The sequence below is a fragment of the Sorex araneus genome, chromosome 1 (assembly GCF_027595985.1).
Source record: "Sorex araneus isolate mSorAra2 chromosome 1, mSorAra2.pri, whole genome shotgun sequence".
NCBI classification, from domain to species: domain Eukaryota; kingdom Metazoa; phylum Chordata; class Mammalia; order Eulipotyphla; family Soricidae; genus Sorex; species Sorex araneus.
Window position 1 is genome coordinate 30,028,677 of NC_073302.1, and position 288,358 is coordinate 30,317,034.

General features: G+C 39.8%; 1 non-coding gene across 1 annotated transcript; it reads left to right on the forward strand.

Annotated features, from left to right (window-relative positions):
* The first annotated feature begins 151,111 nt into the window (after positions 1–151,111).
* LOC129401073 (U1 spliceosomal RNA) lies at positions 151,112–151,268 on the forward strand. Its single transcript, XR_008628091.1, has one exon. It is a non-coding gene; the product is annotated as a U1 spliceosomal RNA (small nuclear RNA).
* Positions 151,269–288,358: the final 137,090 nt, after the last annotated feature.

Consider the following 288,358-nt stretch of genomic DNA (forward strand, 5'->3'; position numbering starts at 1 on the left):
AGGTCATTAATTATAGCAAAAAGACTCCTGATATTGACATCATATTTGTACTAAGGTCATAATCTCTCATAATTTAAGTGCATTGACATGTGCTGACATGTTTAACTTTTAAATATTTAAATGTTTCTTTAAATCTACAAAGATGAAGAGAATAGTAGTCATAATACCAAGTATCCTTGAGATATGACTGTGTCATTCTCTATAAAGTTACTTTACAGAATCAAGTTATTATCCCTTTTGCAGAGTAAAATAAAAATGTCTTACGTGTCATAATGAAAACAATTTTATTGGTATTGCTATTTTTGAAGGAGCTATGCATGGGAAGGTGACTTCAATGCTTGCAGCTAGATAAATTTATTCTCTTTGATGGTTTCCATAATGTCAAGAATATAATATACATCATTTAATCCTATGCACATATACCCATACAGTTTACCAGCCAGTATCAAGATAAATGACCTAATTATGGACAATGCCCAAATCTTACTAAAATCACCAAATTTGATATGAAAAAAGTGTGCATGTTCCTGATAACAAAAGTAGGATATAGTGGTTAAGTCTAGAAAAGGAGAAATTTTGTCTAAGATAAGAAAAAAAATATTTTATCAAGAAGACATAGAACAACCACCAGGAAAGTGAATAGGGTAGGTATTGACTTTACTATCTATTTATTGAACATATGATTTGTTATAAAGCAACTCTTGGTGAGTTAGCAAATTCAAATTTATGGAACTGAAAAGCAGGAAAGTGGTGTGTGTATGTGTGTGTGTGTGTGTGTGTGTGTGTGTGTGTGTGTGTGTTTTATTTTGTTTTATGGTGCTGGTAATTGAACTCAGAACCTCATACGTGCAACCACTGAGCCATAACCCCAGCCCAAAAGCAAAAATGTTTTTGAAGTGATAAGTATGGTTGTTACCTGGGTTCTGATATGTTCATTAATATATAAATAAGTAAAAACATTAACTGCGTACTTGAAGTATGTTTAGTCCGTATTCATAAGAACTCAATTAAATTGCCTTATAAAATAAACTTTAAAAAATTAATTTAGATTCTGAACCTTATAAGCTCATGAAGCCTATTGCTTGTACTCTTCTCTATTATGTATCTATTTTAAAAAAATTGTGTTTTGGGCTTCACCCAGTATTGCTCAGGGGTTATTCTTGTCTCTGCACTCAAGAATCACACCTGGCAGGCTCAGGAAACCATCTGGATGCCAGGGATCAAACTTGTGTCAGCTGCATGCAAAGCAAGTGCCCTCCTTGCTTTACTATAGCTCTGGACTACATAGGCTTTTTTAAAGTCAGTATATTCTAATCATCATCATTAATTAATATATGACTTTAAATATCCAGATTTTCTCAGCAACAGTTTTTTAAAAACCTTTAAAGCAGAACTACAAAGTTAAAAAATGCGTGAATGAATATTCCTCTTTGTATAAAAAGCAAATTCTAATTTCATGGAGCAATACTAATAGCTATAGTTAATATTCAAAGTAAAATCAGCCACACCCTTTTAAAATATGCAGTGGGTTTGAATATTAGTACTTAGATTCTTTTCAAAGTTTTTAAAATTGTGATTATAGATTTTGCTAATCTATAACTGCCTTACTGGGAAGGACCCCTCTCAAAAACAAGAATAACCTCTTAATAACCTCCAGACTCTTGTATAGCTCGCCCATCTCCTTATCCATTCTAAAGAGATGGCCGCGTTCTTGGTTCTTGTCCCACTCTTTAAACAACACTGTAGGGAATGCTCTCAACTACTGTGTCTGACCCTGCTAATGAAGAATCAAATGAAGAATTACTTCAAGGATGGGAAGCTAGCATTGAATAAGGTTTGAATATTTATTCAAATATTTTAATGTGGGTAAGAGATAAACCTTACCCACATTAAAATATTTGGCTTGGATCGGTGCAATAATACAGTAGGGAGAGCTCTTGCTTGGCATGGCACCGACACAGCTTGGTCCCCAGCACCCCATATGGTCCCCTGAGCACCACCAGGAATAATTCCTAAACAAACAAAAAAAGCATAAAACAAAATAAAACCTAAAATAATTGGCTCAAGTTCCTAAATACCTTAATAAAATGTGTCTCTGGTTCAAAGTCCTTTAAGTTACAGATGGTAATGCAGCCTGGATTGAACCTTCCATCTGACTGTCACAGAGGGCCCATGGAACAGACCCTCTTTTTATAGGTGGCTTCACTTGTGGCTCAAACTTCAACCGCTTTTAGCAGAAAGCTGCCAGATATTTCTTTGACCAATTCTCCGACTGCAGTTGGAGCCTGTTTCTAAAGGAAACAGGCAAGGGGGCTGGAGCGATAGTACAGCGGGTAGGGCGTTTGCCTTGCACGCCCGGCTGACCCGGGTTCGAATCCCAGCATCCCATATGGTCCCCTGAGCACCGCCAGGAGTAATTCCCGAGTGTAGAACCAGGAGTAACCCCTGTGCATCGCCGGGTGTGACCCAAACAAAAAGCAAAAAAATAAATAAATAAAAATAAAGGAAACAGGCAAGTGATAATTAGGAAATACGGCCCCAAGACAGGGAGTTACCAGTAGGGAATGAGTAAGGGGCTGACAGGTACCTGATAAACTGCAAGACCCAGGCTCTACAGGATTCAGACAGCAAAAAACATCTCAGAGTTCTCTTTCCTTATTTTAACGTAATAAAAAATGCCCCCCCCAACACAAACATTTGTCAAAGGGTGTCAAAAGAGGAAAGGCCCCCAGCCCGTCTCCTCCGCGCCCCAGGTCCTGACCTGGCCCCCTAACTGCGGCCCGCCCTCGCAGGTACCGTCCCAGACCCGCAGCTCCGCCCTCCCGGCCCCGCTTCCCGCCGCCTGGACTCCCCAAGACCCTCCAGCCACCCCAGCCCGTCTGCTCCGCGCCCCAGCTCCTGACCTGGCCCCCTAACTGCGGCGCACGCTCGCAGGAAGACACTGGGGGCGTGTCCGTATCTTAGTGGGCGTGGTCTAAAAGTGGGCGTGGCCTCCTCTCAGAGCGGCCGCAGTTATTCTTTGTTACCTCAGCTCACCCGGTACTTGTATTTTTTTGAAAATTCACTTTTGCGATCTCAAACACGCAAAATAGCCATTAGCTTAGTCTGACACTATAAAAGCTCTCAGTTAATAAGGGAAGTTTAGCACGATCAGAAAACCATCTTTCCACAAGAAGAAAAAGGAATAAATAACTACAAAGCTCAAACTCTATACTTCAGTAACAATATGAAGAAGCAGCGAAAATCCCCTCCAAGAAGAGAGGGGGAAGAAAAGATACCAGAAACCTCAACAGGGGCTTCTCACATCTACGACCTCTCAGATAAACAATTCAGAGAGGAAATCTGGAGGAGAGTCGACCTACTCCAAGCAAATATGGAACAGACATCCAATAAATTAAGGGAGGAGATGAATGAAGCGCTGGAACGGTCTACCAAGAAAATACAGGAAGAAATGAGAGCAGAAATGAGAGCAGAAATTTCAAACCTTCGAACGGAAGTCTCACAAATAAAGCAATCGGTAGATGAAATAAAAATCTCACTAGATGCCCTCAACAGTAGAATGACTACAGCCGAAGACAGAATCAGTGATCTGGAAGATGAGCTGCAGAAAGCTTATAGACAACAACAAATCATGGCCAAAGACCTCAAAATGGCTATAGAGCGAATCAGAGCCCTTGGAGATGACTTCAAGAGGAACAACATAAGAATCATTGGAGTACCAGAACCGCAGGGAAGCAACCCCAATGAAAAAAACACAGTCAAAGATATCATTGCTAAGAAATTCCCAGAGCTGGACAAGGCAGGCATCCAGATACAAGGAGTCCGAAGAGTACCAGCAAAAAGAGACCCGAATAAAAAGACTCCAAGGCATATCATAGTCAGAATGACGGATACCATGGATAGGGACACAATTCTGCAAGCAGCAAGATCAAGGAAGGAAATCACATACAAAGGAGCACCCCTCAGATTTACGGCCGATCTGTCAGAAGAAACCCTCTGAGCCCGAAGACAATGGTGGGACATAGTGAAAAAACTCAACGAAATGAATGCCTCACCAAGAATACTTTATCCGGCTAAACTCTCACTCAAACTCGAAGGAACCATACACTACTTCTCGGATAAACAACAGCTCAGGTCCTTCATAGACTCAAAACCAATCTTGAAAGAAGGTCTAAAGGGGCTACTGTAAGACAAGGAGGAGCCCCATAAGAACAACAAATCCCACAGAAAGATGACACAAAACCACATCACAATAATCTCTCTCAATGTCAATGGCCTAAATGCACCTATCAAGAGACACAGAGTGGCTAAATGGATCCGGAAATTAAACCCAACATTCTGTTGCCTGCAAGAAACACACCTGAACAAACAGAGTAAACATAGACTCAAAGTCAAAGGATGGAAAACAATCCTCCAAGCAAACAACCCCCTTAAAAAAGCTGGAGTGGCCATCCTGGTATCCGACAACATAGATTTCAGGATGAAAAAGATCAAAAGGGACAGCGAAGGTCATTTTCTGTTTATCAAGGGATATGTACAACAGGAAGAAATCACACTCTTAAACGTATATGCTCCTAACGAACGACCGGCTAAATATTTAAAACAACTCCTAACAGACTTCAAAGAGGACATCACTAACAGCACAATTGTAGTCAGAGACTTCAATACGGCCTTATCGCCTCTAGATAGATCCACAAGAACAAAACTCAACAAGGAAACACTGACTCTGAAAGAAGAAATTGAAGAGAGAGGCCTAATAGACCTATACAGGGCCTTACACCCCAAAAAGAAAGAATACACATTCTTTTCCAGTGCACATGGAACATTTTCTAAAATAGACCATGTACTGGGCCCCAGAACATACCTTAATAGAATCGGAAAAATAGAAATTGTATCAACCATCTTTTCAGACCACGATGCGCTGAAGATAGAAGCTAACCACTCACAAACACGGAAAATCAAATCAAACACCTGGAAATTAAACAATTCAATGTTGAACAATGAGTGGGTCAGGAAGGAAATCAAGGAAGAAATCAAAAGATACTTAGAAACAAATGAGAATGAAGACACGAGCTACCAAAACCTATGGGACGCAGCTAAAGAGTGTTAAGGGGAAAATTTTAGCTCTCCAAGCATTCCTCAGGAAGGAAGAAAGGACCCACATAGATAGCTTGACTTCACGACTCAAGACCTTAGAAAAGGACCAGAAAAAGGACCCCAAACCAGACCGAAGGAAAGAAATAATAAAAATTAGAGCAGAAATTAATGACATCGAAACCAAAAAAACAATCCGAAAGATCAATGAAACAAAGAGTTGGTTCTTTGAGAAAATAAATAAGATTGATAAACCGCTAGCAAGACTCACAAAGAAAGAAAGAGAGAAAACTCTAATAAATCGAATCAGAAATGAAAAGGGGGACATCATAACAGAAACCAGTGAGATTCAAAAGATCATTAGAGACTACTTTGAAGGTCTTTACGCCACAAAAAAGGAGAACCTAAAAGAAATGGATGGATTCCTTGATTCCTACAATCTCCCAACACTGAAGAAAGAAGACCTGGAATACCTGAATAGACCCATCAATGTTAAGGAAATTGAAACTGTAATCAAAAACCTCCCCAAAAACAAAAGCCCAGGCCCAGATGGTTTCACTGGCGAATTCTTCCAAACATTTAAAGAAGACCTATTGCCTGTTTTCCTCAAACTTTTCCAGGAAATTGAAAAAACAGGAACTCTCCCAAACAGTTTCTATGAAGCACATATCTCCCTAATACCAAAAGCAAACAAAGACACCACTAAGAAAGAAAATTACAGACCAATTTCCCTGATGAACACCGATGCGAAGATCTTCAACAAAATACTAGCAAATAGGATCCAACAACTCATCAAAAAGATCATACATCACGACCAAGTGGGATTCATCCCAGGGATGCAAGGATGGTTTAACATTCGGAAATCAATCAACATAATCCAGCATATCAACAAAAGTAAAGACAAAAACCATATGATCATATCAATAGATGCAGAGAAAGCATTTGACAAGATCCAACATCCTTTCATGATGAAAACCCTCGCCAAAATGGGGTTTGGAGGAACTTTCCTCAAGATAGTCGAAGCCATCTATCACAAGCCTACGGCAAGCATTATCCTCAACGGGGAAAAACTAAGGGCCTTTCCTCTGAGATCAGGCACAAGACAAGGATGCCCACTCTCACCACTCCTCTTCAATATAGTACTGGAAGTACTTGCGATAGCTATTAGACAAGAAAAAGAGATTAAGGGCATCCAGATAGGAAAGGAAGAAATCAAACTCTCACTATTTGCAGACGACATGATACTATATCTAGAGAAGCCTAAAACCTCTACTAAGAAACTCTTAGAAACAATAGACTTATACAGTAAAGTTGCAGGCTACAAAATCAATACCCAAAAATCCATGGCCTTCATATATGCAAACAATGAGGCAGAGGAAAGGGACATGAAAAAAGCAATCCCATTCACAATCGTGCCCCAGAAAATCAAGTACCTCGGAATCAGCTTAACCAAGGAAGTAAAAGACCTTTACAAAGAAAACTACAAAACGCTACTCCATGAAATCAAAGAGGACATGAGGAAATGGAAACATATACCCTGCTCCTGGATAGGGAGAATCAATGTTGTCAAAATGGCAGTACTCCCTAAAGCATTATACAGATTCAATGCGATCCCTATAAGTATACCCATGACATTCTTCAAAGAAATGGATCAAGCAATCCTAAAATTTATATGGAATAACAAACGTCCAAGGATAGCTAAAACAATTCTTGGGAAAAAGATGATGGGAGGCATCACCCTCCCCAACCTCAAACTTTACTACAAAGCAGTAACAATTAAAACAGCATGGTACTGGAACAAAGGCAGAGCCGTAGACCAATGGAACAGGGTGGAATATCCCTACACACAACCCCAAATGTATGATCATCTAATCTTTGATAAGGGAGCAAGAGATGTGAAGTGGAGCAAAGAAAGCCTCTTTAACAAATGGTGCTGGCACAACTGGACAACCACATGCAAAAAAATGGGTTTAGACCTTGACCTGACACCATGCACAAAAGTCAGATCAAAATGGATTAAAGACCTCAACATTAGACCACAAACCATAAGGTACATTGAAGACAAGGTCGGCAAAACCCTCCACGATATTGAAGATAAACGTATCTTCAAAGGTGACACGGAACTAAGCAATCTAGTAAAAACAGAGATCAACAAATGGGACTACATTAAACTAAAAAGCTTCTGCACCGCAAGAGATACAGTGACCAGAATACAAAGACTATCCACAGAATGGGAAAGGATATTTACACAATACCCATCAGATAAGGGGTTGATATCAATGGTATATAAAGCACTGGTTGAACTCTACAAGAAGAAAACATCCAACCCCATCAAAAAATGGGGCGAAGAAATGAACAGAAACTTTACCAAGGAAGAAATACGAATGGCCAAAAGGCACATGAAAAAGTGCTCTGCATCACTAATCATCAGAGAGATGCAGATCAAAACAACCATGAGATACCACCTCACACCACAGAGATTAGCACACATCCAAAAGAACAAAAGCAACCGCTGTTGGAGAGGATGTGGGGAGAAAGGGACCCTTCTTCACTGCTGGTGGGAATGCCGACTGGTTCAGCCCTTCTGGAAAACAATTTGGACGATTCTCAAAAAATTAGATATTGAATTCCCATTTGACCCAGCAATACCACTGCTGGGAATATATACCAGAGAGGCCAAAAAGTACAATCGAAACAACATCTGCACATGTATTTTCATCGCAGCACTGTTTACAATAGCCAGAATCTGGAAAAAACCCGAATGCCCCAAAACGGATGACTGGTTGAGGAAACTTTGGTACATCTATACAATGGAATACTATGCAGCTGTTAGAAAAAAGGAAGTCAAGAATTTTGTAGTTAAGTGGATGGGCATGAAAAGTTTCATGCTGAGTGAAATGAGTCAGAAAGAGAGAGACAGACATAGAAAGACTGCACTCATCTATGGTATATAGAATATCAGAGTGGGAGACTAATACCCAAGAACTGTAGAAATAAGTACCAGGAGGTTGACCCCATGGCTTCGAGGCTGGCCTCACGTTCCGGGGAAAGGGCAACTCAGAGAAGCGATCACCAACTACATTGTAGTCGAAGGCCATGTGGGGGAAGGGAGTTGCGGGCTGAATGAGGGCGAGAGACTGAGCACAGCGGCCACTCAACACCTTTATTGCAAACCACAACAGCTAATTAGAGAGAGAGAACAGAAGGGAATGCCCTTCCACAGTGGCAGGGTGGATTGGGGGGGAGATGGGATTGGGGAGGGTGGGAGGGACGCTGGGTTTACGGGTGGTGGAGAATGGGCACTGGTGAAGGAATGGGTTCCCGAACTTTGTATGAGGGAAGTATAAGCACAAAAGTGTATAAATCTGTAACTGTACCCTCACGGTGATTCTCTAATTAAAAATAAATCAATTATTTAAAAAAAAAAAAAGGAAAGGCCCCTGCCTCTCTCAGAATCTTTCTTTAGGAGACCCCTCCCACAATCTGAGACCGTCTCTGAATTTCTTACCTTCATTTCCTTTCTTTTAAATAATATCTTTTCTGAATTTGGCCCAAAATAAAAACTTATGAAGTTTTATCTCTTATAAATCTTTCTAATTTATGTAGAGATGTTTTTCAAAACAACAAAAGTGACTTTTAGACTAGTAAAGACTAGCACTTATCTGAGGGAAAGGGGAGGGGACAAGGAGGTGGGGGTGTCAACATTTTGGTGGTAGGAGTGGGGACAGTTACACATTTACAGAGGCGTGAACCTAAACCTCTGCAACTCTATAATATTATAAACCAATGATAAATCAATAAAACAAAATTGAGAAAGATATATGATGGTAATACATATCCTTGCATGTCAGTTAATTCTTCTATGAAGGCCTTCGTAATTAGCATTTTTGCTATAAAACAAATGTTGTGTAAGGGTAATAATAGAGGCATAGAATAAAATGTTACCATGAAAGTGGCCAGAGTGATAGTACAGAATGTCTAGTTCGGCTTTGCACAAGGCTGAGTGGGATCAATTCCTGCCACCCTGTATGGGACCCCAAGCCCTGCCAGGTGTGATCCCTGAATGCAGAGCCAGGAGTAGTCCCTGAGAACTGTGTTGCTCAAAAAAGAAACAAAAAAAGTTACAATGAAAGACACAGTGGAATATTTATGTTTTGAATATAGGCATATTTAACTTAAAGGTATATATACATATGTACATGTATATATACACATATGTATATGCTCTTTATTCTATGATTCTATATATGTGTTTGTGTATGTATACATACACTCTCTGGTCTGTGACCACTATTGATTTCTAATTTGTTGAATGAATTATAATTTGTTGAGTGAATTGGACTAGACATTCTGTTCTTTACTGGGACACTGTCCAGTAAAGAAGATTCTGACACTGCAAAAAACCTCAGTGTTAAACTGGAACAAATGAAACACAAAAAACCCTTGGTAATTAAACTGACTTAGAATTTCTTACTAGGCCTTGATTCAAATAAAGATTTTTACCCATTAATTAACTGAGCCATAGTAAGGCAGGGTTGATTATCAGTGACTTAATTGTTCTAGTGCTCCCTTCATTAGCAGTCTTTTCACAGATACATTTAAAGTTGAATCTATTAACTGTGTGTCTGAAGGGTTACTGCATTCACTATTTAGACTTCATTTTTTTTATCAGTTTCAGGTTTAAAAAATAGATTTAAAATTCATAAATAGAATTATAGTGAATGCAGTGCTGTGACAACCATCTGAATGTTTTTGTAGGAATGAGAGCAGTGGATTACTTGGGCTCCTGAAAGAGCTATACCAAGGGAAGAGGTGTCATTTGGGGAAATCTTTACAGACTAGTTTGGAGTTTCCTGTGTGCAGAATTGAATTGAAAAAAGAGATTAGCAGGCAGCTGACCAGCTTCTATGATAGCATCAACGTAAACAAATGTAGGACCTTCGAATGATAAGGAATACATTTAATATTGTTAAGTTTTTTGTTTTGAAATTATTTACATGGTGGTCAGAGGTTAAAATAATAAGTTCATAAGTCAGAGACAGCAAGTCTTGATATGTTGAAGTGTTTGACCCTCATGTACAGGTTTTCTGTCAAGGAGTGACTTCAGATCCATGGAAGAAGTTACAGTGATGGCAATAGCTCTATCATCACCAAGTTCTAATTTTTGAAGTCTGATTCTTTTCATTTTGTTAACTTTGTTAACCTATGCTTTTAGTCATAGTCAGTGTATTCAGTGGAAAAGAATAAATCTATTCATTTAGACTGAACACAAGTTAGGATATAAGAATCAATATAAGTGTATGAGAGCATAAAACTCTGGAGAGTTTGCTAAAGATAGATTTCTGGTTATTAGGATTCTGATTTTATTGACCTGAATGAATGCCTGGAATATACATTTATAATAAATAATATAATATTTCTCATATATAAATATGTGTTCCTCTGCTCTATAAGGAAAATGTGAAATAAAAATACATCATTTTGATTAATTACAACTTTAATATGAATTGTATATTTTCCTTAAAGGAAAATAAAACACAGCATACTGATATAATTACAAGTTAAGCTTCCAGACTTAGAAGACTATATACAGCATGAGTTAAGATTAAGTAAATTTGTATTATTTTTATATTAGAGCAGAGACTGTAAAATAGAAGTCCTTTAAGCTGGAATTTGCCTACAGAATTATTTGACTTGGTTCACAGTCAAATTTCCAAATGCTCAAATTAGCTTCCACATTCAAATACTTCAATACTTTATACAAATATTATATTAACACAATGCAATAGACAGCGGAAACTGATGAAAGATCTGGGGAAAGAATCCACCATATGTGTTTCACTATAGACCACTTCCCCACAGCTCCACCTGGGCTCTTGGCTGACCCATAGAACTTTCCCTTTTTGAAACAAGGATCTACCTTCCAGTTTTACTGTTGTTGTTTCCTCAATTCTCACACTAAGACATCTCCAAATATTGAAAGATGTCATTTGCATATGCTTTCTCTCAGCTGTAAATTGCCTTTGTCAACTTTGCTTCCTTAAAATTCACTGTAAGTATCTCACTGTAAGTATTCTCTGATTTCTCCCAGAGTAGGTTAGTGATTCCTCAAAACTTTTCTGGCAGTTTTGTAACAACGTCTTATACTCATCATCTTGTACAGTTATCAGCAATTTACTTGAATATCTCCACCACCAGACCGTGAATTTTTTCTATACTTGATACTTCAAAAGAAATTATTTTACTGAGGCTTATTACAGAAGAGAGGATCTCAAATCCTTAGTTATCGAGAAGATCAATAATACCAGTTTCTAAAGGGAAAAAAATCAATAATACCAGTTCCTTATTAATTACTTTAGGAGTGCAAATTATGGCATCTAGAACTCTGCAAAACCATTTTGAGTCTATCCAGAACTGCTTATATAGTGTTCTTTAAGTACTTCAGATATTCTTTGGTTTATTGTTGTAATAACTTGTATGAAGTTAAAATGAAGTAGAAAGTACAGTGAGATGTAACTACTTAAAACTGAAATTCTTCATCTGATATACTGCATCTGGATTTAAGCAAATGCAACTTAATTTCTTAGAAAGTTTTATTCTATGTCTAATTATGTACTTTTCCACCACTAAAATCACATTTAACTCTGAATTCTATTTTTCCATTTTTTTAAAAAGGGCATAATAATTATAATATAAATATTGCCCTTTTAATAATAAGTTTCAGTTATTCTCTATCCCTTGCAATATTTCATTCTCTACAAGTATCATCTGAAGTTATTTTTCCAGTTCTTAAATATACTTTTACTTTCTCCCCTTCTTGTTCTGGCCAACTTCAATGTGGGTTTTTAATTAATTCCTTCTATAAAATTTGCATGCTTTGATTTTCCTTAATTTATTCAGTCTACACTCTTGCCTTATTTAATTCAAGAGAACATTTGGGGAATGGATATAGTTTGCATAAAGGATGGTTCACAAATAAATTATGCTGCTCTCAACTGCCAGAATGGGTAAGCAAAACCTTGCAAAGCTATTTCTATAAAGTCCGTCTACAAACAATGAGAACACTTCTGATTAATGTAAGTTAAATCTACACTGAAAGTCATTAGTATCCCTCAATTGCACTTGCCCTCTTCAAGTTTTAAAAACTAATGCTGAGTTTAAATGTTTAAAATTACTTTTCAGTACTAATTTTATAAAAAATGTATAAATCTGGCCCCGTTTGGCTGGTAGTTCTCTGGCCAGATGGAATTGTGCATGTGAATTTTTAGAGCATTACAAGCTTGGAGGTCCAGTGATTATACTATGATGTTTCACAAATCAATTTTCCATCCTTTTCGAATTAGTGCAATATTCAAGCACTTAATTTCTAGAAAATAATTCCAGTTCCATTAAAATTAACTGGCTGAATTACTATGAACATATTTTAGGTATTGTTGGGAGGCAGATAAAAGCTTGGGGAGAAGGAAATGCAGGGCTTCTAACGAAAAGTGACACCAAGAGGGCAAAGTATCTGATTCAAAGCTTTCAAAGGACCGGACGCCACATCTGCCCACCATGACTCAAGCTCCTGTGTGGCCATGATCCAGAGACACGCACAGAAATCTCGGACCCGAGCAACTTGAGGCAGAGATGGCCCGAAACTTTGCAATAGGCTCCTCTGCTGGGCCGCTCCAGATGGGGTAGGTGCCGTCCCACTGCCTGCCCTCTAAGAGCTCCAGTGGTTGCCATTTTCTAGAAGCCAGCAAGAAGCACCAGCCCCCACTGGCCACAATCCAGACAGACACACACACAGGAATCTCTAGGACACGAGCAACCTGCGGCAGCAATTTTTTCAGACCCTAATTATTAAAATCTTAGAATACCTAGACATAATATTATATCCATAGTAAGCAATACAAAACACATTGTCTAGCAATTGTATATTCAGCAGATATGAAGGGAGGTAGGACTGGTCTCAAAATATCGAAGGTAACTAAAGTAGAGAAAGAATACCTTGCAAATTGTCTCTTACACAAGAAAGGGAAGGTGTGGAATGGGGGGCGGGGAATACTGGGGATTTTGGTGGTGGAAAATGTGCACTGGTGAAGGGATGGGTGCAGTGGAGAGAGTAAGAGAGAGAGAAAGAGTGGAAGATATAAGAAGACTTCCAGAGACAGACTCAGAGAGTCAGCGATGTAACTAGGCCAGAATGATTTCTTCACTTCTCTATTTTTTTCATAGAAAATGTTATTATTAAATATTTTGCAAACACTAGCTTACTTTTCTCTATTCTTCAGTCAGTACAGGGGCTGTAATGTTTTTTTTTTCAAATATATATCTACCATCTATCACAATGCTGATAAATTATAGTCTCTTAATACATGTTAAATAAAACAAGTAAACTGATATTACATAAGCCATAAGGATCTGAGAAACCCCACCAGGAAAGAAATTGTGAAGGCAACATAAAGTTAAGTGAAAAGAAGAAGCGCAAAGCTGAGAAATAGAAAATTCTATTTTGAATGGGAGAAAATTCTGGTAGTTTGATAGAGTCAATGTGGTAATCTTGATAATTTTTAAGATAAGATATTTTATAATTGATTGAAGTCATATATAATTGATTGATATTCTTATGTTTGTATAAAAGTTTTATGATGGGATAGTCGAGAATTATAGGAAGAAAAGTGGAAGATTTTAATAGTGTTAAATACCAGATGTAGATTTGTGGCCATGAATCTGAGCCAATTGGGGATTCTTCTTTTGTTGACAGTGAAATTAAAATAATTTATTATTCTACAAAAAGTTATTCATTTGCAACAAAGAAAGAAATCTTCCCAATCACTTTTTTAACAAGACTTGAATTAAGGATACAATGAATGTTAAGGACATTATATGTCAACAAGGCTCATAGAATAGTGCTGAGTGGGCTCTCCCAAGGCTGAAGCCTTTTAGGAAAAATTGGAATGAACATCAATTTATGGGAGGATGGCAGAAATAGACTTTACAGAAAAGAAAATCTCCTGGGGTCGGAAAGATAGTACAGCAGGGAGGGTGTTTGCCTTGCACACAGTTGACCAAGGTTCGTTCCTCAGCATCCTATATGGTCCCCCAAGCACCACCAGTTGTAACTCCTGAGTGCTGAGCCAGGAGTAATCCTGAGCATCGCAAAAGAAAAAAAATAAAATAAAATCTCTCATGATTGCTCAGAACATCAAAAGAACAATTCTTAGGTTTTCTAGCATATTTTAAGAGCATATTTCTTTGCTTTTCTATAAATGTATCACAGAGAATCTTAATGCTTATGTTGTTATTGGCCAAAAATAACTCAAAAAGCTTTGGTATGATCAGAGAAGCTTCAACACACCAGTTTAGGGGGAGGTCAGTTTTAGTGTGTTGTATATTAGAACTTACAAAATTCCTTTAAGTTTTCAAGGACCATAATTTATCATTTATACATATTATTACACTACATTTTTACAATAGTATGCATCTATTTTTTAAGGAGTGCTAAAGTTATCTAAAAAAGAGAAAACTATTCTTTATTGATGGAATATATAATTTATATGAACTAACGAACTTAAGAAATTTTAGAGCTAAACAGCATAAATATATATCCTAAAAGTTACCAAATTAGAGACTAGGCAGATAGTACAGGGGTCGGGAGCATTTATTTTGCATGCATACGACTCTGATTCAATCCCTGGCACAATTAATCCCCAGCACTTCTGGGTTTGACCCCAGTGGCAGTCTCAGCATCTCAAAGCCCAAGAACTTCAGCATCTACGGGTCATAGCTTGGAGCCAACAGGCCACAGTGGCAGTAGATTGGCGGCAGTGGCCTCCTTCCCAGCACTTTGGGAAGGAGGCTCACCCACAAAAAGAAAATTATCAATTATGCAAATTAAATCAATAAATCAAGTTTACTGACTATACTCTAAATAGAGCATTAATTTTAAAACAGGAAACTACTAAGGCAATGTACATACATATACTCTAGTGAGAAATCAGGATCACTTCCAGGAGGCTAAATCAGGGACTACATCAGGCTGTTCTTCATACCGATCAACACTTAAACTCACCAGAGTGAAGTTAGATGGTTAGATACTAGTTAGGTCAATCAAGGTTAAATCCAAGCTTCCTTATTTGAACTCTGTGATTTTAGGTGAGGAATTTAGGTTTCCTAAATATTCATTGCGTATACTCTTTTATTAAATTTATACAATTTATACCTAGCACTGTATTAGGTATGTGTGAATACTGTGTTAGTTTTTCTTGGCTAGGTAACTTTTTTTTTTAAGAGATTGTGATTTTTTTTAAACTTTTAAATTTAATCATTGTGAGATAGACCCTTACAAAGTTGTTCATAATTAGGTTTCAGTCATACAGTGTTCCAACACCCATCCCTCCACCAGTTCACATCTCCCAGTACCAGTGTCCCCGGGTTCCCTCCCATCACTCTCCACCCCCAAACCCCTGCCTGCCTCTATAGCAGGTGCTTTTCTTCTCCCTCCCTCTCTGTCTCTATCTCTGTCTCTCTCTCCTTTTTGGCATTGTAAACTTTTAATGGATATAATTCTTGGTGCGAATGATAGGCTGAGATTTCTGTAACTCTGTTGAGAATACAGTGACTGAGGCACGGTGCATAGTTTTGATGTCAATAAGGGAGTGACATATATGCTTTTTTCCCATTTATGCAGGGAATAATCAGAAAGCAGAACCTCTTTGTCCTGTCAAAACCAAGTTATGTGTTTCCTTTTTCTTAGAGAAGAGCATATAGACCTCAAACCAATTCCTTGCTAATGAAATAATCTGTAGAATTTAAAGAGTTGGTACAGTTGGCATCCATACAATAGCTTACAGTGCACAACTCACTTCCTCTGAATATTCGTTGACAATATGAATACTTAACTCTGCACTCCTTACCATCTTTTCTCTTGTCCTAAAGAAAGGTATGAATGCTTCTGAGTGAAACATGAGAGCTACTGTTCTACATAATAGATTTTAGTACTTTGAAATACTATAATAATAATGATAATAAAATTCCAACTCATTCACCGCCACAAGAGTTAAGATATGAAAAATAAAACCCATTAGAGTTTCTTTTAATCATCGTTTAAATCTATAAAGATGTCAAAGTAGAATCCTATTGATTTTTATTTCTAAAAGTGCTTTCCCTTAGGGCAGTATGCTGTTGGATTAGGCTGAGAACTCCTTTAGATCACTTTGTGTGAGTTTTATAAACTCATGAAGATCTTGCTTGGGGGGAAAACATGCCATTTAAGATATTTCATGTTATATAGAGCTTCAAAATTCATAGGTTCCTTTCCAGTTAGGCCCTTTTAGTGCTCAGGTTATGTTGAGTCCTTTGATGAGTGCCATATGTAGTTGCCTCTTCAGTAAGCGCCAGAGAGTCCCAGAAGGTCATCTGAGAAATATTTTGATCTACATTTGATATCACTGAAGGGCTGGTTCTGTCTAATATAAGACACCAGAAGTCTTCAGAGAGCAAGGATGGGTGGTTTAATTAAAATGGATGGAGGAAGGTGATAGGCAGGAATTTTTTTCAAGAGTATAAAAATAAGAATTGATTGACTTCAAAAACAAAAGAATTGGACATGATGATAGTCTCAGAGGATAGAATAAAATGTTTAGCAAAAATGGAACATCTTAACCTCAAAAACAATAGAATTGCATTTTGCAAGCCTCATAATCTCCCTCCCTTTCCCAGCAGACAGACTCCTGGTTTAGATTCTGCTCATATTCAGCTGAGTATCAGAGCTGAGAGAACTGTTTCTGTATATCATGGAGCTATCCAAATGATTTTATGTAGATTAGAATGGTGCTTGCTAATTGGTCCTTCCTCTGTTCTTATTCTTTTCTCTAGTGTCCTTATTCTTTCCTCCAGTACATTATCAAAGAAAAAGGAAAAGAAGCATTGCACCTAAGACTCTGGTTCCTGAATTTAATTTCCCTGGATTGTTCAATAAAAGAAAGAGGTGTAGTCATAGAAAGAGAAGACCACCAATAAACATGAAAAGGTTTTTGAGATTTTACATAGGAAGAAACACGCTGAAATCTCTATAGAATTTAATTTTGTGTATGTCAAGCTGACAAAAATGTAAAAGTTTGATGTTTTGAACTGATGAGGACAAATATGTATGCAGAAACATATACTGGTATTGAGAGAGCAGATGTGCCTCTCATCAGTAATACACATAGAATAAACACTGCCCATTTATTTGTTTTCATAATTATGTGAAAAATATCTCAAGATGCCCTAAAAATTGTTCCAAGTTATATTTAACGTAACATAAAAGACTGTAGCCACTCACACACAAAATGTCATAAAAATATATGAATACAACTAGGATGTCAGTTAGCACAGAGCAGAAAAAATATGTTATGAGAATACACTACTGAAATAGACTCCCAAGGTATATCAAATAAGATAGACAATATAATGAATGCAAATATACTGAGATTCTAGTGTGTGGAAATAAAAAGAATCTATCTATGTTATATTAAAATTTTTTTCCAAAAGAAAATTAAATTTATATAAATTTAAATATTTAAGTAAAATTAAATAAATACTATCACTTGGGGGGCGTAGGTTAGCTGAAGCAAAACAGCTTTTATTTTACACCTAGAACCCTTAAAATATTTATTTTTATATATTTCAACAGTAGATATTTGGACTGTTTTTCAAACAAGTTTTTTACCTAAATGCATGTACAAATATGTGGCTGTACATATTTTACTCTTATCTTAGAGATGTATAATAATTGTAATGTTCATATACTTACCATTGTAAGAAATGATAGTGCTTGAGTATGTCTCTGTATACTTTTTTTAGTACTACTAAATGGATAGGTGAAAATTTCACACATAAATAATTGTTGGTTAAAAAATTTAACTTTATGCAGCATTCCATAAAAACATGGCAGACTGTTATATAAAAATGCTGGTTGCCGGTGTTGGTGTGGATGTGGGGAGAAAGGGACTCTCCTTCACTGCTGGTGGGAATGCTGACTGGTTCAGCCCTCTTAGAAATCAGTATGGATGCTTTTTAAAAAATTAGAAATTGAACTCCCATTTGACCCAGCTACACCACTTTTGGAAATATACCCTGGAGAGGCAAAAGAATATACTAGAAATGACATCTGCACTTGTATGTTCATTGCTGCACTGTGTACAATAGCCAAAATCTGGAAAAAACCCGAATGCCCAAGAACAGATGACTGGTTAAAGAAACTTGGGTACATCTATACAATGGAATACTATGCAGCTGTTAGAAACGATGAAGTCATGAACTTTGCATATAGGTGGATCAACATGGAAAGTATCATGTTAAGTGAAATGAGTCAGAAAGAGAGGGAGAGTCATAGAAAGATAGTACTCATCTGTGGAATATAAAGTAACAGAATGGGAGACTAACACTCAAGAATAGTAGAGATAAGGACCAGGAGGTCTACTCCATGGCTTGGAAGCTGGTCTCAAATGCTGGGGGAAAAGGAGCTGAGATAGAGAAGGGAACACCAAGTAAAGGGTAGTTGGAGGGGCTGGAGTGATAGCACAGCGGGTAGGGCGTTTGCCTTGCACGCGGCCGACCCAGGTTCGATTCCCAGCATTCCATATGGTCCCCTGAGTACCGCCAGGGGTAATTCCTGAGTGCAGAGCCAGGAGTGACCCCTGTGCATCGCTGGGTGTGACCCAAAAAGCAAAAAAAAAAAAGGGTAGTTGGAGGACCAACTCGGGTTGAGAGATGCGAGCCGAACATAGACTGTAAATCGAACACAATGGCTACTCAATGCCTCTATGGCTAACTACAATAGCCAAAAGGAAAGAGAGAACAAAAGGGAATGCCCTGCCACTGAGGCAGGGTGAGGTGGGAGGGTGGGGGGTGGGAGGGAGGGATACTGGGATCATTGGTGGTGGAGAATGGACACTGGTAGAGGGATGGGTACTCGATCATTGTATGACTGAAACACAAGCATGAAAGTCTGTAAGTATGTAACTGTACCCCACAGTGATTCACTAATAAAAACTTTAAAAGAAAAGAAAGCTGATTGGTACATAAATTCCCATGGGATCTCATTTATGTGTAGATCTTATTCCATAACATTGCTCGGTGAGACCCGAATATCTGTTTATCTAACAAGCTTCAGGGTGATGATTAGCTGGTCTACCCATATGTTGTTTGGGAATAGCAAGAATTAGTTGGAGCGTTTTATGAGACTCTGAATTTTATTTTATTTTATTTTTTATTTAGCACAGCAGGTAGGACATTTGCCATGAACACGGCCAAACCAGGTTTGATTCCTCCGTCACTCTCAGAGAGCCCAGCAAGTTACTGAGAATATCTCACCCACACAGCAGAGCCTGGCAAGCTACCTGTGGCATATTTGATATGCCAAAAACAGTAACAAGTCTCACAATGGAGACGTTATTGGTGCCCGCTTGAGAAATTGATGAAGTGCAGTTCAATTATTTTTATTTTACAAAGTAGTTCATAATATTTGATTACATTTAATATTCAAACACCAATCCCACCACCATTATACCTTCTCATGACCATATTTCAGATATTTTCTGAAATATCTGAAATCCTGCCCCCAATCCCTGCCCCAAAGCAGAACCAAAATTATATAGTCATTATTTTATATTGTTTTTTCTAAAATTACCTGTGAAAACTCAGGGGCAATAGATATTATAAAAATAGAAAAATTGTGGAAGAATGGGAATATAAAGGAAGAGGTGGGGGAAATGTGATAGAGAAAGAAGAGTAGTGGTAATTAGCTGGTGAATGAAAGGTTTTTAGGCCTTTTTCTTTTGCTTTTCTCTGGTAAGAATACTATTATCCTTTCGAGGACATTTGTTTAACATTTACCAACACTTGCAGCAGTCATAAACTCCAGGGAGAGTTACAGTGTTGGAAAGGAATTTTGCATTTGTTTCTTGAAAAGTCCTGGACATTCTAATAAATTTATAGTCCAACTTAACCTTGTCTAAGTAAGTACTTTAGGGTCATGATGACTCTAAATGTTACAAGTGATGTTTAAAATAATGAGAACTCTTAATTATATTAGAAATATTTATTTATTTTTTTAATTCAATTACTGTGAGCTACAGTTACATGGGACAGAGGGGGCAGTGTTAGGGCTACTGGGAACATTGGTGGTGGAAAATGTACACCGGTGGAGGGGTGGGTGTTAGATCATTGGATGACTAAAACTCAAATATAACAAATATTTATTGAGAATACAATATGTTATAAATAATCTAGAATTATGTACACTTAGAGTATCTAATTTAATTCTGAAACAACTTTACGAGATAAGTCTTTGTTCATATCCTGATTTTTCTATTGAAGATTTAAGCATTGCAATGTTCAAGTTATCTTCCTGCATCACAAATACAAAATAATAGCCCACATTGATACTCATTTATACCCCAAGTTGAATGTTCTGTATAATTCGATTATGCCCTGAAAGTTACAGAAATATATAGAGAAAAAAAATATAAATAAATATGTATTCCATTCTATACAGACTATCAAATGATAGACTAATCTGTATGTTATAAAAATAGTTATTTTTAAAGCATCAAATTTAGAGAACACCATAAAATTGGAAAGGGAAAGCGTTAGTAATGGACTGCTCCAATAAAATACTGAAAAAATTACTAATAAATAAAAGAACCGTGTAAGAACCTAATGTTATTTTTAGAAAATCCCTGGCTCTGAGGACCGTCTAGTATTTAAAATAATCCTGAGTTTTTCCCAGCTCATTTTCTTAGAAGTGCATGATAGACTAAAGCTCTCATACAATGCTGTAAGTACCTTTACCGTGGGAATAGAAAAAAATAGATGAGTAAATGTGTGTATATGTATTAAAATAAATCCAACATTTTTCACATTGTTTATTAAAGCACTGTGATTTATGACGTTATTCCCAGCTGAGTTTTAGACATACAATATTGCAGCACTGATCCCACTAACAACGTCAACTTCTCTCCACCAGTGTTCCCAGGTTACCCCACCACCGCCCCAGTATACCCCACCTTATCTCCAGCAGTCCGCCCTCTTACTAGGCACCTTCCTAAGTTTGTTTGTTAGAATTTGGGTCTCTTGATTTCAGTGCTGTTGACTCCATGGTTTGAGTATTTGGCGCTGTCAGTCCTTAATACCACCTTTGTAACCGATTCCCCTGTCATGGCCCCCTGTTGCTTCTCATCTCTTTTTTGTCTCCCTTCCCCTATTTCTTTCCTTCTTCTCTCTATACTCTAGGGCAAAGGTTGATCAGGGTATCCCTCTTTTAAAACATTGGATTCCCTCCTCCAGTTATTCTAAATACCACATATGAGTGTTATCATCCAGTGTGTATCCTTGTTTTCCTGGCTTACTTCATTTAGCATGATGTCTTCCCACTCCGTTCATGTTGCCCCAAATTACATAAAAAATCTAACTAAAAAAAAAAAACCCATGATGACTCAACTGCTGGGGGAAAAGGCAGCTCAGTCAGAGAAGGGAACACCAAGGAAAGGGTGTTTGGAGGACCCCTTTGGGTTGGGAGAGGTGTGACGAATGTAGACTATAGATCAGACACAATAGCCACTCAATGCCTCTATTGCAAACTACAATACCCCAAAGGAAAGAGAAAACAAAAGGGAATGCCCTGCCACAGAGATGGGGTGGGAAGGGTGGGATGTGGTGGGCGTGGTGGGAGGGATACTGGAATCATTGGTGGTGGAAAATAGGCACTGGTGGAGATGTGTACTCAATCATAGTATGACTAAAACGCAAGCACGAAACTTTGTAAGTCTGTAACTGTACCTCACAGTGATTCACTAATAAAATACATGTATATATGATGACTTTCTAGTATTCATGATATGCTATTATTTATGGAAATTATAACATTGGATGAGTTTTAAATAATACCTTATATGCATACATAAATATTCTTCTAAAAACTAGGTTTTGGGGTCAGGAATGTGACTCAAGTTTGTTTGTTAGAATTTGGATCTCTTGATTTCAATGCTTAGCATGTGCAAGGCATTTTTTGGTCCCTGGCAGCAGCATCACCAGGTATAACCACAATAATTAAAAGAGAAAAGAGAAAGGAAGACGGAAGGAAGGAAGGAAGGAAGGAAGGAAGGAAGGAAGGAAGGAAGGAAGGAAGGAAGGAAGGAAGGAAGGAAGGAAGGAAGACCAAGTTATTATTCTAAAAACTAGTCCTAAGCCCTCATACCCCTACTTATTTTTTACTTGCATTGAATATTAGCAATAGCTGTCCTAAGATTATTTTCAACAATCACCCTGGAATTTTGCTTTATATTCCAGTTGATGCTCTGTTTATACTTCTTCCTTGGTTCTCAAATTTGATGAGATTTGTTTAGGACTTGATGTTCACTTTGATTAATTTTCAGCTAAAACTATGTTCCTTCCTGAAATGATCTCTCAGGTCTCATCCTTTTCCTCCAACTTTCAGTTAGTCTTTTGTCAGGTCTCTCTTTCATAAGTGTTGCCTAGTGACAATGCTGGGAGAGTTAAACATCTTTTCTTTTACTGTCTTTTACCTCATACCTATACTTCCTTAAACATGTCTCTATTGACAGCCCGATTTTAATTTCCAGATATGATATGCAAATACTCTTACTTAGAGGACAATTTTTTTCACAATTATCTATCTCCTTTGCTTCACTCTGTACAGTTGCATCAATTATTTCCTTTTACTGGAACATAAAGAAACCCTTTCTAATTCCATGTTTAACAAGATCATCATCATCATCATCATCATCATCATCATCATCATCATCACCATCATCATCATCATCATCACCATCATCATCATCATCATCCCGTTGATTGTTGAATTTCTCAAGTGGTCTCAGTAACGTCTCCATTCATCCTAGCCCTGATATTTTAGAATCCTCCCTCTACTCAGTAATCTCTACAACATAATAAGTGGATGAAATGGAATACTTGGTAGCAATATGTAGCAATGTGTTAGGTAGCAATTGCCACAACAATGAGTGAGATTTTTTTAAAAAAAAGTAGTCACAACATTTCAGTGACTTTTTAGAAAAAATTATTTATTTTTTAATTAGTGAGGCACAGTGAGGGTACAGTTACAGATTCACACATTTTCGTGTTTGTTTTTCCCTCATGCAATGTTTGAGAGCCCATCCCTCCATCAGTGTCCATTCTCCACCACCAATGAAACCAGTATCCCTCCCACCCCCCCAATCCCATCTCCCCACCCCACCCCGCCTCTGTGGCAGGGCATTCCAGTTTGTTCTCTCTCTCTCTCTCTCTCCTTTTGGGTGTTGTGGTTTGCAGTAGGGGTATTGAGTGGCCATCATGTTCAGTCTCTAGTCTACTTTCAGCACGCATGACCCTCCTCGCGCGGGATTTCCAATCACATTTCAGTGACTTTTAACACTCCCCTTGTCACCATCTCTGGGTCAAAATGAGTTATTCAGTTGATTTTAGTTAGGCAGAGACTTATGACCAATAGGTATTGACTAAATTGTAGTGATTGATATAATTTGCTTTAAGTTTCAGGTCATTAAAGGGACAGCACCAGTGATTCTCAGCCTTTTTGGATCAGTTGTCAAGTGAGAGCATATTCTAATGATTCAGAAAACAGAATTATAAAAAATTTTCAAGTATCTCATTGGCATTTTCACTCAGATTCCATTGTTCAAAGAATATCAAACACAGTGTCAAGTGGTCAGGAAATGTCCTACTCCCATAGAAGTGGCTCAAATGTTGCACTATTTCTAAATAATATAAATGATTTATCATTGCTTAATAAATTGTGAATATTTTATAGTAGCTAAGCCTGACAGATGCTATGGCAGGTGATCCTCAGTGGGCCACAATAGTTATACCCAGTGCTGGCTCAATACCATGCAGTGCCTGGTATTGAACTCAGACTTGCCGTAAGTTAGGCAAGTGATTACTATTTCCCTTGTTCTCCAGTTATGGATATATATTTTTTGCTTTTTGGGCCACACCCAGCGATGCTCAGGGGTTACTCCTGGCTTTGCACTCAGGAATTACTCCTGGCGGTGCTTGGGGGACCATATGGGATGCTGGGGATCGAAGCCGGGTGGGCCGCGTGCAAGGCAAACGCCCTACCCGCTGTGCTATCGCTCCGGCCCCCAGTTATGGATATTTTTAATAAGGGAAATACTCATTCTTAGGAAAACAAAACTTTATTCAATCCTGTACATTAAAAAATATTTCTCAAGTTTTTTTTGTGAGAGATTCTTATTGAGAGTGGCCATATCATGACTATGTTCTCAAAGCCTACCTAGTTTAAAATTTGACATTTTTATAGTGTCACATAATTCAAACAGATGTTTATGTTATGACTATGCTTCACACGTGCTATGCAATGACACCTTCATAACTGTGTCAGAATGGGAAGATAGCATCTTAATTTACATTGCATAGACAGGGAAACATTGCTAAGGTCTATTACAAAGCCCTGCTATGTAAAAAATTTAATAACGGACTTAGCTCAGATATTACAATCCCTAACCGCGTGGCTGCCCACCTACAAGATAGTCAGACTTCTTTGTCAAGACCCTGAATGAACGGTTTGAGGTTACTGGTGTTCCTGGAGAGAACAGACACCATTGGGCTACAGTAGCACGCGACAGGGATGAATGGAGACGTTAACTGGTACCCGTTTGAACAAATCGATGAACAACGGGATGACAAGTGATACAAGTGAAGCCCATTTTGCACATCACATCCTTTTGCTAAGTCCTAGAATGGCTTTCATTCTGAAACTGATAACGATAACTAGGAGCTATGTTCACATACAAGTCTAGTAGATGTGTGCAGCATTAAAAGGACTTGACTTTACCTTTTTTCTATGCTTATTAAAATTGAAGTGGTATTATGTTCATTTTATTTTTATACATGAACACACATTTGGCCCTGACAACTAGGTGGGGAAATAAAACAATTGTCTTTCTCCATTGAAAGGTATTTTCTCTGTCAAAGATCAGTTGGCTGGTTGTGTGGGTCTCTTCCTGGCTCTATTCTCTTCAATCTATTTGTTATTTTACCAAAATCATTGTAACTATGTAGTTAGTCTTACAATCGTTCATTGTGAATCCTTCTTTACTCTCATGTTGACTATTCTGAGTCTTATGTATATATATATATTTTTTGTTAGATTTGTTTTTGACTACTTCACTTAAAAATATTATTCATTTATCTTGATTTTTTGGGTCACACCTAGCAATGTTCAGGGGTTACTTCTGGCTCTGCACTCAGGAATTAATCCTGGCAGTGCTTAGGGAACCATACGGGATGTCGGGTATTGAACCTGGCTCAGCTGCGTGCAAGGCAAATGCCCTACCTGCGGTACTGTCACTCCAACCCTGACTATTTCATTTTTAATACTAATATAAATGGCAGTTTATAACATGTTTTATTTTTAGAACAAAATAAACATAAGGTGTATGTTTTCTACCATGATGTATCACTTTAATTATCAATATTCCCCACCAATTGATTAATTTCTTACAAGTAATAAGCCTATTGAAAGCCTCTTGATAAATTATTGTTACTTAATGTAGTGACCATTATGGCTTGCTTTTGATGTTGTACATTTTGGCATTATATTCTGTATCTATCACTACTATTATACACAGTAGTTTCATTGTCTTACAAAGTCCCTCTGTTCTCTAACTTATTATCTCTGCACTTGATATTTTAACTGTTTTCATAGTTGTGCCTTTTCTGGACTATCATATAATTGGATCATACTTTATGTAACCTTTACAGATTGGTTTCTTTTACTTAGTAATATGCATTTCAGTGTTCTCCATATTTTCTCATGGAGTGAAGGATTTCTTAATTTTAAATAGTACTTTGTTCATTGGTGACATAACTTATCTATTATTCTAACTGGCATATTTTCTTTGCTTCAAAGCCTTGACAATTGTGAATAGCTGCTATCAATCTATACTCAAGTCATTTTTTGTGTTGGTGTACTGTTATTTGTACCTAAGGTACTCATGTCTTTGTGCTCTGGGCTAATTCCTGGGGTGGCTCAGGGGACCATATGTGGTTCCTGGGAGCAAACACAGGTTGGTCAGGTGTGAGCAAAAGCCCTACCCAATGTACTATCTCTCCAGCTCTATATGCAAGTTTTTATATGGAGATATGTCTTCAATCCCTTCAGTAAATAACAAGCAGCAGAGTTTTTCAACTATATGATAAGGATACATATTGTTTAGTAATAAGCCACTAATTTTTCCTTTAAAGGGACTGTAGCACTTTAATTCTTAAGAGCAATAGATGAGTTACTCTTTTTTCACTTCTTTACCAGCCTACTACTGGTGTTGTCAGTGCTGGATTTGACTATTGCATTTTGTTTCTAATTCTAATTCCAGTTATTCAATGTTGACATATTGGAAAATTATTGATTTCTGTAAAAATTATTATCATATCTAACAGTCTTTCTTAGTTTTTGATTATATGATTTTTGTTATTGATTCTTTGGAATAGACATAGATATTATGTCATTTGGCAAAATCATCCACCAACATTTTTTGTTGTTACATACCAATTTTTATATTTTATAATCCTTTATAAAAAGTTATAAAAATAGCATTACATTATCTAAAACTTATATCCCCACATAGTCTTTCTCTGGGCAGATGCATCCCTGGTATCTTTTCTGTGTGTCTTATTTATTTGGTTTTGTTTTTTATTTTGCTTTTGTTCAAATTATTTGGTTTTGGATTTGGGGTCACAACCAGTAGTGCTCAGGGCTTACTCTTGACAAGTTCAGGGGGTCGGATGTGGTGCTGGGGATTTAACCTGGGTTGTAAAGTGCCATGCAAGGCTAGCACCTTACTCACTGTACTATTTTTCTGGCTGCTATAATTTGTCCTATTTAATTTTTTTCCATAAGGATACCAATCGAATTATATTAGAGTCCACTCCTATGACTTTATTTAAACTTAGTTAACTCCTTGATGGTCATATTTCCAAATAAACTGAGATTATAAGGTACTGAGCATAGGTGCTTAACTTACCAATTCTGAAGGACACAATTAACCCTACAAAAGTGATGCATAAGTCTGCTGAGAGCAGTTTGCAGTAAACTTAGTGCTAAGAACTCAGATGTTATTACATCTCCTCTTCTTCCTTCATTTATTATTGCAAACATGACAGATGGAGCTGGTCATCAAATGATCTACGTAAAGACTGAGTCAAGGATATGTCAGATCCTATTTTTGCAAATTCAAAATTAATATCAGTACACATCTGCCCTCATACTTTTGGTTATATACAAATAATGAATGCTGATTAGTTAAGCCTTTAAACCATGTTTTATTATTTGCTGCCAGATAGATTCTCAGTATACTTTCTATGTTATAGATTTAATAATTTCCAATTATTACATTTTGTTCGATATGCCAAAATCGAGACAAGTCTCACAATGGAGACATTACTGGTGCCCACTCAAGCAAATCGATAAGCAACAGGATGACAGTGACAGTGACATTTTGTTTATTACTATGAATAAAGATGATGTTTCAATCAAGAATCCTTGCAGGAAATTGAATCCACCCCCAGATATTCCAAATGAAGAGCTTTAATGAAGCAGTGACTTGTACTAGGTAGAACTTAGGGAAAAAACAAAGGATGATGAGGCACTCAAGATCAGAAGCTAAATGGGACAATGATCACTTTAAAAATCAAACAAGGAAATTTCTGTGAGTTAATTGCCTCTTAATGAGAATGAAACTATGATAGAGTGAATGCAGATGAAACTAGAGACAGAGATGAGACAAGGAAGAAGAAAAGAGCAGAGCAAATGAACTGCAGTTTCTCACCTTGCTGCCTTTAGATTACTATCTCCGCCTTCAGTGTCCAAACAAAACTAGAAAACTTTCAGGAGAATCTAGCTTTTGGATTCCTAATGACAGCACATTAGAAGTGAAAAATAGAAACTATGCAAGAGAAATGGATGGAGGAATGCTTAAAAGTCAGTAACTTTCTAAAAAAAAAGTAGCCTCATTCTGACTAATATTATTTGATAACTATTTTCGGTATAGTTACTATTTGATTTGTCAGTGGCTCTTTTCCAAGCATTAATATTTCTCCTTTTACTTGAAATACATAAGTTTGTGAATTCATTTATCTATCCCAGGAAATAAGACTTGATTAAAAATGTATGAGTGTAGTGTATTTAATAATGCAAATTGAGAAATGGCAGCTTGTAATTAGTTGTCATCCATCAGAATATTAAAAAAAATTAATCCAGAGTGTTATTCCAGATACTTCATGGTTTTAATCCAACAATAATGAAAAGATGTTGCTTAAAATAATTATAAGGTATAAGAGGATGTCTCAGTTTCTTTATCTGTAAGACGAATTGGCACAAACCCATCAATTATATTACAGGATTTTAAGAATAAGACAAATTATCAGTGATTTTCAATTTTAGAATAAAGATTAATAAAAACTTTATAATGATTATGGTAATTAAGTTTGTGGGAAGTCTATGTTGATAATGTTGATAACCAAAATTTATTAAATACCTCTAAGGCATAAAACAAGTTATTAATTCTTCCTTTATTCTTTTTTTCCTGACAACCTGCATGCTGTCTTCCCATTCTTCATACCTTGCTGCTTCCACAAACATTTCTGGACGTTGGTAATTAGTAATGCAAAATCCTTCGTAATACAAATAATACATAGTCATATCTGGAGGAAAGAAAGTATTCTTGAGGGGTGTAAAATTTATTATAAGATTTAAAGATGATACATAACTAGTTGTGAAAGAAGTAGGGAAGATGTGCAAAGACCCTATGTGTAATATTGTGATTTTCTAAACATCCAGAACAGATCAGGTGATGGTAGAAATAATCAGAGGTGGAGGAATGTAAGTTCAAGATATCTGTAGTTCTTATCCTCACCTGATCTTCTACAAAATAGACTTCCTTGCTGTTCACTCCAAAAACCTTAGGAATTTTGCAACTGCTATTCTTCCTGCCTGAGAAGTTCTTCACCTTACCATTTTAATTATGTAGATCTCTCCAAAAACCACCCCGTCCAAGAAATTTTCTAGAAAAACCTGTATATAGAAAAATCCTCTTGGCAAATTATTCCTAACCATGTCTTATTATTTTATAGCATACATCCTTACCTGCCATTAGAGATTTTGCTCATTGATTTTCCCAACTAGATTGCAATACCCATATAGTGGGATATTGTTTTTTAATTTATTATTTATTACCCACTATTTAAAAAATGAATGGCACTTAGTATATGGCTAATGAATATTTGCTAAAATATATATGTACAAATGTATATGTATATATAATTCACAAGTGTGAATTATCCATAGTCTTCTTAGGCTAGGATTTTATAGAAAGAAAATCAGAACTTATACAGCAGGTTTGATAGCTAGATAAAACCAGATAAATTACTGATTTATTAGCCTCTTTCAAGCATGTAATTTCATAGTATTAGCCTTTGTTTAAAGAAAATCAAGGTTCAGAGAGTTGATTGTTTTTCCTAAACTTACATACCTTATTATTGTCAGATCTGGTTAGATTCTTTAGCTTCCTAATTTAGCAGAAAAGCATTCATAGTAGATTTTAGCATGCTGAATCTGTGTTAAATAAAATGATTCAATGAATTTTCATGTAGTTTCATAATACCTAAGTAAGCATCTTTGCAAAGGATTAGCTTTAGCATCTTAAATACTGGTATGTTCACTCATCTCATGGCAACTTCTGAATCAGAATTTATCTACTAGGAATTTAACAAATTATTCCCAAAGATATAAGTAATAAAATAATCATCATGGAAGGAAAGTGATGAGATCTATAGCAAAAGGGGATAAGAATAGCTTTTCAATGCTAGTATTATTTAGACCTACTAATACTTTAATATCAATAATGTTAGCCCTGTAAGTTTTTGTTTTTTTCCCCTAGGTTAGGGCCTTTCTATATCTAAATATTTTCCATATTCTTAGCAGCAAAAGCTTCTCCAGAGGACCATTTTCTGTCTCTTTCATGAATGCCATTTGGGATTGAGAAGAAATAGGAATATAAATAACAGTTCAAGTATAGCTCTAATTGTAAGTAACGAGTTTTGGGATTGATCCTGACTATTGAGTAGAAAAAAAGAAAATTTAATCAGAGAAGTCATGCGGTCAAATTAGACTTGGACAGAAGTATGGAAACAAACATACTGGAACCGGGAGAAATTGGCAGGCTGCAAAGTAGTTAAAAGATGGTTTTAATAGTTCAGGTAATAGATGGTAATGGCCTGAACCCTGAGCAAGAAGAGGGAAAGGCATGATTCTTAGATAGTTTAGAAGCTAAAAAATATAGTACTTAGTGATTTGTTGAGTTTGTAAGTGATTAAGGAGAAAAATCTCTCTCATAAAAATGTCTACAAATTGAAAAACAAAGAAAACACATTCTTCCAGATAAGTTGTGATGACTATTCCTGTTAATACTGCAATTTGTTTGCACCGTACTCAGTCCTGGATAAACAACAGTTTCTCTCACTTAATTAAAAACAGGCAAATACACTGTTGATCTTACAGGACCACAGTTCATTTCAGTTAGCCTTCCATGAACACTAGTACTTTTGCTACAAAAATAAAATTAATTTCAATAATACTTTATAATATAGAAAGCCAAGAATAAATGAAGAGATCTGTGCCTCAAGAATGAACTTCGGGCTAAAGAAATTGAACAAAGATAAAATTCTTGTCTCGCATGCTGCCAACTTGGGTTCCACCCCAAGCCACCATATGGAGTCTCCCAAGCATCACTAGGAGTTATCCCTGAGCACCGAGCCAAGGAGAAATCTCTGAGCACAACAAGACTCTGAAATCAAATAATAATGATACATTTGATCATCTAAAAATACATCATCTAGAGTCAATGGAGATTCTCGTTTATGTGGTGGAGATGAGTTGTAGCCTACCTTTAAATTAGGCATCATGAGGATCAGAGAGCTACTGAGGGAGATAAGACACTGTCTTAGCATACAGCTGACCCCAGTTGGATTCCCAGCCCAGCATACTGCCAAGTGTCATTCCCGAGAGCAGAGCCAAAAGTAACTACTGAGCATTGCCAGGTATGGTCCCAAACATATCTCCAAGCAACAATGATAACAAATTAGGCATCAGGAAATAGACAGATATTATTATCTTATAAACTTCACTTAATTTTTGTTCTTTATTGTTATTTTCTATATTTGCTAAATATAATAATGTTTGCTAAATTATATAAAGCTTAGTTATTTGTATATGTGACAATTGGATGTTAAAGTAAAGGTATGCATTATTTGAGCCATGTATTATATGCCATGATGACAGCATTGACCAGATATATCTAGAATTTTTTATTTTTATTAGTGAATCACTGTGAGACAAAGTTACAGACTTACAGGTTTTCATGTTTATGTTTCAGTCATACAATGATTGAGTACCCATCCCTCCACCAGTGCCCATTTTCCACCACCAATGGTCCCAGCATCCCTCCCACCACCCCCACCCTGTCCCTTTCACCCTACCTTGCCTCTGTGGCAGGACATTCCCATTTGCTTGCTCTCTCTTTTTGGGTATTGTGGTTTGCCACAGAGGTATTAAGTAGGCATCTTGTTCGGTCTATAGTCTATTTTCAGTCTGTATCTCCCATCCCTAGTGGGCCCGCCTAGCACCTTTTGCTTGGTGATCCCTTTTCTATCAAGCTGCTGCTTCACCTAGCATGTGAGGTCAGCTTCCAAGCTGTGGAGTACTCCTTTTGGTACTTATCTCTACTATTCTTGGGTGTTAGTCTCTCATTCTGTTACTTTATATTCCACAAATGAATGCAATCTTTCTATGTCTGTCCCTCTCTTTCTGACTCATTTCACTTAACATGATACTTTCCATGTTGATCCACCTATATGCAAAGTTCATGATTTTATCTTTTCTAACAGCTGCATAGTATTCCATTGTGTAGATGTACCAAAGTTTCTTTAACCAGTCATTTGTTCTCGGGCACTTGGGTTTTTTCCAGATTCTGGCTATTGTGAACAGTGCTGCAATGAACATATAGGTGCAGATGTCACTTTTATTATACTTTTTTGCATTTCCGGGATATATTCCCAGAAGTGGTATTTCTGGGTCAAATGGGAGCTCAATTTTTAATTTTTTGAGAAGTGTCCATAGTGTTTTCCAAAAGGGCTGAACCAGTCAGCATTGCTACCAGCAGTGAAGGAGAGTCCCTTTCTCCCCACATCCATGCCAACACTGGTCACTTTTGTTCTTTTGGATGTGGACCAGTCTCTGTAGTGTGAGATAGTATCTCATTGTTGTTTTGATCTGCATCTCCCTGATGATTAGTGTTGAGGAGCATTTTTTCATGTGTATTTTAGCCATTCGGATTTCTTCCTTGAAAAAGTTTCTGTTCATTTCATCGCCCCATTTTCTGATGGGGTTGTATGTTTTCTTCTTGTGGAGTTCAACCAGTGCCTTGTAAATCCTTGATATCAACCCCTTATCCGATGGTAATGGGTGAGTATCCTTTCCCATTCTGTAGACTGTCTTTGTATTCTGGTCACTGTATCTTTTGAGGTACAGAATCTTCTCAACTTAAGATAGTCCCATTTGTTTATCTCTGTTTTCACTTGCCTAGACCAGATATATCTAGAATTTACCTAGTTCATAACCTAGTTCACAACTATCAAATATTAAACTCAGCATAAATATTAATGTTTTGGATGTCTCACACTACTGTAGGAATACCAGACCTTTTGGTTTCAGCCTTTCTATAGCAGCTTAACTCCTTATTGTAATATTTGATATGAGATCATGCAGGAAGCCTAATTATGAATGTGACTAAAGAAATCACACAAATTAAAGAGTATATATAAATTTTGGAGGACACATTTACTTCTTTGACCTGAACTTAACTTCAAAATTTCATTTCAATTCCATTATATACTCTATATCACTGTCATCCCCTTGCGCGTCGATTTGCTTGAGTGGGCACCAATAACATCTCCATGTGAGACTTGTTGTTACCATTTTGGGCATATCAAATACGCCACAGGTAGCTTGCCAGGCTCTGCCGTGCGGGTGAGATACTCTCAGTAGCTTACTGTGCTGTCCGAGAGGGGCTGAGGAATTGAACCCGACTCGGCTGTGTGCAAGGCAAGCGCCCTACCCGCTGTGCTATTGCTCCAGCCCATGATGAAAGTAAACTATAAAAAAAGTTATACTGGAGTTGGAGCACAAGTACAGGGGGTACGGCATTTGCCTTGCACACAGTCTATCTGGGTTCAATACCTGGTATCTCATATTGTTCCCCAAGCACCGGCTAGGAGTGATTTTTGAGTGCAGAAGCATGGGAGAGCCCCGAGCATTGCCATGTGTGACCGCCCCCAAAAAATAATCCTGAAGCTATGAATATTTAAGAAGCTCATAAATTATCATTCATATTTGAATCATATTTTTCCAGTCTACCAATCTTATAAGAACAACCTAAATAGTCATTAGAATAGTAGCTATAAGCTATATCTCCTACAGATACTCTGTTCCGTTTGACTAAAATGAAAGATATTATTGTATCAAAGTATGGCAAACATTTTTCAAAATTATATGTGGACTTCATTTTATTGTGTTCCACTTTATTTAACTTCATGAATATTTCAATTTTTACAAACTGAAGTTTTGTGGCAACCCAGCATCAAGTAAGTCTGTTGGTGCTCTTCCCCGCCCCCCCAAAACTTAAATGATAGAATTTTAACTGTATTTTTTAAATTAAGGTATTAAATTGTTTTTTAGGCAATTTCATACATAGTAGACAATAATATGGTATGTTCAAAACTTAATATGAACTGGGAAACCAACAAAATCACATAACTCACTTTACTATGATATTTTTTATTGTGTTTATCTGCAATTGAATCCGCAATGTCTTGGAAATATACTTATATATATTTTTCTCAGTAGGCCATTAAATTTGATGAATCATAAACAAAACTTTTCAGGCTTTAAATTTGTTTTATATATCTCTATTTTGAAATTCTTCTCTATACATTACTGATATGATTCATTTATAAGCATACGTAAAGTACAGATTTTGGTCTACAAAAGCACTTGTATGAGAATAGAAAGAGATAACTATTATTAATACTATTCTTAAGATAAGCAAAACAGTAAAATAATCAAATCATAAGAGTTAATAGGTATACTTGAGAGAAATTTTTACTAATTAAGCAAAAGTTACAAATTTTGTAATGATCTCTAGCATTCTAGCATAGTTAAAATTAGGTGCTAATCGTGGTAATTACAGGTGAGACTTTCTATCATATAATAAATAAGGAACAACCAATTTAATCCATATTTATGCCTATAAATGGCAGTAAAGTAATGAATAGTAGTTACTTCAATTTACAATGGTTTATAAATGTTCACTATGTTATTTTTGGATTATCACTTATACTTTTCAATTTCCTCATATAAATGCAAAAGAGGATATCTTGACATGCATGAAGATGCAACTCTTTCAAAATAACAGTCTCTGGTGTAAAAATCCAGTACTTTGTCATTAAAGAATATGCATGACAGACATTACCTCATCAAAAAACCTTGGAGAGTTCCTTGTTTCCCCCTCACGTCATTCCTCAAACCTTGATGTGCAGTAAAGAATGTAATGAAATTAAGAGATAGAAAAGTGTTGTTCCCTAATAATTATTGAAAGATATATGATTTAAAAATGTATTGTAATAATAATTAGCATATTTTATCTAATACAATACATAGATAAGAGGTGTTTCTAAGCATAAGACACAGAACACAAAGAAGTGGAGAAATTGCCTGATAAATTTGACTCCAGAAAAATAAAATTAAGCTAAACAGAAATAAACCAAGAAGCTTCAAAGTCTGTCTGAAGGACAACTTCAAAAAATAAATTAGCCACAAAGTACAAGATAAATCAAAGACTCATGTTTGTAATCAATCAGAGGATCATAATACCTAGTAGATATTAATTAGAAGATGGAATGTAAGATAAATGGCATTGATCTATCATTTTCCCACATAGGACCTACAAAAAGAATTCTGGCTAACACCAAGTAATAATGTGTTATGAGGGTCTCTATATGCATGTATAGAGAGATAGATAGACATTTGTATATTTGTATATATTCAAAAATATGTATCTATCCATAGATATCACAGGATGTATTTAATACATGTATATGAAAGGAATAGTTATTAAACACACTGAAATGGTTACTGGGATAGAAATGGTTACAAATGGGAAAAGGAAATAAAATAATAATTACAATTCTAGGGGCTTGTGTGATCACTGATGACACTGTGAGTTCAACTGAGACACATTAAACAAGAAGACCATCAGACTAAGGTAATATTTTAGCAGCCAATGCAAGTAATCAAAATCAAAACTTTAAAACGCCTTGAGATTAATAAATAAAAATTTACAGGCAACCAATCATAAACAGTGAATTCGGATTTTTTTCACTGAAGCTCATGGATAACCAGTCACAGAATTGATTTCCTGACTTTGCCTTTGCCTTTTGTTTGCGATTTTTTTTGTCTTCTGTCTACTATGGCAAATGTCTCTAACCATTCGTTTGGTGCTGCCAGATTCATGAGATGCTTCTTAAATTTTAACATGGCAAAACTCCCCATAAATTGAGAACATCCTAATTCAAACCATTTTATTGGCAATTATCTATATCTAAGAAATTCTCGAAATACAGTATGCTGCAGAATGTTGACATTTAATCTCCTGGTGGCATGAATGGTAATTTTGGCTCACTGCACCTATGCAACATCATGAGAGTAATGTACTGTACAGTGTTTACTCTGTAAAATATCAAAATTAAAAGATTGATATATAGTTTCTAGTGAGTATTTCTTACACACCATCACAAAATTCAAAGTCCCCAAAACCTAAGTCACATTATCATAACTACAGATCTATAGTTTTATAACTCAAATGCACTGTTCTTTATTATCTTATTATAAATTGCCTCAATATGCCTTCCTGATATATCATTAATTTTTTATTTTATGCTATTGACTATGATCATTTTTTTCAGATTCTCTCCCACAAGTTTAGAAGTTACTCATCTAATTTTCCTTGTCAATAGGATTTCATAACATATGCTTATTAGTCATTTATGTATCAGAGATCACAAAAGGTAAAAACTAACTCTTCTCTCTTGAAAATCATATAAAAAAACTTGCTCTCCATTTACTGATTCACTTACTTTGGTAATGAATTTACCTTTATAATAAATTTACTCTTACTTAAATTAGAAATATTGTTTCTTTTCCCAAAGTCCTAAAACCAATGTTTCCTTTTACTTTTTGATTTGTTTCTTAAGTCTGAGCAGTTTCTCAATTTAAAAACATAAATTGCATTTCTTGTGAAAACATGATGTTTTTTATATGTTTAAATTAGAAAGTTTTGGATTGATTTTGTCCTTTGGGATAAAGGTTTTAGTAGATAAAGATAAATATGTTTGTATACATCTCAACCACTAGAGCCAACACTACCATAAACATGACCCAAATTACAGCAATTAAACTTAAAAACGTGACCATCAGAGAGTCAGGTTGAAGGTGAGAGGGAAGCTGGTGTAAGCAGTTGAGAGTTGGGGACATTAGGTGGTGGAATTAGAGGTGGGAGCACTGTAAGCCTGAGAGTCTATTGTAAGCAACTATGTAAAACAGTGTCTTAAAAATAAATAAATTCTATAATTGAAAGTTTGAAAAGTCTTCCAACTTTAAAACCAATAAAGTCTTTTTTAAAGAACTGAATAAGTATCTCTTTGAAATGTAATTTTCAGGGAAGATAGAATTTCTTTGTTTCTAAGGGAGTATCAATAAAACTTTGATAAGTGGCTTGTTCCAAGCTGCAACATTACCTTTTGTTATGAAGAGATTAAAAACTCATATTCCTTTGGATAAAGCCAATTACTTAACCCAGATGGTCATCCCAATTATCTTGAAAAAATATATATACACAAAATGGGTTGTATTTGCTAGTCTATTGAAAGAATAATATGTTTTCATTTTTGTAATCTCTCACGAATTGTCTGTGATGTGTATTATATTCATTTTTAGCATTTATTCAACAGTAAAATTGTTCTTGCTTCTATATGTATCAAGTAATTAGGGCTAGGAAAAGATTTTATTTTTAGTTATAATTCTACAGTATTTGTGCAAGTACTAAATGTAATCATCAAAGAGTTAAACAATTGTTGAGAATTATTTATTCATCCATAATGCTCACATCAGCCAGTGCTGATATACATGACTTGATACCTCTATGTGTCTAATATTACTTGTTACTCTATTGTACTTGTTAACAATTGAGTAACTGGTGCTTTGTCAAAAAAAGTTTGATGCATGAAATACACAATCATATTAATGTTAAAATTCTAGGTATGCTATCTGTCATGCAATTTTCAACATTTTCTGTTTGAATTATCTAAAAAATTTATACCTAGATTCAAGAAGAGCTTAGTGCCATTGTGGATGATTATAAAGTTGAATTCTACCTTCATCTAGAGTTATTATGTAGGTTTAATTCTCTCCTTGGACTAGAACTCTGTCCCTGCATTAGATCACCAATCCTGTAACAGAATTTTGTAGACAACCTCGCCTGAGTTTGCCTAGTTGCTTCCCAGACTTTGGAATATTACTCATAAATACATCTGTCTTTACCCCTGAAACCAATGATTTTATTTTGAACCATCCCTGAGAGGTAGGGAGAGAGCAATTCCAAGTGAGAAGACTAGTCTTAGAAAAAATCGAAGATTCTTGAACTGTTTGTGAGAGCAATAGACAGAAAAGCCACAATGGAAAGCAAGAAAATAGAAATTATTGCAACCATGCTACTAATATACCATTACATCATGCAGGTAATTCTAAATCTTGGATATGTAAGCATGCATGCATGTGCATATGTATTTAAATTCAATTACCTTTAATGATAATTAAATAATAATCCAATATAATTCACCAATGAATCTTTTTATTAGCCACCCTCAGAACTCACGGCTGCTTCTCTCAGAAGGGAGCATAAAATGAGGCCCCCATAACCATGCCACCGGGCTCTGCACCAGGGGTGCCACAAAGGGGGGTGGGTGAGAGCCCTCCACACCCCCAAAGGGCCCAGGTCCAGCAGCTGACCTCCACTACCCCACCGCCACCACACTTCAGGCCACTTTCCACATGCTTGGGCCGAGCCTCATGCATGAGTGAACATATTCCTGTACCTCATTGCTACTTTGTGGTTGCGTGACACATCATCATAAAGGAAAATATATATAAATGCCTCTCAAAGAGATTGGCAAGTTACCAAGACTATCCCGCCTACACAGAAGAGCCTGGCAAGCTCCCAGTGGCGTATTCAATATGCCAAGTACAGCAACAATAACAGGTCTCATTCCCCTAGGCCTGAAAAGAGCCTCCGATTGTTTGGAAAATGAGAAAGGAGAGGCTGTTAAAATCTCAGAGCTGGGATGAATGGAGACATTACTGGCGCCTGCTTGAGTAAACCTATAAACATCGGGATGACAGTGATACAGTGAATTCAGCAATTATTATATCCATAATTTATATAAAACTCAAAGGGATATTTAAAACTTTGTTTTTAAAATTTCTTTAATAATCCAAGTCATTCAGATTCTAAGTGACAGTCATAATGCAAAGGTAGAAAGATTTGTGGGATTTTGCTTTATTTGTTTGTTTTGGCCCACATCTGGTAAAGCTCTACAAGGTAAATGCCCTGCCCCTTGTACTATCCCTCTGGCCCTAGAAACTCCTGAACTCTTTCCTTGACACAGTTATTCTTTAGAAAAAACTGGTGACAGATATATTGAATTGACTATGAATATTGGCTGTACTTCATGGACAGAGCTTTACTTTTTGCTTCTTAATAGTAAATGATCTCATTTTCCAAATATTTCCTAAAACACCATTTGTAACATCTTGCATAGATGGGCTGGAACGATAGCTCAACTGGTAGGGTGTCTGCCTTGCATGCAGCCAACCCGGGTTTGATTCCTCCGTCCATCTCAGAGAGCCCAGCAAACTACCGAGAGTATCCCGCCCACAGAAGAGAGCCAGGCAAACTACCCATGGCATATTCGATGTGCCAAAAACAGTAACAACAAGTATCACAATGGAGATGTTACTGGTGCCCGCTCAAGCAAAATCAATGAAAAATGGGACAACAGTGCATAGATTTAGTTATACTATATTGCTTCGTTTGTTTTTAAATACTGTGACCATTTTTACTCTACATACTCCAAATGTGATTTTTTCTTTTTAATTTTTTTTATTTTATAAAGTAGTTCACAATATTTGATTACATTTAATATTCAAACATCAATCCCACCAACATTACACCTTCCCACCACCATATTTCAGATGTTTCCATCCCAAGCACAAACACCTGCCCCCAAAACAGAACTGAAATAATATGTTTTGTATTATTTGTTTGTTGGGCTGGAGTGGTAGTGCGGAGGTAGGGCATTTGCCTTGCATGTAGGTGAACCGGGTTTGATTCCTCTGCCCCTCTCCAAGAGCCCGGCAAGCTACTGAGAGTATCTCGCCCACACAATAGAGCCTGGCAAGCTACCTGTGGCACATTTGATATGCCAAAAACAGTAACAACAAGTCTCACAATGGAGATGTTACTGGTGTCCACTCAAGCAAATCGATGAGCAACGGGATGACAGTGATATATATATATATATATATATATACATATATGTGTATATGTATATGTATGTGTGTGTATAAAAATATATTTTCCTCTAAGATTGGTTGTCTCCTACTTTGAACCTCATCAAATGTAGTGTGGTACTCTTGCAGTATGGGCAGGGTGTGTGGTATGAAGTGTTGTGGTTCAGAAATAGGTTCACTCATGAGTGGGGTGAGGCTTGGCCAGAGCATGTGGAGGGCGGCCATGACAGTGGTTTGATTCTGGAGATTTTTGGCCGCTGAGGTTGGGTCCCTTGAGGTGGGGAGAGGTCTTACCCTTTTCCCTCTGGGGCACCCTGAGAGAAATAGCCTGGCACAGGGCCTAGCAGCATGATTATGGCGAGTGTCATGTTATGCTCCCTTCCTGGAGAGAAGGACATGCGACCAAATGTGTTTTAATATCAAATTGGATTTGGAAATGTTGTTTATGAATTATAAATGGCAGTGTATTTCTCAGCTATATACAATTAATAATGTTGGAGCGATAGCACAGTTGGTAGGGTGTTTGTCTTGCACGCGGTCAACCCGGGATCGATCGATTCCTCCGTCCTTCATGGAGAGCCCGGCAAGCTACCGAGAGTATCTCGTCCACATGGCAGAGTCTGGCAAGCTACCCGTGGCACATTAAAGATATGCCAAAAACGGTAACAAGTCTCACAATGGAGACCTTACTGGTGCCCACTTGAGCAAATCGATGAACAACGATGAACAATGGGGCTACAGGTGTGATGTACATTTTAATTTTTAATCTGCACTTGACAAGTATTCATCACTAATAAAACAATCGACCAAGACTGACCTAGGCAAGTCTGTGATAAAAATAACAATTCTGAAGGAAATTAGAAGTTAGAAGCAAAGGTCAAAAATCCAAGAGTTGTGTGTTATTACAGAGTATGTTACCATTTTCTCAGAAAAAATTATAGATAAAGGAAAAAATCAGAAGTAATAACAGCATATTGGATTACTTGCCTAGTGAAATAATGGTCAGAAAAGGGGGTTAGGACAGTTCAAGGGGCCTGGAAAAGGGGCGAGAATGAACAAAAAAAAAATTTATTTTTTTCCAAGGCAAAGGCACCATTAACTTGACAAATAGCTACTTCATAGTGGTACTGTTGATCACATACATTTATAGTGTCAGAAAGATGTGGGGTGACAATGAGAAATAGGGTCATTTGAAACTGTGGTTTAACAAAACAAAGACGAAAATAAAAGAAAAATTGTCTTAAAAGTTTTCAAGATAATGGGAAATCAAAAGTTCATTGGCATTTGCCATCCTCTTGAACTCCATAACCCCGGAACAAAAAGTTGAGAAGAGTTAAATTTTATAAAAATACTATTCATTCAGATGAATAATAAATAGTTATACAGGGTTTACCACAGCATTGTTTCATGTGATCTCACTTAGTTTCTCCCTAAATCCTTTATTGTTTTTTTTCTGCCTTAACTATAGAAACAATCTTTTTTAGAAACAATATTCTTCATTCACTCTACTATAATATTTATTATATTCTGATTATGCTAGATGCTTAATTTACTAGAGGGAGAGAGGGCTGGAGAGACAGCACAATGGGTGGGGCATTTGCCCAGCACATGGCCGACCTGGGTTTGATTCCTCCGTTCCTCTTGGAGAGCCTGGCAAGCTACCGAGAGTGTCCCACCCACATGGCAGAGCCTGGCAAACTACCCATGGTGTATTCGATATGCCAAAAACAGTAACAGTAAGTCTCACAATGGAGACGTTACTGGTGCCCACTCAAGCAAACGGATGAACAACGGGATGACAGTGCTACAGTACTATAGAGACAATTATTTTTTGTTTTTGAGCCATACCCAGTGGTAGTCTATGCTTATGCCTGACTCTATGATCAGGGATCACTCTTGGCAGGTTTGGGGCACCATACAGGGTCTCAGAGCCTGCCTGAATCCTGATTGGCTTCATACAAGGCAAGTGCCCTACCTGCTGTACTATTGCTTCAGTCTGGGAAATTAAGTTTTTAAATAAGACAGTTGCATAAAATTATATACATTTGAGGAATGTGGTAATCTATATATGAATGGATATTATCAGTTCGACAAAAAAGTATTATCCAAGACCTTTCATCAAGCAATGGCATTTTTCATTAAAGATCTTTGAAAGAGAAGTTTTTAAATTTTTTTTTTTTTTGCTTTTTAGCAATGCACAGGGGTCACTCCTGGCTCTGCACTCAGGAATTACCCTGTGATACTCAGGGAACCATATGGGATGCTGGGAATCGAACCTCTCTAGAGTCTCTCCTAGTGACTTTTAGATGAATAACAAAAGGCCAGTATTATAAGAGAGTGTATAGCAAGGAAATGTATAAGATGAAGATATGGACCACAGACATAGGTAGAGGCTAAACTATAAGGGACCTTTAAATGTGTTCTCTATTCTCTAAAAGACAGGTACTAAGCAAGAGCTGTGTTTGGCAGAATGATTATGAAATAAAATTAACTGGAGTAAGAAAAACAGTATAAAATTTACACTAAATATTAATGTAAATTTTTAGATATTAATTGGGTGAAGCTTCATAGGTGAATATTCAATCTAAGGACAATATATTAAAGCTATGGATATAACCTGGCTCCTGAGTCCATCCATGAGAGTTCCCCTGTTTCCTACAAGAATTTCTAAATTGCCTTGGTAATAGATGGGGAATAAACAATGGTGTTAAAATCTTTAAGTAAGAGCTTAAAAGAATTTCAAGAGCAGTAGCTTTGTATACTTGGTCATAGCGCTGATGTCAATTAAACATATTTTATGAGCTTTTAATATCTGTACACTGGTATTCTACCTGTAGAGTTGATGAGATTAGGACATAGATTTTCTTTTTTTTTAATGTGGCTTTTCCTTAACTTTACTTAGGTACCTTTAACATATACATTTTATTTTTCTATCCTCAAGGGTGTCAAGGTTGTTTTTATTTTATTCCATTTCTTGTTTGCAATGTGTAATCTGTGCTTATGCAGCTCTGTTAAGAATATATGGAATATAGATGGCCCCTGTTAAAATTTTTTCCTATAAAATTATATAAACTTGGAAATAATGAAATCACGATCATGAAATCTTGTTAATCACCGATTTCTCGGGCGGGTGCAGTAACATCTCATTTCGTCCTTTCCCTGATATCTTAGAAGTCTATATCGACTCGGCCCTCCTAACGATGTTGCACTGGGGGCTCTTCAGGGTCAGGGGAATGAGATCCAGCTTGTTACTGGAGTTTGCATATGAATATACCATGGGAAGCTTGCAAGGCTTTCCCATGTGGGCAGGAAACTCTCAGAAGATTGCCAGTTTCTCCCAGAGGGAGAAGTAGGCTAAAAATATCGCTTCTGAGAGCTTGCTTTTAAGTCCCTCTCTGGATGTTGGCCGTTGATGGGATTACACACACCTGGGTTCCTCTGCCGGTACCTTTATGCATGAGGCCTGTCTAAATGTGTGGAGAGGGGCCTCCAGCATGGCTGTAGCTAGGTTCCGTTGGTCCTCGGCCACCAGGAGCTCTGCTCAGGGTGGGGAGGGAAGCTGGAGCCCATCCCCTCTGAGGGGCCCTGGGGAAGACAGCCAGGAGTATGGGCAAGAGACTCTGTCGATTCAATAATAAAAAAAATTTAAATAATTCAATAATAAAAAAAAAATTAAAAAGCCAGTAAAAAAAATAAGAAAAAGGTTGGTAATGGAGAACTTCAAAAAGCTGAGAGAGAGAAAGAGAGAGAGAGAGAAAGAGAGAAAAGGAAAAGACAGAAGGGGAAAGGAAGAAGGAGAAAGAGAGCCTTTATTATACATAATAGACAGTGAACAATAACAGTTAAAATTTAAAATTGCCAGAAACCAGGGCTAAAAATTTGCTGTAGCAGCAGACAGTAGAAGTCAGAGCAAATGAGCTCTAGACACTACTTGGTGGGGTTTAGGAGATCATGAACTGGTGGCAGAAAAGAGGGACGGGAGGAGGGCTGGGTGACTCTCCCTGACAACCACTGTCCTGTTTCCATGACTGTTACAACAGAAGGATCCATCCCACGTGGTGCGGGTGTGTGGCACTGGCCGGGGCGGGTCCTGCCAGGGAACGGCTCATGCTTCTGGATGATGCGGAGCCCGTCGGGTGGGGTCTCACCATGTCCAGAGCCTGTCACTGCCCGCCCACGGTGCCTGTTCATCTGTAACCCCTCTGCAGTGCCCACCAGGGAGAGCCCCCACCCTTCCCCGAGTGCTCCGTGGGTGCCCGACTCCTAGCGGCCAGATCCTGTCTCAGGATGAGGACCTGCAAACCTCCAGGTATTTTCCAAACCTCTCAAGGACTGGGCGGACCTTCTCTGCACAAGACCCCACCCCAGGGTGGAACCTTCACTGCCCACGAACTCCCCAGACAGCACAAGCCCACAGGCACACTGTGCCCCACATTCAGAGATGGATTGGTTCTCAGCCCAGCGATAGCAAGAGGGAAGAGCTGTCAAAGCCGCAGCAGGCTGCTGCAGAGCACTGGGGGCCTGGCTGTGCGCAGGGCAGGGAGGACAGGGGCACTCGGGGGTGCCATAGTGGGCAGGGGTGATGTGGGGTGGTTGGGGTCCCATATGGTCAGACCGCAGGACTCATGAGGGCAGCGTGGCCTGGCTGAGATGCCATAGGTAGGACAGTGTGCATTGAGAGGGATTTCCAGAACAGGCCGGGAGCAACACCAGAAGCACCCAGATTCCCCAAGGCCAAGTCTGGGTGTCCAACTCCCACTAGGATGGACTGAGTCTCAGAGGAAGGCGGTGGAGCTGGGGCTGGGGAGGTGCTGTGGGGTCATTGAGAGCCCTCCAGGGCCCAGAAAGGGAAGTGTCTGTGCAACAGGGGGGACTGGTCAGAGGCTGACTGCGTCCTAGAGCTATCAGGTGCCGTGAACCTGCCTGCTGCCAGTCTGGGAGGGAGCAGAGATAGAAGGACAAAGAGGAGGTGGACACCTGCTATAATGGGAGCAAAACTGTGAGCCTGAGGAGAGGGGAAGGGCCGGGAGGGCAGGGATCCAAGGAGAGAAAGGAGAGGGGCCTGGGGAGCGAAGGACGGTTGGACAGCAATCAGGAGAGAACCTCTGCCGAGCACGCTGGGCTCTCACTGAAGCAGCCAGGCAGACCTGGGCGTGCTAAGGGGCAAATCCCGGCGGTTGCAGCCGAGCCTGGACATGGGGTATGTGTGATCTCTGGGAATGAGACAGTTTCCCACTGAGCTATGGAGAGACCTAAAGGGTCTGTGCTCCTCGCCCACTCTGGGGGACACAGAGTTCCAAGCCACCATCATGGGTAGGGGGGCAGTGCCCGAGGGTCAGGGTGGGGGTGGGGAGGCCCCTGAGGGCAACCTGGGCAGAGATGGGTGCAGCCTTCATTATGAGGTCACCCCTGGGAACACTGGATTTCTGCCTGGCCAATGGGGTTGCAGCGCAAGGCCACGCCCCCAGCCTATAAAGGGCATGGCCCCACCCCTCGGGGGGCACATCTCCCAGTGACTCTTAAGGGAGGAGTGACCCCAACGCTCCTCCCCCGTGCTGACCCTTTCTCTAGGGGATACTTGGAAATTGGCAGAGCTCGAAGGACGGTAAGAAAAAGACCCTGTGCTGGCCCCGCAGTGGTCAGTGTGTGGCCAGGAGACAACAGGATAAAACCTACGGCCCATTTCCAGCCAGTCTTCAGGCAGTTTTGTCCCCAGCAGCCTCTGTCCTCGCCAGGGTCTCCAGGGGACTCCGCGATGGAGAGTCCCCCTTCATCCTTGGCCTTTCTGGCAGGGAGACGCTTCAGCCTTTTGGGTCTTGACTTACCTGTTTCAGAAATGAACTGGTGAGACCCACTGTGAGGTGAAGAGACCACCTTGGGGGATGGGAGGAAGGACAGGCCAGGATGCCGCCACTGACGGCTGTGGTGGGGCTGACTGGCCATCACTGCACACACAGAGGGTCCTGGAGGTAGGAGTTGCCAGGTAGGATTAAGCGGCCAGGCAGAGGGAGGCCCCATCTCCCTCCTTAGGCCAGAGGAGGAAGACACCATGGGGGCCTGTGGGTGAGTGTCTGAGCCCCACATCTCCTGGATGGCATCCGGTCGGCCTCCTACCTGTCCTCACAGCCACTGTCCTACCCACAGATGCAGGTGCAGTGCCTGTGGCCTCACTGAGGCTGATGTTGCTGGTAGCTGGAAACCATATGGCTGCCACCCAGAGCACCGGGATGCCCGCCGTCACTGGGGTCCAAAGTGGAGCAGCTGCCCAGATGCTGCAACGGCAGAAGCAGTTCATGGACCAGCTGCTGCAGGTGTTACAAGGCAATGGGCCCTGCTGAGGTGACCTGCAGGGAGCTGAGGGAGGCCGGGTGAGAGAGGGGCCCCGAGCTCTGGGACAGGAAGGCGCATCCGGCCCTGGACCTGCCTCCTAACCTTGTGCCTTCACCTCAGGGGCTCTTCTATGGGACTCAGCAGAAGTAACAGCAGCAGCAGGCCCTGGTGCCATGGAAAGGAGACCCTGAAAGGGTGAGTGACAGGGTCCAGGGAGGTAGAAGCCCCTGTGGTGTCAGGAGGCGGGACTGCTAGAGAGGTGAAAGGAGTTGGGTCCCACCCTGAGACCCCTGCTCCCTTGCTTGGCTGAGACCCTTATGATGCCCCACAGCCCATCAGTCCAAAGGGATTGGCGGAGGAGACAAACAACACAGAGATGCTTCTGAGCAAGTGAGAAGCTGGAAGCCACAGAGAAGGAGGCCAAAAGGCTGGGCATGAGGAGTGTCAGAGACTCGGGAGCTTGAGGAGACGGTCAAGTCCCAGGGGCAGGAACCATGGACTGTGTGAGAACTAGAGACTCTTATTCCCGTCCCTGAGGAAGAAGAGGCCACAGACACCGGCCCCGGGTCCTGTAATGACACATGCCTAAAATCCAGACACATACAGCTGGTCAGCAAGAGCTCCAATGGCACCTGACACCCCGATTCTACTGCACCCACTGGCCTACCTCGATTCCAAATGATCTAGCCAGCCTGTCCGTCCCGCCCTCCTGTTCCACCTCCCTTCTTCCGTCCTCTGCCACCCTTTGACTTTCTCCCACATCTAGTACCAGGGATGTCCCTCACAGAAAAATAGTGGGCCAGGGCACAAGCACAGATTTTCCCCAGGACAGGAGATCAGGGGGACAGGAAAGTCTCCCACCTCTAGACCGAGGAATGTGGGAAAGAAATGTCCCCAGCCCTAGACCCCAGAGATGGTGGGCCCAATTGTCCTCCCCTAGACACAAGGGATGTGGGGGGAAGAAATGTCCCCCCCCCACTAGGCACCAGGGATTAGGGGGCAGAAATGTCCCCCTCCACTAGGCACCAGGGATCGGGGTCAGATATGTCCCCCCCCACTAGGCACCAGGGATCGGGGGGCAGAAATGTCCCCCTCCACTAGGCACCAGGGATACTGGGGCAGAAATGTCCCCCCCCCACTAGGCACCAGGGATCGGGGGGCAGAAATGTCCCCCTCCACTAGGCACCAGGGATAGGGGGGCAGAAATGTCCCCCTCCACTAGGCACCAGGGATCGGGGGGCAGAAATGTCCCCCTCCACTAGGCACCAGGGATAGGGGGGCAGAAATGTCCCCCTCCACTAGGCACCAGGGATCGGGGGGCAGAAATGTCCCCCTCCACTAGGCACCAGGGATAGGGGGGCAGAAATGTCCCCCTCCACTAGGCACCAGGGATCGGGGGGCAGAAATGTCCCCCTCTACTAGACCCTAGGGATTGTGGGGCAGAAATTCCCCCCTCCACTAGGCACAATGGATAAGTGAAACAAAATTGTCCCCTCCTCTAGACCCCAGCGGTCATGGGGGCGGAGTGGTCCGCCATCCGTAGACCCGAGGTATCGGCATGGCAGATATGTCTCCAGCACTAGCAAACAATGATTTGGAGGCCAGAAATTAAAGCTCAGCTCTCTCTCCCCATCACACGGTCCTGTTCCAGTGAAGGCAGCCCTAAGCTAATGGGGGCTGGTACTATAGAGTGACCGGATTCTACGCACTCTTGGAACTTCTTGGCCACTAATGAATAGGTGCACAGAGGAGAGGAAGTATGAAGGTGTGCTTTCTTGTAACATCCACTGGACAGCCACTATTTCCAGGACTGTTTCAATAAATGGATCCATCCCAGGCCTGTGTGGGTGTGTGTTACTTGGTGGGGCCCATCCGGCCAGCAGTTGGCAATTGATTCTAGATTGAGGATGGCCTTTGCCATGGGGTTTCCATACCAAGACCCTTCACGAGCATGCCCCTCAGTGAAGCCTGTCCATGACCCCAGGAGAGTCCACTCTGATGGTTAAAGGTCTCAAACATGGACACATGCTCTGGAGGGAGGGCAGGACGCAGCATTCAGAGCCCTGCCTTCCACTGCAGCTCCTCTATGGCCTCACCTCGCCTTTGGTGCCTGTTTTTCCTGTCCCCCTCTGCAGTGGCCCCAGCCACAGACCCCACCTTGTCCCTAGGCTAATGATTGTCACCCCCTAGTGGCCAGATCAGCTTTCTCAGGATGAGGATTTGAAAGTGCTCCTGAGCAGGTGGGTCTAAGGTGCTGTCCCCTCAGCCAGGGTCCCCCTCTTTGCCATGCGCCCTGGCAGAAAAGCAGTGTGTTATCATGGGGCAGGATGGGGCCTTGCATAGAACATGATTCTGGTGTCCCCGATCCAGTCCAGATCTTATCCCTGATATGAGCCCCCCACTTTTGATGGATCATCAGATTCTCATTAGAGAATTTTTAACAAGCCACACATGCCTTGTGGAGCAGGATGGGGCCTTGGATGGAACATGTTTCTGGCGCCCTGAATCTAGTCCAGAGCTGATATATGAGACCCCACTGCTAAGGGAATCATTCGATTCTCATTAGAGAATTATTAACAAGCCACACATGCCACTGGTCAGCACCCGGCAAGACTCCGTGTAAGAGAGTACCAGACCCTGAGTCCTCTATGCTCCTGCACCCAATGGAATCCTTGGAGACAGTCCTGGGTGAGTCAAACTCAGTGACATTGCAAGAATTGTGTCCAGAGCCCTGTGTCAGGTACCGGATGGCAAAGCCTCAGGAGGTCAAACCATCCTGTTCAGCAATTTCAGGAGTGTGGTCTGCCATGGACCTTCTTGCCAATCACACTCGTACCAGGTGGGTACTGGTAGGGCTGCCCAGGGCAGGCACGGGCGGGACCTTGGTTTACTCCGTGCTGTCCAATTCATAGTCCTGGCCCTATACCTGCACCCTGGGCCTGGGACAACCTGTTCGCTCTCACGCTTTCACACACTTCACCCCTGTCCTGAGTGAGAGATGGTCCAGCTTCTCACAGCCTTTGCTGGGACTCTGGGCTTTGCACCTCAGTTTCTGCATCTTGGTCCCTGCGCTGGGGAAACGCCAAGTCCAGGTTTTATTTGAGCTTTGGGAGTTGGGAGAGTGTGGGAATCAGCAGCTCAACCTCATCACCCCTTGCAGTGGGAGATGTTCTCCTTGGGAAGTGAATGACTATAATGGGAGTTTTCCCTCTTAGGATGGTACAGCCTTCTGACCAAGACATAGGTGGCATCCGAGGGTTTGCCAGAAGCACCCCAATGTATTCCATGTATGCAGACTCGACCCAGCTATCCCCCACGGGCATTAGCAGGTCACAGTCTATGTAGGTTTTTTACAGGCTACCTTGATTCTACAGCAACCACTTTTACCTAACACATGGTGGTGCCTAACGTTCTGAGCTGTTCCCACCAGTGCTGACTCCAGTTTCTGAGTTCCAGTGTTAGAGTTTTGCGTGAGTCTCTTCCATTCCTGCTCTGGCACCCTGTTCTCACTCTCCTGCTTTGTGAGAGATTTGGTAACCCATTCTGGGGCAGACAGGGTCAGAGACTTAGAAAGTAAGGAAATAGCATTAGTTTACTGGGGTGCTCCCGGGCGGACTCTCCAAACCTCACGTGAGGCTCTGGTAGAGCCACTCCCTGTGGTAGATTCAGGGGGCTTTTAAGTTGTCTTAAAAGACAACTTAAAAGCCCCCTGTTCGTGCATCAATGGTGAGAAAGATGGAATGCAAGGGTAATGGGGTGGTTGGGGTCCCTTGTGGTCAGGCCGCCGGACTCGTGAGGGCAATTGGCCAGGTTAAGCGGCCATAGGTAGAACTGTGTGCATTGAGAGGGATTTCCAGAACAGGCCGGGAGCAACACCAGAAGCATCCAGATTCCCAAGGTGAGGTCTGGTGTTCAGCTCCTACTGGGATGGACTGAGTCTCAGAGGAAGGGGATGGAGTTGGGGTAGGGAGGTGCTGTGGGGTCATTAAGAGCCCTCCAGGCGCCAGAAAGGGGAGTCTCTGTGCAACAGGGGAGACTGGTCAGAGGCTGACTGGGAACCTAGAGCTATAAGGTGCCTTGGACCTGCCTGCTGCCAGTCTGGGAGGGAGCATAGAGAGAAGGGCCAAGAGAGGAGGTGGATACCTGGTAAGAAGGGAGCAAAACTGTGGGCCTGAGGAGAGAGGAAGAGTGGGGAGGACAAGGATCCAAGAAGAGAAAGTAGAGGGGCCTGGGGAGTGAAAGACAGTGTGGACTGCAATGGGAAGAGCCCCTCTGCCAGGCACGCTGGGCTCTCAGTGAAGCAGCCAGGCCAGAACTGGGGGTGCCAAGGTGCTAGTCCTGATGGTTGCAGCCGAGCCTGGGCATGGGTTATTTGTGATCTCTGGGAATGAGACAGTCTCCCACTGAGCTATGGAGAGACCCAAAGGGTCTGTGCTCCTGACACACTCTGGGGGACACAGAGTTCCAAGTCACCATCGTGGGTAGGGGGCAGTGCCTGAGGGTAAAATAGGGGCGGGGAAGCCCCTCAAGCCCACCAGGCCAGAGGTTGGTGCAGCCTTCATTATGAGGTCACCCTTGGGAACACTGGATTTCTGCCTGGCCAATGGGGTTTCAGCCCGAAGCCAAGGCCCCAGTCCTGCCTGTAAAATGTGTGGCCCAGCCCCGAGGGGGGCATCCTCTCACAGTGACTCTTAAGGGAGGAGTGACCTCTCCAACGCCCCTCCCCCACGTTGACCCATTCTCTAGGAGAAACTTGGAGATTGGCAGAGCTCAAAGGACGGTAAGAAAAAGCTCCTGAGCTAACCCCACAGTGGTCAGTGTGTGGCCAGGTGACTACAGGACAAAGTCTCCGACCCCGTTCCAGCCAAGTCTTCAGGCAGTTTTGTCCCCAGAAGCCTCTATCCTTGCCAGGGTCTCACGAGGGCAATACAGTGGGCCTCCCCAGAGGCTCCCTCACCAGGACCTGTTCCCTCCTGCCACCGGAATAGGATCTCATGGGCTCCCACTGTCCAAAGACCTGGGTGACTGGACACTGGTCCTCCAAGCTCAGGAAGACACGGAGGTGGGAGCTGCCTCAGTGGAGCTGGGGAGTCAAAGCAGGTTCCCTGGGGCTCAGACCCCTCCCACAGACCCTCCAGCAGAAACCTCTTACCATGCGACCACACAGATACCCCCTTGTTTAGGATAGAAGGATCTGACAGAACAGAAATTAAAAACATCAAATGTATCTTATAATGGCAGGACATTGCATGCAGAGGGTTACCCTTTTACGGGTGAATGAGCTGGGCCAGTGCATGGCACCAGGAGTTTCAAGCCTGTGAGGTATAGGGAGGGCAAGGAAGGAGGGCAGCTTAGAGTGCCGAGGGAGGGGCCCTTTGAATGGGGCATTGTGACATAGAAGACAGGTCGGGAGCAAGAGCTGGCCGAGTACCCCTGGCCCTCTGTACCTCAGTGTCCTCCTGGGAGCAGCTAGAGGGATCAGGGTCAGCTGTCCACTCCCCAGAATATTATGAGAACAGAAATGCAGAGAGCTCTAAGGCCAGGACATAGAACTCTTTTTTCAAGTTGTCCTAGTGTCCCTATCAGCATGGCCAGGAGGGCTCTGTGGGTCCAAATCGAGAAAGAATCCCCTTTATACGGGGTCTGAAGACATAGAGGGCTGTGAGAGATGAACAACCTCAAGACCAGCAGGAGGAACCCCGAGTCAGACTGTGGAACATGAAGTTTGGGTGGGGTTGAGACTCTGGGGTCCTTGACTGTGTGCCCTCAAAATAGCCACATCATTTACAACACTTATGAGAACAACTAAAGGTGGAGGCAGGAGATTCTTCGAACAACTGGTGAGCCCTGAGAACCCCTGCAGATGTGAGTGCGGGCACAGGGGACTGAGCCGGGGCACTAGGAGCGGGGCAGCGCCTCCTGCATCTGTGGGCTGGAGGGGGGTCTGAGCCAGGGTAGGCTCCAGCTGCTGCTCAGCAACAGTAGGAAGGGGTTTGGGCAACGATGCCCGTGTCCTCACTGTGAGCCCGCGAACAGCTGCCAAGCATCAAGAGTTTTGTGAGTGTGAGAGCGGTGCAGGGTTCTCCTAGCCAGCAGCTCCCCCAACACTCTAGGTCTTTCTGGCGAGGAGACGCTTCAGCCTTCTGGGGTCACTGGGTCTTTAGTGAAAGCAACTGGTAAGACGCACTGTGAGGCCGACAGCCTACCTTGGTGGATGAGAGGAAGGACATGCCAGGATTCCTTCCACTAAAGGCTGTGGTGGCGCTGACAGGCCCACACTGCACACACAGAGGGTCCTGGAGGTGGAGTTGCCAGTTAGGATTAAGCGCCCAGGCAGAGGGAGGCCCCATCTCCTCACTTAGGCTGCAGGGGAAGGACCCTGTTTGGGCCTGTGGGTGGGTGAGAGAGCCCTGCATGTCCAGGCTGGCATTGGTCAGCCTCCGACAAGTCCTCACAGCCACTTTCCTACCCACAGATGGACGAGAAAGTGCAGTGCCTGTGGCTCCACTGAATGGATTCTGCTAGTTGCTAGAAGAGCATATGGCTGCCACCCAGAGCACCGGGATGCCCGCCGTCACTGTGCTCCAAGGTGGAGCAGCTGCACAGCTGCTGCAGCGGCAGAAGCAGTTCATGGACCAGCTGCTGCAGGTGCTACAAGGCAGTGGGCCCTGCTGAGGTGAACTGCAGGGAGCTGAGGGAGGCCGGGTGAGAGAGGGGCCCCGGGCTCTGGGACAGGAAGGCGCATCCGGCCCTGGACCTGCCTCCTAACCTGGTGCCTTCACCTCAGGGGCTCTTCTATGGGACTCAGCAGAAGTAACAGCAGCGGCAGACCCTGGTGCCATGGAAAGGAGACCCTGAAAGGGTGAGTGACAGGGTCCAGGGAGGTAGAAGCCCCTGTGGTGTCGGGAGGTGGGACTGCTGGAGAGGCAGAACCAGGGGGCCACACCCTGAGCCCTCCAGCTCCCTTGCTTGGCTGAGACCCTTATGGTGCCCCACAGCCCATCAGTCCAAAAGGATTGGCGGAGGAGACAAACAACACAGAGATGCTTCTGAGCACGAAACGTGAGGAGGTAAAGGCCACAGAGAAGGAGGCGCAGGAGGCCGGGCACGAGGAGTGTCAGAGACTTGGGAGCTGGAGGAGACGGTCAAGTCCCAGGGGGCAGGGACCATGTACTGTGTGAGACTCGGAGACTCTCCTGTTCCCATCCCTGAGGAAAAGGAGGCCACAGACACCGGCCCCGAGTCCAGTAATGATCCGCCTATAATCCAGACACATGCAGCTGGTCAGAAAGAGCTCAAAGGCACCTGACACCCTGATTCTACTGCACCCACCGACCAACATCTGGAATCCAAATGATCTAGCCGAGCCCTGTCCGTCCCGGCCTCCTTTTACCAACACCCTTTTTCCTTACTCCACTACCCTTTAACGTTCTCCCACCTCTAGAACCAGGGAAGTCACTCACCGAAAGACATCGGGTCAGGGCACAGGTACAGATTTCCTCCAAGACAGGAGATCAGAGGGACAGGAAAGTCTCCCACCACTAGACCGAGGAATGTGGGAAACAAATGTCCCCAGCCCAAGGGACAGTGGGCCCAATTGTCCCCCTCCTCTAGTCACCAGGGTTGTGGGAAACAGAAATGTCCCCCCAACTAGGCCACAGGGATCGGGGGGCAGAAATGTCCCCCTCCACTAGGCACCAGGGATCGGGGGGTCAGAAATGTCCTCCTCCACAAGGCACCAGGGATCGGGGGCAGAAATGTCCCCCTCCACTAGGCACCAGGGATCGGGGGGCAGAAATGTCCCCCTCCACTAGGCACCAGGGATTGGAGGGCATAAATGTCCCCCTCCACTAGGCACCAGGGATCGGGGGGCAGAAATATCCCCCCCCACTAGGCACCAGGGATCGGGGGGTCAGAAATGTCCTCCTCCACTAGGCACCAGGGATGGGGGGGCAGAAATATCCCCCTCCACTAGGCACCAGGGGTCTGGGGGGCAGAAATATCCCCCTCCACTAGGCTCCAGGGATGGGGGGGGCAGAAATGTCCCCCTCCAGTAGGCACCAGGGATGGGGGGGCAGAAATTTCCCCCTCCACTAGGCACCAGGGATGGGGGGCAGAAATGTCCCCCTCCACTAGGCACCAGGGATCGGGGGGCAGAAATGTCCCCCCCACTAGGCACCAGGGATTGGGGGACAGAAATGTCCCCCTCCACTAGGCACCAGGGATCGGGGGGCAGAAATGTCCCCCCCCACTAGGCACCAGGGATCGGGGGGCAGAAATGTCCCCCCCCACTAGGCACCAGGGATTGGGGGACAGAAATGTCCCCCTCCACTAGGCACCAGAGATCGGGGGGCAGAAATGTCCCCCCCCCACTAGGCACCAGGGATCTGGGCAGAAATGTTCCCCTCTACTAGACCCCAGGGATTGTGGGGCAGAAATTTACACCTCCACTAGCGCCAGGGATCAGTGAAACAAAATTGTCCCCTCCACTGGACCCCAGTGGTCATGAGGATGGAGTGGTCCCCCATCCCTACACCCCAGGGATCGGCATGGCAGATATGTCTCCAGCACTCGCAAACAATGATTTGGGTCCAGAAATTAAAACTCAGCTCTCTCTCCCCATCACACGGTCCTGTTCCTGCGAAGGCAGCCCTGAAGCTAATGGGTGCTGCTACCATTGAGTGACCAGGTTCTATGCACTCCTTGAGCTTCTTGGGACTAATGAATCTGTGCAGAGGAGAGAGGAAGTATGAAGGTGTGCTTTCTTGTGACATCCACTGGACAGCCACTATTTCCAAGACTGTTTCAATAAATGGATCCATCCCAGGCCTGTGTGGGTGTGTGTCACTTGGTAGGGCCCATCCGGCCAGCAGTTGGCAATTGCTTCTAGATTGATGGTTGCCTTTGCCATGGGGTCTCCATGCCAAGACCCTTCACATGCATGCCCCTCACTGATGCCGTCCATGACCCCAGGAGAGTCCACTCTGATGGTTAAAGGTCTCAAAAATGGACGCATCCCACGAGGGAGGGCAGGACGCAGCACTCAGAGCCCTGCCTTCCACTGCAGCTCCTCTATGGCCTCACCTGGCCCCTGGTGCCTGTTTCCCCTGTCCCCCTCTGCAGTGGCCCCAGCCACAGGCTAATGGTTATCACCCCCTAATGGCCAGATCAGCTTTCTCAGGATGAGGACTTGAAAGTGCTCCTGAGCAGGTGGGCCTAAGGTGCTGCCCCCTCAGCCAGGGGCCCCTCAATACCTTGCGCCCTGGCAGAAAAGCAGTGTGTTATCAGTGGGGCAGGATGGGGCCTTGGATGGAATATGTTTCTGGTTTCCCTTATCCAGTCCAGAGCTTATCCCTGATATGAGTCCCCCACTTTTGATGGATCATCAGATTATCATAAGTGAATTATTAACAAGTCACACATGCCACCAGTCAGCACCCTGGAAAGACCACGTGTAAAAGAGTACAGATGCCGAGTCCTCCATGCTCCTGCACACATTTGAATCCATGGAGACAGTCCTAGGTGAGTCACACTCTACTCAGTGACAGGGCAAGAATTGTGTCCAGAGCCTTGTGTCAGGGACCAGATGGCAAAGCCTCCAAAGCCTCAGGAGGACAAACCATCCTGTCCAGCAATTTCCAGGAGTGTGGTCAGCCATGGCCCTTCCTGACAGTCACACTCGTACCAGTCGGGTCCTGGTATGGCTGCCCAGGGCAGGCACCGGAGAGTCCTCGGTTTACCCCTCAGTGCCCAGTTCATAGCCCTGCCCCTCTACCTGCACCCTGGGCCTGGGAGCACCTATTCGCTCTCATGCTTTCACACACCTCACACATGTCTTGAGTGGGAGAGGGTCCAGCCCCTTGCAGCCTTTGCTAGGGTTCTGGGCTTTGCTCCTCAGTTCCTGCATCTTGGATCTATGCTGGTGGAAATGCCAAGTCCAGGTTTTCTTTGAGGTTTGGGAGTTGGGAGACTGTGGGAATCAGCAGCTCAACCTCATCACCCTTGCCGGTGGGAGAGGTGTTCTCCTTGGACGGTGAATGACTTTAATGGGAGTTTACCCTCTTAGGATGGTACAGCCATCTGAACAAGACATAGGTGGCACCCGATAGTTTGCAGGAAGCACCCTAATGTATTCCATGCGTGCAGACTCGACCCACCTATCCCCCACGGGCATTAGCATGTCACAGCCTGTGTAGCTTGTTTACAGGCTACCTCGATCCTACAGCAACAACTTTCATCTAACACACGGTGGTGCCTAACGTTCTCAGCTGCTCCCACCAGTGCTACTCCAGTTTCTGAGTTCCAGTGTTCATGTGTTCCCGTGAGCCTCTTCCATTCCTGCCCTGGCACCCTGTTCTCACTTTCCTGCTTGGTGAGAGATTTGGGAACCCTGTCTGGGGCAGACAGGGTCAGAGACATAGAAAGTAAGGAAATAGGAGTAGTTTATTGGGGTGTTCCAAGACCAACTCTACAAACCTCAGGTGAGGTTCTGGTAGAGCCACGCCTTGGGGTAGATTCTCAGGGGGCATTTAAGTCGTCTTGGTCTGGTCTGAGTCATCTGTTCGTGGGTCAATGATGAGGAAGAAGGAATGCAAGGGCAATGAGGTGGTTGGGGTCCCTTGTGGTCAGGCTGCAGTACTCATAAGGGCAGCGTGGCCAGGCTAAGCGGCCATAGGTAGGACTGTGTGCATTGAGAGGGATTTCCAGAACAGGCCAGGAGCAACACCAGAAGCACCCAGATTCTCCAAGGTCAGGTCTGGGTGTCCAGCTCCCACTAGGATGGACTGAGTCTCAGAGGAAGGGGGTGGAGCTGGGGCTGGGGAGGTGCTGTGGGGTCATTAAGAGCCCTCCAGGGCCCAGAAATGGAAGTGTCTGTGCAACACGGGAGACTGGTCAGAGGCTGACTGGGCCCTAGAGGTTTTAGGCGCCATGGACCTGCCTCCTGCCAGTCTGGGAGGGAGCAGAGACAGAAGGACAGAGAGGAGGTGACACCTGTTAAGAAGGGTGCAAAACTGTGGGCCTGAGGAGAGGGGAAGGTTGGGGAGGGGTGGGATCCAAGGAGAGAAAGGAGAGGGGCCTGGGGAGCGAAGGATGGTATGGATGGCGACTAGAAGAGCCCCTCTACTGGGCACGTTGCTCTCTCACTGAAGCAGCTTGGCCAGACCTTGGTTTGTAAGGGGCTAATCCCGGTGGTTACAGTCAAGGCTGGGCATGGGGTATTTGTGATCTCTGGGAATGAGACAGTTTCCCACTGAGCTATGGAGAGACCCAAATGGTCTGTGCTCTTCGCCCACTCTGGGGGCCACAGAGTTCCAAGCCACCATCTTGGGTAGGGGGCAGTGCTCCAGGGTCAGTGTTGGGGTGGGGAGGCCCCTCAGGCCAACCTGGACAGAGGTGGGTGCAGCGTTCATTATGTGGTCACCCCTGGGAGCAGTGGATTTCTCCCTGACCAATGGGGTTGCAGCCTGAGGCCATGCCCCCAGCTCCACCTGCAAAGTGCTTGGCCCTTTCCCTCCGGGCACCCTCTCATAGTGACTCTTAAGGGAGGAGTGACCCACAGTGCCCTTCCCCGGTGTTGAGTCTTTCTCTAGGAGATGCTTAAATTGGCAGAGCTCGAAGGGTGGTAAGAAAAAGTCCCTGCGCTGGCCTTGCAGTGGTCAGTGTGTGGCCGGGTGACTACAGGACAAAGCCTCTGGCCCATTTTCCAGCCAAGTCTTCAGGCAGTTTTGTTCCCAGCAGCCTCTGTCCTTGCCATCGTCTACCAGGGACTCTTGGATGGCAGTCCCCAGAGAACCCCTCACCAGGACCTGTTCCCTCCTGCCACCGGAATAGGATCTCCTGGGCTCCCACTGTCCAAAGACCTAGGTGACTGGACACTGGCCCTCCCAGCTCAAAAGGACTGAAGGAGGGAGCTCAGGGCAGTGCTGAGGAGCTGCCTCAGTGGCACTGGGGAGTCAAAGAAGGGTCCAGGGGTACGCAGACCCCTCCCACAGATCCTCCTAGCAGAAACCTCTTACCATGCAACCACACCCCTACCCATTGTTTAGGACAGAAGAAGCTGAAAGAACAGAATTTTAAAACATCAAATGTATCTTAAAAAGGCAAGATGTCGCATGCAGAGCATCATACCTTAGGGGTGAGTGAGCTGGGCTGGTGCATGGCACCAGGAGTTTCAAGCCTGTGACTTATGGGGTGGGCAAGGCAGGAAGGGGTTGGCTTAGAGTGCCCAGGGAGGGGCTCTGTGAGTGGGGCATTGTGGCATGGGAGACAGGCCGGGAGCAGGATCTGGCCAAGTCCCCCTGTCCCTCTGCACCTCAGTGTTCTCCTGGGAGCAGCTAGAGGGATCAGGGTCAGCTGTCCACTCCCCAGAATGTATGAGCACGGCAATGTAGGAGCTCTAGTGCCAGGACATAGAACTCTTGTTCCAAGTTGTCCCTCGTGTCCCTTCCAGCACTGCTGAGAGGGCTCCGTGGGTCCAAACCGGGAAAGAATCCACTTTGTAAAGGGGCCCGGAGCTGCAGAGGGCTGTGAGAAATGAGGAGCTCCCGAGACAAGCAGGAGGAACCCTGAGTCAGGGCTGTGGACCGTGAAGTTTGGGTGGGGTTGAGGGTCTGGGGTCCTTGACTGTCTGCTCCCTCTCAGGTGCACTGGCCCCTGGGTGCCCCTGCAGTAGCCACATGGTTTACGACATTTCTGAGAACAGCTAAAGGTGGAGACAAGAAGTTCCAGGAAAAACTGGTGAGCCCCGAGAAGCCCTGCAGGCGCGAGTGCGGGCCGAGGGGACTGAGCGGGGGCTCCGGGAGCGGGGGCAGCGCCTCCTGCAGTCTGAGGGCCTGAGGGGGGCCTTGAGCTAGGCTAGGCTCGAGCTGTGTCTCAGCAAAAGTGGGAAGGGGTTTGGGCATCATTCCCCGTGTCTTCACTGTTCAAGCCATGAACAGCTGCCGAACACCAAGAGTTTTGTGAGGCGCACAGGGTTCTCCTGGCCAGCAGCTCCCCTCCACCCTTGGCCTTTCTGGCGGGGAGACGCTTCAGCCTTCTGGGTCTTGACTTACCTGTTTCAGAAATGAACTGGTGAGACCCACAGTGAAGCCAAGAGCCCACCTTGGGGGACGGGAGGAAGGACAGGCCAGGATGCCACCACTGACGGCTGTGGTGGCGCTGACTGGCCCACACTGCACACATAGAGGGTCCTGGAGGTGGGAGTTTCCAGGTAGATTAAGCGACTGAGGCAGAGGGAGGCCCCATCTCCTCTCTTAGGCCCGGGGAGAAAGACCCCCTGGGGGTTTGGGGGTTGGTGAGTGATCCTCACATCTTCTGGATGGCATCTGGTCGGCCTCCTACCTCCTCACAGCCACTGTCCTACCCATGGATGCAGGTGCAGGATGAGAAGGTGCAGTGCCTGTGTCCGCACTGGGGTCGAGTCTGCTGGTAGCTGGAAACGCATATGGCTGCCACCAAGAGCACCGGGATGCCCGCTGTCACTGGGCTCCAAGGTGGAGCAGCTGCCCAGCTGGTGCCTCTGCAGAAGCAGTTCATGGACCAGCTGCTGCAGGCACTACAAGGCAGCAGGCCCTGCTGAGGTGGCCTAAAGGAACTAAGACAGAAGGACAGAGAGAGGAGGTGGACACCTGCTAAGACGGGAGCAAAACTGTGGGCCTGAGGAGAGGGGAAGTGTGGGGAGGGCAGGGATTAAAGGAGAGAAAGGAGAGGGGCCTGGGGAGTGAAGGAAGGTGTGGATGGCGGCCAGGTGAGCCCCTCTGCCAGGCACGCTGGTTTCTCAGTGAAGCAGCCAGGCCAGACCTGGGGGTGCTAAGGGGCTAATCCCGGCGGTTGCAGCCGAACCTGGCCATGGGGTATGCACAAATCGAGCAGTTGTCTGAAAATCTACAGGCTGGAGCTAATGATGTTGGGGAACAGGTGGTTCTGGAATTGAACCCGCTGTGCTATTGCTCCGGCTCTTATTTTCCATTCTTGTACTTTTAGTAATTTATTTAGTTCTGTTATTTAGATGTGCTTTATCAACTTAGGTTTTTCCTTTTTAACTAGGTGACAATCTCTTGTTTTTATATTTTGTTCATTTCCATTCAATGAAATAATCGATATAATTGTAGTATTACATAAAATAATTGGTATAGTTGCAGCATTACAAAAAATCTGTCACTGTCACTGTCATCCCATCGCTCATTGATTTGCTCGAGCGGGCACCAGTAACGACTCCACTGTGAGATTTGTTACTGGTTTTGGCATGTTGAATACGCCACGGGTAGCTTGCCAGGCTCTGCCGTGTGGGTGATATACTCTCGGTAGCTTGCCAGGCTATGCAAGAGAGGCAGAGAAATCAAACCCAGGTCGACTGCATGCAAGGAAAACACCCTATTATAAAATACCAATTATTTTATTCAGTAACCTAACACTTGGGTTGTTTCCAGGCCTTGTCTATTGTGAAAATTGCTGCAGTGAACATAGGAACACAAATTTTTTTTTTAAAATAGTGTTTTGGGGCCCCACTTCGCCGCGCCCGCCGCTCCAGTATGACTGAGGAGGACAAGGGAGCTGCTTTGGACACCAGCAGCCCACTCAACAACCTGCAGTATGTGATTTGAGCGTCTCCGCCAGGCCCCCCGTGCGGGGGCCCGGCGTTTCTCTTTTTTTAATCTCTCTCTCTCTCTCCCTCAACCTTTCCTGGGCACAGCACAGCCTCCACCCCACTTCTCTGAGCACAAAATGGAGACACGCACCCAAATGCGCGGCGTGGCTGGCTGGAGATCGAGGGCGGGGAAGTACCAGTCTCCGCCCACCTCGGACACTTAAAGAGAGTGCAGCCACGTGGGCTTTCCCACTTCGCCTCGCCTGACGCTCCAGTATGACTGAGGAGGATAAGGGAGCTTTCCCACTTTCGCCCGTGCGGGGGCCCGGTATTTCTCTAGTTTTTCCCATCTTATGAGCACCATAAAAGGGTAAAAGATTGTAGCAATAGAATTTCAGGCAGAATTTTCCCTGGACTTTATACAGAAACCCAAAACCGCGCGGCCGCGGTTTTGGGGTTCTGTATGTCATCTAATCATCAGCAATATGAAATGGTTCCCTTTTAACGGGTCGGACTTTGGTGGGAAACCCTAACAAGAATAGTAAGTTTTTTGTTGAAATATTGAAGGCAACCAAAAGGGTAGCCATCTCTCTAGATTGAACTAAGCCATATCCCCACGCCAGCTGAGAAGAAATATCCTTCTTTCTCGGGAAGAAACACGGCGTGGCGTTAACCATAGTATGATGTCCATTAAGTTGACAAGGACCTGGTGGCATGGGAATGGGATACAAGGGAATAAAGTATTATGTACATGGAACAGCGGGACGCTGGTGGAATCTCGAGTCGGGGCCGATACCAGCACACTACTTTTGGTTCCAGAAACTGCAGACTTTCTACCAGACTATCAACTAAGCCAGAGCCCCACGCCGGCTGATGACAGGAAATAACCATCTTTTCCATTTTTTTTTCCTTTGTCAGGCAGCGTGGTGAATACTAAACAGGTGTGAACTCGGTGGAGCGGGATGAGGGGGGAAAAAAATAGAAAAGTTATGTAACAAACAATGGGACTTGTTTGAAACCCCAGCAACAATAGCGAGTTATGTGTTGAAACATAGAATGTAACCAAGATAAAGAGTAAACGAAGTGAAACTTATCAATTACAAGGGCGGGGACGAGGGGGCTGCGAGGTATACTGGGGTGGTTGGTGATGGAATAGGGGCACTGGTGAAGGGAAGGGTGTTTGAGTATTGTATAATTGACATAATCCTGAGAACTATGTAACCCTCCACATGGTGATTCAATAAAATTAAAAAAAATAGTGTTTGGGGGCATTTCGAAGCCAATGATTGGATTGCTAACTAAAATTAAGGAGATCTATATTATAAAAGAAATGATAACTAGAATAAAAACAAACTCCACTGACTGTGAGAAAATATTTGTCCACCACTCATTTGGCAAAGAATTAATATGCAAGATGTTTAAAACACTTGTAAAATTTAACAAGAACATGTGTAAAACTAAAAACAAACAAGAGAAAATGAATAGATAATTCATCAAAAAGACATACAGATGTGAAAAAAATGGACATTGGTATATGAAAAAATTCTCTTCATTACTTAGTATGAAGGGAATGTAAATTAAAACAACAATGAGATATCACTTCACAGCAGTTAAACTAGAATATAAACAAAAGAACAAATCAACCAGTGTTACCATGGATATGGGGCAAAAATAAAACCCCTTACTCACTGCTACAAATATTGGCTCATTCAATCCTTTAAAAAAATGCATATTTCACAAAAAAAATTTTTTATGAACAAAGATCAGTGTATTCTATGTACAAAATAGTTGAGAGGAGAGAGTTTTTAGGGATGATAGTTACGGTTTTACTTTTAAAGAGAGGAAACTCTAGTGTCAGTACGAAGAAACTTTATATGCAAGTAATAAAAAAGAAACACATAATAATGGTGATTAAAAAATGAAGGCTTTATCAAAGATTGATAATGAGAATAAAAGAAGAGTATGTACATTATATTGGAAAAGATAGATTTAACGAGACTCGATGAATAATTAAATTTCTGACAAGAAAAGGTAGAGTTTTTAATGAACTTTCCCATGGATTTTTAAACTCTAACTTATAGAAATGCATAATAATTCATTTAAATAATAATTAACGGTACATAAGACAAATTCTGGCAGGAGAGATAATAACCTTTATGGTTTCATTTACTCTGAAATGGGGGAACTTGAAGAAAATGTAAAAAAAGATGTCCAGCGTCAAGTTCAATATTTAAATCTGAAGTTCAAGGTGAAACAGACATGTTGATAGGAGTTCCCTGCCACATGAGTTCTTGGAAAGAAATAATCTCAAGATAGGATTTGAAAAATTTACTCGTTTACTTGTCCTAAAGCTTCTCAAAGCACTATGGCTAGACCCACTTAGTAGACACAGGATATGGTGTCTAATAAGACTCTAATGGGCTCCAGCACAGGCCTAGAGAAGGTGGCCCACGAGAGATCTGGCAGAAACAAAGGGTTTGAAGATATGGAGATAGACCACCAAAATTTTCAAACAATGCCATAGCAACAGAGTCTTATCTAGGTAGAAAGCATTACATGAAGACTGCTTGGGAGAAAAATCTATAAATGCAAGTCTGTTAAGGCAAGCAGCATGCCTCTACATTCTGCAGTATGGCCCAGATCTTTACCTAACATGTCTACTCTCATTTAAATCAAGGTTACATTCTTCTGGAAAGTTCCCGGTTGATGAGTGAGTATCATTGGGTTGTAGGGTTTGGAATTTCGGCACAACATTTGACCTTACTAATGGGCAATATTGCATCTATTCGGTGGCCAAGACCTTGTTAACTCTATAAATGTTCTCTTTGCTCATCTGTGTTGCTTCCTTTTTTCAATATTTTATAGGCAATTGAAGAAGAAATGACTAGATAGTGGTGGATATGAGTACAAAGATAATGAGATTATTTTATTTACTAAGATTATTTGCTAAGATTTCCTTTAAGAATAAGGGAAAGCTACACTCAGCAGTGAAGAATCCTGACCGGTGGCCACACAACACCAAAGAATGCTCCGGGCCCCAAACCGAGCCAATATATCACCCAGGTGCCGGAGATAGAGGAGGTGCAGTATCCCTGCCTTCTCCAGATGGAATTCTGGTGACCATAAGCTTCTATAAGCATGGTTCTGGTATGTGGGGACCAGGACTATTTCTCTGAACTGCATGGGGGCACTGGAAGCAGGAAGTTCCATCCCGGCCTCCGCCCCACCTCCGACCCAGAAGTCATGCCTTCAACCCGCCCCTGGCACCATCTTGCTACACTCAGCAGTGAAGAATCCTGGCCGGTGGGCAACACAACACCGGAGAATGCTCTGGGCCCCAAACCAAGCCGATATCAATGGGGTGTTCCAGATGGAGGAGGTGCAGTCTCTCAGCCTTCTCCAATGGAATCCCGGTGACCATGAGCTTCTACAAGCATGGCTCTGGTATGTGGGGACCAGGACTTTTCCTGATATACAAAGTAAGTAATGGAAAATAGATGATCTAGCATCTGCCCCTAGAAAGCAGGCTTGAATGGTGGTGTTGAATAGCCAAGAAAAATATAATGCTCAAAACTATAGAGAGAGCCCCAGAGGCACACAAACCAATTTCGAAACCCAGCAGCTTCTTGCAGAAATGCCTCTAGACTCTGAACTAAGCTACGGCCCCTTGCCACCCCAGGAGGGGAAAGGGTTTTTTCTCTCGACCTTTCCTTTTGGCAGTGGTGGCATGGCAACCGCCATCTTTCTGAGCCCATTGGATGGAGGTATGAGTTTGCAGTGACAGGGCTCGTGGGAAATCTTGGGATGGGGGGGTGGTACCGGCGCTGATCCCTGCCCAGATGAGACCCCGGGCCGTTGCCCACAAATGGCTCCTCCGCTTCTGAATGGCCATGTTCCCAGAGGCACACAAACCAATTTCAGAACCTAGTGGCTTCTGGCAGAAATCACTCTGGACTTAATTGCTAAAATACCAGAAATCCAAAATCATATGTTCTTCATTATCAGCAATAGAAAGCAAATTATCAAATGATGCCTTTTCAGCAGGTCTGATTGTTGGGGGAAAATTCCAAATAATAATAGTGGGTTTTCTGTCGAAACATTGAATTTAATCAAAGTAAAGAGAGAGTAAAGTGAAAATCATCTGCCACACAGGCAGGGTGGTTGGTGGATGGGAGTATATTAGGGTTCTTGATTGTGGAACATGTGCACTGGTGAAGGGATGGGCGTTTGATCAGTGTATGACTGAGACTTAAACCTGACAGCTTTGTAACTGTTCTCACAATGATTAAATAAAAAAAAATTTAAAAAGAAGAAATTTTAAATTGTGAGGGCAATTAACAAACATTTGAAAGACTGATGAAGAAAAGCTTTACTGGGTAGAGTTTCAAGCCCAACCTAGTCATGCATTTATTTTTTGTATGAAATGAAAAGTGTCCCAGAACCACAAATGAGAAATGCATTTATAATTCTATTTGTGGACAAGTGCTGGAACACTAACTCAAGACCTCTTTTGATAGAAATTTAAAACCTAATTATCATTTTTACAAAAAATAAAAAACAATCTAAAATTGTCACTATAAGATTGAAAAGGAAGTATAAAGTCAGAGTTTAATTCACATCAAGACTTACTAAAAGGTGCAATAATCAAGATAGTTTGCTTAAAATGAACATAGGAAAATCATGCATATTTATGGAAATGTAATGACAGTTCAAGAAACACTCATTTATATGATCAAGGTGATTTAATGAGAAACGATAGTTTTTAAAATATGTGTTCTTAATGTAAAAAACAAATGCCAAATTTTCATGACACTTAAAATGCTTGCACTAAATATATCTAATACTTAAGTATGACTTTATTTTAACGTTCTCAGAAGGAAAAATAAATGGAAATCTTGAGCAAATAGATCTTAGCTAGAGAATCAAATAGGAAAACTATTACTTTATAAAAACTGCTGATATTAAAATAAATTAATGAAAACTTAAATTATGGTCTGGAAGAAAATAGTTTTAAAAATGTTGTTTGACAATGGAATTGTTTTATGACTATATAAATAACTTACAAAATTTTCTTGTTTGACAACAAAAATTAAGCTAGCTTTGGCTAGGTACTTCACAAAATAAGATATGAAACACACACTAGAAATAAATGAAAAGAACTTCAGCATTATTAATTGTCAGATATACATGAGATGCTGCTACTCATGTTTAACATAATGGTTCAAATTGTAGAAATCTAAAGCACCATAATTAGCATAATCACTTTGACACTTAGCAGACTTTTGCTCTATGAAGTTGAAGATAGTTTTAATGTAAAACCCATTTATATGCCTATGGATAAATACAGAAGAAATGGTAGCATATAACCATACAAATATTTTTATTTGGAGGAGGGCCACTCAGTGGTACATTTGGCTTACTCCTGACTCGGTACTCAAGGATCACTCCTGGTGGTGCTTATGGACCCTATTGGTGCTGGGGATTGAGTTCGGCAATGTGCAAGGCAAGTGCCTTATCCCCTATACCATCTCCCTGACCCAAACCATTATACTTATATTTGAATCATAATGTTAAATAAAAAGGAACTATAAATATATGCAACAATTGTGGTTGTTGCATATACTTCAAATTTCAATTTCAAATATATTAATAAAAAGAGGCTTGACACAAAGTTCACCTACTTCTTTGAGCTAATGAATAAGAAATTATAAAAAATCTGAAATTATTGAGATAGAAAGCAAATTACTCCTTTCACAGAAATCTGTGATTTGTGTGTCTTGGTTACCAAAGAGAAGAACAAAGTTTTGTGGCATTAAAATTACAAATACTTATTGAGATGATAATATGGCTGTGGATATTTTCTATAGATCACATGTAATTATTTGATTATATTGTGATAAGTGAACTTGAGGCAAAGTTAGGGGACTGAAAAGGTAATAGAGCAGGTAAGGTGCCTTTCTTGCACCCACCAACCAAAGTTTAATTCCTGGTCCTCTAAGGTCTATCAGGTCTACCCCTGAGACATAGACTAGGGTAAGTCCTGAAAACCAACCCACCCCAGGAAAAGATAGGCAAATTTTAAAATCTTTACTTCAGTAGAGTCTCTGGCTGGGGGCGATATCAGCGCTTGCTCTGCCAAGATGCGACCTGGGTGCCCACACGTTTGTGCAGCCGCTCTACTGCTGATCGACCATGATCCGGAGACCAACTAGACTACTTTTGGTACCAGCAACTGCTTGCAGCAATGTCTCTAGACTGTGAACTAAGCCATAGCTCCACGTCGGCCGAGGAGGGGAAAGGTCCCTCTTTCTCGTTTTTTTTTTTTCCCCATTTCGGGGAAAAGCGGCATGGCATCCGCCATATTATGAGGACCATTAAAGAGATAGGAACTTGGTGGCGCGGGAAGGAAAAAAAAGAGGTATGAACTTGAAACAGCGGGATGCGTGGGCAGTCTCGGGCTGGGGGCAATACTGGCACTCTCTCCATTGAGATGCGACCCAGATGGCCACACGTTTATGTGGCCACTCTGCTGCTGCTCGACCATGATCTGGAGGCCAGCTAGACTACTTTTGGTACCAGCAACTGCTTGCAGCCATATCTCTAGACTGTGAATTAAGCCATAGCCCCACGCCGGCCGAGAAGGGAAAATTATGCAATTTCTAACATAAATCTCCCTGGGCTTAACTAAAATACTGAAACACAAAAATCCTAAACAGCACAGCCGCTTGCATATCTCTTCATATGTCAAGTCAAGAGACTTCATATCTCTTCATTCTCAGAAATGGAAAACTAATTATCAAATGCTTCCTTGTCAGCAGGGCTGTTTTTCTGGGGGAAACTCCAACAACAATAGTGAGTTTTGTGTTGAAATATGGAATGTAATCAAGGTAAAAAGAAAATGAAGTGAAATTTACCAGCTACGCAGGTGGGTGTGGGAGGGTGGGGAGGTGGGAGTTATACTGGTGTTTTTTGTGGTGGAATATGGGCACTGGTGAAGGAACAGGTGTTTGAGCATTATAACTGAGACATAAACCTGAAAACTTTGTAACTTTCCACATGGTGATTCAATAAAATAAATTACAAAAAATATAAAATATTCACTTCAGTAACATTAAGGTAATAATTATACTATTCTAATACTGCTTTTTATGTATTTAGGCAAATATACTAATTTTACTTCGACATATTTGAACTTCACATTTTTTGTCTTTGTAATAAGCTATGACATTCATGTTAGGAGAAAATGAGTATTAAAAGACACAGCACTGTTTTGGATTACTTTGGGGGACCATATGAGATGGTGGGGATCAAACCAGGGTTGACCCACATGCCAGGCAAGCAATCTATACACTATACAATCTATCTGGCTCCCAGAGCATCTTTTCTTTTATAGGGGGAGGGGGATCACACCCGGCAATGCACAGGGGTCACTCCTGGCTATGCACTCAGGAATTACTCAGGAATTACCCCTGGTGGTGCTCAGGGGACCATATGGGATGCTGGGAATAGAACCCAGGTGGGCTGTGTGCAAGGCAAACACCCTACCCTCTGTGCTATCGCTCCAGCCCCTTGATATTCTTGTGTGTGTGTGTGTAGAGCATATTTTCTTAATGAAAGCTATGAACTTTTTCAAATGTCATGAAATTTTAAGATAAATAGAGCAAACTTAATTTGGTCAATATGATGGATATAATTTTGACTTATACTTATGACTTTAAAGGGAATGAAATAGAAAAAGGATATTTTTACTAAATGATTTAAAGTGATAGTAGAAGATATCCAAGAAAGAATTCCCTACTGGGGGCATGTAATTCAAATTAAGGATGTTAAGTAACTGACACACAGTATGATTGGATGAATTCAGGGGCTGTGTGGATATGTTTCTCCTCTTCCTACTATGACATCATTTTCTCACCCTTTCATTCTTAATTTTCCCATTTTAAAATGAAAATAATATCATCTCTGGATGGTCAATAACTATTAAGTACAAATTAATGCTTCATTGTACATTCAATATTTTTTCAAATATTGCATGGTTAGGGAGTAGAATACAGAGGGCAGTGCCATATATAGGGCAGATAGCCAAATTTGGGGAGGGGAAGGGATGGTATTCACTAAAATAAGGCAGAGAAAAATAATGTGTACCCCTGACAGGATATACCATATTCTTGACACATAAATTTGTAAACTGTTTTTCCAATTTTAATGAAATTTAAATATGAATTTCTTAACTTGCTATAATTGTATTCTTTGGATACAATTTTTGACTTCTAAAAAACGCCATTTAAATTCAACAGCAAAAAAATAATATCATTCAATAGCATACAACTGACAATTAAATCAATTTGTATTTATCTGTATATTAGGGGGTTATAATTCAGTGTTACTGGATGCTCAGATAATGAGATATTTTCTTAGTGAGTTTCTTCATGAAGCATATTTTAAAATCTAGGTTAAAAGAGATAGCCAATTTTTCATGCTTCCTGGGGGTTTGAAGAGAACAATTCCTCAAAATACTCGGGTTTCTCTGTTATATTACCTTAATAATGTTCTCCTATTAAAATGTTCATTAAAATTGAAGATGATGAATACTGGTATGCATAAAAACAGGTAGAAAAGATAAACATTTGAAAATCCAGTGCACAGTATAGTTGTCTATCTCTCTTCTCCCATTGCAATTTACTGAGCAATTTAAAGAAAATTTGTGATCTTCAGTGTACCCCGCAGAGACCTGGCATCATCCTGCTGTTTCTGGAAAGTAAATGATAAACTCTGCTTGAGTTTCCTACACAATTACAAAATAATTAGGCTTAGCTCTTTAAGGTGAGTTCAGGACGAGAACTGACCTCTTCTTGTCTAAATAGTGCTCTGAGGGTACAACACTCAATTAAAGAAGATAATCTTACACACATAATACACACAATAACTGAATTTCTTCATAATAGCATCTGTAAAAATTACCATTTTAATCACGGATTTAAGTATTTTTTAGCTCATCTAATTATAAGTGAGAAGTAAAAGAAGCACTTCCTTTTTATTTATTTTTTGTGGGGTTATATGTAGCAGTGCTGAGGGCTTACTCATGGCACTGTGCTTAGGAATTTGGGGTGCGGTGGAACTTGGGGACCAAATGAGATGCCAGGGATTGAACTCAGGTCAACTGCATCTCAGGCAAGTTCCCTACTTGCTGTACTATTTCTCCAGACCCTAGAAGCACTTCTTGAGAGAGTATGATCATACTTACTGCTCATGAAAAGCAGTCAACGGAACATTTTCAAAATTTATTCTCTTGAGGTACGTAAAATAAACTAGTAAATGATAAAAAGAAAAAAGTTTCTAGAGACCTTCCAATTATTTCTATTTTGTTGTCATGTACGGGGTCTTTTTGTTCTTGTTGTTTGTTTTGGTGAACAGAAGGTATATGGAAGAAAATACTTTTATGCTCTCATTTGAATCTCCTAATCAAAGTAAAGTATGATGCTCCAGATAGATGCGCAAATAAAGCTTCTGAAAATGAGCCCCTTCTTAGGTTTTTCTTAGTTATCTACCCTAGGGCTTGGCTGGATTTTGTAGAAAAGCAGAACCTGAAGTTTTACTTCTCAACCCACTTTCACACCTGTAAAAATAAGCTATGTTCTCTTATCTGAGAGTAATGGTTTAAGAATTTTCAAAGGTGTGTATGTAAAAATTTTCAATAAAGTTCTGAGAATAAAATATATACATTTCCCTAGTGTTCCCCCATAGCGTTCCTATAAAACTTCTCACAAGGACAGTGGCATTAAGTGAAGAAGCAGTTATATACCTATTTATATGGACAAATGATATAGTAAGACAAGATAAAAAAAACAACTATCCAAAAATATAAAACAACAAAGCCTAATATAACAAAAAACACCACAAACTAGTGATATAAGTACTCAGGAAGAAACACAGTGGTGATACTTTCTTTCTACCCTGGCCTCGGGGTTGGTTGCAAATCACTCTCCTTGTGCTTGTCTTTTCTCACAAAAACATAAATTCTCTTTGAATTCTTCTCTTTCCATTATACATGGCCCTGCTTAGGGGATCTGGGTTAACTCCTGGTTAACTCTGCCAGGACCTACAGGCCTGATGGTTAGGTGCTGGGATAGGGGCAGGAGAACTTCCCCTTAGCATCCCTGGCTCCTCATATCTCAATGTGCAGGGACTGAGCTCAGAGACCATCCCCAAGATCCATCTTCAAATTTCAGTTAAAGAAAATAGCTGGAATAAAGCTCTTTTGTAAAATTAAAGTGACATAAGGCAGATTCTCAAAATATGGGGGATACCTACACGCAAAATGTGTTTGAAAATCAGGTGGACCACTGTCACTGTCACTGTCATCTTTTGCTCATCGATTTGCTCGAGTGGGCACCAGTAACTTCTCCATTGTGAGACTTGTTGTTACTGTTTTCGGCAAAAACGTGTAAATATCTATCTAGTTTGGGTAAGGAAGAATTAATTTCCTTTAGGAATCTCCATAAAGAAAATTAAAATATTGTATGTCTCTTGCCCCCCACGCCTGGCTGTATTCCCGGGGCCCCTCAGAGGGGATGGGCTCCAGCTTCCCTCCCCACTCCAAGCAGAGCTCCTGGCAGCCGAAGACCACCGGAACCTAGCTACAGCCATGCTGGAGGCCCCTCTCCACACGTCTGGATAGGCCTCATGCATGAAGGTACAGGTAGAGGAACCCAGTGTGTGTAATTCCATCAACGGCCAACATCCAGAGACGTAAGAGCTGCGCGGCCGCAAAGATATCATGTAGCCTGCTTCTCCCTCTGGGAGAAGCTGGCAATCTTCTGAGAGTTTCCTGCCCACATGGGACAGCCTTGCAAGCTTCCCATGGTGTATTCATATGCTAAATCCAGTAACAAGCTGGATCTCATTCCCCTGACCGTGAAAGAGTCCCGAGTGAGACATCATTGGGAGGGCCCAGTTGAGATAGCCTTCTAAGATCTCAGGGAAAGGACAAAATGAGAGGTTACTGAGCCCGCTCGAGAAATCGGTGATAAACAGGATTTTCGTGATTTCGTGATGTATATAGATCTTGGAGACTGATTTACAGATGTTCTATAATCTAACAAGAATATGAGTAATTTAGCAAGTATTTTAAAAGTAATGTTCTCTAAAAAAGTATTGCCTATTTTCTCTTCTTCTCCTGTCAAGATGGTGATTGAAATTAGCAGACTAATTTAATTGGGGCTTTGCCAGAAGAGCTGCTTTATTAAGATAACAGTGAGAACTCCCAGTTAATAACTGTAGTAATCTCCCAGCTAGAATACAAAATTTCTCATCCATCCCATATAACAATAGGTTCAATTATAACAAAAGAAGAACAAAGTGTCTTGCAAAGTTACAAAATTGTTAAAGATACATTTTCTTGCTCAATATTTATTATGATTATACTTAAAGATGGCTATCACATGGCTATCTGATCTATTGAAAGCCATGGTTGAGAAAACATTTTTGTGGATAAATTATTCCAAATGCATTTGTGTATGCATAAGTAACAGAAGAACCACATTACCATTACAATATGAGATGTAATGCAGTATACCTTATATATATGTGTATATATATATCTGGAAATAAGAAAGCCTTTAGAGAGTATGAGACATTTGTGAAGTAAGTGAAGTTTTGAAAAAGGAGTAATTCTTTTAGAAATAGTATGCTAGAGGTGATTCCATTTTGAAAGAAAAATAGCACAAATTTTAGTGGGCTTTTAAAAATATAAGAATGAAGGATTCCATGGGATTTTGATGGGGTTTGCACTGAATCTGTAAAATGATTTGTGTAGGACAGACATTTTAGTGATACTGACTTTACCTATCTATAGGCAAGGAATGTGTTCCTGTGTCCTTGTAATCTTTTTTAAAAATGTCTTTCAGTGGCAGTTTAAAGTTTTCACTAAATAGATCCATTTTCTCCTTTCTTTTCCTTTTTTTTTTTTTTTTTTTTGCTTTTTGGGTCACACCTAGCAATGCTCAGGGGTTACTGCTGGCTCTGAACTCAGGAATTACTCCTGGCAGTGCTTGGGAGACCATATAGGATGCCGGGGATTGAACTCTAGTAGGCTGAGTGCAAGGCAAACGCCCTACCCTCTGTAGGGCCCTCCTTTCTTAAATTAATTTCTAGATTCTTGAGTTTTTTTGCCAAGATTTTGAGTGATAGTTTTTTTCTCATTTCTTCCTCTTCTACATTGTTGTTTACATATAAGCATATAAAAGATTTATATACATTGACTTTGTAGCTTGCTACTTTGTAGATTTATTGTTTTTAGGTTTCTGATGATATATTTAGGGTTTTCTATATATAATATCATGTTGTCTGTGATTAATAACTGATTTCTTCACTACCAGTTTAAATCCCTTTGAGTATCATTTTGAACATACATTACCAGTTTGAATTTTTTATCACTTACTGCAGAGGCAAAGACTTTCAGTACTATTTTAAGTAATAGTGGTGAGAGTAGACATCCTTGTCTGTGCCTGTTCTTAGAAGAACGGTTTTGGGTCTTGTTTGTTTTTTTGTTTTACTTTTTGGTTCACACCTGGTGATGCACAGGGGTTACTCCTGGCTCTGCACCCAGGAACCACTCCTGGCGGTGCTCAGGGAACCATATGGGATGGTGGGAATTGAACCTGGGTTGCCATGTGCAAGGCCAACGCCCTACCTGCTGTGTTATCACTCCAGCCCTAGAAGAAAGGTTTTAAGTTCTCCCCATAACGTTTATTGTTTGTGTAAGTTTATTGTTTGTAGATTTTATTGTATTGAAATCAGTTTTTTCAACTTCCACTTTGTTGAATTTTTTTTTCACAGCATAAATGGGTATTGAATCTTGCTAAATGCTTACTATATAAACTATTCATTGAAAAGAAAGAAAGGGATGGCATTATGTTGGGTAAGTTATACATATTAATTTTACTATCACAACAACTTTCTATTACAAGAGGAAACTGAAGTTTGTAGAAAATACAGGTTTAAGTGAATCACAAAACAATATTGCAATTCATATTTATCTAGTTATACTATTTGTCTCCATATTACATTCCTATCAACTGTCTGTTTGTTAAATACAGCTTAAAAGGTAATACGAATCACTTAGAAGGAAGTGAATGCTAGATGTATGATATGCTGATTAGTCAAACCATTAAATGCAATTTTGGATTTTTGTGTGTGTGTGTTTCTAGAACGACTTTTTCAACTGTTTGACAATTGCAAGCATTTAAATCTTGATCAAAGGCAAAAGTAGTGAAAAATAAAGATGTTTTAAGTGGAAAAATTCTGCACAAATTCTCAATGTAAAATTAATGCAGGGCAAATACAGAACTGAGCAAAATGATTAATTGATCATTAAATTTTACCTTGATCTTAAAGTGTACCAAGGGCATATAGTTTTGAAAGGCTAGTGGATGAGACTAAGCGTGTGAGAAAAATAAGAAGTGACTGTGAGGTCATTCTTTTGTTCTCTTCTGTGGACTTAATAGTGTGGGAACCACTGTGTAATGACTGACATGATGATACTGATTTTTTAAAATGACTAATACTACAATGAAAATTAATAAATTGGTGTTTGTCTGGCTTAGGACAGGGGTAATGAATAAGCAAGGTCAGGTCTTGTGAGAAATTTTCCCTTAAGATCTCAAATAATACTTTTAAATAGAAGTTAAATTTGAGTCTTTATTTTAAGGATTTTAGTACCTTTCCCATAAAAATGCTCCTGGAGTTACTCAAAGGTAACATCTAAAAAAAGATTTTCTGTACTAAAGATAGGTGTTGACTATTGGAAAGTCCCAACTATTGTAAACTATATATACATATATAAATTATATATATAGTTTATGTTGAATTCTACTAAGAGGAAGTGAAATTTGAGAAGAGAGGGAAATCAGTATAAAATCAAATTGTGATTCTATTTATGACTTCAACACTTCAGATAAAAAAATATAAGAGAGAATAAGAAGGAAATTGTCATAGAGGCAGGGGGTGGGATGAGATGGAGTTGGCCGGAGAGATACTGGGGACATTGGTGGTGGAAAATGCACACTGGTGGAAGAAAGGGTGTTTGATCATTGTATGTCTGAAACTCAATCATGAAAACTTTGTAACTGTATTTCATCGTTGGTGGTTCAGTTAAAAAATAACCATATGAATAGCTACAGAGATTACCCAATTATGATTTTTATAGATCTATAATCAGAAATACGTGCATCATTCTCTTCTCCTCAACAATATCTCTCTTTCTCCACATGGTAAAAGAGTCTATTTGAGTACAATATATCAGGTAACAGGAAGACTAATGTGTACCATATTTATTGTTTTATTATTAGTGTGTAGTAATGAGTGTGTAAAAAGAAATGAGAACAATGTTGAGAGGTAAAAGATGCTAAGGATTGGAGTATTTTACGTATTCTAATAGGAAATATTCACAGACCAATTTTATTTCCAACATGTTAATCAATACAATGAACTAACATGATTTAAATTTTTGTCAAGATTACAGTTTTATCCTTGTTTTTTGATGATTTCTACTCCTTAACCCCTGTACTACCTTTCTGACCCTGTATGATATTTTTTATTTTATTTACATGATTTAATTTGTGTTTTAAAATTTTATTTTATTTATCCATTTTTGTAGTTCACTTTTCTTCCACTCATATAACTGTTGAGTTTTGTTCTGGTAGCTGATAGAACATGGATTAGTAATGTATTTACCTGAGTAGTAGCTAAAATTCTAACAACTTAGCATATGATAATATGACTGAAATCTAGAGACATATTTTGTAATTACAGTTATAAGCTGTAAGTTATAAAACTATTACAAATTTTAACTATAGTTCTGCACCTTTCAATATTGTCACAAGTAAGAATGTGGTCATATCACAGCCAATATTCTTATTCTTTAGAAAACCTCAACAGAATTTGGTCAGACAAACCCATACTTACTTGCAAAGATTATTTCCAAATTTGAAATATACAAGTTGTTCACTAATTGATTGAAAATATGATCACTCAGAGAATATAGAAGTAAAAAGGAATGTCTTGCAGATATCAAAATTATATATACATATATATTCTTAATTATGACATAAACTACCTTGAAAAACTGCCCTAGACAATGAAGTTGGTATAGTAAATAGTATCCCTGGATCTCCTCCATAAAAGGTATGAAATAACTTCATAATGAAAAGTCACACTCTAAGAGGTTCTCTAAATAGGAAGAAAATGACGAGAAGAAATCTTGGAACATCAAGAGAAAATGGCACAATAAACAAAAATAATGTTTAAATATATAGCCTTTCCCTCTGTTGGGTTTTCTAAGCCCATGTATTAGGTGGAAGCAAACATTATAGTTTCTGAGAAGTGCTAATTTTATATTCATAAACTATTTAAGACATCTCTATGTAGAATAGATTCAAGAGATATAAAGTTAGGCTCCTGCCTATATGCTCAGGGATCACTCCTAGCAGTGCTCAGAGTACCTTCTATGGTGCCATGGATTACTCTGGGATTGGCTATGTGAAATGAAAGCACCTTATCCCCTGTACTATCTCTTCAGTCGGTGCACTTAGCATTCTTAAGTAACAAAAAACCATGTAAAATTAGTCCAGAAAAAAAATGGACAGATTTAAAAGGAACAAAAGACAAATTCACAATCATGATTTCTCTATCTTTAATCAGCAATTAATATACTATATAGACTCTGCCTTTCTTCTCTTGTATTTCCTAAACAGCATTCTTCATTTTTGTGTGTGTGTCTTTTCCAGAAATCCCTTTCTATAATAAAAGATAAAAAGGGCCTGAACCCAGGATGAGGTTAGGACTGACTTGTTTTCTTGCAAAGAGTGTAACCTTATCTCAGCCTGTATCACTGCGCCTCCAAAATTTGGGTGATATGGACAAGCTCCCAGGTCACTGAGATGAAAAGGATCTCAAGACAATATCAGCAAAACTCACAGGACTTTAATATTCATACAGTCAAGAGCTCAGGCGGACTTCAGCTTCCTCTCTTCTCCAGTACTAACTTCTTGACAGCATCTTGGAGGGTCAGGCGGGAGCTAGGTTACAGATTTGGTCATTTGCCTAATGACAATACATCTATTGGAGAACAAATAAACCTGATAAAACTATTACATGAAGAGTATTAAACTGCAAGGCTCAGTTTATTTCATCTCATGGAGATAATTAATGTAAGCTATAGCAAGAAATTAAATGAGAGCCTGTAGATTTCTTTGTGTTATTATTATGTAGCACTGTAGCACTGTCATCCCTTTGTTCATCGATTTACTCGAATGGGCACCAGTAATGTTTCCATTGTGGGACTTGTTACTGTTTTTGGCGTATCGAATATGCCACGGGTAGCTTCCAGGCTCTGTCGTGTGGTGGGTGGGATAATCTCAGTAGCTTGCCGGCTCTCCGAGAGGGGTGGAGGAATCAAACCTGGGTAGGCCTCGTGCAAGGCAAACACCCTATCCACTGTGCTATCGCTCCAGTATGTTGCTATTATATGAATATTTTTGCATAATTGCTATAAAAGGTCCATTAGAGAAATAACTAATCAAGTCTACTGTTAGATGATGTCATTGTTGTACTGGGAATAAATGAAGGAAGTTTGCCTCGTGAAAGAAAGAAAGGACAAGGTTGTATCTATGTAAATTGTCAATGAATCTTATTTATGATTGATCAGGATGCATGTTCTGCATTTCTGTTCAGACTTTCTATTTTTGAAGTAATTTTTTTATCCTCATCAAGAAAATAAATCAGAGTGGGTGAGTTTCTTGGTACTTAATGTTGAATAGAAAAAGGTAGACTTGGTTGAGAAACCACTTAGTTAGATGCCTGTCTCCAAGTTCTCAATATATCATTTAATGATTATAAAGCTAATCTCTAATTAATTTGTCTCGTGAGGACTTTAAAATAATCCGTTATGATTTTGGCCACAACAGATCAGGAGACAGCATCAAACATGCTGCATATAGTTACAGGAATTTTAGCAGTACATGGAACAGCATTCCTCAGACATTTTGTAATTTTGGGTCACACATCTGAAGTATATTTTTTAGGGGAGATAGAGAGTAAAGCAGGTAACATATTTGCCTTTCACATGATAGACTAGTTTTTATCTCTGACATGACAGATGGTAACATGAGTTCCACAAAGTGTAGTTCCTGAGCACAGAGCCAGAAATAAACCTTGAGCACTACCAGATATGGTCCCCAAACAAAAACAAACATAAAGCATATTTTTAAAAGATCTGTCAAAACTAGAAATGAAAGTTGTTAGCATTTGGACCTAAAATGGATAATTGTGGTGGTTATTTTATTTTATTTTCATTTATTTATTATTATTATTATTATTATTATTATTATTATTATTATTTTGCTTTTTGGGTCACACCTGGCAATGCACAGGGATTACTCCTGACTCTGCACTCAGGAATCACCTCTGGTGATGCTCAGGGGACCATATGGGATGCTGGGATTCGAACCTGGGTCGGCCGCGTGCAAGGCAAACGCCCTACCCGCTGTGCTATTCCTCAGCCCCCAGTGGCGGTTATTTTAGATTAGTGGGAAAGATGCTATTATTTGAAATCTTCCTTGGAATAACTTTTTTTTTTAAAGAATGAATGTGGGGGAGAGTTGAAACCATATTTAGTTTCCAGGTGGAATCTGAATTGTAAAATCTATAGACATAAATGGAATCTGACTCTTCAGATCTATAGACAGATTTTTCATTCATCATCCTTCATGAGCCAGAATCGCATCTCGAACTGAGACACAAAATGTCTCAGCATAAAAGAACATGGTGAGTATGTCCATCAACTTAGTTCATTTATCTCTTTGAGCACTTTATCCACTTTTTGGGTTAAACTTAAGAAACAACATACACTAAAAATTTTATTCTCAAATTGTTAAAAAAAAAAGACATCTATTATCCTGAAAGAAAAAATCAGCAATCAAGCAATTGGCAACATGTGTTTTGTTTTCTCATAAATGCTTGATACCTTATTTTCAACCAAAAAAAAAATGAGGCATTTTAGCTCAGACTCATAAATTCAGACAGTTTGTGATGCTGGCAATTTGAATGAGAAGCACAGTTGAACTAAGTCATTTAAAATTTTGAAAATGATCTGAAATTATCAGAAATATTTCATTAGTTCCTCATCTCACTTGCTCGCGTGCCTTTATGACAATCTGCATTCTTAAGTGTATAAAGCTGTTTCACTGCATAGCATGCTGAGAAATTTACATGATTTCTTCACATCCACAACCACTCTCTTTACTTTTCAGTCTAAGTAGAGATGAGTGGGCTGTACACTGCCTGGATTTGAATTCCTGTTTCATATTTAATAGGTTGCAATGATGGACAACTTATTTAACTTTTCAGTTTATACATTGAAAACCAGATTAATATACTAGATAGTAACAACTTTGTAGGTGATGTAATTAAATGAATCAATCCATGTAAAGGTTTTAGAGTAGTACTTAATACATAACAAGTGCTCATAAAAAGTCACTCATTATTATATACTAGGGTAAAAGCAGATATCATACTCATACTTTTGCCATTTGTATGTAGTATGAATGTTTTTGTTGCTTTTCTAAATAATTATGATTTGTCAGAATTTTTCTGATATAAATTGGAAAAAAATCTTCAAACTAGTTTGAATAAGAAAAAGAAAGCAGGGGCTAGAGCAATAGTACAATAGGTAGGGTGTTTGCCTTGCACGTGGCTGACCTGGGTTCTATCCCCAGCATCCTATATGATCCCCTGAGCACCCTAGGAGTAATTCCTGAGTGCAGAGCCAGGAGTAGCCCCTAGCATTGCTGGGTGTGACCCATCACCACCACCGCCCCCCAAAAAAAGGAAAAAAAGAAAAAAATGCATATAAACTGAAAAATCCTCAGAATTTCACTCTGTGCTTATTCTGTTTTGTTTTGGGCTCAAACCTTGTGGTGCTCAGGGCTTACCCTAGCAGTGCTCATGGGACAATATGGTAAGCTAGGGATTGAACCCACTCAGCTGTTTGCCAGTATAATTAAAGGGGTTATACTATCTCTCTGGCTTTGTGCTAATTGTTCTTAATTATACAATCTTAAAAAAAGAGTGACTTTCCCTTTTACAATAGTCTTATAAATCCCTTTGAAAAATAAATACATAAAAATAGTTCATGAGAAAATGTCTTAAAATTGTGCCACTTTCAACCTTCTTTCTGGGAACATTTCACCATATCCCTAATTAATTTTCAGGGATATCCAATATCTTTATGCTAATGAACTATAAGGTAGTTTTCAATTTTAAAAAATTAAGGACAACATTAAAATCTTAATTTTCAAAAATTTATTTATTTTGGGGGCTGGAGTGATAGCACAGCCGGAAGAGTGTTTATCTTGCACGCGGCTGACCTGGGTTCGATTCCCAGCATCCCATATGTTCCCCTGAGCACTTCCCAGGAGTAATTCCTGAGTGTGGAGCCAGGAGTAACCCCTGTGCATCGCTGGGTATGATCCAAAAAGCAAAAAAAAATCATTTTTAATTGAATCACCATGAATTATTAAGTTACAAAGATATTTGCATTACAAATGAATTATTAAGTTACAAAAGATATTCAGGCATGCAATGTCCCAGCACCAGTCTCTTCACCAGTCAAGTTTTAATGTTTTGTCCATCTTAGAGCTTCTTTCATACCTTAGCTTGGCCCTTCAAACTGAAAAATCTATGATAGGAAAATAGAAATGGTATGTTGTTTCTTATTTTCTGTTCTTTCTTTTATATTCCTTTTTTTCTCATTGTTCATGTTTCTTTTGAGCCTCTAGTCTTAGACCCAAGTTAAGGAGTGGAAAGGTTTGTCCAGATGACACAGTCATAGCCTGGCATTAGTACTTCTGAGCATAGCAGATATCTAACAGCTGCTTCTTGTAATTGAACCCTGATATGGGTTTCTTAGAGACTCATTGCAAACTTCGTATTTGCATTTCTCTATAACAGTGAGGTCTGTTATTTCTTTGCGGTTTAAAGCTTTTGAAGGGAACCGTCACGAATCACGAAATTCCATTGATCGTCGGATTGCTCGAGCGGTCTCAGTAATCTCTCCATTCGTCCTATCCCTGAGATCTTAGAAGCCTCTCTCTACTTGGCCTTCCCAATGACGCCGCATTGGAGGCTCTTTCAGGGTCAGGGGAATGAGATCCAGCTGATTACTGGCTTTGGCATATGGATACACCATGGGAAGCTTTCGAGGCTCTACCATGTGGGCAGGAAACTCTCAGTAGCTTGCTAGTTTCTCCCAGAGGGAGAAGTAGGTTATAAGATAGCGCTTCTACTTTTAAGTCTCTGGATGTTGGCCGTTGATGGGATTACACACACCTGGGGTCCTCTGCCGGTACCTTCATACGTGAGGCTTGTTCAAACGTGTGGAGAGGGGCCTTGAGCATGGCTGTGGCTAGGTTCTGGTGGTCTTTGGCCACTGGGAGCTCTGCTCGGGGTGGGGAGGGATGCTGGAGCCCATCCCCTCTGAGGGACCCGGGGGAAGATAGCCAGGCGTGCGGGCAAGAGACTTGAAAACTTTTCTCACTATTAGAATGTGCTTGATTGGATACTCCATCTTTAAAACATGCAAATTCAGCAACAATAGGTTCACAGATGTCATGGTTGTCACCAAATACTGTAAGTCCAGGCCACTTCCAGGACAACTCTCTTTGCTAGCTTTGAGCTTTCTTTTATTCTAATTTAACTTAGTCAAGGTTCTTTACTGCTCTAGTCCAGTGCTGCCTGGAGTTGGGCAGATTTTTTTTTTAAAAATAATTCTGCAGTTGTCTCAGGACTGGAGCGATAGGACAGCAGTAGGGTATTTGCCTTTCATGCAGTTGACCCTTGTTCGATTCCTCCGCCCCTCTCGGAGAGCCCGGTAAGCTACCGAGAGTATCCTGCCCTCACGGCAAAACCTGGCAAGCTACCCGTGGTGTATTCGATATGCCAAAAACATTAACAATGTCTCACAATGAGAGATCTCACTGGTGCCTGCTCGAACCATCCAGTTGAGTGAGCAACGGGATGACAGTGACAGTGACAGTGAGAGTAGTTGTCTCAAGAGGTATATTTGACTTTTCCACTAAATTTCAACTTGATCTCATCAATAATACAGATGATATTTGGGCTACTAATATTATTAGTTTTAGTTCTCACATTATTCAAAATAAAAAAGGGAAATGTGGTTATCTTCATTATTTAGATGTAGAATTGCAGGAGTCTAAAGACCACTTTGGAGAAAATATAGAATGAAATAGAAAAGGAACTAGGAAATGTCTTCAAATATTTGGTTTAATTAAGGAAGTAAATAAGAATAAATCAACACATATAGGTGAAGGGATTGAAAACAAAGCGTCTGTATATATTTAGTATTTCCAGGCTTTCCATGTATTTTCTTATTTAATCCTCACAGCAACCCTATTTTAGGGGGACTTTTTCTTTTCTTTTCTTTTTAATTGAATCACCATGATCTACATTTAAAAAGCTTTCATGTTTGAGTTTTAGTCATACAATGATTGAACACCCATCCCTGCACCATTGTACATTTTCCACCACCAATGTCCCCAGTGCCCCTCTCCCCCCCCCCCATTTCACGCCACCTCCTGCCTCAATGGCAGAAAATTTCCTTCTTACTCTCTCTCTACTTTGGGGCATTATGGTTTTCAATACAGATACTGAGAAGACATCATGCTTTGTCCTTTATTTACTTTCAGCACACATCTCCCATCCTGAGAGATCCCTCCAACCATCATTGACTTAGTGATCCCTTCTCTAGATCAGCTGCCTTCTCCTCCTGCTCATAAGGCAGGCTTCCAACTGTGGAGTAATCTTTATCACCCTGTCTCTACTATAGGGGGACTTTTTAATAGTTGTGACCTCAGAGAACTCATGTAAGAGAGTCAAAGCTTGCATTCCATCTCAGATCTGTCTGGTTTCCATTCTTCATTAGCACCCTCAAAGACCTGACTGTGACTTTTAAAAACTTCAAATCTAACAGAGACAGGTATAAGAATCTTCCAGTTTATGACAACACAACAATCAAGACTTTGCTTACATCACAAACTTTGATATCACTGTCACTGTATCACTGTCATCCTGTTGTTCATCCATTTGCTCAAGCGGGTGCCAGTAACGTCCTAGCCCTGAGACTTTAGCAGCCTCTCTTTATTCGTCCTTCCAAACGCTGCTGCATTGAAGGCTCTTTCAGGGTCAGGGGAATGAGACCCATTATTGTTACTGTCTTTGGCATATAGAATACACCACGGGGAGCTTGACAGTATTTACTATACTTGGACATAGTAAATAGTAAAAAGTATGATAAAATAAAAAGGTCCTCCTTTCTTTGTTGAAGTCAACCTGGCAATGACAGAGTGTCTATTGTAGTCAGTTTGGGATGCTAAAACAAAATTACACACAGTGGTTGGCTGACAAACAACAGCTCTTTGTTTATCATAGTGTGGGAAGCTGAGAATCTAAAACTGGGGTGCCATCATGGTGAGGTTCTGGTGAGAAATCAAGATGACTTATTGCAACCTCACAAATGAAAGAGAGTGGACTAGGTCTCTGCCTTCTTTTGGGGTGGGGGAAGTGGGCCACACCCAGCTGTACTCTGGTCTTAGTCCTAGCTCTGTACTCAAGGATCACTCCTGGCAACACTTGGAGAAAGGTATGGGATGCTAGGGATTAGAAGGCAGGTTGGCTGCATGCAAAACAAGCGCCCTGCCTGCTGTCTATCTCTCTGGCCCTGAGCTGGTTTCTCTCTCTCTTTTTTTTTTTTTTTTTTTGCGTCACACCCAGCGATGCTCAGGGGTTACTCCTGGCTTTTGCACTCAGGAATTACTCCTGGCGGTGCTTGGGGGACCATATGGGATGCCGGGGATTGAACCCGGGTCGGCCGGGTGCAAGGCAAACGCCCTATCCGCTGTGCTATCGCTCCGGCCCCCAGAGCTGGTTTCTCTTAAGGGCACTCTTAACCTATTTATTTCCCCATGGTTCCACCTCCAATGACATTGGATTGGAGATTAGATTTTAGCTATTGAATTTGGAGGAACACAGATATTTGATTAAAACAATGACATTGGCATAAATGTGTGAATTTGCAAGAATCATAAAGTTTCTTTTTAGAACCCAAGATCTCTCTTTACTTGCTGATGCATACTGTTAGTGTAGTAAAAATGCTCACCAATGCATTTTTAATATATTATAAACTGTAAGCCAACTCCATTCAGACTCAGTAAATACCACAGTTTCTATGATTTGAACAGGTTTGCTTTTAGTGTAATTATACACTTAACATTGTATTTCAAAAAATAAGGTTTGGATTGTGCTTTTACTTTAAAATGACTTATGTTTTTATTCATTTGATACAATGGCACTATGGAATAGGCTATCATTATCATTATTATTATCAACATTATAGTTATCAAAATATTATAAGGAACCTTGGGCTCCACGTTATAAAGTGTCTTGCCAACACACACAGTTAGCAGCTGGCCTGGCTGTCTTCTGATTGTAAATCTTTCTACTTTCCCTCAGTGCTCAAGATACTGCCAGCAATCACTCTGGCTTTTCCTTGGCTAGTTCCTCCAGAATGATGAATATCTTTCAAAAGTTGCCAACATAACTGCAAGATCTGACTATTGGATGACTAGAAATAAAACATACATCAGACACCGTGGTAAAGCACAAATATATTTATAGAAGCATTGTTTAATCATGAAAGTTTGGCATGATAGATAAGTTTTTGAAATATTAAATTGTGGTTTGTTTTTCCAGCTATAGGAACATCAAAAGAATGAGATATTCCTCCCCTCATTGCAAAAAGTCTACCAGTTTGCACTGTCTTTCCTTGAGTGTAATTTCTAAGCCAAAATAACTTGACTGAGAAAAAAAAATCACTTTTTATGGCCTTCTGGAGCTTAAATTCAAGGTGAATATCATGCAAAACTCGAGTCTTCTAGGGTGAGGAGAATGAGATAAAAGCAGGGACCCAGTTGAAATTCAAATTACAAAATTTAAAAGAGGATAGTGATCTGCACACATGCAGATTGACTGCAATGTGAAATCAGAAGCATTGAAATATTCATGGAAGCTGGAAGGAGTTCCTAGGAAACTGGTTGAAGACTGGGCCATAAACACATAGACGCTAGGGTTGGAATATATACAAAAATTCAGGTGCCTGACTCTGAAAGTTTCAGAGGCACAGGACTTGAAAATTCAGGGAAAGTTGGAAGATAGTTTTTAGCAGCTCTTGAAGAAAATCCCAAAGGTAGCAGAGTCCTCTGTGTGTGTGTGTATGAGTGTGTGTGTGTGTGTGTGTGTGTGTGTGAAGAGCAATGTAAAGAGAACTATATCTCCCTTTTAAGTTGTAGAATCTACAATTCTTATCATGGGTTGGGCTCAACATGGAGAAGTGTCATGTATTTCCCACCTTTGATCAACATTCTGCAACTTCTGCTTTGGAATACGCAGTCATCAGAAGTCGAAGCATTGCATTTTAGTTATTTTTTGTATAAAAATAGGAAAAGTATCAAATGTTCTTGTGGGGATATGTGAGTAATTTGAAGCAGTATCTGTCTCTTTTCTTTTAAACAGAGTGATTGTCAAATATTTGTTTCTATAGCCTTTTATTTTCTTAAACCAAACCCAGAATGAAATTGCTTTGTGTTAGCTGGCTTTCATTCCAGGAAGGGCTCTGCTAGGAACACAGATGGACTTAACTAGAGTCCCTGATCCAATAAAGCTACTAGATCCAGATAATCTCACTGGCTTTGATACGCCAAACTAGAATAATTTGAAGTAAAACCTGGCTCGAATCCTTACCAGTGTTTTGGGGGCTGGATTTTAAAACTCAAAAGCTTTGATACCCCATTCCTTCTCCACGGCCACCGTAACCCTTCATTCCCAGCTGGGACTCTGGGATGGCCAAATAAATCACGTGAAACTCCAGTCATTTCCTTTCTCATTCTCTAGTCTGAGAGCTGTCAAGACACACCTATGCCCCTGAGTTGTGAGAAACTTTTGAATTTGTCCCTGGAAACTGCCTGAGAATGCTGAGCTCCTTTGCCAGAGAATCTCAGCAAGATCCTCCCTTTGAGGAAAATCAAAGGGAGAGTAGTTAGCCAAAGCAACATCTGGAGAATCTAGAACATATCTCAACAGCCTTTCTGCTTTCTCTGTGAACACAATCCTGGGAAGGAGACTGTGTTGCCTCCAGAACTAAAGTACCTTCCTGAAGGGAAGTTTACAACTCCTCAGGAAGGTTCAAAACCAGCTCCCAAGGTGTATAAGCTATCAAGCAGATTTGGGGGGAAGAGCCATTCTACTTTGGCTTGGCCCAAAGCCAGCTACTTTCCCAAAGAAAACCAGCCTCAACATTGAAGCTGACTACCTACAGTAGGACCTTTGAGAATTTTTTGTTTTATATGGCTGAGATTGTAGCATCACTACCTTTCAAAGCCTTCTCGAGGGTTGTGGAAGCGATGTCTGAGAAAACTCTTACAAGTTCTTATATTCTTTTCAAATAGGCTAAAGGGAATATATATATGCTTTATAACTATCTAACTAGGGCTTCGCAGTGACATCCTCCTTGGTCCATGTGTCACTTAATGTATTAGTTTTACCCTAAGGGAAGAATATAAATTCCACAATTCAAAGGCGTTGACAGCTACTCGCTCACACATTCATTCATGCTTGGCTCTATACATTTATGAATTTGGTGTCATAAAAAGTAGAATATAATGCCGAGAATTGTAATGACATGAGGTGTGATCATATAAATATACTTCATGCATTTTGTTTTGTTTTGTGTAGCCTAGACCCCCTGTTATCTTCCAGCAAGGAAGCTGAAGGAATAACAATTTCTCTTCACTAAGTGGCATGCTCCAAATTTGCTGACCTTTTCTGTGATGACAAGGAGCTGTCAATAGAATGTCTCCTCAAAAGGATCCTCAGAAACAGATAAAGACACTTATTATCTCCTCCCAAGGGAAAGGTGACATTCTAACAATGAGTGCGAAAGTATCTGTTTTGTTTATTTTATTTTTAATCCTACTGTGGGCCAAGATTATTGAAACTGAATATTTGGAAATATTTATGTCATTGATACCAGAAATGATACGTCTCAGATATAAAATTCTCATATATTACACTATGAGATGTGCAACTTATTTTAAATATTTAAAAATATTTTTTAAAAATATATTTAAAATACACTCTGAGGGGCTGGAGCGATAGCACAGCGGGTAGGGCATTTGCCTTGCACACGGCCGACCCAGGTTCGAATCCCAGCATCCCATATGGTCCCCTGAGCATCGCCAGGAGTAATTCCTGAGTGCAGAGCCAGGAGTAACCCCTGTGCATCGCTGGGAGTGATCCAAAAAGCAAAATAAATAAATAAATAAATAAATAAATAAATAAATAAATAAAATACACTCTGAGTGAAGCAATTCAGTCTGTGTGTGTGTGTGCGTGTTTAGTAATGAAAATGTTACAACACAACCCCTTTTGGCTCATTTAAAATAATATAATTTTTACATCAGGGAGGCAGAAATTCTACCAAATTTTAACAACACAGTGAACAAGAAATAGGAATGGGAGCAAGAAATTATTATTATCTGGTGGAGTGATAGTGCAGTGAGTAGAGCATTAGCCTTGCACATGGCTTTTGCAGGTTTGATCCCCAGCACCCCATAAATCCCCAAGGTCCACCAAGAGTGATCTCTAAGCACGGAGCCAGGAGTAAGCTCACTGAGCTTTGAGGGGTGTGACCCTTCCAAAAATAGAAATTACTATGATTTAGAAAGTCACCTCTTTCTTTGGATCTACAGACCTTATGAGAACTACTTTTTGGCCACACAGTCATCATAACCACATATCAAAATAAATGACCATGATTAGACCTGTGTTTTTTGTAACATAAAGCATTAACCCAAAACCTTATTTTTATTATGCATATTCCATCACATCATAATGATAATGATATTTCCAGTAGTAATTTCATGAAACTATGAATACAAATTGTTTCCCTGGCACTCATATGGTCCCCCAACTGAGCACCATTGGGTATGGCCCAAAAACTGGGGAAAAAGAAAGAAAACCCTTTAATATAAATCCTGTTGTATTTGTTAAAACAGCTGGACATTTTTTATACCTAGATACTGAAATATTGTCACTGTCACTGTCATTATCACTGTCATCCCGTTGCTCATCAATTTGCTTGAGCAGGCACCAGTAACGTCTCCATTGTGAAACGTTGTTACTGTTTTTGGCATATCAAATATGCCATGGGTAGTTTTCCAGGCTCTGCTGTTCGGGCGAGATACTCTCGGTAGCTTGCTGGGCTCTCTGAGAGGGACAGAGGGCTTGAACTCAGGTCGGTTGCATGCAAGGCAAATGCCCTAGCCGCTAGGCTATCGCTCCAGCTCAACTGAAATATTATTTAATTTAAAAGGTTTCCCCTATATTTGGTTTTGTATGATAGATTATAAAGTTTCAGGTTTTTTACCCGGTTTTATAGTCTGAACAAAACAATTGTTCTGGTTTACCTTCTGTTTTCAGAGAAACTTCAAGAACCTGTGCTTTCTGACCTACAAAATTTTTCAGTCCTTACATTTTCAGACATTTTTGCTACACAATCTTTTCTATTTTTATCTGTTGTTGTAACTAACCATGGCACCGGACTCTGAGCCAGGCTGTTTTCACTCAGGGCTTTTCAGAGGGGGCCAGGTGAGAGCCCTCCCCCGTCCAAGGGACCCAGCCCCGGCAGCTGATTTCCACAACCCAATCACCGCCACACTCCAAGACACTTTCCACATGCTCGGGCTGAGCCTCACATATGAGTGAACATATTCCTGGACACATCATAAGACACTCCACTCATTTTCCATAATTGCCACACCATATCTGATGGGTTCAGACAGTAGGCAACAAATCTTATAGGGATATATATATATATATATGTGTGTGTATATTTATATATGTGTGTGTGTGTGTGTATACACACACACACACACACACACACACACACACATATATATTATATGCCTAACTGGGAACACCTGTAAAGGTGATTAGAGGCCGCTTCATAAGCCTCCATTCCTCTCAGAGAGTCCGGCAAGCTACTGAGAGTATCTCACCTGCACCACAGAGCCTGGCAAGCTACTTGTGGCATACTCGTTATGCCAAAAATGGTAACAATGACGGTCCTCATTCCCCTGACCCTGAAAGAGCCCCCAGTACGCCAATGGGCTTCACTAGCACGCGACAGGGACTAATGGAGACGTTACTGAAGCCTGCTCGAGCAAATCGATGAACAACGAGATGTGAATTAAATATAATTGAAATGTGTTTCTAATTCTAATTCTCTTTTAATATTATTTGTACCATGTCTAGTTTGGTAATTTTCCTGTATTGTGCCTACTCCCTACTTCTTTATTACATCCAGTAAATGTGTGCATGTGCACAGACATCCATGTATGTAATGTATAAAGAAATCTATAGATGCATTAAAAGATAAAATTTTTAAAATGCAAGAAATCCGCTGGTAGTACAAATGAGATCCAAAATGCCTGGCTACAGCTTCTAAGACACAATTCAAAGTGGACTCTGAGGATAACATACTTATTATCTCTAATTAAAGTATAAAGCTTAGCTATATTCAATAAATGTTTGATAAAGTAATAAAAATGTCAGTGTCTAGGTGTTAAAATTGTTGCAATATAAACATAGTGAAACTTTTATCTTTTAGAATCTTAATCCCATCAAATATACACCGAACTGTATATTTCACTAGAAACAAAATTGCAAAATCACTTTGTAAAGACGTTCTCTTATTAGACCTAAGGCACCTGCTGTTTTAACAATTAACCACTAGATGGCAGTAGCTCTACATTGCTCTCTATCTCTTGGCCATCCTGTTTTTGTGGATTTGGCACCTGGGATGAATGTTATCTCTGTACTTATTTACCAAGAAAAGGCATACCTGCTTTAGGAAACCCGAGACCGATATTACTAATGCTAATCTATTTTTTTACTTGTTTCTTGTAGTATCTATGGCTGTTGCAACAGTTATCCACCAATTTGATTATCTTGGCGCTATAAATTATTATGGCAAAATCAATAAGGAATTTATTTTGTCATTTGAATCTATAAAGGTTTGCATATGGAAAAATGTAAGATAATTTCATTTATCTAACATGGTATTCTGATATCCTCTTCTCACTTCTCCTTCCTCTCCCCCTCCAACCTTATGACTGTGAAATTAAAGAGTGAAGATTTGAGCACAGCAGCAAATGTACATAAAGATGACACAGTATGACTTCTGTTACTCCTCTTCCTGGTTATTGCTGTGCATGCACAAACAAGCCATCTAACTGTTACTGTAAGCTGATCTGTTCCATTGGAACAGATCTGAAAAGAGCATCTGTAAGATGCATGAGATTTTGTATGGAAAATGACAGAATTGGGAACAAGATAATGACTGGCCAACACAAAATGTTCTTCACCTCAATACCTCATGAAGAAATATCATGAATTTATTTTCTTTCTTTCTTTCTTTCTTTCTTTCTTTCTTGCTTGCTTGCTTGCTTGCTTTCTTGCTTTTTTTTCTTTTTTCTTTTTTGGGTCACACCCAGCAATGCACGGGGGTTACTGCTGGCTTTGAACTCAAGAATTACTCCTGGCGGTGCTCGGGGGACCATATGGGATGCTGGGAATTGAACCCGGGTCAGCCGCGTGCAAGGCAAATGCCTTACCTGCTGTGCTATCACTTCAGCCCCATGAATTTTCTTTAAAATAAGAGAAAACAAGTAAATATTTTATGGCAGTAGTACATTAAATACTTAATGTACTCATGTAGCCATAGCAAGGTAATAGAGACAAATTATGCCCAATGTCTGGGAACTGGCGTGACTATTCTGTGGTTTGGTTCAAAGTCCTTACAGATGAGACCTAAATATTTTAAGCTTTTTTTTTGCTTTCTATGATATTATTAACTATTAATTTCTAAATGATCAGTATGCTTTCAGAATTAATCTACAGAGTTGTTTGTGGCTTCCCTACTGAATGGTGGTGGTGGATCCATTATAAGAAAAGAATGTGGCAGAATATTCCAGTATTTTATGTCTCCCTTAGAGCTCTGAGAGATTACTAGACATATACTGCTGACTACAGAGAGTAGCAGAAATCTTGGCTTTTAAAAGCTATGCGCTGAAAAGATGAATGGTCCGGGGCTGGAGAGATAGCACAGCGGGTAGGGCGTTTGCCTTGCACGCGGCCGACCCGGGTTCAAATCCCAGCATCCCATATGGTCCCCTGAGCATGACCAGGGGTAATTCCTGAGTGCAAAGCCAGGAGTAACCCTTTGCATTGCCAGGTGTGACCCAAAAAGCAAAAAAAAAAAAAAAAAAAAAAAGATGAATGGTCCATGGTTGGAAGCTTGCTGCAAGTGACCACTGTGACAACAGTGATAGTCGGAGAAGATCACTCTGGACAGGAACTGAATGCTAAAAGTACGTAAAGGGATATATGTAATAATCTTTCAGTACCCGTGTTACAAACCATAATTCCCAAAAGGAAAGGGGGGCAGGGGAAAGAGAGAGAAGTGTCTGTCATAGAGGCAAGATTGGGTGGGAGGGTTGGGGGAGGGGGAGGGAAACTGGGGACATTGGTGGTGGGAAGTGTACACTGGGGAAGGCACAAGGTGTTGGAACATTTCATGACTGAAATGAACAACTTTGTAACTCCATATATCATGGTGATTTAATAAAAATAAATTAATTAATCAAAAGAAAAAATAGCTATGGGTTGGAGTAATAGTACTGTAGGAGCTTGCTTTGAATGTAGCTGACCCAGGTTCAATCCAGGGTATCTCATATTGTCTCCTAAGCCCCATCAGAAGTGATCCCTGCGCTCATACAGGAGCTATAGCCAACACTACTATGTGTGGACCAAAAAGCAAACAAACAAAAAGATTCAAGAATACGTTTTAAAATGTAGGATATGAGAGTTGGGAAATTTGAAGAATAGTTGGGACATGGATTCCATGAGACTCTCAGTGATTAAGGATCGAGCTGATATTCGTGAATTCCTAATTGATAAGGCACCTGTGTGTTTGCAAAATCTGTGTTATATGTACCTTTGTTCAAAAGCAGATGCTACAGACCAGATGATAAGATAGACTATTTATTATGTTTGTCTTGTGTGACTGAATTGTCCTTTATCAAGGATGCATCTCTTCTAACCCTTTCACACGTGCCCCCTCCTGATGACAGCAGAGGACAAATAGAAGATTAATTTTCTAGAATGTTCTCCCACATATGGTTTGAATTTAAAATGTGCCAATGAAAAAAACTCATGTGAATTGGAAAGTGGACGAAGAGAAACTGTTATTCCCTAGAGACTTGCAGGCAGACAACTGGATGTATGTTTACAGAAGATTTTTAAGGAATAACAATTTATTTCCGCTCTTCTAACTGAACACTATACAATAATAGACATATTTCTGAATACATATGTATGTTTGAACTTTCATTTTGTATACATATATGTTGGTTCAGACATAAGAAGGAATAGGAAACATGAATTAGTTTGACTGAAGCCGATTTTTCATAATCATCTAGCTTGATTGCATCTATTAAAAGGCAAAGGGGAATTACTAAATTCTGTTGTGGCATAAGAAATTTTTCAATAGAGTCGGGCCCGTGCTCGGCTCCGGCCGGCCGGGTTTTCGGCCCGGGCGCCCATGCCCCTGCAGAGCCGGTGGGTGTGGAACAAGCGGGAACCAGAGACAGCTTTAGGAATTGGGGTTCCAGCAAGTGCCTGCACCCATGTATGGAGACTGTGAATTAAGCCTTTGCCCCACGCCGGCTAACGGAGGAAAGAACCTTCCTTCTTGGTCTCTCTCCCCTCCGGGAGAAGGCGTGGTGTCCGACATTTTGTGGGTCCGTTGAGAAGGTATGAACTTGGTGGCGTGGAAAAAAAAAAAAAAAAAATGTGTGCTTTGAACTTGAAACAGCCGCAGGATACAGAGCCAGCCCTAGTCGGGCCCGTGCTCGGCTCCGGCCGGCCGGGTTTTCGGCCCGGGCGCCCATGCCCCTGCAGAGCCGGTGGGTGTGGAACAAGCGGGAACCAGAGACAGCTTTAGGAATTGGGGTTCCAGCAAGTGCCTGCACCCATGTATGGAGACTGTGAATTAAGCCTTTGCCCCACGCCGGCTAACGGAGGAAAGAACCTTCCTTCTTGGTCTCTCTCCCCTCCGGGAGAAGGCGTGGTGTCCGACATTTTGTGGGTCCGTTGAGAAGGTATGAACTTGGTGGCGTGGAAAAAAAAAAAAAAAAATGTGTGCTTTGAACTTGAAACAGCCGCAGGATACAGAGCCAGCCCTAGTCGGGCCCGTGCTCGGCTCCGGCCGGCCGGGTTTTCGGCCCGGGCGCCCATGCCCCTGCAGAGCCGGTGGGTGTGGAACAAGCGGGAACCAGAGACAGCTTTAGGAATTGGGGTTCCAGCAAGTGCCTGCACCCATGTATGGAGACTGTGAATTAAGCCTTTGCCCCACGCCGGCTAACGGAGGAAAGAACCTTCCTTCTTGGTCTCTCTCCCCTCCGGGAGAAGGCGTGGTGTCCGACATTTTGTGGGTCCGTTGAGAAGGTATGAACTTGGTGGCGCGGAAAAAAAAAAAAAAAAAAAATGTGTGCTTTGAACTTGAAACAGCCGCAGGATACAGAGCCAGCCCTAGTCGGGCCCGTGCTCGGCTCCGGCCGGCCGGGTTTTCGGCCCGGGCGCCCATGCCCCTGCAGAGCCGGTGGGTGTGGAACAAGCGGGAACCAGAGACAGCTTTAGGAATTGGGGTTCCAGCAAGTGCCTGCACCCATGTATGGAGACTGTGAATTAAGCCTTTGCCCCACGCCGGCTAACGGAGGAAAGAACCTTCCTTCTTGGTCTCTCTCCCCTCCGGGAGAAGGCGTGGTGTCCGACATTTTGTGGGTCCGTTGAGAAGGTATGAACTTGGTGGCGCGGAAAAAAAAAAAAAAATGTGTGCTTTGAACTTGAAACAGCCGCAGGATACAGAGCCAGCCCTAGTTGGGCCCGTGCTCGGCTCCGGCCGGCCGGGTTTTCGGCCCGGGCGCCCATGCCCCTGCAGAGCCGGTGGGTGTGGAACAAGCGGGAACCAGAGACAGCTTTAGGAATTGGGGTTCCAGCAAGTGCCTGCACCCATGTATGGAGACTGTGAATTAAGCCTTTGCCCCACGCCGGCTAACGGAGGAAAGAACCTTCCTTCTTGGTCTCTCTCCCCTCCGGGAGAAGGCGTGGTGTCCGACATTTTGTGGGTCCGTTGAGAAGGTATGAACTTGGTGGCGCGGAAAAAAAAAAAAAAAATGTGTGCTTTGAACTTGAAACAGCCGCAGGATACAGAGCCAGCCCTAGTCGGGCCCGTGCTCGGCTCCGGCCGGCCGGGTTTTCGGCCCGGGCGCCCATGCCCCTGCAGAGCCGGTGGGTGTGGAACAAGCGGGAACCAGAGACAGCTTTAGGAATTGGGGTTCCAGCAAGTGCCTGCACCCATGTATGGAGACTGTGAATTAAGCCTTTGCCCCACGCCGGCTAACGGAGGAAAGAACCTTCCTTCTTGGTCTCTCTCCCCTCCGGGAGAAGGCGTGGTGTCCGACATTTTGTGGGTCCGTTGAGAAGGTATGAACTTGGTGGCGCGGAAAAAAAAAAAAAAAATGTGTGCTTTGAACTTGAAACAGCCGCAGGATACAGAGCCAGCCCTAGTCGGGCCCGTGCTCGGCTCCGGCCGGCCGGGTTTTCGGCCCGGGCGCCCATGCCCCTGCAGAGCCGGTGGGTGTGGAACAAGCGGGAACCAGAGACAGCTTTAGGAATTGGGGTTCCAGCAAGTGCCTGCACCCATGTATGGAGACTGTGAATTAAGCCTTTGCCCCACGCCGGCTAACGGAGGAAAGAACCTTCCTTCTTGGTCTCTCTCCCCTCCGGGAGAAGGCGTGGTGTCCGACATTTTGTGGGTCCGTTGAGAAGGTATGAACTTGGTGGCGTGGAAAAAAAAAAAAAAAAATGTGTGCTTTGAACTTGAAACAGCCGCAGGATACAGAGCCAGCCCTAGTCGGGCCCGTGCTCGGCTCCGGCCGGCCGGGTTTTCGGCCCGGGCGCCCATGCCCCTGCAGAGCCGGTGGGTGTGGAACAAGCGGGAACCAGAGACAGCTTTAGGAATTGGGGTTCCAGCAAGTGCCTGCACCCATGTATGGAGACTGTGAATTAAGCCTTTGCCCCACGCCGGCTAACGGAGGAAAGAACCTTCCTTCTTGGTCTCTCTCCCCTCCGGGAGAAGGCGTGGTGTCCGACATTTTGTGGGTCCGTTGAGAAGGTATGAACTTGGTGGCGCGGAAAAAAAAAAAAAAAATGTGTGCTTTGAACTTGAAACAGCCGCAGGATACAGAGCCAGCCCTAGTCGGGCCCGTGCTCGGCTCCGGCCGGCCGGGTTTTCGGCCCGGGCGCCCATGCCCCTGCAGAGCCGGTGGGTGTGGAACAAGCGGGAACCAGAGACAGCTTTAGGAATTGGGGTTCCAGCAAGTGCCTGCACCCATGTATGGAGACTGTGAATTAAGCCTTTGCCCCACGCCGGCTAACGGAGGAAAGAACCTTCCTTCTTGGTCTCTCTCCCCTCCGGGAGAAGGCGTGGTGTCCGACATTTTGTGGGTCCGTTGAGAAGGTATGAACTTGGTGGCGTGGAAAAAAAAAAAAAAAAATGTGTGCTTTGAACTTGAAACAGCCGCAGGATACAGAGCCAGCCCTAGTCGGGCCCGTGCTCGGCTCCGGCCGGCCGGGTTTTCGGCCCGGGCGCCCATGCCCCTGCAGAGCCGGTGGGTGTGGAACAAGCGGGAACCAGAGACAGCTTTAGGAATTGGGGTTCCAGCAAGTGCCTGCACCCATGTATGGAGACTGTGAATTAAGCCTTTGCCCCACGCCGGCTAACGGAGGAAAGAACCTTCCTTCTTGGTCTCTCTCCCCTCCGGGAGAAGGCGTGGTGTCCGACATTTTGTGGGTCCGTTGAGAAGGTATGAACTTGGTGGCGCGGAAAAAAAAAAAAAAAAATGTGTGCTTTGAACTTGAAACAGCCGCAGGATACAGAGCCAGCCCTAGTCGGGCCCGTGCTCGGCTCCGGCCGGCCGGGTTTTCGGCCCGGGCGCCCATGCCCCTGCAGAGCCGGTGGGTGTGGAACAAGCGGGAACCAGAGACAGCTTTAGGAATTGGGGTTCCAGCAAGTGCCTGCACCCATGTATGGAGACTGTGAATTAAGCCTTTGCCCCACGCCGGCTAACGGAGGAAAGAACCTTCCTTCTTGGTCTCTCTCCCCTCCGGGAGAAGGCGTGGTGTCCGACATTTTGTGGGTCCGTTGAGAAGGTATGAACTTGGTGGCGCGGAAAAAAAAAAAAAAAAATGTGTGCTTTGAACTTGAAACAGCCGCAGGATACAGAGCCAGCCCTAGTCGGGCCCGTGCTCGGCTCCGGCCGGCCGGGTTTTCGGCCCGGGCGCCCATGCCCCTGCAGAGCCGGTGGGTGTGGAACAAGCGGGAACCAGAGACAGCTTTAGGAATTGGGGTTCCAGCAAGTGCCTGCACCCATGTATGGAGACTGTGAATTAAGCCTTTGCCCCACGCCGGCTAACGGAGGAAAGAACCTTCCTTCTTGGTCTCTCTCCCCTCCGGGAGAAGGCGTGGTGTCCGACATTTTGTGGGTCCGTTGAGAAGGTATGAACTTGGTGGCGCGGAAAAAAAAAAAAAAAAATGTGTGCTTTGAACTTGAAACAGCCGCAGGATACAGAGCCAGCCCTAGTCGGGCCCGTGCTCGGCTCCGGCCGGCCGGGTTTTCGGCCCGGGCGCCCATGCCCCTGCAGAGACGGTGGGTGTGGAACAAGCGGGAACCAGAGACAGCTTTAGGAATTGGGGTTCCAGCAAGTGCCTGCACCCATGTATGGAGACTGTGAATTAAGCCTTTGCCCCACGCCGGCTAACGGAGGAAAGAACCTTCCTTCTTGGTCTCTCTCCCCTCCGGGAGAAGGCGTGGTGTCCGACATTTTGTGGGTCCGTTGAGAAGGTATGAACTTGGTGGCGCGGAAAAAAAAAAAAAAAAATGTGTGCTTTGAACTTGAAACAGCCGCAGGATACAGAGCCAGCCCTAGTCGGGCCCGTGCTCGGCTCCGGCCGGCCGGGTTTTCGGCCCGGGCGCCCATGCCCCTGCAGAGCCGGTGGGTGTGGAACAAGCGGGAACCAGAGACAGCTTTAGGAATTGGGGTTCCAGCAAGTGCCTGCACCCATGTATGGAGACTGTGAATTAAGCCTTTGCCCCACGCCGGCTAACGGAGGAAAGAACCTTCCTTCTTGGTCTCTCTCCCCTCCGGGAGAAGGCGTGGTGTCCGACATTTTGTGGGTCCGTTGAGAAGGTATGAACTTGGTGGCGCGGAAAAAAAAAAAAAAAATGTGTGCTTTGAACTTGAAACAGCCGCAGGATACAGAGCCAGCCCTAGTCGGGCCCGTGCTCGGCTCCGGCCGGCCGGGTTTTCGGCCCGGGCGCCCATGCCCCTGCAGAGCCGGTGGGTGTGGAACAAGCGGGAACCAGAGACAGCTTTAGGAATTGGGGTTCCAGCAAGTGCCTGCACCCATGTATGGAGACTGTGAATTAAGCCTTTGCCCCACGCCGGCTAACGGAGGAAAGAACCTTCCTTCTTGGTCTCTCACCCCTCCGGGAGAAGGCGTGGTGTCCGACATTTTGTGGGTCCGTTGAGAAGGTATGAACTTGGTGGCGCGGAAAAAAAAAAAAAAAAATGTGTGCTTTGAACTTGAAACAGCCGCAGGATACAGAGCCAGCCCTAGTCGGGCCCGTGCTCGGCTCCGGCCGGCCGGGTTTTCGGCCCGGGCGCCCATGCCCCTGCAGAGCCGGTGGGTGTGGAACAAGCGGGAACCAGAGACAGCTTTAGGAATTGGGGTTCCAGCAAGTGCCTGCACCCATGTATGGAGACTGTGAATTAAGCCTTTGCCCCACGCCGGCTAACGGAGGAAAGAACCTTCCTTCTTGGTCTCTCTCCCCTCCGGGAGAAGGCGTGGTGTCCGACATTTTGTGGGTCCGTTGAGAAGGTATGAACTTGGTGGCGCGGAAAAAAAAAAAAAAAATGTGTGCTTTGAACTTGAAACAGCCGCAGGATACAGAGCCAGCCCTAGTCGGGCCCGTGCTCGGCTCCGGCCGGCCGGGTTTTCGGCCCGGGCGCCCATGCCCCTGCAGAGCCGGTGGGTGTGGAACAAGCGGGAACCAGAGACAGCTTTAGGAATTGGGGTTCCAGCAAGTGCCTGCACCCATGTATGGAGACTGTGAATTAAGCCTTTGCCCCACGCCGGCTAACGGAGGAAAGAACCTTCCTTCTTGGTCTCTCTCCCCTCCGGGAGAAGGCGTGGTGTCCGACATTTTGTGGGTCCGTTGAGAAGGTATGAACTTGGTGGCGCGGAAAAAAAAAAAAAAAAATGTGTGCTTTGAACTTGAAACAGCCGCAGGATACAGAGCCAGCCCTAGTCGGGCCCGTGCTCGGCTCCGGCCGGCCGGGTTTTCGGCCCGGGCGCCCATGCCCCTGCAGAGCCGGTGGGTGTGGAACAAGCGGGAACCAGAGACAGCTTTAGGAATTGGGGTTCCAGCAAGTGCCTGCACCCATGTATGGAGACTGTGAATTAAGCCTTTGCCCCACGCCGGCTAACGGAGGAAAGAACCTTCCTTCTTGGTCTCTCTCCCCTCCGGGAGAAGGCGTGGTGTCCGACATTTTGTGGGTCCGTTGAGAAGGTATGAACTTGGTGGCGCGGAAAAAAAAAAAAAAAAATGTGTGCTTTGAACTTGAAACAGCCGCAGGATACAGAGCCAGCCCTAGTCGGGCCCGTGCTCGGCTCCGGCCGGCCGGGTTTTCGGCCCGGGCGCCCATGCCCCTGCAGAGCCGGTGGGTGTGGAACAAGCGGGAACCAGAGACAGCTTTAGGAATTGGGGTTCCAGCAAGTGCCTGCACCCATGTATGGAGACTGTGAATTAAGCCTTTGCCCCACGCCGGCTAACGGAGGAAAGAACCTTCCTTCTTGGTCTCTCTCCCCTCCGGGAGAAGGCGTGGTGTCCGACATTTTGTGGGTCCGTTGAGAAGGTATGAACTTGGTGGCGCGGAAAAAAAAAAAAAAAATGTGTGCTTTGAACTTGAAACAGCCGCAGGATACAGAGCCAGCCCTAGTCGGGCCCGTGCTCGGCTCCGGCCGGCCGGGTTTTCGGCCCGGGCGCCCATGCCCCTGCAGAGCCGGTGGGTGTGGAACAAGCGGGAACCAGAGACAGCTTTAGGAATTGGGGTTCCAGCAAGTGCCTGCACCCATGTATGGAGACTGTGAATTAAGCCTTTGCCCCACGCCGGCTAACGGAGGAAAGAACCTTCCTTCTTGGTCTCTCTCCCCTCCGGGAGAAGGCGTGGTGTCCGACATTTTGTGGGTCCGTTGAGAAGGTATGAACTTGGTGGCGCGGAAAAAAAAAAAAAAAAATGTGTGCTTTGAACTTGAAACAGCCGCAGGATACAGAGCCAGCCCTAGTCGGGCCCGTGCTCGGCTCCGGCCGGCCGGGTTTTCGGCCCGGGCGCCCATGCCCCTGCAGAGCCGGTGGGTGTGGAACAAGCGGGAACCAGAGACAGCTTTAGGAATTGGGGTTCCAGCAAGTGCCTGCACCCATGTATGGAGACTGTGAATTAAGCCTTTGCCCCACGCCGGCTAACGGAGGAAAGAACCTTCCTTCTTGGTCTCTCTCCCCTCCGGGAGAAGGCGTGGTGTCCGACATTTTGTGGGTCCGTTGAGAAGGTATGAACTTGGTGGCGCGGAAAAAAAAAAAAAAAATGTGTGCTTTGAACTTGAAACAGCCGCAGGATACAGAGCCAGCCCTAGTCGGGCCCGTGCTCGGCTCCGGCCGGCCGGGTTTTCGGCCCGGGCGCCCATGCCCCTGCAGAGCCGGTGGGTGTGGAACAAGCGGGAACCAGAGACAGCTTTAGGAATTGGGGTTCCAGCAAGTGCCTGCACCCATGTATGGAGACTGTGAATTAAGCCTTTGCCCCACGCCGGCTAACGGAGGAAATATGTAATTTCTGGCAGAATTTTCCCAGGACTTTATACAGAAATCCAAACCGCGCGGACGCTGCCGCGTCCGCGCGACTTAACATTTATAATTGTCATCAATGTGAAAGGGTTCCATTTGAACAGGTCAGACTTGGGGGGGAAACTCCAAATAATAACAGTAAGTTTTTGTTGAAATATTGAAGGTTCTTAATGTAACAGCCACCTCTGGACTATGAGCTAAGCAAAAGCCCCACGCTGGCTAACGTGGCGTGGAGTACACCATACTATGAGGCGCAGGAAGGGGGATGAGGGGGAAAAATTTAAAAAAAAAAAAAAATGGAAAAGGAAAAAGAGAAAAAAAAGAGAGAGAGAGAGTTATGTCAACTATAGTGAGTTTTGTGTTGAATTATGGAATGTAATCAAGGTAAAGAAAAAAATGAAGTGAAATTCATTAGTTAAAGAAGGTCTAAAGGGGCTACTGTAAGACAAGGAGGGGCCCCATAAGAACAACAAATCCCACAGAAAGATGACACAAAACCACATCACAATAATCTCTCTCAATGTCAATGGCCTAAATGCACCTATCAAAAGACACAGAGTGGCTAAATGGATCCGGAAATTAAACCCAACATTCTGTTGCCTGCAAGAAACACACCTGAACAAACAGAGTAAACATAGACTCAAAGTCAAAGGATGGAAAACAATCCTCCAAGCAAACAACCCCCTTAAAAAAGCTGGAGTGGCCATCCTGGTATCCGACAACATAGATTTCAGGATGAAAAAGATCAAAAGGGACAGCGAAGGTCATTTTCTGTTTATCAAGGGATATGTACAACAGGAAGAAATCACACTCTTAAACGTATATGCTCCTAACAAACGACCGGCTAAATATTTAAAACGACTCCTAACAGACTTCAAAGAGGACATCACTAACAGCACAATTGTATTCGGAGACTTCAATATGGCCTTATCGCCTCTAGATAGATCCACAAGAACAAAACTCAACAAGGAAACACTGACTCTGAATGAAGAAATTGAAGAGAGAGGCCTAATAGACCTATACAGGGCCTTACACCCCAAAAAGAAAGAATACACATTCTTTTCCAGTGCACATGGAACATTTTCAAAAATAGACCATGTACTGGGCCCCAGAACATACCTCAATAGAATCGGAAAAATAGAAATTGTATCAACCATCTTTTCAGACCACTATGCGCTGAAGATAGAAGCTAACCACCCACAAATACGGAAAATCAAATCAAACACCTGGAAATTAAACAATTCCATGTTGAACAATGAGTGGGTCAAGAAGGAAATCAAGGAAGAAATCAAAAGATACTTAGAAACAAATGAGAATGAAGACACGAGCTACCAAAACCTATGGGACGCAGCTAAAGCCGTGTTAAGGGGAAAATTTATAGCTCTCCAAGCATTCCTCAGGAAGGAAGAAAGGATCCACATAGATAGCTTGACTTCACGACTCAAGACCCTAGAAAAGGACCAGAGAAAGGACCCCAAACCAGACCGAAGGAAAGAAATAATAAAAATTAGAGCAGAAATTAATGACATCGAAACCAAAAAAACAATCCGAAAGATCAATGAAACAAAGAGTTGGTTCTTTGAGAAAATAAATAAGATTGATAAACCGCTAGCAAGTCTCACAAAGAAAGAAAGAGAGAAAACTCTAATAAATCGAATCAGAAATGAAAAGGGGGACATCATAACAGAAACCAGTGAGATTCAAAAGATCATTAGAGACTACTTTGAAAGTCTTTACGCCACAAAAAAGGAGAACCTAAAAGAAATGGATGGATTCCTTGATTCCTATAATCTCCCAACACTGAAGAAAGAAGACCTGGAATACCTGAATAGACCCATCAATGTTAAGGAAATTGAAACGGTAATCAAAAACCTCCCCAAAAACAAAAGCCCAGGCCCAGATGGTTTCACTGGCGAATTCTTCCAAACATTTAAAGAAGACCTATTGCCTGTTTTCCTCAAACTTTTCCAGGAAATTGAAAAAACAGGAACTCTCCCAAACAGTTTCTATGAAGCACATATCTCCCTAATACCCAAAGCAAACAAAGACACCACTAAGAAAGAAAATTACAGACCAATTTCCCTGATGAACACCGATGCGAAGATCCTCAACAAAATACTAGCAAATAGGATCCAACAACTCATCAAAAAGATCATACATCACGACCAAGTGGGATTCATCCCAGGGATGCAAGGATGGTTTAACATTCGGAAATCAATCAATATAATCCAGCATATCAACAAAAGTAAAGATAAAAACCATATGATCATATCAATAGATGCAGAGAAAGCATTTGACAAGATCCAACATCCTTTCATGATGAAAACCCTCGCCAAAATGGGGTTTGGAGGAACTTTCCTCAAGATAGTCGAAGCCATCTATCACAAGCCTACGGCAAGCATTATCCTCAACGGGGAAAAACTAAGGGCCTTTCCTCTGAGATCAGGCACAAGACAAGGATGCCCACTCTCACCACTGCTCTTCAATATAGTACTGGAAGTACTTGCGATAGCTATTAGACAAGAAAAAGAGATTAAGGGCATCCAGATAGGAAGGGAAGAAATCAAACTCTCACTATTTGCAGACGACATGATACTATATCTAGAGAAGCCTAAAACCTCTACTAAGAAACTCTTAGAAACAATAGACTTATACAGTAAAGTTGCAGGCTACAAAATCAATACCCAAAAATCCATGGCCTTCATATATGCAAACAATGAGGCAGAGGAAAGGGACATGAAAAAAGCAATCCCATTCACAATCGTGCCCCAGAAAATCAGGTACCTCGGAATCAGCTTAACCAAGGAAGTAAAAGACCTTTACAAAGAAAACTACATAACGCTACTCCATGAAATCAAAGAGGACATGAGGAAATGGAAACATATACCCTGCTCGTGGATAGGGAGAATCAATGTTGTCAAAATGGCAATACTCCCTAAAGCATTATACAGATTCAATGCGATCCCTATAAGTATACCCATGACATTCTTCAAAGAAATGGATCAAGCAATCCTAAAATTCATATGGAATAACAAACGTCCAAGGATAGCTAAAACAATTCTTGGGAAAAAGATGATGGGAGGCATCACCATCCCCAACCTCAAACTTTACTACAAAGCAGTAACAATTAAAACAGCATGGTACTGGAACAAAGGCAGAGCCGTAGACCAATGGAACAGGGTGGAATATCCCTACACACAACCCCAAATGTATGACCATCTAATCTTTGATAAGGGAGCAAGAGATGTGAAGTGGAGCAAGGAAAGCCTCTTTAACAAATGGTGCTGGCACAACTGGACAACCACATGCAAAAAAATGGGTTTAGACCTTGACCTGACACCATGCACAAAAGTCAGATCAAAATGGATTAAAGACCTCAACATTAGACCACAAACCATAAGGTACATTGAAGACAAGGTCGGCGAAACCCTCCACGATATTGAAGATAAAGGTATCTTCAAACGTGACACGGAACTAAGCAATCTAGTAAAAACAGAGATCAACAAATGGGACTACATTAAACTTAAAAGCTTCTGCACCGCAAGAGATACAGTGACCAGAATACAAAGACTATCCACAGAATGGGAAAGGATATTTACACAATACCCATCAGATAAGGGGTTGATATCAATGGTATATAAAGCACTGGTTGAACTCTACAAGAAGAAAACATCCAACCCCATCAAAAAATGGGGCGAAGAAATGAACAGAAACTTTACCAAGGAAGAAATACGAATGGCCAAAAGGCACATGAAAAAGTGCTCTGCATCACTAATCATCAGAGAGATGCAGATCAAAACAACTTTGAGATACCACCTCACACCACAGAGACTAGCACACATCCAAAAGAACAAAAGCAACCGCTGTTGGAGAGGATGTGGGGAGAAAGGGACCCTTCTTCACTGCTGGTGGGAATGCCGACTGGTTCAGCCCTTCTGGAAAACAATATGGACGACTCTCAAAAAATTAGATATTGAATTCCCATTTGACCCAGCAATACCACTGCTGGGAATATATCCCAGAGAGGCAAAAAAGTACAATCGAAATGGCATCTGCACATGTATGTTCATCGCAGCACTGTTTACAATAGCCAGAATCTGGAAAAAACCCGAATGCCCCAGAACGGATGACTGGTTGAGGAAACTTTGGTACATCTATACAATGGAATACTATGCAGCTGTTAGAAAAAAGGAGGTCAAGAATTTTGTAGTCAAGTGGATGGGCATGAAAAGTTTCATGCTGAGTGAAATGAGTCAGAAGGAGAGAGACAGACATAGAAAGATTGCACTCATCTATGGTATATAGAATAACAGAGTGGGAGACTAACACCCAAGAACTGTAGAAATAAGTACCAGGAGGTTCACTCCATGTCTTCGAGGCTGGCCTCACGTTCCGGGGAAAGGTCAACTCAGAGAAGCGATCACCAACTACATTGTAGTCGAAGGCCATGTGGGGGAAGGGAGTTGCGGGCTGAATGAGGGCTAGAGACTGAGCACAGCGGCCACTCAACACCTTTATTGCAAACCACAACAGCTAATTAGAGAGAGAAAACAGAAGGGAATGCCTTGCCACAGTGGCAGGGTGGGGTGGGGGGGAGATGGGATTGGGGAGGGTGGGAGGGACACTGGGTTTACGGGTGGTGGAGAACGGGCACTGGTGAAGGGATGGGTTCCAAACTTTGTATGAGGGAAGTATAAGCACAAAAGTGTATAAATCTGTAACTGTACCCTCACGGTGATTCTCTAATTAAAAATAAATAAATTAAAAAAAAAAAAAAAAAAAAAAAGAAATTTTTCAATAATTTTTGATCCTCTTCTCTGTTACCAACTGCCCATCAAAATTCCCACGTCAACTTATATTTAATAATGGTAGCTATTACAAAATAATAAAATTTTCATTTATGTCTCTATATGTTGTCATCTTTTGTGAAACAAGTTGAAATGATGCCAATATAAAATGGAATGTTAACATGATAAACAAAAGCCTAACCACTAGATATCTGAGAGAGAAATCTGATTATGATCATTTAAATTTTTCATCCAACTATAAACCTTATAAATAATTGACTTTCAGGTTATTTTTATTACCTTGATAAATATTGGAAAGGAAAAGAGGAAAAAGCAAGTTACTTGATTGCTGCTTTAGGATAAGACCAATAAAGTATTTTCAGGTTCACAGCAGAAAAGAGACAAGTTATCACAAGAGCCAAATAAAGCTTTGGGAAAAAAAAACAAAAAAAAAACAAAGGAAGTTCACATTCTCTGTTTTTCCTCAAAGAACATTATGTAACATACTTTACTTCATTGTTCACAAATCTCTGCCATAAAATAGTAAGATACAGTAAGATCATAAAATAGGGTGATCTAAGGTCTTGCACAAGTTCACAGTTCCTGACCTTATACATATAATTTTCATTAGATAGGAGGTCAATTTTAATATTCATTTTATAAATGTTTATTGATAGTATATCCCAGGAAGGTTTAAAACTAATTGGTGAGAATGCATGTTAAATTAAAAATTAGGACTACCAACTATGTTTGTAGTTTTTATTGGAAGATCTATAGGAGAAAAAAATTGAAATAGGTCTTAAGAAAGCATAAAATATATGCAGAAAATAGAAAAACATATCCATCATTTTCTTTCCAATGGGTAATTGATTTATTACCCTCAAAATACTTTACACAATTATATCATTTCATGGCACTATGTTCCTCTTATGAGTTTAGAACTGGGTAAGGAAAACCAGTTATTTCAGCTGAGAAGTAACCCTGCTGGACCAATCATATGAAATAAACTTTTTGTTGTTAAACAGTTTGTGAAGTTTTTGTAGATGCAAGAAAATAATCAAGCATAAACATTTTAAAATCTTAATTAAAGCTGACATAATATAAATTAAAAAAAAGGAAATATAGATAATGGTATCTCTAAAAGTTAGTGCTTGATAGTTTAACCTAGGTTATTGCTAAAATGTTTTTATAGATAAATCAAGGGAAAGTGGTAAAGGATGCTTAAGCCTCAAAATAGACCATTATCTCTTTTTTGTTAAGCAATATAATTTTTGTTTCAATGAGAATTTAAAATGGCACTATCCCATATATAATTGTCTATGAAGTTATCTAGGGAATCCAGTTCTAGTTGTCAAGAACATTTCAAGTGAATTTTGGAAAATTCTTACCCATGGGTATAAGACAAACATGGTTTTGCTTCCAAATTCTGCAAATTTAATACCTTAGACACCTTGACAAATCACTTATCTTTCCAAATCTCAATGTCCTTGGTTGTAAAGTGGCAACAGTAACAGTATCCTACAGTACATGGTTGCTGAGAAGATGAAAATAAGAATGAAACAGCTGATAAAGGGTCTTGTAAGATGGGAACTAGAAGCCTCCACTTTCTTGAGTAGTGCTGGCTCTAACCATCTGGCTGCAGTAAATTAGGGTTCAAGATGGAGATAGAAAACACATCAATTTTTAACAAGTTTAATAGAATAGAAACAGTAGTGGATGATTACAGTAATGAAGGAAAAAACAGTAAAAAATAAAAAGCAGTCAAAAACCAAAACCCCAAAACCAGAGCATTGGCCAATGCAGTCATTATCATTAGGGATATGCTAGAACCTGCAAACAAGAGCACTAACCACAATCTCCACCCCAAAGTCCCTTCACTGAAGTTAAGGCCCGTTTGGGGAGGTTAAAAGAAAGACCCACTGGGTGGGAAAGGAACTATAGTGGTCCTGTACCAGTGAAAACTGCCCTATGTCCACCCACTTTAGTTCTGGGAGAAGCATTCACAGAGAAATATCTTGTTAGAGGCATCTCACTGCAGTGCCAGTAGAGATAGCACTTGTGAAAGCTGCTGGTCACCGACGCTATTGGCCAATCTACACAGAACTGTGTGTTGGGGAAGACATGTGGGTTGCAGGACTGTGTTGCCGGAGAATCTGCAGAATTGCCAGAGCTGGGTTTCAGAGAAGCCATGCATTGTGCAGGAGCCCTGTGTTGGAGAAGCAAGGATTGAAGGAGTTGCAGGAACCAGTGTGCTACACACTAGTGGAGCTTAGAATATGGAGCACCCTAGAAGGGGCGGGGAAAGGGGGGGTCCCTCCACTTTCCCTCTGTTTCTCAGCATTCTTTGTGGACAACGTGTAATGCTGTGGCATATGACAAAGAAGAGATACAGAGCCCAACTCTATCTCACAGATTAGGCAGTTGGGGTGAAAAGAGCCTTGGTTGACTGGGGCACAAACCTGGTAGTGCCCCGATGCTGTTCTTGTCTCTGTGCTCATGAATGACCCTTGGCAGTGCTCAGGGGCCACGTGTGGTACCAGGGATGGAGGCCTCAACTCCACGTAAAGCAGATGCTTTATAGCCAGTGCTAGCTCCCCAGGTCAGATGGGCAATTGTTAGGGAAGAAAATGAAAAGGACAAAAGGACATGACCTCCAATTGACCTATTAAGGATCTTCTTACTATTGCCAGCCTCTGAAAGCAAAGCAGGTCTTTCCTTTGCCTTTCCCATTTCCATGTGGATCCTGCAAAGGACTAGTCCAGATAATGGGTATAAAGAAAAAAATCTATATATTTAAGATTTGGGGAAAAGGATATGGAAAACTGCCATTTTGTAGCCCCCCCACCCCCAAGACAAAGCATCTTCAGGAAGTTCTTTGGTTGTTAAAAAGGGCTGTGAGTATGAAATCTCCACCTTTTCCTTTGATGGCGTTTCCTTGAACTCTATGTACGGAGTCAGATTCAGATTGACCCAAGTGGCTCCACAGCCATAAAGGGTAAATTAGTTGTCAAGAGGCGATAAAATGATAATGGCACAGTGGCTAACCTCGTATCCTCTTTGGGCTGGATCAGTGTAGAGTTGTTCTCTGTGAATTTCTCCAGAGATACAATTCAGGGTTGTGGCTGTTCCTGTTCTGGTAGAGGCAGTTTCTGGGAAGGCATCTGGGGGTGCCGACTACTCTTGGTAGGGGAAGAGATTTAGTTTCTTTTTCAGTTGTATCCTAGATCCTCATCTTCCCATGAAGGAGAAAATGCTAATCTAATCAATCCAATTCTGGGTAATAGATTTTTTTTTCTACAACAACTAATGATCGGGGACACTGTCCTAGATATTAGGAATGGACACTATTTTTCCTTTCACTGCTCTTTCATGGTGCTCCTGAAAGGACCTCTGTCACTTCCTTTTCACTCTTATTTTTCAATAAAATGACCAGAGAGTACTGGGCAGTGTGTCAGTCCCTCATACTATATAGTTGGTCAGCCAGTAGGTGCTAATATTGCAGGAATCAGTATTAGACTAGATTTAAACAAAGAGCTGCAGTGCTCCAACTCAGCTTTGTCGACATTTTTGCATGATAAAGAAGTAAGTACTTACCCTAGTTCTTTATGTAGTAACAGTAAGGGGATATTTGGCTTCTGTTGTATTTTTTTTTTAATTTAAATTTTTTTTTTAATTTTATGTTTTTTAATTGAGTCAGAACAGTTACAGGGCTTTCAGGATCAAGTCCCAGTCATACAATGATCACACACCCATCCCTTCACCAGTGCACATGTTCCACCACCAAGAACCCCAGCAGACCCCCGTCCCCCTCTGCTGTGTGGCAGATGATTTTCACTTTACTCTCTCATTACTTTGATAACTTTCAATTTTTGACAGAAAACTCACTATCATTATTTGGAGTTTTCCCCCCAACACTCAGACCTGTCAGAATGGCACCATTAGATCATATGTTTTCTACGGCTGATAACAAAGAGCATGCGATGTTGCACGGTCGTGAAAGTGGCTGCCCAGTTTTGGGATTCTGGTATTAAGTCCAGAGATATTCTGCCAGCAGCCGCTACATTCTGAGATTGGTTTGTGTGCCTCTGGGATCATGGCTGTTCAGGAGTGAGGGAGCTGTTTGTGGGAGACTGCTTCGAGTCTCATTTGGGCAGGAAGCCGGGCCGTTCCCCGCCCCCTTTTCTCAAGATTCCCCATGCAGCCCTTCACTTGCAAGTTCCTACCTCTCTGTCCAATTGGCTCTAAACGGTGGCGGTTGCCATGCTGCCGAAAGGGGAAAAGACCGAAGGACAAAAACCCTTCCCCTCCCGGTGCTGCACGTGCCATAGTTTAGTTCAAAGTCCAGGAGTGTAGCTGCCAGCAGCCGCTGGGTTTCTGTCTCTGGAATAATGGCAGCTCAGGGGTGGCGGAGCCGTTACTGAGCGTTTTTTCTTTTTGTATATTAGGAAAGGTTTGGAGAGATATCCCAGTCTCACATACTGGAGCCGTGTCGCCAGGACTCCATCTGGAGAAGGCAGAGACTCTGCACCTTCTCCGTCTGACGCCCCCGTGCTCTTGGCCTGGTCTGGGGTCCAGAGCATTCTCCAGCTTGCGGTGCTGCTGGCCTGGATTCTTCCTGCTGACGGTTCGCTCCTGTTGTCTTTATCCCTCTTCTGTTCCCCTGAAGAATTTTAAGGAGTGAGCTTATTTTAAGGAGTGGGTTATGCACAACAGGTTAAGTTTAGCCTTCTTAAGTTTAGCCTTCTCATTTTTGCAGCAAAACACTCAAAGTGGTTGGCTTTTAAAAAATATGGCCTTTATGCTAAGAGCCATAAAAACAGAACTATTTAAGTTGTAACTTTTACTTTATAACAGAAATATTTATGTAGGGACATTACAAGGAAGCTTTTACATGTTCATTTAAATCATATTCAAAATTTTATGTGAGATTATTATTTTTAACCTGATTTTACTAAGAAAACTTAAGTTGAAAGGATCAATATACTTTACCAGAATCACATAATTTTAAAAAGGCAAACCTGGGATTTAGGGACAAGCATACAGGTTCTAGAACTCTTATAGCCTAGTTCTCCCTCTTGGAGAAACTGGCAAGGTACCGAGAGCATCCTGCCTGCACAGCAGATCCTGGCAAGCTATCCATGGTGTATTCGATATGCCAAATACAGTAACAATGATGGATCTCGTTCCCCTTACCCTGAAAGAGCCTCCAATGTGGAACACTGGGAAGAATGCGTAAAGAGAGGCTGCTAAAATCTCAGGGCTAGGATGAATGGAGACATTACTGGCGCCCGCTCGAGCAAATTGACAGTGATACAGTGATACTGGTTCTTAATGCTGTGTTCTTTGAAATGCATAAAAATGAATAAGTACTTATTTAAAATCCCTGACACTGAATAGGTATTCCATAAATCATGCTTTTTTTCTCCCACAAGACCCTACCTTCTCCTTATGCTAGCTGTTTATATAGGAAGCTCATCTGTTGACATAGCTTATTTCCAGCTCCCATTGCTATGGTAATGCTAATTATTTAACATCTTGTTTTTAAAAGTCATGATCCTAAGGGACTTCATGTGAGGGCTCCTGTTATAATGAGCATGGGTTCTGATGGAAGGTATTATTTTGATTCCCTCCTACACTATTACAAATTTGTCTTACCATTTGTAACTTTGGTTTATTGGGAAACATGATAAATTTACCCTTGTGTACTCCTGCTACTTAAACCTCTGCCTTTGTTTTTAAAAGTTTTCAGGAAATAGAACTTTAAAAATGATGTTTGGAACAGGTCAGTATTTAGAGCAGATCAATTGTTATAGATTCAAATAGTGAAAAACAGAGAATATCTGATGGTTTTAACAGCAGATTTTTCCAAATATAATTTAACAGCTGAGAGTTAAGAGCTTTGAATAATCAATATTCATCCATAGTTGTTGCCAGCCCCTATTTAAAAGGTCTCCTATTCATTCAAAAGATATGGTTCACACAAAAGCACTTCATTGGTAATGTAGGAAATGTGTATTAATGTTTATAGAGAAGCAGAAAATGAGGCAGCCGGGGAGACTGTTTATCTTTCTCTGTTTCTGACTTATTTATCTGAGTTGTTCCGGCATATGCTGCCCAACACCTAAAGTGAATAAATATTCTCTTAGATTCTGGTAGCAATACTTGTTCCTTTTAGTTCTCCAAACCTGGGTGAGAATCTTCTTTCTCCAGGTATTAATCTGTAGGCAACATTCTGTCTGGTTCTTTATCCAAGAACGTTTTTCAGTCTTGCTCTACTATTTTTCTAGTGCTTTTGAAGTGGTTCTTCCTGGTAAAGGAAAAAAGATAGGGTTTTAACTTTCCATGTTAATCCTATTTCATAGAACAAATAATATCTTGATTTAAAAATATGTCAAGTGTTTTGAACAAGGCAGAAGAGTAAAATGGTGTTCTTTAGATTTTGTTATCAAAGTCTTGGATTTCTCTACAGGTGTTTGAGCTGCAGTCTAAAATATGAGACAGATACTTGTAGGGAGAACTGAATAAAGGGTTTTAGTGGAGGAGAATTTCTCTGACAGAAAATTAGTGGCACTTGGGTATGGTGTGATAGCAGTAGAAAGGAAATGAATTAAAGATATATTTTTCAACTGAACCAAAAATAATTACTTATAAAAAATAAAAGTTGTGGTGAGAGAAAAGCAATCAAGGATAATGTGATAAACTGAATTATGATCCCCAGTCAGGATCCAATCCTTCTTTATATGGGCAGTGTGGTGGGAAAAGTCTGAACACTAGTTTGACAAAAGCAATGCCTGAACATTCCAATTCTGGATTTGCCAGCACATCCCAACGTGGGTACATGACTCCTTTCCTATAAACTCTCGTATTTGGCATAAAGAAATTTTTGATTTTGGGAAGATTATCCTATGGTATCTAGATGAACCCTAAGTAGAATCATATGTGCCCTTGTCAGAAGGAGCCCCAGAGAGCTTTGATATTAGATATATGAGATTTAATATAAGAAAACCATGAATCAGAAGCAACAAGAAACACAATCGAGGGTGAAGGTACAAAACGCCAGCTTTGAAGGAGGACGGAGTTGCCCACTCAAATAATAAAGACGATGAAAATGGGAAACATCAAGGAAAGATCTTCCCCGGAGCCTCTGCTAACCACATGATTGTGGCCCATTGAGGTCCACTTTGGATTTCTGCCTTCTAGAACAAATTATAAGGCTATTTTGGGTCATTTGAAACTGAGAAGTTTGTGATTATTTCCTATAGCAGATGTAAGGAAACTAATATTTCCAGAACTTTATCCTTTAATCTACTTGGTGTTGGCTGAATTTTGGGAATACATGGATATTAGCACTGTAGCACGGTAGCACTGTCTTCCCGTTCATCGATTTGCTCGAGTGGGGACCAGTAATTGTGATACTTGTTATTAGTGTTTTGGCATACTAAATACGCCACGGATAGCTTGCCAGGCTCTGCTGTGCGGGAGGGATACTTTCGGTAGCTTGCCAGGCTCTCCGAGGGAGACAAAGGAATTGAACACGAGTCTGCTGTGTGCAAGGCAAATGCCCTACCCACTATGCTATAGCTCCAGTCTGCATGGTTATTATGTGGTAAATATTCAAGCAATTACTCCATTTTTTTGCTTTTTATTCCAGTGCATCGATTATCAATATGTCACACTTCTTTTTTAAAAAAACAATTATTTATTTTATTAAATCACCATATGGAAAGTCACAAAGTTTTAAGGCTTGTGTCTCAGTTATACAATGCTCGAACACCTGTCCCTTCACCAGTGCCCATATTCCACCACCAAAACCCCAGGATACCTCCCACCCCCCACCCCCCCCATCACCTGCGTAGCTGATAAATTTCACTTCATTTTCTCTTTACCTTGATTGCATTCCATTTTTCAACACAAAATTCACTATTGTTGTTGGAGTTTCCCGCAGAAAAACAGCCCTGCTGACAAGGAAGCATTTGATAATTAGTTTTCCATTGCTGAGAATAAAGAGATATGAAGTCGCGTGGCTGCTATTGCAGGATTTCTGTATTTTAGTATTTTAATAATTAAGTCCAGGGAGATGTATATTAGAAATTGCATCATTTCTCTTCCTGGGACAGCATGGGGCTATGGCTTGGTTCACAGTCTAGAGACATTGTTGCAAGCAGTTGCTGGTACCAAAAGTACCAGGCCAGCTAGACCTCTGGATCGTGGTCGATCAGCAGCAGAGTAGCCCTACAAACGTATGGCCACCCAGGTCACATCTCACTGGAGACAAACGTGTGGCCACCCAGGACACATCTCATTGGAGCGCGCACCAGTATCGCCCCGGCCTGAGATTGCCCACACGTCCCGCTGTTTCAAGTTCAAACCTTTTTTATTTTCTTCCCGTGCCACCAAGTTTATACCTCCTTAATGGTCCTCATAATATGGTGGACGCCCTGTCACACTTCTTAATATTATTCTAAAGTCATTAAAATTCTACTCCCCAAAAATTTTATCCATGCATAAACTTAGAACTTCCAATGTACCTGTCCTCAATTTATTAGAGGCCTTTATTTTGGAAAGCTTTTATCATTTTGTGGTACTGTATTTTTCAGGTTAAGTTATCCATCAGTATGTTTTTAGTTTCCATATGCTCTGAAATCGTCTTTCTTCCCTTTTCTTTTCTACCTTTTCTTTTTTCTTTTCCTTTTTGTTTGTCAGTTTGTTTTTGTGTCCACACCTGACAATGCTTAGGGGCTTACTTCTGCCTTTGAACTCAGGGAACACTCCTGGCCGGGATCAGGGGACCATCATTAGTGCTGAGGATCCAACCCAGGATGGCAGCATGCAAGGCAAGTAACTTATCATCTATACTTAGCTCTCTAGGTCTATTTTGAAGCATTTTTTTTATATCTTAGTCATTCTATCATATTTTCCTCTTCTCTTTAGTTGTAATAGTTATTTAGAACTTATTTTCCAATTATCATATCTAGTATAACTGAGAGTGCTTTCATTGATTGAAATTTATTTTGAATATAAATCACAATTTTCTACCTCTTCACATGTCCAATAATTTACTTGTACATTTAATCTATATTTTACATTTCATGTAATCTATATATCATCAAGATTTTTAGATTGTATAACTTACTCTAAAAAATGTTAATTTTGTTCTAGCAAGCAATTAAATTGCTGGTAGACCAACTTGATCCTACAGATGCTTACTTTTTGGTTTCAGTTTTCTCCCAGTAGCAGAGCCTAGATCTAATACTTCTAACAATCTTTTCTATTACAAGATGTGGCCATGATAGAGTGTCAGTGCAACTACTAGAATTAATTCGTCTAATTTATTAGGACTTGAATTTCAAAATGTGTGATCTTAGCACCAAGCAATAACTGAGTCAGGATTTGCATTTTAGTAAGAGCTTCAGATAAGTTGGATTTAAAGGTCAACAACTGATGTAGCATATAGCTGAAAACAAAGCAAAACAAAATTTCTGAATTAAGTAGATTCCAAGATGATAATACAATTCTTTATTTTTACAAAACTAACTTTCAATAAGTATCAAGGAATGGGAAATAAAATAGGATAAGAAAATTTCACCTGTTTTAAGCAAAAATAAAAAAAATAACAAAGGTAATAATTTTGTCTTACTGTGGCATTGGATAGTAGAAGTCCAAAGGGAGTGAATGGCAAATATTTATTGGGGATGTAAGTCAGATAGGAATGAATTTACATAAATGTTAGTTCCAGTTAAGGAATGTTTAATCTTGAAATACCCCTCTGATGAAAGTCAATGCTTTTCGTTGTTTAAGCTGAAAGGAAATGAAATGCATTTCTAATTGAGTTGCAAAGACCTAGGAATAGAAGTGATAGCTCAAAATAAACATTAAGTGTTAATTCAAATATTTGTTAGGTAACAGGGATTGAAATTGAAAGCACACTTGGTTAATTAGCCAAGGTATTAAACCCTAAGTTTTTCATACCTAATAAATGAGACTTGAATGAATTGGAAATCTGATATGACAGCTCCTAAAATCTTTCCCTCAAAACAATAGTCATTGTTAAACATCAGGGAAGCTAAACCCAGTTGTCGAATTACTACTGCCTAGGTGGTTTTCCATAGTCTGACAATTTCATTCCACAAAATTGACTTTGGTAAACATTCATTAGCTCATCATTGGTGCTTTTTGGTTTTCATTTTTTCTTTTATGCAACATTTATTAAATGTTTTTTTGTGTACCAAAAAATGATGCTTTCTGGGTATAAAGAATTGAACATGGCCAGTCCCTGACCTTTGAATGGTCAAAAGCTGAACTCCAATAAGGAAAAAATTTGCCTTATAGTTCAATAAACAGGAAGTTATAGAGAAGATATAATGGTAGAATGCTAGAAGATAAGAAAATATAAAGAATACTGAAAAAAATTGTCAATATATGTAATGTCTATCAGATGTATAAATGATTTATACAGTGCTTCCTCCAATTATTTCAGAACTATGTGAAATAGATCATAATTTGTTTTTACAAATGAAGACTCTGAGCTGAAGGAAGACTGTGAGTTGACTCAAGAAAAGTCATAGCATCCAAATGATAAATGGTATTTTCTAACACTAAAATTCCAAGTCATCTACCTATTTAGCCCATTACCCAAGACTATTCTAAACAACAAATACAAGAATAGTATTTCAGAATATCTTAGGATCCTCAGCCATGTTATTATTAATGTGGCCCTCTACATTATTATTACTTGATTAAATTATTTATTAGATGGTTTGGACTGATGTAATTAATCATTTACATAGTTCTTTCTTATCTGATTTATGGTCTTTGTCTGTTCCTCTGAAAACTGACCACTGGTAAAACATAATCACTTTGTAATCTTCAATTAAACATATCTGAGTGCTTGGGTTACAGTGCTAGAATTGAGAATATGTTTTTAGCTTCATGGCTATTATTAATGTATGCACCTGTGTGCAAAGTGTTAAGCTGTGGTTATCTGGAAGAACAATTTTTTTTGTAACTTTATTTCCCAGTACTACCCCAGATCAACTAAACAGAATTTCTGGGGGACAAATCCAAGGCATTAGTATTTGGTAGACAAACTCTCCAGTGATTTCAGTTTATATCTTAGAGGGATGACTAGCTTTAATGTGGAGTGAAATGACTAGAGCAATAACATCTAATTGTTAGAAATCATTTATCCAGGTCAGGCAACATGCTAAATAAACTCTTTAATTGGATAATCTCCTTCATCTTCACAAATAGAAGTGTTATTATTACTGCAAATTTTTATGTGAGTGAAATGAGGCTTTCTCAGAAGTTCATTAATATATTTGAAATCAGCAGTAAACCCCAATTCATGACTCAAGAATCCAAATCCTAGTCACTAGTCATACTACCTTTCTACATTAAAGGTAAATAGAAAGGAAATATTTTTGAATATCATTTATTTATATATATATATATATATATATATTTTCTTTTTGGGTCACACCCAGCGATGCTCAGGGGTTACTCCTGGCTTTGCACTCAGGAATTACTCCTGGCGGTGCTTGGGGGACCATATGGGATGCCGGGGATCGAACCCGGGTCGGCCGCGTGCAAGGCAAATGCCCTACCCGCTGTGCTATCGCTCCGGCCCCATTTATTTATATTTTTTAATTGTATTTGTTGGAGGCCATAGTCACTAATCTGATAGACACAATAATTTAGATAATCTTGCACATTTTTGTTATGCAGATATTGTCTCATACTTGAATCTCATAGTGTATTTGGATGGATATTTTGGAATGATTCCTATGTGTAACTGATGTAAAAGAGAAATAAGATCAAGGAGCGTGACTCTGAAACAAGCTAGCCCAGGATTAAATAAACAATAAAAATATAGACAAAAACAAATAAAAGCCAACTAGAAATTGTCTCTTATGATTAGAGAAGAGTGTGTCCGCTAATTTTCCTTCCACATAATGCCCATAACACCACCAACACAAGCTTTGTCAAGATAAGAAAACTCAACACACTCCTTGTGAAAAAAATGACATTGCAAGGACACAGAATGTCATGCTCTAGCACTGTATGGCCAATGTGTATCTTTGATCCTAACCCATTATTTCTTGTAAACCAGGGACTAGTGACAATAATGCAGAGGTAAAGAATGGAGTCTGAGAAGAATTCAGAGGTAAATTTCTCTCAGCTTCATTATTCTTCCTACTACCACTAGTATGATTTTATTATCAGTGTTTAGTTGGAACATCAATGAATTATATCAGAAAGAAAATAGATCAATGGATTACTGATTTATGCTTCAGTAATGGCAGAACAGTCCCCCTTATGTTTTCATATGACCCAATTAGTAGTTTTTAAACATGCTTTTATAAAATCATATTGTTTGAAAGTTTGGGCATCTAATTTGTCCTTAAAAATAGGAATTCAGTGTCGAAGGCAAAACTGACATGGCTTCAACACTCAGAGGAGAAACAGTGCAGCACTCAGAGGAGAAAATTTTTGTCTCATAAGAGTACTGGAGTCGGGGCTGGAGCAATAGCACGGTAGGTAGGGTGTTTGCCTTGCACGTGGCCGACCCAGGTTCGATTCCCAGCATCCCATATGGTCTCCTGAGCACCACCAGGAGTAATTCCTGAGTTCATAGCCAGGAGTAACCCCTGTGCAACGCCTGGTGTGACCCAAAAAAGCAAAAAAAAAAAAAAAGAGTACTGGAGTCAATTCAGAGAGAAATTAAAAGAAAAATCAAGATTACCAAAGTTGTCTCCATCTGAAATAAATTTCACTAAGAATAAATAGTAATTGATGAAACCAAGATTAATGATATCATGTGCAACGGGGAAGGTAATGACATTTTAACTGAACACCCAAAGCTTCTTGTCATAAACCTGGTTGATAAAATTATTTATATTTAGATGTGAAATCATAATTTTACTTTTATAGAAAGCCATAGTTTGTTACTAATTTCTGATAGATTTAGAAAACGTCTCTGAATCAACATTGACAAGAAAGAAAGCATCCATAATTTTATCTTTCAAAACCCCTTTTCCATCTGAGCAGCTTCTACATTTATATTCTGTGGTTACAGATGCATTCTTATTCCTTCAATTTCTTGTCTTGCTGAGAGGGAAATTTTCCACAGAGCATTTGCATTCTTGAAGTACATAAGTCTGTAAATAGAGTCTAACCCACATTTTATAACTAAACTATGTCTGTAATTAAAATTTTCTAGTTTTTATTTCCGTGGAGTTTATCATCTAGCAGGGACCAATTAGACCGGCATATCATCCCTTTAGGATTTTATGAAAATCCCTTTTGGTGTTGTCCCCTAAACCCTATAAAATAGGTCATTATAGGAGTTAATCATGTGACTCCCAAGGGCATACCATGCATCAGGATATATTATGCAAGTTTCTATTTCCCTTTGCCATACCTTTCATCCAGACAAGTTTTCCAAGTTATTTTGGCTAATAGCAGAACCCAAATAATACAAGGACACCAATTTAAAAAGCTGCAACTGTGCCACCAAACCTGTACATTGTAACAATATTATCTCCTTATTGTCATATAAACATCTTGACACAGCAGAATTTAACAGTTGTATTGAAATTTCATCTTTACTTTTTACAGATAAATTTAAATCGCATGTTGTGTCTAAAACACTTTCTCTCTCCTGAATTTACTTAACTTCCTAAGCCAAAGAGTTCATAATATTGGGGTAGCGAAATGGGGCCCCTGCTCCCTCAGTTGTGCCATAATGATACTCTACTTCCTTCCACCAGACATACGCTAACTTTCTGGCATGTTTTTAAGGACATTTTCCAAACTTCACGATATTCTTATAAATTCCCATAGGGCTAACAAGACACATATTACCATCGAAGCACTAGCACTGCACTTCATACTCTCAGTATCTATTTGAAATTGGCAGCCCTTAAAAATATAAGCATACTCCTATAAACAGAAATATTTTCCACACAAAAATGATGTCCTGAAAACACAAAAGAATGTCATAAGATAAACACATTTTTATTACAAATGATATACGATTTCAAGAACATAATAACTTTAAAGACTTTGTAATAACTGATGGGAAAAACCAAGAAAGAAGAACACAAGCTTTTAAAACAGAACTTTCTTGGTGTGTTTGACTTCTCCAGAATAGATGTTAGTTTGCTGAGTCCAGAAGGCTGAATTTTAACCCGCATAGTTGAGTCACTTCTTCTAGAGAGAAACAAGGAAACAAAAAAGAAGAAAGGCCAGAGTTACTTGCTAGATCAAGTCATAACACACTTGCTAACAGTTATGAGAGCTTGAGAGCTTGAATCCAGTGCTTGGTATTACAGGACCTTTCCAAGCATTGCTAAATATAACCCCGGTGGTCCCAACCACCATGAAACCCAGAAAATTACACAAGTCTGCACCATATGTCAAGTAGCACCAAAAATCACTCCGATCTCTGCTACCCACATCCCACTTTCCAGCACTTCTGGGTATTGCCCTCTTAGTGGAAAAAAAGAATAAAATAATAAATAATAAACATCCGCTATCCTGATATATAAATTAGGAGGGGTTTACTCCGTTATCCTCATCTTCTTTAAAACTATAGAAGGTACAAGATTTCTCTTTACTAATAGAAATTTTCTATTTACCTTCTTTGTGTCATATTCCAAAGTTCACGGAAACCAAGTGTTTCATTGATCATGAACAAATTAACACTAGGATTCGCACTTTTAGACCGACCAAATAAAAATAAAGAATAGAACAAAAACATTATCAGTTATGGTTTTAAGTTTAATACTCTCCCAAATTCTTATTGCTTTGAAGTTTTTCGTCCTTCAGCGAGCAATACGTTCCTGGCTATTTTCTGATATTTGTGTTATTATGCAGTTACTCTTGGACTAGAGTGATAGCACAGCAGGTAGGGCATTTGCCTTGCATGCAGCTGACCTAGGTTTGATTCCTCCCTCCCTCTCGGAGAGTCTGGCAAGCTACTGAGAGTATCCCGCCCACTCGGCAGAGCCTGACAAGCTACCTGTGGCGCATTCAATATGCCAAAAACAGTAACAAGTCTCACAATGGAGACGTTACTGGTGCCCGCTCGAGCAAATCGATGAAAAACGGGACTACAGTGCTACAGTTGTTACTCATTATAATATTGGCTCTTAAATTTTGTCACCTTTGGCCTAGGGTTCTTAGACCTGGAGACCTCTTCTTGGGGTAAGCAGTGTGAGGAGAATTGCTCGGATTTGTGTGCTATCTATTACTTTGAGAAAGAGGACTAGACTGAGGCAAGAAGAATACTTACAAAAGATTAAGCAACAGATGACAAGAAATGAATTATAAACTGGTTCCTGGCCCCCATCCAGGTGGGCACAGGGTGAGGGTTCTTAGAAATCATGCCAGCTTCCTTCCAGGAGAGCAGAATTTGGCTCATAAGGGACAAAGGTACAAAAAGCATCTATTAGCTCTATCATTTTGCTGGTCTGCCTTTGCTAGGCAGCTGAACTATTCAGCCAAGCTGTCTTAAAATACAGGGAACCATTGCAAAGCCCAGATTTCCATGTTCTTGCATTTTGTGGCTTCCTGTATATTTGTTTCCAGCAGTTGGCAAGCTGCCCAACCTATTGCGCTTTTTGTCATTTTTAAGGGACCCATTTCTGGTCCTGCTACCCGGCACTGTCTCTGCTCTAACTGGGTTCATATCTGTCTCTGCTGGGAATAGATCTTGGAGCTGGACAAGGAAATATTTTTTTCTTTATAAACTGTGCATTTGCATATGTTCCTCCCTTCAGACATTTTTTTCCCTTCAATTTCCTTCTGAAAATGATTTCTATTCTAGTGGCAGCAGGACTACTCCTGCGTCTTTCTTATCTGTAGAATGAGATCTGACTGTACTGACTTAGAAAGCTATTTCATTTTTACTTTGGTGTCTTTCAATACTCCTTTGAAAAGATCAGTTAACACTTCATTGTCTGTTTAATTTGATGCATTTTTCTCCTTGCCTGACTGTAAAAGTAATGCCATGCTGAATTCGAGTATCTTCCTTTTTCTTTTTCTCACAGCTCATGCTTTTACTACCAGATCCAAAACCTTTTATAAGTAAATTTCCTTCTTACATTTATGTTTTCTTATAAATGCAAGCAAGTTTTCTCCTGCCAGCTCTCTCTCTCACCAACCTGCCTGTACTTACTCCTTTGCTTATTAGCAATTCTGATGACTCGAGTTGTTGTGATGTTTCCTACCTAGCAATTAAGTTTTTGATATATGCACTTTCCTTCCTTTCAAGGCAAGGAGATGGTACAACATTTATGTAGCAGCGGTTACCAATTCTGTTCATCTTTATTGATGAACTCTGGAAAAGGGCTGTGCTGGAATTCAGAATACTTTGGGATCTAGATCCTCTGAAATCTATGCTACTATCACAAGTTTGGAATAATTGTTCAGTTATAAATTGGCACTAGGGAAGAACAAAAGAATGTGATGCAAATATGTCAATCTGAAAGTGAAACAATTCTCTGTTCAAGAGCCTTGTCAATCTTGAAGTGAATTTTTCATATTTTACAAATGAATGTGAAGCGCTAAACCAAAATAAACGCAAGTGTCTGAGCGCATGAGTGTGTGAAATCCTATTCTTTTTTTCTCCTGGACTTATAATTAGACAATATTTCCTAGCACCTTTTCAGCTACATGGGGATAGAAATCACAGTTCCTGCCTGGTTTATAAAATCCTTCAGTGTGACCCTACATGAGGGTTGGACTCTCGTGGTTTACCTGCTTAAGTTGGAGAAGTCAGCTGAAGACTCCAGGGCCCAGGAACACAGTGTAACTAAGGAAAGAGGGCAGCTTGATTTACTAAGGAACTCTGCAGAGCACCTACTCTGTGTAATTGGTTGTTGTATGAATGAAAACTAAACTGCTGTTTTAGGAAGAATCTGAGGTTTTTGAAATTGCTTCAGTAGGTGACCTGCCTGAATAAGACTACAAAATAAAGATGGATAAGAGCTTTTTGTCTCCATCAAGGATGAATTTATTGAGCATTGTGTGGGAGGTTTCCTGACAGAAAATGCAAGCAGCAGTGTCATGAAATTAAAGCCTGTCTAAAAGCAATGTTCTAGAACTCCTTCTTACCATCTTTTACTTTCTTATATATTAAAACACCTCTTTGTGATAACTCACAATTCTTGTCTCTGGAAAGCTTTTGTCTTTATCTTTTTTTTTCTAATTTATAGCACAAGATAACGATCTCTCTCTTTTTTTTTTTTACTATATTGGTGCTGCTCATGCAAGACTGAAGAAGACTCAGAATAAGAAGTTGCATACTGAAAATTGAAAGCTAAAAATACAACAATAACAGGTATCGCTTTAACAAGTTAATGGCTAATGTGAAGTTCAAGGTTACTTTGAACAAGAAATTCTTGTCTCTTTGCTAAATATATGTAATATATATGTACATACATATATGTACACACATATATATACACATATACATACATATACATATTGATAGGTAGATAGGACTCATTCAGTGGTGCTCAGGACTTGCTCCTAGCTCTGTGTTCAGGGGTCACTCCTGACAGGGCTTGGGGGACTATATTGGATGCTGGGGAGCAAATCCAAGTTGACCATGTATAAGACAAGTATCCTAACCCCTCGACTATATTTCTTCCTCATCTTTGACAATGTTTTTAATGATGAGATAAATATGATAATGCCAAAAAAGAAATTGAAACAAAGTTGTCAAATGTTGTTATTGAAAAAGGAGATTTTTTTCTTTTCTTCCTTTTTTCTTTTTGGGTCACACCCAGCAATGCACAGGGGTTAACTCCTGGATCTGCACTCAGAAATAACTCCTAACAGTGCTTGGGGACCACATAGGATGTTGGGAATCGATCCCTGGTTGGCTGAGTGCAAGGCAAACGCCCTACCCACTTGTGCTATAGCTCTAGCCCCAAGAAAAGGAGATTTTATTTCTTAAAATCTTATTTTAAAGATTTGTTTGAAAACACTTATTTGGAAAATGCACTTGGGATTTAAGCTCAAAATGACTGTCACATCACTTCCAAAATTTAGAGCCAAATGAAAATATAATAAAGCACTTTTTCTTTTCTTAGTATTTTGCATCTTAATAATTGACCTTTCATTAATGAATATTCTCACCTAATTTACCAAAATATATAAAAAATAAATTGTGTGTTTCTTAGAATGCCAGAAAGAAATAGCATATGTGCAAGTTTTTGCTGGTTTCTTACTACCAAACTATTACCAAGTTTTTGCTGGTTACCTACCCACTACCACTATAGTGGATCACAAGATATATGCAATACTTAGCTATTTCCTGGGATTTTTGTCCTCAAGATCCATTAAAAAAATCTGCATTGTCAGATGGATTATAAAATTCAGAACTCTCACAACTCATCTGCATATGGATCCTTTAATTTGTAAGTTTATCCTTTACCTTATTATTTTTCCAACACATACTGAAATAAGGTTGAAGGGGTTGATATGGTACAAATATATTATCTTGTAAGCCACAACTTAATCAGTGTGCATGTGCTTAAAGATCCAACTTAGAACCTGCCATGATTCATGACTCATCTCAGAAGCAAAATCCTTTCCCTTCCTAATCCCAAGTGCCATTCTCAGACATTGTAATCCAGTTGAAGACAGCTTAATGCCTAATCCACAGGACTCATTCTTTCTAGAAGTGGAATAAAGTAAAGGTATTTTTCAAAGGTGATTAATTTTTTTTCTACTTATTAGGTATCAAGTGTGACTGTTTTAAATGTGGAAGTGTCAAGTTTTTGAGAAGTAGAGTGGTTGTTAAAAGAGAAAAAAAAGGAATGTTAGCAAGCAAACATTTTTATTCCTTTTATTTTTGTTGGTGTTTTTTATTTTATTTTGTTTTGGGGCAACTACTAGCATTGCTCAGGGTTTTCTCCTGATTCTGTGCTCAAAGATCACTCCTGGTGGTGCTCAGGACCATATGTGGTGCCAACGATCAAACCTTGGTCAGCTGTATGCCAGGCAAGCACCTTACCCACTATACTGTCCTTTTGGCCCCTTCATTATTATTATTATTTATTTTGGCTCTGGTTTGTGGGATTTGCCAAATGGTATTCAGGGATTCTCCTGACAGTCTGTGGGTGGCGGGGGGATAGATCATGGGCGGTTCCTGGGATCAAACTCCAGCTTTGAATGTAGCTGAGCCAGAATTGATCTTTGGCAGTCCATATAGTCCCCTGAGCACCAGCAGGAATTATCTCTGAATAAAAATCCAGGAATAATGCTTGAACACTTCCATATGTAGCCCCAGATCCAAAATAATAAAAATTAAAGTAAAAAATAAACACCTAGAACTTGGAACCTGGAACACTGAGGAGAGGGCTTCCTACTTGCTGATACAACTAGACAGAATGTCCTTAAAGGCATAAGAACACTAAATGAAGAACTAGAAGAGCTGAGACTAGTGAATATATACAAGTTCTTACCTATTTTAATAGCCAAATACACATTCTTGTCTAGTGTACACAGAACATCCTCCAGGATAGATAACATATTAGGGCTTAAGAAAAACCTACATAAATACACAAACATAAAAAGTCAAGCCAAGTATCCTATCAGACCACAATGCCACAGAGATATAAATTAATCCTAAAAAGATATAAAGAAACTCTATTATCTGGAAACTGAACACACCACTAAATAATAGCTAGATCAAAGAGGAAATCTAGGGGGCTGAAACGATAGCACAGCAGGTAGGGCATTTGCCTTGCACTCAAGCTACCCAGGTTCGATTCCCAGCATCCCATATGGTCCCCTGAGCACCGCCAGGAGTGATTCCTGAGTGCAGAGCCAGGAGCAACCCCTGTGCATCGCCAGGTGTGAGCCAAAAAGCAAAAAAAAAAAAAAAAAGGAAATCTAGGAAGAGATAAAAAAAAAAACTTACCGGGGCTGGAGCGATAGCACAGCGGGTAGGGCGTTTGCCTTGCACGCGGCCCACCCGGGTTCTAATCCCAGCATCCCATATGGTCCCCTGAGCACCCCCAGGAGTAATTCCTGAGTATAGAACCAGGAGTAACCCCTGTGCATCGCCGGGTGTGACCCAGAAAGCAAAAAAAAAAAAAAAAAAAAAAAAACTTACCTGAGACTAATAAAGAAAATAAAGAAACAAGTTATCAAAATCTTAATAGCAAGACAGCAAAAACCACACTTTGAGGGAAACGCATAGCAATGCAGACCTGCATTAGGAAAAAAGAAAAAAGATAAAATCACATCTCAAATATCTGCAGAACCAACAAAAAATGAATCCAAAGACTAACAGAAGACAGAAAATATTAGAAGCCAGAGCAGATCAAACGCCATAATCCAGAGAAGTACACCATAGCCATGTCCTCAGACCCCATGCCAGGCTGTTTCATTCATCGCAACCTGGAGGGGGCCAGGTGAGATACTCTCCCTGCCCAAAGAGCCAGCCCGAGCAGCCAAAAACCTCCAGAACTCAATCACAGCCATGCTCATGGCTGCTCTGCTCATGCTCTGGTCGAGCTTCACCCATGAGTGAACCTATTCCTGGATTGACATCTCATACTTTACATCACTAATATTCTAAGAGTACAGCACATTTGATGGGATTTAAAGTGAAAGGCAACCAATCTTTTGGAAGAAATATATTTTTACAGATATATATATACATATATATGAAAGCATACAAGACTCAATATTTAACATGTTAGTAATCTCTTATAGAAGGGCTTACTGGCTCCTGCATGAAATACAACAATCTTCACACACTTTTCTCTAAAAAACCTTTTTTGGATCATTTTAGTGGATTATTCATAACAAATAATACAAAATAAATTATTTCGGTTCTGCTTTGGGGGAAAGAGCTGGGGTTTGGGATGGAAACATATGAAATATGGTAGTAGGAAGGTGTAATGGTGGTGGATTGGTGTTTGAATAATAAATATAATCAAATATTGTGAAATACTTTATAAAAATTAAATTAAATTTAAAAACAACATAATTCAATGATATAGAACCCAATAAAGTAATACCAAAAAATTAGTGACTCTATAAAATACATCGAGGAAAATATAGGCAGAATGTTCCAAAATCTGGATCTTAAAAATGTCTTCAGTGATACAATTCTTCTGGTAAGGTGACAGAATCAAATGAGACTACTTCAAATTAAAGAGCTTTATAAATTACGACATCAAATTAAAGAGTTTTGGGAGTGCTGTCTGGTTCAACCCCTATGGAAAACAATTTGAAATGTTCTCAATAAGCTTAGAAGTGAGCTACTGTATAACCCAGAAATTTCACTTTCAGGTACCCTCAAAACAGAACAACGTTCATTCAAAAGGATATACACATACTATTATTTATTGCAACATCTAATGCAATAGCTAAGATTTGAAATCAACCTAAATGTCCAGCAACAGATCAGTAGATCAAGAAAATGTGGGGTATATATACTAATGGAATACTATGCAACTGTAAGGAATGATGAAATCATGCAATTTGCTGCAACATGGATGGAACTGGATGATATGTTAAATGAAGTAAACTGAAAGAAGAAAAAGGATAAATACCGGATTATATCACTTATATGTGGTCACTGTCACTGTCACTGTGATCCTGTTGCTCATCGATTTGCTCCAGCGGACACCAGTAAAGTCTCCACTGCGAAACTTGTAGTTACTGTTTTTGGCATATCGAATACGCCACAGGTAGTTTGCCAGGCTCTGCAATGCAGGGGGGATACTCTCGCTAGATTGGTGGGCTCTCCGAGAGGGATGGAGGAATAGAACCTGGGTTGTCCGTGCGCAAGGCAAATGCCCTACCCTCTGTGCTATCGCCCCTGCCCTTTATATGTGGTATTTAGTGTAATTGGGTGAGGAAATGCAATAGTTTAATTGGGGGTATTCCTAGATCACACTTGATCCCAGAGTATAGTAAGGAGAAGGAAAGAAAAAGAGAGAAGGGGAAGGGAAGAAGAGAGTAGAAGCAATGGGAGCAAAGGCAAGGGATTTGGATACATTGGTAGTGTTAAGGAAGGCTAAAGCTAAATATACAAATCACAAAAGCACCAACACTGAAATCATGAGATCCAAACTTTAATAGCCAAACTTAAAAGGTACCTTTCAAGATGTCTAGTGGAAGGTAGGGGATAGGCGAGGGGACCTGGAAACACTGGTGGAGAGAAGTTGACACTGGTGGAGTTCTGCGAAAGTAAGCAGTCATGTCACAGAGATCCATATATCCAGAAATGGGATAACCTCTAAGAGTATCAAGAAAAGCTTTTGTTTAATAACGGAAAAAGTACTAAATGCCTCCAAAAATTGCTTGAGTGATATTGGAAAACAGATTTTTGGTTGGATACTGAGATGATTACAGATTAATCTATCTACCAAAATCATTATGGGATTTCTGACACACAGAAGTTGTGAGAAATAAATATTCTTAAGTTGTTAAGTTTTGAAGGTATTTTTTATGCAGCAATCACTGTATCACTGTCATCTCATTGCTCATCGATTTGCTCGAGCAGGTATCAGTAACATCTCCATTGTGAGGCTTGCTGTTACTGTTTTGGCATATGGAATACACCACAGGGAGCTTGCCAGGCTCTGCCGTGTGGGCGAGATAATCTTGGTAGCTTGCTGGGCTCTCCAGGAGGGATGGAGGAATCGAACCCGGCTCAGCCATGTGCAAGGCAAATGCCCTACTCGCTGTGCTATTATGCAGCAACAGTATTGACAAGTGAGACTTTTACAAATTAGGATACATTTTATTAAATTTCTTCGTTAACTTTCTCTTTAATATTTGCAAAGATTTATTATAAGACATTGGTTGATGTGATTATAAAAGGGGGTAAATCCTAAACTCTGCAGGGTGAGTTGGCAAACTGAAGATCTAGGAGAGCCAACCGTTTAGCTGTATCTCAAGTCTGGAGACCTATGAACAAATGAAACAGTGTCCGTTCCAGGGCTGAAATATTCAAGAACTCCACCTCCCCAACAAAACCAAATATTCTCAATGTGAGCTTGAAGTCAAAAAAAGCGTTTATGTCCCAGCCAAAAAGCAGTCAGGCAAGGAAAAAATTCTTACTTAGAGAAAGGCCAGACTTTTTGTTCTTTTCAACCTTTAGGCTGACTGGATGAAATCTCTTCACATGAGGAATAGCTATCAACTTTATTTCATTTTTCAATTTAAAAGTTAATTTCACTCAGTCTCTTTCCACACTGAAACACCTATGATAATATTTAACTAAGTATGTAGGTATTGCTTGGCCCAGTCAAGTTGACACATGAAATTAATCATCAAAACCATTATACCTTATTTAATTATTTTAAGTGTGCTAATTTAGGTATGTTTGCCTCTGTCTTCATCAGAGTCTTCATTTTATAAATGTTACGGTGAAAATATGACCATGGGTTTTAAATATGACATATAAAACTTTTTCACCATCGTATTAGATGGATCATAAAATACAGCAAATAAAATGAAATTTATACCTGCAGTAAATATTTTCTTACCAGAAAATTTTAGTAGATATTTTAGCTGTTTTATAACAAATATATTTCAAGTCAGAGCATTTTGAGAGTTTATGTGTCTTGAATAAGATAAAGATATTATATTAGATTATCTAGTTAATGAATTATAAGCAGTAGTATATTTCTATACCTTTTAGTTCACACAATAGATAAATAATTGAATACCTAACTCCCAAATGTTGACGACACTTAATCCTACATCTTTGACCTTCATTGTGTCTTTTAGCTTTGCATTTTACTAATAAATATTGTAAATATATATTAGTGAAGATAGTGTGTGTTGATTGGTTTCTTTTATTTATTCTGAACATAGGATCACTAGATGGTAAGTCTGGTGCATGTTAAATTCATATCAAGGGTATACATGTGTTTGTAAACTATAAAGAGGTGGGATGTCTTAGAGATAAAGGGAAAAAAACCAGATTTCTTCTTTCCCCCATTGCCTTTTCAAACTCTCTTTGTGAGGTTAGTTCTGCCTTTGTCCCTTGATTAAATCCAAGGTTGACTCCACAGTTTTCTTATTTCTAATTTAGTGAAAAGAATTTCAGTCATTTTATCCTTCCAAACAGTCTCAGTTCAATAATGACACATCCAATCAAGAGAAATAATTAGGCCTTTGAATTTCTAGATATTAATTGACATCAGACACAGACATGCACATAAATTTTAGATGCAAGAAATTTTCTCAGAATCAAATTACAGTCACCCACTCAACTAAATACCACATATTGAATGTTCCTATTTCACAGTCTAGAATTATTCCTAACGTGAGGCAGCCAGCAGGAATGACAGCTCTCAGCTTTCCCTGTCTCGAGATATCATGAAAACGAGCTCTGACCAATGAATATGCACAAGTTTATGTCTCTACCCTCAATACTGATACAAAAAAACCCATGCCAAACTATTTTGCCTGTTCTCTGTCTGAATGTCAGCCCTCATGGTAAATTTAAAAGCCACATGTTGAATCTAAGTGATGGGTATTTATATGTTCATTGTAGTATTAATTTTCAAAAATCTGTTCTTTCTCCCCCTAGATGGGTCTAACTGGGATGGTTATCCAAAATAGAAAAACAGTCATTCTTAATTTGTTTTCTATTTCCCTGATTTATACATTATACTACTCTCCCATATCAAACCGATAGCTCATGTATCCGAATTTCATGTGCAAAGGAAGAGCATGAAAGAGGGAAATAAACAAAAAGAGGATGTCTCTTGCTTGATTGCTTTTATTGTAAGTTGTTATTAAGTTCTCTATGAAGTAGGAGAGTAAAGGCAACTTTTTTCTTTTGTAAGTGGTGTGTGTGAGCTTGGTAAATCTCGCCAAATCTGGATGCCTCTTGTGTGTAGTTTAATTTCCAGTGAAGTCTCACATCCTCTCCAACTGCTGGTTCGGGGCAGTTTCTAAGAGAAATTTATGTCAGTGCTCCCTCTGATTATCTATATCTGGTCCATGGAAAGCTGACCCTTTGATCTAATGTCAGCAGGGATACACCTACTTCCTAACTGGATCCTCCCTTTTTGATACTTCAGGCTACTTTAGGCAACCTCTTACATTTTATACTTTTCAGGTGGGAGTCATCTACAAGTTCCCTACGTTCTCCAAATTTTTGATGTCACATATAAATCTTTCTCAGGGCTTACTTGAAATTACTGCCATTTGCTGCCAGTTGAAATGCGAGCACCTGCCAAATCTGCTCCATTAGATTAGAGCCTCACCGTGCAATGAAAAATGTTCTCACTAAAATACTCTCCACATAGAGTTTACCCATATCAATTCCTCTCCCTTTATAATACCTTGCATAAGTGAATATAGAAATGGCCTATGTTCAAAAATAAGCTGCATTTGACTGTATATATAAATGTATAGCAAGTCCTGGAGAAATAGTACAGCAAATAAGGCACTTAACTTGTATGTGGCTGACCCAGGTTTGATACCCGGCAACCCATATGGTTCCCAAGCCCCACCAGGAATGATCCCTCAGTGCAGAGCCAGGAGCAAACTCTGAGAACAGCTGGGTGTGACCCCCCAAAAAAACACACACACAAAAATAAAATAAAGCATTTTAAAATTTGGAAAGTGATACAAAATCTAACTAGAAAGTCTTAAAATGGGAGGTTTCCTATTTATAAGCAGAACCATCGTTTTAGAAGGCAAATTGAAGGTCTGCATATTCTGTGACTCACAAATCATATTTGGGTACATAATCTAGGTAATTTGAAGATTTGTTTATTATAAATTAGTCTTTATTTTAATTATTTACTGATGGAGTAATTAGTAAATTATGACTGTTGAATATACAATCCTATACAATGTCAAAGTGAATGAACTGAATATATATGCATATATAAGTGTATATATGTATAAATGCTTATAAAAATCAAAGATAATTCCAATAACTAAAGCATGTTTAGGGTAAGAAAGGGGGAAAAATGACATTCATCCTGGAACATCTATATTTAATTATATTTCTGTTTGTTTTCTGGATTCAACCATGCATAACAGTTTAAGTGAGTACAGATACCATAAACTATCTGAATGAAAGCCTATATTTTAAAATAACTTCAGGGCCAGGATGAAGAACACTTACTTTTCCTGTATAAGGTCTTGAATTCCATTCCCAGCAATGAAAGAAAAAAAATCATGAGTTTATCTTTCCTTTCTAAGGATTACACTTGAATCTGTTCACTGAAGGTATCTGTCTAGGCTGATTTTAAGCTTATCGTAACGTTTAAACATATTCACTTGCTTTTGTCAAATTACTTCCACTCTTTTCCTTAGGGATGATAGTTCTCCATGTCTTCAGAGATGTCCCCCACTTTTTCCACCTTTTTGTCTGGGATGATAATTTGAGTTTTGTCAAAAAATCTCATTATTTCTTTAGTTCCTTAGTGAGTCTGAGCAGTGATGCTATCTTTGAACTTTGGCCCCAATTTTTCTTAAACCTTTTTTTCTGGGGAATTGTTTTCAATTTGTGCCTTAAAGCTTGAAATCAGAATAAGCAACTAATATCAGTTCTTTTTCTTTCTTTTTCTTTTTTTTTCATTTTTTTTTTTTTTTTTTGCTTTTTGAGGCACACCCAGTGATGCACAGGGGTTACTCCTGGTTCATGCACTCAGGAATTACTCCTGGCGGTGCTTGGGGGAACATATGGGATGCTGGGAATCGAACCTTGGTTGGCAGCATGCAAGGCAAATGCCCTACCCGCTGTGCTATCGCTCCAGTCCTAATATCAGTTCTATTGACTAAATAATTTCAGGTGCTATAATTCAGTCTCTGGGTATTCACATTGAATTACCCTTATATTAAAGATAATTAGATCTATTGAAAAATTTCAGACATAGTTCCAAATGCTTCCATCCTTCCCCCCAATATCCCACTCTCCCTCCTTCCCTCATTCCCTCCCTCACTCCCTCACTCCCTCCCTTTCATCCTTCCTTCCTTCCTTCCTTCCTTCCTTCCTTCCTTCCTTCCTTCCTTCCTTTTCGTTCTCCTACCTTTCTTCCTCTCTCCTTGGCTCCATCCATCCCTCTCTTTCTCCCTCCTTCCTTCCTCCCTTCCTCCCTCTTTTCCTTCCTTCTTCCTTCTTTCCTCCCTTCCTCCCTTTTTTCCTTCCTTCCTTCCTTCCTTCCCTTCCTTCCTTCCTTCCTTCCTTCCTTCCTTCCTTCCTTCCTTCCTTCCTTCCTTCCTCCCTCTTTCTCTCCCTTATTCCCTCCCCCTCTCTTTATCTTTACTTCCTCCCTTTCTCCCTTTCCTTTCTCCCTTTCTTTCTTTCTTTCTTTCTTTCTTTCTTTCTTTCTTTCTTCTTCTTTCTTTCTTTCTTTCTTTCTTTCTTTCTTTCTTTCTTTCTTTCTTTCTTTCTTTCTTTCTTTCTTTCTTTCTTTCTTTCTTTCTTTCTTTCTTTCTTTCTTTCTTTCTTTCTTTCTTTCTTTCTTTCTTTCTTTCTTCTTCTTCTTTCTTTCTTTCTCTTCTTCTTTCCTTTCCTTCCTTCCTTCCTTCCTTCCTTCCTTCCTTCCTTCCTTCTTCCTTCCTCCTTCCTTCCTTCCTTCCTTCCTTCCTTCCTTCCTTCCTTCCTTTCCTTCCTTCCTTTCTTTCTTTCTTTCTTCTTTCTTTCTTTCTTTCTTTCTTTCTTTCTTTCTTTCTTTCTTTCTTTCTTTCTTTCTTTCTTTCTTTCTTTCTTTCTTTCTCTCTTTCATTCTGTGCTCAGGGTGTACTCCTGACTCTGACCTCAGGGATCACCTCAGGCAGAGCTTCAGGGACCATATGTGGTGCCAGGGATTGAACCCAGGTCGGTTTTATGGAAGGCAGGCACCCTACCGACTGTGTTATTTCTCTAGCCCTTCAAATGTTATCTTTCAATTGGTAGTTGATTGAGTTTAGATGAGCATAAATATGGGTTTTTATTATATTTTGCAGTTACTCAGAAAACATACTTAGAAAAATGCATAATAAGCTACTTCAGAAAATTTTGAACATAGCCATTATAGTATCTACCAAAAAAAAGCCTTTAGACTTGCATTTCTGAATGTTTTCACCAGAGTTGATTTTTCTGGATTTCTAAGGACATATTTTGCAATTTGAGAAATTTTCTCTTACTAGCTCCAGTTTAAGCTTAAAACTTCCTTAAGTCTTTAGACCAGTTAAACAAGGTGAAGGGAGTCATTACAAGCTCATTTGGTAAACTTAATGAAACCAGACAATCGATCTATATTTAAATGACTTTTCTTTGCTCTTCTCTTTAAGTTACAGTAAACTTTCCTCTTGATTTCAGAATATATTTCCATCCACTACTGTCTTCTATAGTCATTCATAATCACAGACTGGACTAGACAATACTAGTTATAAGAGCAGATCACTGTATCACTGTATCACTGTTGTCCCGTTGCTCATCAATTTGCTCAAGCAGGTGCCAGTAATGTCTCCATTCATCCCTGTCATGTTCAGGATCAGAGGAAGAAGGACCATTATTGCAACCAGTTTGGGCATATTGAATATGTCATGGGTAGCTTGCCAGACTCTGCCATGTGAGATTCTGCATCACTCCTCTGGAAGCTTTATTTTTATAGTCTCTGGACCTTGGTCGTTGATGAGATTACATGGCTGGCGATGCTGGGGGGCTGTTTGTGGGTATGGCTGCCACGCTACTGGAAAATGGGGGACATGAGTGGAAGAGGCCCAGTCTCGATCTGAGCAGGCTTGGAGATCTCAACCACAGGTCCCACATATCTGGGTTCTTCTGTTGATTCCTTCATGGGTGAGGTTTGTCCCAGCGTGTGAAGAGTGGCCTTATAGAAGCACATATTATAATTAAACTTTAAGAGTATAGAGCTGCTAATCACATACATTTTAGTTTTGAGGAAAGATGGTTGTTTGAATTCATCTTTATTAATATTTAATATTGTTAAATATAATAATTTAACAAATAATAAACTGCATCTTAATAACTTTTGCAACAAAGTGGTTAGGAACATTTGTAAAGCATGATAGTATGTCATTAATTTACCTGTACTCTAAGTAATTTATTGTGTGTTTAGATGCAGCATTTTGAAACATGCCAGTATGGGTAATGATATATATTAAGCAGTACATCACTTAGGACCTGCAATAGTAGAAATACTCCATTTCAACCCTCTTTGTCCTACAGTTTTCAGTATTTTTCATTTCATCCCTACTAGTTATTTATACATTTAGCTCCTTAGTTTAAAAACTGTAAGCCTCCTCACAAAATTCTATATTAAATCTATCTCCTAGAATAATGTACAAAGCACTTTGTATCAGAAAGCTGAAGTGGTGTCAACACCAGAAACAAGTTTCCTCCTCTTTCCCTTCTTTCCTGCCGAATCTCAGTGACTTAGAGTAACAACATTTTTTTTTTTCGATTATGCATGATATATGCCATCAGCAAGTTGATGGAAACTCTTCCTCAAATACTTTCTATTCAGATGGTCAGATTGAAGGAACAAACAATCTGGTGTATAACAAATAGAAAAATATCTAATGGGATCTACACAGATTATTATTATTTTTGAGCAATACCCAGCAATGTTCAGGGATTACTCCTAACTCTGTTCTCAGGAACCACTCCTGGCTGTGTCTAGGGGACCATGTGGGGTACGGGAAATTGAATTTGCCTTGGTCAGCCTTATGCAAGGCAAGCACCCAGCCTACTGGCTATCTTACCAGCTTCTGTACAATGATTTTTCAAACTTTAGCACAAGTGAGGACCGTAAATTTTACTCTCATTTCTTTGGTCAAAAGGAAAGAATAGAAGCATAAAACATATCAATAAAGTGTGAAATAGTTCTCCTTCAGGGAGGGGAAACTCGAGAGAAACATTCAGTCTATCACATCCCCATGACCTTACTTTTATCAGTCTCTCAGTTGAAAGTACTCCTTGTTATACTTCACAGTTTACTATTTCCTGATGTGCTGTTTCCGCGTGCATCTCAACACTTTAACTGATCAGAATATTTTGTCTTGATTTTCCTCTAGACAACTTCCTCTTCTTTTGGAATCATAAAATCCATAAAAGCGCTTTTTGCTTCAAGAATCTATGTGGCATATTTAGAGTTATTCTTATTGGGAAGTTTCTAAGTACCCAATTCTCTCTCATTTCTTTCACAATAGCCACAGCTGTATATGTCATTGAATATCTGAGGCCCCTGCAGTCTGTTGTCACAGTCTGAGCTTGAAGGCTTCTAATTTGGAAGTAAATATCATGTTTGTTTCATTAACAGTGTTTCAGGCCAATTAAACTGATGACTGACAGAGAGATACCTGATTTGCTTCCCTTAAAGGCTGAAATGTTTGTTTCTCGAGTTCTCTCACATGAATAAATGATCAAACTCACTACTCTACCTATTCAAACAATATTTTATTATGGGCCGTGTGTGCTGAGTATCAAAAACTCAATAATTACTCTTTGGTATGTTAGTATATTTTATATATCATTGGATAGATCTTTTTTCCTTACAGATAGTGACCCTTAAATGGTCATCCTATCTTTCTTTCTTTCCTTCCTTCCCTCTTTCTTTCTTTCTTTCTTTCTTTCTTTCTTTCTTTCTTTCTTTCTTTCTTTCTTTCTTTCTTTCTTTCTTCTTTCTTTCTTTCTTTCTCTTTTTTTTTTACTTTTATTGAATCACCATGAGATAGTTACAAGTTTTTATATTTGGGTTACAATCACACAATGATCAAACACCCATCCCTCCAACAGTGCACATTCCCCACCACCAATATCCCTGGTATAATGTAATAGATGCCCATCATGTCCAGTGTTTGGTTGATCACTCTTGTTCATTCATGACAATACTGTCCCCATGGCATAGCCTACTTTGATAGCTATAAAGCTTTGCTATTTGGGGCTAGGAGATAGTATGGTGATTAAAGCACATGTCTAAAATGTGTCTGTTCTTGATTTGATTGCAGCATCCACCTGGTCTCTAGAACATACCTGGGTACAGACCTGGAAACCCTGAGTACTGCTGAGTGTGGTGCTGGTTGCTTGGGACACCCCCTGGATGGTTCAGGGAATTCCTGGCACTATAGGACTGGAGCAGCTTCACATACTTGAGCCCTTGTATTGAATATCAGCCTGGTTGGCTAAGAATTGCTGGTAGGCCCCATCACCACCACCCTGCCTCCTAAACACCTCTTAGGAAGACCCCTCTCCTCTAAATGTGGTGTTACAGAAGAATACAGGACCACAGTTAGAGAGGGAAATATTGATATTGGAATATATTAGAACACTCTATTTTTCTCTGACACTTCCAGGAATTTATCAGGCTCTGCATCTCTGGAAGCTTTAGTTGACTCCAGAGTTTTATAGATTAGCCTATCCGAGTTTCAGGCACTCATAGTCTATATTTTAAGGAGAGGTGAAAACTAGCCAATGCTAGTGGAATCTAAATAGGTATGTTGAATACATGATATTGAATACATTGCAGAATCCATTTTGAAAGCTGAAAGAAATCTAGAAATGACCCATACTAGAGGATTCCAAACAAGGTTCACATCAGAATGACGCTAGCAGATTTTTTTTTAACATGCAGACACGAGTCAAAACTGCAGGGCTGCTGATTTGTGGAGCTGGAATACAGCCTGAAGGACAGGTTATTGAATACAAGTCTCAACAATCTCTTGTGTTATCCTCCCACGGTATCCAATTCAGGAAGTCTTAGAGAGCAGATGCATAATAAATGTGATTGAATGACATCTAGTATAAATTCAGAATCCATTATTTACTGACAGTATATCCCATACTTGTCTTGTAAGAAGACAGACGAGAGTATTCTTTCAGCATGCAACATTTAACTCAGCTTTTTTTACTTTTGATAGACATGTCTGATCCTTCCTACTGATTTCCTCATAGGTTCCATAGTCATAGAGAAACCTGAATATCACCGTACCACTGAAAAAAACAAACAAAAAACTATCTGAGAGGAACTTTGAACCTGTAGAGCTTGAAAGAAAGAAGGAACAAAGAAAGAAAGAAAGAAAGAAAGAAAGAAAGAAAGAAAGAAAGAAAGAAAGAAAGAAAGAAAGAAAGAAAAGAAAGAAAGAAAGAAAGAAAGAAAGAAAGAAAGAAAGAAAGAAAGAAAGAAAGAAAGAAAGAAAGAAAGAAAGAAAAATAGGGAGGGAGGAGGAAAAGGAAGGAAGGCAGGAAGGCAGGAAGGAAGGCAGGCAGGCAGGAAGGAAGGAAGGAAGGAAGGAAGGAAGGAAGGAAGGAAGGAAGGAAGGAAGGAAGGAAGGAAGGAGGAAATTTAGAAGGTAGGAAAAGAAGGAGGTAAACGAGGGATGGGAAGGAAAGGAGAGAGGGAGGATGGAAGGGAGGGAAGGATTTAAAAAAGAAACCATGGGCATGGAGTCATAGTACAGCAACAGGCCAACCCAAGTTAGATCTCCAGCACCACATATGGTACCCCTTAGCTTAGAGCTCGAAGTAAGCCCTGAGCGTTGCCAGGTGTGGCTCAGTCCCCTTACCCCAAAAGCGCTTATAAGCATTAACTCCTATCTCAATGACAAGTTTTAGCTTTTTTATTCAACTCAGTGCTCAAAATGTTCAAATGTTTTGAGCATTTCTATAACCCAGATACTCAGAAAATTGTTAAATCACAGGATCTTAGTTATACTATGATGAGAAGGTGGGGTCACAGCAGAAGTTGTTATCCTTCAGTCTCCTTGCCTCTCATCCTCAGCTTATGTCCCTATCATGTTGAGAGACTCAATTTCAATGCCTGGATACACTTTTCCTTCCAGTTTATGATCTCTTTCAAGGTTGTTTTGAATGAGTATCTCTTTTTACTCTACTGTTTTATTCTAAAAAAATAAAAATTCCCAGGACTCAGTATGCTTTTTCTCCCTTGATTTTGTTTATAAAATATAAAATCCTTTTCTAATTTCTGTTTTTTACTTTTTGGAAATAGTTACATTAAACTCTTAGTTTCATGTAAGAAAATTCAACAAACCTATTTTTTTAATTCAATCACCATGAATTACAAACTTTAAAAGATATTTATATCTATTTTTAGAGTCTAAATTAATCATAAAATTTCAGCTGCAGATTTTAGTAATTTTACAGACACTGTTAACTATCCCCAAATTTTCTCATTTATTCTTCTCCAGTGCCATACTGACTGGTTCCAGGGCAAGCTTGTTTTTTTTTTCTATTCTTGCCCAGTTGTTTTCCTGCAATTTCTATTGACCAAGTGATGTCATGATATAATTATTCCTTATGTTTGTACAAATTTGCCAATATTATCATATTGTCACCACATTATCTCAACTGTGTGTGCATTAGTACTACACATTTGACTTCAAATTTTATGATGTCTCCAAAAATATTATTATGTTTTACCAAGAAATAAAATGTGTGTGCATAATGCTAGAGATATGTAATAGCAGGTTATACAATAATGTTCAAAGTCTAAAATATTTAAGTATTCTTTCAATGGATCACTCGTATCACTTGTCATTCCGTGCTCATCAGTTTGCCAGAGTGGGCGCCAGTAATGTCTCCATTTGTCCCTGTCAGGGCTAGTGTAGCCCAATAGCATCTGCTCGCTCCAGGAACACTAAGAGTCTCAAACCATCCATTCATTGATGAAGAAGTCTGACCATCTTGTAGGTGGGCAGCCAGGTATTCTTTGATGTCTCGTGGAATCCAGTCAGTAATGGCTCTAGTCCAGTGGTTGTCTCCAAATTGCATTATGTGTCCTGCCCATCTGATTTTCGATGCCTTGGCAAATGACGCAGATCGTCCATGGAGGTCAGAACTCTGGATTTCCAACCGGCAATCAATGGATATCATTTCTTTCAATGGATATCAAATCAATATTCTAAAGAGAAAAAATGCTTTTTGGTTTTTTTGGGGGGTCACACCCAGCCTTGCTAAGGGGTTACTCTTGACTCTGCACTCAGTAATTAGTCCTGATGGTGCTCCAGGTACCATATGGCTCAGCCTCCATGCAAGGCAAGTGTCCTACCCAGTGTACTATCATTCTAACCCAAGAGTAAAAGAATATTGCAAGGGTTTTACTAACATGACAATTTCCCCTGCTTATCTTTTTTTATAAGATAAATATATATAATTTATATATAAATGATATATAAAACTATTTTTTTACATTTAGAATAATTTTAATGGAGAAGATACAATACTAGTAAAAGTCCACATTTCCCAGTTTTGCTTATTGAATTTTACATAAGTTACTTTTGAACAAAGAGATGTAACTGATGTCACTGATTGGGTTTGAACTTTGAGGGAGGGGAGGAAGGGAGGAAGGAAGGAAGGAAGGAAGGAAGGAAGGAAGGAAGGAAGGAAGGAAGGAAGGAAGGAAGGAAGGAAGGAAGGAGGGAGGGAGGGAGGGAGGGAGGGAGGGAGGGAGGGAGGGAGGGAGAGAGGGAGGGAAGGAAGGAAGGAAGGAAGGAAGGAAGGAAGGAAGGAAGGAAGGAAGGAAGGAAGGAAGGAAGGAAGGAAGGAAGGAAGGAAGGAAGGAAGGAAGGTTTCTTTAAATGAGCAAGAGCAAACAACTGGCAGATTTATGTTTTCCTTATTCCTCTGGAATGAGGTCTTAATTAATACTAGAATTTAAGTACATGTCCCAGGACCTTGTAACCTTTAATATAATAACAAGGATAAGGAAGAGAAAGATGGGAACAACTTGAACATTTTGTGGCTTGCTGGGAACAATAAAACAGCTCAAGACTTCTAGCCTGCACATTCCCTGGTGTATGGAAAAATTAAATTTTACTCTCTCCCCAAACTTTTAATATAGCTGGTCACAAATCTTGACTCTATACATAGATTAAAATGTAGGAATACATAAGACTTGAAGATTGTTGCATGAGTTTCAACCTGAAATTTATGAAACTTTTGATAGCTCAGCAATGAATTATTTTTTTTAAGTTTTGGCCACACCTTGCAGTGCTCAGGAATTGCTCCTGGCCATGTATTCGGAGGTCACTCCTGGCAGAACTCAGGGGACCATATGTAGTTTCAGGGAATGGAGTTATTTTTGGATAACTTATTAGGTTTTCTTTAATGCTGTTTTTAAATATATATTATAATTTATGTAAACGGTTATAACAATATTATGGTTATGGTATTTTTGTACAAAGTAACTACCCCATCATCACCTAATTGTTCTCAAGACTTCCCAGTGACAATCCTAGTCCAACTCTTCTTCACGCTAATATATTCCCCACCGTTTAGTAATCTAAGTTTTGTAATTTAAGTGCAGGGTCTTTCATCATTTAATAGCATCTGTTATTTTACTTCTCCATATAGCACAAATGAATGAGATCTTCTTGTATTTGTCTTTCTTTCTCTGACTTATCTCCCTAAACACGTAGTTCCATTCAAATTGTATTGAACTGCATGACTTCATCTTTTCTTACAAGTCCATAGGATCCCCCCACTGTGTATATATACCACAACTTCTTTATCTATTCCTCTGTCATTGAAACATTTGGATGGTTTTCATATCCTAACTATAGTACTATGGCGGCATCTTCCCACTTTGACACAATAACCAGTTGGTGGTCATTCTGGGAGTTCTCTTCTTAAACTTAAACTTTGCAGTCCTTTCTCCCCTCTCTGTGAAGTGGAATTTTGCACGAAGGAGTCGGTGGTCTGATCCTGTTTGGAATTTTGGGACAACAGCAACGTCAGGCAAAAACTTCGATTAAATATTATGTGGTCAGTTTCGTTGTGGAACTGTCCACTGGAAGACTCCCATGTCTAACGTTTAGATTCGGCCTTCTGGAACTATGAGTTACCATGGATGGCTTGGACAACATGATGAACTCAGACAGTCTCTCACCCTGTTTGTTCCATTCTAGGCCATGGGACCCAATGTGGAGTTCTTCAAGCAGCTTTTTCGGTCCTATCTTGGCATTAAAATCACCGACAATGATCTTGTAGAAGGTGTGGTCTTCTTCATAGAACTTCTCCAGGTCCATGTAGAACTTCTCAATTTCTTATTCATCGTAGTTGGATGTTGGTGCGTAGACGATGAAGATAGAAACTGCCGGCAGTAAGTCACACCTATTTAAGTGTAATCGTCTGTTTCGGGTTGTTAGGCATTTGAATGAATCAATGCGAATGGCCAAGTTCTTGTTGATAAGGACACGGATGCCACCAATGCCTCTGTTGTCTCATATTCTGAGGAACAGTTCTTTTCCGGTGTAGAAAATGGTGTGATGTGATTGATACCTTCTCGTTTCAGTCAGACCAATGATGTTGTTCTTGATCTTCTGCGCTTGCACCATCAGGTCCTCGATAGATGCTTCTGATGCCAGCGTACATGTGTTGAAAGTACAGACAGTCATTTTAGTCTTTCTTCATTTTGGCAGTCTAGTTTGTCCCTGAGATTTTATCAGCCTCTCCTTGCTCATCCTTCTTGACGCTGCCATATTGGGGGCTCTTTTGGTGTCAGGCAAATGAGACCCATCGTATTACTTGATGAGGAATACGATTGACTGATTCAGCACCTCCAGGATTGAGCAAAAATTCTGAGAGTGGAAAAGCCACATATAGATGCCTATCTTTGGAAACTCTCAAGCTCATTTGCCAACATGGTTTGGCACGAGCCTCAGGCAACCACAAGCTAACATCCGAGATCGCAAAGCTGTGTAGAGAAGGGATAAAGGAAAATCTCAAAGAGAGAAGAGCAACAATGTTGGCTGATGCAGCAGAATCTGCGAAAAGTATCTGCAATGCTCACCTGTCCTTCGCCAACTGCAAGACCAAGATGACTGCCCTCCGATGTCCTGATGGGTCTACCAATCTTCCAGAAGGGCAATGGAGATGATTATTCACAACTTCTACTCGTATCTCTTCAACAGCCATGTCCACCTGCCCACATGCCAAATTCTGCAGGATGGGTGTGTCATTCCCAATGTCCTCCCTTCCGAAATCCAACACACCATTTCGTCAGTAAAGACACGTACAGCACCCGATCCAGACAAGGTCAGACCGGAACACACCTGAAGAATCTGCCACCAGTACTCATTAATATACTGGCTCAGCTCTTCACACACTACCTGTCTGAATGCACAGTTCCATCCCAATGGAAAACCAGCAGGACCACTCTGGTTTTCCATTCTGGAAGAAGGAAGACATCCACGACATTGGCAACTGTCACCCAATCTGCCTGTCATCTGTTGTTCACGTGAGTCATCCTGGATAGAATAGGCAGAACACTAGATGAAGGACAACCATGCGGGCAAGCCGGGTTCCGAAGAGGACTCAGCACGATCGACCATATCCACAAAGTGACCAAACTCATTGAAGTTTCGAGAGAGTTCAAGATGCCGCTCTAACATTCATCGATTTAAAGGCCTTTCTCAAAGGAGGAGGCAGGAATCCCACAGTGAGCAGAGGTTTAGGGCAGAGGTTTCTTTCCTACCCACTCCCTCCCCTTTAGGGAGTAAGTCTCAAGACTTGAGGGGATCATATTCCAGTTTGCAGGGGTCAACTGGCCAGGTCCCAGACATACTACAAGTAAAAATGTTTTTCATGGTAAAAAGAAAACAACCTAAAATAATAATACACTTTACTCAAGGGGAGAAAATATTTGCACACACTTCATCTGATAAAGAGCTGATATCCAAGATATATAAAACAAGCACAAAAATCAACAACAAAATGAGAATAATCCCTTTAAAAATGGGGAAAAGAGATGAATAACACTTTTCCAAAAAAGCATAGAGAATCTTTACTGTATGTGTTTTTTTAAATTTCATATAAGCATTACATGAGCATAGTATTAGAATATGTAGATCAATACATTCAAATTGATTAATGATTTAAATTATTCAATACTTAAAAATTACTGATTATTTATCTCTATAAATATTAAATATGTGATTATTAGAATCATTCACAAAAATGGATCAAATTATGCATGCAAGAATCAAAGTGAATGCTTTAAGTAATTTTATTGTATTAATTTTGTTCTTCAGTAGGTATAAAAGTTTTCAAGTTAGATACCATATATCACTGTCACTGTCATCTCGTTGCTCATCGATTTGTTCGAGTGGGCACCAGTAACGTCTCTCATTGAGAAACTTATTGTTACTGTTTTTGGCATATTCAATACACATGGGTAGCTTGCCAGGCTCTGCCGTGCAGGCTCCATACTCTCAGTAGCTTGCCGGGCTCTCCAAGAGGGGTGGAGGAATCAAACACGGGTTGGCTGCATGAAAGGCGAAAGCCCAACCGCTGTGCTATCGCTCCAGACCTACCATATATCACACACCTATAAATTTATTATTATAACTTTGTTCATATTTTTGAGCATTTGATTGACAAATACTGTACTTAGCACTTCCTTCAATATTTCCTTGAGCAACATCAAGCTTCCAACCCTAGGAAGCAAATGTCTGAGTCTTCTTCACTGAGTCTAATCCTGTAACTCCACATAGAAACTTGAAGAACTTCTAAAATGTGTTTCTTTTTCTCCAGTCCTAGAAAGATTACTGTAACATACAATCACTGCCCAATTTAAAAAGTTAAATGAAAATTCTGACACTGTACAGGTTGTCATACTCTAGGACTAATTAGAATCCTTTAAATTTCAGTGAAAAGAAGCAACCTGCTGTATTGAGACAGAATTATCAGAAAATGCCTGCTTTCAAGTATTCAAATTTGATAAGTGAAATGGCTTTCAAAATGTTGTTTAGGAATCCCATAGTACATTAATGAGCTGGTCCCCATAACTGATTACAAGTCAGTTCTAGCAAGGGATGTAATTAAAGTCTCAGATGTTTCGATTTTCACAAATAGAAGTTTGTCCTCCCTTGGTGCCTTTTATCCATGCTCAGAGTTCTTTGCAATTATTAGCTCATTAGTCCTAGTGGATTTTTTAATTTAATTGTAAATTAGTAGACCCTACAGAGTTAAATATAAAATTAACCAAATGATAATAGCCCATTTCATGAATATATATATACCAATGGCTCAACCTGTATTATCTCAAATACATTGATAATTCCAGCAATAACTTCATCTCTCCCCTAAAGCAGAATTCTGTCCTTCTCATATATTAGTGCTACATGGAATTTGCCTTACTCTAAGAACTATATTTCTTATTAGTCTTTTGGGGGGCATACTATTTTGGAATTTAGCTTTATACAGAATTGTTATATGTTTTTTTTTTGATTTTGTAATATTAATATAGCAAGAGCTCTCTGACGTACAGTGGATATTTGTATGAGTACAAAAACTAAGTAAAAATACTTTCACAAATGCTTGGATTACTGAGATATCATTTTTTAATCTTTATATTATATATTTATATTATCATTGTTTATATTATCTTTATATTATCATTGTTATCATAAACATTTTCAACCTTGTAAGAATATCATGGGAATATCCAGTTTCTAAGGGGTCTGAGAATTTAACTTGGTTTTGTGCAGAAGATAAAACAGCAGGTATAATGAAGGACACAAGAAGATAAATATTTATCATATGAATAGATTAAAAAGTAACCTTTGTTGCCCCCAAATTTGAGACAATTTGTTGACAAATGAAGCTTATTCTACTCAGCTAACATTCATCCTCCATCTACATCTTACTCCTGAGAATTACACCTTGTCTTAGTCTATTCCAGAGTAATCATTCCTTTCCTCATGTGGTAACCTACACATGACTCAAGATTGGCTAGAGTATGATTGTGCCTGGGCAAAATGATAAGTCTTAGTATTAATTTTTTGGAATTTCTATAGCAAAAAAAATTGAAATGCTCAAAGAATTAAAACTAATGTCTTATGCCTTACAGTTCCAAGATCTAACTATTAACAGGGTTAGTTCCTTCTACACTTGTAAAGGAGATTTTGTTTCATGTCTCTGCATGTGATGTGCTCACCACTGCATTTCTCGAACATCATCATCCAGTTTCTGCCTTGTTTTCATCAAGTATTCTCCTGTAATTCTGTTTCTAAATCCCCCTTCCTTCTAAGTATACATGTCATATTGAATTAAGATCTACCTTATTCCCATGTGACCTCATTTTAACTAATTACACAGGGAATGACCTTACTTCTAAATAAGGTCACATTCCCAGATACTAAGGGGTTAGGACATCAGAATATGGATTTGAAGAGGACATAAAATCTCAATAAAGATGTACAAGCCAGTTAGGCTCAAAAAGCGTAAAAGACATTTCATTATGAATCCTCAAAACTATTCTTAATATTTTCCTCCATTTCATAAAATGATGGAGAGACTGGAACTGCTTTAGTCACCATAAAATTCCTGGCTAGTAGTGGGGGTTTTCAGAGAACAAATACTGTGGAGGCAGAATCAAGAAATGGAGATGTCAAAGTCTATTTTCCTCTTATTAAACACCAGGTAAAGTCATATTTGAAGTTAAACACTCTTAATTGTTCATTTATATGAGCTAACTATTTCTCCCCTTTTTAAAGCTTTAGTCTCCCCTTTTGCTCTTTTACATATAAATCAAATCATAACTAACATGATTAAAAAGTGAGATTACTGTGAACTATCTATATGAACTGCAAAAATAAGGGTGATGGAATAAATTATTCCTTTATATTTCTGCCTTGTTTTATATTAGACTCAATTTGAAGCAGTTCCTGCAGAGTAATAGGTAATATAGCACAAGTGCAAGAGAATCTAATCATTCTGTTGCTGTGAAATATTGAATCTCTTCACTTAACAGGAATACAAAAATGCACAATTTTCTTAACAACATGTAACCTAGCAAAGGCTCAAGACATAAGTTCCCAAATGCTGGGCATTCCCCTAATGGGGAATAAAGAAACAATGTAGTCAAGTCACAGAGGAATATAAAATTCACTTTTGGGTCCTCAAAAGTGAATTTTATGTTCCTTTGTGACTAATAAGTTAAGTCAAACCCCACAAGCACTCAAAATTTGATAATTGGCTTAATTTCAAAGAATATTTGCTTCTGAAACCTTGTGAAAATAGGGATAATGAGTGATGGGAGGAATTTTGTCTATCTACAATATTTTATTCCTAATCTTTACTACAAGTCAGAAACAAATATATAGAAAATAAGTATTTTAATACGAATTCCTGGGTTTTCTCTCCAAAGATTGGGATGCCATAGATCTACGCAGGTATAATGTGACCTATATTCTCGTGAATTTTTGATACCTATTCAAATTAGGAAAAGTCATCTAAACAATCTAGCTATGAGATTTTAAGAGAATTTTCTACTAACAACAATAAAATTTTGTACCCTAGTGTTGAAAGTGCAGGACTTTCCTAAGTGTATTTCCTTATTTTTTCAAGTGAGAAAAAGTCTTAACTTCTTGATTTGAAAAGGGAAATTTAGAATTAAATTTTCAAAATAAAAGTTCTAATTTAACTTATTTTGGTGGTTTCCCTGAAAATTAAAAACTAAGATAAGTTTTTAATTACTGTATCACTGTATCACTGTCATCCCATTGCTTGTCAATTTGCTCGAGCGGGCACCATAAGGTCTCCATTGTGAGACTTGTTGTTACCGTTTTTGGCAAATCAAATATGCCATGGGTAGTTGCCAGGCTCTGCTGTGCGGGCTAAATACTCTTGGTAGCTTGCCAGGCTCTCTGATAGGTGCTTATAAACAAAGTTAGTTTAAAAGAGCCAGGAGATAGTATATAAAGTTGTGCATTTGCCTTCCATGCAGCAAACCTGGGTTCAATTCCCAGCATCCCATATGATCACCTGAGTATTGCCAGGAGTAATTCCTGAGTGCAGAGCCAGGAGTAACCCCTGAGCATCACTGGATGTGGCCTTCCCAAAAAAGCAATAAATAAATAAATAGAAGAAATTTTCAGACATTGTTGCGCAAAATAGAAAGAGTACATGTTTAATAATAAACTATCAACTGTTAGAATTAATTAACTGCTTTTAGACCTTGATTGACAGAAGTAATTAATCTGCTTCTTCTTCTCAAAAATGTTTGGTCCCAAAGTTTCCATGAAATATTTTCAACCATAAAACATCTCCTAAATAGATTTCCAGAAATAGAAATGCTATTTCTTCTCATTATAAATTATCTTAACAAGTGATTGTGCCTTTTGTCTAGGTGAATCTATAGCTGTACAGGAATACTGAAAAATCAGGGATGATTTGAGGGTCTTTGTTAGCAAAATAGTATGGGAATTCCTTTAAAATTAAAAACCAAGGACTGGAGCAATAGTATATAGCAACTAATGTGCTTGCCTTGCACGCTTGCCTTGCATAAGATGGACCCTGCTTCAATCAATCCCTGCAACTACATACGGTCCCCTGAGTCCTGCCAGGAGTGACCCCTGAGCACATAGCCCAGAGTAACCCTACATACCACAGGACATGGCCAAAAAAATGAATTTAATTGATTAAACTGAATCAAAAACCAGAGTCGGAGTATAGCACAAGGTATAAGGTATATTCTTCTCACGTGGCTAATCCCAGTTTGATCTTTGGCATGACACATGGTACCCCAAACAAGGCCAGCTGTGAATCCTGAGCTCAGAGTCAGGAGTAGGCCCTAAGTATAGTTTGGTTAGCACCCCAAAAACTAAATCAAAAAACTGTTTTTGTGTTATTATCATTATTTCCTCTGAGTGAGGTGTTTTTGTGGATAGAATGAAATGATTGATGGAAATAATAAGGGATTAAAATTTTAGTGAGCAACATTATAAATTAAATCCTGATAAAATTTTGTTGACTATTTCTTGGCTTAGGGACTTTCTGACATGCCAAACTTAATTTAGAAAGGAATTTTTATAAAAATGCAGTTAATTTGTAGGATTTCAAATCATGGATTGTAGCTTTATTTTTCTGTGGGAGAAGTATACCATTACCCTGAAAAGAAAAAAGGGAATTACTATCATTATGGGTTCAAACTACAGTGAAACCTATAGAAAAATGGTAAAGTTATTAATCTGAACTTTCTGTTTATTACCTACTCCTTCAAATAACTACCCTGAACCATAGGGAGATACAAATTTTTAAAAAGCAAAATTTCTTCTCAATTTGGGACTTAATTTCTATGTTTTTTATGCTTCTGCTGAGAAAGAGTCTATGTGATATTAACAAGGGTAACTAACAATTGTTGTTCCTTGTTTGAACTCAATGTTAAAGCAAAAAAATCTTGAAATAGCATATAAACTGCAAATTATACTACCCATGTATTAACTTTTCCTTTTTTGGTTATGATTTATGGGAATACCAACAATATTTAGAACTGTACATGGACTGGAAGAAATTGTGCTAAATTAAGTGTTGACACTGCCGAGTATGTGCGATACCATTAACATAATTTATACAGTCATGTAGTCTGAACTGGCTGAAAAATTTTAGGTGAGAAATTTTAATATCTCATTTGACTATGTATTTAATAGTCAGAAGGTCCCAATAGAGTATACTTAAAATCTTCCAAGTGTTTGAGTAATACTAAACTAAGTTAAAGTATAATGAGGGCCTTTGAGAAATTAAAGTCAAGTTCAGTTTGATAAGATAGCTAATATACTGAAAGGCAGCCCTGTAGTCTTATTTAAACTCTCAGATCTCTCTATAAGCAATGATTCAATTTTGCCTAATCTCATGTTGATGGTGACTGGTAGTTTTGGTTTGAGAATTCCTTATTAGTATCACTGAGTTTTTAAAATAGAAAAATTTATTGGGACTCATTAATAAAGATTATGAACCTCAAAGGATAGGACAATCTTGGATTTTAAGATGCAAAAGTAAAGCATTTGGCAAAGTATTCAAATTCCCCTTTGGAAAAAAAAAGGAGAAATAAAATCCACAGTAAAAGGGCCTCTGAAACAAAGGATGAGTAATGACTGGATGTTTTGGCTACTGTGGAAAAAACAGGACTTCTGACAAGCCGCTTTTTCATCCTTCTTATTGTTTCTCCCTATTTCTTCAATTCTCTTATTCCTCCTCCACAACTTTTTCCTCTTCTTCGCTCTTCATTTCTTCTTTCTCCTTTGAATTGAAGGGAGGGAGAGAATTTTCTATGAGTGATACTTCAGGTCACTTTAAATTGCTCTTAAGAGAAAACTCCGACTTACATTTTTCTTTGGAAGCTACTTAACGCATTGTGTTTAGATTGTAGATCACCCTACCAGTGAAAACTAATTAAGAACTTTTATGTGAGGGTCAAGGCCAACGTCAAGGTCATCAAGTATATTATTAGTCTCTGTTCAGGCTTTAACCCTATATGGAGTTTTTTGGTGATGGTCTGATCACAAAAGCCAGCTGAAACTGAGGAGGGGAGCTTTGAATTAAAGTGTTTATTCATTTATGTAGTTTAGAGTACTCTCTTTAGAAGCGGGAGCAATAGCACAGCAGGTAGGGCACTTGCCTTGCATGCAGCCGACCAGGGTTCGATTTCCAGCATCCCATATGGTGCCCTGAGCACTCAGGAGTATATTCCTGAGTGCATGAGCCAGGAGTAACCCTGTGCAACTCTGGGTGTGACCTAAAAAGTAAGTAAATAAATAAATAAATAAATAAATAAAGTACTTTCACCAGTGGCTACTTTTAAGATACCAACAGGATGAAACTAAATTTAAAGATGAAAAATAACTTTGCACTGTAATTTTGTGAATCACTTTACCTTTCCTGAAGCACAGAATGAAACACAGTGCTAGAAAAATTTGATGTAACAATATTAAGTGTGAAGAATGTGACACTCTGGGAAGAAAAGGGGACAACTAGTCTGGAAGAGAAGGTCCCGACTAAGATTTCTTGGGATTGTCATTTCCACTCTCCAAATTTAGGCACTATTAGTGCTTTCAAACATCAAGTGTTTTCTTATGTGCTGCTAGTAATTGCCCACTGTATCATTTACTTCAAGATTTTTTGCCTTCCTCTTTCTCTGAGTGTAGAATTTATTGAGCTTCAGATGCTAGCTGATTTATTGAAGAATAAATGGGGACGTCTCCAGGTGATATATCAGTACCCAGATGTTTAGAGAATACGGATCCATCTGGAAATTTTTAGTGCTCAGCTCACTAAATGTTTCCTAAGATTCTCCAAGTCCTCTGGCTGCCTATTTTGCTCTAAATTATACAGGATGGAAGGGGTCTACAGCTTCCAAAGTAGGATGTGGTGTGAAATAGGAAAAAAAAAAAACCCTTAAAAAATTGAGGTTAAAACATATTGCTTGTTACAAGTTCTTTATTTGACTTGATACTATTATTAAGTCATAAACTATCTTCTGTCTGTTTTGGGGGCCATACCCAGTGGTTTTCAGGGTTTACTCCTGACTCTGTGCTCAGGGATCACTCCTGGCTGAAGTCAGGGGTCCATATTTGGTGTGAAGAATCAAACCACATCAGCTGTGTGCAATACAAGTGCCTTACCTGCTGGGCTATCACGATGGCCCCTTGTCATAAACTTTTTTATATGACTCTCCCTCCATTAGAAAAATACCTTAATGAGGATGGGATGCTTCTTACTTTAGGCCTGTGCCACCCATCAACACTGTTTACCCCAGGTAGTACTAATATATAATAGAACAGTGGCAAATAGAATACATATCTTATAGCGTATTTAAATCTGTCATGACACCGAACTATGTGTTAGGTGTTTTGAAACAGATGAATGCTATGGATAAGGGTCCAGGAGATAGTACAGTGATGTGTGTGACCCAGGATTGATTCCTGGCACCACAAGGTCCCCAGTATCAGCATCTCTGTGTAGCTCTGGAGGCCCCAGAGCACAACTGGGTGCGGTGCATGTCATCTCAGCACTGCAAGGATTGCATTGCATCCTTAGGCCTAGACACAAAACCACAGGCTGTTGGCGAAGCATTGCCAGGGCTTGGGGAGAAAGAGGGAAGGGTGTCCTTAGGCATCTAGATTTCTACTGGGAAGCTTTCCCATAATAAAACGAAAAATACAAAATAATCTGAACAAAAAAAAAATTGGTCTGAAGATTTTAACATCAAGACTGTTTTGGCTCAATGATTTTTAAAAATCTAGTAAAATATGTTTGCTGGCGTGATAGCGAAGCAGGTAGGGCGTTTGCCTTGCACTGGGCTGACCCGGGTTCGAATTCTTCTGCCCCTTCTCGGAGAGCCGGGCAAGCTACCGAGAGTATCTCGCCCCCACGGCAGAGTATGGCAAGCTACCCGTGGTGTATTCGGTATGCCAAAAACAGTAACAACAAGTCTCACAATGGAGACATTACTGGTGCCCGCTCAAGCAAATCGATGAGCAACAGGATGACAGTGACAGTGACAGTGACAGAGAATATTATAAAGGGGTATAAAAATCAAGTGGTATGTAATTGATTATAGTCCTATACATATACTAGATAAAGGAGCCTGGTCTACTTAGCTGGCAGGGAAGATACCATTATCACAAAGGTCGTTTCACCAGGGTGAGGCTTATCCATTGCACTTTGAATCTGCTGGCTCTTGATATTTTTCCCCAATGTGGGAAACTCGACTGCATAATTTGTGGTAACACTCTTCTCCAGGGAAAAAAGAAAGTATACTAGTAAAATTAATATATAGTAAGATCATGGTAATTAATATTTTTATTTTTTAATTATGTATAAAATAGTGCATATTATAAAATTTTGCTCCCCAAATCACTCGGTTTATAATTAAGACAATTACCCAAAGAAAGTTATTGATCCAGCCCAAAGAATGTTATATTTTTTAAAAAATTGCTTTCTCTATATATGTATGGGAAAAATAACTGAATTTTATTATACCCTCATCAACTTTTAAATCCTGGATCAAGAATTTAAATCCTGACTTTAAAATTTCTCAGAGAGAAGATTTAGCATTTTAGAAGTGAACAGATGTTACTCCCCGTAATTTTCATTTTCATTTTTTCTCTGAATTGAAGGCTTCTAAACCCTTTGTGTTTTGAAATCAGAATGTTGGGTGACTAAATTTCTCAGGAAACATAGAGAAAAGGTTGATGGACAGAGGACAATTTCAAAACTGAAAATGAGATCAGAAATCACTGAATATATCCGTATTATCTGGGAGAAACAGATCCAACAAAGATTATTACATTTTCTTGAAAATAGTTTATCAGAGGCTTTGAAAGTTCTCTGAGTGTTTTTTAGCTATGCTTCGGTTTTGTTCCAAGTTAAATGAAGTTACTGTTATTTATATTTTTTTAAAATGAAGTTATTGTTATTTATTTTTTTTAAGTTTTGTTTTGTTTGGGGCCACACCCGGATGTGCTCAGAGCTTACTAATGGCTCACTCTGCTCAAGGGTCACGTCTCATGAGTTCAGTGGACCACATGAAGTGCCAGGGAATCAAATCTGGGCTGGCTACAGGGGAGGCCAGCACCCTACACACGGTACTGTCACTCCAGCCTCAGTTATTCTGTTACTTTCTTTTTTTTTTTAAAGGCTGCATTTTAATTTTATTGATGAATTCTTGTGATGTGCGGAAGTTTTTATTTATTTATTTATTTTTTAATTATGAATCACCGTGAGGGTACAGTTACAGATGTACACATTTTCATGCTCGTGTTTCCCTCATAGAATGTTCAAGAGTCCATCTCTTCACCAGTGCCCACTCTCCACCACCAATAAACCTAGTATCCCTCCCACCCCTCAACCCGATCTCCCCCCACCCCACAATGCCTCTGTGACAGGGTATTCCCTTTGTTCTCTCTCTCCAATTGGATATTGTGGTTTGCAATAGGGGTATTGAGTGGCCATTGTGTTCAGTCTCTTGTCTACTTTCAGCACGCATCACCCTTCCCGACCGTGGTCTCCAACCACATTTTACTTGGTGTTCCCTTCTCTATCTGAGCTGCCTTTTCCCCGGAATGTGAAGTCAGCTTCCAAGCCATGGAGCCAACCTACTGGTACTTATTTCAACTACTCTTGGGTGCTAGTCTCCTACTTTGTTATTTTGTATTCCACAGATGAGTGCAATCTTTCTATGTCTGTGTCTCTCTTTCTGACTCATATCACTTAGCATGATACTCTCCATGCTGATCCACTTATATGCAAAGTTCATGACCTCATTTTTTCTAACAGCTGCATAGTGTTCCATTGTATAGATGTACCAAAGTTTCTTTAACCAGTCATCTGTTCTAGGGCACTCAGGTTTTTTCCAGATTCTTGCTATTGTAAACAGTGCTGTGATGAACATATAAGTGAAGATGTCATTTCAACTATACTTTTTTGCTTCTCCGTGATATATTCCCAGCAGCGGTATTGCTGGGTCAAATGGGAGCTCAATTTCTAATTTTTTGAGAGGCGTCCATATTGTTTTCCAAAAGGCTGAACCAGTCAGCATTCCCACCAGCAGTGTAGAAGAGTCCCTTTGTCCCCACATCCTCTCCAACAACGGTTATTTTTGTTCTTTTGGATGTGTGCTAGTCTCTGTGGTGTGAGGTGGTATCTCATGGTTGTTTTGATCTGCATCTTTCTGATGATTAGTGATGTAGAGCACTTTTTCATGTGTCTTTTGGCCATTTGTATCTCTTCATTGGAAAAGTTTCTGTTCATTTCTTCACTCCATTTTCTGATGGGGTTTGATGTTTTCTTCCTGTAGAGTTCAACCAGTGCCTTATATACCCTTTATATCAACCCCTTACCTGATGGGAATTGGATGAATATACTTTCCCATTCTGTAGATTGTCTTTGTATTTTGGTCACTGTATCTTTTGTGGTGCAGAAGCTATTTACTTTAATGTAGTCCCATTTGTTTATCTCTGTTTCCACTTGATTGGTCAGTTGCATGTCATCTTTGAAGATAGCTTTATCTTCAATATCGTGGAGGGTTTTGCCCACCTTGTCTTCAATGTACCTTATGGTTTGTGGTCTGATGTTGGGGTCTTTAATCCATTTTGATCTCATTTTTGTGCATGGTGTCAGGTCGAGTCTAAGCCCGTTTTTTTGCATATGGTTTTCCAGTGTGCCAGCATGATTTGTTAAAGAGCTTTCCTTGCTCCACTTCACATTTCTTGCTCCCTTATCAAATATTAGATGATCATACATTAGGGGTTGTGTGTAGGGATATTCCACCCTGTTCCATTGGTCTGCGGCTCTACCTTTGTCCCAGTACCATGCTGTTTTAATTGTTACCGCTTTGTAGTAAACTTTAAGTTTGGGGAGGGTGATGCCTCCCATCATCTTTTTCCCAACAAATGTTTTAGCTATCCGTGGGTGTTTGTTGTTCCATATGAATTTTAGGACTGCTTGATCCATTTCTTTGAAGAAAATCATGGGTAACCTTATAGGGATAGCGGTGAATCTGTATAATGCTTTGGGGAGTATTGCCATTTTGACAATGTTGATTCTCCCTATCCATGAGCAGGAGATATGTTTCCATTTCCTCATGTCCTCTTTGATTTCATGGAGTAGTGTTTTATAGATTTTGTTCTAGAGGTCCTTTACTTCCTTGGTTAAGCTGATTTTAAGCTATTTGATTTTCTGGGGCACGATTGTGAAGGGGATTGCTTTTTTCATATCTCTTTCCTCTGTCTCATTGTTTGCATATAAGAAGTCCTGTGGATTTTTGGGTATTGATTTTATAGCCTGCAACTTTACTGTATAAGTCTATTTTTTCTAAGAGTTTCTTAGTAGAGGCTTTAGGCTTCTCTAGATAAAGTGTCATATCATCTGTGAATAGTGAGAGTTTGATTTCTTCCTTTCCTATCTGGATGCCCTTAATCTCTTTTTCTTGCCTAACAGCTATCTCAAGTAATTCCAGTACTATATTGAACAGAAGTGTTGAGAGTGGGCATCCTTGTCTTGTCCCTGATCTTAGAGGAAAGGCCCTCAGTTTTTCCCCATTGAGAATAATGCTTGCTGCAGGCTTGTGGTAGATGGCTTTGACTATCTTGAGGAAAGTTCCTCCAAAACCCATTTTGGTGAGGGTTTTCATCATGAATGGATGTTGGATCTTGTCAAATGCTTTCTTTGCATCTATTGATATGATCATATGTTTTTTATCTTTACTTTTGTGGATATGATGGATTATGTTGATTGATTTCCGAATGTTAAACCATCCTTGCATCCCTGGGATGAATCCCACTTGGTCATGGTGTATGATGTTTTTGATGAGTTGTTGGATCCTATTTGCTAATATTTTGTTGAGGATCTTCGCATTGGTATTCATCAGGGATATGGGTCTATAATTTTCTTTTTTAATGGTGTCTTTGTTTGCTTTTGATATTAGAGAGATGTGTGCTTCATAGAAACTGTTTGGGAGAGTTCCTGTTTTTTCAATTTCCTTGAAAAGCTTGAGGAGAACTGGCAACAGGTCTTCTTTAAATGTTTGGAAGAATTCGCCAGTGAATCCATCTGGACCTGGGCTTTTGTTTTTGGGGAGTCTTTTTATTACAGTTTCAACTTCCTTGATATTAATGGGTCTATTCAGGTATTCCAAGTCTTCTTGGGTCAGTCTTTCCCAAGAAAGACTGTAGGAATTGTAGGAATCAAGGAATTCATCCATTTCTTTTAGGTTCTCTTGTTTCCTGGAATACAGATTTTCAGAGTAGTCTCTGATGATCTTTTGAATTTCATTGGTTTCTGTTTTGATGTCCCCCTTTTCATTACTGATTCATTTTATTACTGTTATCTCTCTTTTTCTTTGTGAGTCTTTCTAGTGGTTTATCAATCTTGTTTATTTTCTCAAAGAACCAGCTCTTGGTTTCATTGACCTTTCAGATTGTTTTCTTGGTTTCCATGTCATTAATTTCTGCTCTAATTTTTATTATTTCTTTCCTTCAGTCTGGTTTGGGTTCTTTTTTTCTGATCCTTTTCTAAGACCTTGAGCTGTTAAGACAAGTTATCTATGTAGGCCCTTTCTTCTTTTTAAGGAATGCTTGCAGAGCTATAAATTTTCCCCTAACACAGCTTTAGCTGCATCCCATAGGTTTTGGTAGCTCGTGTCTTCATTCTCATTTGTTTCGAGGTATCTCTTGATTTCTTCCTTGATTTACTTCCTGACCCATTCATTGTTCAACACTGAGCTGTTTAATTTCCAGGTGTTTGATTTGATTCTTTGCATATGTGTGTGATTGGCATCTATCTTCAGCACATCGTGGTCTGAGAAGATAGTTGATACAATTTCTATTTTTCTGATTTTATTGAGGTATGTTTTGTGGCCCAGTACATGGTCTATTTTAGAAAATATTCTGTGTGCACTGGAAAAGAATGTGTATTCTTTCCTTTTGGGGTGTAAAGCCCTGTATAGGTCTATTTGGCTTCTCTCTTCCATTTCTTCTTTCAGAGTCAGTGTTTCCTTGCTGAGTTTTGTTCTTGTTGATTTATCCAGAGGTGATAAGGCAGTGTTGAAGTCTCCAACTATTATTGTGCTGCTAGCGATGTCCTCTTTAAAGTCTGCTAGGAGTTGTTTTAAGTATTTAGCCGGTCGTTCATTAGGCACGTATATGTTTAAGAGTGTGATTTCTTCCTGTTGTACGTGTCCCTTGATAAATAAAGAATGACCTTGCTGTCCCTTCGAATCTATTCAACCTCAAATCTATGTTGTCGGATGCTAATAGGGCCACCCCAGCTTTTTTGAGGGAGTTGTTTGCTTGCAGGATTGTTTTCCATCCTTTGACTTTGAGTCTGTATTTGTTCTGACTGTTCAGGTGTGTTTCTTGCAGGCAGCATAATGTTGGGTTTAGTTTCCAGATCCATTTTGCCACTCTCTGTCTCTTAATTGGTGCATTTTGGCCATTGACATTGAGCAAGGTTATTGTCATGGGGTTTTGTGCTATCTTCTTTTGGGGTTTGTTATCCTTGTGGGGTTCTCTCTTGTCTTACAATAGCCCCTTTAGTCCTTCTTTTAAGTTTGGTTTTGAGTCTATGAAGTTCCTGAGCTGTTGTTTATCTGTGAAATAGTGTATGGTTCCCTCGAGTTTGAGTGAAAGTTTAGCCGGATAGAGTATTCTTGGTGAGGCATTCATTTCGTTGTGTTTTTTCACTATGTCCCACCATTGTCTTCGGGCTTAGAGGGTTTCCTCTGATAGGTCTGCTGTAAATCTAAGGGGTGCTCCTTTGTATGTGATTTCCTTCTTTGACCTTGCTGCTTGCAGTATTGCATCTCTATCCACAGCGTCTGTCATTCTGACTATGATATGCCTTGGAGTCTTTTTATTTGGATCTGTTTTTGGTGGTACTCTTCATGCTCCTTGCATCTGGATGCCTGCCTTCTCCAACTCTGGGAATTTCTTAGCAATGATGTCTTTAACTGTGTTTTTTTTCATAGGGGTTACTTCCCTGAGCTTTTGGTACTCCAATGATTCTTATGTTGTTCCTCTGGAGGTCATCCCCTAGGACTCTGATTCGCTCTAGAGCCATGTTAAGGTCCTTTGCCATTATTTGTTGTTGCCTGTAAGGTTTTTGCAGCTCATCTTCAAGCTCACTGATTCTGTCTTCAGCTGTAGTCATTCTACTGTTGAGGGTATCTACTGAGATTTTTAATTCACCTACCGATTCATTTATTTGTGTGATTTCTGTTCGTAGCTTTGTGACATCTGTTCATAGCTTTGAAATTTCTGCTCTCATTTCTTCCTGCACTTTCTTGGTTGACCAATCCAAAGCTTCATTCATATCGTCCCTTAATTTGTTGGATGTCTGTTCCATGGTTGCTTTGAGTATATAGACCCTCTTCAAGATTTCCTCTCTGAATTCTTTTTCTGAGAGGTCGTGTATGTGGGTAACCCCTGTGGAGATTTCTGGAATCTTTTCTTCATCCTCTCTTTGTGGAGGGTATTTTCACTGTTTCTTCATATTGTTATGGAAGTATAGGGTTGGAACCTTCTAGTTGTCTATCTCTGTTCCCTCTTTCTGCAGGTGGGAATCTGTTTGTGCTAAGTTGATGATGGTAGCCTTGTTCCAATTCTAGAATACTTCCTTACTCTCAGGCACTCCTCCTGGTTTATGTGGGGCCTCTAGAGATGACTTAAGGCTATACTGTCTTTACGATGAGGAGTTGTGCAGCTTCTATTGTTCACTGACAGCTTTTGTGAAGTTCGAGTCAACTAAAGGACTATTTGGCATAGAGTGATTGAGATAGCCAGGTTGTTTTTCGAAGAAATAAGTTATACAGAGTATAATAGGAGAAAAATTACACTGCACCTCCGGTAGGTGGCCACGCCCCTTTGAGGCCACGCCCCCTGAGATACTGGCCAGCCCCAAGTAATCTCTTGGGCACAAGGCAGGGAAGGTGGGGTCACGATACTCAGCGTGAGTACCTGATTGCCAGTTCGGACATTACAGAGGAACGGAGAGGCGTTTCCACGCAGCGCAGAGTGTTGGGGGGTTCCAGGGAAGCCCCCATCGCCCAGAGGTCGTTGGGAGACTGTCTATTCTGTTATTTTAAATGACAATATGTGTGCTTCTTTTAGAGACTGAAATAGTGGGAAAACAGAAATTAATGTTATGAATACTTAATGGAAAAAAATGGCTAACATTTGGTTGTGCTCCTTTTCATTATTTGTTCACTGTATATTTGTATTCTTTGATAAAAATCAAAGAATTGCACAACTTGAATTCCACCTTATTTTTTTAACAGATTAACAAGAGAGTTTCTTTAAGCTATTTGTGGAAACACTAAACAAGTTTAACTTGTTGGTTGATAAATGAGAAATCACTGAATGGAGTAGAAACTCACTCAAATGAGAATTGAGAGTTATCTGGTTCCATTCCTGTAGTGGCCTTTTTCAGAGATCTAAGTGTGGGTTCTTTTATTGATTGGTTGACTGATTGATAACTGTGAGGATTAAATGACTATATCAAAATGAGTTTGTACAAAGAAAATTACCTAGTATGTGTGTTAAAATACAAATCTCCTTTAAACCCAGAAATTCTGATCATTATTTTTGAGGCAGGCAAGATCTAAATGTATTTCATTTCAATAGAGACTCTTATCATTATGTTGTTGGAGACTCTGGGAGAACCAACTGAAAATCAGTAAATTATATCACAGTTTGTTTTTAGAAATTTAGAGTTTGAAAAAAGTTCATAAAAAATAAAAAGTATACAATGGAAATGTACCAAATGTGCCAGCACTGCCTCTTTTTTTTTTTTTTTGCTTTTTTTGGGTCACACCCAGTGTTGCATAAGGGTTATTCCTGGCTCATGCACTCAGGAATTAGTTCTAGAGATGATCAAGGTACCATATGGGATGCTGGGAATGGAACCCGGGTTTGCCGTGTGCAAGGCAAATGCCCTACCATTATGTTATCACTCCAGCCCCCAGTACTGCCTCTTTTGAGTTCAAGAAACCCCAATAGGAGCTCCCAAACCATTGCTGATCAAAAGGCAACAGCCCAGTTTGCAAAGTCCTCAATCTTTCTACCTAGCTTGCACCTGTCTTTATTTTCTTCCACAGTGCTTTTCCTGTCTTTCTGTCTTACACATATTTTCCATCACCTTTTATGCTAACAACTAGGTCTCTTGATCCCTCTCCAAAGACCTTCCCTTGGTGCCATCCTTCAAATACTGATGTTTGTAATTTCCAATCTCTTTCAAGAAGCCTTTCCCAGTGCTGTAGGGGTTTTTCTTCCTTTTCTCCCATTTCTGTAGTTAAATGCCCTCTGCTATTAGTACACTCTTTTCTATCTTTTTTGCTTGTTTGTTTTTTAGGTCATACCTGCATATGCTCAGAGGTAAGTTCTGGCTCTGTACTCAGGAATAACTCCTAGGATGCTGGGGGTACAGTGGGGAGGGGGGACCATATGGGATGCGAAGGATGAACCCTAGTCGGCCATGTGCAGGGCAAACGCCCAACCTGTTGTACTATTGCTCCAACTCCTATCTTATTTTTATAATATAGTTATTTCAAGTATTACTCTTCCCTAAGAGAATGAGTTTTCCTAGTGCCAAGAATAGTCTCTAGCACAGGATACCACACAACAGTACTGTATGAATTAACAAGCAAGGTTAATTATGAATTAACTAGTAAGGTTCACCTTCTTAAGACATTTATAATTAACATGGCATCAAACACATATTTATATATATGTATGGGTTATTTCCCCACTTTTTTTCAGATGCCAGTATTTTGGTTTCTTTTCTATTTAGATGCCTTAATGGTAATTTATCTTTTCTGAAGCAGCAGGTGTGTTTCATTTCACCTTATCACACATACATCTTTAGTTAGGATTTCTACTCAAGTTTATTTCAATTGGTTGGCTTGATTTCCATGAGACACTTCATTTTAAGTTATTTTATTCTCTGATCAGAACAACTACTCTGCAAGAGAAAGGAATAAAATGTTCAAGGAAGATAGTTATGTCTATTGGCATTGTATTAAAATGCAAATGCGACACAAACTGGAAGAAGTCAACCTGCCAGACAATCTGGATTATTTCTTAGTCCAGAAAAAAAATTTGTATCACTCATTTTCTCTATAGCAAGTAATCACCAGTCTTCATGTGTACATTCTTTGAAATAAAAATAGAGGAGTAGGCTACAGAAGTGAACTGAAGGAGTTCATATTTCAGTCTTACTCAGTGAGAACAGTCAGTGACATTTTCTAACATGCAGTAGTCCCCATTTGTCTGTGGTTTAATTTTTTATGGCTTAAGTGACATGAAATCTACTGTAATATTATAAGGTAAAATTATTATCTAAGGTAAAATTTTCTTTAAAAGTGAGAGTAGGGCTGGAGCAATAGCACAGCGGGTAGGGCATTTGCCTTGCACGTGGCCTACCCGGGTTCGATTCCCAGAATCCCCTATGGTCCCCTGAGCACTGCCGGGGTAATTTCTGAGTGCAGAGCCAGGAGTAACCCCTGTGCATTGCTGGGTGTGACCCAAAAAGAAAAAAAAGTGAGAGTACACATTCACAACTTTTTTTAAATAATGTATGAGTACTGCTATTTATTCAGCCATTGATTAAGCTGATTGAATTTTAGTACAGTTACATTGTAACATTTGTTCTATTTTATTTTTTGTTAATCTTTTGCTTTGTTAACTAAATTCTATTATACGTATGCATTTATAGGCGGAAACTGTAATGTATGTAGGTTCAGTATTATTTCTAGTGTCAGGCACCCATGAAAGTCTTCAAATATATTCTCTCTGGATCAGGGATCTACTGTGTTTTCAAAAAGAAATTTTTATTTTAAAATGCATAAACCATACAATTTATTTCTAAGCCATGCAGGGCTTTAAGAAAAGACTAGCCTCATCCTCTTACCTTCATGGTGACTCCATCTACATTCATGGGGTCAATATATCTCATGTATACACCTTGTTTTGCTCATCAGTTGGTGGTCATTATCCTTAAGTATTCCCTTCCTGAAGAATGCTAAAAGTATGTTTGAAATACATCCAGTTCATAGCTTTTTTTGTAAAATAACTTGGAAATGACACTTTGTATTTGGATGCTTTCTTGCTAACACATATCTCACGATATTATCAGGCCCTAATTACCTATGTCTTTTTCCATTCCAACTTATTTCATCTCATTGCTGCTCCTGAGTCACTAAGGACCCTCTGGATTCAGGGCCATTGGCCTTACTGTCAGTTCCTTCTGCAATCTTCCTCTTTTCCTCTTCAATTCAGCATCACCACTTCCTCCCTTTTTCTGGGTCTTTATTCAAATGTCAGCTAATCAAAGGGACTATATTCTCTATTTCTTCACTGTTTTCTTGTTCTTTTTCTCCCTTTTTTCCTCCCTCAGCTTTTTGTTTTGGGATGGGGGGATGAATGCACATTCAGCTGTGCTCAGGTTTTTTCCTGGCTCTGTGTTCAGTATCATAATTGGCAGCCTCAGGGGGCCATTTAGAATACTGGGGATTGAACACAGGTAAGTAGCATTCATGCAAGAGATTTTGCCCCATGTTTTATTTTTATTTTGTTTAAGTTTTTGTCATCACCCACCAGCACTTTATTTATTTGACTGCCATGTGTATGTCTTTTACTATGAATTTGATTATATGCTAATGAGTACTGAGGTTTTTATTTAATACTGGTACCCTAGTATCTAAAATAGTGCTTAGAACATAATAGGTGATTGAAAAAAAGAGTTGTTAAATAAAGATATGATTACTGTGAAGAAATAGGAAGGCAGTATTGAAAAGGGTAAGTGACAAAAGTTCTGAGGTTCTTAAAGAACCATTTAAAATATTGTCCCTGACCTTTACTTCCTAACTCCTTTGAAGATAGTTATTAGATCCAGAGGCATTTATAGACTCAACTTTCAAATCGGAGAGGGATATTACCATTACTCTCCCCTCTTCTCACCTTTAACGTTAAACTAGAACTCTATTCTCAATACAAATGCAGATTAGTGTCAAAAAATGATGTATAAAAGTGCCATTATAAGCACATTGTTTTATAACCTCATGTTATATCAGACTAATGCAGTGGTACTTTTCTCTGTCAAAAAATAGCCTCCTGGAAGCTGAAGATAGAACTCATTATGGTGGAGTGCACACATTGCATGCAGGAGGCCTGCTTCAATCTCTTGTACTGTATGGTCTCCAAAACACAGAGCCAGGAGTAGCTCCTGAGCACTGTCAGTTGTGGTCCAAAACTAAAACAAAGCAAAAAAGACTTTGGGACCCTGGAGGTACTGCAGGAAGTAAGATGCTTACCTTACATGCAGCTTATCCCAGTTTGATCCCTGGACTACATATGGACCCTGAGCCCTACTAGGAATCAGTTCTGCACAGGATCCAGAAATGACCCCTGAGTGCAGCCAGGTACGGTCCTAAACTACCACCATCCTCAAAAAGTCGGGCCTTGGTGGTTCAATCCCCATGCTTTTGCAAATATTCTCTGCAGAGATGCCAAGCTGGGAAAAATTTTATGTACCTGGTTCCCAGGCTGAGAGCACTGGTGTGTTTTGGAGTTGGGGAAAGTAGCCTCTCCCCAGCCTCCCACCTCCCCGCCAATTCCTGTACATCCAGAGGCCTCAGCAGCCACACCCACCTCCCAAAGTGACAACCATGTCAACTCATTCTGAAGTCTCTGGACCATGTGATAACCTCCTAATTTCTTAATACTGAAATTCTAATAAGAGCTCACCAAATTAGATGAGAAAGTAACATAGAAGTTAACTAAACCACCAGACAAAAACAATAACACAGAGGGTTCAACTAGCAACAAACAGCTAAATAAATTTTTAGACAAGAACTTAACCCTGTAATTAGGTATAACATTTTCACATAAATTATTTTTATACTTATTAATTTTAATACTGGAGATTTTTTACCTTATCAATTTTAACTGTATAATCATATCAACAGTTGTGGCTTTTTTTTACTTTAAAATAGATTTTTTAAAAAATTTTAATATGACCTCAGTATAGTGCTGAATGCTGAAATAATTTTACTGGTAAATCTCTAATGACCATACATTTATGTTCAGGTTTTTGTGGGATTCTAAACCTTACTGAGATGCCAATTTGTGAGGAGAAATCCATAAATTTACCCTTAAATACTTTCTATTGTATAACATTCTAGTTATAGAATTGTATCCTGCAAAAGCAAAGCTACTTTTGCACCCATTAATGCACCCCCAACTTCCTTTCAGAAAAAAATGACGCACTTAGCCAGCAATACAAGGGTAACTGTTTATGTATGGTGTGTGTATTTAATAGGGTTCTCCAGAGAAACAAAAGTAATAGGTCAACAGGGGAGTTTTAATATGAAGAGTTGGCTCATATAATTATGAAAACTGAGAAATTTCACTATCTGCTTTCTTTAAGCTGAAGACTTGGGATAGCTAATGATGTAATTTATTCTGAAATTAAGACCTAAGAACCAGAAAATTGTAAATCTCAGTCTCAGTGTGGAAAGATGAAATATCCCCGCATAGTTAATGAGACAGAGAAAGGGGCAAATTCCCCCTTTTTTTGCCTTTTAATTTTTTCCAAGTCTTTACCTCAAACTATAACACCAATATATACCTGTTTTGGTGAATACCTGTATTGCAGAAGAGAGTTGACTTTGTCTATAGATTCAGTTGTCAATCTCATCCAGAAACTCCCTTACAAACACATTGAGAAATAATATTTCACCACGTATCTGGGGAGATCTGAATCAGTCAACTTTATATATGCTGAGCTCTCACAGCTACACCCTATAGAAGTTTGGCACTGATATAGGCAGGTAGATAGGACAAGACCCATGCAATGGAAGTCATGGGATGTAATAACCAATAACCCCAAGGCTGCAAAAACCCACCTTGTGAGCAACGGGAATGAATAAGACCTAACAAGACTTTCCTGGCACCCACAACAGACCCTAAGGAGGCTGGACCCCCTACAGAGACTACAAACTTCAACAGAGACAGAGATTGTCATAAGGACTTGAAGAAGGTTCACCAAAACATGTCAAAGCTTTTCTTTTATGACAATGCCTGATCAACTCTCACAACTGACAGAAAACTATAGACCAAGTGACTCTGAAGAGTATCTATAGGAGGCTCTCTCCTTTGGAGAAGCCCAAGTTCTCTCTTGACCATGTGACTCTTTCTCCCTTTCACTCCCTCCTTTCCTTTTTCTCAAACAGCCTCCAAGTAAAATCTATTTTTACTTCACTGCTCATCTCTTCCTAGAATTCTTTTCTGAGAGAAAGACAACGATCAACTCCCATATTGGGAAGTACAAGTGGACGTCAAATGTGTCAGTCCCAGGATAGGAGAGGTAGATGGAGAAAGTGGCTGTCTCTTTTTACTTCACATAATTTACCCAAGGGTCCACTGACATTAGCACTCGTATTTATTTTTTTAAACCACAATTAGTCTTCAAATAAAACATTAAAAATTATATTGTACTTAATACAGTACAATTATCTTGTGTACCAACATTTCTTAACTAGGGGTCAAAAGGTTCTCTTTTTATAATTCTAAAAAATTATTCTTCATTTTGATGAATAAAACTTTCTCACTTTCTCATTTGCAGCTCTTTGCTACTACTGAGATTGAAATTTCATGTGTTTCTTGACCATTTCTAGATCTCCATTGTGTGGTATATGAATTGTTCTTCTGTTAGAATTGTAGGAAATTTTTCTCTACATCATAATCATTTAAGTTTTGTTATACATAACCACTGGAGCCCTAGCCAAACAGGGTGTTCAAATTGAGTACATCTGGATCCTCCGAGAGCTGTATTATGGATTCACCACCAGGATCTCACCATTCTACAAGGAAGTGATCATCGACGTAAAGAGGGCTTTGGCAGAGAGATACCATTTCACCGAAACTCTTCAGTGCCACCCTTGAGAACATCATGCAATGACTGGAATGGGAAGGAAAGGGAGTGAAGATAGATGGTCAGCAACTACACCACCTCCCTTCGCTGATGACATCGTTCTAATAACACCAATCATTAGCCAAATGGCACAAATGCTGGCGACTTTGACCGCGAGTATGGAAAGGTCGGACTACAGCTGAATCTCACCAAAACAATGTTCATGAAAAACGAACTAGTCCCGGCGTTCCATTTGCTCTCAATGGAATGAACATCTCTGAATGCAGCAGCTATGTGTACCTGGATCAAGAACTCAACATGAGGAATGACTTGGTGCCAGAACTGCTCAGGAGGAAGAGAGCAGCGTGGAATGCATTCAAGAGCATTGAAGAGGTGGTTAAGAGAACGAAGAACCTCCGACTCCGGACACATATTTTCAATTCCACCATTCTTCCTGCACTAACATATGCCTCAGAGACCTGGGCCCTATGAAAACAGGATGAGAATGCTATTCCAGTATCCCAAAGAGGAATCAAAAAAACTATGCTTGGAGTATCACTTTTTTCTCAAGTGAGAGAAGGAATTGACAATCAAGGGTCAGGGATGTTGTCTCCTTTTCCAAGGCATCAAAAAAAAGATTAGCTGGACACGTAATGCGATTTGAAGATGACCGCTGGACTAGAGCCGTTACCAACCGGATTCCACAGGATGTCATAAGAACGTCTGGCCACCCACCTACAAGATGATCAAACTTCTTTGTCAAGACCCTGAATGAGCAGTTTGAGGCTCTTTGTGTTCCTGGAGCAAGCAGATGCCATTGGATTACACTAGCACGAGTCAGGGATGAATGGAGATGTTACTGACACCCACTTGAGCAAATTGATGAGCAATAGGATGACAAGTGATGCAAGTAATACATAATCAAAGGTTTTCTCCTTTTTCTAAATACTACACAATCACAGCAGGGGATCACCAATTTTTTTTTTGCTTTATCTGACTACCTCTATGTTCCTTTTGATAATTTTTTTCTTTATTTGTTCATCTTCCCTATTGTATTTCAGAAAACAATACATATGTATGTATAATCTGTTTTGAGAATAATTTTTTCCTTTTTATTCACTTTTGATCTTGAGTGTCATTTTTTCTTTTAAAATATATCAGCTCTATTACTTTTGTTTAATTTAATGTCATATTGGCTTAGAAAGATTTTTTGCAAAACATTTTTCTGTTTTTAAAAGAAATGTTGGAAGTTTTTAGCAGTCTGAACTTAATTTGGGTACAATGATTAGTCTATTCTTCTCTTATTGACAGTTATTAGCGGTTCATTCTCTCTACATATCTCAAATGTCACTTATTTTAATACTAAATTTATATTTGAATAGATAGTTTAAAAAATTATTATTCTTCCCTTGTCTATCTTTTCTTAAACTAGTATCACATCACACCAATTACTGCTACTTTTGATAAAGCCTTAAAAGAAAAAAACCTTGTTAAATGTTATGTCTTTCCAACATTTTCTTGACTATTTTCAAATAATGGTTCTTTTGATTGAACTTTTTGATCATTCTAACACAATTCCAAAATAATCTCATTGAAATTCCCTCAAAGTCATCTTAATTTCCAGTGAATTTACATGCCAATAACATTACATTTTCTAAAGTAATAAAAAGCTTATGGCCTTGCCTTGCCCATCCTGTGAATTCAAGGGCTGTAAGAACACCTCCCAGTGTGCAGGTGATTTTCTTTTTCTTTCTTTAAATTTTTTTAAAAATTAAATCACTGTGGCCCGCCCTCGCAGGTACCGTCCCAGACCCTCGGCCACGCCCTCCCGCGCCCCGCTTCCCGCCGCCTGGACTCGCCGAGACCTTCCAGCCGCCCCAGCCCGTGTCCTCTGCGCCCCGGCTCCTCCCCGGGCCCCCTAACTGCGGCCCGCCCTCGCACGAAGACACTGGGGGAGTGTCCCGTATGTTAGTGGGCATGGTCTAAAGTGGGCGTGGCCTCCTCTCAGAGTGGCCGCAGTTATTTTTTGTTAGCTCAGCTCAATCGGTACTTGTATTTTTTTGAAAATTCACTTTTGCGATCTCTAACACGCAAAATAGCCATTAGCTTAGTCTGACACTATAAAAGCTCTCAGTTAATAAGGGAAGTTTAGCACGATCAGAAAACCTTCTTTCCACAAGAAGAAAAAGGAACAAATAACTACAGAGCTCCAACTCTATACTTCCGTAACAATATGAAGAAGCAGCGAAAATCCCCTCCACCAAGAGAGGGAGAAGAAAAAATTCCAGAAACATCAATGGGGGCTACTCACATCTATGACCTCTCAGATAAACAATTTAGAGAGGAGATCTGTAGGAAAGTCGACCTACTCCAAGCAACCATGGAACAGACATCCAATAAACTAAAGGGAGGAGATGAATGAAGCGCTGGAACGGTCTACCAAGAAAATCCAGGAAGAAATGAGAGCAGAAATGAGAGCAGAAATTTCAAACCTTCGAACGGAAGTTTCACAAATAAAGGAATCGGTAGATGAAATAAAAATCTCACTGGATGCCCTCAACAGTAGAATGACTACAGCTGAAGAAAGAATCAGCGACCTGGAAGATGAGCTGCAGAAAGCTTATAGACAACAACAAATCATGGCCAAAGACCTCAAAATCGCTATAGAGCGAATCAGAGCCCTGGGGGATGACTTCAAGAGAAACAACATAAGAATCATTGGAGTACCAGAACCACAGGGAAGTAACCCCAATGAAAAAAACACAGTCAAAGACATCATTGCTAAGAAATTCCCAGAGCTGGAGAAGGCAGGCATCCAGATACAAGGAGTCCGAAGAGTACCAGCAAAAAGAGACCAGAATAAAAAGACTCCAAGGCATATCATAGTCAGAATGACGGATGCTATGGATAGAGACACAATTCTGCAAGCAGCAAGGTCAAAGAAGGAAATTACATACAAAGGAGCACCCCTCAGATTTACAGCAGACCTGTCAGAGGAAACCCTCCGAGCCCGAAGACAATGGTGGGACATAGTGAAAAGACTCAACGAAATGAATGCCTCACCAAGAATACTTTATCCAGCTAAACTCTCACTCAAACTCGAAGGAACCATACACTACTTCTCGGATAAACAACAGCTCAGGTCCTTCATAGACTCAAAACCAAACTTGAAAGAAGGTCTCAAGGGGCTACTGTAAGACAAGGTGGAGCCACATAAAAACAACAAATACCACAGAAATATGACACAAAATCCTATCACAATAATCTCTCTCAATGTCAACGGCCTAAATGCACCCATAAAGAGACACAGAGTGGCAAAATGGATCCAGAAATTAAACCCATCATTCTGCTGCCTGCAAGAAACACACCTGAACAAACAGAGTAAACATAGACTCAAAGTCAAAGGATGGAAAACAATCCTGCAAGCAAACAACCCCCGTAAAAAAGCTGGAGTGGCCATCCTAATATCAGACAACATAGATTTCAGGTTGAAAAAGATTAAAAGGGACAGCGAAGGTCATTTTCTGTTTATCAAGGGATATGTTCAACAGGAAGAAATCACACTCTTAAACATATATGCACCTAATGAGCGACCAGCTAAATATTTAAGACAACTCCTAGCAGACTTCAAAGAGGACATCACTAACAGCACAATAGTAGTCGGAGACTTCAATATGGCCTTATCGCCTCTAGATAGATCGACAAGAACAAAACTCAAAAAGGAAACACTGACTCTGAAAGAAGAAATTGAAGAGAGAGGCCTAATAGACCTATACAGGGCCTTACACCCCCAAAAGAAAGAATACACATTCTTTTCCAGTGCACACGGAACATTTTCTAAAATAGACCATGTACTGGGCCCCAGAACATACCTCAATAGAATCGGAAAAATAGAAATTGTATCAACCATCTTTTCAGACCACGATGCGCTGAAGATAGAAGCTAACCACTCACTGACACGGAGAATCAAGTCAAACACTTGGAAATTAAACAATTCAATGTTGAACAATGAGTGGGTCAGGAAGGAAATCAAGGAAGAAATCAAAAAATACTTAGAAACAAATGAGAATGAAGACAAGAGCTGCCAAAACCTATGGGACGCAGCTAAAGCCGTGCTAAGGGGAAAATTTATAGCTCTCCAAGCATTCCTCAGGAAGGAAGAAAGGGCCCACATAGACAGCCTGAATTCACGACTCAAGACCTTAGAAAAGGACCAGAAAAGGGAACCCAAACCAGATCGAAGGAAAGAAATAATAAAAATTAGAGCAGAAATTAATGACATGGAAACCAAAAAGACAATCCGAAAGATCAATGAAACAAAGAGCTGGTTCTTCGAGAAAATAAACAAGATTGATAAACCGCTAGCAAGACTCACAAAGAAAGAAAGAGAAAGAACCCTAATAAATCGAATCAGAAATGAAAAGGGGGACATCATAACAGAAACCAGTGAGATTCAAAAGATCATTAGAGACTACTTCGAAAGTCTATATGCCACAAAGCAGGAGAACCTAAAAGAAATGGATGGATTCCTAGATTCTTACAATCTCCCAAGACTGAACAAAGAAGACTTGGAATACCTGAATAGACCCATCAATGTTGAGGAAATTGAAACTGTGATCAAAAACCTCCCCAAAAACAAAAGCCCAGGCCCAGAGGGTTTCACTGGCGAATTCTTCCAAACATTTAAAGAAGACCTACTGCCTGTTTTCCTCAAACTTTTCCAGGAAATTGAAAAAACAGGAAATCTCCCAAACAGTTTCTATGAAGCACACATCTCCCTAATACCAAAAGCAAACAAAGACACCACTAAGAAAGAAAATTACAGACCAATATCCCTGATGAACACCGATGCGAAGATCCTCAACAAAATACTGGCAAATAGGATCCAACAACTCATCAAAAAGATCATACATCACGACCAAGTGGGATTCATCCCGGGGATGCAAGGATGGTTTAACATTCGGAAATCAATCAACATAATCCACCATATCAATAAAAGCAAAGATAAAAACCATATGATCATATCAATAGATGCAGAGAAAGCATTTGACAAGATCCAACATCCTTTCATGATGAAAACCCTCGTCAAAATGGGGTTTGGAGGAACTTTCCTCAAGATAGTCGAAGCCATCTATCACAAGCCTACCGCAAGCATTATCCTCAACGGGGAAAAACTAAGGGCCTTTCCTCTGAGATCAGGCACAAGACAAGGATGCCCACTCTCACCACTCCTCTTCAATATAGTACTGGAAGTACTTGCGATAGCTATTAGACAAGAAAAAGAGATTAAGGGCATCCAGATAGGAAAGGAAGAAATCAAACTCTCACTATTTGCAGACGATATGATACTATATCTAGAGAAGCCTAAAACCTCTACTAAGAAACTCTTAGAAACAATAGACTTATACAGTAAAGTTGCAGGCTACAAAATCAATACCCAAAAATCCATGGTCTTCATATATGCAAACAATGAGGCAGAGAAAAGGGACATAAAAAAAGCAATCCCATTCACAATCGTGCCCCAGAAAATCAAGTACCTCGGAATCAGCTTAACCAAGGAAGTAAAAGACCTCTACAAAGAAAACTACAAAACGCTACTCCATGAAATCAAAGAGGACATGAGGAAATGGAAACATATACCCTGCTCGTGGATAGGGAGAATCAATGTTGTCAAAATGGCAATACTCCCCAAAGCATTATACAGATTCAACGCGATCCCTATAAGTATACCCATGACATTCTTCAAAGAAATGGATCAAGCAATCCTAAAATTCATATGGAACAACAGACGTCCAAGGATAGCTAAAACAATTCTTGGGAAAAAGACGATGGGAGGTATCACCCTCCCCAACCTCAATCTTTACTACAAAGCAGTAACAATTAAAACAGCATGGTACTGGAACAAAGGCAGAGCCGTAGACCAATGGAACAGGGTGGAATACCCTTACACACAACCCCAAATGTATGATCATCTAATCTTTGATAAGGGAGCAAGAGATGTGAAGTGGAGCAAGGAAAGCCTCTTTAACAAATGGTGCTGGCACAACTGGACAACCACATGCAAAAAAATGGGCGTAGACCTTGACCTGACACCATGCACAAAAGTCAGATCAAAATGGATTAAAGACCTCAACATTCGACCACAAACCATAAGGTACATTGAAGACAAGGTCGGCAAAACCCTCCACGATATTGAAGATAAAGGTATCTTCAAAGGTGACACGGAACTAAGCAATCTAGTAAAAACAGAGATCAACAAATGGGACTACATTAAACTAAAAAGCTTTTGCACTGCAAAAGATACAGTGACCAGAACCCAAACACTATCTACAGAATGGGAAAGGATATTTACACAATACCCATCAGATAAGGGGTTGATATCAATGGTATATAAAGCACTGGTTGAACTCTACAAGAAGAAAACATCCAACCCCATCAAAAAATGGGGCGAAGAAATGAACAGAAACTTTACCAAAGAAGAAATACGAATGGCCAAAAGGCACATGAAAAAGTGCTCTACATCACTAATCATCAGAGAGATGCAGATCAAAACAACCATGAGATACCACCTCACACCACAGAGACTAGCGCACATCCAAAAGAACAAAAGCAACCGCTGTTGGAGAGGATGTGGGGAGAAAGGGACCCTTCTACACTGCTGGTGGGAATGCCGACTGGTTCAGCCCTTCTGGAAAACAATATGGACGATTCTCAAAAAATTAGAAATTGAGCTCCCATTTGACCCAGCAATACCACTGCTGGGAATATATCCCAGAGAGGCAAAAAAGTATAATCGAAATGGCATCTGCACATGTATGTTCATCGCAGCACTGTTTACAATAGCCAGAATCTGGAAAAAACCCGAATGCCCTAGAACGGATGACTGGTTGAGGAAACTTTGGTACGTCTATACAATGGAATACTATGCAGCTGTTAGAAAAAAGGAGGTCACAAATTTTTTATTTAAGTGGATCGGCATGAAAAGTTTCATGCTAAGTGAAATGAGTCAGAAAGAGAGAGACAGACATAGAAAGATTGTACTCATCTATGACATATAGAATAACAGAGTGGGAGACTAACACCCAAGAATTGTAGAAACAGCTACCAGGAGGTTGACTCCATGGCTAGGAGGCTGGCCTCACATTCTGGGGAAAGGGCAACTCAGAGAAGGGATCACCAACTATAATGTAGTCGAAGGCCATGTGGGAGAAGGGAGTTGCGGGCTGAATGAGGGCTAGAGACTGAGCACAGTGGCCACTCAACACCTTTATTGCAAACCACAATAGCTAATTAGAGGGAGAGAACAGAAGGGAATGCCCTGCCACAGTGACAGGGTGGGGTGGGGGGGAGATGGGATTGGGGAGGATGGGAGGGATGCTGAGTTTACTGGTGGTGGAATATGGGCACTGGTGAAGGGATGGGTTCCCAAATTTTGTATGGGGGAAGCATAAGCACAGATGTGTATAAATCCGTAACTGTACCCTCATGGAGATTCATTAATTAAAAATAAATAAATTTATTTAAAAAAAAATTAAATCACTGTGACATAAGCAGTTACAAAGTTGTACATTATTGGGTTTTGTTCATACACTGTTCCAACACGTGTTCCTTCAACAGTGTACATTTCCCATCATCAGTGTTTCCAATTTCCCTCCTTCCACACAACCTCCCCCGGCCCCAGTCTGCCTCTATGGCAGAAACTTTTCTGTCTCTCTCTTTCTCTTCTCTGTTTCTCTGTCCCTGTTTTTGTCTCTGACTCTCTCTCTCTCTCTCTGTGTGTGTGTGTGTGTGTGTGTGTGTGTGTGTGTGTCTGTCTCTCATTATGTTTTGCAGTACAGGTACTGTAATGTTAGCATGTATATCCATTTACCTACTTTCAACACTCGATTTTGTCTTAGAGTAGTAGAGAAGGGATCAGTATGACAATAATAGTTGGATATGATCAATGCTATCCAAGCACTTCTTCAGATTTTCCTCACTGGACATTTTACTGCAATGGTCAGATTCAGTCTGTGGTAGACAATGAAGCTGTAACATTTGCTCAATGAAACAATAATCCTGAAGGATAAAAAATGCATTTATTAAATTAAACTAATGCAGAAGCTAAGGGATGGGGTGGTGAGGTAGAATTGTGGTCCCTTGACCCCCTGGTTTATAGGCCTGCATAGTCCCTAATAGTTGCTTATCTTTGAAAGGTCTATCACCGGTCTTTGTGTCTTATATTGTGAGGTAACAATTACCTTTTGGACTTCAATCTATCCATATCTGCAAGTCAGATGGGGCCTGTGACCTGGCCAGCACCAAGAAGTCGTCTGTGGGAGATGGGACATTCACAAGTATGGAGCAGGGTTCCCTGGTGGCTTCTGTGAAGTGGGGAAGACAGAGACAGCAGTCTCCAGAACAAAGTTTGCTGCTTCTCTCTACCCACCTTCGTCACCCAGGAGTGTGTCCAGAATTTTTAGGACTAGGAGAGTCTGCTATAAGCCTCCACATGTTAGAGACCTCATACCCCAAGAGGCAGCTCTCAAACTGCACCTGAAGTCCACTTGTTCTGCCCAATGTGGGAAATGATCACTGCTACCCATTTTCTTGGAGATCCATGGACTCAGGCTGGACCAAGAAATGTAGGGAAAAACATCAGTCCTAAATCTTACGCTGGTTGTTGGGTCTGTAGCTTTTCCTTCATAGAAGAGAACTTCGGGAGGAGAGGAATAGTGAAGCAAAACAAGCTCATTTGGGAAGCAAAGGGAGGGAAGGGAGATTTACTTAGATATATGAATTAGAGATAACATGGACTTCTCGAGAGTGATTTATAAAAGCGAAGCACACATCCCTGCTTGTACAAGCCGTTTGTATCCTAAACTAAAAATGTCTGCATCTCAGCCAGATATGGGTCAAAGAGGAAAAGCCAAGGAAGTCCACATCTCAGGAGGAAAGGTGGGAAAGTAAATCTCTACCTTTGCCAGCTTAGTTTATACACAATAAATTCCAAACTGCCCCACACCCAATCTGAATCTAAGGTGGTCGATAAGGGGGAAACTTGGAACAGATGAAAGTCTTTTGATATTCTTTAGCAAACCTTTGTTCAAGGGATGGAGCCACTGCTCATGGGAAGTCATTCATTCAGGTCTGGAATTTCAGAGGGCTTCTGAGATGGGTCTTTTGTTAAAAGGTTTCAGGCCTTGGGGCTAGTTCTGATCAGTTCCAGACAATATTTTCTCCCTGAACTTTACTGGCCTCCCTTTCTTTCTGCCTGCAACAAAACATTGTTGCATTTGCTTCAGTCCTCTCAAGCTGCAGGGAACAGGAAATCCAATCTGAAAAAGGGACTTTAATTTGGAAGTTCATTGGGGATTTTGGCTTAGGAATTACAGAGAAGATCTTAAGCAGCAAATATTTATTGCATTAACTTGAGTCTGATTGCTTCCATTATCTAGGTTCCTGGGTACCAGCCACCCAGATAATGGAGCGAGTTTGTTTTGCTGCCAAAGATCTTTTTTTTTTTTTCTTAAAAAAAAAGTCTAGTTTGACAATAGGCAATGTCGTTTTGAAATACTTCAGTTACAAATGGATTTTGCCCAAATGTGTGCTTCCCTCAGGTTTTCAGTGCCTTTAGAACAAAGCCTAATACTGTCCATTTCAATTCGTACAGAAGACAGCTATTATTCACATCCTTATTCTAACAGTGATAGCATCCAGGATGTCATTTCTAGAAATGATAGATCAGCAACTGTGATTGTTCATGAGCTTTTGCACTTAACATCCACAGATGTGGTAAGTTTGACACATGCTCCTCCATGGCTAGTGCTGGCCCTCTGTGGACATTAATGGTAACGTCTCAGATAATCTGCTCTCAAAGCTATATATGGTAATTGCTTTCTTAAGGAGCACTTCCTACTTCTAGCATTCAGAAAAAAGAAACAGAGAGAGAGAGAAGGGAGAGAGAAAGAAAAGGAAAGAGAAAGGCGAGAGAAAGAAAGAAAGAGGAGAGAGAGAGAGGGGAGAGAGAGAGAGAGAGAGAGAGAGAGAGAGAGAGAGAGAGAGAGAGAGAGAGAGAGAGAGAGAGAGAGAGAGAGAAAGAGTAGGAGGCAGTAGGTAAAGCGTGTGCCTTGTCTGCGGCAGAGTCTGGTCCATTTCTGGTACTACACGTCTTCCCTAGAGCACAACTAGAGCTTATTCTTGAGCATAGATACAGGAATAGACTCAGCACCACTGGGAGTGACCCCCACTCCAATAAATAACAATAAAAAAGAATAAGTTCCTATGCATAAGGAAATACTTAAGTGACTTTGAATAAGTTGGACCATACTGTATTATCTTTTGTTTCAAACGGAAAGTTAGCTCTCAAGTACCACTGCATTATTTACATTTTGCGTGGTTTGGAGAACTCCAAGCACACTTTGGAACTTGGTTGAGCAAAAGATGTTTAAATTGAAATTTGGTTTTTGATAAGAGTTCATTATTTTTTTACTGACTCTCTGGTGAAATATTAAAAAATGACAAATGTTAGTTTTTAATGGTGTGACAGAATTTCAACGGAAAACACCAGCAGCTTGCCTAAGAAATGGGGCGAAAAAATCCTTTTCTAAATGGGGATATGAATTAGAGACACAAGTTGGCTAGAAAAGACAATATGAACATTTCCCCTTGTGTGAATTCAATTCCTGACCCTTTTTGTCCCTGTAACACTGTTTGTCTATGCATGTGCATGCACTGTATGCTGCCTTTCCTTGTTTCTGTATTGATGTTATTAGAATTGATGCGAAAAACAACTATCCGATGAGCCAAGGACCTTAGTGTTCCCAGGAGGTGGGAGTGGAGTGGGACATAATTGGATCTTCTATATGAGGTAATTTGGCTTTGTTCACAGATAAAACAAATTTTTTCTATTATTTGTATAGAATGAAGTAATGTATGAATTTTTAAAGTGAGTGATTTGATTGAGAGAATATAAATGGAAATATTTGATCTCTTTCATCAAAGGAATACCTAAGAGAGAGTATCCTTTGGTGATGATACATATGTTATCAAAATGCCTTTAATTGTCTAGGTTTTTCCTCTCATATTTTTATTTCTTCCTAAGATTTATAGAGAATAGCCACACACTACTTTTCTGGAAATTAAAAGCACACTGTAGTTTTTTTTTACGGTGGGAAATTATCAGAATATAGCAAGTATATTCTGAGATAGGTATTTAATTTTCTTAAATTCAAGAAAGAGATTGGTTTTGTGATTTTTTATTTGAGTTGCAAATGCTTAAAATTGACATAGCAAATTCTCAATTTTGCTAGTTCCTTTGCTACAGTGAACTTTTTTGTGTGCCTCATGGATTTTGATATAAAGCAGGCATGTTAAATCCACATGCATCTAACCATGAAATCTAACTTTGAAAGATTTTTGTAATGTTTCTTTTAAATTATCATCATCATCCCATTGATCATCTAATTTCTCGAGTTGTCTTAGTAAAGTCTCCATTTGTCCTAACTCTGAGATTTTAGAAGACTCTCTTTACTTGTTCTTCCCAAAGGTGACACACTGGAGGCTCTTTCAAGGCCAGGGGAATGAGATCCATCATTGTTACTGTTTTTGGCATATGAATATGCCATAGGAAACTTGCCAGGCTCTACCTTCTGGCAGGAAACTCTTGGTATCTTGCCAGGTTCTCCAAGAGGGAGAACTAGGCTATAGGACATCAGGAGCTTGGTTTTATAGTCTCTGGATGTTGGCCTTTATGGATTACATGGTGCCGGGGGCAGTTTCTGGGTGTGGCTGCCTAGCTACTGGAAAATGGGGATCTGGGCGGAAGAGGACCAGTCCCGATCCAAGCAGGCTTGGAGATGTCCATCTCCAACTATCTTTTAAATAAAAATAACAACTGTTTTCATTTCAAAAGTCATGGAGAACCAACAACAGGATCTATCAAAACCTTATCCAGGCAACATTTCAACACAAGTTCATAAAAATTCCATCATTTATATGTTATTGTTTTTATTATTATTTGGGTAAATTATTTTAAATTTGTATTGAATATACATCCTTCAAATGATTAACTTTTCAAAGTTTATATTTAATTGTTAGAATAGCTTGAGTGAAATTAAGTTAAAAGAAAAAGTGTTTTTTTCTCAATTATTTAAAGAATTAGTCAGACGTTGTTGATCGGTCAGTAGAACCAGAGGAAAATTCTTAATGGCATTATTTAGTTTAGCTCAATCCTGGGTCTCTCCAGGATTGCATAGTGTCTAGGGCCTAACCAGAGACTGTAAGTACTTAAGCCCTTGGAGTCATCTCCTGTGCCCCTCTCTCTCTTCTTATTAGTTGGAGAAAAGCAAAGGATTTGAGATATGGCTTAGTGTCAATTAATGTAATTATTCATGGACGGTGGAGGGGAAGGGAGGTGCACAAACCTGTCAGTGCTCAGGGATTACTCCTAATTCTGTGCTCAGGTGCCACTCCTGGAGGGAGCGTGACCCTGTGGAGTTGGAGGGTCAAACGTAGTTACCTGCAAAGCAAGTGCTCTAACCTTATACTATCACTTTATCCCTTTAGTGTCGATTTAATGTAGGATATCTTCTGAAGCAATCAGACTCAATTATGCAAACCTCTTTCATATGTTTTATTAAGATAGAAATTGCCAAAATATAGCTTTCAAAATATGTTCATAAGAGTAATATGAATTTCAAAATAACTATGAAAGACAGATGAGATTGATTTTTGTAGTGACAAATAGTGTGATTCTTGAGAATTGATAACCAGCTGCATTGAGGAGTGAAATAATCCCACACTTTTATCTTTACTTTCCCATTAAAAACAAAACCCTTTAGTAAAAATGACAATAATGGCAATAATTATATCAATAAAACTTGATATGAAACTTGATATTAGGAAAGATAAATTTAAGTAATTTGTTAGTCTTTTATATCATGATTCAAAATCAATTTGAGTTATAAATATTATTTAAATATAACAAAATCCATAAAGTAAAACATAAAATAAGTACGCTAAAATATTAGTGATTATTTTATTTCTTTGAGATAGTCAACATATATAGGCAATAAATTATACAAGCAGTCACAAAAATGTCAGGAAAGTATACTAAGAGATAATTTTATTTTATCGCAGCATAAAATGACTATGTCAAATAAGAGGACATAATAAAAAGCAATCAGAAAATACAAGGGCAATATTACAACACATATGACAAGCATGAACTGAAATGATAATTCTGTGCTTTGTGGTCTTGATGTTAACCCAGGTGTTCTTAATGGGCTCCCTGTGACAGTGGTGTCTGGAGTTCACACAAATATCTGCTTGCAAAAGAAAAGTAAGCCCCAGCTCCCGGAGGAATTCCTAAGCATCCCACAGTGTCTGTAATACGAAGAAAATTTCTTTCCTGTGTTTGCTAAAACATAAGATAAAGAAGAATAATCCAGGGCCTGATAGGGTAAGTCACTTGCCTTGCATGTGGCAAATCTTGGTTCCATCCCTGACACTGCTTATGGCCCCCACCCTCCCCCCACCACCCCTAAGGACAGGTAGAATGATCCTGGAGCCGAGTCAGAACACTGCCAGCCACCCCCCGCCCCCATAAGATTAAAAGAGTATTCCAGTATAAAACTGGTAATAAGTCATGAAAAAACATTTTACAGAACATGGTTGTCCAATAAATATTATGATAACACCCTGCTTCACCTTTTACAAGAGAAAGAAAATATAGTTAATGTTCCATGTTTTGCCTCTCAGCTCTGTGTTCCTAGTGCAGTTATGAACTAGTAAAACCCCATAGAGGTTCGATCGATAGGTATGGATCAAGAGCTCTAATCAATAGAACTGGAATTAAGGAGACTGGAGTTTGCAGTAGGGAAGGGACCCCTGGGTGGAGGGATCATGGGATACTGGTGGAGATACTGAGGTATCAGCAATGCTGCTATAAAACAACTTCAATACTGTTGGAGACAATGATACCTCAGTTAAAAATTAAAATAAATGAAACAATAAATAATTCCTATTCTAGTTCCGTGTGTGATTAATTAAGGGTTTTATATGGAGACAAAGAACAAAGGAGTGGGCAGGCTGATACAGCCTTAGAGAGAAAGGCTGAGACTCCCCATGGATTTTCCATGGGGGAATCAGTGCATGAACCAGACAATAGGTATGATTAGAGAAAGAGTAATCAGTCAATGATTAACCAAGGAGGGCATAATCAGTAGTTGGGAGGGAGATCTGTAATTTTCTTTCTAGAGAAGTATATACCACTTTGCTGCTCCAGGCAGGCTCCCTGTGTACTAGTCTCGTTTTGTGAACAAATTTTACTTTATCCTTTATGCTTTAATTGCCGGGGTTCTGCTTTAAACATTCAGTAGAGTTTTAACAGAAAAATATTATATTTCTTAACACTTGCTAACTTCTAGATTTTTTTTATTACCTAAGAAAAATCTGTGAAACACTATTAACACATTTTGCTTCCAAAGTATATTGCATTTTGTTAAGGTTTTGTTTTAAATCCCAAAGTTACGTTTTAATGTTACTTTTGTGGAATGAAAGCCACAGTTTAAGGAAGTAGCACTTCAGCACTTGTTACTCTTGGGAAATTTTACCAGACTCAACTCTCAGCTCAAACTAGTAGAGATTGATGGGTACCTTTGTTGAGTAATGCACACTGATTTTTCCCAGGAATGGAAACAGTTGTAGAGATTGATAGAGCAATTCTTTTCAGACAATAGGTACGTTGCTTTTCTAGGTGCTCCCTTCCCCCCTCCCATACACACACACACAAACACACACACACACACACACACACACACCACACTTCCTTTTCATTTCTTCATCTATTCTGGGCTAAAATGCTAGTATATTTTTGGACTTTGCATTTAATAAGAAAATAGTGTTCTAGGTGAAAGAACATAAAATATAAATAAAGAGAAAATCCCTGAATAAAAATTTCCTTGAGGGGATAGAGAGATAGTATAGAAAGTAAAGGTCTTTACCTACATGCAGCCTCTTTTACAAACCCTGATTCAATCCCTGGCACTTTATGTGGTTTCCTGAGTTCCACCAGAGGTCAATCTAGAGAACAGAGCCAGGAATAGCTCTTGTACACCGCTGGGTGTTCCCATCTCCACCACTCCCAAATCCCCCCACAAATAAAATAAATCATTTGAGGGGATAGATAGGTGGTGCAGTGGGTAGGGTGCTTGCCTTGCATTTGGCTGACCCAGGTTCAATCCCTGACATCTGGGATATTCCCATCAGTCTGTCAGGATTGATCCCTCAGCACAAAACCAGGAGTAACCCCCGAGCATAGCCAGGTTTGCTCATCGCTCATCCCCCCAAAAAAGAGTTTAAGTAAATTCTTTTTGTTTGTTTTTGTTCTTTAGCTTTTGGGGGCACACCCGGCAATGTTCAGGGGTTACTCCTGGCTCTGCACTCAGGAATTCCTCCTGGCGATTCTCAGGGGGACCATATGGGATGCTAGGAATTGGGATGCAAACTCCCTACCTGCTGTGCTATTGCTTCAGCCTCTAAGTAAATTCTCTATATGGAACATTCTGAGGAAGCCATGTAATTGCATTCTGCATTTTATAAATCACAATAATATTTTGGGGGCTAGAGAGACAGTACAGTGTGTAAGGTTCTTGCCTTGAGCATGGCTCCCCAGGCTGTGAAACTCAGCATCTCATGGTCCCCTAAGCCCACAAGAAGTAATCCTTGAGCACAGCAGGGTGTGGACCCGAAATGAAAATTAATAGATAGATAAGAAATAACAACATTATCAGTGAATTTTTACATTTTGTAACTTAAAGAGGTCTCACTTCCTTGTTAGTTCAGGAGGTTTTATTAATATTCTTACACTTGTTATTGATAACATCACTATGAAGTTATTGTAAGCCATCAATATGATTATACTTCTCTGTTTAGGATTCTTCAAAGTCTCCCATTGCTTCCAGGGTATAAAAAGACCTTAGAACTGCTAGACCTCACTTTTGCTAGACCTGAGCATACCCAGAAGTAGAAGAAAAGAGGGAGAGAGGGATGGAGGAAAGGAGGAAGGAAGGAAGGAAGGAAGGAAGGAAGGAAGGAAGGAAGGAAGGAAGGAAGGAAGGAAGGAAGGAAGGAAGGAAGGAAGGAAGGAAGGAAGGAAGGAAGGAGGGAGCAAAAACCCCTATCATTTGGATGTGGCAAAATCCCCCTATCATTTTGGCACAGCCAGATGTGCATTCTATGCCTTTGCCATCCAGGCCACATACAGTTCCCTTTCTGGGATCAGCTTAAATTATTTTATGGACATTTTATTATTTCTATGTGATTAGCTTAAAACATTTCATAGTTGATGCAAATTATTATATGTATTTTGTATCCTTTTTATGTAATTGGCTTGGAATATTTTATATCTAAATTGCTTTCTTCCCAAAATTGGGTACATATCTCCTGCTTGCCCCTTCACAGGACTTACTAATCTATTAGAGATCAAAATTTTCCCACCTAAAGCAGTCCCCAACTGTGCTATAAAAGTGTCCCCTGAGAATGACAGGCAGACTTCTTTCTTTGGAGGCCTCAGCTTTGTTACTCAAAGCAGTGCACTCTATTTCTTCAATAAACTTGCTTTGTTCTCGTTTAAATTGTCTCACTCTTGGTGAGACATTCAAAAGCTTGGAGCCAGAGGAGTCTAAGTTCAAGTGCTTTCTTTTCCTCACCCTTCAAAACCTACTTAGCTAGCCCCGACTGCCCTATTTTATCATTATTCACCAGCCCACCCTTCCAATTATGTTCCAGCTATTAAGATTTTCTAAACACTGGACCCTGTACAGACACTTTGTCAGCTGTTCCTTCTCCACCAAGTATGTGTTCCCAGATTTGTACCCAAGTAAAGCTTTATTCTCACATATGTAATTATCCTGGTGAAACCTAGCCTATTGCCCCAATGGTAAATTACCCCTTCCTTCTTTTTCATTCCCCTGGATCCCCCAATTGATTTTTATTGTAATATTTATTATGTTCTTATAAAGAGATCATTGTTCATTTATGTCTATATCATCCACTAGACTATGGATTCTGTAAGGATGGAGATGGTGTGACTTTCATATTCAGAGGTGTTCACAGCCAGAGCTGGAACCAAAGGATGTGGCAGGTTGTAGTAAGAACATGAGATGAGTGGTTTACCCAAACATACGGGAGCCCCTTTAGCATCAAAGCATGAGATTCCCTTGTTTGGCACATCATTCTCATTGGTTGGTGACTGAGCCTAATGTAAGCATTAATAAAAACATTTGAGAAAATGCTTGGGCTAATAAAGCTAAACATTATCTGTGAGGAATTCTTTCAAGTGTTTTATATATGTGCATGTATATATATATGTATATGTATATACATATAATGCACTTAGTCCTCATGGAAACTTCATGAGATGGATACCAATTTTATAGATGAGAGTTATGTCTTGCCTTGTTCTTAAAACTTACTTAAATATGTGTAACAAGTAGAGAATGAGCTAATATTCAAACTCAGGCAATGTGAGCTTAGACCCTATAGCTTTCCACTGACCATGATCTATATACATTGTCCTTAGAGTTAAAAATACTTTCGTCCTCTCAAGTTATTTCACCTCTAAACACTTCGCTCTGGCACTCAAACTGAACTCTATCTAGATAGGGCTGTTCTGAAGATGCTTCTTTCAGTTCAATAATCTTAAGTGCATGGGATCTTGTTACCTTTGCTTCTGTCTTTTTACTCTAATCATTTTCCCCTTCACCCCTGTTTGCACACTTAAGTTAACTTAAAATACATGTTTTACTTCCCAGAAGAATAGCCCTGCAGTATAACCCAGTTATTTTGGGCATAATGTTGAAAACCTTAACTAAAATGAGAATACTGCATGAGGTGAACCTACATTTTTACTTTCAAGTCAGCCATTAGTTACTCTCAGAAATGAAGTAGTCAATTATGGTTAAGGAAGTTTTTATGCAGACTCAAAATGTGAGGCTAATTTTAACATATATGTCCTAAATGCTTTAGAATTTCCCCAAATACACAGGAACAAGTCTTCATGCATTTACTCATGTTCCCAGTCTGACTTTGCTGCTCTTCCTCACGATTATTTGTATTTAAATGTTGAATTGGACCACAAAAATCTGGTCTAGGCTAGAGGATGGAGAGAACGACTACCGAAAATGAAGTTGTTTTACAGGATGGGACCATAGAAAAGGAGGCACTGGGAGACAGTTACAGCAGACACCAAATGAGACCATGTTACCATGTTATATTAGTTTCTGCTCTGAAGATGCTTCTTTCAGTTCAATAAACTTAAGTGCATGGGATCTTGTTACCTTTGCTTCTATGTTTCTTATTACTCTAATCATTTTCCCCTTCACCTCTGTTTGCACACTAAGTTAGCTACTGTATATATAGCTACTGTAGTTATAGCTACTATAACTTGTTAACTTCCATAAATTAATTTGTTTAACACAACACACACATTTTTTACCATATTCTTAAGGCCAGGAACTTTAAAATCAGCATCCCCGAGCTTAAATCTAAGTGTCTGCATAGCCACATTTCTTTTGGGTGTTTTGGAGGAAAATAATCTGTTCCTTCTCTCTGTATGTGGTTGCTGGCATTCATTGTTGACAGCACTCTTTCTGACTGTCTTCACATTGCTCACCTCTCTTTGGATTGCACTTAGGTATCTCTCAATAAGCCAAGATTATCTCCCAATTTCAACTCTTCATTTTATCACAGGTGAGATCAAATTTCCATATAAAATATTTAGATATCTAGTCACAGATAGAGATTAGATTTGATATCTTATATAAGGCTGGAGGTGACAGTTTTCATGCTACCATGTACAGAAGGTTCCAGAACTTAGATGGCCCACCAAAATTATCCTTTATCAATAGCAAAGAGGCAAGCTGTTGCCCCTAAATCAGGCTGCACTTATAATAATAATAAAGGAAGTGACTACTTTGAAGGAAGTGTGTGTCCAAGGAAAATAGTCATCTTTCGGGGGATTAGCAATTTGCAATGCTGGCAGTTAAGATCAAATGTCTTAAAGGGATGATCTAAATGGCACATCATGATATAGCCTCAACATAGAATCATTTGTGGCTTAGAACTATGCCACAGATGCTGATTCCTGGGTTTTATTTCTTATTGTGTCATGACAGTTTTTATTAGCCTACCAAACAGGTTAAATTTAAATATGATTTTATCTATAAACCTTTCTGTGTCTTGCCTTTCTTTACTTTTTTTCTATAAGGAATTTGTCTTTCTCATTGCTGTTTTCTCATGTCACTTTATTCATTCTTCTAGTATTTATCCTAATACTATAAAGATTAATATTCACCTGTCTTTCTTCACATACTAGTTTGTTAACACCTTAAGGATAAGGTAACTAATTTGTTCCGATTTGTATCCATCCTGATATCTGGCAGATAGTAGGTACTCATAAATGTTTAATGAATAATAAATGTGGCTTAAAGCAACTATTCTCTGACTCTTCATCAATTCGTGAAACAGACGGAACAGCCAACCGCGTGAACGAAAGCCATCAAGCATGTCCAACAAAAGTGACTGAGAGTATATGAGGAGGCAGTAAAGTAAACAATATCTCAGGGGTCACAGCTGTTTCATTCTGCCTTTCAGCCAAGAAATGTCATGATTTACTTTCTGTTCTTGCCAAGAATGAAGAAATAAAGTCATAAACAAAAAGTGAAGGAGTGAGGAATTACTAAGCTTGGATGGACAGGTCAATCTGTTTGCCCACCTGTGGCCAAACAAGTATGGTCAGAGAATAATATACTTTCCCCTTCAATCTCCATCTCAGTCTTTGTTCTTTAACAAGAATGAAAAGACATTCAATAAGAAATGCAGTCCCAACTGACAGTAATAGTGATATTGGTCTTATACATTAGATATCCCCAGTTTTGTAGGGACTGTATCAAAATATCAGATATACCCCTTATTGCTCCAAGTTGCCAAACTCTAAGAATATTCCTCTGTAATACCCATTTCCAATGTACACTAGAGAATGTACAGACTGGGAATTAATGAATTCAAAAGCTAGTCAGGGGGAGGCACCGGCCCCTCCCACCGCCGAGATGTGATCCCGGGGGCCGAACATGTGTGGGTCTCTCCGCAGTTGCACGAGCGTGAATCCAGACCCAGCAAAACCTCTTTCGGCAACTCCTCACAGAATGTCTCCAGCCTGAGAACTAAGCCGCAGCCCCGTGACCACCCAGGAGGGGAAAGGTATTTCTCTCTCTCTCTCTCTCTCTCTCTCTCTCTCTCTCTCTCTCTCTCTCTCGCGCGCGCGCGCGCGCCTCTTTCTCTCCGGGGATGAAGGGCATGGTGTCCGCCATATTATGATAACCACAGATGGGGTTTTCAAGCTTGCAATGATCCAATATCTGGAAGAAATCTCCCTGGACTTAGTTGTTAAAGTACAGAAATCCAAAACCGTGTGACCTCATTTTTCTTCACAACTGGTCTGACTCTAGTGGGGGTACTCCTAACAATAATAGTGAGGTTTGTGTTGAAATATTGAATGTAACCAAAATAAACAGAAAGTAAAGTAAAACTTACAGTTACAAGGCGGGGGGTGGGGGGAGGGATGGGAGGTGTACTGTGTGGGGTTTTTTTTTTTTGGTGGTGGTATATGGGCACTGGTGAAGGGTTGGTGTTTCAGCATTGTATAACTGAGACTTAAGCCTGAAAGCATTGTAATCTTCCACATGGTGATTTAACAAAATAAAATTTTTATTAAAAAGAAGTATTTAGCTATTTTTTCTTTATGTGCTTTAAATTCCTTTTCAGTTCAGAGATTACTCAGTCATTGGCTTCAAGCTTCACAGCACATCTGAGATTCATTCTGAATGTAGTAAAAATCTTACTCCATTACATAAGATTATTTCCTAAAATAAACCTGTTACTGTTTTCTGCAAAAACAAAAAAAAGCTAGTCAGGATGTGTAGTTTGTGTGTGCTTAAGAAATGTTTATGTGTTCTTTAGTTCCCTCTAGCACTTCAAGTTCAACCACAAATCATTTATTCTTATGGAAGAATTGGAATAACAAGGCAATCATGACAGCGTTTTATTTTAGAAAGTTTACATTTAAATAGTAAAAGTTCAACTATGTAAAGCAGTATTAAGTGACAAAAAAAATCCTGCCCTTTTGCCCCCAAATTGTTTTTAGTCCGATTATTCTAAATAGTATACTTGTATCTGTTCTGCCCAGTACACCAATTTTAAATAGTAACTATAAATTTTACCTACAAAAGATTAGGTATTTATACTCTTATACTCTATAATTTCAGTATTTATATTACTGGTTACATCAGTTATATTTATAGCTCTAATTAACACACACATATATGTTTCTATTTCTGTTTTTCTCATCGTGTACCCGACACCGTGATAACTACTATTTAAATAATGAAGTTATAAATATGTAAAACCTCATGTATAGTAATTTGCTGGTAAACTAATACTGGTGGTGAAGAGGAGAATGATTTCTAGCATTTATCTTTTTCTGTGGCTGATTTCAAGCTCTCAACCGTATTTTATGTTTCTTCTTAATTACAATCAAATTCAATACTCCTTCCATGATTTGATATTTTAAAAATTCAAAGATACAAAAATTATGATCACATGAAAATAATTACATATGAAGTCAAATATTGTGAGTTCCCACAAAGAATTATTTATTAATGGGAAATAAAATAATTCAAAAATGTGTAGAATTTATAAATTGCAGTGTATTTCAAAAATAATGAAATGCATCAATTGGAGGGAGAACATTGCTCTTCTAAAATTCACCAAAGAAAATTTAAACTAGCATGGATATTAGAAAACAGAAAAACAAATGTTAACTTTTACATATTTTTGATCATGTAAGAATGAAGCATACTGCTTTGCAAGTTGCTTGAAGGTCATCTAGCTGTTTTAGCTTATTAAATATTACTAATAAGAGAACAGAAATAGCTATTCTTTAGGCATATTAAAGTCATTCAACAATGAAAACAGTTAAGAATGTACACAGAGGGGGGCCGGAGCGATAGCACAGCGGGTAAGGCGTTTGCCTTGAACTCGGCTGACCTGGGTTCGATCCCCGGCATCCCATATGGTCCCCCAAGCACCGCCAGGAGTAATTCCTGAGAATCACTGGGTGTGACCCAAAAAGCAAAAAAAAAAAACAAAAAGAATATACACAGAGGGCTGGAGCAATAGTACAGTGTGTCCAGCGTTTGCCTTGCATGTGGCTGACCCGAGTTCAAGTCCCAGCATTCTGTATGGTCCACTGAGCACTGCCAGGAGTAATTCCTGAGTGCATGAGCCAGGAGTAACCCCTGTGTATCGCCAAGTGGGACCCAAAAAGAAAAGAAAAGAAAAGAAAAGAATATACACAGAGATTTCCAGCAGGAATTAGAACGATATGAAGCAAAAGGGAGAAAGTTTATAATTTTATATAAACAAGTAAAAAAATCAACCTTCCTCCATAAGATATTACAGGCAACTATAGATCTGCTGCTTTTCCAACTGCGTGTACAAAGAAAAAATATAAAATTACTTATGCTCTTTGACTCATTTTTCTATCGTCTCTAAAGATTAGTTAAAATCATAGGAGTCTTAGTGATAGTTAAAATCTTGATTTCCTCACTGTTCGGTTTTCTTATTGGTGTATTTGCTTTCATTCATCAGTAGCCATGTGTGACTATTGAGTACTTGAAATATAGCTAGTGCAACTAGAAAGAAGTGTTTTTCTTTGTGCAATTTAAATGCTATTAGGCTTTAAAAAATGGGTAGCTAGTTGTCTCTTTACTGTTTTTAAAAAAGCAGAGATAAGAGAAAAGCAAGATTCTCCCCTCCTGATGCTCTTGGCTTCTTGGTTGTGCCTGGGAGAGTTGTGTCAGAGAGTCAGGTGGATGCAAGAGTCAACAGCTGAATCTGTGCAGTTGGAGGCAGGATATTTCAAGCTTGAAATTAAGTTAGTATCTTTCATTGTCTTTGTTTGTTTGTATGTTTTGCGTAGGGGCCACACCCAGCAGTATTAAGGACCTGTTCCTATCTCTGCACTCTGGGTCGGGGATCACTCCTGGCGATGCTTGGAGGAGATTTGGGATGCCAGGGATAGAACTGGGGTGGTCATGTGCATGTCAAATGCCCATTGTACTATCATTCCAGCACCTTTTTCATCGTCTTTATTGATCAAAATTACAATACACTTAGCTTTGGTTCATGTATTGGCTAAGATATTCTTGCCTGTATCAATTAATTAGTTGTGGAGATTCTAAAAGCTTTAACTTTACCTGGTGGAAGAATAATGACATGCCTTCAAAAATATCAAGAGCTTTTATTCTCTCCCTCCCTCCCTCCCTCCCTCCCTCCCTCTCTTCCTTCCTCCCTCCCTCCCTCCCTCCCTCCCTCTCTTCCTCCCTCCCTCCCTTCCTTCCTTCCTTCCTTCCTTCCTTCCTTCCTTCCTTCCTTCCTTCCTTCCTTCCTTCCTTCCTTCCTTCCTTCCTTCCTTCCTTCCTTCCTTCCTTCTTTCCTTCCTTCCTTCCTTCCTTCCTTCCTCCCTCCCTCCCTCCCTCCCTCCCTCCCTCCTTCCTTCCTTCCTTCCTTCCTTCCTTCCTTCCTTCCTTCCTTCCTTCCTTCCTTCCTTCCTTCCTTCCCTCCCTCCTTCCCTCCTTCCTTCCTTCCTTCCTTCCTTCCTTCCTTCCTTCCTTCCTTCCTTCCTTCCTTCCTTCCTTCCTTCCTTCCTTCCTTCCCTCCCTCCTTCCCTCCTTCCTTCCTTCCTTCCTTCCTTCCTTCCTTCCTTCCTTCCTTCCTTCCTTCCTTCCTTCCTTCCTTCCTTCCTTCCTTCCTTCCTTCCTTCCTTCCTTCCTTCCTTCCTCCCTTCTATTTGTTTTGTGTTTGGGCCTTCCAAGCACTGCTTAGGGATCCCGGAGAGATCCTGGTAGTTCTTGGCAAACCAGTCCAGTGGTTCAGTGTGAGGTCTTGAGAATGTGATGCTATTATGGTCCCATAATAAGACTATCCAGGAGACATACATGGTACTTGGGAGCCTTTGGGGTCACACCTGGTGGTACTAGGGGATTTCCATAGGTACTCCTGGTAATTTTCAGAGGGGGCCATGTGGTTACAGGGATCAAAGTGAGTTTGGCTTCATGCACTTCATGGACTTTAACTTCATATTATCTCTCTGGCACCCCCAGTTGCTTTCTTAATGTTTAATGGAATCCAATTTTCATGAAGATCTCATACTCAAGAGCCTGAGAATACTTACGATTATTTTCTTTCCTTACCTGATAAATATCTAGCATCACGAGTCATATCATATTCTGAGCTGATTCATTTGCATGTTCATTAAATATTTTGGATGCCCATTATATGTTAGATACCACCATAAGCCCCGAGATGTGTCGTGAATAGAATCAGGTCCCTGTACTTATCAAGTATATATTTCAGCGTAGTGCAGAGGATACCAGGTCGGGACAACTAGTCAAGCAGTGTAAGTAAAGCAGAGGGAGAGCATACAGAATTTCCTGAGTGGAGAAAAGTATACGACATTTTACATAGGTTGGTCATGACAGACCATCATAATATGCCAATTAGAGCAGAAGCCTAAATAAGAAAGAAGTAAACCAAGTGAATATTGATGAAGAACATACCAAATAGAGGCACCTGCTAATCATACATTCCCAGGTGACATGATTTCAGGTGATGAGTTGAGCTTTTTGTTTATGGATAATGTTTGTCATTGTCGATGGGAAAACACAGGCAGGATCCCTTCAACAAGGATCTAATCTAGAGGAGTACCATTTGTTAGGTACTCTAGCTTTGCCTCCAAGGAAACCTTTGTTTATTTAAAACAAAAGGTTCTGACTGCTGTTACTCTGTGTGTGTGTGTGTGTGTGTTTGTGTGTGTGTGTGATAGAGGCAGAGGAACTAGAGCAACTGCCCTAGTTGTGCTGGTCCAAATGCAGAATCCTAATTACTTAAGGAGTTCTGCATCATGATCCAATTGCATTCTACATCATAGTTTTCTCCTTACCTATAGATTTTCTTTATTTGTGATCTGGCCTCTTTCCTTCATCCTGACTTATTAAACAAAACAGCCCACACTACTGCCGATAAGAAAAATGCCACCATATCTCTGATTACATGGCCTCATTTTAGGCTTTATAAAGTCATTTATAAAGGGCTGTCTAAAGATTATTCTCTTTTTACTAATATTTATGTAGGGTTTAAGAAGGGAAGTAGACCTATGTGCCACCTTAAACCTGGAGCCAGAATTGTTATGGGTTTAATGTGGCTGGAGCATACAAATGGCAGAACAGACTGGGACAGTTTTGAGTGGGCATAGCAGTGAGAAATCTATTAGAAAAACATATAGAAAACTATTAGCTCACTGCTTCTTTGTTCTGAGATCCCACAGCATGAAGATTAAAGATTTGGCTACTAGATTTTGTTATATGTAGTATGCTAAGAATTGATGTTGAGGACCAATTCCTGAGCACAAAGCCAGGAGTGGTTCCTGAACACTGCTGGGTTTGACCCTCCCCAACCAAATCTTTCTTAAGAATTTACATTGAGGGACCAGAGCGATAGCACAGCAGGTAGGGCGTTTACCCTGTACTCGGCCGACCAGTGTTCAATACCGGACACCCCATATGGTCCTCCAAGCACTGCCAGGAGTAATTCCTGAATAGTGCAGAGCCAGGTGTAAGTGTAATCCCTGAGCATTGCTGGGTGTGACCCAAAAAGCAAAAAAAAAAAAAAAAAAAAAAAAAAGCAATTTATATTGAGGGGCTTAAAAGTTAGTCCAGTGAGTAAGGCTCTTCCCCTGAGTAACACCAGGAGTAATCTCTGTGAGTCAGGAGCAGTCCTTTAGTCAGGAGTAAGCCCTGACCACTGCTTGGAGTAGCCTCCCACAAACAAACAAACAAACAACAAAAGAATTGCATTTATTTGGGCTAGAGAGATAGTACAGTGATTAAGATTCTTGCTTTGAATGTTGCTGACCTAATTTGATCCCTGGTACCAAATATACCTCCCCCAACCTCCAGGAGTGACCCCTAAGCACAGAGCCAGGAATAAAAGGCTAAGCACCACCCAGTGTAACCCAAAATCCATTTAAAAAATTGATATTGTAAGACTACAAAGCAGGGATCTCTCAGAATGAGAGAATGAGTTGCAAGTACAGGAAGGTGAGTTAGTTATGAACTTTAGGGATGTATACATTTGCCACAATGATTCAAGGATATCAAAATCAGCATGAAATGGATATTTCCCTAAAAGAACAAACAAATACCAAATGATAGAGCCTGTTCTAAACAGGCTTAGATATGTCATTTAGAAAACTTATATTTTAAGATAGTTTACTTACTTTTTTCCTGAAAAAATACAATGTTGGGGTGTTCGTGCCTACTGGCCAAAAGTGATGACACCAGAACCAGGTTTTAGAGGATTTGAAATCTGTTGGATACAGCAGCTGTTAAATAAACAGTAGGCTGTGACTCTGGACAAGAGTTAGAGATGGCACTAACTCAGATCTGTGAAAAATCAATACATACTGATTCTCAACAGGTGCAATCCTCACATTAGTCCCTGGGGTCAGAGAGAAAGGAAGTGTGTTTTCTTGTGTATAGGGAACAGAACAATGATTGTGAGGGTTCTTCAGGTGGAACTCTCAAGCTCCATATTTGGGTGTAGTTAACCTCTTAGCCTAAAGAGATTAAAAAATCAGGATCGGTAACGTCCAGGGCTACATTTATTGTTCTATGACAATAAAACCCTTGCTTTATTATTATTATTATCATTATTATTATTATTATTATTATTTTGCTTTTGTGGTCACACTCTGCAATGCACAGGGATTACTCCTGACTCTGCACTCAGGAATTACCCCTGGCGGTGCTCAGGGGACCATATGAAATGCTGGGAATTGAACCAGGGTCAGTCTCGTGCAAGGTTAACACCCTACCCGCTGTGCTATTGCTCCAGCCCCCTTACTTTTGTTTTTTTATACCTGAAATATTATCTCAGATATACTTTCTGGTTTTCATTAGTTGTAAATTAATTTTGCCACACATCCAATGATGACACTGAGGGAATGAATTTATTTATCTGCATCACTACCATTTTTATTAATTTTTACTCACCAAGAATGGTTAATAGTCTTGATAGTAATTTTTGTCTGCTTTGTTTTTGTTTTGTTGTGTTCTGAACCATATCTGGCCGTGCTTAGGGCTAAATACTGGCTCTTTGCTTGTCAGTCACTCGTGGAAGTGCTCCGGAACCATATATGATGCTGGGGGCATAGATCCTTGTTGGCAACATGAAAGGCTAGTACCTAAACCCCTACACTATCTGGTCTTATTTTGCTATTTAAAAGGAGGAATCTACTACAGGTGCCTATATTTGTGAAAAGATTACAGAAATATCTTCAAAGTTCAAATCCCATTTCCAAGAGAGAAATTGGAGTGGAAGGCATAGACTCAGTTACATGTTCATCTAAAATGGTAAAATTTTCCGTTTGCAATAAATTTAGACTTTTTCAAAGCTGGGTAATGATTATTTGTGGTGATAGATAGAGACAACACTTTCATTTTAAAATGAGTATTGATTTTTTTCTAGACTAAAACATGTGCATTGTGACCAATACAGAAAACTACAAAGAAAAGCTACCCAGTATCCTGTTTTCCCAGGTTACTTATGTAGATAACAATGTGAAATATATCCAAAAACTATTTCAGATAATTAGATGACATATTTGGGAGCTAAAAACATTTAAAACATTTGATGTGCTATAATATGTTCATAGAATTCACTTGTAATAGTTAAAAGCTTTCTCATACTTTCTGTTTCACATACACAGAGTATATTCCCTTCTTTAGATTTGCTGGGCAATATGGAGAAGCTACTTCCTTTTATTTTCCTTTTTATTTCCTTATTTTAATAATGCACCTTTGTCACTAGTTTCCTAGGAACTTCCTTCCTCCTTTTTTTCTCTCCTGAGCCTGTGATCATATTATTCCACATCTTTCCAGGTTTGGGTTTCTAGTTTCCACATAACCTAAAATGAATTGAAAATCTCTTGTAGTTGAAATATTTTCATTAAAAGTATTAAGAATAATATAATAATTGATATTTTGAACTTGACCCAGTTGGTCTTTCCTTAGAATATTATAATTATTAATGAGGATAAGGATATAAAGTGCTTTTCGATCTAGATATTCCACAGGGATACATAGCACCAATTATTTTAATCTGGAATAACCTTAACACTTTTAGTTCAGAGGATGAGTGAAAATTCAAATGTACTTCAGTGGGATACTATATTATGAATAAATCAAAGTAGAGGAGGAAAATAGTAAGGATTTGGGAAAACACAAGTGTACATACATACATGCACAAACACAGGAGAACTCCAAGAAAGTTGAAAATTCTTTAAAAAAAGTTGACTAATTATTTTTCTATTAGAGCAACAGTAACATTAAGTATATAACTACTCAGAAAAGTTATCATTATTAGCATAATGACAGGATTGTTAACTAGAAATGATGATATTTCTAAACTTAGTCTATACCATGTTTATGAACTAGTCCCTGACAGAAAATGTGTTTTCAACAAATATTTGTAGGAAAAAATGATTCATGAACAAATAATTAAATGTTTAATTAGTCACGAAAATGTTCTATCAGTTGTAAACTTTAGTCTGTACATGACAGAAGAAATTAGACTGCGCTGTGACGTTTGCCTTATGTGCTAGCAGTAAGACAACTGTTATTTTAAAGCAAGAGAACAAAAGTCTGGGGCAGTAACAAATGGTAGGTTAAAACTGGATTTTTGATGACCTTTCAGTATCAATATTACAAACCACAATACTCTAAAGGAGAGAGAGAGAGAGAGAGAGAGAGAGAGAGAGAGTGAGAGAGAGAGAGCGCAAGAGCGAGAGCAAGCGAGTGAGCAAGAGAGAGAGAAAAAGAGAGAGAGGCAGACTGGGGAGTGGGGGTGGGGAGGTAATGGGAGGGAATCATTTTCTAGATGAATAAATTATGAACTTTGCATGGGACTAGGAATATACATTTTAACAAGTTCTCAGGTTTGCAGCTCATGCATGCGTTTCTCTTTATGTTGCAAATATTTTTAAACAATACATTCAAGGTCACAAAACTAAAATATGACAGGATCAAATTTGAACAAAGTTCCTTTTACTATAAGCGGAACCCAAAGAAGAATGAAGTTCTTTATTTTCCCCAAAGATAAGAAAATAAGACTAATGAGAATCCATCATCTTCTTGACAGCATCTCAGACATTTTTGTGAGAGAGAGAATGCTAGCCATTATTCCAAGAATCGGGAGACTTTGCTAAGAACATTTTCCTGTTCTCTGCATTGGCTTCCAGCAAAACTTTGAAGAAATATTTTGAGAGGAAAAACTCAGTTTCTATGTTCAGGAACCCACTCTTACCAAATTTGTCAATGATCTCCTTGAATTTCAAAACAATGTTGAATTTTTATTAATTTATTTCTAATTCTTTTTATTGCGGCACAATGATTTACAATGGAGAATTTTTGAACTTCATCATCATCATCATCATCATCATCATCATCATCATCATCATCATCATCATTCTGCTGATCATCGAATTTCTCGAGTGGTCTCAGTAATGTCTCCATTCATCCAAGGCCTGAGATTTTAGAAGCCTCTCTCTACTTGTCTTTCCAACAATACCATACTGGAGGCTCTTTTAGGGTCAGAGGAAAGAGACCTACTGGCTTTGGTATATTAATACACCATGGGGACCTTGCGAAGCTCTCCCATGTGGGCAGGAAACTCCCAGTAGTTTGCCAGGTTCTCCCAGAGGGAGAAGTAGGCTATAAGATATTGTGTGGCCGCTTTGTGGCTGTGTGCTTCTGGGAGCTTGCTTTTAAGTCTCTGGATGCTGGCCGTTGACAGGATTACATGGCGCTGGGGGCAGTCCCTGGATGTGACTGCCTAGCTACTGGGAGATGGGAAATCTGGGCGGAGGAGGACCAGTCTCGATCTGAGCAGCCTTGGAGGTCTCAGCCTCAGGTCCCACACACCTGGGTTCCTCTGCTGGTTCCTTCATGTGTGAGGCTTGTTCGAAAGTGTGGAGAGGAGCCTTGAGCATGGCTGTGGCTAGGCTACGAAGGTCTTCAGCCACCGGGAGCTCTGCTTGGGGTGGGGAAGGAAGTTGAAGCCCATCCCCTCCAAGGAGGTCCCGGGGAAGACAGCCAGGCGCGCGGGCAAGAGTCTCTCTGTGATTTGTGATTTGAACTTCACGAATCCGAAATATTTGGTAAAGGGGTCATTCATTTCCACTTCCCTCAATGTTCATATTTGTGTAAACTCAAAAAGAATGAAAATGATCCTGGGGTGGCTGCTGCTGCTGCTAGTCACCTGTGTACGTTTGGTATCCCTGAGCCGCCTCTCCGCCTCCCTAACTCCCATCTCCCCAGGGTTCCCAACAGAGACACAGAGAGATGGGGAGACGGGGAGGCTGGGGACCACAGCCTGATGGTGAAAATGGCCCATTTAATGCAGAGTTGCTAGCATACTTATAGAACATCTGAAGGGGGATTGACGTAAGGGCTGGTATGATAGTCATTTACATGGATATGCATTTGGCAGAGGAAATTCTTTTAGGGAGATCAACTGAAGGAGACACACTGTCTCCAAGGGGCAACTGCATTGCTTTTATGTTTTCCTAAAATTGTATAAGTTATTGATACTAGCAGTTGTTTGGATAAACACAGTAAGAGAAAAAGGTTCCAACACTTAGTTCTCTGGGCTGAGAGCAAACAGGCTTTAAACACTTGGTTGTCTGGGCTCTGAGTGCAAGCAAGGCTTTTACCGTAAATCCCAGACTAAGTAAGTCCTCAGGCCAGTTCAGCTAGTCCTTCCCCAGGGGGGTCCTGTCTCTAAAGTTGTAACAGTTTTCATGAAAACCATGCATTTATGCTTTGTAGAATGTCCCTTTTCGCTACCGGGTAGTTTTGCCGCTCGCCCGGGGTCCATCCCAGTCTTACAGCGGGACCTCCCCTTTAGGGTGTTAGGAACTACAACAACTGAAGCCTGAGTCAAGTAGTTATGGCCAAGTCATTATGCCCAGAAGCAGATATATTTCAGAGTCAATCAATTCCCAAATATTAGGAGCATAGCATTAGTGGTCTTTTTGTGTCTAACCAAAGAACATTGCTCTATGGTAACATATAAAAAGGCTATACGGGAAACAGAAAAGCAAATACAAATATACAGCACTTCAAATACAAAGCAGTATCAATACGAGTTCAGAATTACCAGAAAGTTTTGTTTTACAAGCAATCAAGATTGACATGGGGAACTGTGACAATGCAAAGTAAAATACAAGGGAAAGATTACAGATAAACTTTAACTAAGTTAGGGATACTAGCAAGGGTAATATAAATTCTTCTAGAAGGAGAAAAGAAGACAATTCAAGACAATTCACTGATAGAGCCTAAAGCACTTAGGGTTAATATTCACCATATATTCTGTATTTTCTCTGCCACTCTCTCTTCTTCTGTGACAGATTTTTCTCTTTGGATTCTTTTTTTGTGCATATGTTTCTGGGATATTGGCACCTGGACCCAGCCCTGAATCATTTTTTCCCATTTTCTGTGGACTTGATGTTTAAGCTTCCTGAGAAATTCAGTGTTCTATGACCAATGTGAGAACCTTCAAATTATATCTTAACCTTACATCTCTACATTCCAGGTGTCATTACGTGTAGTCATTAAATATTTCCATTTCTACCATCATGACACCTCCATTTTAAACAATTAAACTGAATTAATAACTCATTTCCTCACAAATATTTGTTGTTGTTTTGAGCTACACCTGGATTTTCAGGGCTTATTCCTAGGTCTTTATTCAAAGGGTCACCACTGGCACTACTCAAGGGACCATATGTGGTGCCAGGAACCACAGTTCAGTTACTTATAAAAGAAATTCCTTAGACACAATACTGCTCTCTGCTCCCAAATTAACTTTTCTTAATTGACTCAGACTTTTGGTAGTTTCACCTACTCTACCCACCCAAATCTAAACCCAGGCCATCCTTTGCACTTTGCTCTTTTTCTTCCAACATTAAATTTATCTAAAATCATAAATGGACTCTCCTAAATGACTTTGGAACAGCTCTCTCATTTCCCCAGCTTCACTCCTTTTACCTTGATTCATATTCCTGCTATCTCTTGATCAGTAACAGCCAATAACTTTCTAACTAATCTTGTTTATTCTTTCCTAATTTATTTTCATTCTACTGCTGGGAAAACCATCCAAATACAAGTGTCTTTGACTTGCTTATATGATTTGACCTTGGTTTTAATACACACACACACACAATAAAATATCCAATATACCTCTGTTCTGATTCTCCTGCATCATCATACATGCCATGGTTGCTTTTATTCCCCTTAGAAGAGGAGAATAGAGCTAGAGCTCTATTCTAGACAGCAGCTAGATACCTGCTGCCATACTCTTAGTTTTTCCACATAGCATGCTTTGTCACAAAACTATGTCATATATCTATCTACAACCATTATTTTTTATGTTCAGAGAATACCCAACAGCTATTTGCCAAGTAACTATAATATCTCCTCCAAGAATATCACTTTATCAAAATAAAACTGACATATTTTTTCAGACCTTTCATACATGCTCACATAACAATTTGTTGATATATTAGATATTAGTACTAATACTACTGTATAATTTATTTGTCTGATTTCGTTTAGGAAAACAACCATTTCTTGACTTTCAAAAATGTGAGCAGTACCCAATAAAGCCTGGGAGTTCAATTAACTTTTGATATGACTAATGCTTTAAAGAGCTACTTTCTTGATGAATTAGTCAAGGCCTTTCTCCTAACATCCCTAGAAGAGTCCTTTTCCAAGACCCTAGTCTTATGACTTCTGTGCTTCAGGGAAAGCTGTTATAAACAAAAGTTTTTCATAAGGGTTACCATAAATGGTGCCTTGATAGCCCACGTTTTTGGTTTTATCCAATAATAAAGTTAACCTTGGATGTGTGTGTGTGTGTGAGAGAGAGAGAGAGAGTGAGAGAAAGAGAGAGAGATTAGTGGACAGAGGTGGGGAGAAAAGCAATATTTTAGTATAATGTTTTTCATCTCCTATTACTGGGTTATAAAATCAATTTACTAGGTATGGCCAGTATTATTTGAAATGAAATAAAACCAAATAGGAAAAAATAGAGAGGGTTATGTGTAGGATAACATTGCCACAGGAAGCTTAGGCTTATTTGGGTTACTCCCATTCACAGTGCTCTCATTCCTCTGTGTTTATTTGTAACTTCTTTCTTTGTGCTCTGTTAACTTGTAAATATTTTTTTCTTCTCTTTAAGTTCTTTGCATAGTTAATTCAGAGCAATGTCTTTTTTGTATGGGCACAAGAACACAGTCAATGCTATGCTTTTGTAACACGAGAGTTAATTGACTCCAAATGATATTTTCCTCCTTTGGCTTCTATTCTCTCGACTTAAGCCTCAGTTGCCCTAACTTCCTAGTACCCCCAAAAGCAGGGTCCTGATGAGGGAATGGATGGACCCACGGCAAGTGGTGAGCTATGTGCTACCCTGGCATCGAGATGGGCCTGGCCAAAGTGCCATAATGCTTAACTATAAGTTAAGAGCTTGGTCATGGACAAATTATGTCATGATCAAAAAAGTAATAACTGTATTTGGATCCTGCTAGGGTTAGGAATGATTCATCTGGCCTGAGCACTGTAGTCTGAGTCTGTGGCAAGATGTTGCCAGGACAGCTGCCCTACAAGCCTCAATATATCTCTTACTGTGTCCATACAAAATTGACTAATATTAAGAAGTAGAATTAAGATGTTAATTAAGTTATCAGAAAGGGGAAAGGAGAAAAACACCTTTAAGTGGTATTTTGCCTGTGAGCAAAGGAAGGACTTGTTTTTTTAAAAACAATTATTTTAAATTTTATTGAATCACCGGGAGATAGTTATAAGCTTTCATGTTTGGGTTACAATCTCACAATGATCAAACACCCATCCCTCCACCAGTGCACATTTCCCTACCATCAATATCCCGGGTATACCCCCCCTTTTCCACCCTCCTCCTGCCTCTATGGCAGACAATATTCCCCATACTCTCTCTCTCTCTCCTTTGGGGCATTATAGCTTGCAACACAGACACTGAGAGGTCATCATGTTTGGTCCATTATCTACTTTCGGCATGCATCTCCCATCATTTTCTTAGTGATTCCTTCTCTATTTCATCTGCCTTCTCCCCTCCACTCATGAAGCAGTCTTACAGCTATGGGGCAATCTCCCTGGCCCTTGTATCTACTGTCCTCATGTGATGTTATTTTATACTCCACAAATGAGTGCAGTCCCTCTATGTCTATGTCTGTCCCTCTCTTTCTGACTCATTTCACTTAGCATGATACTCTCCATGTTTATCCATTTATAAGCCAATTTTATGACTTCATCTCTCCTAACAGCTGCATAGTATTCCATTGTGTAGATGTACCAAAGTTTCTTTAGCCAGTCATCTGTTTTAGGGCATCTGATAAGGAAGGACTTTCTTTTTTTTTAATTTTTTAAATTTTACTGAATCACTGTGAGATAGTTACAAGCTCTCATGTTTGGGTTACAATCTCACAATGATTAAACACCCATCCCTCCACCAGTGCACATTCCCCACCACCAATATCCCGGGTATACCCCCCCTTTCCCACCTTCCCTCTGCCTCCGTGGCAGACAATATTCCCCATACTCTCTCTCTACTTTGGGACATTATAGGCTTGCAACACAAACACTGAGAGGTCATCATGTTTGGTCCGTTATCTACTTTCGGCATCTCCCATCCCAACTGGTTCCTCCAGCCGTCATTTTCTTAGTGATCCAAAAAAGGACTTTCTTATGTTTATTTTGCTACCAGCCTGGGTGTAGTGTCTATCCCCAGTGCTGGGAGTGGAGAGAGAAGAGAGGGTTTAGGAGACAGAGCAGGGAGCAAGACTGACTGCGGAGAGATGAGTGGAAGAGACAAGAGACAGGAATGAGGGGCAGTGTGAGACTAGAATGGGGGGCTCAGAGAGACTTGAACAGGTGCTTCGGGAGAATGGAATAAATGGCAACTGGTCTACCAACAGGCTTGGACTTTGTTTCCTCCTCCATCTGCCCCATAGCACAGCCCGCCTCAGCTGGGAGAATGGCCCAAGACTTCCCAAACCCGGGCAGTGAGAGGGAGCTGTTGGGGCCTCCCCTAGATGCCTGGACATTTTATAGCTATACACTTCCTAGGGGAAAAAATATTGGTTCATAAAGCCTTAGTTTTATCTATTTGTGTGTGGATACAAGTTGTGTATAATTTATCACAAGGTAAAATATACCAATATGAGTATTGGAGTAAACTTTGTCTCTCGATTTTCTAAAGTATGTGCTACATTTAGAATAAAAGAATTCAAGGAACTGCTGTGGAATAAAGGTGAGAACTACACCTGAAGGAAATGTCGACATTCCAATCTGAGTTCTCCTTCAATTTTGAGTTTCAACTTATCCACATGTATAGTAGAATACTAAATTATTTTCTATGGCTTCCTCATAGAATTTTGGTGTACTAAATGATAAACTTCCCTGGAATATTTATTATGCATTGTCTATATGCCCAATTGTTTGAGTCCAGATAACATTAGACAAGCCACAGTTGAAAGATATGTATTCACTCAGAGTTATCATTTATCCATTGATGTCATGTTCTTTATGGTCTTATTGCTCTACTTTGATACAGAGAAGAAAATCATAACTTCAAGGAAAGCAAAGAATGCATTTAGATTCATAGATTTTTTTAAGTCAGATCAAAGGCAAAAGGTTAAAGTTTGATATTGGCATACGAGATAGGATTTAGGTTTTTTGTTTTTGTGATTTTTAAAAGAAATATGATTCAATCCATTAAGCTCTGAAATTATAGATTATCAAGACCAAAAGACTACATGACTTGATATTAGTTTATAACATAAGTATTTTTTTTCTCACCGATCATGAGGAGGCTGAGTTTGACTAAGGGAAAGGAATTAACGATGTTATTGAGTAATGTCGAGTAGAAAAGCAATAGATGTAATTGCTGATGTGGTTCTGTGAGAAGTACTATTGCAAGCTCTGCTATCTTTCCTCAATTTAGCATGAGGGACAAGATTAGGAACTTCAAATAAGGATGTCAGGTATAAGTTTCACCTTTCAGGCAGTGTTCGGTACAAATTTATATCATAGAAAAATATCTGTATCAAACACAGTAGATGAAAAAAGAGAGAAACCTGGGTTGAGTGTTAGTCATACCTAAGTGGATGAGTTTTATGGCAATTTTACAGATTAATCATCTAAATATGGTGAAGTACAAAAGTTTTCTGTACTTATCAGAGAAAAACAAAAATAACTCAGAGAAGTTAGTTCATAAACCTTTAGGACTGGGGTGAGTCTGCATAGACCTGATAAAAAGGTGTAATAGCTAAGGTAATGACTTATAAGTGTGTGTGTGTGTGTGTGTGCATGTATGTGTGTGTTTGCTAGAGGAGGAGTCAGTACAGGATTGCAAAATTGTCACAGTTTAATATAAGAAATCTATATTTATGGTGGTTTTAAGTCCATAAGTAGACTAGTCTGCAGGTAGATAAGGTAAAAAAACACTGGTTCATCTCATTTAGTACCATTCCCATTGCATGGTAGTCCTGTTTTATGAATGACACCTGGGAGAGGGACTTCAACATGTTAAGCATAAAATTGATGAGCTCAAATACTAAATTGAGATAAAACCTGTATTTACTCCAAAAGCTAAGAAAATCTAGACTGTTATTAAGGGCTCTCAGAAGTGATGAAATTCATACTTTCTGCTGCTAGTCAAATATAAATTTAGTTTAAGAAGCAAACACAAATAAAAAAACCCCTGTGTTACACATTTGCTAAGGATATAAGATAAACAGAAACCTCTTCTCTTTGGAGAACTCATCCAAACAGAAAGCAGATATAAAGTAGTAAAAATATGGAATGTTAAACACAATTAAATTGGGTATCAACTCTTCTAAAAGGCAGAGCATATGCAAAGATTACAATTTCTGCTAACACTCCCAGCTGAAGTTCTTAAAGAAAGACAGAAGTTTATAAAAAATAGTGGAAACCTTTGTTCCTTTTCATATGTGCCTGTCTTCTGTTTAGGGAATAGATGACACTATATTTGACACTAAATGAGGTTTGTAGATGCTTTAGTTAACACAGAGGTTGAATTGTCAGATCATATACAAACAGATATTGTAAGGTGTCAAATATTACAAACAGTTTCAAGGACATCAACTTTAGAGGCTCAGCAAAGCTGGCAGAAGTCTGAGATACTGAGGGCTATACCTCAGATCTTCATTCTGCTTTGAATTGTCTGTTTAGTAGTAGACAAGATTTGCAAATAAAATACTAGTATTAGTAAATTTACAGTGAGAACCGTTTAGTTTGAAAATGGCCCCATTGTGAAATTTTATGTATTGAAGCTTGTATACCATTTTATTGGCCCCATACTTAATGAACTCATTGATTTCTATAATCTATAACCAATCAATAACCAAATGAACTATTAAGAATATTCAATAATTAAGAACCAACTTCCTGGCAAGTATTAGTTTATCATCTATCTGAAAGGGTAATTGTCATGCACACAAAAATATTGGACTGGATCCCCTATCCTCTTTGCTTTTACAAATAGCACACTCTTGGGAAAGGTATTGTTTAGACTTCAGATGAGTCCTTTCTCCCTACTTATATTAAGACAAAGATGTCTTTCTGCTGTCCCCAAGAAATACAAACTTAAATCATTTAAATGGAGACATAAACAAAGGCAATGCTCCTAGGAATTGGAATTTATTTTTACTTTCCAGAATTATTTTGGTTAATCCATTCGATTTTTCTCACATAGCAAAATACTTCAAATTATAAAATTAACACTTTGATTTAAAGCAACATAACACATTCCAAAGAGGGATAAAAACAAATCACATATAATTCATATTTCTGTGGAAAAGTATTAAAAATTCTTTACATAGGTAAGCATGTATTTCTCCAAATAAGTGGGAACTAAATTTTATCATTTATTTTATAATGTGTATTTAAATATTGTCAAAATAAAAAACATTGTCAAGGAATCTTTCATATTTCTAGCCAAGAGTTTAAAAACACAGAAAAGTGATAGAGTCAAATAATAATAGCTAAAATGTTTTTTTAAGGGGATAACAATATTAGAATCTAACTACTTTACTTTTTTATATTTTAGAACAAAAATTTCTAATATAAAGAATTGTATAAATCAAAGGTAAGTTAGAGAGGAAATCAAAGAAAAAATCAAAACTTAGAAAGTAAATCAAAGAGGAAACCAAAAGATTCCTGGAAACGAACAAAAATTAGGACATGAGTTACCAAAACTTATGGGACACAGAAAAAGCTGTGTTAAGAGGAAAGTTTATAGCTCTATAAGCATTCCTCAAGAAGGAATAGTGAGCCCTTATAAATAACCTAACCTCACAGCTTAAGAGTGAGCATAAGAGCTTGGAGAGTGACCAACAAAAGGAATCCTAATAGGAATCCGAACAATTCGAATAGGAGGAAGGAAATAATAAAACTCAGAGCAGAAATAAATGAGATGGAAACCCAAAATGCAATCCAAAAGATCAATGAAACCAAGAGCTGTTTCTTCCAGAAAATAAGCAAGATCAATAAGCCTCTAGCAAGACTCACAAAGAAAGGGAGAGAGAAAATCTTAATTAACCAAATCAGAAATGAAAAGCGGGACATCACAACAGAAACCACAGAACTTCAAAGGATCCTCAGGAATTACACTAAGAAGCTTTATGCCATGAAACAAGAAAACCTTGAGGAAATGGACAAATTCTTGGATTCCTGTAGCCCCCAAGACTGAACCCTGAAGACCTGGAATACCTGAACAGACCTATCACAATCAAAGAAATTGAAATGGTAATAAAAATCTCCCAAGCACAAAAGTCCTGGCCCAGATGGATTCACTAGTGAATTCTTCCAAATCTTTAAAGAGAATTTACTCCCAATCCTCTTTAAACTTCTCTAGGAAATTGAAGTGTCAGAAACACTTCCAAACAGTTTCTATGAAGCAGATATCACCCTGACACCAAAAGCATACAGAGATATCACAAAGAAAGAGAATTACAGCCGATACCCCTAATGAACACAGACGCAATGATCCTCAACAAAATATTAGCAAATAGAATCCAATGACTCATCAAAAAAATCATATACCATGACCTAGTAGGATTCATCCCAGGGATGTGAGGATGGTTTAATATTCATAAATCGTTCAACATAATCTATCAAATGAACAAAAGATAAAAAACATATGATCATATCAATATATGCAGAGAAAGCATTTGACAATATCCAGAACCTATTTATGATGAAAACTCTCAGCAAAATGGACATTGAAGGAACTTTCCTCAATATAGTCAAAGCCATCTACCACAACCCCCAGGCAAGTATCAATCTCAATGGAGAAAAACTAAAAGCCTTCCTTCTAAGATCAGGCACAAGACAAGGTTGCCCATTTTCACCCCTCCTATTCAATATAGTACTGTAGTACTCGTCACAGCAGGTAGGCAAGAAAAATATATCAAGGTCATAAAGATAGGAAAGGAAGAGGTCAAGCTATCACTATTTGCAGACGGTGTGATACTATACTTGGAAAACCCTAAAGACTCTACAGAAAAACTCCTAGAAACAATAGGAGTTGTTTAGTAAAGTATAGTAAAGTCTGTACAGTAAAGTGGCAGGCTACAAAATCAACACCCAAAAGTCCATGGTTTTTTTTATATACAAATAACAAAAGAGAAGAAAAAGACATTAAAAAAATCCCGTTCACAATAGTACCTCAAAAAAATCAAGTACCTCTGAATCAGCTTAACCACAAGAGGTGAAGGACCTATATAAGGAAAATTACAAAACTCTACTTCAAGAAATAAAAGAGGACACTAGAAAATGGAGACATGGATAGGGAGGATTAACATTATCAAGATGGCAATACTGCCCAAAGCACCATACAAATTTAATGTGGTCACTATCAGGATACCATGACGCTTTTCAAAGAAATAGACAAAACACTCCTAAAATGCATCATGAAATAACGTACATGAAATCCCATTAATCGTTGATTTCTCGAGCGGGCTCAGTAACCTCTCAATTCGTCCTTTTCCTGAGATCTTAGGAGTCTCTCTTGACTCGGCCCTCCCAATGATGTTGCACTGGAGGATCTTTCAGGGTCAGGGGAATGAGATCCAGCTTTTTACTGGACTTATCATATGAATACACCATGGGAAGCTTGCAAGGCTGTCCCATGTGGGCAGGAAACTCTCAGAAGCTTGCCAGTTTCTCCCAGAGGGATTTGCGGCTGCGTGCTTCTGGGAGCTTGCTTTTAAGTCTCTGGATGTTGGCCATTGCTGGGATTGCACACACCTGGGTTTCTCTGCTGGGACCTTCATACGTGAGGCCCGTCAAACGTGTGGAGACGGGCCTTGAGCATGGCTGTAGCTAGGTTCCTGTGGTCTTCGGCTGCTGGGAGCTCTGCTTGGGGTGGGGAGGGAAGCTGGAGCCCATCCCCTCTGAGGGGCCCCGGGGAAGATAGCCAGATGTGTTGGCAAAGACTCTCTGCAGTCTTCTCGCTACGAAGACTGCCTAAAATTCATATGGAATAATAAACCCTCACGAATAGCTAACACAATCCTTGGGAAAGAGAAGATGAGGGGCATCACCTTCCCCAACTTCTATCTGTACTACAAAGCAGTAGTAATTAAAACAGCATGATATTGGGCTAGAAACAGACCCACAGACCAATGGAACAAAGTTGCATATTCTGTCACAGACTCCCAAATATATGACCACTTAGTCTTCAACAAAGGAGCAAGAAATGTAAAGTGGAACAAGAAAAGTCTCTTCAACAAGTGGTTGGGAAAACTGGATAGCTATGTGCAAAAAAAATGAACTCTGACCTCTGTCTAGTGCCAGGCACAAAAGTCAGATCAAAATGGATTAAAGGCCTCAATATCAGACACAAATCCATAAGGTAGAGAGAGTAAACTGTAGGCAGAACCCTTCATGACATGGAAGCTAAAAGCATCTTTAAGGATGAAACACCTCTGACCAAGCAAGTGGAAACAAACATAAACAAATGGAACTACATCAAACTAAGATCCTTCTGCACTTCAAAAGTAACTGATCAAAATACAGAGAGAGCCCACAGAATGGGAAAGGATATTTATCCAATACCCATCTGATAAGGAATTAATATCCACGATATACAAGACATTAGTAGAATTATATAAGAAAAAAACCTCCAATCCCATAAAAATGTGGAGAAAAATGAACAGAAGTTTCCCAAAAAAACAAATACAAATGGCTAAAAGGCACATGAAAAAAAATGCTCCACATAACTAGTCATCAGGGAGATGCAAATCAAAACAACAATGAGATATCATGTCACAACACAGAGACCGGCACACATTCAAAAGAACAAAAGCAACCAATGCTGCTGTGGATGTGGGGTGAAAAGGGACGCTCCTTCATTGTTAGTGGGAATGCTGACTGGTTCAGCCTTTTTGGAAAACAATATGGACAGTCCTTCAAAAACTAGAAATTGAGCTTGCATATGACCCCACAATACCACTTCTGGGAATATATCCCGAGGGTGCAAAAAAGAATAGTAGAAATGACATCTGTACCTATATGTTCATTGAAGCACTGTTCACAATAGCCAAAATCTGGAAACAACCCAAGTGCCCTAGAATAGACGACTGGTTAAAGAAACTTTGGTAATCAACATAAAGGAATACTATGCAGATGTTAGGAGAGATGAAGTTATGAAAGTTGCTTATAATTGGATAGACATGGAGAGTGTCATACTATGTGAATTGAGTCAGAAAGAGAGGGACAGATATAGAAGGACTGCACTCATTTGTGGAATATAAAATAACATAACATGAGACTGACACCTCAGAAAAGTAGATAGAAGGGTCAGGAAGATTGCTTCACAGTTGAAAGCCTGCCTCATGAGTGGGCAGGGAGAAGGCAGCTGGAATAGAGAAGGGATCACTAAGAAAAGGATGATTGGAGGAATTGGTCGGGATGAGAGTTGTGTGCCGAAAGTAGATAAAGGACCAAACATGATAACCTCTCAGTATCTGCATTGCAAACCATAATGCCCAAAAGTAGAGAGAGAGTATGGGGAATATTGTCTGCCATGGAGGCAGGGGGAGGCTTGGAAAGGTGGGGTTATGCTGGGGATACTGGTGGTGGGGAATGTGCACTGGTGGAGGGATGAGTGTTTGGTCATTGTGTGATTGTAACTCAAACATGAAAGCTTGTAACTATATCTCACAGTGAACCAATATAATAAAAAAGAAAGAAATCAAAGGCATGTAGTTTATTATTCTAGCCATTTCTTATATGTAGCTTTTTAAGTTAAAATTAATTCAAATAAAATAAATGGAAGAACTTAATTATACAGTTGCCCTGGTTAGTTTCTGTTGTGTAGTCGTCAAATGTTGATGGCTATTTTAGCACTAGACACAGACATAAAGCATTTCCACTAATACAATATATTCAGTTAGAGGATTGATACAGAGTCCTACTGAATATATCACAAAATGTGATATATATTGCATTTGTATTTATAAATCTATGCATACATATATAGAATATACAATTATATTCTATAAACATGTATTATAGTTGTGATGTATACCGTGTACAATAAATAAAAATTATATAATTTAAAAATATTTATATATGTAAATAGTTGACACATGCTAAATTATGTATATAAATATTCATATACAGTAGGAATTATTTACTTTTCTATGTTATTTAATACTCACAAAAGTCTGTAGGATAGATATTCTTACACTAATTTTTGTAACAGAGAGCCATGGAACTGAATTAATTTCATTTGAAAGCATTTGAAATCAGTATCTGTCCAATATAACAACTTTAGTAGCTGGCCACTTGGAGCATAACACCAGGCTATTTGCCAATCTTGTCAAATTATAATTTTGCAAAGAGTTACTATGTTGCCATATTTTCACTTGGTCTAAAAACTTTTGCTTACTATTTTTAACCTATTTAACTCTTGATGGTTTTAGTTACTCAGCTCAAACCCTATTTTCTCCAGAACACTTTACCTTAACCATAGACTATGATTAAGAAGTTCATCTGCATGTTCCTTGTATTTCCAACCACTAAATTTAAATTAGTCTACTGTCAGTAACTTGTATATTTCTCCATTTAGCAATCTCTCCTTGAGAGTTAGGCCCATATTTTGATCTGCCCCAATACCAGCTGTAAATATTAGTGATCACTGTGCTCACTTCAAATCAATGGAACAAAATTTTTCCCCAGAGAAGAGGGTTTTTTTCCCCAGAAATTATCTTAAGATATGAAGTAGAAAGAGACTCTTTCTCTCTGTGTCATAATAGATCAATAGATCAGTCACTTAATCTTTTCACATCTAGGTAAACAGCTGAGGATGGGCACTGTGGCCTCGGTGGTGCTGATACTAAAACGATCGCTAGGAAGACATTGACTATTTGATTTCCAATAAGCGGTGAGGGACACAAGTCTCATCTAACTGCCTGAGAAAGTGGGACAGCACAGTATTCTGCTAACTTTTTCCACATATGAAGCAGGAAGTTGACTCTTTTTCAAGGGAGGGAGGCCTTTGTCTCCCATCTCCAAACTCCCAGCCATGCTGACTGAATCATTCAAGAAGCTCTCCCCCAAACTCCTTCATGAACTTTCTTTTATGTCAAAGAAAGCTGGCTTGCTGTGACACCTGCCATAATGTGTCACAGGCTGACAGGCAATCACTTCATGGCGGATACTATTCTGCCACAGAACATGTAATAGACTGACATAATGCTTCTCCTTGATGGGGGAGAACAATTCTTCCACACCCTTAGGTAGAAAAAACTAGCATAAAATGCCAGAGCCTTGTAGCAATATGATGGGAATAGGGACATTATACATACAGTACTTTTTTAGAACTGTCAGTTACTCTCCTGGATTTGGGCTATATGACACATGGCTATGATAATCATCGCCCTCATCTCAAGCATATAGATCCATTTATTCTAGCATTTATTTATTCATGTGTTCAATAAACTTGATGTTTTATATGATACATATGTTTTCAGGAAATTGCAAGGGTACCCAAAGGTAAAGAGAACATGATTTCTGCTATCAAAAACATCTCATTCAAGCAGGAGACTTGGGCACATAAACATGATTATAAGCAGTGAGACAAGGACTTGGACGAGTCCTGTAAGAAATACAATGGGAGAACTAGGGAAGGTTTCACAGGGGAAAAGAAATAGGAACTGGAATGTTCAGAACAGTAGCACTCATGTTGGCTGGGTAGGAAGAAATCCTTCCTAGCAGGAGCCATAGGAAGGGAAGAAGAGGTCAATGCAAATGGACACTTTAATGGAGCTTGCTTGAGGTAAGCAAAGGGGTATTCCAGGAAATGACATTAGTCATGCCATTTAAGGCTTCAAAGTCTTCAGTCTGTGTCTCATGTTGACAATGAGTAATCATTTGCATGGATCATGTAGGGCTATGCATCCTCAGAGATTGTAAGGAGAATGCTCACCCAACTTTATGACATCAGGAGTAATAACAGGCTTTTTCAACATTCATCTTTTCCAGTTGTTCCTCTTTCTGTATGTTTTAACGATGCTTCAAAACTTTAAAATATAAACTCGTAAAATGTCTAATGTTTTTTGTGTTTTCATGTAACATAGGAAGAAGGAAGATTTAGAGACAGAACTGAACTTTGTAAAATAATACAGATCCTAGAAGCACAACAGGAAAAAAGAAAAGGAAGAATCTCTGAGAATCTTGAAATTAAAGTATAAGAAAAAGAGGGGAACTTTTTCCTTTTACTCTCTCACTCTCTACTTTTGGGTGTTATGGTTTGCCATACAGATACTGAGAGGCCATCATGTGCTTGCCATAAAGGCAGTGGGTGCAGTGGGGTAGGGGTGGTAGGAAATGTACACTGGTGAAGGGATTGGTGTTGGATCATTGTATGTCTGAAACTCAATCATGAAAGCTTTCCAACATATCTTACAGTGATTCAATTAAAAAAAGAAAAGGAAAGGAAAAAGGGAAAAGAGGGAGGTCTGCAAATATAAATCTAAGGCAGATACACAGTGAAGTGGCCTCTGAACATAGTCTGTGGGTTCCTCCCCAGTAAGAGCTGATCTGGTGTATAAGACTATGACTGGGCTCACATCTCAAATACACAAGAAAATAAGGAAAGAGTCATAGAGTAAGACTAGGGAGACATATGGAATACTCCCTGTATAGGTCAATGCTTTGCTGCTTGCACATTTCTTAGATAAAGTATGTCTGACAAAATACTCAGGGTGGAGAGAGGATGATAGAGACGTAGAAAAGAAAAATATTGTCAAGCAGATATCAAATTGGATCTTCCGTTTACCCACTAAACAAATCTGACCAACCCTAAAAGCCAAGATCCTGATATTAACCTATATTATGGTTGATACCCAGCAGCAAAGCAATGGGATCAGACAGGTCAAAGTTGAATTCTCAGCTTTTCTGTTAAGTCCCGGTCTCTCAGTTCCAAATTGACATGAAAGCACTTCCCTAACCACATGATTCAGAGTTATAGGTAAAATGATGTATGTAAACCGGTCAGCTCACTGGTGACTCATGAATTGAATTATTATTTTACTCAGCTTAACGATTTTTCCATGTGGCACAGTACTAGGCACTCAAGCAGCAGAATATCATTCCTTGGCATGATTTCTCCTGGTCTAAAAGTACACTGGAAGTTTAAGCAAATCTTTTTCAACTATAAGGCACATTAAAAGTTTTAGCATGATACTGAAGGAGATAGTCATTTGTCAGTAATATTGACCCAAGGAAAACCAGTCAGGTGTAAAGAGGCATAACTTTGAAATGATGTGACAAATGAGGCTCTATCATTTGAATGAGGAGACAGTACGAGGGTCACTGGATTTTGTAGGCCTGCTCTGACATGTAGTTAAATGGTCATTGCATTCTCAATAAGTCAGATAACTCAGTCATTTGTTTGAGTAAGAGACGAGGGCTCTGATTCCATAGTAAGAGTGAAGATAAAATTTGGATCTACAAGCATCAAAAAAGCATCAATTTGAATCTCAAGCATCAAAACCTGAGATAGAATGACTACTTCAGTAGTAAACACAAGGATTTGAAATTTCCAGTAAATAGGTATCAGTCCCATCAAAACTAGCAGTACATTTTAAACTATTTCTCTGAATATGTATATCACTCACTTGTTAAGCTTTTTCTTTAAGCCTTCAATGTCTGTTTCTGAAGGCTTGCAAATGTGATTTAAATTTAAACCATGAGCGAGTGAAATGTGCACATGCTTCCAACCTTCCTTTGGCTTTCAAGCTTATATTTTATTCAGTGTTTCATAATTAGCAATGAAATAAAGTTTTTGTGTCATGAAAAATTCACAAAACATAAAGCAAAGGAAGTAAATGTCAGGTGTACAATGATTTTATTAGCTGCTTAAAATTTTGTTTTGTTCCATGAACCCATATCAAAGGCAGTTAGACATGAAAATAAGATGCTAAAACAACAGAAAGGTTTGTACATTCAGTTTCCAGATCAACATGTACAGTCGGGAGGGTCACTTCTTGCTGTTGGTCCCTTGGGGCTCCTAGAGAGAGTGGGCAGTGCCACCTCCAATCAACTGGGTTTTCATGCCTCCAGTTTCTTTTACCTCTAATTTCCCCAAGTAAGTTGATTATCACCTTTGTAAAATAAATATGTAATTCTAACCTTAAACCTCAGTTCTGTTACATTGTTTTGGTTTGGGAGCCACCCCTGGTGTTGCTCATGGTTTACCCTAGTTCCATGCTCAGGGATTACCCCTGGTGAAGTTCTGGGATCCATATGTGGTGTTGAGGATCAAGCTCTGGTCAGCCGCGTGCAGACAAGCTCCTTAACCTTGTACTGTTTCTCTGGCATTCACCTTAGCTTTTTCGTTCTTCTTCATTCCCCATCCCCCCTCTCTTCTCTCTACTTCCTTTCTGTAGCATAAATCTATGAACTTCCAGTGACGTTTTTAAGTTTGCAGCCTCCAGGACTGCCAGATGCAGTCCCCAAAGTAAATCAAACCAAAAAGAAACCAAAAAAACAGCGTACCTCTTACAAACTGATTGCCTCTCACTTCACTCTCCACCTTTATCGGCTCAATTCTGACATGATGATCATTATTTATATGATATTTGTTATTTGTTTAAAAGCAAATAGACTCAGAGATATTAGGCAATTTGCCTAAGGCCACACAGCTAGTAAGCAATTAGATATGAATTTGATCCCTAGTCTGACGATAAGGCTATTGCTTATTTTATCACCATACTGCCTGTTATGTTACAAGTCATACTTTGTGATAAAAAAAAAATGAGCTACTTGTAATAGGATCCTTTTTAATAGAGAAGTTTCAGAACCAGGACATCACCAGGGCCACACTGTCATTGTGGTTTACACTTCCCATGAACTCTTTCTAATAAACATTTCACTTAAATTTAATAAAGTAGTTAATACAGTCATAAAGGTTAATTACTAGTTAAGGGAAAAATATGACTTCACTTTGGTGAACATGTGAGAAATGAATCAACTTCTCTTTGCAGTTAACCCAGGATTATACAGGCAATAAAGCATGGTTATGGATTTAACATGTTAATTCCCAGCGGATTTAATAGCAGTGCTATGAAATACATGACCAATAGCTAACCCATCTGACAAGCCTTCAGACAGCACTAATCAAGATTAAATCACTTGGCCCACATGTGGATGCAATATATCTTTCAAGATGAAATGACTATAATTTTTCACCATAGAGTTATTACAAATGCTTGCAGAAGGAGAAAGTGGGGGACACAATCTATGATTATAATTTGGCACTTAACTTTGGTGACTATTTTTTGAAAGAAAAAAATACTTAAGTCTTTGATGTTGTTGGTGGTGGTGTAGGGGTTTTTTGTTTGTTTTTAGGCCATCCCTGGCAATGTTCAGGACATACTCCTCAGTCTGTGTTTAGGAATCACGTCTGGCAGTGTTTGGGGGGGTCCATACCAGAGTTGTCCACATGCAAGGAAAGTGCTTTAACTCCTGTCTGTTTCTTCAGTCTCTTTACATAATTTTAAATTTTCTTTTAGGGCATTATACTGCCCATTATGGTCATGGCTTACCTGTAATTTTGATTTGTAGAGTATAGTAAAGAATTAAACTATTACCCTCTTCAAAAAAAAGATCATAGATAGAATCAGCTTTTTATTACATTACTATGAGACCATAGCTCTCCATAGCTCTCCACATGGCATCATTTGTTTACATTAGTTCTTGAGAAAATGAACTTTAAATATTAGTCTATTTTTTCATCATGAATTGCACTCCAGAAAACCATAAAAAGGTATATTCTCTATATTAATGTAGGCCACAGGGTTCTGAAAATGATGGGCCAAGATCTAAATCTGACCCTCCCCAACTGTTTTTATAAGCTTTGACACATTGTTTTCATGATAGGTTGACAGAAGTAACTAGTTGTTAAGTGACTGGATTCTGGGGGCTGGAGTGATAGCACAGCGGGTAAGACTTGCACGTGGCTGACCCGGGTTCGATTCCTAGCATCCCATATGGTCCCCTGAGCACTGGCACAGGTAATTCCTGAATGCAAAGCCAGGAGTAACCCATGTGCATTGCCAGGTGTGACCCCAAAAGCAAAAAAAAAAAAAAATTAAAAAATTTTAAAAATTAAATAAAAGAGACTGGATTCTTATAAAATTTACAATATTTACTATCTGGTCACTTTTAGGAAAAGTTTGGTGACTTCAAATAGATTATATTTTTTAGGAATCTTAATTTTACTAAAGCATGGCTATTTTTAGGGCTTTTAAGTTTGTCTTGGACTTTAGTTTCCAATTTTCAAATTTTACATCAAAACCTAACCCTGTATCATACTAGGGTGGAATTTACTTTAATATAGAATAGATGCTCAAAAATAAAATTTCATTGCCATTCTTCCAACATATTCTAATTTCTAGTATCTTGACAAGAGACAGTACACTGTCATTATTTTCTTGTAACTTTGAGAAAGTTCATCAAGTACTCGTGACGCAATTTCTCTATTAGTAAAATAGGCACCAAAATAATATCCTTCCTCAAAGGTTTTTTGGTGAAGCTAAAATCATATTGGAAACAATTTTCTTGGTAACAAAAGCGATATATTTTGCATCATGCTTAGCATTATTATAATGCTTATACAATAGCTATTAATATTATCATCATCATTATCATTATTATCAGCAGAATTATTATTAAAAAACACCCAATTCACATGGAAATGAATTAGCACATTTCCTACTATTAAAAAAATTGGTCTTATTTTTGATAAGTGCAAAGTGTTTTAAATTCTGTGCAGTTCCACATTCAAGTAAATCTATGTTATGTACTTCTTAAAATCTCAGGTAATCTACTTAGATTTCCTGCATCTCAGTTTCCACATCTGTAATATGGATTAACAAAGCAGATGCAATCAGGGAGTTGAAGATTAAGTTAATTCATATGTATGAAGTCTGGCATTGTCCCTGTCATGTTGCCCACCTTTAGTTATTGATCGCTCCAGTCTCTTCCCTTCTTTCTGCTTCCTTTGTGGCAGTCTGACCCAACAGGATGTGTTCTAGTTCCTGACTGTTTTCTCCAAGCCTCAATCAGTCTTATTCATTCACAAATGCTCACTTTCCTGTATTTCCTTTCTGCCTTTACAGTTTTAATGGTGAGCCAACTTCATATGTATTGACTTTATTGTCCTGTCACATGCCAAACCCATAACAATAGCCATGATAACAATAGCAAATATCATATATAAATATTGACACACATATTACGTTTATATTGAACTGTGTATCAGAAACCATTTTAAGCATTATGTACATATAATACATAAAGCACTTAATGTATCATGTAGGATAACATAGCCTCAGGTAGTTTAGGTTTATTGGGTTACTCCTGTTACAGTGCTCCCATTCCTCTTTGCTTATTTGTAGCTTCTTTCTTAGTGTTCTGTTGATTTGTAAATATTGTTTTTCTCTTCTCCTTGAGTCCTTTGCATAGTTTATTCAGAGCCATGTCCTTTTTGTATGGGCACAGGAAGACTTAGCAAGTGCCATGCTTTTGTAACCTTATGTCATTTGACTCTACATGATATTTTCCTCCAGGGCATCTGTTCTCTTGACCTAAGCCTCAGCTGCCCTTACTTCCTAGCACCCCCAAAAGTAGGGTCCCGATGAGGGACAAGACGGACCCAGGGCAAGCGGTGAGTTGTGTGCTACCCTGGCATCGAGATGGGCCTGGCCAAAGTGCCTACTGCTTAACTATAAGTTAAGACTTGATCATGGACAAATGTCATGATCCAAACAATGACAACTAGATTTGAACCCTGCTGAGGTGAGGAATGATTAATCTGGCCTGAGTGCTGTGGTCTGAGTCAGTGGCAAGATGTTGCCAGGAGAGTTGTCTTGCAAGCCTCAATGTATCTTTTGCTATGTCCATACAAAAATAACTAGTATTAAGATGTTAATGAGTGTTTGGAATAAGGAGAGGAGAAAAAGGTATTTTGCCTACTGGAAGTCAGGAAGGGCTTTGGAATGCCCCTAGGTTGTGTTCCCTTTGAACCTGACAGCCCTCAGGTAGGGCTTTCTTATGTTGATTTTGCTACCTGGCAGTGTGTAACCTAGGGGCAAGGGCGAGAGAGGAAAAAGGGAGGAGAGACTAGAGAGAGTCTGCAGTAGATCCAGAGAGAGGACGGAGCTGGGAGTGCGGGAGATGAGAAAGATGGAAGATTGGATAAACGGTAACTAATCAGCAACCAGTTTGGTCCTTGTTCTTCCTTCGCCTGCCCTTGGCCAACAGCCTTCCCAATCCAGTCCATAAACAGCAGTTGCAGAGCAATGAATGCGGGCGGTGAGACAGAGCCGCCAGGAGAGCCCGCGAGTGCACACACCCTTCGGCATGCCATGGTTTTTTACAGTATTATGTACATTTATATATGCATATCTAGTCTGTCTTTGAGATAGATACTATCTACCTTATTTCCAGGTGAGGATATCAACACACAAATATTTTAAATCAATTACAAAAAGTCACAGAGCTAGTAAGCACTTTATCACTGTATCACTGTCATCCCATTGGTCATCGATTTGCTCGAGCGGGCACCAGTAAGGTCTCCATTGTGAGACTTGTTGTTACTGTTTTGACATATTGAATATGCCATGGGTAGCTTGCCAGGCTCTGCTGTGTGGGCAAGATACTCTCTGGAGCTTGCCGGGCTCTCCGAGAGGGGAGGAGGAATCGAACCCGGGTCAGCCACATGCAAGGCTAACACCCTGCTGCTGTGCTATTGCTCCAGCCCAGAGCTAGTAAACATAGAATAAAAATCTGATTCGAGACAGCCTGACCCTAGACTCTATGATTTTAACCGTTACACTATATTGCTTCTTTAAATACTTTTTAAATGCTCTGGCTTAAATAGCGTTCCCTAAAGTTTTCTGTTTGATCAGAACTTGATTATACTGGACCTTACAAATATACCTCCCAATCTTTTATGCATGTGTATTTGCATTTATGAAGATTCCATGTATGAACTAACCTGTGTTTTACATATATAATTTTATATTCACATCTTACACACGTTACATGAAAGTTATGTTAAAGTGGGTAATTAGAAATGAAGGATGGAGGTTAATGCAATCACAGGGATTGCCCAATCCCCCACAGTGCTGACACAGACAGATAAGGGAACTGCCCAGAACCAAAGCATATAGTGTGCGGGTTCTCAGAGCCCAAGAATGCCAAAAATTAAGGTTCTTACATGAGTGCTTCCTGATTATTGAATCTTTCATCCATCCTGAAGAGATAAGACCACCTGATTCCAGGAATTTCCCACCTGGAAGCAATATAGCAGAGGGGAAATTGGGGCAATACTAGACATTGGAAACAAAGGAAAGTGGCTTGAATAAAAACTCATGCTATGTGTTCAGTGCTCCACTCATTTCTCAAGCCCACACTCCAAACATTTTTTCAAATATTGCTATTCTCCCACTTTTTAAAAATTTTATTGAATCACTGTGAGATAGTTACAAGCTTGCATATTAGGGTTACAATCACACAATGACCAAACACCCATCCCTTCACCAGTGCACATTCCACCACCAATATTCCCGGTATACTCCCCATTCCCCACCCTCCCCGTGCCTCCATGGCAGACAATATCCCCCATACTCTCTCTCTCTACTTTTGTTAGAGAGCGTCTGTGTTACAATTATGGCTTGCAACACAGACACTGAGAGGTCATCCTGTTTGGTCCATTATCTACATCCTGACTGATTTCTCCAGCCATTATTTTCCTAGTGATCCCTTCTCTATTCCATCTGCCTTCTCCCCTCCACTCATGAAGCAGGCTTCCAGCTATTCCTCCTGGCTTTTGTATCTACTGTCCTTGGGTGTCATTCAAAAGAGAAAAAAAATACTCAGAAGACCCAAGGCAAGAGAGTGACAGTTTATACTCCTGACTGCACTTGCGAATTACTCCTGTCAGTGCTCGAGGAACCATATGAGATGTTGGGGATCAAACCCAGGTTGGCCCTTCACAAGCCAAACACCATACGCAGAGTACTACTTGAGCACTGCAGGCACTGGTCTGTCTGACACAGCAGGTGGGTGCCGCTATCTCTCCAGCCCAAAAAGTGTATAACTGAGGCAAAATTTGCAGACAGGTTAGTTAACCTCATAGAGATGTATAAAGTTTAATAGTGCCAAACTGATGAGATGACATGTGTTTATTAAATACATGCTCTTCTGAAGTCACTGGAATGTTTGGCAGAGAATATATTCCTAGTCAGGGAACGTAATGTATTCTATTGATAAGAAATAAATACGTAAGTATAAGAGCGTACATACATACTTGTGAAGAAGTATGTGGATACTATGTCTGTGTGTGTGCTGTCTTTGAGAACATAAGGTTATAAGAATGGGTTGGCACATGGGATTTTAATACACAAAACTAGAATTTTTTGGATTTTATCCTCTGAACAGCAGGGAAATAAAGGGGAGTTTTAGCCATGGAAATGAGATGATTGAATATGTATGTTGGTATTCTTATAGCAGTGTGAATGATGAACTTGAAACAGAACACAGATGCAGGAAAACTAAAAGGCTACACAAATGGTTACAGTGAGCATGGACTTTTAAGTCTGAAGCAGCAGCTATGAGGATTGAGCAAAATACATTGGTTTAAAATATGCACAGTAAAAGAATATAAGCATCAATTATCCATGCAAAATATACTCCCATCTGAGAATCACTCTCCAGTACCTTCAGACACTCCATTTCTCTTGACCTGCCTCCCATTATATCGATAAAATATACCTCGAGGTGTCAGTTCAAAGAGCACTAGAGTCAAGGACAGAGATGAAAACTGGCCCAGCACTGCACAGTTTCAGCTGACCCACATGCCAGGGAAGATCCTGTGTGAACTGAAGCATATGCATTGAAAGATCATTCACCTGCCTCCTCCCAGCTGGCTGAGATGAACTACATTAGCGTCTAAAGGACAATTCAGGGTGAACTTTGGGAAAGAAGGATTGGCTTTCATCCTTATAAATAAGAAGTGACCCCTTAATGCCTCACACTACATGGTTATATTAGCGTTATGGACTTTAAATGAAAAAGTGCTCTCAGTAACGGAGATGACTTGCTGATTAATGGCCACAAATGCATTTGAGTGAGATTTGGACACCTCGGTCAACTATGATAAGCTATATAAACATAATACAGGGACAGTCAGACCTACAGTTTGGTTGTTGGTTCTTTTGCTTATTATGTATGATATAATCATACTAAAGTTCACTTTCCTCATTGAAAAGATAGCATTGCTAATCAACTTCATTCACTTGATGTAAATTTATTTATTTGATTTGGGGGGACTATATACCCAGCAGTGTTCAGGACTTACTCCTGCCTCTGTGATCAGGAATCACATCTGATAATGCTTGGGGAATATGCAGCACTGGGGATTAAACTGGGTCAGTCATATGCAAAGACAAGCACCTGATATAATTATTATATCTATGCACAGTGACTTATCCACTGTAGGGTGCTGTCAGCCAACCACCGAGTGGCCTGGGACTCGGTGCAGGTGTCCAACCTGGCACAGCCCCTCCGAGATAGGGTCCACCTCTGCCAGCTGCTCAGCAACCTCTGGGTGCACTCCATCAACCTCAAGGAGATCAACCCGAGGTCACAGATGTCTCAGCTGCTACCCAGAGATGCAGGCAGATGTGTGTTTGTCAGTGTGCAGATCATTACAACATGCCAGTCGACCAAAAGCTTACATTCAGTAGACTGGGAACACCCGTAAAGGTGATTAGAGCCCACCCCAAAAGCCCCCATTCCTCTTGGAGAGCCTGGCAAGCTACTGAGCATATCCCGCCCACAGGGCAGAGCCTAGCAAGCTACCTGTGGCATACTCGATATACCAAAAATAGTAACAATGAGAGTCCTCATTCCCTGGATCCTGAAAGAGCCCCCAATATGCCATTGGGCTACACTAGCATGCGACAGGGACAAATGGAGATGCTACAGGCACCCCCTCGAAGCAAATCAATGAACAACAGGATGACAGTGATACAGTGATGGCCCATCATATGTAAATGTCAAGTGACAGTGTTTGTGAACATTCAGAAATTTGTATAAGAAAGATAATAGGAACCAGAGAAATATACCTTCGGCCCTAATGAGTGAAACATACGCCTTCCATGGGCATTAATCCTTGAATTGGCATTAGACTCTTAGTTCAATTTCCCAGCATTGCATGACCTCTCCAGAACTGATGGACATGTTTCTGGTTGTCCCTAGAAGTACTGCATACATACCTGGGACAAAACATATGCTCAACATTGCCTTGTCAAGTGTCACAGGGAAAAATCCTGAGGTTCCAAGTAAGCTGAAGAGACCCCATCAAAAAGTCAAAGATAGTGGGTAATGGCGGGGTGGGGGGACAGGTGATAGAGGAGGCAGAAAAATTGTAGGCAATAGAAAAGAGCAATGACAACAAAATATGTCTATAATGTTCAGTTGGGTTCAGGATAAGTGGAATTGAATTTAGAGAACTGTGGATTTGAATCTAAATTGTAATATTTTGTGCTACCAAGAAAGTCTTCGTGCCTTTGATCAACAATCTTCATTTAGCTACAGGTTTCCTTCTGCTATAACATATAGATTAAAATAAAACCTCACACGGTTGGGGTATGGAAGTCTCACATAGAGTGAACTTTCAGTATTATTGTTCCTGTTTCACCTTGGAATCTTTTGCTTTTCACATCATAGAAAAGTTGTTGCAATGTTTCCTTGTACATTTCCTTGATACATTAGCAAATTCCTGTGACTATTTAACCTTGAATATTTGAGTAAATAAAACTTTGTACAACATCCAGTAAGATTTCCCACTTTACTGGATCAAAGCAAGCGTCGACACTTCTCAAGTTGATAGCTCTTTTGCTCCATAAGCTACATATGTCTACTCTAATGGAAAACATATGATCATGCTAATATAAAAGACCTTCCTGATAAAGTCAATTCCCTGTAACTGTTAACTGAAATGAAACCCATCAATTGCCAAATCATTAAGAAGTGTACTTTTCTAGAGAATGACCTTTCATGTGTTTGAACACATCTGTTTTGATTTTTCTCTACTAAGAGAAATTCTCAGAGAGCCCGGCAAGCTATCAAGAGTATCCCGGCCGCACAGCAGAGATATGCTAAAAACAGTAACAACAAGTCTCACAATAGAGACATTACTGGTGCCCACTTGAGCAAATCAATGAACAACGGGATGACAATGTAGTGCTACATTGCAAGAGAAATTCTAGAACTTTGGGTTCATTCATATGCACTTTTACAATGTAGGCACTGTGATTTAGAACACATTCATATAAATGTTTTAGGCATATCATGTTGCTTTCTCGTACCCACCACCAGAGAACCAGCATCTCTCTAGATTTTCTCTTACCCCTGCATCCCACCCTGCTTAGCAACTCAGGGTTATGAGTTTGCTATCAAGTCTCAATGCCTGCTATCATTTGCCATTTTTATTCTCTTAGTGTTTGTTTGTACGCCTATGAGAGAAATCATTCTTTCCTTCTCCCTTTGACTCATACCCTTCAGTTCTTTCTACTTAGCAGTGAACTGCAGGATTTCATCTTTGTGTATACCTGAATAGTATTCATATATGCGTGTGTGTGTGTGTTTCTTTATCCACTTCCTTTTTTTCTGTGGAGAAGGACAATGGGAAAATGCTCAGGGATTGCTCCTGGCTCTGTACTCAGGAATTACTCCTGACGGTGCTCGGGAGACCATATGAGATGCCGGGGACCGAACCTGGATCAGCTGTGTGCAAGGCAAAAACCGTTCCTGCTGTACTATTGCTCTGGGCCTCCACCATGTGTTCTGAGTAAGGGTTGATTCTAGGTCTTAACTAATATGAAAAGTCCTGCAATAAAAATAGGAATACAAATATCTTTTCAGATTTATGTTTTGAGGCTCTTGTGGGTAGATGCCAAGAGTGGAATCATTATCCAAAGACTTGGTTCTTAATTTTTTGAAAAGTTCCATACAGTTTTCATCAAGGTTGAACCAGATGACATTTCTAACAACAGAGAATGAAGGTCTCCTGACCCCACTACATCCTCACCAGCACTGCTTATATCTACTGTTTTTGAAGTGTACAAATCTCGCTGGTATGAGGTGATATCTCATTGTCATTTTGATTTGAATTTATCTGATGACAAGTTATGAAGAGCACATTTTCCTATACCTAAGGAACATCGGTATTGATATCCATAGCATTGATTTCTGTTTTGTTTTATTCTTTCATACCTTCATCTTACTCTAAGCTTGCTTTTTTCTTCTTTTATCTCGTATATTAAGGTATGTACTTAATTAATTTATTTGAGTTTATTTCCCAATGAAAGCACGCATTTCTATGACCACTTTGTTGATAATAGCTCTTTTTTGTGCTCTATAAATTCTGATAACTCAGGTCTCCATTCTTCCAAAAACTCAGGTCTTCACTCTTCCATGTTTGCAACAATATTTTAATATTGTTTTTAGTTTCCTCTTTGTTGTACTCTGTTAAGTAATATGTTGTTTAGTTTCCAAGTGTTTGGAAATTTTTTCAGCTTTCTGTTTGTAGTTTATTTCTGCTTTTTAAACACTGTAGTCTGAGAATATATTTTTGATTTCTATCCTCTTGATTTTATGGAGACTTTTTTCATGTCTGTGTATGTGTTTTCTGTCTAAAAAGGTGATATATGCACTCGAGAAGAATGTTTACGGGATTTTTTTGTGGGGTGAGAACTCAATATAGTTTTATTAAGCCTATACTTCAGTTAAGGCCAATATTTTCTTATTGAATTTTTGCTTACTTGCTCTACCCATTGGTGGCAGTGCAGTATTAAAATCTACTACAAATACTGTGCTACTATCACTATATCCCCTTGGGTCTATTAGTCACTGTCACTGTCACCTCATTGCTTATTGATTTGTTCAAACGGGCACCAGTAACATCTCCAAGTGAGACTTGTTGTTACTGTTTTTAGCATATCGAATACACCACGGGTAGCTTACCAGGCTCTACCTTGCGGGCGAGATACTCTCGGTAGCTTGCTGGGTTTCAGAGAGGGATGGAGGAATCAAACCCGGGTCGGCCACGTGCAAGGCAAACGTCCTACCTGCTGTGCTATCCCTGTGCTATCACTGTGCTATCGGGTCTATTAGTACTAACTTTGTATCTTTTGGTGGTCCTTAATTTGGTGTTTCTATATTAAATATTTTTGTCTTATTGATGTCTAGATCTCTTTATCTTCATAAATATCCATCTTTGCTCTTTACTACCTTGTTTACTTGGAAGTATTTGTTGTCTGATATAAATAAGGTTTACCTGGAATTTATAAGGCAACTATTTCCCTCTAAAATTATTTTTTGGCTTTTATATTGGACCTGTTTTTTGTGACTATGCTGTGTGTCACTTGCGAGCAGCGGAGGGTTGAGTTCAATTTTCTGTTCTATTATGGCATCCTCTGTACTATGCAACTGGTGAGTTCAGTTGTATTGTTCACTAAGTATAATTATTGAAATGAAGAAATTAGTTGTCCCCCTTTTGTCTGGATTATGAATGTTTTTCATAGTTGTCTTCACTCCTTTGGTCATCTTTTACTTCCCCTGTACTTATATATGGATTTTTATGAAGTGATGAGGTTCCAACTGCCTCTTCTTGGTTGTGTACTCTGAATTTACTTGCCTTGACACTACTATCTGGTTTACCCCTGAACTTCCGAATCTGTATGTCCTCTTTAATTCAAAGCAAGTAAGTCTGTTGTGAAATGTATAAGATTTTGTTTTCAATATGTTACTTCTCCCAAGTAGGGCTTCTTTGGCTTTTATTTATTTATTTATTTATTTATTTATTTATTTATTTATTTTGCTTTTTGGGTCAGACCCGGCGATGCACAGGGGTTACTCCTGGCTCTGTACTCAGGAATTACTCCTAGTGGTGCTCAAGGGACCATATGGAATGCTGAGATTCGAACCCGGTTTGGCCACGTGCAAGGCAAACGCCCTACCCGCTGTGCTATCACTCCAGCCCTTCTTTGGCTTTCAAAGAAGGTAATTTAGTGTTTTTTTTTTTTATAAAGATAGCTTTTCAGTCATGAATTTGTTACTTGTCCATAAAGTTTTGTGTCACTTCTTTAATTTGAATTAAACAGCATATTCTTGTCAGCAATTTAGAGATGACTGCTGGACTAGAGCTTTTACTGACTGGATTCCATGGAACATCAAAAGAATGCGTGGCCGCCCACCTACAAGATGGTCAGACTACTTCATCAAGACCCTGAATGAACAGTTTGAAGCTCTTTGTGTTCCTGGAGCGAGCAGATGCCATTGGGCCACAGTAGCACTCGACAGGGATGAATGGAGACGTTACTGGCACCCACTCAAGCAAATCAATGAAAAATGAGATGACAAGTGATACAAGATATTCTTGTCATCATGTTTATTTCATCCTTTTGTATTATTATATTCAACAATTCTCTTGTGGTTTGTAGTTTCATTTGATAGATGTGCTAAGGGTCTTTTTTTTTGCTCTTTGGATCACACCCGGCAATGCTCAGGGGTTACTCCTGGCTCTGCACTCAGAAATTACCCCTGACAGTGCTCAGGGGACCATATGGGATGCTGGGAATTGAACCCGGGTCGGCCGCGTGCAAGGCAAACGTCCTACCCCTGTGCTATCGCTCCAGCCCCAATGTGCTAAGGGTCTTACAGATATTTTCTTATATGTAACTTTCTTCTTTGTTCTTTCTGCTCCCAGAGTTCTTTCTTTGGCATTTGTCTTGGAGATTTTTTTCTCTGTATTTATTTTGTTTTGAATTCTTTGTGCTTCTTGAGTCTGTGATTATGACTCAATTCTGAAATTGAAAAAGTTGTCAATTCACCAGTACTTCCTTCCCAATCTCTCTTTCCAATCTTGTTCAGAGACTCCAATAATTTGGATCTTCTTTTGATATTATTCCTTAATTTTCTTCTATTATCTTCATTTCCTTCTTACACCTGTTTCCTTCTTCTGGTCTTTAGTGATGGTTACAAGTGTCTCATCTTTCCGCATACTGCTTCATTCCTTGACTGACTCACTCTGGTGCTGAGACCATCCAGTGAGTTTTTAATTTATCTAACTTCCTCTTCAGTTCAATGGGCTGTAGCGATAACACAGCGGGTAGGGCATTTTTCTTGCATGCAGCCGACTCAGGTTCAATTCCTCCATCCCTCTCGGAGAGCCCAGCAAGCTACTGAGAGTATCCCGCCCACATGGCAGAGCCTGGCATGCTACCTGTGGCATATTTGATTATGCCAAAAACAAGAACAGTAACACGTCTCACAATGAAGACATTACTGTCGGTGCCCGCTTGAGCAAATCGATGAACTGGAGGACAGTGCTACAGTGCTACAGTGCTCTTCAATTCAATGAGTGGTTATTGCAGTTTCCTCACATTCTCTGTCATATTCTTTCTTTGCTGAATATTAACTCAAACAACCTTGCCATTGTCACTTTGAAGTCCTCATTGGAGAGATTTTATTGCTCTACTACCTGGAGATGTTTTCAGTCTTTTGTCTTTTCTTATTAATATTAGTGTGATCCTCCACTTCTTCATTTTGCCCTTTGTGCTATGAGGTCTTGTCATAGCAAGTGGAGAGTCTTGTCAGATCACTTTCACCAATTGCACACAGATGAATTTGTACCACTCCTAAGGCTTTTCAGTAAAAATCAGTATTGCTTCCTGGCTTTCCCCTTAAGTTTGGGAAGCTATCAACACCAAAACCAGGCTTTTAAATTTTTATTATTTATTTATCTATTATCCTTAAAAACCTTAAAAACCAAATAATTTAAAAACCAATTATTTAAAAGCCAATTTATTTATTATCCTTAAAAACCAAGGAGATATCTTGAACTCAAGTAGTAGCAATGGGATGAGAATGAGTGCAAGTGTCCATTAAGCTGGGAGAATTGGTTGGATTTAGTGAGCCTTCAAGATAGAGAATACAGGGCGAGAAACAGATTTCCAAGGAACACAATGAACCCTTTTTTAAGCTTTATGTGACTTCAGAAATGGCAGCTGGTATTGCATAATCACAAAATTGGGGCTTAGCTAGTCATTGGCTTCTAAGAACATAAATGCATCCTTCATTTTTCTTTAGTCTACTCTTTGAAAAATTACACCAAGAAGTTGGACTCAAAGGATTTTTTGAATAAGCACCTAAATGTCATTTCTTAACATCTTTCTTTATGCCTTTTCCCCCTTGCAATGTTTTGGGTGATTGCTTTTATTACGAAGGTAATCTATGATCATGGCAAAAGTTTAGCAGCAGCAACAAAAGTGGAAAAAATAGAGAATAAAAGTTCCAAAAGACAACATTTACAAGCATTTTGTCTATAGTTTCAGACTATTTTTTCTTAGTGTGCATTCTTTTATTTGCTTACTCTTTTATGGAGTTGTGCTATAATTTAGCTTTTTAATTCATTCACTCCATCTTTAATTTGAAAATAGTTTAATATTTATAGAGAAATGTCAAAAACAGTAGCAACAATTCTCACAATGGAGACGTTACTGGTGGCCGCTCAAGCAAATCGATGAATGATGGGATGATAGTAAAGTGCTTTATTTATTTATTTATATTTTAATTTTTTTAACCATACCCAGTGGTGCTTAGGAATATATCTTGGCCTGTGCGCAGGATCGACCTCAATAGTGTTCAGGACAGCCTGATTTATATCCCCTTTCTTCTTGGATCTATTTCCTGAGTGTGATTGACTCGTTGCTCTCTCACTCAAATGTGCCTTAAGAGAGGACAGTGTCAGCACCACAAGCAGCTGTCTGAAAGAGACCTTAATAACCCCAATGCACAGTGGGTGCTCATCACAGTGGGTTGCAGATTTATGACTCGCTGCAAATACCATTCTGGCACAGTGCGAGCCTCTCTTTATTTATTTATAAATTTTATTGAATCACTGTGCGATAGTTACAAGTTTTCATGTTTGGGTTACAATCATACAATGACCAAACACCCACCTCTCCACCAGTGCACATTCCCCACCACCAATATCTCCGGTATACCCCCCCCTTTCCCACCCTCCTCCTGCCTCCATGGCAGGCAATATTCCCCATACTCTCTCTACTTTTGGGCATTATGGCTTGCAACACAGACACTGAGAGGTCATCATGTTTGGTCCATTACCTACTTTCGGCATGCATCTCCTATCCCGACTGATTCCTCCAGCCATTATTTTCTTAGTGATCCCTTCTCTATTTCATCTGCCTTCTCCCCTTGATCATGAAGCAGGCTTCCAGCTATGGGGCAATCCTTCTGGCCCTTGTATCTACTGTCCTTGGGTGTCAGCCTAATGTGATGTCATTCTATACTCCACAAATGAGCGCAGTCCTATGTTCCTCTCTTTCTGACGTGTCTCTATTTAACCTCCCATCCAGGCCTGGTGTGGGTTGGAAATTCATAAGGCTTTGAGTGAATTTTCAGTTCACAGCTTCTTCCTCTGGGAAATGATCAATCTTTCTGCTTCACTCTTCCCCAGCCTTGTGGCTGGATCACTCCATCTCCACACTGTTTGGAACTTTCTTATATAAAACTCCCTAAAGCTGTTCATTAGTTACCCAACACCCATATTGTCTGTGGGTGTTGTGTAACTAACATATTGTCTACTCATGGACTCTTGGAGTCATTTTTCTTTTGTGTGAAGTTTCAAAGAGTTTTATTTGGAGAGGGGGAGGCTTGTGGGATGGGGATGGGGTTTCCAAACAGTACTCAGCAGACCCAGAGCACCTTTCAGCACCTATCAGCCAAGTCAGACAACCTGGCCAGTGGTTCACTGTGAAGTTCTGAGGACGTCGTGCTGTCAGGCCAGGCAGTGCTGAGGTTTACCCACGCCGGCCTATCCAGGATCATACTTGCTGATGTTCAGGGACTTCCTGGCTGCACCCAGCATAATGCTTGGTGGCTTTTATGGTGTCAATGACTATATCAGAGTCAGCTACATGCAAAGCATTCATCTTAGACCCTGTGCAGTCTCTCTATAGTAGCATTTTGGATGCCCTATAGATCATATGACACCCTTCTTCAATATCTTGGCCTCACTTCATGTGTCATATGCACAATTTTGACCACAGTAACAATTTTTACTTTTACTGTTACCTACTACTAAGTTGTTCACTGTTCACTGTCGTCCTGTTCATCGATTTGCTCGAGTAGGCACCAATAACGTCTTCATTATGAGACTTGTTGTTACTGTTTTTGGCATATCGAATACGCCACTGGTAGCTTGCCAGGCTCTGCCGTGCGGGTGGGATACTCTCGGTAGCTTGCCGGACTCTCCGAGAGGGATGGAGGAATCGAACCCGGGTTGGCATGTGCAAGGCAAATGCCCTACCCTCTGTGCTATCACTCCAGCTCTTCTAAGTTCACAGTTACTAAAAATAAATAAAAGAGTAGAAGAAAGGGAAAGAAAGGAAAGAAGCAAAGAAAAGTTTCTGGGATTGGCTGTCTAACAATGAGAACAGACTCAGACTCATACTCAAGTATATATTTGGTAATGCTTATGGCCATAGATGTCCGGGTGTTTAATCCCATCATGTGTTTTTTTCACTAGAATTCCAAGAGAGCCACAACAGCAAACTCCACCTCCTGCAAAGGCTCTTATGACCATAGATACACTGTCATGAAGCTGGCCTGACCCAGCTGAATTTGGAATTTGGAACCAACAACCTCTGATGGAGGTGAGAGAGGGAACCAGCCAGGCCATGTGGGCCTTGGTTGTGGGAAGGGGATGATGCCACTGAGATGAAAACACAGGAACTCTGTGGAGGGTTCAGGGATGGGAATGAAGTTGGGAGTCTCTACCAGGAACCTTCAGGGAAGTGTCAAGTAGGCAGAACGAGGAAGCATATGGAGTCCATGAAGTTCATGCTGGGAGTAATAAACTTGGGTTTGACAGAGTATAGTATTAGGGGGCGGAGAGCTAATATGGGTTAAGGCACTTTCCTTGCATGAGGTTGACCCCAGTTCAGTCCCTTGCACCACATATGGTTCCAAGAGCACTGCCAGGAGTGATCATTAAGCACAGAGCCAGGAGTCTGCCTTGAGCACCTCGGCAGACACACGAGCAAGGGTGTGCCCTGCCCTTCCCCCTCCTCCCCAGACACAAAACAAGAACTGGTTGAGGTCACCAAGAAAATGCAGAAAAGAGGAGAGGTATTGGATATGGTCAGTACACTAGACCCTAAATAATGGGGGAGGGGGAGAGTTGCAGTGAGCCCCTGCAAAGTTGTTGAAATTCTGGAGTTAAATTCCCACAGATAAAATTCTGCTTCCCCCAAAACATAACTACTATAAAGTAGCCAGTTTTTACACACAAAAGTCTTTCAGAAAACATCCAATGAACACGTTGTGGATATTAAATATTTTATGTAGTGTATTCTTGGCAGTAAAGGAGTATGAAGGGAAGAAAAGGTTCTGAAGAAAATCCTGGCTCTTGGCTGCTGGACCACGGTGGAGGGGGTACTACTGATCCCCCGGCCAAGACCTGAGTGCTAGAGGACCATTTTCCCAGGAGCTTTCAGGCCAGCTAGTAGCACCTTCTGAGGGGTTCTAGACAGATGAACTCACCCTGTGGGCTGTGAAGGCTGAGAAATGCCTGAGCAATGCCTCACCTTGGCAAGCTTGTTTGTTTTCTGGGGAGAGGGTGTAGGAATGTAGTGTTTGGGTCACACCTAGTAATTTTCAAGGCTCACTCCTGGCTCTGTGCTCAGGAATAACTCCTGGTTGGGCTCTATGGATGCCAGGTGGCACCCGGGATCAAAGCTGGACCAGTCCTGCACCTCATTCCTGTTCAGCCTCTCCAGCCTCTAAGACCAGTTCTTGGAGGAAATTCCATATGGGTTTCCTCCACCCCCACTGTCTCACAAGTGCTATTAGATGAACGAGGTCTGCACACACACCGCACTGCACCTCACAACTTCTTGCTAGATGCACCGGGTCTGTACACACACCGTACCCCACCCCACCCCACAGCTTCTCCCTGTTCCATGTAGTGGCTCCAACTTTGCCAATGCAGAGAGCAATCTGTTCTTGTGAGTGAAAATATAGAGTTCAAGGCCGCAGGAGAGTGGCCTGCACAGGTCTGGGACCCGCAGACAATACCTGCTCCCAAACGGGTGCAGTGGCTGGGAGGGCTCCAGGTTCGGGCCTCATGGCTAATGAATATCCACCAGGGAAAGTTCCAGGGGCTGCTCTTGACTTTTGGCCTGAACACAGTCAAAGGAGCATTGCGGGAAGCCTCACCTGTCGAACCCCACCTTGATTTCTTCACACCTTCTGCAACCCTGTCCCCCCCATCAAAGAACCACCTTCAGGCTGAGTTTTGAACAGGAGATCAAGACCAGCTGCTTGGCGGGGACTGGAGACAGTACAGGGAGGGAGCTCGCCTTGCATGCGGCTCACCAGGCTCAATCCCTGGCACCCGATGTGGTCCACCTGAGCCCCCCCAGGAGAGATACCTGAGTGCAGCCAGGAATGGTCCAAAAAAAATCAATGAAAAAATCTTAAAAAATAGTAACAAATAATGTTGCCAAAACAAACCATGGTCAGACACACTGTGTACAAACATTTGAAAGCAAGCATGTGAGATTGAATCTTTCTCCTTGACAAAATTTAGGCAAACTCACAGTACTTACTGGCTCACTGCTGTGCCGAGGACCTTTACAGATGTGGGGGTGGGGGCAGAGCAGTAGTCCCCAAGGCAGTCCTGGCACCCACCTGCTGTGTCAGACAGACCAGTGCCTGCAGTGCTCAAGTAGTACTCTGGGTATGGTGTTTGCCTTGCGAAGGGCCAACCTGGGTTTGATCCCCAGCATCTCATGCAGTTCCTCGAGTACTGACAGGAGTAATTCCCAAGTGCAGTCAGGAGTAACCCCTGAGCACCACCTGTTGTGACCCCAAAACCAAAAAAGACCAATGCAGGCAGAGTCAGAGGTTCAGAGATTCCATATCGACCACCTCCCCCTTCCTACCAAGAATCAGAGGGTGTGAGGGGTTGGAGCCCTTTTGCATACACAAGGCCCGGAGTTTGCTCTGAACCATATGGTCCCCTGAGCACACTGGGGCCATGGTGGACCCCAGTACCCTGGATCCAAGTAGAACCATATCACTGAGGCCTACAGACTACTAAGTTGTGGTAACCATAAATTAATTTCTATTGATTTAATAGACTTAATAGTTGAATTTTTATTTTTCAATATATTGCATATATTCCCATATTACCTGATCATGAAAAGTTTGGATTCACAGTGGAATGTCCACCTAGCATGTTGGAAATGTACACTAAAACATGATAATATTTATCATCCAGAGTGATATGATAGTATAGCAGTTAGAGCATTTGCCTTGCACACGTCAGGGTTCATTCCCTGACATCCCATATGGACCCCAAGAGATCTCTGTGGAACCAGGAGTGATCTCTGAGTGCAGTCAGGTGTAACCCTTGTCTGGCCCCCAAACAAAAAAAAAGCAAAACCTTTTAAGATGACAATATTTCAAATTGCATGCACTGAAATTGCACATAAAATTTGAAATGTACCTGGTACACAAAGCCTTCTATAATTTATGCAAACATCTTAAATACATTTTGTTTTATTTTTTAAGGCTACACTGGGCCCTAACTCCTGACTATAAATAAATGATGTCCTTGAATACATTTTTAAGGAAGCTATGAAATGTTACTAAAAATATATGTGTGAGGGCTGAAAAAAAAACAGTAGTTAAGGTACTTGCCTGGCAAGTAGCTTACATGGGTTGATTCCCCAGCACCACATATGGCCTCTCGAGCCCTGTCAGGAGTAATCCATAAATATAGAGCCAGGTGTGGCCCCAAAATCAATCAATTCATAATTTTCAATCATTAAAAATCAATCATTTTCAGTTTGAGTACTATAATACATTTAGGTGTTTCTTGACTACTGTGGACCCAAAGAAGCCAAGTTTCACAACTTAATATCAGAATCCTGTTCAACGTGCCTCTTAAATTTTCCTATTTGCACTGGCGGTGGGGTGCTGAAGATCTTTTTTCGTTTTAAGGTGCTCATTTTTTAAAAAATATATATTTATTTATTTATTTTATTATTTTATTTTATTGAATCACTGTGACAAAAGTTACAAAGCTTTCAGGTTTAAGTCTCAGTCATATAATGATCAAACTCCCATACTTTCACCAGTGCACCTATTCCCTGACCAAGAACCCCAATATACCCCCCTCCCCCCCTCCGCACCTGAGTGGCCAATGATCTTCACTTTATTCTCTCTATACTTTGGATACATTCAATATTTCAACAGAGAACTGACTATTATTATTTGGAATTTTCCCCCAACAATCAAACCTACTGAAAAGGCATCATTTGATAGTTTTCCATTACTGAGAAGATTATAGGGCTTGCACAGCCGCAAGAGTGGCCGCGTGGTTTTGGATTTCTGTTGTTTTAGCTCAGTTTACAGTCTAGATGCATTTCTATTAAGTCCCTGTGTGACAAAATGGGTTAGTAGACCTCCCAGATCATAGTCTTTAAGGAGCAGAGGGGCCGTGTCATATGCGGCTGCTCCGAATCTCATCTGGGTCGAGGGCATGCCAGTAACACCCCCATCCCATGATCTCTTGCGTGCCACGTCACAACAAGCAAGTACCTCTGGATTATGAGTCCTAGAAAATGGCAGACACCACGTGGGCGCTGCTGCTCCTGTCGCCACTATCATCTCCGTAGAGAGAAAGCATTGGGAGAGAAAAATCCTTCCCCCTCCCCGGGTGGCATGTGGTCGTAGCTCAGCTCACAGTCTAGATGCATTTTTATAAGTCTCTGGGTGCCAAAATGGGTTAGTAGAACATCCAGATCATAGTCTTTAAGGAGCAGAGGGTTCGTGTCATGTGCGGCTGCTCCCTATTTATTTATTTTTTAATTGAGTCACCGTGAGAACAGTTACAGGGTTTTCAGGATCAAGTCTCTATCATACAATGATCAAACACTCATCCCTTCACCAGTGCACATGTTCCACCACCAACAACCCCAGCATACTTCCTCTCCCAATCCCCTTCTACTTGTGTGGCAGATGATTTTCACTTTACTCTCTCCTTATTTTGATTACATTCAATTTTCGACAGAAAACTCCCTATCATTATTTGGAGTTTTTACCCCAACAGTCAGACCTGTTGGAATGGCATCATTAGATTGTATGTTTTCTATTGTCGATAACAAAGAGCATATGAAAGTGGCCGCCCAGTTTTGAGATTCTGGTATTAAGTCCAGAGGTATTTCTGCCAGCAGCCATTGCATTCCAAGATTGGTTTGTGTGCCTCTGGGATCATGGCTGTTTAAGAGCGGAGGAGCTGTTCGTGGGCGGCCACTCGGGGTCTCATTTAGGCAGGAAGCCGGGCCGGTTCTGCCCCCCATCTTCCCCATCTTGAGATTCCCCATGCGTCCCATCACTGCAATTTCCTATGTCTCTGTCCAATTGGTTCTGAACGTGGCGGTCGCCATGCTGCCGCAAAGGGGAAAAGGCTGAGGGACAAAAACCCTTCCCCTCCTGGGGCTGCACGAGGCCGTAACTTAGTTCACCATCTAGGAGTATATCTGCCAGCAGCCGCTGCATTCCGAGATTGGTTTCTGTGCCTCTGGGATAATGGCCACTCAGCGGTGGTGGAGCCGTTCCTGAGTGGTTTTTTTTTTTTGTATATCAGGAAAGGTTTGGAGAGATATCCCAGTCCCACATACCGGAGCCATGTTAGTAGAAGCTCAGTGTTGCTGGGACTCCATCTGGAGAAGGCAGGTTGGCTGCACCTTCTCTGTCTGACACCCCGGTGTTGTTGGCCCCCGGTGTTGTTGGCCTGGTCTGGGGTCCGGAGCATTCTCCAGCTTGTGGTGCCCACCAGCCCAGATTCTTCACTGCTAGGTGTGGCAAGATGGCCGAGGGCAGGTTGAGGGCATGACTTCCGGCTGCATGCTTGGGCTGGCGCTGCCCCGTTTCAGTGCCCCCACTTAGTTCGGAGAGATATCCCAGTCCCACATACTGGAGCGATGTTAGTAGAAGCTCAGTGTCGCCGGGACTCCACCTGGAGAAGGCGGGATAGCTGCACCTTCTCCGTCTGGGTGCTCATCTTTTCTTGACAACCTTTGCCAACATATTTACCTGGAAAAACTCATACTCACTGTCTTGAGCCACTCTCCTTATTCAAGAATCACGAATCACGAAATCCCCGTTAATAGTCGGTTTCTCGAACGGGCTCAGTAACCTCTCTATTCGTCCTTTCCCTGAGATCTTAGAAGTAACTCTTGGCTTGGCCCTCTCAACGATGTTGCACTGGAGGCTCTTTCAGGGTCAGGGGAATGGGATCCAGCTTGTTACTGGATTTAGCATATGAATACACCATGGGAAGCTTGCAAGGCTGTCCCTTGTGGGCAGGAAACTCTCAGAAGCTTGCCAGTTTCTCCCAGAAGGAGAAGTAGGCTACAGGATATCGAGCAGACAAGTGGTCGCGCGCTTCTGGGAGCTCGCTTTTAAGTCTCTGGGTGCTGACAGTTGATGGGATTACACACACCTGGGTTCCTCTGCCGGTACCTTCATGCATGAGGCGTGTCCGAACGTATGGAGAAGGGCCTCAAGCATGGCTGTAGCTAGGTTCCAGTGGTCTTCGGCTGCCGGGAGCTCTGCTCGGGTTGGGGAGGGAAGCTGGAGCCCATCCCCTCTGAGGGGCCTCAGGGAAGATAGCCAGATGTGTGGGCAAAGACTCTCTGCCCTCCTTATTACTTCTCCAAAAGGCCTTCAGAAGTATCTAAATGGGAATATTAGTCCCTATCTATTCTCTTAAAGTATTTCTTTGCTCTGCTTCCTCATGAGTTATCCTATATGTAGTTATCCTAAAGCAGATAACTGTAAATATCTATTTAAAGAGTGAGACATAGAGGCAATGTATCAACTCACAAAATCTAGGTTAAAAAATTTTAAAATTTAACAGAAAGGGCAAGTATACCATTTAGTTATTAAAAGATCCAGATCTTGATTCCAAGGTTCTCTCCTTATAACTTCTCTTGCTTTTCTTAATGTTTGTGTCTCTTTCACAAACCAACTTTCTAACAAATTGAGAAATACAGTTAATTTGAAATATGAAGTTTAAACCTATCATCTTCCAGGGAACAAATATCACCCTTTTTCTCCAAACCAGTTTGAAAATTTTAGAGATGTGTTATAACTTGAGCACCATGGATCTAATGCATTGTGTGACTAGGTAGTCAAAATATTATTTGTTTGACTAAATAGTTTTCATTAGTGGACACATTTCAATTGATAAGGAATCAGAGTTATCAATAGCTTGATATTTTCTTAATAAAGACATTTAGATGCCAGGATATTTGAAGTTATAATTTTTAGGGGAGGGAACTAGCATGATATTTCCAAAATCATATATTTCCAAATTCTTACCAATAAATTTTAATTGGTAAAAATAATAATTTGAATAAATTTTGTTAAGTAATATTCCTTTAGCTAAAATAGTCTTTGTGTTGGTTCTTTCAGAAGCCAATATTTACATTTAAATTGGGTTACTAAAAATTAGTCAACTATTTAAAGAATTAAGTATATTTTTTAAATAAAGTAACCAAGTAATACTTACATTTATCACTAATTTAATAATACTTATTTACTTTCCAAATGAACATTATATTCATTCATCAGTTTTTAGACCCATTACATAATAACAAGGTGGTTTTTTAGTTATGATTTTAGATTATAGACATACTTTCAAGTAGTTTTAGTGACTATTTGAGTGGATGATTTGCCTTCCAAAGCAATTTGTGCCTCTGTATTTCTGTTGTTTTGTGATCTTCTGTGTTTCTGATCCTTTCCAAATTGGGTAATGTAATTGAAGGTTTGAATTCTCTTTTTCAATTTGGAGATTTGCCTCCTAAGGGAAGATGTACACAAGATCCCTTATTTGCTGAACAAAATTTAGATCCTCTACTTAGTCATAATCCTCCTCTGTGTTTTGTGTATCCCTACACACACACTGACACATGTTTTTTATGTACCTCTTTTCTCTAGTTTTACCATCTCTAATATATGGGTCTTTGAATTTTCTATCTTGTTTTCTTGGGCAATTGTTTTCTGTATGCAGTTGGGACTAATACTATGGCTTCTACCTTTGGAAGAACCTTCACTTTTAGGACATATGAGTTTCTTCCCAGAAGCTGAAGAGAGCCCCCCATGTCGGAGTATGGTTGAAGGTACCCTTCCACAAATAGATTCACTGCCATGCACATTTTTGTCATCTGAATTAACCATGTATATATCTGGGCTAAGTGTTCACATCTTTGATTTTCTCTTAAAGAGGGATTGCTTACAGACAGACCTCTTTGTGACTCTAACACACCAGGACTTTGATCTGTACTTAGTGGGCCTTGACTGTCCTTGGATTCTCCTACTGGCATGTGAAACAACTTCTTTAAATTTGGAAAGCTTTATACTCTGCCCTTCATCCTCCTTTTTCTGAAAGAGGCTTGCTTTCTGACATCAGTCAGGTGAGAAAGAGCATTTTCTGAAGTACAAGTCCAAGAAGGATCTCTCTTTCTGGACTTGCAACCTATTAATGATGAGTAGTTGACGTTTTCTGCTTTTTTTCCCCCTGATAGCCTTTCTGCTCTTCAATACTCAAAACCTTACTTCCCAAGTTGTTCCTGATTTTGATTAATCAATGCTGGGTTGCTGAAGCTCAAGGGAGTCTCCTCACTCTCTTCTACATCCTGCACTTGGCAAAAAAACCCTTTTATTCCTTCTGCCTTCATCCCTTGAGTAGTTTTTGGGTAATCCAATGGATCATTTTCCTGTACTGTAGCTGAACATAAGAGTACATTATCAGTGGGAGTTATGCCTTTATGATCACCTGAATCTAGTTTGTCTTTGATCGGTGCATCATTTTTGCTTCCTGTTTCCTGATGGACCCTTGGAATATCTGATTTCTTTGAGGAAGAGTTCCCCCTTGGAAACTCTTTAAAGCCTATTAAAGACCTTCCCTCAATTTTAGATTGCCTTGTATTCTGTTGGGATGCAAGAACAGCTTGGTTGTTATGGAAAGGCACCACCAGACTTGATCCAGTGGCTTCTTTTTCATCCATGGTAAAAGAGGGTGACACTGATAGATGGCTCGCTGATAGTAGGGTTCCATGCTATAAAGTGAGTGGACAAAACTGATGAACTCATGTAGAAATTGATGGGTGTACTGTTGGAGATAAGGTTCCAGGAGGTTAATGAAAAAATAGCTGTCCAGGTCATATTCTGTCATATAATGGGGAATGGTGGCTAGGATGCTGTTCACTGTGTAGCCGTAATCTCCATAAACAGATGTTAGTTCTCGTTTCAGCCAGGGAACTACTCGCTGTAAATAACCAGGGTTTCTCTTGAAATAATAAACTGAAAAATGCTTCTCAGGTTTGTAGCCTTGAACATAGGACACCCAAATCCCAGAATAATACAGAGCTCTTCTGAACCTCATTACTGCCTGGTCTCTAAAGTGGCTCACAGATATGGAATTTGTTTGGAATTTCCAGCTATTCCTAAACTCACTTAGTAACTCTTGGATTGTCAGCTCTCTCAAAGGTCTAAATTTCCTTGTAATTCCTTCAGGGCTTGGACAAAGAGGATTATTTTGAGAAGATTCCACAAAACTTTCCTCCTCTGAAGAAGTAACACTGAGTCTTCCTGAGTATCATGTTCTGGCCTGGTGGAATAATGCAGGGAAAATAAGCTTTTTCACCATGGAAGCAGACCTAGATTTCTTTCCTTATCTCAGATATAAAGAGTTCTTACTATTCTTGCTAGAAGCACAATCACATTTAGTCTGTGTACTATCTACGCTAGCTACAGCTAGTTAGTACAGCTAGCTGTTAGTACAGTTAGTACTAAGACTCCGATAAGAAATATAATGCCATTACTCTAAACAGATGATATTTTACCGAGTCAAATATTAAAAAAATTGAATCAACTCCTTACCTGGAATTAAAATGTTTATTAAAATATTTTATGAATATTTTAATAATATTTTGTCTCTATGGAGTACATTCTAGAATGCAGTTAAACTACTTTCTTAAATGAATAATAATGTTTTTAATAAATTACAACATAGATAAGAAAATGAGGATTTAGGCAAATAGATTTTCTCTTCATCTCAAATTTGTTGTAATGAATGCTGAAAATCAAATAAGAAATAGACACTAACATTTAAGTACCATATCCTTTTATATAGTTATTTTAAGACAATCTACATATACAAATTTTCAATTGTATATATCATGTTCTTTTAAAGAAAAAACTGAAAGTAATGAAGTATCTATCGGTAGATAAGCTGTTAAATGAACATTTATTTAATATGTAAACATTAGAAAGGAGAAATTATACATATAAATGTGAGATGAATACATGGTGAAGTAATATCAGCTTTTAGAAATTTGAAAGACTTGTAAATCTTGCAGAGAAATCCATCATTTCTGCCAGTATTGTGAGCAAGATTGCTTGAACGATTTTTCCAGTAGCAACCAAAATAATGTTAAAAGTAATTATAAGTGAGCTTAATGTTAATATGCCAAATTTAGAAGAAATTAGTGAATTCTCAAAGGCAAAATAAAAATATAAATAAGAAATCAGAAAGACAGTGAAATCTAACACTACTTAGTTGCCCATATCTGGTATTCATGAGCTTCAGTTCTTATAGTCAGAACTAATAGCTGAAAACAAAAAGAGTGGACTTTATCAAAAATTTAATGTGTTTTTGAAGCCTCCACATAAATGTATGTGTCAAACTCCTATGTTCTCACTGAATTGAAGAATTTAAAAACAAAACCACACCTCAAATGACCCTTCAGAAAAATCATAACTAATATTTTGTAACTAGAATATGTCTTCAGAATAAATTAAAGTGATCATTTTTCCTAAAATATTCAATAGGATCATTTATTTGTAACAGGTAACAGGCCCACAAAGAAAATTTGGGTTCCACTACATCTCGTTAGAAGTCGAATTGATTCACCGAATTCAACCCTCAAACAGCCAGAAACTACTTAACCCTCTAAATTCCAGTCAGCCAATCCAATTTCAGCTGGAAGTTGCAAGGAAATCGGAGGAGTCACCATCAAAGAAATAGCAAAAAAGGTTTTCTAGCTTCTTTACAAGACTGCCTGACAATTTGTCAGACTTCGGATTGAAGTTCTCCAGAGATTCAATGACGTGACCGCTACCATTGCTGTTGCCGGGACAGCTCTTCAAACATCATCGAGACGCATGTTGTCAAAACGCGGAAAAGTGAGTCTCATCATCCCTGAACAGTGCAGGACAATGGACGCTTTATGACAAGCACTGCTCCAGCTCAGGGTTGGACTGAAATCTTAGTACAACTAATAAGATTGTCTAACTGAGACATAAGCCTGAGAACTTTGTAACTTTCCACATGGTGATTCAATAAAAATTTTAAAAAAATTAAAACACTGCATTGTGATTTGGAACTGGGCCTCTAATTCAAAGTTTTGTATTTTTGTAAAAAGAAAAGGGGGAGATGTAGGAAAACATTGAGTTCATCCTTTCAGCCTTGCCACAGGGAACTTAGTTTACCTTAAAGCAATGGCCTTTCAGTATGGACACAGGAAGATAGTTAATATTATGCTTTGTAACTTGGGAGTTGATTGACTCCAATAATATTTACTCCCGGGCATTTGCTTTCTCTACTCGGTTGCCCTTAGTTCCTAGCACCCCAAAAGCAGGGTCCTGACAAGGGACAGAATGGACACAAGGCAAGCTGTGAGCTACCCTGGCATCGAAATGGGCAAGGCCAAAGCACAATAATACTCAACTTTAAGTTGAGAACATGGTCATAGACAAATACTATCATGATCCTAAAGTAACGACGAGACTAGGACCCTGCTGCGGTTAGGAAGACTAACCTGGCCTGAGGACTGTGGTCTGGAATATATAGTGAATGTCCTCAGGAAGAACCAAACTTTAAGTCTGATATATCTCTTACTGTGCTCATACAGAATGACATTGCTAGAAAAATTAGAAGTAAATTTACTATAACTATTTTAGTGAATTACTAGCTGAGGAAGGAAGAAAGTGACATACCTTTGTTTGGATCCCACCCTTGAGCGGATCTCCTAGTAATCTGGAGTAATCTCTTTAGATGAGATTTTGTTGATCTCTTGAAGAAATGGTCTTGCCCCTCTTTGTTGATTTGTTAATGTTCAACCCACCTTTGTGTTACTGCCCTATGTGATTGCTATACAAACTAAGACTGTAAGAGAAGGAGGTAGAAAACACAGAAGCGAAGGAGAAAAGGCAGAGGTAAGACAGAAGCAAGGAGAAGAGACAGAAGCAGAGAGAAGAAGCAGAGGCAAGACAGAAGACATAGAAGTGGAGAGAGAGGACATAGAAGCAAGAGAGAAGACACAGAAGCAGAGACAGGGAGAGGTCGGAAGAGACCAGAGGAGAGACTACAGAGACAGAGATGGAGAGACATACAGAAGAAAGCACAGTGGCACACACAGAAGCAGAGCACAAGGAGAAGCCATCCCGATCCGGTACATACACAGCGGCTTGAGAGCACTGAACACGAGTGGAGAGAGAGAGAGAGAGAGAGAGAGAGAGAGAGAGAGAGAGAGAGAGAGAGCAAGGGAGCGAGAGCTGCCCAAGAGCCCGAGAACAACACAACACACTGCATGCATCACATAGCACCCTTCCACGCACTCGCAAGTCTTTGTAATTTTCACAGCTCCTGGACATCTTATAGCCTAGTTATCCATCTGGGAGAACCTGGCAAGCTACTGAGAGTTTCCTGCCCACAAGGGAGAGCCTCTCAAACTCCCCATGGTGTATTCATATGCCAAAACCAGTAACAATGATGGGTCTCATTCCCCTAACCCTGAAAGAGCCTCTAATGCGGCACCACTGGAAAGGGCGAGTAAAGAGAGGCTTCTAAAATCTCAGGGCTAGGACAAATGGAGATGTTACTGAGACCGCTCAAGAAATTCAACGATCAATGGGATGATGATGGTGATGATGATGATGATGATGATGATGAGTAGTGACCCAAGGCAACTGGCAGTAAAAACTCTATCTCTCTCCCTCTCCCTCTCTCTCTCACTCTCTTTCCCTTTCTTCCTCCCTATCTCACTCTCTCCTTTCCTCTCTCAGAATAAACTGTCATCCCGTTGCTCATTGATTTGTTCAAGAGGGCACCAGTAATGTCTCTCATTGAGAGATTTATTGTTACTGTTTTTGGCATGTTCAATATCCGTATCCAATATGCACATGTAGCTTCCCAGGCTCTGCCGCGCAGGCTCGATACTCTCGGTAGCTTGCCGGGCTCTCCTAGAGGGACAGAGGAATTGAACTCGGGTCGGCCACATGAAAGGCGAAAGCCCAACCGCTGTGCTATTGTTCTTGTGACAAATTTTCTTTAAAGGCATTCATAATTTAAGAAAACTAATAATATGAATTCACCTGTATAATAGAGAATCTGACTCCCGAGAGAATCGGAAGCTAACATGGGTATAGGCAGGGAGTTCATAACTTTACATCTCTTGTCTTACAATCTCAAGATACTTTTTTCCAGAGGTAATATTTTCACCTGTATTCAGCTTAAGGAAAAAAATATGACAGAAATTACACTGTCTAGAAAATTATCTCCTATAGAAACTTGGTCACACTTATTTGAACCTTAGCTGCTGGATTAACTTGGTTGCGATGGATCACCTTGCTTTTATTTGCATTACAGACAGAATTTAGAACACAAAGCAAGTTCTTCTGTGGACTAAAGTGAAAAAGTTCTGTTTTTCATGAAGTTTTGCATTTATGTTTTGGAGTATCTAAGATACTCCAAATGTCTTAAGTGACTTTAATATACATTTCTTGACCAAGACAGAATTCAGATCCAGAGATAGACAGATTTGTCCCACCTTATTAAATCACTGTGTTTTATAGCATTGTTAATGATTTATTTTCATACATACAATATTCAACACTATTCTCACCACCAGATTTTTCAACTTCTCTCTATCAATGCCCATGGTCCTCTCCCACCCTCTTTGATGAACTCAATCTGGAGAAAATTTCTAAGAGTCTGATACCTTTACCATTTGTTACTCCTTTAAAGTTTCTTTATATCCCACATATGAATGAAACCATTCTGCATTTATTGCTATTCTCTGACTAACTTCACTCAACATAATACGTTTCAGTTCCATCCACATAGAGGCATGATATATAATTTTTAATTTATTTATTTTTAATTAGAGAATCACCGTGAGGGTACAGTTACAGATTTATACACTTTCGTGCTTATACTTCCTTCATACAAAGTTCAGGAACCCATCCCTTCACCAGTGCCCATTCTCCACCACCAGTAAACCCAGCGTCCCTCCCACCCTCCCCAATCCCATCTCCCCCCCACCCCACCCTGCCACTGTGGCAGGGCATTCCCTTCTGTTCTCTCTCTCTAATTAGCTGTTGTGGTTTGCAATAAAGGTGTTGAGTGGCCGCTGTGCTCAGTCTCTAGCCCTCATTCAGCCCGCAACTCCCTTCCCCCACATGGCCTTCGACTACAATGTAGTTGGTGATCGCTTCTCTGAGTTGACCTTTCCCCGGAACGTGAGGCCAGCCTCGAAGCCATGGAGTCAACCTCCTGGTACTTATTTCTACAGTTCTTGGGTGTTAGTCTCCCACTCTGTTATTCTATATACCATAGATGAGTGCAATCTTTCTATGTCTGTCTCTCTCTTTCTGACTCATTTCACTCAGCATGAAACTTTTCATGCCCATCCACTTAACTACAAAATTCTTGACCTCCTTTTTTCTAACAGCTGCATAGTATTCCATTGTATAGATGTACCAAAGTTTCCTCAACCAGTCATCCGTTCTGGGCCATTCGGGTTTTTTCCAGATTCTGGCTATTGTAAACAGTGCTGCGATGAACATACATGTGCAGATGTTGTTTCGATTGTACTTTTTTGCCTCTCTGGGATATATTCCCAGCAGTGGTATTGCTGGGTCAAATGGGAATTCAATATCTAATTTTTTGAGAATCGTCCAAATTGTTTTCCAGAAGGGCTGAACCAGTCGGCATTCCCACCAGCAGTGAAGAAGGGTCGCTTTCTCCCCACATCCTCTCCAACAGCAGTTGCTTTTGTTCTTTTGGATGTGTGCTAGTCTCTGTGGTGTGAGGTGGTATCTCATGGTTGTTTTGATCTGCATCTCTCTGATGATTAGTGATGCAGAGCACTTTTTCATGTGAGAGGCATGATATATTGCATGATTTCATTTTTTATATCTGAGTATTAATCCATTGTGCATAGATATCATAATTTATTAATTTACAGTACTGTTCTTAGACATGGTTTGTTTTAAGATTCTGCCTAGTATGAAATTAATAGAGCTACTTTACGTTTCTTTTCTTTAAAATAACTGTTGCTAAAGGACATAATTCTCTTTACTTTTAATCTTTACATTTGAAGTGCATTTCTTGAGATTCACAAATAAATCTCAGAAGGGATTGTTGAAGCAGCTGAGATGTCTCCAGTCCCCACACTAGGTGGGGACACTCCAGACTGGTGGCGGTTGTGCCCAACACCTGCCTAAACAGAATTTTGGCAGCCCAAAACTTCCAGAAGCCATTGACTACCATGCTTATAGTCGATCTCCACAGGCTCAGGATGAGCCTTATTCATGAGAATGAATCTGCTGAAAAACTCAGGTATGCGGGTTCTGTGACCAAAATCTCCAGGTTCTCACGGAGTCAGGCATGGGCAACCTTCCCCCATTCCCCTGATTTTCTGGAAGCCTGACAGTCACATCCATGAATTGCCTCTGGAGCCAGATAAAGTCATTAACTGGCCATGCTCCAAAGACTCATGAATTAATCTCAGAAGAGATCAACAAGCTGTAGAAATGCCTCTGGACTGCAAAGTCACCAACCAGTCAAAAATTTAACTCCAGAATTATCACTCATTCAAAATTTTAGAATTCTCAAAGCATGACATCACATACTCTACACCACTGATGTACTAGGAGTAATAGCAAACCACATTGGATGGAATGTGAAGTAGAAGGCAACCAATCTCGATTAACACACAAGACACAACCTGTAACAACATGTTATTAATCTCATATACAAGGGCTTAATGGCTCCAGGATGAGATAAAACAATTTTCACATACTTTCTCTTAAGGAAATCTTTTTTGATCATCTTTAGTAAATTATTCATAATAAACAATACAAAATAAATTATTTAGGACCTGCTATTGGGGCAGGCTTGGGTGGTGGTTGGGAAAATTCAAAATAATAGTGGTGGAATTAGTGTTGAAATATTGAATGTAATAAATTTTGTAAACAACTTTACAAAAACAAAATTAAAAAATAAAGTGGATTTCTTGGAAAATACAAAGAATTAAACTTCAAATTTTTCTACCTCTATCATTTCTACATTTCATTGTTATATTCAGATATTCACATTTTAAAAGTTATTATTGCAGTTTGTTTAGTGTCTTTTATGTTTAAAGTGCTTTATATGTTGCAGTTTTTCCTCTTTTGATACTTTATTTAATATTACCAGCACCCTGTATAAAAAGTATTTCATTAATTCTCATTTATATACAAGAAAATCAGTGTTACCAAAATTAAGTTATGGCCAGTTTTATACAAGAAACAAATAACAGATCAAATTTAAAATTTGTCAATTTCTTAACTTGAATAAATATCACTAATTCCAGTGATTACAGTAATATACCCCTGATAAGCCTCAAACCCATGTAAACCTCAAAATCTCTAAAATGCATATTTCTTTTCAAAGCTTTCTTCTCTCCAAAACCATCCCAGGAAGAAATAATTAAGATCTAGAATATTCTCCTATGTGAAACCAAAACACCATAGTTACAGAGGTCAGCATACAAATGAGAGAAAAAACAGTTTGTGTTTCATTCATGAAGGAACTCGAATTATCCATAGGAATTAAGACCGTATAATAGTTTCAGGGTATCAGGTGTCTTAAAAAGCTAAGAAACTATTTAGCCCTGTTCTCAAGCCAGGCTATTTAGATTTACTTTCCCATTGACTGAGCTCATTTAAAATAAATTGTTACAAGCTCACTCCTGAATCACCATCTATTTTCTATAAATGTGCCTCTGTCTGCTTCTGAGGGTAAGAGAGGAAAGACAAAACTGGAGTTGGGCCCAAATCATAATTTTAGTAATTACTAAACCAAGTGACTGCAACCATAATTGAGTTATTCAGATCCAAATGGTAACAGTAATTAGTTTGTCAAATTTAAATAAAAGAGCTTTTTAGGAGGAAACAAGTAGACTTGAGCTAAGGAGGCCTGAGCTGTCAGTCAGAGTGGAAGAGCTTTCCAAGCCGAGTGGGTCTTCCCAGCATCCCGGTTTTCTTGTGTGACAGTGATAAATGTCTCATGTTACAGATTATAGCCTTGTCACACTTAAACTAATCTCTCTTTGTGTTTTCAGACCCTGCTCATTCCCCTGGGCAGCAGTCATCAATTTACATGGAGAGGCACCTAGAGAAACATAGAATCTATTTATCACACTTGTTCAGAGCATGCTAACTGAATTCAGACTATGCATGGATCCACATTTCAATCGGGCTTCACCTCTGCAGTTTCATCAAGAGTGTCTGGGGATATATTGTTCAAGCAAATTTATGGGAGGAGAAGGAAAGACTCCTCTGAACTAGGAGTCTGAACTTCACCCTTACTGCCATGTGTATGGGAATCCAACATTGCTTAGATGCTAAGCAAACATCAGAAAATCACCTACTCACTTGTAGATTACTACTTTGGCATGCCTACTCTTGGAACTGAAACTACATTAAATTAGGTAAATTAGGAATACAGAAGCAAGAGACACAGAGTTCATTTTGAGAAATGTATTGAATCGCTTTGAATTAAAAATTATTCATAATTGAGTTTCAAGCCATATAATGCCCCCAAACCAATCCCTTCACAAGTGTCCATGTCCCTCCACCTATGTCCCGATTTCCTGCCTCAGAGTTCATATTAATTAATCATCTTTCCTTAACTCCTCCTATAGTCTACATACAATCATTTCATAACATACATATTTCCAGTTCCCTCTTTTTAGGTTCTATGAGGCGAGGCATTATTTCATTGCAATTGGGCAGTGCCATCTTGCTAAAGCTGAGTTCGTCTCTCTGTTTTCACAGAAAGTAAACCTTTCTCAAAGTCACAAACTTTCCAGACCTTTTGAAAGGTACAAATGACACTTCTGGCACTCTTTCAAAGCCAGATTAAACCAGGAAGCAAATCTTTCAGTGTCGGTGGATTCAGGTCCTAGAGTTCCACCAATGCATTCTTCCCCATTTAATAATCTTATTTGAGCATACCAGTACCTATTTATTTAGGGTAAATATGTGCACATTTTGCTCTCAGAATTATTTTTCTCTTCTGTGGTTACCTATATCAATTTCATAAATTAAGCTAGAACATAATTATATTTATTTATGATAGTTTCCTATGCAGATTTCCTTGTATTTTTCTTGTATCAATGTCTTGTTACTTTCCAATAATAAGTCAGTTTCTGTACTGTGCTGTTCTTAATATCAAATTTTCACTAAAAATGCTTAATTAGCATATGAATAACCTCTATTTTGTTAATCAAAAATAGTATAAAGTGGGTCTCAGAGATCAAGTAACTATTGTAAAGGAAAAGTCAGTATATAAGGACTAAAATTAACAATAAAAGAAAAAATACTCTATGTGTATATATATTCCTAAGTTGCTATACCCATCAAATTACTCACAACTATGCATTAAAATTAAAATTGTGGTCAAAACTGTGCTTAAAGACAAATTTATTGCACTCCAGTTCCTTATTCACACTTTTAAAGGAGAAATTTTAATGAAGATTTTAATAAATTTAAAAAATCAAAAATATGGAAACAAAGGTGAAATACAGAAAAAAAACAAATATGAAACAAAAACTAAAGATTAGGGAATAGATCAAGTGAAGTTTGATGTGAAAGAACTGATGTGGGGAAAAAAATAATGAATCAGGAAAGGAATTGTAAAAATGAGGAAAATATTTAAATTATTAGGGCAACCCAAAGACAGCACTTCACTGATAGAATTTATAATGCTTTAAAGTGTGCAGTACAGTCATATACTTATAAATGAGGTCACTTAATACAGCAATATGTACTGAATTCATGCTGTATTTGCCTGTAAACTTTTAGTCTTCTTGTCCTTCTTACCCTTCTCCTGCCTGCTATCTGAAATTGAAATAAAGACAATGATTTCACACTGGCCTGAGGAGCCATATGACTGTACCTAGATTCCTTTCAGAATACGGATAGAGACTGTCATGAATTCTGTCATCTCCCCAACAGGTAATTCAAACAAGAAAATTGATCCTCACAAAAGAGCAATATTAGGCTGTGTAAAGTGATAAATGAAATTTTTCCTTTGTTGCATTTTTTTATAGTATACTCTTAGGATGATTTTGTTTTCAGAAAGTAATAATTGTTTGGACATTTTTCATAGCTTCTATTGGATTAATTTTATTCTGAGATTACTTCTACACACATCATTCCAATTCCACTCCCCAAATTTCAAACTTTTAAAAGTAAAGGAAGATCAGATATTTATGATTGTTTTTTGCAGTTTTTTTGGTTGTCTTTTTCCTCATATTAGAGTAACATAACCTTCATTAGGGTTTGTGGGCAAACTCTTATTTCTGCAATTCTAGAAGACTTTTCCTGTTCATCTGAGGTTGTTCTGTGTGCTTCCTTTCTCAATACCTCATGACTTTATGCAAGCGGGTAGAGCGTTTGCCTTGCACGTGGCCGACCCAGTTCAATTCCTCCACCCCTCTCAGAGAGCCCAGAAAGCTACCAAGAGTATCTCACCCACATGGCAGAGCCTGCCATGCTACCCGTGGTGTATTTGATATGCCAAAAACAGTAACAACAAGCCGCACAATGGAGACATTACTGGCGCCCACTTGAGCAAATCGATGAGCAATGGGATGACAGTGATACAGTGACTATTAAAAGCTTACGGTGATGATGGTTAAGAGGAACACATTCTTGACCAAAACATGCTGTGAGCTCTTTGAATGAATGTGGCATTGATCCTGATGGTACACCCATTATTTATTCTATATTCATCACCCATCCTACACCAGCTTTAGTTCAGTGACTGTGAGGTCAAAAGCTCAATCTCAGCTGAACTGCCCTAAAGACTATCATGCCTGGTACAACAAATGGAATCTCATAGGTACTAACCAAACATGTGTGGGCACTCTGACTAAAGTGCATGAGCCAGCAACTAAGCATGAGAGGTTACTGAAACCAAAGTGTGTATAAGCAGCACAACTATGTAAGTATACCACCAAGTAAGCACCCCCAATGAACACCTCAGAAAAGTTTTTGGTCTGAACTCTATAACTAGGTTAGGTGTTACCTCTAGTTGAATAACAACAGGGGACAGAAGAAAAACTAAGGAATAAAAACATTCATCTTTTTTTGGGCAAATTTATTGAGATGTAATTTAAACACTATCAAATTCACTCATTTTGAGTATAAGATACTAAACCATTGCCACCATTTAGCTTTAAAGCATTTCTCTCAGCTTTTTTTATTTCCTTGTGCCCTCCCCCATAGTTAACATCCATTCCTAACTTTATTATATGATGGAATAAACTGACAAGGTAATATTTTATATTTTTAAGGCTACAATTAAATATAATAAACTGGCCTAGAATTCAAGTCTCCTCATGTTCTCTATGTCCAGGTCTATTTCACTAGATATAACCTATAACTTTTTTATCTAACAATAATTAAATTTGAGAACCTGGTATTACACCATCTTTTTTGTAAACAACTTATTATTATTATTATTAGCATTTTATCTTATTATTGGTGTGTATTATAATATATAGCCTTCATTGTTTCCACTAATTTTCTATCTATACTAAGCATTAGGCTGTCTAGATTATATCCTTTAGAATAGAAGCTATCATTAATGCCGAAATGGCTGCTTGAACCAGTACTGGTGTTCAAATGTTCTCAAATATTGTCAAGGCCATGCCATTTTCAACTTTAATGATTTTAATTGTCCTAGCTGCCAATTCAGCAAACTCTATTTGGAATCCTAAAAATCTATCAGTAAATGAGTGATGAAAGCTGGAACATAAATTAGAATTCTAATTCTAAGTTTAATCAGAGTTGTTATAGTGAAGCTTTCACTGAAAAATTCAAGATTTTGGAATAGACAAGGAGGAATTTTAAAAATACCAAGACATCACAATGAAATCATAAGAAACAGCTATCTTTTCTCCTGATTTTTAATATGTATGTCTTCTCTCGGCTAATCAAGAAACCATTAGATATCAAAGTTCTATGAATAGTGAAATTGCTTTAGTCCCAGAGCACCACCTTGATTTGCTGTGCTGTTGTCAGAGCGTGGAAAAAGTGAATTTTCCTGTAAATTCTCTGTGCACCGATAATGTTTTGGTTCATGCTTTGAGTAATGAACTAAATCAGATCTCATTCAAGGCAGCTGTTCATAACTCACTAATCCAGGATGATTATTTTGAGAAAACAAGCACCTCTCAAAAACACTTCAGCAGACATCTACTTAAAAAGTAGATAATGTTGGCAGATCAAAATGAAAATAAAAGTTGATATGGAGTCCTTACATTAATCTAATTAACAGCTTGGCAGGTCTAACACTGAAAGGACCAATTATCACAGGCCAAGTTACTGGCCATCAACATTTTTGTAATACAGCTGGCACTGAAAGTATCATACAAATAACTTCCAGCAAAAGGCTAATGGAGACAGACACTAATGCCCCAGACCAGCTTGAAAATGGAAACTGGAACCCAAAGCAATTAGACCTTTCATTATGGAAAAAGTAACTGTGGTCATTCAAGAGTGACACGATCTAGACATGCAATTGTTTCTCAAAAATAAGCTGCTACCATCTTTTATTCTGCTTTGAATAAGACTGAGCATTCACCATGCCAAAAAAGTCTAAGGATATGAGTAGCAGTTTGGACAAAGTTGGAGCAAGAGATGAACAGAATGCTTTACTAATAGGATGACAATGTTGAAAATAGGGGCTGGAGCGATAGCACAGCAGGTAAGGCATTTGCCTTGCAAGTAGCCGACCTGGGTTCAATTCCCAGCATCCTGTGTGGTCCCCTGAGCAATGCCAGGAGTAATTCCTGAGTGAAGAGCCAGGAGTAACCCCTGTGCATCGCCGGGTATGACCTAAAAAAAGCAAAAAAAATAATAATAATAATTTTACCCTCTCATATATTCTTAACATTTTGTGCATTCATTCACAGATCTTGTAAAGTCTCTGAAAGCCGTCTATTTAGTCTCTATTATAAAGTTTTTGAATATAAAATAATGTTACATGTGATAGGGAGGACAGTTTTTGCAAGGAGTGTTTTGATGCAAAAGAATGACCAAAGTAAACAATTGGAGGCTAATTCAACAAGTATAGAATGTCTAAAATGATCCAAACACTGAGCTAGGCAATGGAACACTGGGTGAAGAGCTCACACTTAATGTAGGAGGCAATAGAAAAAGCCCTAATAGAAAATATTCAAAGTGATGATAGTGAAATGCTTAGGTTAAAAAGAAGTAGCAAATTTGACAAATAAAAGGAAACAAGGAAGGGAATATACAGGGCCCAATGAAAACAATTCCATAGATTCTGATTACCAAATTGAGAGTACCAAGTAGGTGGAGAGTAGAGTGGCCAGAGAATTCAGTGGACTGTGGTAAAGAAATATCGGCATTTTGGTGGTGGTGATGTGGGTATGATGGGATAAGATTGTATCCCTAAAGCTTAAAATCTTTTACACTCTTACAGACATATTTTTCTCAAAAAATAAATTCAAGGAAAGAACAAACAAGTGTATGTTAAAGATGAGATTAGCACCGTGATTAAATTTGGAGGAATTAATGTAAGGGGAATTCAAAAAAGACTTAAGAATATTATTCTAGGTTTTAATCACAGACCATATGTATGCATTTCTAGAAATCAAGATATTTAAGTTCCTTCATACTGTGAACTTTATAAACTACCAGGTGCTATCACTGAAAAAGGGTTCTTTCTTCTCTGTAATGTACTTTGTAGATATGTGATATAAAGCATACTCTTATTTATTTTAATTTTTAAAAGAGAGAGATTACTTACTATTTGTTGTTGTTGTTGTTGTTTTTGTGCCATGCCTGGCTGTGCTCATGGGTAGTCTTAACTCTGCACTCAGAAATTATTCTTGGCACTGCTCGGGGACCATCTGGGATATTGGGGATTGAAACCAGGTAGGTTATGTGTGAGGCAAGCATCCTGCCAGCTGTATTATCACTCTGGCCCTACTGTTCGCATTTGAAAAGATAAGAAATCAGTTGCTATCCTAAGAGGAATCAGACAAATAAAGTATACAGTGCTTTTAGTACTAATATATAAACCAATGTCTATTGTTTTTAGTACAGTGCTTTTAGTACTAATATATAAACAAATGTCAGATATTAAGTCTGAAAAAAATTATGGCAGTTTTCTTTGATGAAGTGATATTGTTGGAGGAGATGTTGGAGTTACTTGGCAAATAGCTGTCATATATTCTGAGAGCACAGAAAATAATGATTGTGGATAGGGTATAGTTCCTTGACAAAATATGCTCTATAGAGAAATTAAGAGTAAAACAGCAGGTCACTAGCCTTACTTATAACCAGGGACAATTATGCAGGAGAGGCATAATAGAGGCATATTGGATCTCTTATGTTGTGTGTGTGGGGGGGGTGCAATGAGGAGATGGGTGAGTGTGTATTAAACAAAGTCGATCCATTTAAGCAAGTCAATGATAGTCGTATTTAGATGGTTAATCTAGCAGTAGAATGAAAATAAATTAGAAAAGAGTAAGCCTGAAAGTAGAAGATTAGTTAGAAAGTGATTGGCTGTCATTGATCAGGAGATACCAGGAATCTGAAATAAGGCTGGTAATGAGAGATCTGATATTTAGGAGATTCCATTTACAGTTTTGGATGAATGTCATGTGGGAAGAAAAAGAGGCTTTACTAACACTCCAGCCCCAGCACCTGCTTTTTATGTGAGGAGAAAAATACTCTCTGGAAACACTTACCTGTGAAGAGAAGATACTGAGTTTAATTGTAGTAAGCAAAATAATGCTGCTTCCCAAAGAAGTATACTCCCTGTGAATGCATTAAATTTTATAAGTTAGAATTGACTTATAAAAATTGACTTATAGAAAGAGAGTTTGCAATATGAAAAAATTCTGGAGGTTGGAAAAATAGGACAATGGTAGGGTGTTTGCCTTCCTTGTGGCTGACCCAAGTTCAATCTCTGGCACCACATATGGTCCAACGAGCCTGTGAGGAGAGTTATCCAAGAACCCAGAGTCATGAGACACCCAGAGCACTGCTGGATGTGGCTCTAAATTCAAACACAAAGCAAATTCTGAAAATGGGTGTTTATCTTGAATTTGGGTGGGCCCTAGGTAATTGGAGGGATCCTGTTAAATGAAAATGAGAGGTAGGATAGCCAGGATCAGAGAGAGATTCGTAAACACCCTTGTTAGTTTTTAAGATAGAGAGATGAGCCAAAGAGCCACAGTGCAGAGGTCTTTAGAAGTAAGCTCTTTTCCTAGGCAAGGAGACTACATATATTAATATGCACTTTCTAATTCTCCTCTAAGTATCCAAAAATAATGCATTCCTATGAATATCTTAATTTTAGCCCACTTCAACTTTTGATCTCCTAAATGATAATAGAGTCATATTGCTTTAAGTCTCTAAAATTTTTAATCTCTTACATCAGTAAAGCAGCACTAGTAAACTAATTTAAATATCATCAAATGAATCACCTGGAATATAGTTCATCTGTTGTATTATTTCATTATATCTTACTATAACATGACAAGTTAAGAATTCATATATTAATATTTTAGGCAAATAGCAGAGACATATTAGGTTACTCATCAACTTGTTATTCTTTTTTTTTTGTTCTACTTTTCTTCCATGCTTATATTTATATTAATATATTTTAAGAACTTTCTTCCAGAATTTTAGATGAATCCTGGTATTGTTCACAAATGATAGTTATTAACTACTTAGCAACCAGCAGTTTTACCTTAACTTCTTTCCTTGAAATGTATTCCTGAGAAATATTTTCTTACTGATCTGTATAAGCATTAGCAGATAAATTCTTACTTTCCTATCAGCCTTCCATCCATTGCTTTCTTATGCTATTGTGTTCATGTGCATTTTACTAGGTGTGTATACTTAAAGACATGATGCTAAGAAGAGCTTCAGAAAGCTCTTCATCAGAAAGCACAAAATAGCGCCTATCACAAAAGTGGTTAAAACCACCAAGTATTTATCTCCAGTTATCTTGGTGATCTCAATCTATTCACAGTTCCTGAATTCATATAATGAGCCCCTATTTCAAATGTGGGATCAAAAATTCCCATTGACACAGAAAAGCCATCTGCACTTCTTTTTATTTATTGTAGCATTATTCATAATAACCAGAACTGGAAACAACCTGAGCTCTCAAGAACAGATGACTGCATAAAGAAACTCTGGTGCATCTAGACAATGAAATATTATGCAGTCACGAGGTAAAATGAAGTAATGGAATTTACTTATAAATGGATAGACATGGAGAGTGTCATGCTGAGTGAAAAAAGTCAGAAAAGGAGAGAGACAGACATAGAATGATTGCACTCATTTGTAGCGTATAAAAAGCATAGTATCAGACTAATATAGTACAAATGAGGGCCAGAAGGACTGGTCCATGGTTGGAAGCTTGTCATAAGAATGTCGGGGGAGAGCAGTTAGGATAGGATAGAGAAGGGAGCACTATGACAACAAAAATGATAGCTGGAGGGGCTGGAGCAATAGCACAGCGGGTAGGGCGTTGTTGCCTTGCATGCAGCCGACCCAAGTTCGATTCCCAGCATCCCATATGGTCCCCCGAGCACCATCAGGAGTAATTCCTGAGTGCATGAGCCAGGAGTAACCCTTGTGCATTGCCAGGTGTGACCCAAAAAGAGCAAAAAAAAAAAAATAGATACCAGGAAATGATCACTCTGGGCAAGAATATACATACATGATAATCTTTCAGTACCTGTATTGTAAATGAGAGAAATAGAAAAAAGATAAGAGAGAGAGAAAGAGAGAGAGAAGTATGCAGGATAGATGCTGTGAAGGTGGATGTTGAGAGGGCAACTGGAGAAATTGGTGGTGGGAAATGTACACTAATGAAGGGTTGGATATTGGATCATTGAATGATTGAAACCCAATCGTGAACAACTTTGTAACTGTATCTCACAGTGATTCAATGAAAATTTAAAACGTTTTTAAAAATTAAATGAAAAATAATTCCCATGAGACAATGAACAAGATCTTTAATCCTGAAGATCTCGTTTTTTTCTCATTTATGAAATGAGAATAATACATTTTCAGACATACAGGGATAATTCTTATACACATAGTAGGTGCTCAGGAACAGTGAGTCCTTCTTTACTTCCAATTAGTTTAAATAGAACTTAACAGTTTGATAAGAGTAACTGAACTTGTAAAAGTAACTGTATTTTGCTTCTTTGGGGAAAATATTGCATCTCTATTCAGTCACTTGGTATCCATATCAATCTGGAAAATTCCTGCCTTACCTAGTTCAACAAAATCAAGCAGCAGTTAATTAGCATGCAAACTGATCCAGGCTGGAAGAATAGCGATTATCTCCTCTCCAGATCTGTGACCTGACACAGTAATATTTGAGATTATCAGGCTCTAAAAAAGTCACTAAACCAGATCCATAGTCCCATCCTTTCTGTCACCCAGATCCTTTCTATTTTCTTCATTTATATCGGGATTTTCAAAAAGTTTTTTTAGACACATTATTATATAGAATTACTTATTAATTTTCTAAAAGTTTAGTAGTCAGATACAAACAAATCTTACAATCAAAACTTCTAATCAAAGTGATTTATGCTAACATACAGAACAATGATTTCAAGAGAAACCCAAGAAAAGTAGAAATTCATTTTCATAGGTATATGGGAAATCACTCCTTTCCCGTCCCACCCCCTTTATTGCCTTTTCACATCTTTTGAGTTCCAGAAATCAACACAGGTAGGACTAGATCTTGGTGGGGTTTTTTTGGGGGGGAGGGCATCTCACCCGGTGATGCTCAGGGGTTACTCCTGGCTCTACATTCAGAAATTACTCCTGGCGGTCCTGGAGGGACCATATGGGATGCCGAGGATTGAACCTCGATAGGCTGTGTGTAAAGCAAACAACCTACCCTCTGTACCATTGCTCTGGTCCCAGGACTAGATCATCATTTTCTAAAGTTATTTCATATATAAATTTCATTAAAATTCACAGTCTCAAGTGCATTTTATCTAATCCACCTCTACAATAAATTTAAATTGCCACTCAATTTTCAATCATATTAGCATTGAGTGTTTTGTGGTTTTCAAGGTTAAAAAAAAGTTAAGAACATTTTTGTATTTAAATTCTATTGTAATTACATTTCCTTTATCTTTAAATTTTTAAGCTGCTGTGCCAAACAGTCAAAAGACCTTAATCACAGTATTTTGTATGACTGTTTAGAGACCTACATAATTATAAAATCTCTTGCCATGGGTTACACCACCCCCAACTCATCATAATTGAGGATATAGGTTGGAAATGCATTTAATAATCTTAATAATTGAACACGGACTGGAGTGATAGCACAGCCGGTAGGGTGTTTGCCTTGCACGCGGCCGATTCATGTTCGATTCCTCCCTCCCTCTCATAGAGTTCTGCAAGCTACCGAGAGTATCCTGCCTGCACGGCAGAGCCTGGCAAGCTACCTGTAGACTATTCGATATGCCAAAAACAGTAACAAGTCTCACAATGGAGATGTTACTGGTGCCAGCTCGAGCAAATCCATGAACGAGACGACAGTGCTACAGTGCTACAGTGCTAATAATTAAACACAATTTACAGAGATGACCATGGTCTTAACTTTTATTAATCTATAGTTAGGCAAAATTATCAAACACAAAGCATGTTTTATAATAGAAGTTCCAATATCATTGCTTTAGTTTATGAAACTAGTGTACTGAAGTGGAAAACTGTGTCATATGTACTACTTATCCCATAACCACATAACTGACTGGGAGCTGTAACTGATTGCCAATGTCCAATTTCTTGGAAGAATACCTGACTATTATATTGCTTATCACTAGCCAAGTAAAATAAAACAGAAATCAAAAGATCAAGTCTGGTTTTTTTTTTGATTGGTGTCCTTATCATGCCGTTGTAAAACTGAAATCCTAAGTCAAATCATCAGAAGTGTTAAAAATAATTAAGGAAATATTCCATTTAAAACTTGTGACTTTGAAAGTATACTAAAAATTTTATCATTTTTAATTAATAGATTGATACATAAACATTTATATTTTCCCCCTTATCCAATTTTGAATTTGAGCCCTTAGAAAACCAGTCTAGGGGGCTGGAGCAATAGCACAGCAGGTAGGGCGTTTGCCTTGCACGCGGCCGACCTGGGTTCGATTCCCAGCATCCCATATGGTCCCCTGAGCACTACCAGGAGTAATTCCTGAGTGCAGAGCCAGGAGTAACCCCTGTACATTGCCGGGTGTGACCCAAAAAGAAAAAAAAAAGAAAAAAAAGAAAACCAGTCTATGGAAATCCATGTGTATCCTTGAAGATCATGATATTTTATTATTTAGAAAATAATCATAAAATACAAAATATTTTATATTTAAAAATGTAATAAGTGGATTTCTGCTTTATTATTTTACATATTGCTATTTTATGCTCAGTTCTATACTTAAAGATTTATACAGATAGATACTTATTATTTATTTTACCTGAAATTATATCCCACTGCATGAATATTCTTTTTATTGTTTATTCTAATCAATGCCAATACCCCAACTATTCTGCTATCCCCACACAAATTAGATTCTGGTGCCATGATTCTGTGAGTCTGCTAAATAAGCCAGGCCTGGATTCACAAATAGACTGAAAGACTAAGCCAAAAATTCCACTGTTCTCACTGTAGTTATCTTACTACATACTGTTGTCTTATTATTTTGAATTCTGTCTGAGCTCAGAAAGGCAAGAAAATTTACATTGAACATATTTAAATTAAAATTCATTTGAGTAAAATTATTAGTACTCCTTATAAAGATCAAGTCAAAGAAGGTTTTATTAGCTCTTTATCAAAGAAATGAACATACGGGGGAATTACAAGAAGCATAGACAGGTGTTTCTTTAAGAAAGTATTCTAAAAAAATTTAATAATTTTTAAATAAGTTTTAACTTCTGAAAGTTTTCATAACTTGAATCAGCTATAACATTAAATAATTATGGAATCTAATTTACATTACTCACTTGCATTACTTTTCAGGTATTGGTAATTGTGAATCTGAAACTCTGTTGTCCTGACCTATTCTCTTACTTCCTGACCTATTCTCTTAATAAAACAATTGCCTTTTTCCATTTGATTTTAAATAACATGAGGTTTCTTAAGAATGCCATTATTGAATTATGCTATGCAGAGAGTATTTGGATTTGTCTCAAAAGAAGTACATGACTCTTGTTTGAAAAGATTTATTAATGACTCTAGCCATTAGGAAAATGACTCATATTTATCATCTCCAGTTATTTAATTACTCAAAAAATTAATGTAGTGGTATGCTCTGATTCTAACAAATTTAAACTTAGGCTTAACTCTAAATACTTGATAGCAGTTATTCATGGAGAGGGAACTTCTCGACTAATTACACAGTTGTTGGAATTGGTAAACACTGTTCACTCTCTACTGCAAATTACCCAAACAAGAAAGCCAGACCAAACAACGATTTAAAAGTTTTCTCTTCCAGCTATGGGACAATCCTCCTGGCCCTTGTATCTACTGTCCTTGGGTGTCAGCCTCATGTTGATGTTATTATATACGCCACAAATGAGTGCAGTCCTTCTATGTCTGTCCCTCTTGTTCTGACTCATTTCACTTAGCATGATACTCTCCATGTCTATCCATTAATATGCAAATTTTATGACTTCATCTCTCCTAACAGCTGCATAGTATTCCACTGTGTAGATGTACCAAGTCTCTTTAACCAGTCGTCTGTTCTAGGGCACTTGGGTTGTTTCCAGATTTTGGCTATTATAAACAGTGCTGCAATGAACATATAGGTACAGATGTCATTTCTACTGTGCTTTTTTGCACCCTCGGGATGTATTCCCAGAAGTGGTATTGCGGGGTCATATGCAAGCTCAATTTCTAGTTTTGAAGAGCTGTCCATATTGTTTTACAAAAAGGCTGGACCAGTCGGCATTCCCAACAGTGAAAGAGCATCCCTTTTTCCCCACATCCATGTCATGGCATCACTGCTATCATCTCCAAGAAGACTGTGGTTCCTATTCAGTGAGTCACGCTGCTGCTGTCAGTTAAGTATGCCAATCTAAATAAGATTTAGATTGCTGTACAATCTATATCTATAGATTGCTGTACAAAGGTGTCAAGGACTACATCATTCGTATCCTTAGGATGCAAAGTATATACCAGGCCAACATTATCTATCACCTCCTCATTTAAGGCCTCAGCTTCAAGGATCAGGACAAACACCTATTTCTTAGGTATGGGTAGGATGTGGACAAGCACACACAATCTGGAGGTGCTATCCCAGACAGCTATTCTCTTGCAGAGGGCCTGGACCCATCTCTGTCAACTTTATCTACCCCTTGAATTTTAGCAGAACCGGTGTGGGCAAGAAACTGGACACTGAACAGAAGTCTAAGGAGCTAAGACATTGACGATGAGGAGGAAGTGTGATGGCATCCAGGGCCTCTACCAGGGCTTCAGTGTGCTGCTGAGTGCATCAGGATCTACAAAGTCACCTACTTTAGTCTGTGCCGACATGGCCAAAACCCTGACCCCCAACCCCAAGAGCCCTTCATTGAGGTGAACTGGAAGAGTATTCCAACCAAGAGCAGCATGGGGGCAGCAAATGGTGCTGCATCAGGGGGAAGAAGGAGTTGACTTCACAAAAATGAGCAAGAAGAATGCTAGGGGGAAGCTCTTCAAGGACCTGGGTGGCAAGGCCTTCTTCAAGGGCACCTCGTCCAGTGTGCTGTGGCGTAGGGGTGGTGCCTTCCTTGGCCCATTGTGGCAGGGTGAAGGTGATCTACACACCAGGTTAGCACCAATGCACCCTATGTAGAACCTCTACCTTCACAAATTCCCATTGCCTCTACCCTGGCTCAATCATGCAGTAGAGGTCCACGGAAGACTCTAGAAAAGCATTCATTGTGATCATGATTATTAGCACCTGATTCCAAGTTTTGACTGCAGTGGAAGGGAATCAGAAGTTCTCCATACATCCTCTGGCAGGCTTCTTAAGGCTTCTACGGCAGGTCCCTTAGACCTCGGGTCTGTACTTGTAGGGCTTGAGCTATTTGTCTATTTTAAGAATCTGCCGCTGTGTGTATTTAAGCACTGTTTCCACAGATGAGTATTTGCAATTTTGTTCTACCTCCGGTACAAAACAGACATGGGGTATTCTGCTGCAAAACAATCAAGACAGGAGACAAAAATAAAAGTTTTGTTTTTGCATATTTTATTTGCTCTAATTATTCAACCTGTATGACAAAGGATGTAATTCAAAGTTCATCATAAAGTGCTGTCAGTCATTATTTGTTTTGCATTTTGTTTTATGTATCACCAAAATAACTAATTCTGTGCACTATCATCATTGTTTCTAAACCCATAAAACAAGAGGGTTTTTTTTTTTTGTCCTTTTCCTGTGTACTTGCTCATAGTAGTGCTTTCCTGGTTTTGTTCAACTCTGAGCACTCATTTGTCAGTTTTCAGAAAAAGAATAGCTTTCCTCAAGCCTGCTCAGCACCAAACACAATTCTGACCACTGGTCTTTGAGTGCAAAGCAGCCATTTATTATACACCGGTGCGAAGAGAGTGTGGTTTTAAACAGATCTTATCGGGGAGAGTCATTTTCATCACATAGCCAGAGCAAAACATCTCTCATCATAAAATATACCCAGAATTCAGTATATAGCTCTTTAGGCATTGTTCCCCATCACTCCCAGGACTCAGAATCTGCTCAGAAGAATATTGATAAAGTTATCTTTATGCTATGTCCCATTGTACAAGGCAGATTCCTTAACTTTTTGTGACCTTTACTGGTTTATGCAAACTGTTCAACCTTTATAGCCTTATGAGAATGAAAGAAATGAAACAACATCACCTGTCAGGTCTCATAGCTCTAGCTCCCAAGTTCACTGCTCTTGGCTGATATAAAGTCTGATTCCAGCCTTTCTTCCCCTCATCACCACAGGTATGCAAAATAATAATTTCAAGTGTGTTGGGGAAGGATTCCTTATTTGTTTATTTATTTATTTATTTATTTGCTTCTCGGGTCACACCGGGCAGTGCACAGGGGTTACTTCTGGCTCTGCACTCAGGAATTACTCCTGGCAGTGATCAGGGGACCATATGGGATGCTGGGAATTGAACCCAGGTTGGTCGCGTGCAAGGCAAACGCCCTACCCGCTGCACTATCAATGTGGCCCAGAAGGATTCCTTTTTAATATTAGTAAGTTATATGTTTCTATTTAGGAATTTATTTAATTTTAATCAATGAACTTTTTATGATTAGCATGTAATATTTATTATATATTAATAGTTTAAATGAACATACTTTCTAATGCTTTAACCCAATGTTTATATTTGCCCAAGTTGTAAATATGAAAATATCTTGTCAAAGAAGTTCTACATCTAGAATTTATGCCTCTGGCACTTTCTTTACCATTAAAAGATAGATAGTGTTAACAATAGAATAATATTCTTGCTTTTTTATAAATCCACAAATTGGATTTATAAAAAAAACTGGCTAAATTATTTTAGCCAGTTTTCTACATGGTATTTCAACAGTTCAAGCAATTGGCATTTATTTAGAAAATAACTGAGGGGCTGGAGCATTAGCACAGCGGGTAGGGAGTTTGTCTTGCATGCAGCCAGCACAAGTTTGATTGCCAGTATCCCAAATGGTCCTCTGAGCACTGCCAGGTGTAGTTCCTGAGACCCAAGAATAACCCCTGGGTCGCCGGGTGTGACTCAAATAGAAAAAAAAAATAAATAAACAAACAAAAAGAAAATAACTGAAAAATTTTGGACAGTTGTTCCCTTTGCAAAAACAGGACAAAAACCAGTGATGATTTTCACATTCTCACAACATTAAAACAAGATGGGGACATTAGAAAATTATTAGTAAAGGATCATCACCATCATCATTATCATCCCATTGACCGTCAAATTTCTCCATTCATCCAAACCCTGAGATTTTAGAAGCCTCTCTCTACTCGTCCTTCCAACGATGCTGTACTGGAGGCTCTTTCAGGGTCAGAGGAATGAGACCCAGCTTGTTACTAAAGAATTAGCAAAGAATGAAGAGAAGAAAAAACATGGGGAGAAGGGAAAGGATAAAGTTGAATGTTTAAAAGAAAAATGAATAACTGCTTGATGAAATAAAACAAAAGGTTCGTGGCATGTGGTTGCATTTAAATAGAATCCAAAAATGAAAAAATAGTGTATGATCATAACTCTCAGATGTGTGGTTCCCTGAGAGGTATTGATTGGGAGAAATGTGAGAATATTCCTGAGATACTGGAAATGCTCGTTTTTTTAATTTGAGAAGTGGTTAAATTATTGAATACAGATAGGAAAATTCATTTTGCAAAAATATTCAGTTTGCTGTTTATAATAAATATTAACTCTGCCGACCCTGATTTGATCCTTTCGTCCCTCTCAGAGAGCCCAGCAAGCTACCGAGAGTATCCTGCCCACACAGCAGAGCCTGGCAAGCCACCCATGGTGTATTCGATATGCCAAAAACAGTAACAACAAGTCTCACATTACTGGTGCCTGCTCGAGCAAATCTTTGTCAACAGTGCGATAAATTAAGTTTAAAATACATGTTCTACGTATACACTAGGTGGTGCCAAACACAATAGAGTAACATCCGAAATATTTACCAGAACAGTATAAATTTTGTCCAATCAGAAGAAACACCCAACCAAATAAAATACATGTCATGACTCAAATAACTACTATTCAGAAAAGACAGAAATTCTAGACAGAAGAGACAGTAATTCTAGCTTTGGGAAACTGTCCTTTCCAAGGTTGCTCAGATTATGCATCAACTGATAATTTCCTGAAAACCTTATATTTATCCTGGCTGACATTTCTTTAAAATACAAATGTCTGATTTTTGTTGCAATTCTAAACTCCTTCACTTCTTGGAATGCTCTTTTCCTTCTTTCACACAAATATAAACTTTCTTAATATTCTCTAAAGCAAAGGGACAATTTAATCTTAAATATATATTTTTGATTAAATTCTGTTATATGTCTTATTAAGTTAAATTATAGCCAATAAAATACAACTAAGAAATTATAATTTAAAATTTATCTCTGAATTTCATCTTAAGAAAGATAGGCTAGTTTTAACTTTCTAGTCTTTCATTACCTAGTTTGCCTAGCTAAGCTATGTCTTCAACTTTAATTTTTTAAGTTGTGTTTTATAAAAATCAAATCTGTTGCTGATGTTTCTAAAAAAAACTACTTAGAAGAAATAAATTTCTCATTTAAGTACTTGTTTTCTTTCTACTTTGTTGAATTACTCCTGGTGGTGCACAGGTGGACTATGTGGGATACTGGGGATCCAACATGAGACAGCCGCGTGCAAGGCAAATGCCCTACCCAATGTAAATCACTCTAGTCCCCTGAATTATTTCCATTTTTCAGTTTCTTTGGTGCTTATTTCAAAACTGTGGGTAATATATATTCGCTCCTTAAAAATCAGCTTTTGACAATATATCTGATGAATTTTCAGTATATGAATCTTGCCTACGTGCCTGGCTGTGTTCCCTGAGGTCCCTCAGAGGGGATAGGCTCCAGCTTCCCTCCCCGCCCCGAGCAGAGATCCCAGCAGCCAAAGACCTCCGGAGCCTAGCCAAAGCCATGCTCAAGGCCCCTCTCCACACGTTCGGACAAGTCTCACACATGAAGGTACCGGCAGAGGAATCCAGGTGTGTGGGACCTGGGGCTGAGACCTCTAAGGCTGCTCGGATCGGGACTGGGCCTCCTCCGCCCAGATTTCCCATCTCCCAGTAGCTAGGCAGTCACACCCAGGGACTGCCCCCCGGCGCCGTATAATCTCATCCACAGACAGCATCCAGAGACTCAAAAGAAAGCTTTCGAAAGAGAATGACACACAGAGTCTCTTGTTTCACGACTGCTTGATATCACATAGCCTACTTCTCTGGGAGAACCTGGCAAACTACCTCGAAAGGTCCCCATGGTGTATTAATATGCCAAAACCAGAAACAAGTTGGGTCTCATTCTCCTGACCCTGAAAGAGCCTCCAATGCAGCATCCTTGGGAAGGACAAGTAAAGGGAGGCTTCTAAAATCTCAGGGCTAGGACGAATGGAGACATTACTGAGACCGCTCGAGAAATTCAATGATGATGATGATGATGATGATGAATCTTTCTTCTCTAAGATCCAAATGAGAAGTCTCAATTCCCTAACTTTATTTTTTTTTATTATTTTATTGAATCACCGTGAGATAGTTACAAACTTTCGTGTTTGGGTTACAATCTCACAATGGTCAAACACCCATCCCTCCACCAGTGCACATTCCCCACCACCAATATCCCTGATATACTCTTCCTTTTCCTCCCTCCCCCTGCCTCCATGGCAAACAATATTCCCCATAGTCTCTCTCTACTTTTGGGCATTATGGCTTGAAACACAGACACTGAGAGGTCATCATGCTTGGTCCATTATCTACTTTCGGCATGCATCTCCCATCCCAACTGGTTCCTCCAGCCATCATTTTCTTAGTGATCCCTTCTCTATTCCATTTGCCTTCTCCCCTTCACTCATGAAGCAGGCTTCCAGCTATGGGGCAATCCTCCTGGCCCTTGTATCTACTGTCCTTGGGTGTCAGCCTCATGTGATGTTATTATATACTCCACAAATGAGTGTTCTAACTTTCATTTCAAGTAAGGGACATATTAGGAGATTGATGTGTGAATTTATTAAACAAATCAAACTCAACAATATGAGAGTTTGATCCAGAAGTAAAATAAATGAATGGTGAAAAAACTCAGTTTTTCTGTTGAGTAGGCTGAGTGGCAAAATCTGAGGGTTTTTGTGATTCTAGTTTTCCATAGCATTCAAAGGACTGGCCACTATAAATGAAATCTCCTCATTAGACAAAGTTGCTGTTTTAGACATTGTTCTTAGAAGCAGAGTTCCAAACCTGGTTAATTCATCCTCCCCCAAATTACACGAGTTTCTCAATAGTCTTTTAATAAACTTATTTTCTGCTTCATGGCTAGAGTTAGATAATTTGATTTCCTCTTCAGTATGAATACATCCATGTACTCATCTTTCTTCTTTCTGTTATTAATATCTTAATTTTTTAATGATCTATATAGCTGTTAACATCAATTTTTATCAGTTTCTCTTGATTTCCCTCTTTCTAATTAGAAGATATTAACCCCCTGCTCTTCTTTCTACTTCTATATTATAAATTAATATGTGCAATCTGTTCTGCAACCACATCCTGAGTATATAGGCTTTGTAATAAGTTGACCCTGAAATAGTTTCATTACCTAAATTGCTTTCTAAAATTTCTTGAATATTTAAATATTGTTCAGCATCAGGTCATGGAGTGTGCTAGCAATACTTTGGCCCTCTTTAAGACAATTATAAACTCTACTCTTAATAAAACAGGCAATTGGTAGGATCAGATTAAATAAATTTGTAACTTTTATATTGTTAGTACATAAGTAAATATTTACCCATTGGACCTAAGCAAATATTTTTCCAACTAAGATAGACAAATGGCCAACTGTTTCTTAGCATCACTAATTACAAAATAAAAAGGGAAAAAAAGGCAAATTCAAACCACAAATAGCTATCAGGTCACACCAGTTAAAAAGTTTATCATTAAAAAGATAAGAAATACCAAATGTTGAATAAAAGGAAACACTCCTGCACCAAGGATAGGAATGTAAATTTGTACAGCAATTGTTGAAAACACTATGAAAATTTTTAAGAACTAAAAATAAACTACCACGTGAATTAGAATGCCTGCAAATGAAAATAGAATCATTATGAATTGTTCATGTTTATACGGTTTCATACGCTCAAGCTACACTAGTAGCCTATCTGTACTAAGCCAACATGTCAGTGATGTTGTTCCTCCACACATGGTTCCTCCATAGGTGCTTTGTTAATGGCAGCACATGGCTCTGGGATATTCTAAAATAATGCTTATTTTGCCATCTCAATTGTTTTTGGGAGCCTTTTCTCAGTTTACAAAGGTAAAACTCTATTTCATATTTAATAAGATACCAACATAATATTCCATTATTGATAAAACGTATCAGGAATGTGTAATCACAAAATAAATAAGTGAGTAGCAGCAGTGGTGTGGTCTCTCTCACCCGCCACGTGCATTCGGTGTGCCACTTCTCACCTCATCCTGCCGCCACCTGCAGGTGCACGAAGGAGGGAACAGAGCCTCCAGGCTGGTTGGTGATCAGCTGCTGTTGATTCCATTCTCCCCATGTGCTTGTTCCAGTCTCACTAAGCTCCCCTTTCCAGTCTCACCCGACCCCTCATTCCTGTCTCCTCCTGTCTCCCATGCTAGTCTCTTTGCACTCCATCTCACAGCCTTGGTCTAGACCTCCACCTCCAAAGGTTGGAGGAGCGACTACACCCAGGTGAGGTAGCAAAATCAACTTATGAAAGCCCTTCCTTCCGGGAAGCTCTTTTAAGATAAGCCAAAGATTTCCTGCAGCTAGGAGATGCCTTCAAGGGCGAAATACCATCTAGGGGTGTGTTTCTCCTTTCCTTAATCCAACAACTGTTTAAACATTCACCTTAATTCTACTTCTTAATTACACTAGTCATTTTGTATGAACATGATGAGAGATACATTAAGCTTGTAGGGTGTCTCTTCTGGAGACATCTCGCTATAGATCCCAAACTACAGTGGTCAGGCCAGATTAGTCTTTCCTAACCTTAGCAGGGTCCTATCCAGTTGTTATTCTTTGGATCATGACGGAATTTGTCCATGACAGTGCTCTTAACTTATAGTTAAGTATTATGGCGCTTTGACCTGGCCCATTTGGATGCCACTATAGCTCACATCTTGCCCTGGATCCATCTAGTTCCTCATGGGGACCCTGCATTTGGGGTGCTAGGAACTAAGGGTAACTGAGGCTTAAATTGAGAAAATATATGCCCAGGACTGAAAATTATCCGGAGTCAATTAACTCCCAAGTTACAAAAGCATAGTATTAACTGTCAAAAAGAACATTGCTCTGAAGTAAACTATGCAAAATGACACCCTACAAGAAGGAAAAAAGCAATATTTCACTTACAAATACAAAATCAGAGGTTTCTGAGAAATTTGACTTTACAAGTCACAGGTACTACTTAGAGGAAATGAGTGATTAACCGGTTGGGGAAGAGAGCACAGAGAAGTTAAAGATAAACACAGAAAACACAGATGAATGGAAGTGCCTCAGAAGCACCGTGAATGGTGTAACCCAATAAACCTAAGCTCCCTGAGATCAGGAAGAAATGACAAAACAATGTTATCCTAGAAGGAAGAATAATAATTTTAACTGAAATATTATCAAGTATCAGCAGACACCTGAAACAAAAAGCCTTTTTTCAGTTGAGCTACAGTGTATTCACCTCTATTATAGGAAGAAAACATGACTTCAAACTCATATGAAGCTTAAATATTATAATACATGTGAAGTGGTATATAGTAAATACAAGCCAGAAGGAACTTGAGAGAGTAGACAGAATTAATTCCCTGAATTGAAGTGTTCTGTTTAAAATGATAAGGAGATACTGAAGTATACGCACTGATAACTGTTAAAAATATATATAGCTGCAGCTTAACAGTTCTTATAAACCATTAGAGGACACAATTTCAGCACTTAATCATAGTTTCCCAGAATGTCAGAATCATCAATTCCTTAGAGATCTTCCATCTTACCAGTTTCCCTCGTTCACAATTGATTGATTGCTTCTTTGTTTATGGGTAGAAATTTTCTCATGTGGGAATGCATTCTACCCTTCATTTTCTTGTTGAAGTCCTGTTTAATCTTTTAAGGGTCAGTTTCTTGTCATTTCCTTTCAGAATTCTTTGTACACAAAAGCCACTAGATGCACTGGTTATCTATCAGAATTAAATGGACCATTTTCTACCCCACTTTACCTGACTTTTTCAAATCCTACCAGAATGAGATTTCAATTTCTCACCTAACACAATCTAAAGTCTCTCCTGAGTCCACAGAGGCATGAATAACCACACAAGTCTTTGCACTGGGAAACTACCACTTTAGTTCATGCACATGACACTTTGATCTCTAGTTCTTCTTCCTAGCAAGTAAGGACCTCTTCTTTCCCATCCTTTTCTGTCTCTTGAACTCAGTAATTTATTATTTTGAAGTTATATTTTACACAACACAAAATTTCTACTGGTGTTAGTGGCAAATTTCTTGATGTTATCTGAGTCCATGATCCTACCTAAACTACAGTGCTTGCTCAAAATAGAACTCCTTAATGAAATATCTTCTTTCCAACTACAGCAATGGAACAATCATATCTCAAAAGTGACATTTTAGACTACCTTAAGGAAGAAGATTTCCATAATATCCTTTGGTAAGGTTTGCCTTCTTAACAAGTCATTTGTCAAATCAGACTACGCCTGGACCTTACCAAAAAAGTAACTCTGGGAGCCTGAGAGATAATACAGCAGGTAGGGCATTTGCCGTTCATTCGTGCTTAACTGTATTTAATTCTCGGGACCTCTTAGCTTCCCCCAAGCTCCGTAGGAGTAATCTTTGGGTAAGGAGTCGGGAGTAAGTCCTGGGTACTGCCAGATGAGGCCCCCCAAAGCAACAAAAGCTAACTGATGATGTTTCCAGTCCAGTGCCTCTTTGTATCTCTTTCTATCTCAATCCGACACGTTCGGACGAGCCTCACGCATGAAGGGACCAGCAGAGGAACCCAGGTGTGCAGGACTGGGGGGTTGAGATCTCCAACCCTGCTCGGGTTCGGACTGGGCCTTCTCCACCCAGACCCCCATTTTCCAGTTGCTTGGCAGCCACACCCACAAACTGCCCCGGCGCTGTGTAACCCCACCAACGGCCAACATCCAGAGACTATAACACCAAGCTCCCAGAAGCCTCTAATAGCCTTGTTCTCCCTCTTGGAGAACCTGACAAACTACCAAGAGTCTATTGCCCGCATGGGAGAGTGGCTTGCAAGCTCTCCATGCCATATTTATATCCCAAATACAGTAAAAGATATATACATACCTCTCAGAGAGTCTGGCAAGCTACCGAGAATATCCCGCCTGCACGGCAAAGCCTGGCAAGCTACATGTGATGTATTCGATATGCCAAAAACAGTAACGATATGTCTCATCCCCCTGACCCTGAAAAAGCCTCCAATCTTTGGGTAAGACAAGTAAGGAGAGGCTGCTAAAATCTTAGGGCTGAGTGTAATAGAGACATTACTGGTGCCCGCTTGAGTTAATCAAGGAACAATGGGATGACAGTGATACAGTGACAGTGATCTCAATTTAGAGAAAAGATTTTGCTCCTTCACAAGACAATGTGTATATACTTTGGATCCAAGGTGACAGAGAAGTGAAGAGCTTTGTTTTCTCAGAAATAATGAGCTATGAAGTTTAGAGCTATCTCTTCTCACTACGCTTTAAATTGCCCTAGTTGTGAATACCTGGGCCCCCATTCACACAATAATCAAAATCTATTTGCTTTAGTTTGTAGACACAGATAATGAGTGAACCTTTCTGCTTCTGCTTAGTAGAATTAAGGTGCAGCCTTTCTCATTTGTGAAGCAGTTTACTAGAAGTGATTAATAATGGATAAAGACAGCAATTAAATACATTAAAATGAGTTACAACTTTTTTGAGAAATAAATGTGTTTTAATTTGGTGATCAATTATGGCATTTGGAATTATGTTTAACTTTTTAATTGAACTTCCCAGCTTCTCTTTATACCTAATCCAATGCATGAGAGACAGTTACTGGTACATGAAATATGTAGCTGTTCTACATATTACGAGTATACTGTTTATCTTTTTAGAGTCAGCACACTCTTGATTATGTTCCATAAATAGCTACATTCAACTCATTTATCTTTTATTCTAAGATTTATTCTGAATGTCTCATGGAGATATAACCTGAGAAAAATTACAATATGGTCAACAGGGGAAAAATAACACATTTTATTTGATGTGATATTTATTTATGATAAGATAGTACAGGTAAAGTTCCATCAGTGTAACTCATTATCTAGAGTAGAATTCATTGAATGTTCTTTAGTATAACATTAAAAATTCTACTCACTATCTCTGAATATTCTTGACCTTTACTCTGGTGTCTTTATCTTACCATGCTCCATGCATAAGTGGATATTCCTACATAATGTGTATTTTATAAGTTAATTTAAAATATAATTATTTGATATGGAATAGTTTACATAAATGTTTTGTATATGAAATACAAATATAGATGCATTTTAACATGTATACATATTATAAGGAGAAAATACAAGAGTAATTGTCAAAACTATCTGCAGCAATGCAATCTGAACTAAGATGTTACATTTAAAAAAATCTGTATTTTAAACATAAAGAAATAGAACATTAAGTAATTTGATCTCCCACTAAGCAAAACCATGTGTGTGTGTGAGTGTGTGTGGGTGTCTGTGTGTATCTGTGTGTGAATGAAATTTTTATTTTATTGTTTTAGGTGACTTATGTATTTCTTCTGCCAAATAATGTTCATAATGTAACATAATTAAGACATGCCTTTGAAAAAATGTTTTTTAAAAGTTAATATCACTTATGAGAACTAAAAAGAGTCAACAGGAGCAGGCAGTCTGTAGACACAAGCAAACCTGGCTAAAATCCTGATTCCAGGTCATTGTGTAGATAAAACAAGTTACATTAATTTCTGAAACTCTAAGTGTATGGCAATAGAAATATTACACCTATAGTGATGTATTAAGGATGAAGAACAGCTTGAACTGTTTACCATACCTTAATATGGATGTGGTTACATGCGGTTGTCCTCAAAGCACTGCCAGAAGGGATCCCTAAACACAGAGCCAGGAATTGGCCTGAGCAAAACTGGGTGTGACCCAACTCCCTCTCCTCCTTAAAACACACACGCAAACAAACATACACTCAAACACACACACACACACACACACACACACGTACACAGAGGTTCTTTCTTTTTTTTTTTTAAGATTTGGAGTTGGAACACTGAAAGCTCAAAACTCTGTTATTAAAAACCTTGTAAACCAGGAGGGAAGAAAGGAAGGGAAGGGAAGGAAGGAAGGAAGGAAGGAAGGAAGGAAGGAAGGAAGGAAGGAAGGAAGGAAGGAAGGAAGGAAGGAAGGAAGGAAGGAAGGAAGGGAGGAAGGGAGGAAGGGAGGAAGGGAGGAAGAGAGGAAGGGAGGAAGGGAGGGAGGGAGGGAGGGAGGAAGGAAGGGAGGAAGGAAGGGAGCAATGACGGGAGGAAGGAAGGAAGGAAGGAAGGAAGGAAGGAAGGAAGGAAGGAAGGAAGGAAGGAAGGAAGGAAGGAAGGAAGGAAGGAAGGAAGGAAGGAGGAAGGAAGAAAAAAGGGAGGAAGGAGGAAGGGAGGGAGGGAGGGAGGGACGGAGGGAGGAAGGGAGAAAGGGAGAAAGGAAGGAAGGAAGGAAGGAAGGAAGGAAGGAAGGAAGGAAGGAAGGAAGGAAGGAAGGAAGGAAGGGAGGGAGGGAGGGAGGGAGGAAGGAAGGAAGGAGGGAGGGAGGGAGGGAGGGAGGGAGGGAGGGAGGAAGGAAGGAAGGAAGGAAGGAGTGAAGGAGGGAGGGAGGGAGGGAGGGAGGAAGGAAGGAAGGAAGGAAGGAAGGAAGGAAGGAAGGAGGGAGGGAGGGAGGGAGGGAGGGAGGGAGGAAGGAAGGAAGGAAGGAAGGAAGGAAGGAAGGAAGGAAGGAAGGAAGGAAGGAAGGAAGGAAAGAGGGAGGGAGGGAGGGAGGGAGGGAGGGAGGGAGGGAGGAAGGAAGGGAGGGAGGGAGGAAGGAAGGGAGGAAGGGAGGGAGGAAGGAAGGGAGGAAGGAAGGGAGTAAAGAAGCAAGGGAGGAAGCAAGGGAGGAAGGAAAGAAGGAAGGGAGGAAGGGAGGGAGGAAGGGAGGGAGGAAGGGAGGAAGGAAGAAAATAATGCATTCTGCATTATCAACAAAATAACCCTCAAAAGAAACTTGGTGAGTTTGATATTCTTTTCATTCTATTATTCATCTTATTTGTACCAGTCAGAGATTTATATAAGAAAAGAAAATATAACTCCTAGTAAATATTGAAAATATAGATTGTGGCTGGAGCTGTAGCACAGTGGGTAAGGCGTTTGCCTTGCGCACGGCCGACCCAGGTTCGATTCCTAGCATTCCCTATGGTCCCCTGAGCATCATCGGGGTAATTCCTGAGTGCATGAGCCAAGAGTAATCCCTGTGCATTGCCAGGTGTAACCCAGAAAAAAAAAAGAAAATCTAGATCAATATTGGAAATTTTAAACTTCGAAACGAAACTTTGAGAGTTGGTTAATGAGTTATATATATACAGAAAGAACAATCATATATACACATATACATATATGTATTTGATGTTAGCTCCAACTTAAGAACAGTTGAAGGATACCCAGTTGGGATTGAAGAGACTGTGAAGCCAGTAACTGAACATGAATATTAGCATATAACTAACAATACATGACAACTGCAACTGTATGCAGTGCCTGCAATGATAGTCCCAACACAATACACACATTATATGTGTGTGCACAATTTTATTTATACCTTTTACCTCTGCCTTCCAAATCTCATGCAACTGATTTCTATTCTTCATGATAACCTAGAGTTATTTATAGAAGCAATTCTTAGAAGCATAGTTTCAGTTAACTAAATCAATACACTAGAAACTCATTCCATTATACAATTAGTCAGATTCTGCCAGTTTCTAAAATTTCTATCTTTATCTAGTGTTTTTCTAGTGGAACTCGGTCCAATGTTTAATAATTTCTTCCCTGAAGCTATAGCCTCTTCATTTTTTCTTGTAATTAGTCCACCTCACATTTATCATAGCACTGCCACTCTGTTCCATTTATAAAAATCAAACCTAAAAAGTATAATATTCACACATAAATTTAAGTCTCCACTTCCTCACAAAAACTAAGTCTAAGCACTTTAGTCTTAAGTAAAAGCCTTTGAGAACTGATTCCTACTCATGTTTTCAAGCCTCCTGGCCCTTTCTTGCCTTGATCTTTAGAAATTCTGAACGGTAAGAAATCGCTGTTCTCTGAACCGCATACATTTCTGTATTTTCTCATGCTGTACCTTCTTTAGCAACTAATCCCATTTAATCCTTACCCTATCTGAAATTAACAGGGGGTAAGTTTTTGTTACATAGCCCACATGCAGTTTTATTTTAAAAATCTTTATCTCCTTCCCCTCTTCCGTTAGTGTCGGTTTAATGCACCCTCACTTAAACTCTTCAAGATCAACACCTTGAGAATTTCAAGTTCACAGCTAGCACCATATTATTTTGTAATTATATGTTTATTCACTCCATTGCAAGGTAATGTGTTTCCTTGGACTAAAATGTAGGACTGATTTCTTTTCTCCCCATAGTACTTTTTTTTTGCTTTTTTGGGTCACACCTGGCTATGCACAGGGGTTACTCCTGGCTCTGCACTCAGGAATCACCCTTGGCGGTGCTCAGAGGGCCATATGGGATGCTGGGAATTGAACCCGGGTCGGCTGCGTGCAAGGCAAATGCCCTACCCGCTGTGCTATCTCTCCAGCACCCCTATAGTACTGTTGTAGCACTGTCGTTCTCGTTGTTCATGGATATGCTCTAGAGGGCACCAGTAACGTCTCCATCATGAGACTTGTTGTAACTGTTTTTTGGCATATCGAATACACCATGGGTAGCTTGCCAGGCTCTGCCATGCGGGCAAGATACTCTCGGTAGCTTGCCTGGGTCTCTGAGAGGGGTGGAGGATTCAAACTCCTCTGCTGTGTGCAAGGCAAACGCCCTACCCACCGTGTTATCGCTCCAGTCCTTTCTCTCCATACTCAATATTAATTTTGATGCATAGAATGTTCTACAAACTCAAGTAACAGTGTCTTCATAACCTCCCATGAATGTGTCTAAAACTGGCCCTGTGATATCAAAGAGGGAGAAATGAGAGAAAAATAGACCACATTGTAGTTTATGGCTAAGAAGAGCTATTACTTTATGTTTTTCCAATGTGTGCCTTTCAGTGTTTCTTCCTAAGAATATTTGGATGAAAAAATTAAACTCTCAGAAAATCATAAATTTTTTACATTTTATGTGGAAATAATATCTTTATGGAAAATTCATATTAAAAAAACTTTACACTGCAACAGATTTGCTCACTCAAGAAGAGAAACTGAAAATACATTATTTATAAGAGTTCAATCAAGTTGTCAGATATACAATAAATATGTGAAAATCTATAACTTTCATTTAAACTAGCAATAAACAGAAAATATATTGAAACAAATAACATTATTTGTAATCTCATGAGAACATATCTAGAAATAAACCTAATAGGAACTACACAAGATTTTTATGAAGAACACTACAAAGATTCACTGCATCAAATAATGGGAGATATGAATAAATGACCATACTATGCTCCTATGAAAGAATAGCTACTTTAAAACAAGTTCTATTCTTTTATGTTGATTAATATATTGAATGCACTGCATTCAAAATATTGAAAAACTATTTAAAGACCTTCACAAAACCATGTGTTTTTGGTTTTTGATTTGTCTGTTTGTTTTGGTCTTTGGGCCATACATGGTGGTGCTCAAGTCTTACTCGTGGTTCTGTACTTAGGGATCACTCTAAACAGCTCAGAGTACTGATGTGGAGTGATAAGGATCAAACTTAGGTCAGCAGGATGCAAGAGAAGTACCCTACCCACTGTACCCTCTCGGACCCTGTTCACCATATCATTTGAATACCCACTTCTAAAAGTATGACTAGACAATAAAAGGTGTGTGAAATTAGAAAAAAAGATCACTGATAAGGGGGCCCATTTCAGATATTTTAAGTGTATTATTGAGTTAAAAATTTAGAAGTGAATGAAACATTAGTAGAAAATAGTTCTAAAACATAAACTGGCATGTCTAAGAAGGAAAAGATAAAGGCGAAATTTTTAATCAGTGGAAAAGGAAGCATTGTTTAGTTGTCTCACCTAGGACAATGGCCTATAGATGCAGGAAAAAAATAAGGAAGCTTCTGTTCTCATTCAGAATTAAAAATATATTCCAAATAGGTGAAAGAACTATAATTTTTAAGAGGGAGTAATTCAGTGGATGTCAGCCAGTAGTGATTTTAGAAGCTAGATGATAGTTAGCAATGTCTGGAGATCGTTTTGGTTGTGATAACTTGGTTGGAGTTAGCTTTGGGTAATGGTGCCATTTTCCTCTAGAACCTTAGGAATATACAGAGAATATGCTTAACATATACAATACGTGGAAAAGACCCTTGTAATGAAAGGTCATCTGATTCAAAATATAAGTAATACCAGTGAAATATACAGATCTATTTTAGCATGTAGCACTGTTGTCCCGTGGTTCATCAATTTGCTTGAGTGGGCACCAGAACGTCTCATTGTGAGACTTGCTTGTTATTACTGTTTTTGGCATATTGGATACACCATGGGTAGTTTTCCAGGCTCTGCCACGCTGGCGGTATACTCTCGGTAGCTTGCCGGGCTCTCTGAGAGGGATGGAGGAATTGAACCCGGGTTGGCCGAGTGCAAGGCAAACGCCCTACCTACCCACTGTGCTATCACTCCAGCCCCTAGTAAAAAAGACAAATCATAAAGATTCATCATAATCACAGTATTAGAAATAGTATGACAAAATTATTTTTAATGCAAAGTAACTTTAACTAGACTTGGAAATGAGGTATATCTGTGTCCAAACCAAAGAGGAAACACCAAGTGATTTGAGCAGATACATTATTTTTTTATTCATGAATTATAATGACAATGGGAGTAATAAAGGATTTATCTGTTTGAAGTCAAGAAAACTCTAAAAAATAATGGAATATTAGTTATTACGTCTAGTTACTATTCATAAAGCTAAAATGACACCCAAAGAAGAGGTATCCCCTTGTTCTGCTGTGCACTGGCGAAGACTTTTGAAAAGAGTTTGGTTCCCAGATGGCAGAGAAGTTTCTGTGGTTCCATGTCTTCACAATTTGCTAAAGATTCTTCCTCCATATTTCAGTGATTATGGTATATCCATCCCTGTCTATCACAGTATATCCATACCTGACCTATTTGGAATATATTCTCTCTAGTTTCTGGTTCTGATTTTTGTGATTGTCAGAACATTTTTCACTATTGTGAGTTTTAGATAGTTCTGTCATCTTTTGATCCATTTTCCTTTATGCTTTGGGGGTAATGTAGGAGAGAGAAAGGAGAAAAATTCAAATAGCTAATAATCATGAAAAACTGTTCAAGTTCTCAATCTCTAATTCATAATTATACACTTCTAAATATTAAAGGCTTTTAAAAGTTATGTAGAGCTATAATGTGCTCTCTCACTTTTTTAGTACCTCATTCTTCTCTTATAGACGGTAATTTTAGAAATAAGTTGGCACTGGATAAATTATCCTCATATACATAATTTTAAGTTCATTATACCACTCAGTGGTCCATATGAAAGAAGTGTAAGAGTAATGGCAAGCATTTAGCAACAGGAAGTCACCAGAGAGCATAAAAATTGAAAAATGCAAAATAAATTTCTTGTCTGCCTGAAATAATTTATCTGATCAAGAGGCATGTTGCTGTTGATGCCATGATTACTGTGATGTACCCATGGGGGAAGCTGAGCCTTTGTTTGCACTTGTGCTAAATGCTGTCACAGGATTTATTATCATAGAACTGACACATTTTCAAAAATACCATATTAAAATTAACTAAAAACTCTAACCAGGGAATTGAGGAACGAAGAGCAAATATTCAGCATACCAATTAGTTCTAATTGTCTAAATATAAAGATGCCATTCCAGTAAATAGTAGCAGCTGTGTGTGTGTGTGTGTGTTTGTGTGTGCGCTCACGCTTGTGTGTGAACTTATTAGCTGTTAGGTACATTATTTTGTTTCATCAGTTTATGTGGTTAGTTATATTGTTATTTTCATTCTACAGATAAAAAAACTAAGACTGAAGAGGTTAACTTAGTGGTGTCACTTGTTAGTGGAGTATATCAGGCTATAAAATTCATGCGCATAGGATAAAACACACATATATGTACATATTGATTTTTAGATAAGTAACTTTATTCTGATATTTTTAAGTAAAATTTGTTTATTTGGGAAATCAAAACAAAAACAGCAACTATAACATATTTGCTTTGCCGGATAGTTAGAAAAACTTACTCTAAAATATTACTAATTCCACTGAGCAAGCTACTTCCTCTGGAGTCTCAAATTTCTCCTCTGAGAAAGGGGACAATAATACATGTCTTGCGTAGAAGTTTGGAAAAGTAGCAATTCTACGAATGGCTGATATTTGGGTATTTACTATGTATTAGGCATTCTGATGGACTGGAGGGATAGCACAGCGGACAGGGTGTTTGCCTTGCACGCAGCTGACCTGGGTTTGATTCCTCCATCCCTCTCTGAGAGCCTGTCAAGCTACCAAGAGTATCCCACCCACGTGGCAGATCCTGGCAAGCTACCCGAGGCGTATTCGATATACCAAAAACAGTAACAACAAATCTCACAATGGTGACATTATTGGTGCCTGCTCAAACAAATCGATGAACAACGGGACAACAGTGATACAATAATACAGTGATAGTGTCATGTTTTCTTTTAGCAATTTTGTGTACAAAGATATGCTTTTAGGGGCTGGAGAGATAGCACAGTGGGTAGGGCGTTTGTCTTGCACTCGGCCAATCCGGGTTCGATTCCCAGCATCCCATTTAGTCCCTCGAGCACCACCAGGAGTAATCCCTGAGTGCATGAGCCAGGAATAACCCCTGTGCATCGCTGGGTGTGACCCAAAAAGCAAAATATATATATATATATACACATATGCTTTTAGCTACATTAATATCATGCCATATAAATTAGAATCTGTTTTGTATCCTCTGGCGTAGGCAATTTTCATATTGGTAAATGTTATTCTAAAACATTTATTTTAATTATTACACAATATTAAATTATATAGCTACAAAATGATTTTCAACCATTTCTATAATGCTAAGCACTTAGATTATGTATAATTTTTTAGTTTTATAAACCTTCATATTATAATCTATGCATAATATCATCTGTGCACCTTATTCATGTGTCTTAATGGAAATAATATGACATGAAAAGAAATCTTAAAATTTAACCTTAGGGAAAATTACAGGACAACCTAGAGATTTGTGTTCAGGGCTTACTCCTGGCTCAGGGTTCAAGAATCACTCCTGGTGGCCTTGGGGTGCCAGAGATCCAACTTGGATGGGCCACATGCAAGGCAAGTGCTCTATCCACTGTACTATATCTCTGGCCCCTTTCCTTTTAATATTAGTTTTACTTCATTCTAAGCATCTTAAATTGATTCTGGTTAATTCAAATCAAAAGGAAATGTTTAAAAAAGAATACAGAGTAGCTGCAACACTGAAAATGCAGTTGTGTCGACTTTTCTCTATGTTATGAGGGGCAGATTTCTGGACAATTCCTCAAAGGAATAATAGATAAACAACAGACAGTCTCACAAGAAAGATAGCATATTCCTTCCTGTGTTTGCTAGCTATTGGTTCTTCTTCTTCAGTGAAATTTTTCTTCTTTACATGCTCTTTCTCAATTACTATATGTGTCCTTTTCTGACTGTTATATTTTCATATACTAAAATGTGTTTACATATTCACTGTAATATTTTCCTCCTAGTTTCATTTTACACTAAATTCTTAATATAACGTGGGAACTTATTATAAACACATTTAACTTTTATATAAGTAAGTGAATAGGCTATTCGCGTTAGTATTTCTGCCCTCACTGATATGCTTAGAATGTTATTTCTGTTCTAATATATTATTTAAATTTTATCATAATAACTGCTATTTTAAACGATTTATCTTATTACTTATGTAAATGTGATTTGTTTATTCTTATATTTTGCCTTTTATTCCTGTTTTGCATTCTGATATTAGTTGATTTCCTAACTTTCACTCTAATTTTACCATCTCTTAGCAAGTTCCTCTTCTTCAGAAACTACTACTTCATATCCAAAACTCAGAAGCAAAAACTGGTTATTTTATTTCACAAGATTTAGATACTTCCTTAGTATTTTGGCAAGTTTTTTAAATCTTCTGACCCTAGGAGATATCCCATGGACAAATATTTTTTTAGAATCTCCAGTGATATTCTTATCACTCCTTGCTGGCTTCCGTAGTTCTCTGGGAATGAAAATCTGGCCCTTAGTAAATTGGAGAGACTGTTAGAAACGCTAGTGAATAGTTAGTCTCTGAGAATAACTAAAGCAAACACCTTCCTATAACAAGTTAGTATGCCACACTTATTCATTGTCTCAATAGCAAATGAATTTAAAATAATGTAAAAACTTGAAGCACATCCTGAATAGCAAAGTTCAAAAGAGCTTTTAACCTTTTACTCAGGGAAGCTTTCAAATACATACAAAAATAAAGAAACTACTTTTTTAAATAGAAGCCTTGTATATATTTTTATATTTTAGCATATTTGTTTATCAATTGGTGTTAGTTTATTTATTATATAGTTGTTTGTTCAAGTTATTGTCTTTTTTTTAAATTTTATTTATTTTTTTATTGAATCACCATGAGCAACACTTACAAAGCTTTCATGTTTGAGTTTCAGTCATACAGTTTAATGCTAACTGCTTTAATGCTAACTCTGGTGTCCATCTCCTGGTTTCAACAAGGAGCATCACTTCAAAGTGGTTAGCAAGTCAATACAGAACAATTAGCGGTGAATATATGTCTTTCAAGGTAGTAATAATTATATACTTCTCAAAGATCTCTGTGACTGTAATAAGTCTCATAAACCTAAAAGGATTGAGTTCATTCCTCCTACCATTCATCAATTTTTGTTCAATATTGTGGAAGATAAAAAGTAATGAGATATTCATACATCTGGAATATGCATTACAACAGAAGATAATGAAAACTCTGAGCAGGAAACAGTTCAAATTTCTATGACTCTATCACTTTCTACTAATATATCCTTAGGCATATTAAAATTGTAATGGCATTTTCCTTCTTAAAAATGAATATTAATACTGTTCTTTTCTTAATGTTTTATAGAGACCAAATCAGATTTTGTTATTTCAATACTCAAGTAAAACACCCAGTAGGATTATTTAGTAAATGAAAATTTTCTTCAAGGTATTTTGAATTTCCACAATTAATTTGTTAATTATGACTTCCGGGACTGGACAGTGGGTAGGGCATTTGCCTTGCACGCGGCCAACTGGGGTTCGATTCCCAGCATCTCATATGGTCCCCTGAGCACTGCCAGGGGTAATTCCTGAGTGCAGAGCCAGGAGTAACCCCTGTGCATCGCTGGGTGTGACCCAAAAAGAAAAAAAAATGACTTTCAAGCTAATTATGCCAAATAATTTATCCCAAATTTGCTGTATTTTGAAGTGTTGCATTTCTATTTTTATTTATATTTAGTGAAGCAAGATTGATCCTATTTGAATGAAGCTTCCTTAGAAAGATGTGAGCAGAGATAAAGAGAAGGAACTACATGTTCAAGAGAGAAGGAACACAGGTTTCTTTAGAGTGGAAATAGGCAAGCAAAGAAACAGAAGCAAACAAGTGAGATACATGTTCAAGAGAGAACACAGGCTTGAAGAGCAAGCCACATTTCGACTTTTAAATCCAGGGATTGAGATGACGTTTTGAGCATCAGTTTTCAAATATAACCTGAAATATTAAGACAAAAGGACAGCAAAGATCTTTTTTTGCTTTTTTGCTTTTTGGGTCATACTCAGCCATGCACAGGGGTTACTGCTGACTCATGCACTCAGGAATTACTCCTGGCGGTGCTCAGGGAACCATATGTGATGCTGGGAATAGAACTCAGGTCGGCGTTGTGCAAGGCAAACACCTTACTTGCTGTGCTATCACTCCAGCCCACGGCAAATATCTTTTGTAAAAGAATAAATATGAGTCAGGTCCCCTACTAGCAAGACAGAAGGTGGCAACCAACTGATGATTTTCACACCAGCTGAGGCCAGCTTTGAGGCCTAGATCAAACAATGAGGGCTTTACTGTACTTTAAAAAAAAAAGAAGCTGAGGTTTGAAGCAATCAGTTAAAAAACTGCTACATTTTGTATAACGGTTTCTAGAGTCCACAGCAACATTTAAAAAAAAATTGTATGAGGTGCATTAAAAGTTAAATTGTTATTAAAAATACCAAAGTATATGTGGTAGTTTTAACTATAAAATATTAATTAATGAGAATAAAAGAACAAATAGTATTTAAAAAAAAGTATTACATCAACAGGATGGGATTTTGTTACTCTTTCACTTTCTCAATTTAATTGCAGTTACAAATTTTTGCACATTGGAGTGGGGAGGAGAAGACGGACCCTCTTCACCCATTCTTTGTACTTCTCTTCCTCTCTGGTAACCACTGTATTTTTCAGAGTATGAGTGATTTTTGTTTGCTATTTCATTTGCTTTGATTATTTATATTCCATAGGTGAGTAGTACCATTTGATAATTGTCTTTTACTTCCTGATATACTTAACTCATAACTATTACCTCTGGATCTATGCATACTGTCACAAATGGGACAGTTTCATTTTTAAAAATGACTGGAAAACAATATACATATATTTCTACATCATACACAGAAAATTATTCACAACTTCTACTCGGATCTCTTTGACAGCCATGTCCACCTGCCCACATACCAAATTCCGCAGGATGGATATGTCATTCCCAATGTTCTCCCTTCTAAACTCCGACACTCCATTTCGCTGGTAAAGACACGAACAGCACCTGGTCCAGACAAGGTCAGACCCGAACACCTGAAGAATCTGCCACCAGTACTCATCAATACACTGGTCCGACTCTTCACACGCTACCTGTCTGAATACAAGGTTCCATCCCAGTGGAAAACCAGTAGGATCATTCTGTTGTACAAGAAGGGAGACATCCACAACATCGGCAACTATCGCCCAATCTGCCTGCTGTCTGTCGTCTACAAGTTGTTCACTCATGTCATCCTGAATAGAATAGGCAGAACACTAGATGAAGGACAACCAAGTGAGCAAGCCGGGTTCCGAAGGGGATTCAGCATGATAGACCATATCCACACAGTGACCAAACTCACTGAAGTTTCGCTAGAGTTCAAGATGCCGCTCTGTCTAACATTCATTGACTTAAAGAAGGCCTTCGATTCTGTTGATACTGAGGTGGTCATCAAAGCCCTGGCCAAATAGGGAGTTCAAACTCAGTATATCAAAACCCTCCTCGAGCTGTATTGTGGATTCACGATTCTACAAGAAAGTGATCATTGATGTAAAAAGAGGGGTGTGGCAGGGTGATATCAGTTAACTGAAACTCTTCAGTGCCACCCTTGACAACATCATGCGACCACTGGAATGGGAAGGAATGGGAGTGAAGATAGACGGTCGGCAATTACACCACCTCCACTTCGCTGATTACATCGTTCTTTTTTTTTTTTTTTATTGAATCACCAAGTGGAGGGTTACAAAGTTCTCAGGATTATGTCAGTTATACAATATTCAAACACCCCTCCCTTCACCAGTGCCCATCTTCCACCCCCAACCCCCCCAGTATATCTGCCGCCCCCTCCCACCTCCCTAGTCCCCGCCCTTGTACGTGATAAGTTTCACTTCATTTGCGCTTATCTCGATTACATTCCAAGTTTCAACACACAACTCACTACCGTTGCTGGGGTTTCCCCCCAAATAGAAAAAGACAGCCCTATTGCCAATGAGGCATTTGATAATTCTCCATTACTAAGCATATAGAGATATTAAGTCCTGCTGTTTGTTAGATAACTTTTCTTTTTCCCCCTTGCCCCGCGCCACCGAGTTCACGCCTGTTTAGTAATCGCCACGCTGTCTGACAAAGGGAAAAAAACCGAAGAGGATGGTTATTTCCCGTCATCAGCCGGCGTGGGGCTCTGGCTTAATTGATAGTCTAGTAGAGTGTCTGCAAGCCGTTTCTGGAACCAAAGCTCTTGCGCTGATATCGGCCCCGGCTCGAGATACCACCAGCGTCCCGCTGGTCCATGTACCTAATTTTCCCCCTTATTTCCCATTCCCACGCCACCAGGTCTGTTTGCTTAATGGACATCACACTATGTTTGACACCACGCCACGTTTCTTCCCAAGAAAGAAGGATATTTCTTCTCAGCCGGCGTGGGGATATAGCTTAGTTCAGTCTAGAGAGATGGCTACCATTTTGATTGCCTTCAATATTTCAACAAAATACTTACTGTTCTTGTTAGGATCACCCACAAAAGTCCGACCCATTAAGAAGGAACCATTACATACTGCTGATACTAAGATGACATTAGGTCGCGCGGCCGCGGCAGCGGCCGCGCGGTTCTGGGTTTCTGTCTAAAGTCCAGGGAAAAAGTTGAAGGAGAGAGAGAGAGATTTCCGCACGGGGGACCTGGCGGAAACTCTCAAGTCACATACTGCAGGTTGCTGGTGGGCTGCCGGTGTCCCAAGCAGCTCCATCCTCTTCGTCAGTCATTCTGGGGGTGCGGGCGAGGAGAAATGGGAAAGCCCACGTGGCTGCACTCTCTTTAAGTGTCCGATGTGGGCGGAGACCGGTACTTCCCCGCCCTGGATCCCCCGCCAGCCGCGCCGCGCACTTGGGTGCGTCTCTCCATTTTGTGCTCAGAAGTGGGGTAGATGCTGTGCTGTGCCCAGAAGTTGAGGGGAAGAGAGATAGATTAAAGAAAAAAAAAAAAGAGAAACGCCAGGCCCCCGCTCGGGGGACCTGGCGGAAACTCTCAAGTCACATACTGCAGGTTGCTGGTGGGCTGCCGGTGTCCCAAGCAGCTCCATCCTCTTCGTCAGTCATTCTGGGGGTGCAGGCGCGGAGAAATGGGCACATCGTTCTTATAACACCAAACATTAGCCAAGCGGCACAAATGCTGACCCACTTCGACCATGAGTGTGGAAAGATCGGATTGCAGCTGAATCTCAACAAGATGGTGTTCATGAAAAACGAACTGGTCCCTGAAGCTCCATTTGCTCTCAATGGAACGAACATCTCTGAATGCAGCAACTATGTGTACCTGGGTCGAGAAATCAGCATGAGTAATGACTTGGTGCCAGAACTGCACAGGAGGAAGAGAGCAGCATGGAATGCATTCAACAGCGTCGAAGAGGTGGTTAAGAGAACGAAGAACCTTCAACTCCAGGCACATCTTTTCGATTTCACCATTTTTCCTGCACTAACATATGCCTCAGAAACCTGGGCCTTACGCAAACAGGATGAAAATGCTATTAAGGTATCCCAAAGAGGAATCGAAAGAGCTATGCTGAGAGTATCATGTCTCACTCAAGTGAGAGAAGGAATCCGGAGTTCTGACCTCAGTCGATGGTCAAAAATCAGGGATGCTGTCTCGTTTGCCAAGGCATCAAAAATCAGATGGGCCGGTCATGTAATGCCAGTCAGAGATGACCGCTGGACTAGAGCTGTTACCGACTGGATTCCACAGGACGTCAGAAGACCTCTTGGCCACCCACCAACTAGATAGTCAGATTTCTTCGTCAAATCCCTGAATGAACGATTTGAGGCTCTTTCTGTTCCTGGAGCAAGCAGATATCATTGGACTGCACTAGCTCACGACAAGGACAAATGGAGATGTTACTGGCGCCCGCTCGAGCAAATCAATATCAAGGGGACTACAAGTGATACAAGTGATACACACACATGGAGAGATAGGGCAGAGGTTAAGGGGTGTGTGTGTGTGTGTGTGTGTGTGTGTGTGTGTGTGTGTGTGTGTGTGTGTGTGTTTTAAGTTACTCTAGCTTAAGGAGTGAGAGAAATTGCAAAAGTGTAAAAGGCACTTTGCAATTTACAATTGTAAAATGGCATAAGACATTTGCCTTGGCTTGTACTAGCTAACCCAATCCTTCCTTGACAATGCATGTGGTCCCCTGGACACCACCAGAAGTAATCCCTAATGTACAGCCAGGAGTAAACTCAAAGTACAGCGGAGTGAGGTCCAAACTCACACACCCCACAAAGATATACTAGCTTTGGTAATATTACAAATATTACAAAGTTTTCCATCTTCGTCTTCACATTTTAACCTGAACAGATCTTGTTTTGAGATCATTTCTTTGTGTCTGCATCATTTCTCCCTACATCTGTATAAAACAGAAATGGTTGTTGCTCCAATAATCAAACCTGTAGACCTTCAGAAAGCACTTGACTCAGCAAATCAGAAGCTGTCCAGTTACCAGAATCCACTCTTCTAGAAAGGCATTGTATTGAATAATATACATATATACTTTTTTCTCATTGGCTTGTATGCAATTTATATGTGCATATAAATCAATCAATGTGAGGTTTTTTAGTTTTTAGTTTCCAGTATATATGAAAGACAGAAAACTTTAAATAGAAAATAGTGCATTAATAGGCATAAAGTTATGATTCTAATTTTATTTGGAAAATAAAATTATGCAAAAAACTTTAAAGGTAAAATAATGCAACTTTATATATTTGAAATGCCTGCACTATTTCCTTGGCCTTATGCTTCAATTAGAAATGTGGCACAATAGTAAAAAAGATAGGTGACATTAATCAAGGTGAGGGACATGTCAATAATTTAAAAGTAAATGTTGAGCAGAAAAATGACCATTTATGCATTTCTAATAAATTTTGAAATTATACAAATAAATTACTGGTAGTCCTAGCTTTAAATTTCTAACAAATGAATCCTGTATTTGGGTGAAATAGTGATTGCTTTCAAGTAGGCTGCAATCCATTTTTCATTGCCTTAAAGTCTGCAGCCTAAAATGAAAAGGAAAGTACATCTTTTCCCATAAGGAATTGTGACAATTTCTTAATTATAATTGAGAAGCTTTCTCAAAATGGATAAGTGGTATATAAATTATTTAATTTCATATTCACCTTCAGGGTGAGGAAAAAGTCGGTCCTTTTTCATTCTCCTTATATACCTCTTTTTTAGAATAAAGAGTAGAATAGCAACTGCTATAGCAAACAACCTCAAAATTTCAGAGGTCAATTAAATAAATATTTACTTCTCACTTCACCTTCGAATGCATGTCAGACAGAAATTGTGTTATCTGTGTTAGTTTCAAAACCCAGATTAGTATGATTTTCTTCCAGGTTCCCTACCTTTCTAGTATCTTGATGCCCTTTGTTGGATACCAGATTCATCAAGAGAAAGGGTGCATGTGTCTGTGACAGGGAGACAAATGGGTATGAGAAGGGAGAAAGGAGGGAAGGGAGAGAACACTTGAGCAAGTGTTTATGCGGTGCCTGACCTGGAAGTTGTGGCTCACGTTTGTTCATTTACACTCCTTGGCCCAAATTTAATTACAAAACCCCATCCATTGCAAGGGGGTTGGAAAAGAAAATTTTATTACTATGCCTAAAACATGCCAACATTAACTGTCTGGGAAAGGAACCACAGAAATGGCCATAGAATTGGAATTTATACTTTGTATGCAGAAGCCCCAAGTTTGATACCCAGCACCATATGGATTCCCAGCAACACTGAGAATTGTTTTAAAAAATATGTTTGTCAACTATGAAATACCATCTCACACCACAGAGAATGGCACACATCCAAAAGAACCAAAGCAACCGCTGTTGGTGTGGATGTGGGGAGAAAGGGACCCTCCTACACTGCTGGTGGGAATGCCAACTGGTTCAGCTTTTGGAAAACAATATGGACGCCTCTCAAAAAAATAGAAATTGAGCTCCCATTTGACCCAGCAATACCACTGCTGAGAATATATCCTGGAGAGGCAAAAAAGTATAGTCGAAATGACATCTGCACTTGTATATTCATTGCAACACTGTTTACAATAGCCAGAATCTGGAAAAATCCTAAGTGTCCGAGAACAGATGACTGGTTAAAGAAACTTTGGTACATCTACACAATGGAATACTATGCAGCTGTTAGAAAAGATGAAGTCATGAACTTTGCATATAAGTGGATCAACATGGAAAGTATCATGCTAAGTGAAATGAGTCAGAAAGAGAGAGACAGACATAGAAAGATTGCACTCATCTGTGGAATATAAAATAACAGAATGGGAGACTAACATCCAAGAATAGTAGAAATAAGTACCAGGAGGTTGGCTCCATGGCTTTGAAGCTGGCCTCACACGCTAGGGGAAAAGGCAGCTCAGATAGAGAAGGGAACACCAAGTAAAGTGTGGTTGGAGGACCCCCTTGGGATGGGAGATGCATGCTGAAAGTAGACTATAAATTGAACACGATGGCCACTCAAGACCTCTATTGGAAACCACAACACCTAAAAGGAGAGAGAGAACAAAAAGAAATGCCCTGCCACAGAGGTGGAGTGGGGTGGGAGGGATGAAGTGGGAGGGTGGGAGGGATACTTGGATCATCGGTGGTGGAGAATGGGTACTGGTAGAGGGATGGGTACTCGAGCATTGTCTGACTAAAACACAAGCATGAAAATATGTAAATTTGTAACTGTACCTCACAGTTATTCACTTAAAAAATGACAAATTAAAAAAAGATATATTTGTACCACAAGGTCACTGTTAACTACACATTGTTGGGGCCAGTTCAGCCCCAACAGTCTCCATGACCTTCGAGTGGTCTAGGCTTCTTCCAAAAAGGAGGAATTAGCTCATTTCTGGTAAAAAGGGGTGGAGGGTTGCAAAACAGTTAAGGCAGAAAAACCAATTATCATCAAAGATTAGGTCCCTGGAATGAGGTTAGACCTCCAGAATGTAATTGCTAGGGGGTGGGCTGGATAATGCAGGCCAAGAGAAATAAAAAATAGATATGTACTTTATAGAAGTGAAAGCAGTTGAGGAATGCCACGTGAAAGTAACTGAGGAATGCACACCCATTAGAATGAAAATTGTTGAGCAATGCCTACTTGTCAAAATGAAAGTATAAGAACTTGTTAAATTTTGTGCTCAAGGTCCTTGTTGAAGCCCGCTGCGCTGAGCGGACACTTGGACCCCAGCTAGCTGGAACAATAAACCTCGCTATGTGGTTTGCATTATCGGCTCTGTTCTCTGTCCTTGAGGGGTGGTTGACTCCAGACTCTAACGACATTAAAGTATGCCACCTTGTATCATTGGCAGTGCTAAAGTCATGGACAAAGTAGATGCTAAAAGACCCAGTCATCATTCAATTTGCCATACCCACGAGAAAAATAAATGAATACAGTGACACTAAAGTTAAAATGCTAGTTTGTGACACATATGTAATAGTGTCAATTCTTTGCATAACTATTTGGGATTCTTTCCTCTGTACTACAAAATTATGACAAGTAGCATAGAGTATACCATGATTTATCACTGAAAGGCAAAATGAGAACCAAGTGCTAAAGGCAAACAAAAAGGTTGTTATGCTCAAATAACATGTAAAAAATGCATTTATTATTGGTGTGCTAGTAAGAGAAAATTTTCAGTAAAAATTATAGCGTCTTGGGGCTGGAGCAATAGCACAGCAGGTAGGGCATTTGCCTTGCACGTGGCCAACCCGGGTTCGATTCCCAGCATCCCATATGGTCCCCTAAGCATCACCATGGGTGATTCCTGAGTGTAGAGCCAGGAGTAACCCCTGTGCATTGCCAGGTGTGACCCAAAAAGCAAAAAAAAAAAAAAATTATAGAGTCTCTTACCCCCGCACCTGACTGTCTCCACCGAGGCCCCTCGAAGGGGGTGTGAGGTGATATCTCATTCTTATTTTGATTAGCACTGGGGAGGGGGGAAGAAACCTGGGAACACTGGTGGAGAGAAGTGGACACTAGTGAATGGATTGGTGTTGGAACATCAAACGCCTAAATCTCGAGCATAACTTTGTTTTCTTTTTCCAAGCATAACTTTGTAATGTATGATTATACAATAAAAATTAATCAACAAAATAAAACTTAATATTAAACTATAAATAATAGTAAAACATTCTTTTCTATTTTATTTGTGTCCAGAAATGTAAATATTTTATGGTTGATTTAATATTAAAAATATTATCCTAATGAATATCTTAGTATTCTAGTAATTTTATTGAAGTACCACTGAATTATGACATTATGTTTTGCTTTGTATTGTTAGTCAAGATTTATATATATTAT